The sequence below is a fragment of the Gallinula chloropus genome (genome assembly GCF_964237585.1).
Source record: "Gallinula chloropus genome assembly, chromosome: 1".
Lineage (NCBI taxonomy): Eukaryota > Metazoa > Chordata > Aves > Gruiformes > Rallidae > Gallinula > Gallinula chloropus.
In genome coordinates this window covers 132,597,754-132,886,111 of record NC_140085.1, presented here as the reverse complement: position 1 = coordinate 132,886,111, position 288,358 = coordinate 132,597,754, and the positions used below count along the sequence as shown (strand labels likewise).

The following is a 288,358-nucleotide window of genomic DNA, read 5'->3' as shown; positions in this document are numbered from 1 at the left end:
TGAAGATGAAAAAGTTGTTGCAGTTTTTGTTAGGACATGGGCTAATTTTCTTTCTCAAACTGGGACAAAGTGGTTTGGAAATGGCCTTAATAGAGTACTCTGGCAACTGTTCCCAAATAATGAACTCTTATCAAGTAGCCAGATCTAGTTCAAGGATGATGGCTTTGGTAATTCTGGATAGAGGAACATGCTGGTTTTGCCTTGCAGTATAATTAGTCTGTGCATGAAGCACACCTGTTTTATTTTAAATGTCAGACATATGGTCAGTTAATGAAAACAAAACATCTGCCACAGAGTTACTAAAATATGTACCTCAAAATAACCGCTTCTGATATGCTGCTAGGTGTCTTATGGTAAATTAACCAAAATGAGTACTGATATTTTAACACTGGGTTTATGGTTGTTTGTCATTTAACTCATAGCTCTTCTGAAGAACTGTACTTATGACATGCCTAAGTCACTTGCTCTAAAAATGTCTTTTATACTTCTGAGTCATCTTTCCCATATTAACCAGAAGGCTTGCTTCTCTACCAGAATGAGTAGATCTAATACATTTCTCTGCTTAATTGTACTAGAATTGATTCCTCTTGACCAATGCTTAGAGATGTTTACTACCCTTGTAAGATTTAAGACCAGTTTATCTCCTGTCGATTTCTAACAGAGTAAGATGCACTGATTGATAGAATGACCATGTAAAACTCCCCATATACTTTGAAACTGACTTCAATTTTATTTTTTGCAGTGGCATTTTCAAGAAAATACTAAAATATACTAACAGAGTAAATGAATGTGAAGATCAGACTGATTTTTCTGCTGTAAAAAGAAAGCTGAATTCCCTAACTGGTGATACATTTTACTAATGAGAAGCACTATTATCCTGGCTTTCCTAACAGTGTATTAAGCTTGCTTGAAGTTTTTACTTTCTCCTACTTACCGTGAAGAGAAAATGCAATTAACACATTGTATAATTAAATTGCCTAGTAACTTCATGGATTAAACTCAACTGCACTACTTCAGCTGGTGTTAAAATCAGCATCCCATTGAAAGAACTTGACATAGTATTGTCATTCAGGTTTAAAATGAGAAGTGTGAAAAACAAAGTAAAACATGCATGATGGCTTTTTGTCACTCAACAGCCTTTAGTCAATAGTTGATTGCTTACAGAGAGTAAAAGCAGGAGGGGGAATATTTCTCCCTCGAGACCCTGTAGGTGAGGCATCCAAGTTTTCCTGTATTTCCTCTAGAACACTGTACTCTCCAGTTATGGAAGTACTTAAAGACATGGCTGTTAAAAACAGCAGTGATTTCTTCTGAAGGTCAGAGATGTGTTTCACGGGAGGAATTACTTTTAACAAAATGATCTGCTGCCTGAACAGAGGATGGATAGCAGCATAGGCTGAAGTTAATTCAATTTCTTTCTGTACATTCTTTCCTGGGTTTTGACTGGGATTTTCTTTGAGTCTGTTTTGAAGGGAAGAAAGGAAATAAGGACAAGAGTAGATGTCTTTAAATAAGGCTGTGAAAAATAACATGACATTACTGCAATGAAGTATTCAACTAGTACAGCAGAAAACTCTATGGAGCCATCATCCATTAGAAAATGGAGATTGTTAAATTGAGACTATTTCACTGGGGTTTCATTAAGAAATAAATTCATTTAAATTTAATTTTTAATGAAAAAATATACAGTTTCTATGCTGTGTGTTAATCGTAAACTTGAAATACACACCATATTAATGTAATTATATATGTAAAATATGCCATTGTTGAAGTTTTCAACTTTTAAAAAGAAATTTGGTACTTTAGGTGGAGGGCATTATGAGTTTCATTATGTCGACAATATTTATTTTAATTGCAAGATTTGTTTCAGGAGAGAAACAATGAACAGCTCTACATTTAAGTAAAGTTCTGTAGCAGATGGAGTTGTTACCTAGAATGAGAAATACTCTGCAACATTGGAGCTCTAATCTGTTTGTGTTCACATACTTGGCAGTCTTCAAGAAAGGCATAAGATAGCACTGTTAAACTTGGAAGGCAGTGTTTCTTCTTAATCCAATATTTTAAGGTTCAAAAAAAGAGAGAGGAAAACTAAGATGGAACTGAAAACCAAGTTGTTCATTTTTCTCTCTTAATACCTCCTTTGAGTGCATAAATTTAAACATGGTATTATTTTGTCTTAACCATTTGTCAAAGAGAAAGAAAAGTTTGAATTTGTGCCTCTGTTTTTGAAAAAGCAGCTAGCGACTAGTACATGAGGGAGTAACCTTTTCATCTAAACAGCTTTTTAGTTCTTATGTATGTTTGCAGAAAATAACATTTTTTTTCCTAGCGTCTGCCTGTAATGCCATCTGCTACTATGCTTTAGGCAGCTTTGATTGTGTAAACTTAGCTTTTCAAACAGTTTGCCAAATGTAGTGGTTTTGAAAATGTATCCCCATTCATCCCCTGCTCAGACATTTGATGGCGCTCAGCCGACCCAGCACAGAACGTACCAACCACAGTGAAAATGTTTCTTGGTTCCTCATTTCTGCTTGTGCCTTCTCATGTGCCACACACACCAGGACAAGCCTTACAGACAGGTAATGGTATTCTGCCTGTCACTACAAACTTATATTAAATACACATCTATAATAACTTTAAATTTCATTATTTGGTTTAACACCTGCATTCACATTTTCTTAGTATCTTTTCCTTACTATGTTGTTTTCCCACAGCTACTGAAAGACCCATAACAATGAGCACATAATAATGACACATAATAATTGCCAACAACCACGCACTCTTCTATGTTCCATTGACCTGAAACAAACCCTGAACTCTTGGCGTTTTCTGAACTGTAACCATCTCTCAAATCATCTACAGCTGTATATCTATTCCTCCGTTGACTAACCTTAAACTTTATGTTATATGACCTATCCCCTGCCTGTCCCCTCGCCTGTTGCAATGTGTAGGGAGACGGTCTATCTGTACCCACGTGACACAGGACACACTGTTGTGCAGAATCAGTGCTTGCAGGATGTATTCCCAGTTCCTGAGTGGCACACGCAGTTGAGTCTTGCTGGGAATTTTTCTGTGGAAAGTTGTCAGACATTCTTCACATTTTAATTTTTTTTTATTTTAACCTTCTTCAACAGCTCCCACCTTAGAACACTCATCTCAGAAACAGCCTGTCATTGGTTTTGTCAACATAAGCTTCGTGCACTGTATTTTGGTATGCTTGTAGCAACCTGAATAGGTGAAGAGAAGGTCCTCAGAGGCCAAGCCAGAGAAGTCAGGTAAAGGTCAGCCATGTTACTGAAATCTTTCAGGGCTTTAGGAGGCAAAGTTTGAGGAGACAAGTAATTTATTTTTTTTTCCAGGTGAATTTGCAAAAACTTCCAGGCCTTTGAACACAACAGTCCTCCTTGAGCTCCGAAGGAGAGGGAGCATCACACTTCATGTTAAGAGCATATTGAGAACAATTGAGTTTAAGTTAATTATGCTAATCCATATAAAATTTGAGAGAAAAGGATGACTGACACCTTTAGAGCAGAGAGACATGTTAGCAAGGGAAAGAAAAGATAGTATTTTTAGTCATTGCGATGTGGCAAAAGAAAACCAGGTATTTATCACCAGTGGAAAGTGAGAGGATACCTGAATTGAGGAAAGGGGTGAATAGTAGTGTGCCAAAATAATAACTTTGTGATTTTGAGTATCCATTGGAATGCTGAACTGAGTTTCCACTTTCATCTTTTGGGTCTCAGCTCTCCATCATCCTTGAGTTTCAGGAATGAGTGGTCCTAGAGGTGGGCCAGCTGTTTCAAGAAGCACCTCCTTCCATTAATAGCCACGCAAATCTACCCTTCACTGACCACATGAGTTCATCTTTGTGAATGCCTGACCCCTATTATTAGGACTGATAAAGACATGTTAAACCACAAAGGGTGAGTGAAGAATTCCCCTTGTCTTGAGACGTCTTGTGCTGTTGTCAGCACTGATCTCCATTTGACCCCCAGTATTTCTGGCTGAAGAGGATCACAGACCCTGGGAGAGACAGACACTATTTTTTCCTGTCTATAAACTTCTCTCAGAGGAATTGGATACCTCTGTGTAGGGATATATGTGCAAGGAGTTTGCCTCATCCTTCTGGGGCCAGAATGCATGAATAAATTAGTTTGAGACTGCACCTACACTATGTAAGAGTTCTGAGTCATGAGAGGCTAGGGCAATTAAGGACACCACCTGAACATGCGGTTGGTGCCCATGAGTTGCCATTTCAGTCAGTGCTGTTGGTTGGGTGGGCACCAGAGGTGGCCCCTACTTGTACTCTGCAGTCCACAGTGGATATCAAGATGTGTGGGAGCTGAAGCGTCTACCTACCTGGAAGTCATACAGATTCAGCAGGCCTGGCTTTCACCAGTTCTTACAAATGAGTAGAGAGTTTTTAACCAGGATAGAAAAAACCTGGATGTGATGTTTTTGCAAGGTAGATTAATTCCTAGCGTGAAAAATTAGCAAGATATCTTTCTATCCTGTACCTTCATAGCCAGCGTGGAAGATGTGACTGTCTTGTCTTTACTCACAGCATGCGTCAAGTCTACAGCTTGAGTGTGTGTGGTAGGTATTATGCAAATCCATGAGCAGCATTTGCACTACAAGAGCTTCTCAAGAATGGTGTAAATCACAAGACAGCTTGTTATGGCAAGCACAGTGTATCAGAGACTTTCCTCTGCTTCATCACATGACTAAAAAAAAAAAGAATTTCATATGTTCTCATTTCAAATAAAGCCTGATTTATACATTTTTAATTCCTACTATGAAAAATGGAGGGAGAAAATGTAAAAGTGAACAAAGCTGTAGGAGTTGGTGGAATCAATACATAGATCAGAGTAGAAAAGCTTATTAAATTCTGATGAGTGAACATGATTTTAAATGCAGATGTTTTGAATCTTGTTAAAGTACCAAGTTTCACTTTTTGAGAGAGAAGCAAAATAAATAAGTAAATGCATATTAATGTAAAATGGATCATCTATTGGAAGTCTGTAATCTATGATGTTCTGTGGGAAAAGTTATCAGAAACTGGCCATTTGAATGTGATTGCGAGGTGAAGAGTAAAAAATAAACAGCACAGGAATTCATGTTAGCACCAGGAGTCAAGGAAGCCAAGACTGGTGTTTCCTCACACCATTTACTCTTGGGACCTATAGAACTGGATATTTTGGGGCATGGCTCTACATACAGAGGAAAAGGCACAAGAAGTTCTCAGCAAGTGAAGCTGGATGTGTTCTTCAGAGGTGGCTGTACAACCTGAGACAGTTGATTGAAAGGAATGGTAATCTCATACAGATGAAGAATTAAATTCCTTTTGACTATGATGGCAATGCTATTACTCTGAACAGTGATAGGTGGACTTAATGTGCTGCTTTTCAGCCTGGAGGAGGATTCTAGTCCTGCCCTACAATGACAAGGTAAAATGAAGTAGTATGGAATAACTAGGTGTTAATGTTCTAATTTTAGTAAGCCTATCTAATAGTCCATTAAACTACTACAGCTGGCAAAGTGTTTACAGTAGCCCACAGAACCCATGTAGAAGTGTTCAGTCTTTCTAAGGGTCTACAGAGAAAGGAGCTGTCACCATATATGCAGAATATTAATAACTTGTCTATACACATATAAAGAACATGCTGGAGGCTACAGACAAGACAAGGAAGCAGCAATTAATTTCCTGGAACAAAATCACAGAATCATAGTATTGCTGGGTACTTATTAGAAAACACAAGCACACACTTGGACTAACAATAATAATAATAATAGCTGGTGACAGAAGGTGTGGGTGATCTTGACTGAGAAGGAGGACACTGGTTCCACTCAGTTTGGTTCTAAATGTGCAGAAAACTTCCTGGTGTTGTGGAGCAACATTTGGATTTGTTGCTTGAAAAGCAGACCTTTAGAGGGACTAAGGACTAAGAGCAAAGCCCTCATAGTTCTAGTACCTCGTGGAAACCTGTCTCCTGGGAACACCAGTTTCTCTGAGTTGTGCTTAGCAGCTGCACACTTAATTCACTAAATGAATAGCCCTCTTCTGCCTTGGAGTGTGCTTTGTTGTGTTTTGTTGTGTTTTGTTTTGTTTTATTTTGTTTTGTTTTGTTTTGTTTTTGAGGAAAGCTTAGCTTCTAGGGTTAAAAGAGCCCAGGCACACAAAAAAGTGATTTGATGATTGTGATTCCAGACCATGATGGCATGTTTCCTTGGAGCCCTTCACAAGGATTGAGGGACTGTGGGGGAGGTGAGGGGATGAGTGGTGTCATCTAAATTAATTTTTTTTTTCTCCTCCACTGTGATTGAGGGTTCTGAATGGCAATTTTCTGAATGAAAATGGAAGATAAAATAACCAGTGATACCACCAGTCCTGACATACAGCCTGGAACCATATGGTTAAGAGGTTAGATTTTGCATTAGTTTAAGGAAAAAAGAAAAACTTCTGTCTGAAAGCTGCCTTTTACCTATGCAAGAAAATAAGTATTTTCCTCTGGCTATGAACCTAATGGATATTCTTTTCTGGCAATAAAGACCTAAGGAAAAGAAAGAGGAAAAAATGCAACTATGAATACCTGAGATCAAACCTACCAATCACCCAGCATCACTTGAATAATCCACTTTCTGCCTGATTTTACCAGGCTGCTGCAAAGCATCGTGATCTATGTTGGAGGTGGAAGCTGCATCCGGTGCCAGGCACAGAACTGGCAGTTGGATCTCTGGTCCTCCTATGATGGATGTGACCTGGACTTTAATTCTCATCTCCGAAGGCATTTGCCATCTCAGTTTCCAATTGAACTTTTTCAAGTGGGAAAAGCAAAACATTTTCTTCTCAGAGTTACTGGTTTCTTTCTTTTGCATTCAGACTGCCCCTATTCCTATACTTGTTAACTAGCCTGTTATTGTTTCAGAGAGTAACATCTCTTCTTCATAATGATGATTCAAAAGACAGCCAAGGACTGAAAAGGCTTTCAGATTAATACAATCTGGTGGGGGTGTTGTGTCAATAAGGACATTGGGGCAGCAGATGTTCTGTGATTCCTTTTGTACTTAATGGCTGTTGAGACTTGCAGAAGATTGCCCTTGTCATTGGTCCTGTCCTGTCACTTGTACAGACAAATATTTTAATGCCTGTTATCAGGGTTTCTTTATACCATTCCTTTCCTTTCACTAGAAGAATTTGTGTTTCCAATTCATATAAAATATGTAAACTCTTGGTGGGTTTGACTGGACTTGGTAACTTACTAAGATAGCATCACATTTACTGATGTTAATTAACCATGGTTAAGCCTTCATCACTGGTGATAATTTAGAATAAAAATGTCTTATTGTTTTCCAGAGTGAAACATTCTTTGGATTGCCCCGTGTTATAGGATTTAGTAGTATTCAATTTTCATCAGATTAATTTCTCCCACTTACCTCTAGTTAAAATATGGTCTCTTTCTCCAACATGCAATAACTTAAACAATTTACCTTAGTATCAAACCTAGATTAGTCAGACCTGAGAATAAAGAGAACATCTAGTTAACTGCCAGTAGCCTATGTCCTATGGTTCAGCATTTTCTGTCCTAAGGAGCCTACTTTGGCAGGGGGGTTGGACTCAATGATCTCTTGAGGTCCCTTCCAACCCCTACAATTCTGTGATTCTGTGATTTACCAGGAACATTAAAGATGTCTCAAGTGAATGAGTGCTAACTCATTGTCTAATATTGTCTATATCATATGAAAAAAATTACCTGCAATTTAATGGAGTCTTAAGCACTTCCAGGATTTAAAGGTCATCTCTTGATGGCCTGTGTTGAAGACATGACATATTGAAGGTAAGTATGTGGTTGGCACAGTTCAACAAGAAACAGAGAGGTGAAATTATCTTCTAACTGTAGATCTGTGAGACGGCTGCTTTTGGTTCTAACACAAATGAGATAATACTGAGGATTATATAATCTATACCGGGCAAGGAGAGCCTCAGAGATGGAGCTAGTTGTGATATAAGATGTCTTTCCCTTTTCCTTCTACATGTAGCTCTCTGGATTCAGGTTGAGTGAACTTGTTTGTGGCTCAAATATGAACTCAATATTTTTCTCCTATGTCGTAACAGACACCCAAGAGCCCATAATTTTAAGCACAGAGTTATAATAGGTGCTTTTGCATCCCTTGAATATAGAATTTAATATACTGAATTTCTTCTGCCTTTTTATTTACCGTCATTTGACTTGATGTTCCCCTATCAATCTTGACAGCTAATGTCTATCCTTGGAGATGCTGTCCAGTCTTTCTAAGTTCTTTTGTTGCAGCTGATTAGTGTGTTCTTGAAGCACAGCCACATTTACAGTCAGGCAGTGATAGCCAGGCAGTAGGGAGCTCAGTGGAAAAGACATTAATGGTGGAAGAATGCATGTGGCAGAGCAGAACTACACTTCTCCCCATCTTTGAGTAGGCACTGCTGCACACTGTATGATCACCTATCAGCTCCTGAACTTCTTTTGTCCCACTGTGGCCAGGAGATACTGGCAATGGCAGGGAAAGCACCTCTACATGTTTACAGGCATCTGAAGTTCTCTCTGTTATTTGTTTTAATCCCTGTGGCTAGGTTCAGGAGTAGTAATAAGCCTTTGTAGGTGCCCTGAGTGAATTAAAAGACTATTGGTTTCAATACATCTAGGAATCAATAGGCCCTCAAAGAGTAAAAGTTCTTCCTGCCACAGATTTTAATATCCATTCCTGTAGCTATCACAAGGAAGATAAGACAGGAACATAACCTTCCAAATGGCAAATTGTCATGCTCACACATTTCAGCCTTAAATATTCATGAATACTTCCCCCCTCCCCTTCCCGGTTTCTTTGAAGAGTTTTGACATTTACTTAAGTAATTACTGTCACCTCTAAATGGCTGCCCATATTTTGTCCTTTTGTAAATCCTTCTCCAGTATTATTTATGCCTTTGTTTCATCTTAGCTCTTTGAGCCAGGCTTTATCGTGCCTGCCAGGTGTACTGTGCACACACATTCTGAATTAATCTCCCCGGTCTGTCAGAATGTAAGGAAGTTCATTTATTCAGAGAAGGTGGGAGGAGTGAGGGGAATTCAGCCTGTGATACCCTGGCCTTAGTTGTCTTTGTGAGTTAGTTACACTGGACAAAGCGCTGCTTTCCGTGTGAATAGTTTCAATGCCAGCAAGGACAACGTCAGACATGAGTAGCCTTGAGTCAAATCCTTTGCCATCAACATGCCTCAAAACAAGCTGATTAATTCTTCAGATCTTTTATTCCAAGAGCTTTGCTGCACTGCACACACTTCCATCATGTAAAATCTCACAGCAATGTCCTTTCCAGTCACAAGTGGGACGGCAGCCCTGATTCTGCAGCTAGGCACTTTGCTGTGCAATCCATCTCATACTTGCCTAAGCAAATACTTCCTGAGAAAAGATTAGTGTTAGCTTTCCACAGCTGGGAAAGCACATTTGCAGGTACAAAACGACATAAACAGCAATGCAGTTGCAGTTGCATGAGCCTTTTCCTTTGTGGGGATGTCTGGTATGACCATGCACTGTGAAAGTTTGGGGTGTCACTTGGAGGTTGAGCATCTCGATGGTGAGCTGGAAACAGCTCTGGTGCATTGGTGCTAATGAGCCAATATTCACATTTAAACAACCAGGAATGCAGGATGAAGTTGTCAATGAGAAAATTGGAAGGTCTTCTCCTACAAGTCAGGCTCATTCAGACTCACTGCAACAACTCCAGGGAATTTGGAAGGGCCTGGTTCTTAAATTAGAACAAGGAGTGCCTCGGGGTGACTGTTTTCCACTTGGAAATGAGAGGCGAAAAAGAACAAGAAGGGAACTAATTATCACTGTGTGTTGACCAAACCAAAGCTACTGTTAATGTTTTGAAACTGTTGAAGAAATATATGAATTGAGACAAAGCTGCTCACATGAATGTGGGAGGACTGTCCTGACCAGATTTTGTGAGTGCACAGAGGAGGTTGTGTAAGAACTCTTAGATCCCGCTGAGAAGGAAACGCTTTGAAGGCATCCAATGAATACAGTCAGGAAGAAGCAACTGGAACATGCTAGGAAAACCCTAGCAAGTACCGAGAAGAATTGTGCTTGATATCCATTGGACAAAGCTTTGGGAAAGGAAATACAACTATAGGAGAGAACCACCCCCTACGCCCCCCAAAAAAAAGAAATTTATGAAAAATATTTTGTTTTCAGTTTAAGTTAGTGTCTACAAAGTTTATCACTTCTGTCTTCAGCTGATGTAAGTGGCTGCTATGTCAATCGGTGTCCCTAAAGGATGTTATCCATTATGTCTTTTTTTGAGTTTAATAGCAGTGTAACTTCAAGCACTGTATTTTTGGGGAATTTAACTGGAGAAACAAACAAACAAGATATTTCAGTTTTCTTAAAAGGTAGTTTGAATTTTTTTTTTTAAATAATATTGTGTGTCAGGCACACTCTCAGATTCTCAGTTGAGAAAACAGTGACCATGGGAAAATGAACGAGTGAACTTCTGACATGTCATGTTTCCCATTTTTGAAAAGCTGCAAGCACAAGATATTATTCTTAAAAGTCATACAGAATGGCCCACAAAGGGATGTATCTGACCTTTTAATGTCTGTATTAGCTTTTTAATGCTTGTTTTCCAGCAAACAGCTTTGTAATTTCTTACACTTTGAAATACCTAGCCTGCTTGCTGGACAAGCTGCCCTGGCAGTTTTATTCTGTCTTGATGCTTTGAGCTTCATCTTTCCACTTGTACGTCTGCAGATCCCAGTGAAGTTGTCCCTGGGTCTGCTGTCAGGCAGCCTTTCAAGCCCTGAGCCACCCAGGTGACCACCGTCGATGAGTGGGCGCAGGAGGATTTTATGTGAGGGTGCAGAGGAGGTTTTTGTGTGCTGGTGTTCGTGTGCCATCCCATGTTTCAGTCGCCTGCTGGGAGGCAGCAAGGCAGGAAGGGGAGCCAGCACACCTGCCAGAGAGTTTCTCCTCTGTGTTGAACCAACTGCAGAAATGTCTGAGGAGATGTGGAGCAAGAGAAAGGATTTCTTTCTCTTTATGCACGGTGTACACAGTGAAGAAGTTCTATCAGGTGCAAGCAACTGGAATTGGTCAGGAGGAGAGAGCATAGGCCAGTTTTCTTTCTCCTCTGGAGACTGTGATGAGGAAATATTTTTAAAGTTTTCCTGGTATTTTTGTGTTTTCCCTGGTGAATCTTTTAATCTCATTTTTTGTGTTGTACTTGTCATTGTACTCCATTGGGGGTTTTTTTGCTTTTGCTTTTTTTTTTTTTTTTTGTGATTGTGAATATTGCACTTCCAGTTAACAATACAGAAAGAAGATAATAGCTTGATTCCTTCTGTGTTACAGTGACCTGTGTAGGTGTATGCAAACTCCTTTATTTGTCCTATTTGCCTGCTGTGTGCCTTCAAGTATGTCTTGGGTAACTATGGAAGAAAAAACCTTATAGGAGTATTTACTAAGAGGGCTTTTGTTTCTTGACTTGTAATTTCAGATAAAACCTCTCATAATCTTTTTTGTTTTCCCTTTCTGTAGATAGATGTGATTAATTTTTCTCTGTCATAAGCATTTATAGAAAATGAAGTTGAAACTTGCTTGCTCAAACATTCACTTAAAGCAAATTTAAATTCTTTCTCCAAAAGCAATTTTCTCATCAGATAACCATCAGACTTGGCACTTCTGCTCCCTGAATCCTTACGATCTGTTGACTTATAAACCTGTCCCTGTGGCTCAGCCATGCTCTGAGCTGTGGGTTTATTTACCAAACAGACCAAACACAGATTTCCTTCCTTCTGCTGCAGAGTTCATTTCGGATGCTGTGCGGTAGGTTAACAGATTTTGTGTGCAAGAAGAAAGAGGGAGGATTCTTTTTATTATTATTTTACTGTTCTATGTTGAGGACATGAAACTGCTGCCATCTTCAAAGGATCAAGACAATTTGTGAGTTAATAGACCAGACATGATTGCGCTAAAGCAATTGCAATCTGAGTTTATGGAAGTAAGCCATAGTGACAGGTTTATGAACCAAGAGATCATAAGGTTGCAGTGAACTGAGGTTACAAGTTTGATGTTTCTCTGCTGAGAAAATTGCCCAGCTTCTAGAAGAACAGATATTATAGCTGTGACATCCTCGTTACTTTTATTATGTATGTCCTTTCCACTGCTGTAGGCCCCAAGTCTTTAAGGCTTGTAAACAGGAATGGCTTTAAAACTCCACTGTGTCAGATTGGGACTGCACCATGACTGTGAGGGGGAAAAAAAATCTTGCACTGCTTCCTCCCTTCAATTTTGTACATAATGCACGACAATGGAAGAGCCTTCCTTTAGAGGGTTCAACTTCTCTGTTGGTTCCTGCTTTTCTGTGTCTAAGAAACCCTCAGAAACTTCTCAGAGCAGCCGGGTGCGTCTCATGGAGTTTGCACAGTAACCACATCCCGCACCTAGGCCCCCAGCTGGGCCTGTGTACTTTTTTCATGAGGCTTCTCTTCAACAGAGGGCAAGACCTCTTGAAAGCAAATACAAATAAAGTCATTATTGCCTTTGATACGATGTGGAAAAGGTAACCTACTGGGGCTGACTCCTGTGTTCTCTGGAGACGCTGAGCAACTGCAAGCCTGTCTAGTTAAACATACAGGGCTGATGTCTGCTTTGCACTTCTGGGGGAGTGTGAAGCCCACAGAACTTGACGGTGACTGTAGCACATTGTAGGTGTGAGAGAAGCATGGCCTGGCAGCCCAGTTCAAGCCCTAGCTGCGTAACGCCTTTCTGCTCCTTGTGAGGATGGTCTCTTTAGCCCTTTCACTAAATCCGTCTAGTTCCATGGATGTACCTGTGCCTGTGGTGACTCAGTGGGACCACCAGAAACGTTTGTTTCTTGTTTGATGCTACTTAGAGGCAGGGCTATTGGAGTTGTGTGTTAGAGCAGCACTATATAGCAAGTAGCTACAACAGCTATAGCTCCGTTCTTTGGATGACTGTTCATTAGTTACTACTTCTACTCATTTACAGACACAGCTTGTTCCACATCCATGTAGAAAAGGTGTGCTTAGAAAGCTGAGTGGCTACTTCTCATCAGTCCCTCCATCTGTTAACTTGTTAAAACCTCTATCATTTTTACAATGTATTATTTAAGGGATATAAATTTACACTTAGGATTTAGATATAGATTCTAGCTTCTTCTCTAAACTTTATGTTTTTTAATGATTTATCACTTTCAGACTGCACAGTTCAAAGATTTCTAACATTAACTGAGTTCTCTGAGTGTTTATAAGATTGTCTAATAGCTTTGTTCTAATAAATAAACTTAAAAATCAGCATTTCAGGCACCAGTAATAATTATTTTCACATCTCTGAGACTTATAATTTAAAAAGCAAAAGGTTCAGTGAATGTGTTTTTCAGTCTTAAAACTGTTAAACATTTAATATAATTTATCCCACATCAAGAACACATATGAGAAATTAGCTATCATTTCCTAATTTTAAACTTCTGAGCGTTTCCAATAAATAGAGCTTGCCCTAGAAGTTGGACATCTATGTCCATCTGAGTTGCTAACAAAAATGTTGTTGTCTTTGGCATGAACAGCAGCCGCTCACTAAGGACCCACCAACTGCTTTAAACATTGTACAGGTCATCCAAGTTCTGGGCTCAGGCATGCCATCAGCATGTTCACGTCTGTAGGTAATGCGTAGAAAATGTTATCACATACCAATCAATGCCACAGTAATACAATAAACATTTTACTCATGATCCAAAATGCCAATTTGGTAAAAAGCACACTGAGCATGTTTGAGGCAACTGGACAAGTGCATAGTAGGTTGATCCTGGCTGGACAGGAGAGAGAAAATGTACAAAAGTGGGTTCAGATAAGTAAAGGAAGAGATCACTCACCAACTAGTGTTACAGGTGAAACAGACTTGACTCACAGAATCAAGGAATCACAGACTGGCAGGTACTGGATGGAACTTCTGGAGCTCATCTAGTCCACCCCCACTGCTAAAGCAAGATCACCTAGAGCATGTTGCACAGGATTGTGTCTAGGCAGGTTTTGAATATCCTTCAAAGGAGACTCCACAGCCTCTCTGGGCAGCCTGTGACTGTGCTGTCACCAAGTTTTTCGTCATGTTGAGAAGTAATTTCGGTGTTCCAGTTTCTTCCCATTGCCTCTTGTCCTGTCACTGGGCACCACTGAGAAGACTCTGGCCTCATCCTCTTGATACCCACCCTTTAGACATTTATAAGCATTGATGAGATCCCTTCTCAGTCTCCTCTTCTCCAGTCTTCTCTTTCCTCATATGAGAGATGCTCCAGTCCCCTTATCATCCTTGTTGCCCCCCCCCACTGGACTCTCTCCAGTAATTCCCTGTCTTTCTTGAACTGGGGAGCCCAGAACTGGACACAAGATATGGCCTCACCAAGGCAGAGTAGAATTGGAGGATAACATCCCTCAACCTGCTGGCCACACTCTTCTTAATGCACCCCGGGATACCTTTTTGGTCACAAGAGTACATTGCTAGCTCATGAAGAGATTCTTGTTTACCAGCACTCCCAGGTCCTTCTCTGCAGAGCCACTTCCCAACAGGTCAACCTCTAACATATACTTGTGCCTGGGGTTGTTCCTCCATAGGGGAAGATGCTACACTTGCCTTTGTTGAACTTCATTTGGTTCCTTTCATCTGTCTAGGTCTTGCTGATTGGCACCTCAGCCTGCTGGAGTACCAGCCACTCCTCCCAGTTTAGTAATGCCAGCATACTTGCTGAGAGTACACTCTGTCCTCTGGTCCAGGTCATTGATGAATATGTTGAATATGACTGAACCCAGTACTGACCCCTGGGGCACACTGCTAGCTACAAGCCTCAAACTAGACACTATGCTGGGACACCTGACCCCAAGTGACAAAAGAGATATTCCATATATCATGCCTAGCATATAAAATTGGGGAAAGAAGAAGGAAGGAGTGATGTCTGGAGTGATGGCATTTGTCTTCCCAAGTCACTATCATGTGTGACGGAGCCCTGCTTTCCTGGGGATGGCTGAACTCCTGCCTGCCCATAGGCAGTGGGGAATGAATTCCTGGTTTTATTTTCCTTTTGCTTTCCCTGTTAATTTGTCTTTATCTCAAAAATTTTCTCACTTTTCCCCTCCTGGTTCTGTCGCCCATCCTGCCATAGAGGAGGGAGTGAGCAGCTGTGCAGGGCTGAGCTGCTGGCTGGGGTTAAACTGTGACAGGTTGCTTAAAATAGCAGGGGATTTTACTGATCTGTCCTCAGTCCTGTTGATTAAGACCCAGGCCAGAAAGATGATTCCCTCCATGAAGATTTGATATCCTTAATTGTCCATGACAGACAATTTTTGTAGCACTGTCTGTGTTCTGGTTCCAGCCAGGCCAGAGTCAACCTCCCCAAGCAGCCAGCACAGGTGAGCTGAGTTGCCCCAGGCTGTTTCCACAGCACATGACATCATATCCCCATAAAAGGGGAGGGGCAGGTCTGTGCAGGACAGTCTGAGTGTTGGGTCAATGCAGTTCTGCGTTACCACGTCGTCAGGCCAGTAAAGTGCTCAGTGTTATCACTGTGTGTGAATTCTGTCAGGGCTCTGTTACTGTTCCCCTTCCCAGATTGTGGGGCTTCATCTGTTTGTCCTCTCAGGGGAGGGGTGAGGGACCAGCGCTGGGTGCTCAGCTGCTGCCTGGGGCTGAATCTGTGATGCCATCTCTGGTAGGATTGACCACCCCTACACACTGTATTCAACCATCCATGCCTGTCACGCAGTCTTGATTATCCTCTAACCTTTAAGTACCATAAGCAAACTAAAGCAAGCATCTTCTTTCTGGAATGCTGATGCATAGTGATGAGTTTGGTGGGGCCAGGGGACCTCACTGCAGCTCATGACCTTTTTCTCTCTGGTGCTGTAACACAAGCAGCTGTCTGCATCAGTGGTGCACCGTTCTGCCCTTTGCATATTTTTGCTCATCTGCTTTTCCTGCAGATGCATTTTTCCTTTCTATTTGTGGGGTAGTAAGGCATGAATATTTAGTATTCATACCCAAGAGACATGCTAACAAAGTCCTGGCTTACAGGTGAGTTCACTTAAAGTTTACACAGTCTTCAGCTTTAATGGCTGTGTGCCACAAACGTCATGGTATTTGCAAGGACATTCTCAGAGGATCTTCCTATTTCAGTTTGAGATCCTTTTCTTCTTGGAGTTGGTAAGTTGCCAGCTGAACTTTTAGTTACTGAAGGTGTGGACAGATACTGAGTACACTTTAAACTCACTTGAAGAAATGTAGATGCTCTTGAAAAAGAATAGTCTTACTCCTGCAGTATAGTATTTCATGAGACAATTATGGCATTAAAATACAGCATAACTGAAGGACCAACTTGGGACAAAGAATTCAGTTCCCACCTGGGCAAAAGCAAAGCAGAAAGAAAACCAAGGTATTAAATTGTGGTTGGGGATAGATCCTAACTTGGGAAGAGAGGGAAGGGGAGGATTGTGGCCAAGCAGGAGAGACAGTGCAAAAAAGATATCTTCTTAACGTCCCTACATGTTCTGATAGAAGTGCTGTCAGAGCACTTTCCGCATGGATGGATGGACGGACGGATGGATAGATGAGAGGTGGATGACTTCTGTACAGGACATTTACTCTTCTTAATCGTCCTGAACTGATAATACTGCTACAAAGGAAACAAAATTTGATTTTCAACAAAGCAGGCTTTCAGCAAAGTAGGCTTTAGTGGGTTTTTCTTTAAACTGTTGTTATTCTTAGTTGTAAAATTCACATAATCAGATTCTCAGGATGGGTGAGGTAGGAAGTGGCCTCTGGAGGTCATCTGGTCCAAACCTCCTGCTCAAGCAGGGCCACCTACAGCTGAATGTCCAAGACCATGTCCAGATGAGTTTTGAGTACCTCCAAGGATGGAGACTTTCACTCGCTCTTACTCTCACATTCAGATGAAAATACACATGCAGATTATACAGATGTGTACACATGTGTGCACACCCATGTGCTTCCTCATCCTTTTTAGTACTGTGGAGGGGTGCGTACAAGGGACAAAACTCTGTATCTCCTTCAAGACCCTAGAGCCCTATCTCAAAGCAGGACTCAGTTATATTCAATCTACATTTAAAACCAACGATATTGAATGGCCTAATACAAATATGATGGGTGTCCCTTGAATACCTTGGCACATGAATGAAGCTGAAAACTTTTTAAGACATTAAAAGCAGTAGACCTGTCAGTGTGTTATTATTAATTATGTTTATTAGATGTCAATAGAGCGTGAGAAGTTCATGAAGTGTTTTACATAAAAATAAGAAGGAAGCTTTTTTCCCACAGCAGATCACACTTAGAGCAAGAGCATGACTTTGGAGCTGATTAAGAATCCCTACCCTCTTTTGTTTTATTTTTTTCTCTTTGTGAAAATGTTTTCTTTAGATGTCCCACCTTTTTATGGAAATAAATTGAATCAAAAAAGTTGACATTTCAGTGAAGGAATGGTTGAAATTCTGAATCTAGATGTTTGATCCATTAGCAAGAGAAATCTTGCAGGCTGAATAGTCTAGGCAGTGTTTCTAGATCTGCAGTCAGCTCCCTCAACTTGTCGCTAAGCAGGAACAGGGTAGGAAAATCTGAGTCTGTTGAGTGTCACAAAGTAGTTACTTAAGTGCAGGGGAAACCGGGACTATGGAGACAATATGGAGATACCCTCCCTAGGTTTACTATTCATTTTACTGTTGTCTTGTGCAGTACTGCTCGTATTCAAATAACATGAAGCACCTGAGATGAATATGGTGGAACAATGATGTGCACTGAACTAACCAGAGCAGTAAACTCAGCAGCACATTTCCTATTCCTGCAGCTTCAGTTCTGGCAGTATTCAGCCCTGAGTTATCTCCATCAGAAACAGAAAAATCATGCCAACCTCTCCTCTACTTGGTGACAGAGTTTCTAAAAGAAATCAAAGACCTTAAGAGTCCCTCCAGGCACATCACTACACTTTTATTTATCTTGACAATATTTAAACTTTTGATTTGTATGGATTTATGGTTTCGAAAGATGCCAAAGGGAGTTAATGTCACACTGAAGCAAAATATTAAAATGTACAGCAGCAAGTTTGAGACATAATGCCTTGACTTAGATACAGGTTGCACTTACACAACTTCTGAAGCCTCTTTAAATGTCATCGTGTTATATGTGATATCTTTTACAGCCTGTGACTGCCTGCCTTAAACGATTTCATTTTATTATGCTGTGAAGCATTTACTGACAAAAAAGCCTTCAGAATTACCTTTGGCAGTAGCCTGCATGAGAAATTCTTGATGCTGCAATTCATTGGAAACTTTTATTCTTGATTTGTGTTTGCATTGCTCTATGGTGAGTTATAAAAGTAGCTATAGTTACAGTAACTGTGGTATAAGTATGAAAGGAATGGACAGAGAACCAAAAAGAATCATTTATGTGGGGCTGTGAAAATGGTAGAGGTACAAACAAAGACAATAACAAGGAAAATATTCCATTTTTTTTTCCAGCTACTGCTTATATTCAGACTTCAGCACTTAACCTTGTGGAACTGACAATACCATAAGAACCTGCAGACCTGTAAAGGCTCCAAAATTCCTTTGAGGGCTATATCTGTAGTACAACGCTCAGAGGAAATACAGACTTCCTGAGCATTGAATGTGAAGAGATGGCTGGAAAGCTTGAGAATAATTGTCTGAGTTTGGGATTTAAAAAAAGTCTTGAAGCACCTGTTAGAAGTACCTGATGAGGATAACTGAAGTTAATTGACCAAACTTTAGATAAGCAATATTTTTCCTTAAAATATTAGGAGAATATAAAGAAAAAATGCCAGATGCTTTCAGACTATTTATATTCGTTTTGAAATTCCTTTATTCATTTAAACTCAGTGAAATACAGGAGCAGAAACAAAGCCATACCCTCCCATATACCCAAGAAAGATTACACTACACTTAGAAATAAAATACTGGGGGTTTATGCAGTACAAATTCTTCCAAAATGAGGGGGAGGAATTTGCAAGGAGACACATTAAAATATTTCAAGCAGCAAACTTAGGATCAGTTGCCTATTTCAGCAGGCTTTTCCTTTCAGCTGTTACTCAGCAGTGCTCATTTGATGGTACCATGAAAGGAAAAAAATAAATTGCTGCATGCATTTTACAGGTTTGTTTACAACTTTTGCATCACAGCCTTCTGGCTGAGCAGCCTCTGTGCACCTGGCATGACACACTTGTGTGTAGGGCTGCAGAAGTGTACGGTCAGCTGAGGATGATGGTGATGAGTACTGGACCTGCCTTCTCACCCCATGCCAGGAGGCTGGAACACTGCTGCATTGCTTTCAGGCACAGGCACTATGCATTAACATGTTAATCTGACTCTGATCTAACATGCCTCTTGGCAAAATATCTTTGACTTCCTTATGCCCGCCTTCTTCTCAGCTGCTGGTGTAATAAATGCAGGTCATTGACTCTGTTGTTTCATGTGTAGCCAGTACATCTGGATAGAAGCATGACTACCCTGTCTAGGACCAGACAGAAGGTATGGTTCTCCAATCAAACCTGTTGGGTCCAGAAAATACACAACTGTCTTTTTGGCATTGGCAGTCTCAGAAATAAACAACAGGGTGAAAGAGAAGTTATTGGGGTCCAGGTTTCTTTGTGTTTAAAGGTATCTGTTTAAAATGCTTCATACACAAGTTTCCACAGCCTGGATCGTGTCCTCTTTAGTTTGGCCTTTCATTCTCTGTTCTCTGAATAATTCCAAAAACTGTGTGATGTCATCATACATATTATACTTAGATGTGTTTTAGGACACACCCACCCACCTAAGCATGTTACAGAATTGCAGAGAAATTATGTGGATTGCATAGTTTGGGTCAAATAAAGCATGTTTGTCTTCAGAAACTATTCTGGGTTTCTGAGCTTACTTCTAGTCTAAGAAGTCTTTTTCTAACACTCACTTTTGAGTGCTAAGCTTTGTTTTCATTGTTTGTTTTCCATTTTGAAAAATGGCTGAGAAAACGGTCAGCTTGAAGAAAACTTGCTTCAGTCTTGGCACTGTTCATCGGGATGCAAGCTAGCACTGTTACCTGAGAGACAAAAGCATATGCTACTCTTGATTGCAGCACAGTAAGAAGTATGGGATCAAGTCTGGGTTCAAGAACACAGGCACTACTCAGCAACATCTGCCTTTTGCCTTCAATGCCTTGGGGACCCAAGGGAGAAGTAATGACTTGAAAAGTATGAGATCTAACTAGAGTAACATTTGCAGTACAAATGCTTCAGCATAATTCAGTGTGTGCTCTTGGAGAACATTACTTTTTTTAATCCTTTAAGATAACCCAGAAAACCTCCCAAACTGTCACCATTTTTTTCTTCCTGTAGTACATTAGGGAGTGGGAACTGAAGGGACACCAGAAAGGCATAAAGAATCCATTTAAAGCTTCCCAGCATGGGATTTCGTAGTAACAGTGGCCCAACATTGAAGAGAGAAGAGTACTTTGAAGGCTGAAATATCAGCGTACAGCAGCTGGGTTGTATCTATGGGATCTTCATGTTCCTACAAACAACTCTCCGCCGTGCAAAATTCTGTGCTTTTCTTTGTGTGTTTTAAAGTGAGCTTGGATGTCTTCTGTGTAGTGGCAGAAGTCTGTCTTTGTGCTCAAGCAGTACTTTCTATCAGAGGGAAAAAAAGAGACATTTGCTCTGCTGCCCTGATGCAAACCGAGGGCCAGATTGCTACATGAGTGACTCTGAGAAACAGCAAGTCTACTGAAGTTGTGAGCTGCCTGTCTCCAGAGACAAGGAATTGGCCTGTGAGGTAAGCAGTAAACAGCATGTGGAAACTTCCCTGCCTTCCTGTTACATATAGTAGAGGAAGGGTATGGGAGATCGTTGAGATCCATGTATCTTCAGCTGCACAGAGAATTGGGCACCCTGGAGGGACACCAAGTAGCTTACCCCAAGGCCGAGGAGATAAATTATCACTGGCAGAAGCACCCTAGTTTAAAACCTCCACAGCAAACGCTATGGGGAAAAAAAGATTTATCAAGCAATTGTCCAAAAGCAATGCCTAGCAAACTAGCTGCTTCTATTCGTGCATTTTAAGAGGTCTCTTTCCAACCATTTTTCATAATGAATGGGCCTTGAAATTCCTCTTTCCTCTGTCTCATAAGCCATACAGCTTCATTATGCTGCAGTAACTAGCAAAATGCAACCAGAAATGTAAACCACATTCCACTTGTGGTTTTCTATCAGCAAGTTGGAGACTTTTCTTTTGGACAGTGGAAAGATAAATCATCTGGCTTTTGGTGCTCAACCTTTGCACAGTAAGCTTGGGCACTGGCAAAAAAAAATATAGAGACAAAACCCTACTGAATTAAAAGCAATTTGAATAGGAAAATGATGCCATGGATACAAGCTTCTAGAGCAGATGTTGTCCTGGGGCAACCGACATGGCAGAAGTGCTCATCGCTACCTGACCTCTATCTGTGGTCTTCCCTGAATTGTCTGTTTTTGTTTTCTTTCCATAAAATATAATTTTTCATCCCATCCCAACTTTGGGAATTTGTTGCCAAATCCTAAAAAGAGTGCTACATGTTAAGCGTTAGGAATTTCCCTTGAAACACTCTTCCCCTCGTTCTACCATATCCCAAAGCAGCCAGAAGTACTTTGTGAGCTTTAACAGTTCAGTAAGGTTGGACAATGTCAGGGCAATACTCAGGAAATTGCTTTGGCTTTGAAGGTCCATGCCTTGGACTGCGGAAAAGGCGACAGGAGCACTGCAGTAAAGGCATGAATACTTAAATGTCACCTAAGGGGGACTCCAGTGCTGCCACTAACAGACACACATGCTGTAGGACAGCGAGCAGATCTGTGGCCTCTGAGCTCTGAATGAGCTCTAAAGTGTATAACAAGCTCAAATCCCCTTCTGAGGGCTGCACAGAGAGTGCGTGCTGTAGCTAAGCTGGCACATGATAAAACAAAGCATTCAGTTTCCAGCACTCACTTGGGGAAAACATCCACAGTTGGACTTTCACAAAACGCCTGAGATAACAGAAGGCAACTTTTTGAAGTACGACGCCAGCGGTGTTCAAACGGTGTGAGAGTCTGAAAGCTCAGCCTGAGGTTGGGAGCTGATAACGGAGAACAAGAGGGTTAGTGTTACAGCAAATTGTGGGGAAGGGGAAACAAGTGAGAGCACTGTGGGTCAGGTAGAAGTGTGTCTGACTACTTATCAGAGTTAATTTTTCATAGCAGCTTGCCGTTTAAGTCTTTATCTCAGATAAAGGCTAACACTGTCTTTAAATTATCTCTGCTTGAGTAAAAGCACTGAGTGTTTTGCATGCAGAAAGGTTAGGGCTTTTTTGAGCTGGGGTTTTTGTTATTGTTTTTGTTGTTTGTTTTTTTTTCCCCTTTCTTTCCCGACAGATAATAGTGCCCTTTTAGCTACATCACAGTTAATGACAACTCCTAGAATATGCAAAATCAGGGAGCCATGAGGTGCCAACAAACTCTGGTCAGCCTACAAAGCTTGTATAATATATTTACCATACCATGGGTTGAAGATTCTCTGAGTTAGGCTGATTAAAGTGAATCTTTCTATCTATAACAGTGTTTTTATCTGGCAGTACATGACATAACTATTAAGCATGTTATAGTATAGCATTAGAATGCTCCAAAACATCCTGGTACTTGCACTCTGTAGCCTAATGCAGTGAAATCTGTTGGAGAATACTGCATAAAAGCCTATGTCTGACAATTAGACTGAGCTGTGTTATTGATTGCACCTTGTTTAAGATTTTCATGTTATGCTGTAAATATGTGTAGAATGTACATATTTGTAAATTCATAATAGGAAAAAGCTCAACATTTATGGGAGTAGAATGGAAATGAATCAATGAATTTCAATCCAGTTTCAAATGAAAATCCTTCCCTTATTCAAAACAACAACCCATTTCTTTTTAGCACCTACAAAAGCAGACATGGATTCTTAGGGACCTATTGCACACGTGGGGTATCTGTGCTCTGGCTTCTAAATAAGGCAGAAAGAAGGCAGATCCACCTTTCTGTTAGTGAGACTCCGATTTAAGAAAGTAGGAGCTGATAAGAACGTAAGGCAGTAAGCAACTATTTAGAGGAGGATCATTGCTATGCTCAGCTGACGGCAGTGGGGAAGCTGGAGGTCTGCTCAAGAACACAGAATTTGTAAGAAAGGTACACTGATTATGAAAACCTCTGATTTCTTATTGCTCATCTTTGTTCTTCATCAGAGCGCAGGGATTTGCATAATGTGTGGTTGTCAGCTAGAAGTGAAGGATAGGTACAGGCAGATAACTTACTAACTCATCCAGATGGAAGCGAGCGTGCCTTTTGTAAGTCAGATGGCAACAGTACACTGTAAGCCAATTTCAGGAAAGGCAGTAAACTCCCACTCATGGAAATATTCACTTCCCCTGGCACAAGCTAAAACCCATTACAGAAATGTATTCCTCCAAATATCCTGCTGGTCGAGAAGTTAATCAGCTCATGGCCAGCCACATCTGGGAGATGATCTGAGTAATATCTGAAACTGTCACTGAGGAAATTCACTCCAAGTACTTTATGATGCTGCAGAAGGCTGAAGCTAGAGTGTGATTAACAGGGAATAAAGAGGAAACTGCTTCTCAAAACTGTACATTTTAATAAGGCCAGTATGAATGTATGGTTCTAGGGATGCAATATTTCTCAAAACAAGCTGGGTCCCAGGTTTGAGAAATCCATCAAGCTTATGAAATCAAGTGGTTGCTGGATTATTGTCTCAATCATCCATTATGAAAGGGAGAGGGACTTTTAAATAACAGTGTGGCATTTAACGAAAAGAGATACTAAGTGCTTCCCTCTTTAGGGGTATGGATGGGATCGCTACTGATTTTTTTTAATTCTTCCACTATACATATATATGAGACACTCAGAAATAGCCACAAGGGAAACAAAGAAGGAATATAGTCTCCGATTTTGGTTCTCAGTATATGAAGGTGGAATGAGATAGGAATGAAGCTCAGGCAGGTAAGTAATGCTGTCTAAGTTCTGAATAACTAACAGCATGGGTAACCTGACTGGCATAAACCAAGCTTAATAAACCATGGGAAAATGAAGCACAATGGTGTAGAAAGAATCAATTTTGAAGAACAAGTAAGCAAATAGCTTTGAAATTTGTTAGGTTAAAATTCTACATAAGGGAATTAAAGCTTGCTTTATTCATGGAGACATTACTACATGTCTTTGGTGTTCAGCATAGCAAATTCCAGATACGGAATGAGTATACTTAGTGACTGGTAAGGAAAATGACACACAAGGCCTTATATTGTTTCAGAAAAGCAGATGTTAATCATAGAATCATGGAATCTTCTGAGTTGGAAGGGACCCATAAGGATCATCAAGTCCAACTCCTGACTCTACACAGGGCCACACAAGTCAGAGCATGGGACTGAGTGCATTGTCCAGATGCTTCTTGAACTCAGTCAGGCTCGGTGCTGTGACCACTTCCCTGGGGAGCCTGTTCCAGTGCCCAACCACCCTCTCAGTAAAGAACCTCTTCCTGATATCCAGCCTAAACCTCCCCTGTTGCAGCTTCATATCATTCCCTCAGGTTCTATCGCTGATCACCAGAGGAAGGAGATCATCACCTGCCCCTTCACTTTCCCTCATCAGGAAGCCATAGACTGTAATGAGGTCTCCCCTCAGCCTCCTCTTCTCCAAGCTCTGCAAACCAAGGGACTTCAGCCTCTCCTCATAAGACTTCCCCTCCAGACCTTTAACCATCCTTGTCCTCCTCTGGGCACTCTCCAGTAGTTTTGTGTCCTGCTTGTGCTGTGGCACCCAAAACTGCACCCAGTACTTGAGGTGAGGCTGCACCAGCACAGTGTAGCGCAGGACAATCCCCTCCCTGGACTGCCTGGCAATGCCGTGCTTGGTGCATCCCAGGATACTGTTGGCCCTCCTGGCTGCCTGGGCACACTGCTGGCTCATGGTTAACTTGCTGTCAACCAAGACCCCCAAATCTGTCTCAGCATGGCTGGCCTCCAGTGTCTGACCCCCCAGTCTGTATGTGCAGCCAGGGCTGCCCCTTGCCAGGTGCAGGATCTGGTGCTTACCCTTGTTAAACTTCATGCTGTTGGTGATTGCCCAGCTCTCTAATCTGTGCAGGTCCCTCTCCAAAGCTTCTCCACCTGCAGTGGAGTCAACAGCTCCTCCCAATTTGGTGCAAATTTATTTAGACATCCTCTAGTCCTGAGTCCAGGTCATTTATGAAAACATTAAAAAGAACTGGCCCTAAAATGGAGCCCTGGGGAACCCCCCTAGTGACTGGCTGCCAGACTGTTGTTACTGCATTCACTATCACCCTCTGGCCTGACCTTTGTCTAGTTGTATGCTGGACATTTTGTCTAGCAAGATACTCCGAGACACAGTATCAGTGTTGGAAACAAATTTAGCATGCTTGTCTTTAACACCGTCGTAGCAAGTTTGCTCACAAATGGGACAGCCAAGGATTAGCGCTACTAACAGTTCAGATAATTTGACATGAAGTGTAACCCGTGGTAACTCAAGTATTCATTACCACATTTTCACTCCAAGAAACCTGTTGTTAATAATTGATGCAAAGTATGTGTTGCTGCCACAGTTCATTGTTTAATTAGTTTTCTGATCAAACACATTAATGAAGGAAGACCTAATAAATCATGCAAGAGCAGAACGAAGTACTTAGTTAATATGTGTTGCATTGATTAATGGCAATATGAAACCACAGCAATCTTGCAACAGTGGTTATATGTGACCACGCACAATTACAAGGGCACCTTCAAACATTTTTTTTTTTAAATAAAAAGGAACCAACATGAAATTCTTTTTAAAATGAGAGTGCCTGGTGCATTCCCTGATTTGCTCTGAGTTCCAGGCTGCAGCTGTGATAGACTAAAGGTATTTTGAAATCCAAGTCAAAACGACATCTGTGTAGTTTGGCAGCTGGATCCTCCATTGGGGTGGGAAGGGGGCTCCACAGGGCATAATGGGGTGGCTTCCTTGTCAGCAGTCAGGAGTTTTGCAGTGACAGTTGTCATCAATTATGACGATGGCACACAATACACCTCTTCCTGCTCCTAGAGAACATATTTTGAACGATCATTTTACCAGGCTAAACATTAATACTCTTCACTACATTGTTCTAAGCTTAGGGTTTTCTGGCTGTTTTATGGTACTGGCAAAAATATGGTTGTGTGCCAAAGGGTAAAACAAAGGTGTGCAAGAATGATATAATAGAAATATATAATCATATCATGGTTAGGGTTGGAAGGGACCTTAAAGACCAAGTTCCACCTCTCACTAGACCAGGCTGCTCAAGGCCCCACACAGCCCGGCCTTGAACACTGCCAGGGAGGGGACAGCCATCACTTCTCTCCCTGGGCAACCTGTGACAGGGCCTCACTACCCTTGTAGTGAAGAATTTCTTCCTAATATCCAATCTAAATCTCCCCCCTTCCAATTTAAAACCATTCCCCCTCATCCTATACTACATGCCCTTCTAAAAAGACCTCCTCCAGCTTTCTTGTAGGCCTTGTTCAGGTACTGGAAGGCTGCTATAAGAGCTCCCCAGAAGACTGGATGGAAAAATATGCGCAGGTGATCAAAAATAAGGCTGTCACCTTTTGAGTACACTCTGATGTCAGAAAATAGGAGACTAGAATTGTGTGTGATGTGAGACAGCGTAGGATGCCTAGACCTCTTGAGCTTAGAGAGACATAGTGAGATTTCTATTTTACTTTAGCTTCAATATGTAACTTGAAAGTTATCGATATCTACTCAAGAGCTACATTTTTTCTGGTGCTGTGCCCTCCCCTCAGTCCCTGCAGGGACTGACGGCACTTCTCCAAATCCTCTCAACCTGTCCCCTCACCTGCCACAACATTGCTTGTGGCAATGGGCTCAGAAAAGGATCCTTGGCTGAGAGGGCTGCTTTGCTGCTGCTGCAATTTGGCCTGTTAATTTGGCTCTACATCTAAGGAAGGAGATTTAGGACTATCTTTTTCCCACTTAGCTCTGGGCATTTGTGGGTACACAACGCTTGGATGATGAGCTAGATCTGCAAGCACTGAAGCACCAGAAGAAACAAATAAGGATGTCCAGTAAGTGGGTGCAAAGCACCTGAGTCACTCCAGTGTTTTGGAAAATCCCAGTGGTCCCAGATTGCATCTTCATGTGCTGAATATGCTGAGAAGTCTTGCCCTACATACCTTCCTCCACGTCTCACTGCTGGTATGCATTACAGCAAGATCTTCCTCAGCCTACCTCACCAGCATGGCAATTGTTTGCCTTGACTCATCTTTGCAGTGTCTCCCTACGGCTTGCTCCCCGAAGCAGATGCTTGCTTTTCCTTTCCTTGTAAGGCCTCAGAGGAGTTTCCCCTACAAACGGCTAGGATTAATGCATATGCAGACAGCTTTGTATCTTAAAATCATTCCTTTTGATTTCTAAACAAACAACAGAAAAAGGAGGGAATGAATTGTTCACCTGCCAGAGGAACTGAGGGAGCTGACCTGGTTTCCCTCAGACACAGCCATAACTGTGAAGGAGAGAATATGAGTTCGGTTGGCTGAACCTTCAGAAGCACTTTATTCATGTGCTGCAAACTCCACTACCTCCCAGCTAAGAGAATAGAAAGGTGAGGTTACTGCTTTCTTTCTGCAGAATACCTTCCCACATGTCTGAAAGGAACTTCTCTGCAGTTGCTCCTTTGAAGCTGATTTTTACGAGAGGAAACTGTTTGTTTACAAGATTCTTGGATGTAGTAGATTTAGGATCCTGTTGTTGGAGTACCTCCAAAAGCATAAGCTCATAGTTGTTACCAAATATAAGATAATTTGATATGTTTAAAAGTGTTCATGGGTGGATGGTAGAGGAAATTCAGGAAAATGCTAAGAAAAAATGGTGCTGGGTTGTGCATATATTGGGCATATATTAAAGAGGCAGGGCACATTAGCTCATATTACCTTTTCATTAATGCTGATGACAGATTTTCTCTGTGTAGAGTGAAAATGAAAATATACAGACCGACAACATTATGAAAGCAAGTGCCAAAATCCTGGGGCATGCTGGAAAGAAAACGGAAGAAATGCCACAAGCAGATAAATTTTACCTTTGTGTTAAAGTTTATATTATTTATTTTTGGTAGAATATCTTTTCTAGAAAGCATTTTGTAGTTAAATAGGAATCATCTTGGAAACAGTGGCAGCCAAGTCCTCTGATTGCTAGGTGGATCAGCTTCTCAGTGCTCTTGTCTTCTTACAGCTACTAGAGACACCTCTGTTGCATACATTATTGAGGATGGGCCCCAGAAATAAGTTTTCAGCTTTGTGTCGTCATTGACGGTTGAGTCATTGTTTGGATATAATGGAGATAAAAATGCATCATCTTCCTCAAAAGGGAACAGAGGGATAAACAAGAGCAATAACAAGACTCAGAAATAGGATGATGGAATTTTTATTGTACATTATTTTGGCAACAACTTTAATTAAAGTAACAAAAATTGAACCAAGTGAGGTTAAAGTATGCAATCTGTAATCCCAAACTAACTAGAATGGGAATAACAAGTGTCTACATATGTTCAGACACAACATTCACAGAATCATATAATGGTTTGAGTCAGAAATGACCTCTAGATCATCTGTCTCTATGGATCTATGATTTTGTGAAACACCTACTGTCTTTGCATAGTGGAAGGTGACCATCCAAACACCCTACCTTGCTTACTACGCTATGCAAATGAAACTCCAAAGGAGTGCTTGAATCGCCTTCCCAAAGACTGGGGAATGATAGAACAGGCATGTTTCATGCGTGCAGGGGACTCAGATCACTTAGAAAAATGATGTATCATGCGATACGAGGTCTGTCATGGCAGCTTGTGATTTGGCTAATCATTTTTTATTCTTCACCTATTTTAACAAACTTGGGAGTTACAGATATCAAAGGCCTTTGCACTCTGTGACAGCTTGCTGCAACAGTTTGTTGCTAGAATATAAATGGTGACATTTGATAGACGTTGCTTGGATAAAAGACAATAAGGGACAGCAAGATTCAGCTGTCTGTTCCTAGCTGTCTAACTGGAACAACAGAGAGGGATACACCACAGGCTCTTGGAGCTGTCTTTAAGAGCACAGACTATGGCAGGACACGTGTTGTTTCAGGGCGTCTCAAGAACAATGTACATAAAGCACCACGCCATCATTATCAGCCACAACTGGAGAAGTCAACTCCATATGTTGTAAGGCTAATGCATGTTCTGGCTTGATGCCCACAGGGTGAGAGACACTCCAAAGGAGGTCACACTACCTTCTCTTCACTGATACTCCCTCCAATTCCTGTTCAGGACTTCAAAGGCTGCTATCTCTAAAGCTTGTTCAAACCCTTGCTCAGGAGTCTGAAAGCTGAGAGATGTGCAGCCAGACACTCACAGAGGGATCAGGCAGGGTGGGCAGCATTGTCACACTGAAAGCTAAGAGTGGGCATGGGCAGGCACATGGGGGGGCCAAAGGGCAGCGCAAGTGGAGCTGCCTAGCACAGTGAGCAAAGAGGGGTTGCAGTGGCATGGTAGTGAATGTGAGAATGAAAACCATGAGAACTCCCAGAGTTACTGTGTGCTTCGAGTTATGGTGCATTGCACAAGGTGATCTTGCTGTGAATAGGAAAAGGGCTAAGCCAAAGAACAGCCACACTTACTGAGTAATTCTTACTGATTTTACCTGAGCACCTGTGAGGATAAGGTAGAAAATTTTATGTATAGCTGTCTGGGAAGATTGCAGATTTGGCTATATTTCAAACCACTACTACCAGCTTCTTTCTTCAGGATGTATAGCCTCTAGGATTTGATGCTCTTTTGTGGCGGTCATTTGAATTGAGTTTTGCTTTGCTGTATATTAGGACCAAGTATGATGATTACACCAATACCTGCCAACTTTGTCTTTCATTCCTAAGTATAAATGTCTTCCATTCATGCCAGTCTTAGTACCCAGAGGCTATCTACCTCCTCTTTCTCAGAGTGCTGTCCTGGTTTTGGTCAGGATGGAGTTAATTTCATTTGTAACAGCAGATGAATGCTGTGTTTGAGAGTAAAATGGGAGTACTGCTGATAACACCCTGATGTTTCTAGTTGCTGTCAGACAGTCAAGGACTTTCTCAGCTCTTCATGAGAAAGGAGGGGCGAAGCCAGGACAGGTGACCGAGCTGACCAAAGAGAGTATTCCACGCCAGTTACGTCCTGCCCAGGATATCGGGGGCTGACGGGAGGAAGGCCTGGGGCGGCTCCGGGACGCGCAGTTCTTGGGGGACGGTCGGGTTCTGGGACGGCTCTGGGTGGCACGGCCTGAGTTGTGTGGTTTGGTGAGAAACTGCATTGTGTATCAACAGTTTCATATATTTGTGCTTTGAAGTCCTGTTAGTATTGTTACATTGTATCTTTCTGTTATCTTAGTAAACTATCCTTATCCCAACCCACGGGCCTCTTAATTTCTTGATTTTGGGGTTATTTGCCCCTTTCTCTTCCTTTTTCCCTTCCCTTACTTCTCACCCCCCTTCCCTCTTCCCTTTAACCTGCTCTTTTCCTTAAAGGAGCAGGCAGCTGCGTGGATCTTGGCCCTCAGCCGGGGTGAAACCACGACAGTGCTCTGCTGAAAAGAGGTGTTTTGTTGATGCTTTGCAGTGACTGAAGGTCCCAAAATATTCCTAATAATATCAAACCTTAAGTTATATGGCAATCTTAATTTCACCATTTTTTTTCCTAAGGACTGGAAGAATTTCACTGGCAATCACTTGAAGGTTTAGTTTTCTGAGACTTTTCCCAGCCTGATGGAGTTGTTCTGGGCTCACTGTCAGTGGCAAGGAGACAGTCGCAGTTGCCTGTGCATCTTCCCAGCTTCTGCTTCCACTGAGTGTTGGAACAGGGTCTGAAGCCCCCACTGTTCTCCCATCTACTCCTCCACAATACTTAGATCTGCCCCCTCTCTCAGTAACAAAAAACAAAGCTAAGATTACTTGGTGGCAACCTTTAGAATCTAATTCAGCAAGTTATGAGGATGTCTCTTGCATGAGGTTCCTTAATCAATAAACATAGGACATCTTGTGTCCTGCTTTGTTGACCTGCAAATTGGTTCATCAGCCATAGACTTAAATGTCATAGGGGAGACACAGAGAAATATATACAGTGCTGACACTACATATAGTGTCATCAAAAGTCACCATGAATGATGTTAACATTTACCTTCTATTTTGACAAGACTGAAATCTTTTGTTCTGATCACATCAGAAGGTAGGCCAGTGACAATTGTATGACAACAGTTACAGCTAGCAGAATACATTTTAGAGGTGTGGTGATATCCTCACTGACAGTGGAGAGACAGGGGCGAGGATTTTGGAGGGACTGTTCATAGCTACTTGACATGAAAAAGAGGATCACAAAGAGGACCACAATTTCTGGATCATCCTCCCCCACAAATTCCCTTGGAATCTGCTCTTTTAGTTTAGGATTCAGTATGTTAAACATGGTGGACCTTGATTTATGTTGGTGTTTGAGGTTATCAGTATTAATTGCTTCAGTGTTATCAGAGACGTTTTAAGAGCATATTTTGTGCTGACTATAGTAACATATCCGATCTTTCTTCTATTTCAAGATGTATTTTGTTGTTGCAACTAGTTTTCTCCTGGAATGGACTTTCATCAGAAGTCAGAGGTCTTACCGCAGTGTGTTGGTTTAGATGATATTTCATGGATAAAATGTCCTTTAGACATAAAATGGTGGCATGGATTGCAGCTAAACTCGCTGTAGAACTCCCAATTTTCAAGCTAAATTTTATCAATTTTGATGTAAAAATCTGAAATTAAAACCAAAATTAAAATTCTAGTCCTTAAAATATTGTAATGGATGAAGTTCATTTTGTTCACAGTATAAAGCATATGATTCAATACTTTATCAATAAAGGTGGGTAGGTTTTGTCAAAATGAGATGTCAGGAACAATAAGTAAGAAAAAAAGTTCAAGCAAACTCTAATCAAAGCTGATTTTAAAAAGAACACAGCAGATTTCTTTATTTTCATATACATGCAAGTACTTCATTACAGACTGACGTTTTTAATAAGGGTCATGACTGGAAATTTCCTGAATAATGCTTCAAATTATGCTGCCAACAGCATATTCAAATGTTGTTTGCATATGGCACATTACCATTTGTTTGCACTTGGATCCATTCTTGAACCGCTCTGCAGACACTATGGCAAGCTGTCATGTTGCAGGAATTGAAATAAATGTCACGAGCAACAAACTTACACCATGTCACACTAAGGTATCTTCAGGGCAATATGAAATACAGCTTAAAATCATTTAAAAGCTGACTGAATGCCTTTCATTGTGTAGCGACTCCTGACAGCATGCAGAGGCATGAGAAAGAGTTTTCAATGCCGTTTCTTCTTTCAGCAGACCATGATGGACTGATCTTTTTCTATTTCACATCAAAATTCTGAAAGTCACCCCCATCTCCCCCAACTTTCACTACCTTTGGTAAATGGCATCAACACTTACTGTGTTAGCTGGTGCAGAGCCAGTTATCCAGTTAATCTGAAGAGATGGAAGCATCAATCTTTTGGCCTGGTTGCCTGTTCTTGCTTCTCATGCCTTTGGAGAAGAGGTAAGGTGGTCCTTGTTGCTTCTTGCAGTCATCTAGAGCACAGCAGAGTCAGTGGGTAGTGCAGCATGAAATACCTTGGCCCTGGAAGCAGAGGGCATGTTCACAACTCCTTCCCCAGACTAATGACCCAGGGAAGGTTGCATTGGCCAGGTACTGAATTATGCAAAAACAGGTCTGAGCTGATAGGTCTGTGTGGATCCATGCTGTGGATTTCCCAGACCAGGTTTTTGCCCCTTCCTCCATAGATGCTTTATAACAAGCACTTTTTATGCAAGGCCAAAGGTGCCTTCGGTGTCAGCAGGGGTTGTGGACCATTCCTAATAGATATGGATGAGGTTGTTCTGGTTTTGTGGGGTGGAAAGCTTAGATGAAGGGATGCAAGCTGGTCTGTGACTCAGCTGAAAATGGGCTGGGGCAGACATGAACTGCTCATGTTGCTTAATAGACGAGTACCTAGGTCAAAGAGTAAGCCTGAGCACTGATCTATATGGCATGGAGACGGTGCTGTTTCATAGGAATTTGCTGATAGCTCATCTTCCCCTTCTAATATCCCCCATGAACTATCAGGTCTGTGCAAGGACAACATCACAGGAAAAACCATCTCACAAAGGCCCTGCCAGGTTTACCAACATGAAGAGGGGAGGTAGCACAGGATTGGGTATCAAGGTAGACCATACAGATGCCTCGAGGACTGAACTAGCTGATGACGAACAGGAAGCTTGTGAGGCTGCCATTGGGTGCTCTGGCAGTACAACGGAGACGTCTGGCCAGGTGCTGCTGCAGGACAAATTTCACCAATGCTTAGATTCTAGATCATTAAAAGTAGTGAATCTATAAAGATGGGTTTTTTTCATGGTTAAGTTAACAATTTACATCAGTTACCATCAAATGCAGAATTAGTAACCAAATATGTTCAAAGTGGGTTGCTAAAGCCTTTTGCAAATGTTTTTTCAAGTTAGAGCTTCTAATTTTGTCTTATTTTATTTTGTATTTAGCAGGCAAGTCTTGTTCTAGTGTATTTATACTTGTGTATTTATTCTTTTCAGTTCAGTTTTGGGCCCCTCACTACAGGAAGGATGTTGAGATGCTGGAGTACATCCAGAGGAGGGTGATGAAGCTGGTAAAGGGTCTTGAGTACAAGGAACGGCTGAGGGAGCTGGGGCTTCTTAGTCTTGAGAAGAGGAGGCTGAGGGGAGACCTCATCGCTCTCTACAACTACCTGCAAGGCAGTTACAGAGATGTTGGGGTTGGTCTCTTCTTTCAGGTGACAAGAGATACGACGAGAGGGAATGGCTTGAAATTGCACCAGAGGAGATTTAGGCTAGATATCGGGAAGAATTTCTTTACTGAAAGGGTTGTCAAGCACTGGAACAGGCTGCCCAGGGAGACGGTGGAGTCACTACCCCGGAGGTATTTACAAGGCATGTAGATGAAGTCCTTAAGGACGTGATCTAGAGTTGGACTAGTCAGAGTTAGGCTGTGGTTAGACTCTATGATCTAAAGGGTCTCATCCCACCCAGGTTGATTCTGTGAAAGACTGCATGAATTGTCTATGTCTTCTCCTCACTTGATGCACACAGAAGTTATAGATCTATAGGCTTTGGGCTGTTGCTTTTTATCTTCTTTTTGTTAATTGTAACTGTCACCTCTGCAGGTCGCTATCAGCTAACTTGAAAATAAAATAGCTGGACATGATGCAATACTGAAAATTTGCTGCTTTTATTTCAATGCTAGAGATGGTTTTCATAGATTTTTTTAATAGACCTCATGAGCCTCCTAGGTATAGCAAAACAAACAACTTACTGTTGGAGCTAAAATGAATCATGCTGTCTGTATGACCCTGATAAACATTAGAAATGTAATTTGAAAATAGGAATATCATTAAACATGTCCCATTTCATCAGTTCATTGGTTAACCAGAGCAAAGGTATAACTGTCACAGAGTTATCCATACCATCTGGGTTTTTTAGTTTAAGAAAAATCCCACTGCAACACTCTATTATTTGATGTGACTCCTACTTCTCCGTTCTACAAAGAAATGTGTTATCCATGCTTTTCATTTCAAAAATTGGTCATCCCACTTGAGGTAGTAGCAATAAAAATAGGACAGAAAATGCACCATTAGTGTCTTCACACCTAAAGGCATTGGATAAAGGTGTGCACCTTCAGTGTGCTTTGGCAGGGTTGTGCTGCCAGTCCAGCCCCGCAGGGTTCAGCTGAGCTGGATGAAGCTGGGAGCGCGCACACACAGTGTGTTAGACCGGGGCCTTTGGCTACCCTCCTGTGCAAACAGCAGCTCAGGGAGCTGGAAAACGAAGGGATAATCCCCCCTGGTATATGTGTACTGTAGTGAAAACAGATGGCGGTGTACCAGTTCATGAGGATTATAAAGTAGCAATTAATCTTTCCTCAGACACGGATCAATGCCTCCTTCCCTCAGTTGCGTCACAGGAGGATGGAGGTTCACCGAGCTTGGTCCCCGTTTACCAGAAGGTGGTGCTGGCTGGTCACCCTGCCTTGCCATCAGTTATTAAAGGGATTATGCCGGTGTAACTTGTTGCCCTGGGATGCAGGAGTGCAGCACTGTATTTTTTTTCAAACCGTTGTACAGCAGTTGATGGCATCCTAGGGATGGGAGAAACAGAGCAGTACTCGCAGCTTGGAAACGATATGAAGCAGAACGTCCACCTTTGTGTTAAGACTGAGAAAAACCCACAGGTGTTTGCAGGCAATTGTAAATAATTTCAGAGTTGATGGTGGTGGAATTCAGCTGCTTAAATTAGAAATACAAATGATAGATCTAGCAGAAGGTGGGAACTCTCCTGACACTGCTATGATGCTAGGGACAAGTCATTTCATGCTTCCTTGCTCTTGCAGAATGCGTGAGCAAATTACTTCTGAAAGGTAAGATATTGGGGTGGTCATATGAATGCCAGAAGATATTTATTTGCAGTTAATGTATGGAAAAGATTTTCTCTTTGTAACTCTAATTTGAACCTGGAGGTAGGGCCTCTGTAACAAAAAGAAGAGCTTGTTTTTTAGCAAAGTCAAACTGTACAGGGATTCTTGGATCTTTTTTCTTAGTAGAAATTTTAAATTCAGTGCACGGATGTTATGCAGGCTGTGTTTATACAACATTGGTTAGTAATTGGGATTTTTTTAATTTCTTGGAGTAATATATCTCTATAGAAGTGACTAATAATATTCAGCCTCAGAACTGAAATTCTTCCCATTACTGTCATAAAGAAACATTTTTATCATTAATTAGCAAAATCATTAAATGCTTTGGACAGCAAGCAGTAGATTCTGTAAGCAAGAAGACCTCAGTGAAATTAAGAAGAAAATACCATGGGTAAAACTTTTATAAATCCATTGAAATTCATCATGACATTTTTATTTAATTCAAGGAGAAGGATGATGTACCCTTTTGTGCATGTGCTTTTCAATAAAATTTTGTTTATGTGACTGAAAATGTCATTACTAGAAAGCCAAGGAGGCCTGGGGTCTTCATCATCTTTACTAGCTTGCTGTTAACTTTTAATTATTGTGTATTTAATTTGACAAATTAACAAACTTATAATTAAATGCTTATTTACTCCAGACAGACAAACAGAAAAGCTCCAGTCATTCTTGATTCCACATATTGAAAATATAATTGGAAATTTGGAACCATATTTCCATTTTCTGATTGGTATGAACTTTGTAAGAGCAAGTGACAAACAAGCAAACAACAACTGCTTATGAAAAACACATAAAAGCTTAATGAAATATTAAAAGAACCTTTAAAAAATGCAAGGGGATCAAGAAAAATGTTTCCTAAAAAAAAAAAACCCCAACTCTCAAAATACAAACCATTTCTACTAAGTAGACAACAGGTAAGACACATATGGTTCTTCGTCAGTTCTGATCCACCTTATTGAAAGTTTTTCACTGGAACTGAAATTTCCCCTCAGTGGAAAGGCAGCGCTTGCTATGCATGATGCCTCCTTTCCTGGAATTTGGGTAGCTGCTCAAGGCCACAAGAAGAGTTATGATTAAAAAAATTTTAAAAAGCAATGACACAGTAGCGTCAGTTAGATGTATTTATCCAGCCCATGCACGGCGTTGCTGTTGTTCTCCAAGCCTAACGTGACACTCTGAATAGAATCACAGAATCACAGAATCATAGGGGTTGGAAGGGACCTCCAGAGATCATCAGGTCCAACCCCCCTGCCAAAGTAGGCTCCCTAGTTCATATTGCACAGATAGGCATCCAGACAGGTCTTGAATATCTCCAGAGATGGAGACTCCACAACCCCCCTGGGCAGCCTGTGCCAGGGCTCTGTCACCCTCACTGTGAAAAAGTTCTTCCGCATGTTGGTGAGGAACTCCCTGTGCTCCAACTTGAGGCCATTGCCCCTTGTCCTGTCCCCACAGACTACTGAAAAGGGGCTGCCCATTTCCCCCTGCATTCCATGCTGAAGATATTTATAAACATTAATAAGGTCCCCCTTTAGTCTTCTTTCCTCAAGGCTGAACAGTCCCAGCTCACTCAGCCTTTCCTCATAGGGGAGATCCTCCAGGCACTTAATCATCTTTGTAGCCCATTTCACAAGTTTGCTGTGCTTTGTTCCCCGACAGCATAGCGGCCACCATTGCTCTGAGCGTTTCTTGCTGAAGCACCCCTACAATTTTTGCAGTGGAACGTCTCTCCTTCATTCACCTCCTTCAGAAAGCCGATCAAACACAGTTTCATCTCTCTGGCTTGCAAAGCACCATACAGGCGCAGCGCGCAGGTATTATCACAGTCCCATTAAGAGTAATTGCAGGCAGTAACGTAGGCAGTTATTTCTGACTGGCTGAGTTGTTGATCTTTTCAGTTCAAGAAAACAATACGGAGATCTTCTGCCCTCTTTCCCATATCCTGTCCTGTTTAATTGACAGGCCAGCATTACTAGCAATTTACTGCAGATTGCAGTCTCCTGTCAGAAGATGATCTGAATTCAGAGCATGGTCTCACATTGCTGCGCTGCTGAGGTTAATTAACAATTCTTTTCTGCTGATACCAGGAACAGAAATGTGAAGGAAACAAGAAACTGGCATAAACAGAAATCTGCCAATTATACCCTGCAAACTTGAGTTTAGATATTGTTTAGTGACAGTAATAAGAAAAACAAGTTTATCATCTCTATTTTGTAGAAAACATTTTTCCACATTCCAAGTCAGCGTGAATTTGTGAAGCATAAATGTGACCATTTTTGCCTTTTAACTCTCTTTTTTAGTGTAACAGCTTAATTTGCCTACTTTTGACTCACCCTTAATTCTTAAATATCTTCTCTTTTATTTCTGCCTTAGCTATTAACTCTTTCTCAAAATAGTTCCAGTGCATGCCAGTTTCATTTTTCATTATTCCACCTCTGTGGAAGCCTTCATATTCATTTAATGATTTCTCACCCCTTTAATGGCAATTGTTTGCAAGTATCAGTTTCTGTAGTTCCACTAAGGTTCAGGACAGGAAAAAAAATTAAAAATCACCCTCAACTAAGTCCAGAAATTTATATCCTGAGCCATTTCAGTGAAAGTCATCCACAGCATCCCAGCAACAGAAGGATGAATTCCTTCCTGCGTCTCCCTTTTGAAAAAGAGTCAATGTTTTCAAAATCTTTCCTTGACTCCATGAGTGGGATGGGTTCATAGAACTACAGTGGTGGGTTATAATATAACAGTTGAAAAGAGCTGCAAGCCAAGCAGGGTAGCTTTAAGTTTAACCTTGCATTGAACTGAGGAGGGGAAATCACAGTAAGAAAACTCCCCACTACTCTTGTGCTGTGCTGTATGAGTTTTTGTCTATCATGACTTCCTCTGGGTGAAATGGCTCTATACAAATTCAAATCCATTTTCCTTATGAACTGAACTGGTTTGGTTATTTTGTTCTGTGTTTATCCATTGGGAAACATATTCCAAAAGTTCTACCTCTTCTCTTTACCTACAGGATCTTTAACATGGGTGTGGGACCAGGTTCCTGAGGGAAAAGATAATTTTTTAAGGGGCGTGCTCAAACACTCTTTTATGTGTTGCCATAAATGAATGTGGGAGCACAAAGAAAAGGATACCCTAATGGAAGCTGTGTTGCACATAATTCACTGGGATCTTCTGGCAGGCTGTGGGATCTTCATGTTAGTGTAAGTTCATTTGAAATGTACGTGCACGTTAGAATCCCAAATAGAAAATATATTGCAAGAAAATGGGAAAATGACAAGAAATCGGTCTTTGGAAATCAGATTTCAGTTGGAGAGAGGAACTGGGATCCAAAATTAAGATGTTTGTAGCAGCCCCAACATGTTTTCTTCCGTATGAGTCTTAGACTAATAGAGAAGGCTTCCAGCACAACTTTTCTGTTTAATTATTTCATTTTAATTGCAGGTAGATCTTTGTTGGTGAAATTCCATGATACCCCAGGGCACCCTTTCTTGGACAACTCAGAGTGTAGGAGAAAAGTACTAATTTCCTTTAGGATTTAATGATGTCTCTGGCATAGGAAGTGGGGAATTATCTATCTCTAATGCTTAGAGACCTTATCTATAACTAGAGGAAGCTAGTCCATCAAAATGGGATCTACTAGAGCAGGGTATGATAGGTTAATTAGACTATTACTGTAGGATGATACAATACAATTATCACTTCTGATTCTGATAGAATGTGGAAGTGTAGGTTCACAATATATCACAACCTATTGTAAAATCTTATGGGAGGTGGTATGAAATTAACCATGTTCAACACTGTAATTAGGAAAAAAAATTCTTAGTAGCAGTAGTGTTGGCATACCTCCAGTTCCTTAAACGTACCAAAGCTGTTCTTCATAAATTCAGTGTTCTGCAAATTAAAAAAAAAAAAAGTACATTTAAATTTATTCTGTCTCCTTGAGACTGGATTAGAATTCTGCAAAAGGTAGACTACTTTGTAGAGCTACTCCAAGAATACACTTCAAATTAGGAAGCTGAAAATTCTATAATAACCTAGTATTTTTATTCTTTGAGTTTTATTTCTATGAGGCAAAGGAAGCAAATATTAGATTATTCAAATTTGTATGCATTGAGAATATCATCAGATATTCAAAGGGCAGGAAGTCTAATCCCCTTCCCAAAGAACAAGGGCATAGTTTTCATCTTTCATCGTTCCTAACTGACATTTATCTTGCCTACACCCACATCTAATGATGAAGACTTCAAGGCAATCTGTAGCAGCATTTACCTCCAGATCTCTTTTAAGATCTCTTTTAAGAATGGAGGCTATTGACTGGGTACTCACGTGTTGCAGAAATAACTTGGTTTAAACTGAGTCCCCAAAGTGCTAAGTGCCTTGAAATTGCAATGAAGGCAACAGTGACTTTTGCTCTTATACTGATAATCAGGACATTATGTTTCTCAAGGTGAAAGGTAAGATGCCAAGTTTCAATTCCTAACTAAACTAGTCTTTAGCTCATAAAGGCATTATTCAGCTAGAAATAATTCTCATACACCTCATGCTCTCATTGCAAATTTGAAAATCCCCATAGCTGTACGTTTACTTTTTTGCAGTGTTCTTAATATTTACATGGCAAAGATTAGTGAAAAGGAACAGGAAAGCTCTAAGGAAACCTTTCAGCTGCCAGATGGCAGCTGTGCATATTATTCTGCTCTTAAATTCCAGGCTCTTGTTGACCGTTTAGGTCAGTGAAATTATTAGTTACAGTTTTTGCATCTGTGGAGGATGAAACCTGTATTATCTCTATTGGTTGTAATGACATTTAACACTTTGAACAGGGTCATTTGATACATTTTGTACCTCCGTGTGCAGTAGTGTCCATTGTTGTTTCTCCACACACGGGAATCTGAAGATGCATTTATATTAGTATCCATGTACATGGATTGTGAAAGATGACTTCCTTCTGATCAGAGGGCCAGTAGTACACAAAGGTACTCAAGGGTACACAAAGTTTTGAACTGTTAGGAATTAAGGATGAAAGCAAAGGGAGATAGAATATCACTATGGAAAATACATACAAACCATGATGGATACTTTCTTCTTCATGCAATAGCGAAAAAATAGGGTCCCAAGGGACCTGATAACCTGACCAAAGAGGACATTTGTAATATAAATTGGCATTGTTCAAGCAGGTGAATAGGACCAGATGACCTCCAGAGGTCTCTTCAGGGGTAAAGTACTCTCTGATTCCATAGGTCCATTTTTATAACAATGAAAACCATAGAGAATTGCACAGCACAAGGTTTCAGGAGGCCATTCACTTGCCCCTCTCCCAGTTCAAAATCACCAGTTCCTCTTTTTCAGGATTGAAATATTGGGAATGTTCTCTGAGACTGGACATTTTTACAGCCTCACAGGAATCTGTTCCAGTGTCCAACTATTAGGAACTTTTTCTTAACATCAAATCTGGATCTTCCTTGATGAGATTTAAGCCTATTAAAGTTTGCCCTAAACCCAGTGCTGATGAAGAAGGGTTCATTAATTTGTTTTGCAGGTACCTTTTTACAGCTGAAGGCATCTGTATGTCACTTTGGACTCCTTTTTGCTGTACTACAGGGTAAGTCTTCAGTCTACAGGGTACATATTAGATATCTGATCGTTCTTGCTATTTCCTTTGAACCTTCCCTAATGAGTCCATGTGTCTCAGGAAAGCAAAGCCCAGTCTGGACACAGTCCTACAGCTGAGAAGAATGGAGATTATTTGAACTGTTTTAGCAATGATGCTCCTCTTTGTAGATCACAATACAATTTTACCATTTTCAACCAGCACAATATCACTGACTTAACTTAGCAGTAAGCATTTTAGAATGAGATACTCATTTTGCAAGCTCCTAAACAATTTCCAATATCATATTTCTATTATTATGTCTTTTGGTAAGATATACCTTTCTGCAGTAGCAAACAAAAAAATATGAGAGACCACTGGCTTGAATGCTGTGGTGCTCAAAAGGGCTATATTTCAAAGAAAATGTGAACATGGACTATGACTCTATGACTACCTGTTGTAGAGAACTAGATGATTTTTTTCTGAAAGGGAAGCAATGATAACATCTTACAATGTATTTTAAGTTAATTATTGACAATATTGGATATTGTTTTGTCATCTGTTATCAGAAAGAACAGCAGGCTACATTAAATTTCCTACTTTTTCCAAAGGAGTTAAAAAAAAAAGCATAGTTCTTGTACCTGGTTGGCTTTCCTTATTAACTGCAGTACTTTTTACATTGCAAATTATATTCTGTGTTCTCTGCAATTAAATACAACTGTTAGCAGTTATAGTCTGAGAAACATCTAGAAATAATGAGGAGGCCTTGAAACGCCGCCTTCTCTACAAACAAAGTATGATCACTTAAATGAATACTTCTAGGAATGCCTCAGGACTACTATGCACAGGATGGATCTCTTCAGATTAAGTAAAATAATGATGCCTCATGGAAAACTTTTTAAACTCTTTCTACCTCAAACAACAATAAAATAACAGTGAAATATTTGCCTTCGATTTCATTAGTAGTCATTGGATGGTTTCTTCCGTGAGGAAAACTGACCAGGGGAAATTTCAAGGCCAGTCCCCAAGAGATCTATGGCAGAACGGGGTGCGTCCAATGAATCCTGGTCTGAAAGACACAGAGCTATCGTTCCTTTAAAGAACTGAAGGACAAAAAGAGGCTATTAAGCTAAATGAGATATGCCACACAATATTACGTTTAGGTACGTGTTGTTTCTAAGGTATACAGATGAACGAAGCTGTGCTAAGGAGAGTTGAAAAGCCATCAAATGGCAGGTGTGCTGATATTGTGCACATCCTACTGAGCTGTGAGGCAAAAGCAAAGCCTCCCATTCATCCTATTTGTTGTTTATTACAGTGATCCTCGATTATATCACTGACAACTTTTCTCAACTTTTCATCAACCACTGGGCATTCTTTGTCTCAAGCTTTTAACTGGAAACATATTTTTTGACCATTTCACAGACACCCATGGGCTGTGGACTATAGTTGTGAAGTCATTAATACAAAGAGACAGAGATCACAAACCTTTTTCTTTCTACTGTGAGTATAAAAGGCAAACTAAAATTTTAGTCTGAAAAAATGTGTCACAGTGTTGGCATTTTCAAATACCTATTCCAGCAAAGTGGATAAGAGACCTTCCAGAACATAGCATCAAATAAGGAAATTCTTAGCATTTACAGTTCAGTTCATGTTATGAAGGTTTGTTTTCTTTGTACACAGCAATAACTTGACAGATAATTTCAAGCTGTTTGATCCAAAGCTGGTGCAGTCTCTTTTTTCCTGTCTTTCTCTTTTTTTTTCTTTTTCTGTTGATTGTTGGCTATTTCAGTCCCAGCTGTAGTAATTACTTTTTCTTGCGATATTAAGCATCCAGGCACTAGATAACTTCAGAATGCAGGTAAAAGGAAGACCATATGCTATCTGACTCTGAGATATACACATGGGGGGAATGAGCCAGAGGTTGTTACTGGGGAGAGCACTGGGAGATGCAACTAGGGAAGCAGAGTAGAAAAGAGAGGGCAACGGAGAGTCCAGAACATGAAGTTGCTCACCCAACAGAACAAAGACCTGGGAGTGGACATTACCAGAGACTGGTCTGCAGGCAGGGAATGGTCTGAAATGTCTCAGCAAGTCAGTAATTTTCTCCCCTGTGGTTTCAGTACTTGATTCCACTTATTGACAGAAAACAATATTTCAGGTTAGTGTTTTGAGAATGTGAGTCTGTTAAAGTCAAAGATCAGTAAATATGTGGATTCATGTAGCATGGCATAGCAGAAAAGGAAAAGAAAAATCTCTGGTCTAATTTAAAAAAATGTTCAATATTATTTGAGAAAAAAAGTTAATACATAAATATCTTACTACTTTTTAAAACAGTACACACACTTCCATGTGTGTATTTTTTTTAAACCTTAGATTAAAAATGTTATTTGTTTTGAATGTGGAAATTCCATGAACGTTTTTCATGATGTGGCTACCAATTTATCTATCTTATATAAAGTCAGATGTTTATGGTTAACTTTTCTTCCTGCTACATCTGTGCATCCTACTAGATTTTAATGAAAAGCAGGTGTAAAGGCCATGATATTCACTTCATCTTTCTAGAGGTATGACAAGGACCTTAAAAAATTGATTTGAAGAATGGAGCTGGTTTTGACAAGCTGTAATATTAGTAATTATAGAGCCCACCCCTCTGTAAAAGTGCCACAAGCATCACTGAGATATCTAACTGGAAATAGACAGACTATACATGAAATTTTGTATTTTCTCGCTGTTCTAATGAGGGATAATCCTTAAGAATGAAGATGAGGTTTTAACAGTTTAGGAAAACTGATCTTTTCCTTAATAATCATTCCTCTAAAAGTTACTTTGTTAGTTCCAACAGTTCATGAGGAATCTTACCATCTCCCACTCTGAAAGTGGTATTAGCCCCCCCAACATTATTAGATGAAGTGGAACCGATCAAATTAGAACTGGAAAATGCCTCCAACATATTTGTGGTAGATGTCAGCTGTATAAAAATAGTATGAATAAAAATTTGATTCAAGCTCATTTTATTTTTATAACTCTACCGAAGACTCAAAAAGTCTGGAATACATGTGTTGATATGTGTCGTTTTTCTCATATTTTCTGTAATTCCCATGGAAACTCAGACCCACTCTTCATTGCTACTCTGGGTGACTGAATGATGTTATTGACCTAGGGGACCATTTTGCTTCTTCAGTCGCTGGTGTCTCCAGTGACTCAGGTGTCTTCCTCACACAGATGAGAGAGGAAGTCAAACAGAAATTTGACTGACCATCAGTCAATCAAGGCTTTACATAACCTTTTAATACAGAGATAAAGGGAAAGCGTTTCATTACTTCCACCAGATGAAGAAAACAGGATAATGCTGCTGTGGCAAAGTTTTACATGACAAGTGGGATCGTAAGAATCCAGAAGGTGCCTGCAAAATGAAATAAACTCCCTTCTCTTTCTCTGCATATTTATTCAGCTTTTCCCGATGAACATGAGTTCTAATTGAAGTGAGAACACAGGCTTGTTCTGATTACATTAGGAGGTAAATCAGGTCTTAAATAGTCACAATTCCTCTCAATGTCAATATGAGCTCTATATGAAGATGTGGAAATCTGTGATGCAGATCAGAGGAAAGAACTTAGATTAAAAAAATGGTAAATAAAAAATATATTCTTTGTAGTGTTTCCGTAAAAAAAAAAAGCAGCATTAATACAAGACCAACATTACTAACATTCACGACCTGAATATGGAATATTTAAGTGAATTTAATAGTGTAAAGCTTCCCATGTGGACCAAGGGTAGCTTCTATTTCCAGAATTGAAATTAGGTAGCAATTTAGCAGGAGGATGTGGTCAGAGTATACATAAAGTAAATCTTTTAAATTCTCTGCACTGCTTATTTACAAAAAACACCATCAATGATATACTATAAGCTTTCAAATACTAAAACCAGGTTGTATGAATAATTCATAGAAACATCTTCAGTAGTATTCTAAAGGGACCAGTTAGGTCCACTAGATAAATAAATCTAAATTTTTAAAAGTCTTCAGGCAACTTACCTACCTGCTAGCAGGACTTGATGCAGTTTATCACACTTAGTTTTGTCTGAAGCATATTTGATTATCCTCCTGGGTTAAACACTGTAAGGAAGATGGTTCATTAATTATGCACTGATTACCATTTGTCTTAACTTGGTGAATTATATTTTTTTTTTCATATTCCAGTTGCTTTTTGCCATCCCCACAACTGATATTGCAGGATATTATCCCCATTAAAATATTCCAAGTAATTGTGCTGTCGCGAGAAAGACCTCAGCATCCAAGCAAAATTTTCTGAAAGGAGGAATAGACAGTTAACTGAAACACATGAGCTTTTGGTTTAATTCAAAGACATGAATTGCTTTCTCAAGAAATACTGTGGAGCCCACAGCTCCAAGACAGCAGTTGTCTGTAGAACACACATACACCTTCGTATGAGCTTTCTGCTCCTTGGAGTGCATGAGGATTCGTGTAATGCAGCTGGAATTTGCTGTCTGTAATGGCTGAGATGGGAGAGGGTAAGACAGACTTGCTAACAAGTTATCTGAAGGTTTTCTAGAAGCCTGTCTTCAGGTCTACAGAGAGTTCACATGCAAGGGAATTGCAATTCCGGGCTTAAATACTGTGAAAATTAGCATGTCACAAGGAGATGCTGTGCAAGAGCTATATATTTGCTGTGGTGTGGTGTTTCCTCTACATTTATTCCAAAAATATTATTTTTCTTGACTCTGCTTCTAGCTAATTTTGGTTGGCATCCAAGAAAGCAGAGCTACGAGTGCTGACAAACTGTTGAAATATCAGATCTGTCAGCCAGGAGCGAGAACTTCCTTGGCTTGCACCAACAGAGAAAGGTTAGAAGATGTAAGATAGTTGCTACCTTTTCCTGGGTGATAACATGCTGCTTTCTGAGTCTCAGTGAAAGCTTCACCAGCTTCAAAGTTTTTCTGCATCCTGCTTTGCCAGATCAAAGTTGGAGGGCATTCTGCACTGTATGGGAACTTTTATTCATGGCATAGGGGGGATTTTCTTTCTGAAAAAAAGGGAATGATTCAGGCTGGGTAATTTTTTTTATGGCACAATGTTTTAATTTATCAAAGCGGTAATTTATAGGGTTTTTTTTATTCCAAAAAATGTTTTACCATTATTTTAAAGCCCTGCATAGTTTTTATATCTGAGGCACTCAACATTAGACAGAAAATTGCATATTTTACCAAGGAAGGCCTCTTGTTTAAGAAAAAAGGACAGAAACTGAGGTTACTGACAGCCCAGGGTCACTGTGTCTCTAACTGGCTGTTCCTTTACTGCTAAGGGCCAACCTTAGGAAACCGAGACCTTGGAGGTAGGAAAAAAAGTCTTGAGAAAGAACTTCCCTTGATTGAGGAGGATTGGGTTTGAGAACCTCTAAGAAAACTTGATACCCACAAATCCATTGACCCTGATGGGATGCACCCATGAGTGCTCAGGGAGTTGGCAGATATTATTGTTAGACTGCTCTCAATCATCTTTGAAAGTTCAGGGAGAACAGGAGAGGTGTCTGAGGATTGGAGAAAAGCCAATGTCACTCTGGTCTTCAAAAAGGGCAAGAAATAGAACACAGAAAACTACAGATCAGTCAGCCTCACCTCCATCCCTGGAAAGCTAACTCTGGGGGGTATCAATAAGCATGTAGAGGAGAAGAAGGTTATTGGGTATGGTCAATGTGGACTCACCAGGGGGAAATCATGCCTGACCAAACTGGCTAAGGAGGAGTGAATTTTCCCCACAGCAGCCCCCTCAGTGCTGTGTGTGTATTGGTGATCAGCAAGTTGCTGGTAACACACCAGTGTTGTGGCTACTGCTGAGCAGCACTGGCACACACTAGGGCTGTGTCTTCAGCATTTGTCCTCACCTCAGCGGTAGGCTGGTGGTGGGCAAGATTTTGGGAAGAAACACAGCCAGGACAGTTGGCCCAAACTTGCCAATGGGATATTCCATATAATACGACATCTGCTCAGCGATAAGCCGAGAGATAGGGGGAAAAAGTGGGGGACATTCAGTTTTTACGTTTGTCTTCTGGAGCAACCCGTACAGGTACTGAAGGTCTGCTTCCTAAGAACTGGCCAGACATCACCTGCTGATGGGAAGTAGAAAACAATCTTCTGCTTTTACTGTATTAAAGTACCTTTATCTTGGCCCACAAATTTAGGGATGTTTTTTTCAATCTCAATTCTGTCCCCGTCCCACCCTCCTCCTCAGCCCTCCGCCTTGTTCCGCTGAGGAAGGGAGTGATATAGCAGTTTGATGGACACTTGTCATCCAACCAAGGTTAAACCAACACTTGTGCAAAATGGAGAACAGGAAGTTCCACCTGAACATGAGCAAAAACTTCACAGTGAGGGTGACAGAGTCCTGGCACAGGCTGCCCAGGCAGGTTGTGGAGTCTCCCTCTCTGGAGAAATTCATGACCTTCCTGGACACAATCCTGTGCAACCAGCTCTAAGTGATCCTGCTCTGGCAGAGGAGTTTGGACTAGATGATCTCCTGAGGGTCCTTCCAGCCCCTGCTGGGCTGTGTGAACCTGTGAAGCTCTAAGTCTATCACTAAGTGTCTGTAGCTATGCTTTGAGTGTCTGGATCTATACTATACTGGATCTATACTATATTGGATCTATATTTGCTGAACTCAAAGACTGTCCTCCTGTATTGGTGTCAGTCCTTAGCATGCTATCAGGATTAATTCCACAACACCACAGCTTTAAGTAGCAGGTGGGTTAATATTTTTCTTTCAAAAAATCAGTACTGTTCTTGTCTTTTTTGATGCAGATATCAACAGCTGCAAGACAAACTTAGTATTTAAGATTATATTGTTAGGAAGGCTTTGGGTTTGTTGATTTTTTGTTTCGTTTTGTTTTGTCTCCTGTTGTTTACTAATGATTATTGAAGCAGCAAAAGCTGAACACTTCAATATTACCAAAATATATGCCTTTATGAATAGCAGGTTCTGGGCTGCTGTTGTTATGATACACAACCACCCAGATGATTTTTGAAGAGGCAGTAACTGCCTAACTATAAAATAAAACTGTGGAGATGACAGAAACCTTGGCATAAGCAGCCTTTACTGAATTTACTTGAAAATAAAACAGGCTGGAGTTTTTTTTGTTGTTGGTTATTAAGAGCTTTGAACTGAACCTGTTAAAAAAGCTGAATGCTTACAATGTCTGAAAGCTCCAATGAAACTCCAATTGACTTTAATTTGGCTCATACTTTGGCAGGAAAGGAGAAAAGCCTGGGAGAATGACCTTTGCTTATTCCCTGGAGTGTAAACAATTGAGAGAGAGATATGAAGAGATCCACATTCTCCGTAGGAGCCTTTTTCTCCTCTCAGTACATACTGTGTAATGAATGTGTAACTCACATTGGTGTCGATAGCAATTATGTACATGCACTGGGAGGGAACGGAAATTTTAAATTGGTAACTCTTCATAAGATCTTATTACAACTCTTCTATAGGCCACTGTTCAATGCTGTGAGTTAATAAGCATTAGTCAAATTCCTGTCGGGGCAGTAGCAATAATATAGGTAAAATGCTTAATAGAAACTTGTTGTTTAATTACTTTCCAAACAGAAAAGGGTTTAGGTTAAAAAATATGCTTTTAATAAATTTTTTCTTCATGATATCTCTTCATCACTTAGTACTGGTTTTGTCACTGAATACCCTGAGATGTGTGACAATCATTTAAACATTGGAGTAATGAAAATTTCATTCAAAAAGCAACGTAACCTGCATGGTTAAGCATTCCAGTCAGGAAATATATGGGCAATCTACATTTTACCCCGTAATGAATAATGCATTATGTTATAGCCTTTAATTGTATGATCATACACCGCTTCTTGAAATAATACAATTTTCTTCCACAAGTTTTAAATACTGGTTTACGCAATTTTTCTAGTACGATCTATTATTCAGTGTATGCTAGGAAGAGTCCAATAAAGTGTTTTATGAAGAATCACATAGCATGCTAATGCTGCTCAATATATTTACAAAGAAATCTCCCTTTCTGGAACACTATACATATTTGGATCTCATAGACTCCTACAGATGATGGAGTCACAGAATCATAGAACCTCCTGAGTTGGAAGGGACCCGTAAGGATCATCGAGTCCAACTCCTGGCTCCACATTGGGCCAGACAAGTCAGAGCATGGGACTGAACACATCATCCAGATGCTTCTTCAACTCAGTCAAGCTCTGTGCTGTTACCACTTCCCTGGGGAGCCTGTTCCAGTGCCCAAACCCCCTCTCAGTAAAGAACCTCTTCCTAACATCCAGCCTAAACCTCCCCTGTCGCAGCTTCGTACAATCCCCTCACTGGTCCTATCACTGGTCACCAAATGGAAGAGAATGGCACCTGCCCCTTCACTCCCCCTTTTCAGGAATCCATGGACTCAGCAGCATTTTAATTCCTCTAGGTCCCAAGCACCTAACCCTACCACAGGACATATGACTGTCATAGGCAAAGTGATGCTCTAAAGGCAAGAAACAATCATAGCTCTAATATTGCTAAAGTCTTAAAGGGTACCTTGCTGATTTGCCTTCCTCTGTTTATGGGAAAAACCAATTATGAATGTGCATACCAATATCATGTGGCCTGTGAGTCTGGAGTCAACCCATTTTTGGGTCTTTCCTTTGGTTTTGAAGTTTAAGAGATTCCTTGTCACAGGAATACTCAGGTTCTGCCTGCTACTGCAGGGCTGCAGCGAGTCACTGGAATGCAGAAACTGAGTTCTCTCCCTCTCTACCCTGCACCACAGAAACCAAAGACATTGTCAGATGAGGTAGAAAAAGCACTTTCCCTCTCAGTAGCTATAACCGTGGAAAAGACAGATGGAAAGCATTTATGCACCCACACATCCACGTTTGCTCTTGATACTCCTCTCTAGTAAAAGCTAGAAAAAAACCCAGAAGAGACACTTTTTGTGGTGTGAAAAACCACAATCTGAACTTCTCAGAGTACACATCACTATTTGTTATGCAATGCTGCTACCTTACTGTATGCTCCACGTTATAGTGACAGCATATTGCTCTGTGACTGAAGAACTCTGTGGTGCAAATGTCACAGGTAAGTGTCTAGGCATCACCTGGGAAAATGCATTTTTCCCTTTCTATTATGTGGGGTTTTGAGGGTTTTTTGCATTTGTTAACAGTACTGGAAATGAGTATGTGTTCACAGCTTGAAACTGCTAGGGGATGGCTAATCCTGGTAGGGTAGAACCAGTACAAGCAGAACTCATAATTATCTAAATTGTGTATATTTTACACTGTGATTGTTTTTGTCACACTCTTCACCAGGCATATAAAATAAAAAGATCAGTTTAAATAAACTATTGTAATCCAGTTATAAATAAATTAAGCTTTACATCTTTGCTCCAGTCTGTATACGATTACACCACTCCGTATCTCAGCATCCTCAAGGCTTGATCAGATGCCATATTGTAAAGTCTATTGAAAAATGTTATTTTGAGTAAGCTTGAGAAACGTTAAATGGGGTAAAAAATGATTTTGTCACAAGCTAGGAAGAATTCATACTTAATTAGATGTCAAAGAGCAAAATTTACAAAATAATACCAACAGAACAGAAGCAAGTTCAGCTTACAAGCACTAAGGGAAGACGTGATTAAACTGATTACGATGCGCAGCATTAGTCATCATTACTATACAATTCTGCTGTCTGCCAAAGTCTCTAACCTACAGTAGAAGTAAGATAATTTGTTCATTGGGTTAATATATAGCATCTGGAATGAAATAATTACTGCAAATGAAATCGAGAAGTGTGACAGAATTTTCCAATATATATCCATATATATTGGAAGCAAGTGTTCACTAGATAAATCATCGTAACGTAACAGAACTCTTAGTCATCCTATCAGACATATGTTAGATAAATCTTTCGTATAGTTCTTTCTTGCTGCTGTTTCTGACAGACCCTAAAAAGATGGGAATAGTAAAGCTAAATGAATGTGGGTCAGATATTGAATCAGGCTACCAGATTCTAAGAAATGAATGGTCTGCTGCTTTCCTACAAAAACCTCGTTTCTCGTAGTTGGGGTTAGCTCAGATAAAGTAAACAAAGAATGTGGGAAGGGGCACATATTCATAACAAATTTGTTGAGTACAGGATCATATACAGTGATTGCAAACATAACTTAGTTCACATTATTGATTTTTCTTTCAAAAAACCCCAAACAAGTGGCCCCACTTTGTAATCTCAATCTGCATGTGATGTATTTTATAGAAATTGGCACTGATGATGCTTCCATTCAAGTGGGATTAAAACAAAAGTTTTAAGCAGTTTTCCTGTAGCAACAATGGCTTATGGGTGACGATTCAAAGGAACAAGAACTTTTCCCACAACTCACTCAACTATAATTCGTGTGTAAGTGTGCAGGAGTAAACAGGATTATTTGCTGTTTGCCCTCCTCCCGTACTCCACGCGCACATGGGTGATGGACAGCACCCAGTCAATGCATGACAGTTCCTCTGCCTCCTGGCTCCCATAAAGTAAAGCAATGCAGTGCAGAGAGGGAGAAGGCTACTGCTGGAAGGGGTCTGGAACCACTTCTGGCTACTGGGGTGCCTGCCTCTAAGCCAGGCAGTATTTCCAAGTAAGGAAGTTTTCATTTCACAAGATAAGATTTAAAGAGCAAGGCACCAGTTTGAAGTCTAAGACTGACTTCTCACCTTTGGTAGGGGCTGCCTTTGGTGGAAGGGTGTGCTTTGAGTACTTTCTTGAAACCTGTGAAATATAATTTATGTTATCATATGGAATTTTAGTCATAAATGTCACCTAAGTGCCAGGAATGACTCAGATTCACCTCTAAAGGTGGTATGAAAGGAGCAGTAAGAACTATTGTGTCATGTTTCCAAGTATTATTTTTTCTTTCATTTGGGTATCTGCCAGCCCCTGCCAGTATGAACCACGTACTGGGACTGAAGGTCAAGGACTGAATGAGTAGTTCATTTTAACCTTTCTTCCTCCTCCTACTCCCCAAGGAAATCTGGACAGGTTGAAGTATATATGACTGTATATTCACATTTTCCCTTATTTCCATTATCCTGTTCCAAATGCCAGATATTTTATTTATATGACATGTTCCCATATTCTGTAATGGCTTCATAGGTACCATGCAAGAAGTAAAGTGTTATCAGTCATCCAAACAGGACTTGTGGCATAGAAAGTGGTAATGCTGAAAACCAATAGCCAAACCCACTTGAGCCAATTGATAAACCTGATGCAATGCCCTATGTCGTGGCACTGTAAAACTGCCAGACATTTACTACAGGATAGAACAAATTTTCAAATGAGATTTAGTATATTGTTTATTCCTTTTCTTTGCAGTATAAAAATATCACACCAGGAAATAATATTACAGGCTAGGCACTTTATAATATAAATGTATGTATATGTTATACATGTCATCGTTGTATATTTAAGCTTTCAGAAAGCAAACTTCAGAAATAGGACGTAAACACAATACAAAAATATATTTACAATACATAATTCCATTTAAGGAAAAGTTCCTATGCTCTCTTCTTATTATTTACAAGGAGAAGAAGACAATAAGGACTATTTTTTAAAAAAGTTTAGAGAGAGTCAGGTAACTAATAAGGCAAAAGAAGGGAGGATGAGAAAATATTTTGAACACATGCAAAATGGAGCTGTATTGACAAATGCTTTGTCATGTCTGTCAATGTCAGATATAAAAATGTTTGAAATATGTTGTCTGATTTCATATGGGACAGCTGAAAAACAAGTTATTGCTTCACCCTAACATAACTAAAACTATCACTGTTGTTCAATGAAAGAGTTTTCTTACTAACACAGGTCTCAAAATGAAAGATTAATTTGTTTACATATTTACACAGTTTGTTATGGTACAGTTCAAAAAACAAGCCAGTTGGTTTCTTACCCTAACCTCATCATGCAGTCATGTTAGATTACTTTCATGGTTTTGTTTTGGCTTTTTTACCTTCACTATAATTGGACCTTTTACACACACTGTACTCTTTATTCATTTATATTTGGCAGTATATTGAAATACACTTGGCATTGTTAACAAACATCCAACAATTATGATAATCTGACATACCATTTTGAAAGTTACATTGAATTTTCTCTTCTTATAGACACTAATTGCATATTTGAAGTGATGGATTTTGTTTTCTCAGAAGCGTGCTTCTGGATCACTTATCATAATTTGAGAAAGAGGTATGACCTTATTTCTTCCATTTCTTAGGTTTCCAAAATTGCATACACAATGCAAACATAAATCATGTGCCATCAACCAACTGTTATAAAACTATTAACATGGAAACAGGGTGATTCAGTCCTACTGAGGGGGGCCATGAGGATGATCAGAGGGCTGGAGCACTTCTCCTGTGAAGACAAACTGAGTCAGGCTTGTTCAGTCTGGAGAAGGCTCTGGGGAGACCTTATCTGGGGCCTACAGGAAAGAAGGAGACGGACTGTTTAGCAGTGAGTATAGTGACAGGAGAAGGGGTAATAGCTTCAACTGAAAGAGGGCAGATTCAGATTAGATATTAGGAAAGAATTCTTCTTTATGAGGACGGTGAGGCACAGCACAGGAAGCTATGGCTGCCCCCTCCCTGATAGTGTCCAAGGCCAGGTTGGATGGGGCTTTGAGCAACCTGATCTAGTGGAGGGTGGCCCATGGCAGGGGGGTTGGGACAAGATGGGGGAGTCCCTGACTCCCATTCATTTGCCACACTTGTGCTGTCAGAAGTGTGTTGCGAGAGGTAACTATTGAGTGATGCTGGAAGGAATCACATCTGTGCAACTCAGTGTACATAGCTCATGCAGAAGCTGCTACACATCAGTGGTTGCATTCCACAGCTCTGGCTCCTACACAGGAAGGAGACACCAGGAAGTGCCATGTATATCCAAGCACAACCCCTGGTCTGCAGAGCTGTGAAGCATCCCTTAACATCGACTGTGTCTTTTAATAGGCACTACTTAATTGTGGATGAATGCCAACCTTGAGACTTACAGTACTCGAAACAACTATAAGAAAGGGTTTGGTTTGGCTGGGTTTTTTATCTTCTTTTTTAATGGGAGGATGAGGAGAGACTGTGTTACAAGAATGACTGAAATCAAGAACTTTTCCACATGTGTCAATTCATGGAGGAGAGGTGAAGGATGCACTGAAATCCACCGCCTGCCTCCGATACATATCCAGCACGACCTGGAGGCCTCTGATCAGAGAAAACAGTTGCTTTGAGCCCTCAGAGTTTTAAGAAAGGAGCTACTTGCATGAATGCACCTGTTACTAAGTTTAGTATCAGTAATGCACTATTTTCAGCCCTTAATAATTAAGTTTTATTTAGCACATCCATGTAGCCATCATGCTGACTAACACTGTCCCTGAAGCCTCCAGGCATTCTGAGGTATAAAGAGTGATGGAAGAGACACTTAAAATTTTTGTTATTTCATCTCTCACCATGTTTTTACAACCCCCACCCCAATTAAGGGAGAGGTTATTTTGAAGAACTTCTTGCAACTTTTATTACACTTAGCAATATGGTTATTTAGCATTTCAAATAACTGTGATGTGCAGAAAATGGCCGCTAGCAGCTAAAGCAGACTTTCAAGTAGGTTTTCTCTAGTTGGAAAACTTACAGAAATGTTCAGTTACTAGTTTTGGGGTTTTTTTTCCCTGCCAGAAAAGGTAATGAACATTTTTAGGTCTTTAAAAGCATGTCATGTCACAATAGCCACATGAACATCCTCATTGGAAAGATAGCTGCCGTATTCAGTGATTTCTGTATTAGGAACTCTGCAAGCAGCCCTGAGATTCCCAACACTTTTAAGCAGGTGGCAGTGTAGGTTAAAGAGACATAGATTTTTCCTGCTGCTGACAGAAATTGCCGCTTTCCAATTTCTCCATTTATCTCAACCCAAGGTAACAATATATAGCAGTGTTACTGGGTTCCTATCTAGATGGGAACAGACACAGACTTTGAAAAGCATGTCTTTGTTGACTCCAAATGATTCCATAATTTCCAGATGCAGCTTTATTTCTGAGAACGAGACACTGCAGTAAGAGACATAACACGACCTCCCCTCTTTAATATGTTACCAGGAGGACCTACTGGACCTACCTTCTGAAGAGGTTAGAGCATGTTACAGTGCGGTGATTCAGCATCAACCCTCTGTGTCTACTGTTAAACGGTGATAGTTTCAATAAAAACAAATTATGTGGCCTTTCTTCTTCTGCTGGACCTTCATTTATGCTACCGGCATAGACCCGGCAGGCAAGGCAATAAAGGACTTAACTTAGGTTTGTGGGTTTGGACTGCTTTCTTCAGTTATTTCAACCTTTAGTGCGTAAGATGTTGCATTATCTAGCATTCGCACCTTTGAAAAGCTAATAAGGTAGATTTCTTTCAGATATGTCCTACAGTATTAAACTAAAAAAAAACAAACAAAATGCATCAACTGAGTTTCATTTAATGAATGGTAAGCAGCTTTGATCTCTCACTAACGCAGGAACAGAACAACTACTTCTCAGAAGCAGCTTTTGAAGATGACTACAAACCTGGTGAGAGCATCTGTCATGAAGTTGTACGTTCTTACTTGGAAATACAAGAAATGTTTGTCTGCAAATACTTTTGTGGAAGTGAAGCAGTGCTCAGGTGGATTAGTTCTGTGGCAGGAGGATACAGCTGGACCCCAAACTGAAGAAAGAACAGTAATTTATTTGGGGAGTGCAGGATGGGTAAACACCAGACAGGGAGAGAGAGAAGGAAAAACACAGTGGTAGCAGAATAAAAAAGCACTTTATATTCCCTGAACATCACCAGACGAGATTCCCCAGCTGTCTGTTTAAAACTGTGTTACCAAAATGCTTTAAGGCTTGTAGTGTGCTGAGCAGAGTTTCCATCAGTCACCGTATGTGCTTCAGGGGGGCAAGGTTTTCTCTTCCTCCTCTCTGTGAACAACTGACCCGTCAGACAGCTTGGGTCTAACATGAGGACCTGTAACCGAGCAGTTCAAGTATCGGGAAGTCCTGGGGGGACACAAGACTGTGGAGAACAGCAAAGCTGGGCCTCACGCCTGCTCCATCACTGGCCATCTGTGGGGGTTCAGGTGACTCCCCCCCAGCTCTACCCCCAGTTTCAACTCCCCCCTGTACAAAAAGGCAAATATTTTGCTCCAGTATGCTGGGGTCTGGAGATGAGAAGCAGCCCCTAGGAAGCTGCCTGTCATCTCCTCTGCACCGAGGAGGGGAGAAATAAAACCAACTGGAAGAAGTTACGCAACCTCTTCCCTTCCACAAACACCCCACAGACCGCTCCTCCTCCGCACACCCACTCAGCTCTTCACGGAACAGCTCCCAAGAGAGGGGCCAGCTCCTGCGGCGGGGGCCAGCCCTCCCGGCACTCCTTCCTCAGACACGGGGTGCAGCAGGGGTTCCTTGCTGCCCCTCCCCGCCACGAACGGAAGGTCTTTCCTAACCCCCCCCCCCCCACTTCGCCCCCCGCCTCGCCACAGACACCTGGGGGCTGGCGGAACTCTCCTCCGTGCCGCTGGGGCCGGCGGCAGCCGGGCGGGAAGCGGCGGCACCGGGGCGAGGGGCCCGACGGGCAGCAGCAGCGGCGGGCTCCGGTACCGAGGGGGGTGTGGGGGGGGGTACGGCGCGCACCCCTGCCCGCCCGCCTCTCCCCCCCACAGCCACACGCGCGATCCCACAGACAGAGGCGTCGCACACACGGACACCCCCTCCCAGTGACTCGCCCACCCGCGAGCACACCGCGCAGATACACCCTCCCCACCCATCCACCCACCCATCCGCACAGAGACACCCCCCGCTCACGCACCACCCCACGCACACGGGTGCACCCCCGCGCCGCTCCCCCAGCAAACCACACACCCCCCCACGAGACACCGCCCCACGCCGCGCGAGCAGCCCCCGTGCCCGCGCAGGCGGACACTGCGAGCGCGCCCCCGCGCTCCCCCCCCCCCTCCCGCCCTCCGCCGCCAGGCGCATGCGCAGCTGCGGGCGCGGAGCTGTCCGAGCGCTGAATTTCTAGCGCGGTGCGCTCCCGCCTGCCTCATTCCAGCACAGGCGCCGGGGTTCCCCGCAGCCCCCGCCCGCCCCAGCCCCGCTCCCTCCTTCATCCCTCCCTCCCTTCCTCCCTCCCTTTCCTCACCCCTCCCTCTCCGGCAGCGCCGACGCCTCCCTGCCCAAAGAGGGGAGAAGCAGACCGACCCAGTAGCCCCACCACCGTTCATAAATACTAATTTTCAAAGCGAAAGGGGAATAAAACATACCGGCAACAGAACCGCTCTCAGCACTGTTCCCTTCTGCGTGGCGCTCCTCCCGTAGTTGGGCTTCCTCTCCTTTTCTTTTCCTTTTTTTCCTTCCTTTCTTTTTCTTTATTTCTTTTTTTTTCCTTTATTTTTCTTTTTTTTTTTTCCATCTCCTTCCATCACCAAAAGCGAGGCGGGAGAACGGCCAGGTCTGATGCTTTGTCTCTTTTGTGCTGGCTGCTGGAGATGAGCCTAGGCTTGACCTGACCATGATTCCAAGGACTGGCACTTCTTTTTTACCCCCAGTTTGTAGAGATCCAGACCTCCTCTTCCTGACTGTCAAGAAAATTAAGTTACTGCCGAATTCAGGAATCTAGGCAGCACCAGCTTACTTTTTCCCTGCATCTCTCTCTGGCATAATTTCTGGGATATTTTCCAAATCATCACAGAAAGCAGGAGGAATGAACCGGCAGCTAGTGAAAATTTTGACAACCTTGTTTGCATTTTTCTTAGAGACAAATCACTTCAGGTAGGTGATACGACTCTATGTGGTGATATTTGTCAAAACCTTGTGGAAATCATAACTATAAAGGTACTACGTCACATTAACCTAGTTTGTTTGCTATATCTGAGTGTTTCATGTTCATTCTGTGCAGGCTACCCCTCTTCACATTTGGAGACTCGTTGCTTGGTAACAAACACACAAAAAAAATATAAATCTCAAGTTTGGGTGGTCTATTTTCCATTTCTCTGATGCAAAGACATGCCTTTTCATTGAGTACCGATATACCTAAAGACGTTTTCTCCAGCTTTTCTTCCGAGATGCAAATTCTTTGCTCCCACCGGAGGTTGTTTAGGAAGTTGCTTTGGTTCCCTCCTCTTCAGGCTTTGCAAATGACTGAGACAGTTTTGTCAGGGATGTAGTTATTTGAAATTAGAGAACCAGCCTTCTGATTGTGTGAAAACCCTGGATCAGACCAGTATTATGCTCACTTAAAGTATCAGTACATGTGATTGTTGTTTCTAAATTACTGTTTTCTCAATGTTTCATGGGCTTTTGCTTCAGCTGTTGACTTTTTGCAGTGCAAAGCAAACAGGTCGGTCTCATTAACCAAAACACCATTTTTATCTGTGATTCATTGTCATACTACACGCTGCTGTGTATCTGCATGTAGACGTACAAAGTATTTTTATGTGAGGAATGAGGTGTATATACAGCGACAGAGTGAAATCGTGTTTGCATTCATGTGTCTGGGATCACAACGCAACTCGTAACTAGTGGGCTTTGAATGAAAACAGAATGAATGAAATGTCCCAAATTCATTTTCCAGTTTTTCTTATCTTAAATGAATGTTTTTGGTCTTTAAGTTGGGAATACAATCTATTGTGTATTTAAAAATTAAGATATTTTGTAATGGTGCCATGTCATTGACAAAAGCAAAAAGCAACCGCCCCCTGTAAATGGAACCTGAAAAAACGCGGGGAATTACAGAGGACTTACTATCACCTTGCCTTTTAACAGTGCTGATGCTTTTATAAAGGGATGAAGGATTTGACATTTGCTTCTCATTTCAGATGCTCACGTGTATATCTGGTTTGCTTATACTTGTGTATAGATGCTCAAAAAACCCCTCAAGGAACACTCCTGAAACTGAGTGGTTGCCTTTGGGCAAATATTTAAGCAGAAAGTGGTGAAGAAGACACAGTCACAGAATTACTCTTGATATATCTCAGAGTTTATACTGAAACACAGATACAATAAAACTGGTTATTTAGGAATAAAGATAATGCTGTTTATGATGATATCTGTGGCTCTGCCAACTCGATATGACCATTTCATTGTAGTTTCTTTCTCCCTAGGGAAAAACGTAGGGAAACTCCTAAATTATCTTTCTCTGCAATATGTAGTGTGCTTGCAATATGTAATATGCTACGTACGCACCGTGTTGCAGGCATGATGTGGTACCAGAAGTTTGCTCTTAAATCCTGAAAACAGATGTGTTCCAAGAGCTTGCGTATAAATACCAGATGGTGATAATACCAATAAATTTTATTACTCACTGTTCATCAGTAAAGAAAACCTTAAGATCAGATGTGACTGACTCTGGAGCACTTTTTGCAATGCTGGGGAAGGACCCAGACATTTCCTAGCATGATTTAAATCTTTTTTGAGTAGCATCTGTAAAGAACACTGTTTTTGCATCTGTACCCTTTCCAACATTAACAGAACCAGTTTTTTCAGTATTGCTTGATGAGGGTTGCCAGCTATTGTTTGGAAGTTTAAGACCACCTTAAACCAATGTTAACATACAGTTTTTACAGCATACATGTAATGAAAGCAGTAATCTGAAATAGGATATCAAAGTCCCTTGTAAGATTGCTTTATACATTAAGATGAAGAGTAAATTGAATATTCTAAAGTCTTTAAGCTGTAATTAATTTCTGCTTAAAGATGAGAGGGTTTTTTTTTCCCTGAATAGCAAATTGTGTCCATGCATGCTACCTTAAGTGCAATTTTATTTCTAGAATAAAGTTTTCAGATGAAAAATTGACTATATTGTTCTATAAAAACATACATTGCTACATTCACTGAATTGAGAAAATTTTATTTAGTGCTATAGTTTATCCATGACTTGAATATGATACAAGCTAAATATTAGCTAATGGTGGCTAATAATTTATTTAGGACGACTTTCTGTAAAGAACATGATTCAAGATCTGGAAAATCCCCCTCACAGACCCTGTCTCCTTCAGATTTTTTGGACAAATTGATGGGAAGGACATCGGGCTATGATGCTAGAATCAGACCAAATTTTAAAGGTAAGTTTTTAAAAGTCTGATTAAATATTTGACTAGATTTTTTTATATATAACTTATAGATTTGAGGGTTTTACCTCTGAGTTCTAATTCCTTTTTTCAATAACTTCAATTTTCCAGTGTGATAGTGTAATGGAGATCAGTTGATCCATGGGGAGGACTAGGAAAGCAGTATAGGTAATAAGGGTCCAGAGCTTGAAAACAAAACTCTCTTTTCACATAATGATGTTTAGCTCTCAGAGATTGCTTCTGAAGACCTTATTAATTCCATGTAGTAAACAGGATTCCAGGTTCTACGCTAGAAGCAATTGTAATTACTTGTACCTGAAATTTTAACTCATGAAGACATCATCTTTAACACTTCCATGCTGAACTGTTGTTTTCTTTATAGCTGTGTTTGAATAAAAGGTCTAAGCTTTTGTTCAACTTGGAGAAAGTCAAACCTTCATCCCCAAAGTAGGGAGAAAGTGCTCTAAATACATACACAGAAGATTTTATCCAGTGAGTGTTGACTGAATTATAAGAATCAATTTCTCAGGATCCCTATAAAATTAAATAAAAAGCATATTCCATTTGTGCCTTCCATGACTTCCCCCTTTTCTTCCAAAATTTGAACTGAGTTGAGGAGAATCATCACCATTACTCCAATACAAAGGTGGCTGTGGACTGGAGGCCTTTTTTTTTGCAGTCGTAACTATTCACAGCATGTTTTCCTTGCAGTTATCCTGCAAATCCCCATGGAAGTGAGCACTGTATGTCTTGTGGCTTCAAATTATGAGAGTTCGGAGAGAGTTAGAGCTTCCAGAGAGCCCTGTAATTCCACCAAAAGTGTCTTCCTGTGCTAATTTAAAGCTCAAAATGGGGGGTTATTTTGAAAACTGGAAAAAAAAAATATCCTTCCTTAATAAATCTAAGGCTAATGTACATTTGCACTCATATTTGTTGGCTCTGGTGACCAAAACACGTTTTCTGTATCAAGCCTTGTTAGAGGTACTATGAAAGTTGGTAATGACTAGAAAAAACAATCATTTCTTAGGCGGTGAATGAACTCCTAAGAAAGAAGAAGCTGACATATCAATGAGGAAAGCATTTAATTAAATTTAGATTAAAGATCAGTTTCTTCTCTCCACTCCACATGCACAAATTACTAAATCTGGAACAAGGTTTTTTTGACTACTTCCTATAGCTGAGTGAGCAGGAACCCAGTACAGCCTTCAGATCCGAAGGTTTGAAAGCTGAAAAGTTAAAAAAAATCTCTAGTCAGGGAAATCTCAAATTTTAATTTCAAACTAGTTCTCAAAGTGGTTTTTTTGTTCCTGGAGTCCACGTTAGCTTGCAGTAAGTAATATTGCATTAGGATCTCACATTCATTTTGCACATAGGTGTCACTGAAGTTTTAGAGAATGCAAATGAAGGCAGAAATTGCCTAAACCGAGCAAGGTAGTGATCCTTAAGAACTTACTTGTATGGGCTGGACGCTAAAAGATGATTTCTGGTTTGTCTTCTGTAGCTCAGACACAACCAGGAAGAGTAGCGCTCAGTTTATGTAAGACCACATAAAGGCAGATCTTTATTCCTCCCCATTACATGTCTAAAATCATTTTATGAAGAGGCAGGAGGAGATTCTTGCCTTTTCTCCCGTGATGTTTGAGTGGGTAGAACAGTTGCGGTGTGCACGGTGTTGGATGGCACACGTCGAGCTGTTTCACAGACACCGCTCTCTTCAAAGTCCTGTGGTTTGTTCATGTTCCCAAAGTGAAGCTGCTGCCTGATGAAACCCATGAGCCCTTAATGGTGAAGAATCTGTCATTTCTTGGGCTTGATTTTTCTGTTAAGTCATTAAATGAGAGCAGGACAGTACTTTGCAGCAATTTGAACTGATAAAAGATCTTCAGCATGTTTTTTTTATTATTTCACATCTCTGAGCTCTCCCAGAGCTATCAGCCTTCTGGTGAGGGGTCTGAAATGTTTCCTTGCTCTTCCCTATGTTCTCTTGAAGGGTGTTATGTATCTCAGAATTCAGAACTAGAAAGTTAAGTTGCGCAGTTTGGAACTTCACATCACCAGTCAAAACCTTGCCATTTGATAAACATTTTTATTAGTCTATAGGACTGTGGTGGTTTAACCCTGGCTGGGCGCCGGTTGCTGAGACCAGTTCTAGTCCTATCACCACGGCACTCGTCCTTCATTAGTTTGGCTTTATAGCAAAGTATACAAAACTGGTGATACACAATGCAGTTTCTCACCAAACCACACGCCCACAATCAAGTTGTCCAAGTCTTGATAGCTCTTTTTAAAAAATTGAGAATACTGCTCTGTGTTGCATATTATTTTCCTTTTAAAGAGTAAGAAGTACAGCTGCAAAAGGTAAAATAATTTTTTTCTTCTATGGAGTAAAGTATTATAAAGGTATTTTTTATACCGAGTCCTTATTGTGACAGTAATACAAATTGTTTCAGTTTCTGGCATTCATTAACCTGTTTGAGATCTTTTGGGAGATACAGGTTTTTGTACAATACTAATATTCTAAATTATGTAAATGGATGGATGGATGGATAGATGGATGGATGGAACATTGAATGACTACCTAATTTATAACACTTTTTGTATTCTAAGGCAAGAACCTTTAAGCATAAAAAAAAGTCTGCAGGAACAATGAACTAGGCTAGGGATCCACTGTCTGGCTTTGCACATAGTCTGGGGTTAATATTTGTTTCCTGTGCTTCACAAAAGATCGAGATAGCTGTGCCACTACTCATACATTTGTATAGGTTTTTCTGCTTTAGACCAGTTACATTGCTTGATTTGAGTCCACTGTAAGCATTTGAAATTGTCAGAAAAATCTGATTTTATGGAAATGCAACTGAGCAGAACCCAAATATCTTAGATCACTGTGTGGTAGTTTAACCTTGGCTGGATGCCAGGTGCCCACCAAGCTGCACTATCGCTTCCCTCAGCAAGATTGAGGGAGGAAGGGAAAAAAACCATTGTGGATAAAGTCACTTTATTAAAGCAAAAGCAAAGATCACATGTGGAAGCAAAGGAAAACAATAGGATAATTCTCTACTTCCTATCAGCAGGTGATGTCTTCCACTTCCCAGGAAGCAGACCTTCAGTACACGTAGCAATTACACCAGAAGAAAAATGTAATTAATGTGAAATTCCCCCTCTTTCCTCCTCCTTTCCCTTAGGTTTTATTGCTAAACAGATATCATATGGTATAGAATATCCCTTTGGCCAGTTTGGGCCAGCTGTCCTGGCTGTGGCCCCTTCCAAGACCTTGCCCACCCCCAGGCTACCGGTGAGGGGGGGGGATGTTGGGCAGACAGCCGTGTTGTCTGCCAGCGCTGCTCAGCAGCTTCCACAGCACTGGTGTGTTACCAACACCCTGCTGGCTACCGATACGCAGCTCAGGGCTGTGAGGGCTGCTGTGGAGAAAAGTAACTCTGTCCCAGACAGACCCAATACACACTGATTATAGTCATAAATACTCTTTTATGACTAGTCTGAATTACTGCAAAACAGCAGCTATTTGATTAATTTGGAGGAATAAAGGCTACGCATTCTAAAGAGAGAGGAAAATGCTACCTACTGGAACAAGGTGTTTTATCCAGATAAAGCATTTCATCCTTAGCTCCTGATTTTCCCTAACTTGCTCTTGTGAATTTGATAATTCAGGAAGGCAGTGTTAGAGCAACAGGTGAAAATATATGTGTTTAGACATCAATAACAGTTTTTTTGTTGTTTGGTTTGTTTTTGTGGTGGTTTGTTTGTTGATTTTTTTTTATATAGAAGTACCGTATACTGAGAGATCTTTCTGACTTACACAATCATGTGAAAGCAGAAGAGCAGATTTCTGGTTCTTCTTGACACATCAAGTGATCAGATACAAAATGACCAGGCCCTGACAGGGACTGTTCCCCTGATGAACAGCCAGAGAGAAGTGCCCGTAACAGATCTCAAAACTGCCTTTCTTTAATCGCTGTCTGTCAGATACTTGATACGTACTTTTTCATCTTAATCTTATCTTTTATTGAATAGGAATTGGCTAATAATTTGTGTAAGGACACAGAGGGGAATACTTCTAAATTTAAGTATGAAGCCTGAAATCTAATACTAATTGAAGCCCCTGAGAGTTTTCTGTTGACAGCAAACATGCACTTGTGGTCCTATGACTTGATGTTTCTTCTTCAATTAGAACATCAGTTGAGCACAGTTTCCATAAAGTAATAAAAGGCGAAACCTGCATGACGTACTTTCTACCTAATTAATATTAATGTCAGATTTCTAATGGCAAAAACCAACAGCAAAATGTCAGTCTGATGTCTTGTAATTTCTCCACTGCTCACTTTGCTTTCCTCAATAAACCCAGAAATAGCAGCGTAGGGCACCTGTGCTACAATGTTAGCCAAGAATGTGCTTTCTCTATGGTAGAAACCAGGGATGGTGAGGCGGTCTGTTAGATTAGGGCATGTTCAGCTCCCTCAAGAGCACTGTGTGCAATGCCATGATACAAGGGATCAATCTACACTTTAATCACAACATGAGACGTGGGGCTAATGGAAGGTCAGCTTGAATTTAAATTTTCATAGCAGGGGCTGACCTTCAGAGGTTACTAAATTATTTCCATGTCTTAACACCTTCATCCTCTAAACCCACTTAAATTCTAAACATAAACTAGAAATTTTCAGATAGGGAAAACTATTTTATCTGTAGGCACTACTTTGTTCTTTATGCCAAAACTTTTAAGTACTAGACTGTCTGTCATGCACAAGTGGAGAGAAGGGGAGTTTGTCACCAAAAGCTCCAGAATTGTGTTGTGTTTGGTATGGAAAATATTTGCAATGAAGATGATAGTGATTTTTCTTTTGTAATGAAGCACATTATTCCTCATTCAATCATTAATTTCTTAAATGATATTCTGATTTTTATGGAATTACACAGAGGTGTGCAGTGAGAGCATCCATTAATGTTACCCTCATCACTGGATGGTGAAATGCAGTATGAATTAAGCTGCTCAGAAACTGCTGTTTCTGAAATCAGAGAACTCTTGTTAGAGGGATGCAGTTTGGTGGTACGGTGACTATAGTTGTAAAAGATTAGTCTGTGATTACAGTGGTGTAATGTCATTTTCATGCCGAGTCAGTGGGTTTATATCTGAATAATAAACACATGGACTAAGTAATTTACTGAAAATTAGCTTGACAACTGTTACAGGAAATGGCTTATGCACTTTAATACTTTAACTCCTTGGCAGCAAGGGTCATTTTTTCCCATATGTTCAAGCCCATTGCATTCTTATTTGGCCCCTGAGTTGACCAGTAATGAAATGCTTAAAAAAGCATGAATGAAAACCACTGAATGACATTTAAGGGTGAAATTAATAGCGTCGGTCTTAAAAAATGAAAGCAGTTTCTATGTACATGCTCAGAAGAGGAACTCTCCGCAGAAGTCAACCTTGAACTAGACATGACACTTTACAATACATATGTGTTGGAAAAACAACCTGTAGATACATATAAAAGTTGAAAAGCATACCTTAGGTAGGCTGTGGGACTGCAGTCATTGTTCTCCAGTGGCTAGCAACCTTCCTGAAACCAGATGTCAGTAGCTAACAATTACTGGCCATGAAGTGAGTATCCTACACAGGGCTGTTTTCCACACAGTTCCAAGACTCAAAGGGCCGTGTATAAAAGAGACTAAAATCCTGTTCAGGCACAAAAGCAGGTAGTAAGGAACAGCATGCTATCTGTGCATTCAGGTTGTAGGGCATGGGCTGAAGGTTCATTGTAGGATGTGGGAGGCTACCTGGCCAGTTTTTGGATGTGTCCAGGCCATTTCTCTCCCTAAATATAGGTTGCTAGAGATGTGTGAGCATACATTGTTAGGGAGATGTGCTTCTGGTTTATTTTCTCCTTAAAACACATCTACAACTTCATGCTGTTTTCAGATGAATCTGTGTACACACATCTCACGGCACAGTTAGATGCCACGCAAGGCTCCTTAGAGTGTATTGGCTTTGTTTGGCTTTGTTTTACTTCAATTCTTCAATTTTTCTTTCTACAAAAATGTAGCTAAGGAAATGATGTTCAGCCCCTGCCCTAGGTATGCATGTTTATCATGTAGAAACCTTAATTGTGTTCCTTTTAAAAATGCTGGTAGAGTAAGCTATGAAACTTGCCCTACTTCCCCTCTTCCTTTATTTTCAGATTCTTTCCCAGAACATGTATAAGCTGCGGGAGTTACATGGCTAGCTAGGTTATGTTTAGGCTTCTAGAGAAATGGGGCCAGACAACAAACTCAAGAAGACACCCTGATTATCTATGCCACTTAACTGTTTGCTCATCCCCTGGATATCTTTCTGAGTTTTCTACCATCAGCTTCCTCCAAAATGAGTCAGAAAGGCTGTGAGCATGCAGCAGTGTAAGCACAAGCCAACCAGTGCTGCATGCATGGCATCCAAGCTGAGGATCTGTCCCTCTTCTTTTATATTTAGAAGGTTAGCCACAGTGATCCATGTCATATTGGTGTGTTGCCTTTATTCAGAATCAGTGATTTAATTAAGAGATATCAATGGATTTGGCTGTCATAATGGAATATTGGTCTGTTGCTGCATAAACTGCTAGGGGAATATATGAAAAATAAATGCCAAAGCAAAGCCAAAGATCTTTGATATTACAGCAGGAGAGACTATTGTTCTGATTGTGTTCTAATTTAATTGTATAGTTTTCATCAAATCCAGAATCATGTTTAGATTTAAATTTTCTATACAGTTAAGTCAATGCCTTAGGGTCACTCATTAAGTGTCTTGTCATGTTTTGGCTGTCTTAGAAAACACACAATTATAATGTAGAATATATAAAAACATGTACACTTAATTTACTATGAATATACACATTTATAAACTGCAAATCTATTACATGTGGTGATATAGTAACCAGGAAAATGTATACATAAAGCAGAGATGTGCAGTTTTATTAGACAGACTCGTTATCTTTTTTTCCCCCTCTGGAAATATGAATACAAATCTCTGATTAAGTCATCAGAAAAATGTATGTTTGATGGTTCAGCTTCCAAATAAGCATTTCACAATCTTTTTGTAAAAATGAGTGATTTTAACAGCCTATAGAGAACAGCCCCCCAGAACTGTTGCAGAGCTGTACAAGCTCTGATACAGCTCTAAGATGAAGGCTACACAATGTCTGACGTTAAAAGTGATCTACCAGTGTCATAATCACCAAGCCCATGGTTAAAATTAAAAATGCACAGAAACATTAAGGCTTTGCTTCTGGGAAGCATGCAAGATCTGAGCAGTGTGGTTCATGAGAGAGAAGTGCCATTCACTGAGCATTCAGTCACTTACAAGGGATAAATTAGAGCAGCCTAGTTGCTTATCAGAACTGTGCCAGCTACCAGCAATCCTCAAGTACTGCAAGGGCATGAAGACACATTGATTCCTCCTTATGCCTCAGCTACATGTCAGCAGCTGGGGAAGTGTAAGCATAAAGGCTCCATGAGCCAATACAAGAAGCAAGCTTTTTAAAACAAGAATTAGATGGAATATAACTCCACAAAAACCTAAACAAGCCCTCCTGGAAATCCCACACCTGCCTACTGTGTAAAGCTGGCAGTGCATTGCTATTTTATTTTAAATGTTTTCAGGTTCAGTTCAGCTCCTGAATGTGCCCAGAATTGCCTCAGGCTGCCTTGCTTAGCACCCACCTTACTCCTAAACCTAATGCAGGCCGTCTCATGGGGCATTTGCTCCATCTCCCTCTGGGGACCAGGTGCCTCAGAGCCTCCCTCATATTCCACAGCAAAGCCATTCATCTTGGGGTGGATCTGTGATTCCTTTAAAAGAAAGAAACACAAACAAAATAAAACAAACAAAAAGAAACAAAACCACAAACACAAAATAGTGTCTGTGGGTGCCCCACCTTCCTCTAAAATGCAGTCTCCAGTTGGTCCAGTTTGCCCTCAGCTTAAAGGGTTTAATATCTGATCCAAAGGACTATAAGTGATTCTGAGTGACCCGTTTTGCAGCAAAGAATTCAAACTTCACCACGCTAGGGAGAAAATACAAGAGGAAGATGGCTTTTTCAACCTTGCAATGTAGCTGCTTGTCTGAGTGGGGAAAGCCTTTACTTAGACCATTTTGAAGTGATGCACAGAAGTGACTGTTGTAGCCATGAGACCTTAGGAGCAGTTGATGTAACTATTAAAGAAAGCATTGCAAGCACAAGGTTTGAGGGGCAGCACTTGTCAGTCTTCCTGATAATTGCCCTGACCACTAAGATACAAATGCGAATGAGTACACTTTCTTTCTCCAAATGTTGTATCTCAAGTGTTTTGCTTCACAATTTTCTGGGTTCAGAAGCTCTCCACAGCTATTAAATATTTTTTAAAGTGACCACAGCTGTACCTTAGGATGAATCCCATCTCCTCTGAGTAGGAGACTGTGATAGATATCCCATCCCATTTTCCAAGGATCCCATAGCCTTGTAGCCTATCAGGTGCAAGTTTGCATCCCTTCAACATAAGGTAGGAGGAGAAGATCCTTGAAAGGACTTTTTCTGCCTGAAATCTCTCAACATTTTGTTATTGGTTAAAAAACTGTGTTTTAGAAGGAAAGACTGAATTTCTTGACTGATTTTTCAAAACAAGGTTTTATGTGTTGACTTGGTAGAGAATGGTCTGAGCTGTGGATGCTGAATAAGGTACTCCAACCTTGCTGAGAAGGAGGGTTTTAGGAAGACCCCAAAGAACTCATTGTGAATTATTTGCTCTCTGAAAATGGTACCCCACAGTGCCAAAGCATTGTGCTCTGCTCATGGACTGTATAAAGCCCTTAGGGCTCCTCCTCAAGGGCCTGGGTGTTATGCACCAAAGCATTGGACGCTGCAACTCCTTCTACCTGCCATGGAGCTGAGATTTTTTTTTGGCTATAGCAAACAGTGGGATGTCCAGGGAAGCACAGTAGCAGTATGATGCTCTTCTGCAAAAGCTAACAACCCGTACCTGTGTGTTTCTGTGTCTCCAAGGCCCAGGACTGCATGTTAGCAACTGGGCATATCTGTGACTAGCTGAATTGTGGTCACTTTCACTTGAAGAATAGTAACTGATCCTCAGTTGATACACATCACATGAACAAACTCATTTTTCTTCCACCCTGGGAATATAACTATAGTTTATCTCCTTTGTATTTGTACTTGGGGAAATATAGCTAAGAAGCAGCTAAAATGCTTTCCTTAAACCAGGACAGTTAGTCAGGAAAAACCTGGGATTAAAATTTATCAGATCAATACTCATTATGTCAGGCTGCCTCTAATGACTACATTCCCAATGTGTGCTGTCTTTATGTCTTCGTTTTAGGTTATAAAACTCTCTTATCAGGATTACTCTTCTTGTGCTGTTTAATATGTCTAATAAAGAATTAGTCCTAAGTAATAAACAAAAAAATGCTGCTATACATTCTCATGTTGCTGTTTAAAGCAGTTGTTGAAAAGATGAATGGGTCCAAACCAGGAGCATATGTAAAAACCTTTTTGCCAGATGTGAGTGTAGCCTGTTGCCTGTGTGTAAGCACATGCCATGCATACTGCTGCCTCATGCCAAACTAATATGTGACCACTCCACGTAAGAGTTTCAGGGTCCAGCATTTTTCCTTTCCAGACAGTAATATCCCATCAGACGGAGCAGTCTAAGGTGTTAAAAGCCTTTGGTCTCTCTGGTTATAGGAGCCATCCTATAAGCATCTGAATTTTTCAGCCTTTTGGCTCTATACTCCTGAGAATAATTTTGCAGATTTTTGGCTTCATGTCCCTGAGATTTTCGGTTTTGTCACACTTCTGAGGCATGTTTAATGTGAGGTAAATCATACACAGTCTCATAAAACCAGATTTTAACTCTATTTGTTTTAAATAAAATAAATGAACTTTGACATATCAAAGTTAAAAATTATCAGGGACAGATTCAATTCAGGCCAATAAGCTCCTCAGTGTGGATACAATCTCATTCAGATGACTTGGTAGAAGACTCTAATCAGCATGACTATTGGTGGTAGAAATCAGAAAAAGACCTGATGCCTTGACCCTGCAACACGCTTTATGTTAGCAGAGCTCTGAGCCTATGTAAAAGCTGTGTCATGCTCCTCAGAGCAATACAGTGAGAATCTTGCATGAAAGAATTGGTTTGCTATTGATAAAAGCCTAACCCAGCTAGTTTATAAGGTGTTTATTTTCTAGGCTGGATTCTCTTTCCTTGTCCCATTCTTCCAGCCATATATAGGAAGAACTGATGGCTGAAAAAATTGCTGGTGAAAGACATCCAAGGAGTGCCTTAAGGGTGTCTTGCAGGTAAAAGACAGATCATTTCTGGTATTCAGCATGTGGGAGACCACATAGGAGATTCCCAAAGGGAGAGGGGATGTGTGAAAGGGAGGAATGAGAGGTTGAGCTAAACATGCCACAGATCAGCTGATGGGAGCATTGACACTGAGAGACAGGAGGGAGGAATTAATTTCATAATAATATTCTGGGAAGATTGTATGGAAATGAGTTGTACTATAAGAAGGTAAAAAATGGGAGAGGTTTGCAAGTAAAAGGAAGATTTTATTTTATTAATGCTAGATGTGGTGAGTATATGGGTCACTGTGTCTCTGGCCAGTGGCAGACTGCCATCTATACCAGCTCTCAACCATTTCTGTTGTCATTTTCCCCTATGCTCGAGCCATCCCATTTGTCTAAATCCCATTGTTCACCTGTGTCCCATGTATCATTTGGTGTACAATTCCCTAGCAGCCATAAATCAATGTCTGCTCTGTAATGTTAGCCACCCAAAACGCTCTTTTTCTTCAAGTCCTGCATATGCCTTCTGACAGTAAAGCAAGGAACATTATGGAGACATTAAAGGAAAAGCTGTCAGAATTGTGAAATAAAGCGAATGCCTGAGCTCAGAGGAGCAAAAAAAGAAAGGAATTAAAATCGATTCTGAGACCCCTCTGTGGACACAGAGAGAGGTATTGACCAAGCCCTATATTTGAGACTGTACCTATTGACACATATAACTGAGCTTCCATTAATTTCTGCAGCACAAGATCAGAATCACAGAGAAAGAACAAAGTAAGAAATATTTGGAGAGAAAAGAACAAAGTACAATTTTTTTAAAAAAAAACAAATGTTTTGAGGTGAGTATGCTGAGCAGAATGAAGCAGTTTGTTCTGACTGAAAATAGAAGCCTAGACTGGTTGACAACGTTTCAAGATTATTATTATTATTATTTGTAGATCTTCCTTCCTGCCTTCTCAGTGAACATTTTTTATCTTGTGGTTCCATGCAGTCTCTTAGATGAGTTGGCTAATGCTGATTTTGTAAAACATTATTAAAAATAAGATTACCCAGGAAGAGTTTGATTGACCCTATGCTGGCGTGCAGATTTCATGACTAGAGATGTAATACCATCTTTTTTATAATCACATTCAGGAGTGTCCCAGGCCTCTGCACACATTATGCAGTTCACATGCCAATCAACAGTGAAGAGCTCTGTCTTCATTAATGCAAAACAACTGAGCAGTTTCTCAGAATCAGGTGTGAGGAGCATCTCTGGTACCCACTCCCAGTGGGGCCAAGAGCCTCTGCCTTTCCATTTGCTCACATCAAGGAGCACTGTTTTGTGATAAGGAAATATGTAGGTGCCTGGATCTTTTCATGTCATAAGAAAAGCAAACAATCTAATTTCCCCAAATACTACCCATTGCTCTATTGCATTGGAGGAAGGAACACTTCAGAAAGAGATGCCTTGCATGCCTGTCATGACTTAGAATGGAAAGATTTGAAAGAAGTGTGGAGAGCTCAGAGAAAAAAAAAGTAGTTTGATGGGCATATGAAGAATTAAAGCATTTATTTGAATATTTTCAAAGTTGACATAAGTACTAAGTAACTTTGCACTGTAGGCTTGTAGTTCCAATGGGAAGTTTCTGGATGTAAGATTTCTGCTTCACTGTTTCTTAGATTTATTTCCATGGACTCATTTGCACATGGAAGGCTTTAGCTCTGGGACTGAATACACTCAGACACAAGTGTGACTGAGGCTTGTGTAGAAATACCTGAGTTAGCTTTCAAGTAATTTGCTCAGAGGTGCTCTGCGCCACACAGAGATGATATGGAGCTCAGCGCAAGCTTTAATGCCTGGGGTCGATGGCCTCTAGTGAATTCCAGCCTGCCATGACTACATCCGTAGCAGCCCTCAAACTACCTATGTGAAAGTCAGCTCCAGTGTGTTTATACAATCTGTTGTGACTGCTGCGGCTATATTTTCTTTGTAGACCAGCTTGGGTTAGTTGGGTAAATCAGGAACATGTCAATTGTTTTAAAGGGCTTTTCATATCTGTGCTCCTGGTTTGTGAAGTAAAATAGTGCCTGAAAATTGTTCTTGTTCAGTGTCTATTAGATAACCCATGTGGATATATCCCACTGCACCCCAGAGCTGACAGTAATATATGTTTCTGTTATCAGCCTCAGCAGAAAGGCAGGGAAGAATGAACATGTCATATGGACTATCCTGTAATGCCAAAAGCAGAACTGAAGAGGTTTTGTAGTGTGAGACTTACCTCCCTCTTCCAGAGCTGGGTCTGTGGACAAAGGCATTCACTGAATGTGAAGCATGCCGATCCAACAATTTTCACAAGCGCTTTAAGGCACACAAAAGTCCATTTTAGCAGGGATTCTCCTTCCGTGAAACCTTGATAGGATTTAACCGGCATGACTCCTGTTACGTTCAGCAGTAGTCCCACAGCTGAAAACTCGCATACCACTTCAGAAATTGATTGCTCACTGTTTGACCTCAGACTATGTCGATGTATATATATAGATGGCTTTAGCTGTACTTACTCCAGGGACTTTTTCTTTCTGTGACTCATTCTGTAATCACCTGGATCTGACATTCACTGGAGTATTTGTCTTGTGACTCCTCGGTGACATGCTGCTTAGGAAAAGCTTTCAATTTTGGAATGTGACATGTCCTTTTTATATCCAGGTCATGTCCTAAGTCTGGATTTTTGCTCAGATGTTTTCTTGAGTTAACCAGGTGAAGGGACGCAGCTTAAATCTGGATGTAAGAGAAGAGTACTCTTGATGCCTTTTTGCTTGTAGATAATTGTGTGTGTGCCTGCATGAGTGCTTCTGGAAATAGGCAGCTGGAACCAGGGAAAAATTTTACTTTCCTCTGTAATACTTTTCTGCTGATTTCATTCAGTGCCACCTCTTTCTCTCGCCTACTTCGGGTAGGGCACGTCACATCCTCGGTCTGCAAATAGTACCATTGCCATAAGGGGTGTTGCTTGCATCTGTTCTTTGGGCTCAGTGATATCAGGGGGAATTAGAGTCCCAAAAAAGATTTAGACACTTAAATATCTCTGCAGGTCTTTCTCTGGCTCTTCCAGTGCCTTTGTGGCTCTTAGTCTTTGTCAGTAGATTATAAACATATATTGATATGAGACACTATGATTCGGAGTCTCAGCCGCAACTGTAAGCACACAAAACTGTTGCCACATTCCCACCAGCAGCATTCTCAGCAACCTAAGTTATTATATATGACAGATGAACTTTCAGAGGTTGTTGGTTTTAGCTTGATGAAGCAGAACAATAATTTTGTCTTTATTTGATTTTTCCAGCAAATTGCATCAGTGCAAAATACCATACAATTACTGTATTTCATTTTTTCCTGAGATCTCTGCCCTTGTGGGGTTTGTTTTGGGTTTTTTTGTGTTTAGCTCTTTTTGTTTGTTTAGTATGTAGAATATCAATGAATAATAGAAGTGACATAAGCGTAATAATTTCTGTGGTACATTGGATTGTGTTGAATATTTCTAAAGAAAAAAGAATTCCCTGTTTATTGGGCAAGATTATTCTTAGGGAGTCAGGGTGATGCACTCCACTGAAATCCCATAGAAAGACAACCTCATAAATTAAAGGCATCACTCCCCAACAAGAAATGTCAACTTCATTTGTAAGCCTTAGGGTAATTATAGTGTCTTGGTGTTATTAATTTTGCCTCCTGTGAGTGATACATTTCCCTTGCTGTTAACACTATGATGAGATGATGATGTTTAAGTGGAGGAAAACATTGGTTTTACCCAAAAGCAGAATGATAGGGGAAGAGAGAAGGCTTGCCTAGATTCTTGCAATAAAGACCGTGATCTACCTCCTGCTTTCTTACAAGAAGATTAAGCAAGCTTGTTAAATCATGGGAATTTTCTGATCAAGGGTTGGACTATGCTTTACACAGATCCTTGAAAACAAGTGTGCAACCTGCATTGCTTCTGGAGTAGCTGTAGGATCCCTGTGGTTCAGAGGACCTTGATAGCACTTCTCTGGTCTTTACCCTGCTTTACCCTCCCTGAGCAGGGAGGAAGCTAGGATGGTAAACAACTTGTTCCTGCCTAATGACCATGGCCAGCTGAGGTGTCCCAGCAGCAGTTCAGCCTTGCTGTCTGATTTACGGGGATATGCCTGCAGGGCCATGAAGAGATGCATTGGCAATCTATTGAAGTGGTAATGCACTTGTAGTACTGCAGCTGCACAAGCAGAGCCCTCCATAGCCGTTAGATCTGTTTCAGGTCTTGTGAGGACTGCAGTAGATGGTTTGGTTTGGTTTGGTTTAGGATAAATTGTTGCTCCAACCCCAGCTGCCTCCAGAAATGGCAATTAATAAACCATCTCCAATAAGCTCTGCTACCCTTCTCTGCTGTCCTGGGATCTGAGTTATCAGTGCTCAGGTCAACATATGGATCTCTGTCCTGCCCCCATCCACATTTTGATTCCCTGCCTTGTTCGAGCTCAGATATGAAAACCTTGCTCCAAAGAGAAAGGGATGTGCAGCCCCTGGTTGGATCACTGCCTCCTCACCTTGCCCTGAGGTCCTTTTCATGGATCCCTGCTCTGTCCTCACACTCAGGCAGGATTGATTTTAGTTTTTTCTAACAGTCCATCCCAGTGCTTATCCTGCTCTCTGTCGTGAGAAGGGCAGTTCGATTCACCTTTCTCCCCTCTACGCAGAACAAAATAAACCATCTGGGATGGTGGGAAAAAACTCTTTCCATCAGCACGTGGGCCCAACTCAGAAGATAAACCAAAAAATACTATGTATAGGGAAAGATACAAGATTCTTTGCAGATCTGTAAATACCTTGCCAATATTTTTTACTGTCATTCCCCAAGGTGGTTGTGCCTTGTTTTCTTTGATGTTTTGCTTCCACATCTCTTCTTTGCCCACAGTTCTCTGTGTGTGCACTGGTTTTTAATTTGCTGTACAAAATTCCCTAATAAATACACATATCAAAGCAAATTGGCAGGTGCACAGGTATCATTTTAAATCTCCTTTACGATTATAACATCTCACTAAGGACATTTTAGTTATATGGCTGAAATTAATGTGAAAAGAAAAAGGCTGCCAGGTTGGCAGAGTTGGGATAGATGGGGGAATCCAGGTACTATTAATTGTTGTTAGGATGATCTCCAGGCAAGAGTAGAAGTAAATCTTCTCAAGAACCTACCAAATGAAAGAAGCTCTGGTGTTATGTGTTGTCAGTACTGGAGAATATTCAGTAAAAGCTGCAGTTAGGAGCTGGACGTGGCTCAGCACACATCTTTCAGCATTCATCACTCAACACGGGGTCTCCCTGACACGTTGGGATGGATTCTCCCTCTCTGGCAGCTGACAAGGAAAAGGTTCACTTTCTAGACAGATGGTGGCAAGGTCACAGCCACCTTTGGTACAGGAGCTATGAGGCAATATGCCACAGGAAACGCAGGGGAGTATTCAGTATATTCAGGCTTCTTGTGGGTAAGGTGAGCAGATGAATGCTGAGGACTGTCTGTATGTGCTGAGTCCCCTGAAGTAATGCGAGGTGTATGACACATTATAATGTCAGGGCTTTTCAAGAAGGCAGAGTATTGGAGAATTACATCAAATGACAGCAGCATCAACAGCCCCTCCTGGGATAAGGGAGGTGGGGGGAGCTGCAGGGAACAGAAAGCGATGTCTTAGCTGTTTATTACAATACTATATGTCTACTTTCTGGTGGATCTGAGCATTAGCTACCTGTTTTGGGTTTGGGTGGATTTTTGTTTGGGTCTGGGTTTTTTTGTTTGGTTCAGATTGGTTTGTTTTTCTTTGGTTTGGTTTGCTTTTTTACCCCTGAAGAAACAGACGTTTTCCTTATGACTTGAAAATCACTTTCATCACCTTGAATACATCTGAAGGGCACTTGCACTGTTACCTTGTTGCATTGGGGGAACAAAAAAAAAAACCAAACCAAAACAGGGAAGGATTTGATTATAAAGTATACTTTGCCTAATTTTTTTAGAGGCAGCAAAGTCAAATTAAATGTTTCCATTGCCTTTGAAGAGTTTTAGATTTTATTCTCAGATCTTGGCTATACTTCATAGGAGTTTACTGCTTTCATTTAAATGAACTGTTAGATTAGAAAAATCTTACAGGGTGGAGTGGGTCAAATGTTTCATTGGAAAAAGTGATATTCACTTTTTAAAGTGCTCTTTTTCCTTAAGATGTACAACACACATACACCCCCCTCTGTGCTGGAATAATACAAATATATATATTAAGATAAATAAGTATTTAAAAAAATAACAAAAACACTGCACACTTCAATCCTTATGTAGTTGTCTTTTTCTTATGTACTTTATTTGGCTTGTGTTTTCTGTGCACATTTAGAAACCACATCACTACCAGATTAACTGGGAACAAGTTGGTCTTTTAGCTTTGTAAGCTACATTATCAAATGTTAGTTTTTAAGATCCTCTGATAAGTCTCATTTGGTGAAAAATCTTGCATTATGCTTCTGATATTTACAAACAAATATAAATCATCACAAAAAAAAAAGTGGTGATATCTCACCAATAAAGCCCTTTCCAGAAAACTCTGAAGTGACCAGTTTTGTTGGCAGTACTTAGGTTTATGGAGATCTTACAGTATCCCACATCTATCAGCAGAAGGCAAGTGAAATATGTTATACAACTGAGAGAAATGGAGGAAGATAATTTGCTTTGTTGCAAGATCTAGTGCTCTGGCATGTACCTACTTAGTGTACATCTGAGCTGTAGTCTGTGGTGCAGTAGTGTATTTCCTAACACAGCTAAGCATAGAATAATAGCATCTCCTGAGTTGGAAGGAACCCATAAGGATCGTCGAGTCCAACTCCTGGCTCCTCACAGGTCCAGCCAAGTCAGAGCATATTTGCTAGAGCATGTTTACTAGGTTCTGCTGGCACTCAGGAGTTGAATACTGTGGTGCTCACATATGGTGGTTTTTGCATTGCAACACCATGAGGTTAAAGAAAAGTGGACAAAGAGCATGTGAAAATCACAAGGCACTCAATGCCTCCTTCACCTCAACATTTGCTGGCAAGGCAGGTCTTCAGGAATCCCTGACTCCTGTGAAAAAGTCCAGATCAAATAAAATTAAGTCAAGAAGAACCAGGCTACAGAGCAGTTAGGCAAACTGGACACAAAATAGTCCATAGGACCACACAGGAAGCACCCACAGATGCTGAGGGAAATGGGTGATGGCATTGTCAGGCCATTTTTAATTATCTTTGAACAATGGTCATGGTGACTGGAGGAGGTTCCTCATCCTGGGAAAAAAAAAATTGCTACTCCTATCTTCAAGAAGGACAAGGAAAAGAATCCAAGAACCACAGGCTGGCCAGCCTTACCTCAAATCCTTGAAACCATTTCCAGATATGAAGAACATGAGGATGCCTGGGATTTGTCAGCATGGATTTATAAAGGACCTAGAAAGGCTGCAGAAAGGGGCCAACAGAAGCAAGGGGAAATGCAGTCCTGTACCTGGGAAGGAACCACCTTGGAGATGGCCAGATAGAATAATACAACTTTGCAGAAGGCCATGAGGGTCCTGGTGGACACCAAATTAAACAAGAACCACCAATCTGCCCTTTTAGCTAAGAAGGCCAACAGCCTCCTAGACTGCATTAGGCAGAACATTGCCAGAAGATTGAGGGAGAGGATTTCTCCAGTCTGCTCAGTGCTGGTGAGACACATCCAGAGTGCTGGGTCCAGCTTTGGGCTCCATATTTCAAGATAGACATGGACTTACTGGTATGGCCAGGGTCACAAAGGTGACTAAAGGACTGAAGGATCTGTCATACAAGAAGGGGCTGAGACTGTTGAGGCCACCCAGCCTTAAGAAAAAAATGTTCAGGGGATCTTATAACTAACTAACTAACTGATGGGATGGGGGAGTAGAAAGTAAAGAAGATGGAACCAGATTCTTCTCAGTGGTGCATAGTTATAGGACAAGAGTCAGTTGGCAGAAACTGAAACACAGTACATTCTACTTACAGGTAAAAAAAAACCCCTTGACTGTGAAGATGACAGAGCACTGGCACATGTTGCCTAGGGAAACTGTGGAGTCCCTGCTCTGGGACTAAATGGACTAGGGGGACTGGGTGATCAGGGGGAATCAGCCAGCCCCTTTTCAGTGGTCTGTGGAGACAGGACAAGGGGCAATGGCTGCAAGTTGGAGCACAGGAAGTTCCACACCAACATGCGGAAGAACTTTTTCACAGTGAGGGTGACAGAGCCCTGGCACAGGCTGCCCAGGGGGGTGGTGGAGTCTCCATCTCTGGAGATATTCAAGACCCGTCTGGACGCCTATCTGAGTGATATGTCCTAGGGAGCTGCTTTGGCAGGGGGGTTGGACCCGATGATCTCTCGAGGTCCCTTCCAACCCCTACAATTCTATAATTCTATAATTCTATGATTCTATGATCTCCAGAGGTTCCTTCCAGCTTCCACATCTGAGTGATTCTATTTGTTTAGATGTAGAGAAATATGTTGATCAAGCTTCCCAGATAGTAGAAATACCATCAAGTAAAAAAGAAAAAAAAAACGATACCGTGGAGGGAGAATACCAGAATGTTTGGTTTGAGTTAGCTTGGTGTTGAAAATGAAAACACATTTACAATGTTAAAAGGAAGTGTTTGGATTTTTTTTTTTGAACAACTGTTACAAAACCTGAGTTGAACAACACACTTAATTGGGATTTAACAGCCTCAAAATATGTTACCATTATAGATTTCTTCCCAAAGTCAACATGCTTGTTTTCTTGAAGGTGGGTGTTCTAAAACTTGGGAAGCTGATGGTGTACTGGGTTTCTTTCTCTGGGCACATGATTTTATCTTTCCATTAAAAAAAAAATGCAAGCTTCAAATTTTTGTAAAGCAATTTCTAAATATGAAACCAAATGTAGATATTTTTATTCTATACACTGATATTTTTTAATACGAAAAATTATTTGATTAAAAATAATAATGAGAAAAGAGAGAAGAAAGTGCTTGGTACTCAACACTTGTGTCACCGAAATTCAGGCATTTCACATCAATGCTTTTTGATTCAGTTGAGAACCCCTGTTTATTTCATCACACCCAAAAAACGGAGGAGGTTAATAGACAACTAATTAAATATTGAGACCCTATTCATCCTGCTACATGTCAGTGACTGCTGAATGGCAGGAAAGGAGGTGGGAGGAGAGAGATTACAATGAAAGCTGTATCAGATACTGCTAAAATACTTGTTAATGGCACATCAGACACCTCCAGGTCAGGTGCCAGAAGAGCTGCTGGTCTAAGTCCATTTTGAGTGGACCAAAGTGATAAAGAAGAGGCTGTTATACACCCATGCCCTCACTCACCTCTCCTCCTAAATCCTTAAAGGGGAGGATGTAGCTCTTTGTATTTAAGTAGCAACTTCCAGTGAAAGTAGCTTCATTCAATTGCCGTTGATAATGTTTTTCTTTTGATCGATATTTACATGATCTGCTTGGGAAAACTCACTTTCTGCTTGTTTGCAGCCACATCTGTACCAGATTGTACGGAGGCTGAGGGATCTGTAATTCTGTTTCAATGTATATTGCAACATTCTTATTGCATTCCACAGGTCCTCCAGTAAACGTTACTTGCAATATTTTTATCAACAGTTTTGGATCAGTCACAGAAACCACAATGGTAAGTGCTATGATGCCCTTGGCAAGCCAACAACAATACTTAATATATGTCATGAACACAACCTGTCAATTTTTCTATTTATTGTTCAACTTGCAGGTCCTCCTGTAAATGTTACCTGCAACATATTTATCAACAGCTTTGGTTCAATAGCAGAAACTACAATGGTGAGTGGGACTGGTCATTGAAGCCATCTTGTGAAGGAGTGGGTTGTAACGTAGAACAGGGATGCTCAGGACGCGGGGACACTTACCAAGTTATTAAGCTACTAAAACCCTACCTGAATTAAAATAAAATTAAAAAAAATAAATATAAAATAGATATGTAAAGACATATATAAATAGTTAAACCCAGCCACCAGTCTAAACACGTAGTGACTGCGCCACACTCTGACCGTGATGTCAGCAAATACAGGTGTGTGCAAACCAGCTTGCTCAGCTTTCATCAGCAGTACAGAGGCAAAGGAATGGCTAGAGCTCAGCTGTGGGGCTCCCTGCCAAGTATTCTGTATTTCGAGTGGGGGTCTTACACCCCATGCGGAACTATCTGCTGCTGCAGAATTTGCTGACAGAGCTACCAGAACAGTCTCGTTCAACTTAGATAAATCTCTGTGAATTACAGCCACATCTATAACTGAAATGAATGCATAACTGGAATCAAATGGCAAAAATACATCTAGCTGTGAAGAGGCTTAGGTATTTTGAGGGTTAAATCTGTACTAGGAAATGCTGGGATGCCAGCTGATTGAAATAAGGAGGTCAAAATGGAAATGTCAGAGTTCTAATTTTCTACATTTATAAAATGCATATAATTTTTATATTTCTAAAATAAATGAATTTTCCATTTAAAGATGACATTTTTCTTTTAAAAATTCCCCAAATTTGTCACTAACAAAATCAAAATAGAAAAAGGAAAATTAAAATTTTAGTCCAACTTTTTTCTTTTTTAGTTTTTTTTTTTTTTTTTTTGAAGATTTGCTAAGAAAAATGGAAAATATTTTTTCTGAGTCCATTTAAAAAGACACTAAGCTTTTTAAAATCTTCTTTCTCATACAAGGACCAGAATAAGATCGGCTATTTATTGAAGCATACATACATCTGACTACTGAGGTTAGTCCAGAGAGATATTTTTGATAGCTTTTGGATAATATTGCAATAAACCTATAATAATTATAATTGCTCATACACAGGAAGTGTTTTACATTCTAGAAAGAGTCTCATGATTAATTGCATCTGGACTTTGAACTCTTCCAGCCACTGCTGCCACAAAGTAAATTAAAAATGTGTGTTCTTACCTTCCCTGAAATTTTGCAAGAGCTAATTGGACTGCCTCAGGACACTATGGATAACTGTGGACAGTTTTGACACAACTGCAATGGAGTTTCACAACTCTGTTTTCTGGGGACTCCTAGACAGAATCCAGGTGTTTCTGTACCTGCTGAAGCCAGAGGTTATTTGATGCCTCTCCTTTTAGGATCCTGTAGGACTGAGTTCTTGGTAACTAAAAATGAACTTGCTACTCACAAAAGGATTTAAGGTATACCAAAGAACTATTTTTTAATAAAATGGGATAGATAATGCCCGGCAATCCTTGCATTATGAAGAGAGAGAAGGTATTTCACCCAACTGAATTATTTTATTTAAAATTCAAATACTGCATTTAAATTGAATTGAAACTCATGCCAGCATTTTAGAAAGTGGTGCCCCTGAGGAATGTAGGGACACCAGTTTTCTGCTCCTAAATATTTTTATTAAAAATCTAGCCTTGTGTTTAATGTTTTCTAGAGATAAAAGGCAGTTATTGCTAGGACAGGTTTCTTTATCAAATGTTGTGGGAAAGACTGTTCTATAAATACAAGCTATAACATACAGACTTATGAAATAAACAGATGTTAATGCTTTAGAGTATGTATCCGTAATAATTTAAATACACCTTACAAGAAAACTAAAATCAAGTTAAAAATGAAGGGAAAAACATAGCTTTATGTAACATAATTATCAACAGACTTAATTTTCAGGGTTTTTTAATGTTTTGTTTTGTTTTTTTTAAATTAATTTGTTTTCCTATGTTTAAAGGATATGCCTTTTCCTGTGTTTAAAAGATATCCAGGACTGTTAGCTTTTTTTACCCAGCTGTGTCTGTTGATCCTAGCATGTAGAGACATCAGCATAGCATTAAGTAGCAAAACCCCTTCACGTCACTGGCTTTACAAGATGGCATTCAATGAAAATATTTGCACGACCTAATGCTGATTGCATTAATTAGACTCCTTCATTGCTTTGATTAAATCCCCTCATTGCATTTTACCTTCTATCAAATATGTTAATGTGCACCTTTCCAATGTTCATTAACACATTCTGCTGAAAACAGCCAAACATTCAAGTAGATGAGAACAAAGACTATTGGCTTTCTTGTTTTGCTTTTTTCATAATACGTGCCAAAAGTATGGAAAGATTTCTCTTAGATGCTGTTCAATGGTTTGATATTGATTTTCTTAATGTTATTGCTTCTTTAATGACTAGTGTGACAACTTTTAGGATGGATTAAAACTGCTCTGAGAGGCAGACATCAATTACTCTTCCATCTACTTTGTCTTTCTGAAATAGATGCAATCATGGAAAAAATGTTGGCATCCCTCATGATAAATAATGAGTTTTGTTTGACTGCTATGATTCATTTTTCCCTATAAAATACTCTTGATGGTTTTGACATAAAACTAAAAGATTCATTTAAACCCCTGGATGTAAATTCAATAGAGACATTCCTGTCCCAGAGACATCCCTGTCCCGGGCACAGGAATGCTTAGTGAAACCATATATATGTACTGAGGGGACGTTATTGGAATATAGTGTGGATGATCTATAGCAGCTCATTGGAAACTTGGGACATGAAAACTTATTTAGAGAAGCTTTCAGTAGGAGAAATAAGCACGGCAAACGTGATTACAGTTACAGACCTACTAAACTGAGTAAACCGGGTTCTCAATAAGATCAACAGGGGTAGCTTCTGTGTTTGGACTAGGGCAGACACCAGGATGAAGTTGATCCCAGTTGAAAGGCCAGCACAACTCTTGTGACCAGTATATTCTTCTAAGAAGTAAAATCTTTCATTCAGAAATAAAACAGGATTTTGTGATGGCTCTCTCTACAGAAGTGAAGTCCATAGAGTCTTCATGAGATCTAGGGAAACAAAATGCATATGTATTAGTCTTTCTGTATTAGAATGCATATGTGGGACAGTACTATATTTTTTTTTCTCCTCCAGATGAAATGTTTTTCTGACATATTAGAATGATATATGTTATACCAAAATAAAACCAGTAAAAAACCAGCCAGAGTCAAGACAGAATTGTTGCAAATTTTAATCATTGATTCACTTGTCTTTAATTTAATCCCTAATTTACAGAGAAAGAGAATCATACATTCCTGAGTAAATTCACTGAATAACGCAGTTATGCCAGTAAGCTCTGTATCTATTTTTGGAAGCATTCACACATGCAGTATTCAGCAGAAAAATCACTGTACAGCATGACTGCGGTTGAGTGTCACAGATGAGTAATCTACATCAGGCTGGGCAGAGTCCCAAAGAATTCAGATGTTCAGTGTTGCTAATGACCAGGATTTTTTAGCTATCAGCTGTAGGAGAAGCTAAGAGCAGTTTGCACATTGACCAGCTAATTGTTAATTACAGAAATGACTAACTGTGAGGACGTTATCTTTGTCATTCCCAATAATCAATGAATGACACTATGCAGCAGGTTCTCTTTTGGGGTGAATGCAACAAACCCCAGTTGTGTTTTGAGTACTTACATTAGCAGAAAAAAATTGCCATTCCTTTAAAAATTTTAGGAACAATCAAGCTTGGCTGCAACTGGCTGTACGATATTATCTTCCCACTAGAAAAAAACTTAATGACAAATCAACTTGTTAGGTCCTGATTAATTCACATGTGCAGTTTTAATTGCATAAGAGATGTACACTGAAGCCCCTGGGGACACCTTGCATGCTTAAGTACATAGGCAACTAAGTGCTTTTCTGTCACGTGGCCTTGAAAAAGGTCATCAAACCACTAATTTTCATTAAACTTTCTTATTTAGGATTTAAAGAGTAATGCCTTTGGCAAGCCCTTCCTATGCATAGAAGGCCAGCTAAGTCTGCTGTTCCCCTTGTACACTTGACTCAAAGCCCAAGTGATCGATGCTGTAGGAGGGGAAGATGTGAGGAGGGTTAAGGTCTAAGATGAGGGTCAGTTCAGAGACAGAAAGTTGCCCTGAAGAGGGAGCGGGGCAATGCCACTGCAGTGTCTGAGACCAAAGGATTTAGAGGTTTGCTGAAGCTCTGGGCAGTGAATCTGGTGACCGAGGATTTGTTGAAAGACCATTTCTGTCTAGATTTCTGTAACACGAACTAAGTGTATCTGTGGATTGAGACCCTAAATCCCCAGATGAATCTACTAAAACTAATCAGATGAATATTCCTTTAGTATGTTAGTATTACTCCGATCTTACAGTTACAGAGGAAAACTGTTTATCTGAGTTGCCTTGAGCTATCGCTGGCATCAGTGTTGCAACTGAGATTGAATCTTCAGGTCTACAATCCTCGTTCAGAGCAGTGGTGCTGTCAGAAAGAATTTGTGGAGCAGGTGTACTCGTGGTTGTGTAGGAGTGCATTACTACAGTCCACCCACTTCTACCCTCAGGAGCTTGCAAAATACACACTGTAGTCTGATTGAGCTCCATGTTGTGATACAGTTCTCAGGAGAATTTTTCTTCAGAGGATAGTTACAGTGTTAGCACAGGAAAAATAAATTCAAAATTCTGCACATGATTTGGTCTGACTTTGTAAACAAGCATCCCTCTCAACTGCTTATACTGCAAGCACAGGAGGAAAAAAAAAAAGCAATGATTCTTTTGTGATGTTGATGCTATATTTCCATTTATATTTCTTATTAAAATTTCTATACATATATATTTATATGCAAATCCTGTGAGACATAAACAAAGGTTTCAGTGCTGGTTTGTTTCTAACAGGAAAGCTTGTAGAGAGAAAGCATTTCTAAATGTATCAGTGTGATGGCTCTGGTATATTTATGACGGTACATATTGAAAAAGATAGTGTAATACTATTGGCATTGTTTATGCTTTTGGTATAATATATATCATTGTATGCAAGCTTTTCCATGAATAAGGATTTTTCAGACTGTTTTTTTTATTTAAATCACTGACTACTGAAGTTCATGAAAGCACATTTATTATTAGATATTTCTAAACAATTTACCTATTTGACATATTTATGATTTCTGTGTCACAGAGGGAAAAATGCATCTGCTTTCCATAGACTTCTTTACGTATCTCATTTCAAACAAAAATTAAAGGCAGTTGCACAACTGGTTGTTGCAATTTTATTCTATAGGCTTCTGCCTTCGTTTCTGTAGAATGAACATGAATTGCTTTCCTGGGTTTGTGAATTAAACTGTCCCACATAAACTTGTAAGACACTCTCAGTTTCTAAGACCAAGAAACAAGAGGAACTACATTTAGGGTTAGTGTATCCTCACCAGACGTGATGATGTTTTATAAGCTCAGAACTGCAAGTAGCTATTTGATCTTTACCTGTATGAAATAACACCATCATAGAAAGTACAGTAGCTTCTGAAAATCAGAGATAGGCTTTTCTAAGTATCTTTAATAAATGTGCTATTCTTCAGAGCTCTCTCAGGTCTGTCTTGCTCTGATTAATAGGCATTCCTGTTTTGACTCACATCTACCCAACGCCAACATGAAAATGACAAATAAAACAAGAAAAATCATATTCCTAATGAGATTGTAAAGCATCATCTCATTGGATTAAAAAACTTCATCAGTTTGGATGTTTTGGATATCCTTCCGAGGCAGCAGCATACCTCGTCACCGACTTACTGAATGAAGGGTGGGAAGTGCTGGAGCTTGGAGGGGCTCACTCGCAGAGTGTGTGTATTAGGCAAGCTGCTCTTCGCAGCTCTAATTAGAGTGAGAGTATTTATTTGCCTTTTAAGGATGACAAGTTCTTTAGACTATGAGGTTTAGTGGCCTATGTAAACCTGGGCCACCTCATACATTTTCCAAGTCAAAAGCACAGTGCTACCATAAAGCAGATCCTAAATGTGAGGGGGTTTTACAGTTGGCAGAATTATTTGATAATATATTCCTTCAAATAATGTAATTTATATAAATATTATTAAATTTTAGAAGAAGAGTAGATATATTTCTAAAAATGTCCACAAGCAAGTTAAAGGTAGCAATTTCAAGTAAATATGCTATAATAGCAGGGAAATCTGGGGGAGATGAAGCTCTTGTTTGCTGACTTTGGAAATTCAGGATAAGGAGAATAAGCATTAGCATCTTTCCATTCCCTCCAGAGAGTTTAGACCCTAAAAGCTCTTTCCACACTCCCCTTTAATAGCCAGTTCTTGACACAGCGTTAATGTTGGTTCTAAATGAACCTCTAAGTAATTGCTGCCTTTCCCAGTTGTGACTAGCAGACCACTGAGCAGAAGAATGCAATTAGAACAATTTTAATGGGATGCAGAGAGGGAGGAGTGAATGAAGGAACATACAGAGAAAAGCATACGGTAGATAGAAAAAGGATACAAACAGTAAATAAGAAGTGCTGATTTAATTTCTTCTATACAAATCTGGCTTCACAGGAATTAGCAACTATTCAGGAGTACATTAGAAATAATTGATTTAAATATTGGAAGCAATTTATTTAAATTAGTAGTTTTATGGAATCTTTGTTGAAGTTTTATGTATCTAGCTGCAATGATTTTGGCTTTCTAGGTACCTCTGAGCTAATCCACAGCACTTGAAAGAGGGTTATAATTAATATTGGAGGTTGCAGTTGATATTTTTTTTCATCATGAAGTAATTTTGATTTGGAAAATGTACCACTTGTGCTTTTTTGGTTCGATGCAGCATACAGACAGCTATATTTTCTAATGGCAACTCTTACATTTGAAAGATAACATAAATGTTTGCTATAACACTGGTACTGTAGCAAGACTAAAAGCATAAAGAAAGCTAAAGTGGTCTTCCAGTTCTGGTAAGTAGCTTAGTAACCTTTTTACATGGCATTTCTGTAGGACTACAGAGTGAACATTTTTTTGAGACAGCAGTGGAACGACTCACGCCTGGCTTACAGTGAATATCCTGATGATTCCCTGGATTTGGATCCCTCTATGTTGGACTCTATTTGGAAGCCAGATTTATTCTTTGCCAATGAGAAGGGAGCAAATTTCCATGATGTCACAACAGACAACAAATTGCTGAGGATTTCTAAAACTGGAAAAGTGCTATACAGCATCAGGTAAACCATTTTATTTTTTTCTCTCTTCATCCCCTTCTTTCCCCTCACTCCCTGTTTTTCTGGATGTAACTAGGCTTACAGAACATAATGTACATATTTAATTTCCTCTTGTCCCATGGGTACAACTGAAATGAGACTTAATCGTAGCAGGGCAGAAGGGAAATTTACCTATGTTCCTTTGCTAAGCTTTTACTTTTCACAAAACAGTCTGAAAGTGGCACAGCAGTACTTCTTAGTCTTGTTGGAAACTTGAGGCTGTCTAAAACTTTAATGTACACCTCAATAATTCCCATTAGCATTAGCTCAAGTCACTCCTCTTACAAAGAGAGGAAATCAACTCCTCAGTAATATCTGGGCTGCAATTGAAAAGTAAAGGGGAATAGCATTTTAAATGGCTGCTCAACACTTTAGGTAAACCTATGACTGAAATGCACTAAACTTGACATGCAAGTCACTGGGTAATTGGATGTATCTGTTCACATTCAAAAATAACTGGAATTACAGAAAGCATTTTTTAATGCTAAGTGCATTGATGTGTGTGTCGTGACTGGATTTAGGCTGAATGAATAAACACTGACAAAACATGATTTGATACAAGCTCATGAAGTGGGACATATGCAGAGAATCAGAACTGTATCGCACAGGCATAAACAGCAGCAAACAGTCTGCAGTACTCATTTGACATTCAGCTTACTGTGCACCGTTAATTGTCTAATATAGGTAGCCAAAGATGCAAAACACTGTATTATTGCTCTTAAAATTGTTTAAAAAGAAGTAATTACTGTGTTTTATTTGCTCCTGGGAATGCTTCTCAGCCCCTGCCTTTCTTGTGTTATGGAAAGTAAACTCGCTAGTATTTGTTTAGCAGGTTGTTTAGTGAATTTACTCATCTGTGAAACAGATCAGTTTAGAAGGCAGTCATTTCTGTCTGGACATTCTGTTTGTGACCTGTATTTTCATGAAGGAATTATTATTGATTGAGGTTCAGGACAGTTGTGTTCTTTAGGATGCTAAATAAATAAACAATAATTTGGCACTTCTTCCATTTAATTCTTGTGGAAATTCCTTGATAAGACCCCAGCAATATTTGGATGGATTAAGCAGGGTGGAAAGTAAATGTTTATTGAGCAGGGTTTCAAATTGGCGTACCTGAACAGTTTGAGAGAAATAATAGGATGCAAGGATGAAGCTAGCTCTAGCAGAGTGATAAATATGCTGTCACTTACAAATATTTCTTGTTTCACCCCGGGAAAGAAATGAATGCATCAGTTTGTTTGAATGACATCAGACACCATCTTATTGGAGGCAACAGTGCAGTTGTGTGCTGTTCTGAATTCAGATAGATAATTTCCTTGACATTTGTCCATGCAGGGAAAGTAATATTTTGAGCTGTCACATCACATTTGTAAAATTCCCACACCCATATGCAAAGGAATCTGAAGCAGGGTAAGCAGTCTTCCAGTGGAGGACTAAACAAAACTCACCGATTCACATCTGTGTTGCACAGCAGCAATAGGGGCTTACCCAGTGCCTCTATCATGGCATGTAATTGTTTAGTACTTTATAGTGAAGGAAACTTTCTGGAGTACAGCAAGTTGGAGTCAGAAGTAATTAGGAAAACTTGTCTTTATTCTCTAGATACCAGACTAGATGCATTCGTGTGTTGCCAGTTGCTTTTAGTTTTGCTATGCGGAAACAAACAAGAATATTTGAGTGATTGGTTTTGGTACAGGGGGATTGTTTTACTGCTGTCGTTTTCACTACTGCACCGACTGCACTTTGCCTGGCATCAGATATTTAGCATTTAATGTGCTGTAAATGTTTAAAGCACTTCACAAACACGCCTGAGACCTAGTGGTGTGGGCTGTTTTGTCAGATTTCCAAATTTCATAAAATCAAGGTCAAGTCAATCTCAGATCAATGTAAACCGCTCTCTGCATAAAATGAGTTTAGAAACTGCTCCTGGTAATTAATGGGTGAGAAGCAAGGTGTGTGCACACGTTATGACAGCGGTATTCCTCTTCCCTGCATATTGCACTGAAAATACAGTAATATGCTGTGCAGGAGGCACAACTTGCTTATGTTGTTAATTGCTCTCTGAGGCCAGTCCTGCCCTTTCTGAAAATAATTTGGAAAATCACCTGAAGCTAGATCTCGTGGTCCATATTTCACTAACACAAGATGCTCTGTGTAGGATATGAGTGCTCAGGCAAGTCATGGAAGTGTCAGCGAGGGTCTGGCCAGTGTGTTACCTCCACTACAGTGTTTGGCTCCGGGAATTATCTCAGCCTGTTGTAAACATAAGGCTCTTCATCATTCCCTCAGCGAGGGATATGATATGCCATCCTCTGTTTGCTGGTTATAGCAGGCAGAGATTTCCATCATAGTTTACCTTATAATAATAAGTTGCAATGTTCACGCTTTCAGACTCCCAGATCTATATTTAATTCTCTGGGAGTTCTTACAGAAAATAAAGGCAGATTTGTTGATGCCTAATATACCCACCTATGAATCATGTAAGTTTAGGAGTACTAACCTATTTTTAGATATTTGTTGCATGCTTACGTGACTACCTTGGTATTTGTTTTGATCTCAGATAGCGTGCTAAGTATGCTATCTGCAGCCTGAGGATTTATATCTGGAAAATTGGTCTAAAGCTTTGGGTACTGCAGAGAGAACTAGAAGCTTGTGGAGGAAACCCAGCACTACTCAATACTGCAAATATTAAGGCCAGGTTGGATGGGGCTTTAGGCAACCTGGTCTAATGGAGGATGTCCCTGCCCATGGCAGGGGAGTTGGAATTTGATGGGCTTGGGGGTCACTTCTAACCCAGATCAGTCCATGATTCTATGATAAATATATGCCACTAGAGATGTAACAACAGCTCTTAGATGTACGTGCATTCTGAGAAGTCAGCAGCTAGAACAAAGTTATATTCGGCAAACAAATACTCTGTAGTCAAGATCAGTCTCAGTTGCACTCTTTGAGCTGCACAACAGTTAAATAAAGCTATAAGTTTTATTTTAAAGCCGTCTACAGAGAACAGTCAACAAGAGGGGGTTGTTATAGCAGCGTTCAATAAAATTAGCTTAAATTGTGTATATTTTGTGTTCGGAAAAAAACAATAAGAATTAAAATCAGAATCCCACGTACTGTCACACCCCAGATGCCTGTGACTCATCTGCTCCCAACCCTTGAACGGTCTCTGCACGGATTGAATTTTTTAGGTGGCTGTGCACTTGGAAAGAGTGACAATGCTGAGTGTTGATACCAAGAATCCTGTTCCTGGTGGCCACATTCTGTAAGACACCTGGATTTTGCGTTGCATAAACTGCTGTGCTGATTTTATGTTCTGGGGGCAAGGATTGTATCTTCTACAGCCCACTGTGGACACCTAGGACATCAGGAAAATGTTAAACAACCTCACAGGGGCTTCACATTCTCCCTGAGCCACATGTTTGTGCTACCTGATTCCCACAAAGAATTTCAGGCTGCCAGCCAGCTCAGAATATTAACATCTGCCAAAAAGCTTATTTTAGCAAACTGATAGAAAGTGAAATAGTTTTATTTAAGGTTTGGGTTTTCACTGCATTAATTGCCTCCCTCTCCTTTTAATATTTTCAGTGCATCTCAGCTATATGGGCTTGGTACAGGAGGTGATATTACTCAATTGTAATATTGATCCATGGCATTGAAGCCAGAATATATTGGTCAGGAAGGTAAAGAGGCTGCAACTTCTTTTTTTTACCTGCTGCTCTAGAAAACACTCCCAATCACCTGATAAGGTGTGCTCTGTAATGTATAGAAACATAGAATCACAGGATATCCTGAGTTGGAAGGGACCCATAAGGATCATCGAGTCCAACTCCTGGCTCCACACAAGGCCAGACAAGTCAGAGCATGGGACTGAGTGCATCGTCCAGACGCTTCTTGAACTCAGTCAACCCCAGTGCTGTGACCACTTCCCTGGGGAACCTGTTCCAGTGCCTGACCACCCTCTCAGTAAAGAACCTTTTCCTATTATCCAGCCTAAAGCTCTCCTGTCATAGCAACATAGTGACGGTACATTTAGCCAGAAATTTTTACAAAACAGATTACTTAACATTTTTAATATATGCAAAGGCATTGTATAATTTGGCAAGAGAGACATGTGGAATTCTAGGGCGGAGATTTGCACAAATTCACAAACTACACTTCTCCCCACATTTTTGTTACTTCTGCACAAGGTACCTTGGAAGAATTTCCTGAAGTCTTTCAAAATGCTTGTTTTTCTGTATTTGTTTGTCTTTGCGATACAAGAAATGTCACAATTATATAGAAAATTAGTTTTTCATGGTTTCAACTCTTGACCTAGATTTAATTGATAAATGTGATTACAGACCAGGGCAGAGTGTTTGCTGGAGAGCAGTACTGCCCTGTTAGAGCACCATGAAAAGGGGGAAATTCAAGCTATTGGATTGCGCTGTCTTTGTGCAGCTGTTCTGGGGATGATTACTAGCCCCTCCATTCAGCAATAAGTAGCTGACAGGATGAGCTGGCACGTTGAGAAGCTCTCACCTGCTTATGCAGCCAAAGCAAAGTATCTGTGAAAACAGCACCTTTATTTGCAATGCAATCTCCTGTGCCAGTTCCACAACTCAGGAGCTTCCAGAACCAACTCTTCCTAGCGTGGTCATAGTGCTAAGTGACAGAGCACTGAGTTGACTCTCCCCCTGCACCCCCACTGCTCTAGACACTGTTTTGGATTAATGTTACGAGTTACAATTACCATGTTTCTTACAGAAATTATCAGAAATAATCTATAGCACTTTTAGAATTCAGCTTTTCAGAGTGAAACTTTATTAGGGTCCTCTGCACCTGCATTCTTTGCTTGATGGGAAGAAAATTGAAAGCAGATGAAAGAAATACATAGGTAACACTGGTAGGCCCTCTGGGACTGTGCATAACGAAGAAGAGTCTACTATCCTTCAGATGTTAGATCTTTACTGTGGCTACCACAGAATATGTTTCCATGTTACAGTAAAGTCAGGTGTGGGTTATCTAAAACAATTTTGAGAGATGGACCTTATTGGCTACATGATAACAAAGCTCCTTTTACACCTGATGACATCGTTGCAAGTAGATCAATCATAGCATGACACAGTCTATCCTAACAGAGTGGTAGGAAATGTATTCTACAGCTCCGTGTGCATCCTGAGCTTTAATTTGATGATTTCAATTTTATTTTACAATCTAATGTTGGGATTTAAGAGGATTTGGACTTTACTAGCAGCATTGTCTTTCCATGTGACAGATTAGGAGAGGGGGGGAGCTGAGGGACTGTTAGTATGATTGACATGTCTGTTTACTATGTAGGAAACCCTCTCTCCGACCTCACATAATCATATTTATTATCTCAGTTCCTACCAGAATAATACCAATATTGACAAGGTGGGGATTTTCCTTTGGATGTTAATCATAATCAGCACAGGAAATTTTTCATAGAAATTTATTTAGTTCTCCTGTTAACAAAGTTGCACGCTGTCCCATGGTTACTGCCCTGACTTTCCAAAAGTATAAAACTTCTTCATATACATTTAAGCAACTTCTCCATATTAAAAAAGAACCCCCAAACCAATGAAGAATAATCAGTGCAGAAATGCTAACTGACATACAGCACACATCTAAAAAAGCTCTGGGTTTGACAGCTATTAAATATTATAGTCAGAAGACTTATAGACGTTATATAAACAGTGCTTGAATCATGAGACTTTATCAAACTTCACAATGTCACTGAGACATGCTGCCTTACAAAACTGTGGCTGCATCCTATGTGAATCCAGCAAATCTGACAAATTCATCTCCCCATAGGCATGATTACAATAATAACAATGGTCTCAGAGGCTAAAAACTTCTAGACTTTTGTGGAAAGGAAGCTGTTTGCATTATGGCTGAACCCGATGTCCTTGGGTCCCACTTTTCACCCATCCTTTTTCTTTTAATTAAATGGCCTGAGACTCTTCTCATTCTTTGGGATGATTTCCTAACACTCTCTTAATTGTGACACACCCTCCTCCCCCCCAAATACCCACTCTCATATTTCTCGTTACCTCCCAAACTACAAATCCAGATCAGGGATCTATCCCTGGGTTTCCAATACTCTTATTTTTCTATTGTATGTAGAGTACTTGTTTTGCATCACAAATAATAAAAGCTACTAAATAAATAATAAAGCCAAATGAGGGTACTTTGTTATGCAACTAGCACAGCTATTGTCAAAACCCTATTGAACATCCTGCTTAAGGAAAGAATAATTTACATTTTAATGAAACAAAATTAGTTGCTTTTTTACTTCATAAGGTGTTTAAAGCAAAGTAGGGATACGGTCATTATACCTGAATATGTACTGCCTCACTTCTTCCTCTTAATGCTGTGCACATCTCCAGCTGGCACACAAGAGCACAGGAGGTGAGGTAAATACAAACACAAGAGAAGAGCTACTTAGACTGAAGGACAATGCTGCCAGGAGAATAAATGTTTCTGAACTGGCCATAAGTAAGCTTAAAGTGGAAATTGCGAAGTTTCCAGTATTAAATTTCTAGAACAATATTCCAACAGAAATTGGGGGGAGGGCGGGGGGGAAGTGGAGCTAGATGTCATTAAATGAACCTTGATCTTTTTTGAAAGGGGTGAAATGGTTTGATGATGTGTGGTAGCAGATGACCAGATTTGATGGCCCAAGTCGTCACTTCTATAGCCATATATTCCCATGCCTCAAATAAAAAGGAAAACTTTCTAAATAAAGAAGTTGGAAATGCTGTTGGAGACCAATTCATACACATAAAGTCATTCTTGGATGACAGGATCAAAAAACATGAACAGGTGGTTACTTTTATGCCAGTGGGATAGTTGCATAGCCAAGACACATGCCTGTGTACCTGCTCTTCTTACAGGTGACAGCACTTGACTGCTAGTGACCAATCACTCTATTTATCCATTGAACTTTGCACTGGAGCAGCTAAGGGTTGGGCACAAAATGATGTAGATATGGGAGTCCTTTCTAAATGGAACAAAAATACATGTTTTCCTGGAACATGGGCCCAGGGATGAAGGTCTTTTGCCAACTGCACTGCAATATATGGCTTAGAACTGAGATGTCATCATGCCAGGAGGAAAGCAACACCGTACTGAACATAGACTGTAGGAAAATTAAGATAGAAAATGACAGAGGAGAAAGGAGAGATGAAATACTGCTCTTCATGGAAATGAAACAGGTGGTTACAGAATCAGTTACATGAAATCATACTTGAATTTAATTTCATAGATTTGCTTGAGCAATAATTGGAAAATCATTTGCTGGCAGCTCATGTGCTGGCATTGTGTGTCTACAGACAATGATTGCATTACAATGAGAAGTGGGATGCCCGTAATGAGAAATCCACCACCCCGCTCCGTGCCAGCTCCCGTGTTGTTAAGCAGTACATGAAGCAAAGCAAAGCACTGGGGGGAGCGAGAACACGCTCGTAAACAGCAGCGCGTGAAACTCCAGCCTACACCTCGCGTTTTGCCGTAGCAGAGAAGGCTCCGTGTCTCCTCCAAGCTTGACTTCAGATCCTTCCTGTCTGACAGAAATGAAGCTGCAGAACATGACAAATATTAGAGAGGAATTCCAGGACTCCTCAAAAATAAGGGGAAAAGCAGACAGTTTGACTGTTCCGTTTAACAGGACAAAGCCTGTAGACTGTGAAAATGACCAGAATTGACATTCAAAATGATGAGTCAGGTCCCTGAAAAAATAATGAGATGGACTACAAAATGAAAAGCCCTCTCAAAGATGAATGTCACTGGGAATTCTCTTTTGTTGTTGTTGTTGTTTTTCTGATATATGAACAGTGTCTGCGCCCCTCTTTCAGGCAAAGATCATCCAAGAGCGGAGGCTGGGAGGAGTATGAGGAGATTTTAGATTCTCCTCCCTGTTTCAGTGCCACTAGCCTGAATGGCATTTGCTCCCGTGTCATGCGATGCTGTCGTGGTTGCTGTGCAACTCCATCTCCCCTGCCAGTTTAATGGGGAACTTTGACTGCTTGTGCTTAGGTAATACTTTAATGTTATTTCAGCAGCTATAAGGATCAGGAATTTAATCTTTAAAAAACCCCACAACAAAACACTGAAATGATTTTTACCTTTATTGTCAGCTTGGATCTTTAAGAAAAATGCCAGAAATGTTGCAAGTTATGACAGCATCTTTAGAAGCAACAATAATGGAAAAAATAAATCCCACTTGTCTCACTAAACCCAACGCTGTGGGCTTTGCACAGGTATATGGCTTTTCATACAAATGGCACATAGCCAATCAGTGTAAGCAGTGACCATGCTTGTACTACTTGTGTTCTGGTATTTGCAGCGTAAAATCCTAGACTGTGAACTCTCTGGTCCCAACAGCTGAGCTGCAGATGGGTGTAGCTTGAAAAAACGAAGGGATAAGAATAGAAACAAAATGTTATTTTTGATACCATGCCCACTCATAGTGAGGCGTTTGTTGCTATTTGTGCTTAGAAGGAGATGATAATGCTCTTTTCAGAGATGGAAGGGGCTTGTAGCCTCATTTCCAGGACTATTTAAATGTCCAACTCTGTACTTAAGACTAACCCTAGTTACTTCTCGTTACAAATGTGTGAGTAGGCTGTTGATCTGTAGCCCACTCACAAACCACCTCGCCTGCAGAATAATTAATGAAAATTACATTCCCCTTGTTGTCAGACAACAATGTCCTCTTCTGGTGTCAGCTGTTGCTGAGATCAAGGGAAGTTTTGGGTGAGTCGCAATGCATCAGGCTATGGCACGATTTCAGCTTGTAGAGAAGTGGGTTAGAATACAGTTTAATGGTTGCTGCAGATTAGGTAATACGTCAAATCCCAGTTAAATTTAGATATTCCCTTAAATGTATACAAAAATCTTGGATTATGGAATGTGTAAACCCAATTCCCTGCGGGTTTAATACTAGCAGTTCTTTAGTTTTGTGTTGCAGACAATTCACAGCCTGTGTAGTATGTCAAAGCATTTTTGTAGCACTGTGAGATTATCAGAGAAGTGGCCTGAGCACCAGAATTCAAAACCTGTAAGAAAAAGAGTGAGACTGGAGATCTTCTTGAGAATAATCTGTTTACAAATATTTCATTCGTATTGATTTTTATTTTTTTTACTGATTTTTGTATTAATGAACCTTGCTCTCCACTAATGGTGCTGTTTTGGGACTAGGTGTCTAAGGGTGGACTAGCCTTAAGGTTTACTACCCTGTAGAGAGGTGGCAGTGGGATTTTGGCAGGGACTGTGAATCAGGAAAGGGATGGAAAGGAAAGGGTATGAGGACAGACTAGGGTGCAAGGGAAAGAGGCTGGCTCTGGGTCACGTAGGTGTCTCTGGGAGAGATGTAGGGCAGATGGGCAGGAGAAGGTAGGAAAAATATGTTCAGGGCCAGAGAAGGGACAGGATAAAGTTCAGGAATGGGCAAAGGGTGAATAGGAAGCATGCTGACTCAGCCCCACTGCTGAGCTCAGGACTGCACTGCATGTCAATTCCTCTGAGCTCCTTCTGCTGCACATGCTTGTCACCCCCCTCTGCTGGCTTCTCCTTGGAGGATGACGGCAAGCCACAGCAGATGTTTAGAGCAGTCGTAGTGCCTGAGCTGTGCTCTGCTGCTGGCCCATCTGAGGGCACATCTGCTCCTACCTGGAGTGAAAACTGATGTTGCAAAACAACATGTTCAGGTGTTAAGGGTCACCAGCACAGAGGTTTCTGATTAATAGTGTGTTGTCACACTTTTTATTTTTTTCCCATGGGATGCCTTACTTTGGCTTCTGTGATGAAGGAGGGGACAGTCTGCAGGCCTTTCGCCTCCCTGCCTGCAGAAGTGGGAAATACAGACCTCTAAATGATGTTGTAAGGCAGTTTCTGGGGTGACCAAAAATGAAAGATGTTAAGCTGGTGTGTGCAGAGAGATGGGCTCATGGCTCAAGTCTGAGCCATCTCTCAAGGCATTCTAGTGAAACCAGGCGATGAAAGAGGAGGGGGTTGAACGAAACACTGAGTGAAGAAATCCCAGCAGTGCCCACTGTCCCTGTTCCCCATCTCTGACTGAGAATAAAAACAACTTGTGAGGAACTGACTGAAACCCCAATTCCTCATTCCCTGCCCTGGCCCTGTGGCATGATGTGGGGAAAGAAGGGAGAAAAATCATGACTAAAGTCTGCTAAAGGAGGGAGGAGTGAGGGACAAGTAGAGGTATTTTAAGAACTGGAGAAGGAAAACAGCTTGTGAGGAACTGACCAAAACCCCATTCCCCCAGTCCCTGCTCCTCCCCGTGCCATAATAGGAGGAAGAAGGGAGCAAAATCATGGCTACAGTGAAGTCTGCTAAGAAGGGAGGGGTGGGGGGAGGTGCTTTAAGATCTGGTCACACTTCTCATTACTGGTGTCACTGGGTGTGCAGGGCAGTGTCATAAATTAGAGAGTTTTCTGTCCTTTATTCTGTGTTGAGTCTGTTTTGCCCATGACACTGATTGTGGAATGGTCTCTCCCTGTCTTATCTCAACTCCTAAGCCTCTCAATATGTATTTTCTCCCCTGCCCAGCTGCAAAAGGGAGTGATAGACCATCTTTGGAGGGTGTCTGGCCTCCAGCCAGGGCCATCCACCACAAGGGGTAAAAATGGTGCTCAGGTAACTGAAGTCTTTGGTCAGCTGCTTCTCCTTTCAGCTTTATAGATTGTTCATAAAACTGTTCCCATGAGTGTTTTATGGTGCTACATCACCAAATCTGTTGTTTATGCATGTCAAATGCATTGGTGGCGGGGTGCCTGAAAAATAAAAAAAAAATGTCTATGGCAGTTTCTTCTGTTTTATTAATGATAAAATTATTCGTCAATATAATTGCCAGTTAAACTTGCACTTTGCACCAAATCCCCAGGGACCCTTCTTGAATTTGCCAAGTGTGAGACATTCATTCTTCTGAAACATTTTCTGTCAGTGACACTGTTATTATAGGCAATGTGGGTAGCTATATCTGCCTAACACTTTCCATTTCTGATCCTATTTCCTTATTAATGTAAATATACAAGTACTGACATGACACCTGGTTTTGGAAACGCTTGCAGGATCATATTTTTACTGAAAAAGAGTCAACTGCTATAAATTGTCCCACCTTCATGGACTTCACTGGAGCTACTTCAGACTGCAGCAGCTCAATGTTAAGAAAGTAGTAATTTTGTTGAAAATCAATGGATATGTGGACAGTATGGGGCAATTAAGTGTTGGGTTCAATACTTGCATTACTCCTAGTAAAAGGGATTACAGAGGCAAAGATTTTAACCATGAATGGCTACTCTACTGAGATGAACAACAAGTAGAAGTAGAGCTATAAGGGTATGATGTCTTGAGCTAGACTTATCAATGCAGTAAATAGAAATTATTTTCTATTCATCAGTGTCAATAGAAAATTATGCACTCTTCCTAAAAGATACCTTTTTTTAGAAGGAGAAAGAAGATATGTCAACCTTTGTGTGGATCAACATAATGAACATTTTCACAACTCATTTCCAGAAAAGGAATATTGACATACCTACTTTGCATCAGTGGAGTCAGATAGGACGATTTGTCCCTGGGAGGCTTGAAGGCTGGCACTGGATGTATTAATTTTCTCATGGGTTTGATATTAGGCTAATAAAAGATACCCCACTACCCATGTACGTAGTCAAACTCCCAGATCATTTGAGGGTGTTGGGGTGTAGAAAGAGATGAAGGGGGAAAGAAGCATAGTCAGCATGCAATCTATGCAGTAAAATCTGAGGGGTAGATAGTCCATGCCTACTTCAATGAGTACAGACACATGACATATTTAGAAAGGCTGCATTTGCGTAAAGACATACTTGAAATGAACTTAAACATCTAAGCCATATTTAGAAGATGACTGAAAAGGAGGAAGAGAGTCTAATATTTCAACATTTCAGAATAAAAGGCAGAAGCAGTCTTTTGTTAGTGCTGGAGATTAGCAATTTAAATAGCTCAATCTTTAATCCAGGAAATTACCCAGTAAAAAGGATACCAGTTAACATTTGCAGGGTACATAAAATATTTAAATGAGCAAAAGGCAGATTTTCAATGACATTTATACATCTACTAGATATACTTTTTTCTCTAGATGACTATTTTTTTCTTTAACATTTATGCTATTTTATCCCAAAGGTTAAATGGGAGTTTATTTACTATGGTAGTATTGAGAGGACTACTGGGGACTTTTCTTCATCCCAGTGCACTTCACTGCCACAGACAATTGATCTCTAATTTCCTGATATGATCACCTTGTATAACAGAAGCCTGTGTCAAGAGGAAAATAACTTGACTTTTTCTATGTAGCCTATAAGTAGGCAAAAGCTGTGATGTTGAATGATTTTTTTTATCAGGCTGAGACCGTTTTGATCTCACTTACCTGAATATCATCTTGTTATAGTGATTTGATGGTCAGAACATTCCCAAAAATTCACATGATGAAGAAATAGCTTGAAAACTCTTGAATCAACTATATGTGGTAGCAGCACATAATGGCCATGGGAGTCAGAACTTAGTGAAGTATTTCTCCAAACAGATCACATTTGCCAAAGGGGACAGTGTACCTTCTAGATTAGCAGCTGGCCTGGGGGTTCACTGGCATAATTATAAAAACCTGTTCCCGTTGCACTGTGTTAGTGTTTTGGTGTATGTATCATCAGATCAGCCAATCTAGTTCTCATCCTTGATGTTAAATGGGCACAAAGGTTTTTGTTTATTTTCTTCCCTTGTGTCAAAGTGGTTTTTTGTGCGCAAGGTAATCTGAAATAAAAATATACTCTTTTTAGATTACTTAAGCCAAAATCTTAACAGTTATTCGGTTTTTCAAAGCAGTTAGTTTGTAATTATGTAAGCTCAATATCTTGGTTTGTTTCTCCCCATACAAACAGGAAAAAAAAAAAAAAACAAAGCCAAGGAGAAGTCTTGAAACAGATTTCAATCAAAGGTGAAAAAGTAAGCTAAATAAAAAGAAACCCACCCCACAAAAAAAATAACCCCAAAACCCATTAAAAATATTCCCATCCAAGTAAACTTATGCTTTATCTGGGACAATAACAACTGAAAAATTGAAAGAAACATTTAGTTTGTATGATAATGTTCCTTTAGGCTTACTTTTTTCTGTCTGCAGTCTTTATCTTTTAATGTTATGTGATTCCAGCTTTTGCTGTATGGTGTTTTTATTTTCTTTCTTTTAGTGGATAAGCAGTAAGAATAAAGGGTTGGAAATGGGGCTCATACACAACAAAAGCACTCTGCATTGAAAAAGATACCTCGTGATTGTGGTTTCCTTTATTTGCTTTTCCAAAACAAAGGTTAAAAATGTGTGTCCTGTGGTCAGACATTTCAGCTTTTGCATTATTTGGGTTCAGTATTATACATAAAACATTCAGTGGTACATTAGTTGAAAGCATTTCTTGCTACATGGATGTCGTTTTCTCTGTTCCTGTTCTGCTTCGCCAACACAGACAGCGAGCGCCTGGTTTGCTTACACGCACTGTCTTCAGAGCTCTTATGTCCCTAAAAACTTAGAGGGGATAGAGAGCTTCTAACACCAGCTTCTGAGGTGTTAAGGTTTGGTCTTGACCCTTTAAACTCTAAATATGGGGTTTTGGACAAAACCTGTAGATATCTAATAATAGCTTCTTTTATTTTTTTTTCCCTTCAATTTTAGGCTAACTTTAACCTTATCCTGTCCCATGGACTTGAAGAATTTTCCTATGGATGTACAGACATGTACAATGCAGCTAGAGAGCTGTGAGTGTCTAATTGCTTTACCTAATGAAGACCAGGACTTTACAATAATGTTTGGTGGTTAGATAGTATCTATATTGTCATATTTGTGTGGTGAAACTCAATATTTTTATTTTGTAAGGGAAGATCACAGAGGAACAGTGCTTTAACTGTCCATCACCATACTATGTGGGTCCTGCTGTTCATGCTCCTTTCCCTTTCCCCCCTCCCTGTGGCACATTAACTCACCCATCAGGGCTGAGTCACTTCCAGGGACAACAACAGCGATGCTGTGCAGGAGAAATGAAATCTCAGGAAAGTAAGAGCAATTAGTACATAGCCAGGGTTTAGCTATGCCTCATAAAGACATGCAACAGTCTTTTGAAAAATGCAAGTAATAAACTTTATGAAGCAGAGGTCCTATCGGTCCACTGTTGGTGGTAAACTACACATGGCCAAGGCATGGTGGGCTTGTGGACTGTCACACACCCATCCATTCCACGCAGCTGTTAGCACGTGCTGCAGCACCGTTTTGACCTGTACCAGGTAACAAACAGACAAAACCAGGGGTGGCTCAGATAATGGCACATGCCAGCGAGCATTCCCAGTCATCAGTAGGTACCAGGCCACCTTGGTTTTTTGTACGGGGAGGAAAGGATGGGTTTGGCTTTATGTGTATGAGCTGCTGGCTACCACTTACCTGTGTGGCCAGAGAGTGGCCACAGCTTGTTAAATTTGCCCATAAAGCTGTAGCTGTTGCAGAAAAAAAGAGACAAGTGAGTAGAAGCCCCTCTCTTTCCCCACTGCCCTTCTTAGTCACAGGTTCATAGGTTACTAAAGCTTCCATTTTCTCTTGGGTAAGAGCCCAGCATTCTTCAGTCTATAAATCCGTAGGTTTTTTTGTGCACACCCACTCCATCATCAAAGACTGGTGAAAATAGAGCAAAACACAGGCCAGTACATAGGCACAGAGAAATGTCATTTCAGTTGTAAACAGCAGCTTTGACGGGTCAGCAAAATTACTTTTAGTGGGAAACCAGGGCAGTATTTCAGAACATAATGGTGGTGTTTGTTGCTTTTAACAGAGTAGTAGAGGAGGCATTTTAGAAATATAACTGAGATGATAACATGCAATGTGATAAAAGACACACTTCTCAGACATAATATTTCCTTTTGATGTTTTCCAGTCAGTTATCTAACAAACTCTGATTTCTTTATTGTAGTTGGCTACACTATGAATGATCTGATATTCGAGTGGCTAAGTGATGGACCTGTGCAAGTCGCAGAAGGTTTAACCTTGCCACAGTTTATTTTGAAAGAAGATAAAGAACTTGGTTATTGCACAAAGCATTACAACACTGGTGAGCATTATTTTATTCCGTTTACTATTAATTGCTCCAATGCTATATGTTGACAATTTTTAAAGGAAAAGGATGGTTAAAATGAAAAAAATAAACAAAAAAATTCTCCCTTTAATTTTTGTGGCAAAGATTTTTTTTTTCAAAATTTACTTTGATTTCATTAAAGATATTCTAATATAAATATTAAGGAATTTTAAATCTTAAAAAAGGAATTAAAAATCAAGTTTTGATTTCCTTAAAATGAAACTTTTTCAGCAAACTGAATCTTTTTTCTTAAATATTGATTTAGCACACTTTAAAGTACTGATTTTTCTGAACTTGATTTATTTCTGCAGGATATAGAAGTGCCTGTGAGGAAAAATACCAAATTTTCCCCATGTTTTATGTGTGGTCTGATTTATGAAATGAAGTGTTTGAAAAGACAATGCTGTCATTGCTCATCTGAATAGTGTATAGACATTAAATGTAGGAAAATTAAATGTTTGTTTATTACTGTAATTTTTTCCCTATATTTGTTATTTTGAAATTTGAAATGCTGTGGTTTCTATCTTTAGCTTTATAGAGCAGAGAGAGCACTGTTAAAATTTGGATTTAGCTGCTTGGAGTTTATTTAATAGGGCCAGCATTTAGAGAAGGTTTCCTGGGATTAGATATAATCCCTTTCATCTAAAATAGCTTTTTCATCATTTCAGTGCAAGAGCCAATCTGGTTGCATCAAATATATTTGTTTCACTCTTTGAAATAATAGAACGTGAGAGGTTCTGGCTCTGCCAAAAATAAGTCACATTCATTTCTTATGAAAAGAAAATTATTGGTTGTAATTTTTTTGCAAATACAGCTTCTCATTTTGGGGCCCAAAGTGCCAAGGAAGGAAAACTGTGATTCCACAGTCCAAGACCCATGGAAAGGAGGATGACATGACTTCTCATCTTTTCTCATGCTTAACGGGGATAATCAAGAGTAAATTCCAATAGGCAGAGCTTACCCATTTGTAATTTGGGTGATACAAAGTTTAGCTATTTCCTAGCACAAAGCTCAAACTCTGAATAAGGGAGTTCATCTGCTTTTCTAATTACTGTCAGATAAGGTTTCCCGGGGTCAAACACTGAAAGTGAGAGGGGGGAGAGCATGAACAATGGCTTCCTTATGTACCCATGAAGATTTCCCACAAAGGATTCAAATGCCACTTAGTAGTTCCCATTACATGTAGTTAAACAGAAGTGAATGCATAATTACCACAAGTTAAAAGTGTGTGGCCCAGCCAGGGGAGCTGGGAAACTGTAGTCAAGCAAAGGCAAACTTTGCCTACAGGAACCCACATTGCTCTCTTCTCTGTAGCATGCCCCTTCGGGCTTTTTGTGAAACTGAAATGCGGATAAAAGCTGCACTATCCAGCCTTCTCCTCCCACGGCACCGCAAGGTGCCCTGTCCAGGCTGTGCCTCGGGAATATGCAGAGCATGTGGCAGACGGGGCTGCCACACCTTGCCCCCCCACACCGTTCTAATCCCATTCTGTGCCTGCGGACCGGTCAGGATCAGACACTATCCAGGTTGCAGTCTGTCTTCACGGTCACAGGTCAGGCTACTCAACAGGTTAGACCACACATGTATGAGCTTCTGTTCTGTCTAAAGATGTTACTCAGCTCTTCTCCCCTTTTTTTGCCACACAGCTTCTGCGTTGTCCTTTGTGCCAGCTCTCGCAGCCTGCCGTTCGGCTTTAGGCTAGCAAAAATCTGTGCACAAAAAGTAGCAAATAATCAGATTTCACCTGGAAGGGTGAACAAGGACCAATTTGACCAACCAGCACAAAAGGAGTCCTTTGAAACAGTTAGCATGACGTCTCAGGAATGACAGACAGTTTTGTACTTTGAGTAGTCTGCCTCCAGCAGGAGCCTGAACCACAGTCAGGATGCACAGTAATTCGGAGCAGCACAGAGTGGTTGGATTAGTACCGAGGAAGTGTTGCAACTAGGGAGTCTTCATCCCTCCCCCCACCGCACCATTAGCTTTGCCAGTAGACAATCCTAAACTTTTGAGCTCCGCTACCCCTGTGGAGCTGCTCTCTGCTGTTGGAAATATCACTCCCCACAAGAGGTGGTTTGGGGTTTTTTTGGAGCCAGACTTTTTGTGAAAGTAGCCTTTGAGTTGATTTTGCTGTGGGAAGCAATGCACTGACACAACAATTGATATGACCAGAAGGGATGTGATCTACCACAGGACTGTAAGACTAATTGTTTGCAAGTTGTCTGTTTAAGTACATTTGCTTAATCTCATGTAATTAAAAGAGCAAAATGCTGTCTCCTTTTAATATTAAAGTATTATATTTGAATAAAGTAAAATCTTATTAAAATTTGAGAAAAGTAACATTTCATTGTATTTCTGGAAGTCAAATAACTGTGCTAGTATTCATTTTCTCAGTTAATTTGTTGAACTGGGCACAGTCTGTTTCTGGGGTCCCATGTGTCTCCCAAGCTAGTGTGAAACAAATGTCTGACTCATATTGGTGTATCAGGAGCTGCTTACAATCTTAGATTAGGAAACAGGCCACGCATCTAACTTATGTTCAGAAAACAAGACAAAAATGTGCAAAAAGCATTTATGAAAGTAATTTCATGTTCTAGGAAAGTTTACATGCATTGAAGTCAAGTTTCATTTGGAGCGTCAGATGGGATACTATTTAATCCAGATGTACATTCCTAGCCTGCTGATTGTCATTTTGTCCTGGGTTTCTTTCTGGATCAACATGGATGCTGCTCCAGCTAGAGTCGCACTGGGTATCACTACAGTTTTGACAATGACCACGCAAAGTTCAGGATCGAGAGCTTCACTTCCAAAAGTAAGGAAATAGTTTTGTACCATCGATTTCTTATTAAGAAGAAATGTTTGTTCTGCTTTTGATGTGTCTGAAAGATGTGTGTAAAAGTGCATCTGATAAGAATACTTGAGAAAGTGGTAGCTGTGAGATGTTAAAGGGTTGCAGTACCCTTGTATATGGATTAAGGCAGGTTTCTGCTGGTTTGCAGGATGGACAGCAGGTTCAAAAGTATGGATTTTTAATGAGTTTCTGCTAGCTTTGACACTTAGTTTTCACTGCTGAGAAGACAGGTTTTCTGAAGTATTAAGTTACCTGACTGGCTTTCTGAAAGGACATCCATGAAAATTTGATTCTGTCTGACTGAGGATTTTTTTAAACTCTGCCTGATCTTTTCTGGGCTGTTAGACTCTCAAATATCTTGTTGTTGCTAGATATGGCACTTAATCCAATAGGCATGTAAGTATAATAGGCACATATATATGTATGTATATATATAAAATACATATATATATCTATAAAAACATACACACCTAGAAGGTATCTCTGGAGAATCTTTTCAGTGAAGAACTGCTGATGTCTTTGCTTCACGGCGGCATTAGTTTGTGAGGACGTGAATGTTCTCATTCAAGTGGTGTCTGCAGTCCTTCATCCTGGCTATGCACAAAAATATATTATCACTTGAATTTTGTGGGGTTTTTGATCCGTGCCACATGCTTTAGATGGGATTACAGATTACAGTCTGGATTCTTTGTTTAGTCAGGCTGACAGCTCTTTTCGGCATGGGCACAGCCTGAATGCTTCTGATGATAGCATTCCCAGCAGAATTTCATGTGCATGCTGGGGCTTTGTACGGTTTTATGGAAGAGAGCTCAGAGGTAGATCAGTTTGCAGTGGTCTAAGGAGTCACAAGATAGACTCCCTGAAGAGTGTCTTTACAGCAGTCCAACATCACATGGGCTGGGATCATTAAACCTCTCTAGTAGCAATGAAAACACAAATTTTGACTCTGTACAGATCACAGCCCATTCCAAAATAGCATGTTTTATTTTTTCCTACTTCACCCTTAGCATCATATTTAGCCTCATTCCAAATACCGTTATTTCTTCAAATGGAGCATATGTAGGGCAACTTCAAAAACTGCACAGATTGTATTACTCTTCTGTTGGTAATGAGAAAGCGTCACTTAAAAATCTGGTGAGAAGAACAGTTGGTTCAGCTTCACTTGTTCACTTGGAGATATGTATGTTCTATGCAAACTGAGAGTCTTTCATATATTAATGCAGAATATCAAATGGATAATTTCTTAAACATTTGTTCAGACAATTAAGTCAATATTACCAGTGAATGCTCTGAAAGGAATGTCAATACAGAGGTAATGTTAGCAAGGAGCATAAAGGTTCTTTAGATGGCAGATCTGGAGTCACTGAAGGCTGTGTCTAGATGGTACAACACAATTCCATACTGATTAATCCAAAGTTTCTTTCAAATTAATTGGCCTAAGAATTAGATGTAGTACAACCATCGTGGAGATTTCCACCCAAAGCTCTGCAGTGTTAGCATGCCCAAAATGCTAATGCTTTAGAAAGACTTTTTGTCATATGTCCTTGATACAGCTGAAATTTGTATCCATTTTGTATTCTGCAATGTTTGAGTAGAAAAGCATTTGCTGGATGTTTTCCTGGGCATCTGTTAAGCAGAAGAAATGGGACAATCCAGAATATGATGACTCAGCATCTGTCAGAGTATGGTGATGCTCTGGCTCTATTGTATCCTCTCCTAGTGTTGTCTGCTGTGTTCCCTGGCCAGAAGATATGCACTAAGGACAAGTACCTCAGCAGGTTGTTGCAATTCTAGTGTGTGATTCAGCTGAGCTGTTCTTTACAGCTTTGGCCTCTATACAAGTGGGATCTTTTGAAGGTGCACCAATTCAGTTAAAGATGTGATTCTAATTAAATGCTAGCATCCTTCTCTCTGGCTGCCACCTTGGATGAGTGAGGTGCCTGAAGAAACAAGGGACTGAGCAAAACCAAAGTGCTTCAAACCAGGCTCTGCATGTACATGTAGCTGTATAGCCTTTTATAGACATACAGGTCTTGTATCACCAGCACTGGATTCCTTACAGAAAGAAGAAAAATTTTCTTGCTGTTGTTGTTGCAGGCACCTAACTATTTTAAAACCTCATCTATGATTTAAACCCAAAATTGTACTTCTTAGTTTCTTTATTTGTCCAGCATATAGAAATAAAAATATGATAAGACTTGAATCAAATAGACATCAAATCTGAAGTCCCAAAATGGCTGTTTAGAAGTAATGCTTTTCTAAGTCCTGTCTACATATTGCCAAGACACAGGAACTTAGACTGTCAATAAAACATCCATTTAAAAATTGCTCTAAGCATGAATAACTAACAGAATCAGACATGACAGGAGGGTTATTTTTGCAAGAGTACAGAAAAAACAGATGTAACTTTGCTTTGTGACAGCAGCTTGGATTTGAATACAAAAGTTACAATCATCTATTCTGTCCTGTTCTTATTTAATCACATTTATACAACTTTACCTTTAATTTACCCACCTTCTTGTGCCAAGAGTTTCTTCTCAGTCTCTATTTTAGTAGAGCTTTACCACAAAAACAACAGAGTATCAACCTCCCCAGTTTTAAGGGGCATAATTCCTTTACCTAAAAATGTCAAAGAAGAATTGTGATGAGAGGATTCCTGGATTTTTTTTATTTCATTTTGTCAGTTTCCAAGTTTCTATGTAGCTGATGAAAGTGGCACTGTTTAGAAGTAATTGCCTACATAATGTTCTTAACTCTGGTATGAAATTAGATGACAATTCTCTTTGCTAAAACTTCTCTTTTCCATATTAATAACTGATATTAATTTTGATACACGGATTTCATAATGATAGGCCATGGCAACATAGACATTAAGCATTCAGTTTTTGGAAATTAAACAGAAGATTGAGATGGAGGAAAAAAAGGAAAGGAAAGGGGGAAGGGAAGGGAAGGGAAGGGAAGGGAAGGGAAGGGAAGGGAAGGGAAGGGAAGGGAAGGGAAGGGAAGGGAAGGGAAGGGAAGGGAAGGGAAGGGAAGGGAAGGGAAGGGAAGGGAAGGGAAGGGAAGGGAAGGGAAGGGAAGGGAAGGGAAGGGAAGGGAAGGGAAGGGAAGGGAAGGGAAGGGAAGGGAAGGGAAGGGAAGGGAAGGGAAGGGAAGGGAAGGGAAGGGAAGGGAAGGGAAGGGAAGGGAAGGGAAGGGAAGGGAAGGGAAGGGAAGGGAAGGGAAGGGAAGGGAAGGGAAGGGAAGGGAAGGGAAGGGAAGGGAAGGGAAGGGAAGGGAAGGGAAGGGAAGGGAAGGGAAGGGAAGGGAAGGGAAGGGAAGGGAAGGGAAGGGAAGGGAAGGGAAGGGAAGGGAAGGGAAGGGAAGGGAAGGGAAGGGAAGGGAAGGGAAGGGAAGGGAAGGGAAGGGAAGGGAAGGGAAGGGAAGGGAAGGGAAGGGAAGGGAAGGGAAGGGAAGGGAAGGGAAGGGAAGGGAAGGGAAGGGAAGGGAAGGGAAGGGAAGGGAAGGAGAAAGGCAAGGGAAGGGATGAAATTGATTCCAGTTGAGGATTATGTCTGTTGTGCATAAAAGAAATATCTGGAAAGCCTCTTCCAAGTGAAATAGAATTATATTTCTTTGGTAAATTTTGCAGTATTTCTGCGGAATTAACTGCTTCATAGTATTTTGAAATTCTGACTAAGAATATAGTGTAAAATTCCAATATTAGCAACATAATAATGAAGTAGCTACCAGTTCCCCTTCTCACACGTACATGTGTGAATGTCTTATACACAGTTGAGACTCTATGGACAGGTGTGGTATGTCCTAGGGAACCTGCTTTGGCGTGGGGGTTGGACCCAATGGTCTCCTGAGGTCCCTTCCAACCCCTACGATTCTGTGATTCTGTGATTCCTCTTGACACATCATTGTTTTCAACTTAGAAACTTCAGCTAGACAGACTTTGTGCACCCAGCTACACAAATAGCTCTTGTCAATCAGCCAGCAGAGCAGAAATCCTGCTTGTCAGCTGGAGGATGAGCATGACCACGCATCCACAGTGAAACCCTGAGGAAACCCTGAGCTTTCTTTGCAAGCCCTATGCATGAGCCCAGGATCTCCTTTGGTCCTAGGGTTTGCTGGACTTCATCCATGACGAGAAACCCTATGGCACATAAATCAGGAATCTGATGCAACCTACCATACCTCCATGCATTTTACTCAGCACGTGCTTAGACCCAACGCCTTCTGGAGGCATCAGACCCATGGCACAAAAACGGCAGGTTGGGTTTTTTTTTCAAGAAAACATGGACTGAGGAACATCTGGGCATTATAAGGGCCACAGAGACAGGATGTGCCTTTACATATTTTATGGTTTCAGCTGTGTATAAGCTGGGGGAGTAAAGGGGAGGATATCCAGGTACAATAGTGCAGAATTATTGAGAAGTGTTAGAAAACAGTTCTTCTCTGCAGAACATTAAATGACTATTCTCTTGCTATTCCATTTATTTTTAATCAGCTTTCCTTTTGTTGAATCAACAGAACCAAAAGTTTTAAAGCATTTTCAGAAAGAGGCATTTGAAAGAATAATGCGTTCTCCGCTGTGCCAGTAATTGGGTATTTTTCAGATTGCTTTCTTCTTAAAACACTTACATAAACCAAACCTTAGCAATAATGGTCCAAGAAAATGAATTACTTTTAATGCTATAAAGCACAACATTTGACGAGACTTTAAGTCATGTAAGTGATAGCAACTGTATTTTACACAGTTGCATAGCATTCATATTGTGTTACTTTAATACACAGTGCTTAATGAATGCATGTTCCTTCCCTGGGGAGCAATCTCTGCAGAAAAAAGAGTCTCATTCAAAGCTCACTGAAAGCTCTGGGAGTCCTTCCATTCATTTCATTTTGCTTCAGATTACTAAATGCATTACCAAATGCAATAAAAGCATTATATTCTAATAGGTGCGGAGACTTGCAAACCCAAGTCAATGAAGTCTATCCCCTTTGGCAGTAAATAATGACTGCTTTTACGTGTCATCCAGTATCCCCAGCATTTTTGGAGGTCTTTCAAAACTGTTGGGCTTCTGGCAGACCAGTCTGAGAAAGTAACCTTTCCTCTTTTGAATGCCAAAAGTTTTCAAGTAAAGAAGCTCTAAGAACACAGCACTTCTAAAAATCTATTTTGAATTAAGGTTAAAATAACATCATAGCAAAAGGGTTTTTTTTAAGAAATGGAAGAAGTGAGGAGAAATAGCAATAAAGACAAATTAATAGATGCTGTTATTGGAGATTGTATTATTCTGTGTTCATTTGTTTTTATACAGAGTAGAGCACCTAAGATGGTATCCTACTCTTTCAAGTAAGAAAACGCTGAACACAGAGATGACACATTTTGGTGCATTATGGTAAAAAAATAAATAAAGTAACTTGGAGTGGAAGCAGGTTTTTGACAAATTACTTTTACTCTAGTGTCTAGATCTGAAGAGAAAATATAGGAGTAATTCAGCAATCATATTAATTGGTGTTTGGCTTATATGGTTGTCTAAGCATTGCAGACACTGCTTAAATAATAAACCCAATCCTATTTTTATTAGAAGTGTACAATCCCCTACTGGACACCTGATAGTCTTTTAAAATTACCTTGATATTTAATATGACTGGCTTATGTCACATACTTATGTATTCTGACAGGGAAATTGCAAACACTTGCAAATTTCCACTTTTAAAAAATGTGTTCAAGGGTCTTGAGTATAATTAAAAAGAAACATCCCAGTGGTTGTCAGTCTTATTGGCCATAATAAAAGTGGGCAAGCTGTCCAAACACTTGAGAAGTCGAGCTGACCTGTCAGGTAACCATGAGGCTCTTCCCTTCTGTCACTTGCCTACACAGAAATGCTTTAGCACTCACTTGTTTTGTTCATTTTCAACATTCTTCTATAACTTTCTTTTCCTTCCCCGTTATATGTTTCCCTTATAACGTATGTCCTTTCTTTTGCTTATATTAGGAGAATCATGAAAATTGCTTTAGCTCTATTTTTTTCCAGTTTGGCAAAGCAAGGTAAAAAGAATTCTTATGTTCAGGCAATGTTCTCAATATCCATTGTTATATTCCATACAGTATTTGAATCTGGATGCAGACATCTGTTTTAAACTATATAACAAAGGAAATTACATAAAGTGAACCTATTTTCCAACAAAAAAGTTCCAAAATAAAACAAGGGTCCCAAGTAAGTGAGAATGTGTTTACTTGCTGTGACTTATTAAGGCAATTACTTGAGTACAAAATGATTGTGACTAAATGCAGAGTTCCATTTGTAACATAAGCAAAACTACAAAATACTAAAAAATAAATTCCTGTCAAGTTTTTGATAAATACCCTCTCATAACTTCTAGTTAAAAAAAGGTGGGTTTTGCTTCTGCTCTTTGGCTTTTTCATATTCCATTTCTTTATTTTACTTCTTCTCCCTTATGTTTTCTCATGAATGATTTTGAGGCAAGATATTAATGTGTATGTGCTTGAGGGCAAGAGAGTGAACTGCAGTGTAAGATGTGGTGCATGTATCAGATGATACACGATGTACCAGGGGTAACTTTATAGCCACTTCAGCTATCAATAACACTATGGCTAATATATCAGCTTGAAAATATACTCTCAACCCAGATGAAAAGAATGTGTGATGCCCAGAAACTTCTCTGCTGCTTCCACCTACATCAGCTGGTCTTGTAAAGGACACTTTCCCTTCTTGCAAATCTTGCTCCTTTGAGATCTCGGTAGATACTTACACATCTAGCCTGTGCAGTTACAACTTCACTGGGAGCAGTATCTCAATTAAAGTGATGTTAGATGAGCTTTGGCACAGTTATATATGCTGTGGTCATGCATCCATTATAGAAAGAATTATTTTTTTCCATTTTAAAACCTCTTCCAGTTTTGTAAAACTGAAGATTTGGGTCTGCTGCATGAGTAAGATACCAAAATCAGCAGAATCCATGTTTCTTGTGAGAAGAGCAGGAGGAAAAAGGGTACAGATGTTTAACAGAGCACCTAAATCTGTTGCTAGAAATAACCACATTATTCCGTTTAGGTTAACAACAGATATGAGGTCTCCTGGTCAATGTTTGGGTCTTGAAGTGATTATGTAGTGAAATTCTTGCTGCCCTTGCTTCTGCGCAAAATTTGTTGACAAGATAGTGACTAGAGAAAGACCAATACATTTGTTTCTATAGCAAATTTTACTCTATGAAAGTAAAAAACCTCAAACCAACACACTGAGTAAATCAGTCACTTTTTTGTCTCTACCTATCTGAACTTCAAAGTTTACTTTTCTGTATAGTGAAGACAGTGGTGTTTACTGTACTACAAAACAGTAGTTGCTAACATGCGTGACAGCTAAAAATATGCAATAAGATGCGTCTGAATACCTCTGGGATGTAGTTTGAGTACTCCTGGCACTTCTTCAGCAGGTTTTATAATGCAGTCATCTGGGAGGGCTGGCATTCGGTGGAGCCTATTTCAAGCATCAGAGAATAGTTGATGTTATTGTGCATACCAGTCTGCCGGTTGTTTCATAACCCTGGCACGGTACTGGGGCTCTCCAGCTTCATTGTCACACCCTCCAGGACCTTCTGGCGGCTTTTAGTGGCTCTCTGAGGAACGCTCCGTGCTGCTCTTTCACACACGTAAGCACTGCAGACCCGCTCCGAAGCCACGACGTAGGCTGTTGTGGCTCATTCATTTCAAATAATTGCAAGCCTTGATTCTATTAGATCATCTAGGAGTATTACTTATGAATATCCTCTGTTAATATTTCATGTGAAATAATGTTGATGGGATCCCCTGGAGTCTGGGAAAACCACTTTCAGTTGCAGTGTATCTTAAGGCTACCGCCTTCCAGTCTGAACATCCGTGCATGCTGCACATGGCTGTTAAGGGAGCTGGGCCAATGACATATTACTCCCCCAGAGTTGTCTTAGGGTTATAGTGCAACCCTATGAACTCCATTGCTTGAATGACAGGTCTTTTTTTTTCCTTTGGGAAAAGTTTCTCTGGGGAAAAAAAAAAAAAGAAAAAAGGAGAAAAGCTGATATTGGTGCCTAGATTTATTAAACCCTCCTTCTGCTCTCCTCTCCTCGAGCAGAGTTTTGATCCTCCATAGCTTGTACATGTGGCTAGGCCTCTCTGACTGTGAGAAATAGACAGTGTGTTTTCTTCCCCTATTCTACCAAAGGTAGAATACCCAGGCTCTCAGCCGGGGTGAAACCACGACAAGAACTAAGTCCAAATTCTCAGTATGCCTGGAGGGAAGCATAAGTGCCTAAACCACAGCAGAAAATACAAGTTACAAAATAGGGAGAACACATGACAAATGTTTCTTGGTACATGTATTCATAGAAAAGATAGTACAGTTTGCGTTAGAAATAATTATCAGCAATGACAATATTATAATGAGAACATATGAATACCTGTCACAAGCAGGAGAAACTTTATATTACAAGATGGTGTACTGAGAAACTAAAAATTAAAGTATTGCATTGGTATAAATGACTGCAGTTATTGGCTCTTGTCTGCAGAGAGGCATTTTCCTTTGCGTGCAGAATGGTAATCAAAACACTATTGGTAGACCTGTATGGGAATAGGATGAACAGCACTACTTTATAGGAGGGCATGATGAACTTAAAACACCTCTTAATTTTCCAGGGAACCATGTAGATGGCCACAGACAGCAACAAGAGTATCACTTTCTTGGGCTGCACCACTTTATGCTGGAGTGTGCTTTGCTTGTCACAGAATGACTCCAAACCAGTTTAAATTTGCATGGAACTGACAAAAAACTAAACCAAAACAAACCAACCAAAAAAACCATCACCCCACCCCACCAGCAGCTCAAAATGTCAGGATTAGAAAAAAACCTCTTAGTGTGTTCTGCTGCTTTTTCTTATTCAAACAATCAAACTACTCGCTCGCTTTTTAAAGGATTCCATAGCTGTCTGACAGGATCTATTTTATGAGTTTGTTGGCTGCATTTTGCTGTCTCCTGAACCTTCTAGCAGAAACAGAATCTGCTCGAAATGAAAACAAAATCCTGTCACTGGGAATGACTTGAATTAAAGCATTCAGATGCTCAAGCTTTACTGCTGCTGTTACAGTCACTAGGCCCCCCCAAAGTCAAGGGTGAAAGGGTTGTGTCACAAAGGTGACAGCAGAGAACAACTCAGGTATGCATATATCTATCCTTGGGTACAAAAACAGAAGTCATCTTGCTTTTGTGTACCTGAAAATGGTTAAAATACTAGTCTAGGAAGCAATGTGGTATTTTTTGATGTCTTGTTTTCTCTGTCTGTCCTATCTAGTGAGTGGGAAGAATAATGCATATTTATTCCCTTAATTGGTCGATTGTTCTCTCTGGAGTTGATTCATTTGTCGTTTTTTAGTAATGGTGTAGCACTGATTTTAACTGTGTAGTAAAGAAGAAATAAGATTTTAAAAAAATATTTTTTTAAGCAATTATCCTGTGGTCTGCTGGTGTGGGGATAGGCACAGATTGCTCAAGCTGGAAGTGTGACGTGCCAACCACAGCACTCTGTGTAGAGGTGACTTCCTATCTTTTCCTACTTCCTAACTGGAACAGGAGACAGATGTTTTGCTACAAATCAAAAAAGTGTGTACTACACATGCTTCCAGGCAAGACTTGTAGCTTGGCCAATGATTTCATGGTGAATTGTTTAAAGGTAAATTTCTCTCAGAGACTGCAGCTATAAGAGTTAATTAACTTCTTACATTAATGAGGTTTCAGTAAAAGCTTTTCCTAAATTGAAAGACATGTCTAATTAAAAGAGTTTGGATTGCCTGAATATGGGAACTGCACTTCATGGCAAGTTCATCTGGCCACTTTCATTCATGATTTCTGTGATTAGGCTGTCTTCCTCCAGATGTACTTCCCTCTTAGCTAAGGAAAGGCAGCCTAAATAGCTGCTGTTGACCACAGCAGAGTTCAAAAGCATCTTACCCAGCTCCTCTGTCTGCCATCTATGAAACAGACTTTTAAAATAAATCCTTCCAGCTGCTAGACATTGTCCACATTATGGTTTGGGTTTTTTTTGTACTTCATACCCTTTTCAGATGTTTTTCTGAAAGACAAATTAAATTCACCCCAAAGAGAGAATAAAAATGAATTTTCAGCTATAATATTTTCAGCTAATCACAAATTCTTCTATTTTCAGCTAAAATCAAATAAACAGCTCTTCCTAACTCCTATTTGTCTGTGTAGCACACACTGTATTAGATCTGGCACTGATAAACATTTTAGATGGGGTCAGGCATTTTCTCTGAGCAGTCTCTTTTTGTAAAAAAAAAAAAAGTCCCTTTGTTGAATCTATGCAAAGGGTACTTTAGAAGAATGGTCTCATTTATTGGAAAAATTTTCCATTACTGTTGGCTTACAACCACCACTGTCTGATTTCTCCAAGACATGTTTTGTTTAGTTTTGAAACTGCCTTGTCGATAACTTGCAAATTAAAATTTAATCAATCTAAAAATATCTGAAAACATTGACATGAAAATAGAAATTATGTAAATGGTTCAATTGACATGATTAAAAAAAAAAATTGTAATTTGTGACCTTTTTTTAACCTTTTCTTTTTTATTCTAAATTAGAAGATATTTCTGAAATGTCAAAAAAATCCAGGGAAGGGGAAAACCACATTCCACTCAGATCTAACATTTCCTGAGATACTGGTAGGCACTTTCTACTTTAAATAATAGTAAGAGTTCAGGTAAAAATTGGTCTAATTAAAATCTTATTAGAGCCACAAGATCAAGCCTGGATGCTGAAACACTCTGAGAAGAAAATGAAATCAAACTGCCTAATCGTGAGCTCCAGCTGTGCTCGTTGTAGCCAGCATATGAAGCTTCAAGTTTTCAGAGCATAGTTTTATTAGTTTGTATTCTGATGTGACTTAGTGACTTCTATAAATGACAGATTTTATTATTTTTTTTAATTTTCCCAAATCAAGAAGGGAAAATGTGGCCTTCCAGGATAATGGTGGGTTTTTACATCCAGCTGCTGTTACAGTTGTGTTCTATAAATACTCTATGCTTGTATTTAGCATGTCTTGAAAGTGCACAGCCTTGTTTTGAAAATGAAGTTTGGAATAACTACACACACACACACTATTAAAGGAGAATAATTTTTAGAGGTTGGGGATTTGATGGCTTTACCCTCCAGCTAGAGTTCCTTGTTACACATTTCTTGTCTGGTCTCTGAATACTTTCCAGACCCAGAGTCTTTTCTCATTCAAGAAATCCTATGATGACACCGAGCAACTTTTTGATCTTTTTTTTTTTTTTGGTAAGTGTAGCAGATTGATTTTCTTTTGTCTTTTGCTTGTACAATGTCTTCTTCAGCCTTCAATCTTGTATCATCCTCACTGTGGCGGTATCATTTTTTTAAATATAGCAACCACAACCACGCTACTGGGGAAACTCTTAATATAGCTTTCTTCCTCCTCCTCCTCCTCTGTTCTCTTTATAGACCCAGCAGTTATATTCACCTTTTCCCCACAGCTTTGCTCAGCGAATGCTCATCGTAAGTCCCTTTCAGTACCACCCACGGTGTGCAGTACAGCCACCCTGCCTACAGACGTGGTCCCCTCCTTGACTCCAGCAGTGTGCCCTGGTACTGGGTTCTTTTCACAAGCATTTGGTTTGGAAGTTCACAGTAATCCCAATAATGCTCCATTATAAACCTAATTGTATCCTACCATTCTTTGTTCCTTCTGATATTTTTCTTAATTTTTCCAGGACTTTTTGTTTCTATTCACTGGTGCACATTTTCTTCCATTTTTACATAGCTTTTATGTATTTCCTTTTTAGCTTTTTTTTTAATGGTAATGTCTAGTTCTCCTTTTCCTGTAAGGCCATAAAGGGTATTATAAAGCAAATTTATCCTGCTTAATGGTTTTGGAATTGTGCTTATTAAAGTTTCTGACTCTTGCCTTGTTGTAACTTAGTGCTAGTAAATAAGAAAAGATTTGTGAGGATCTGTGCTTATGCCAAGTAAGTTGGTGTTAGGTAACTGCTTCCTGAAAACCCAGATGATTGTAGATGGTTTATTCTCAGTGGGAGGTAACTTACAGAGAAAGCTATAGCTGAAGACAGGGCATAAATAAGGATGAAAAGTAGGACTCTGAAAGTTTCCATGATTTTTCTTTCCATTTATGGATTAAGAAGGTATACAGAGAACTAAATTGAACTAAAAATGGAAAAAAAATGTTAAATTAACTTGCAAAGAGTATCACATGCAGTCTATGTCCATTTAGCCAGTTAAATAGTGAGAGCGTCTGGGGCAGCTGGGAGAGACATGACTGCATGGCAGCCTTCCAGGTTGCCAGCCAGACCAGCAGTTGACAGTTTGGGTGCACAAGTGAGGAGAAGTAAGAATTGATAAAAAGTCAGGTCTGGTGCACCATCAAATAGGAAACATGTGGATTACAATAAAACATAAAAGTTCATGAGTTTCATTAACTGTGAGACAACAGAGATCAAATAGCAACATTAGTTTAAGAGGAGAAAAAGCTCCTCATAAACAGTCATGTAGGCAATCATCTCTACTATCAATTAAAGTGAATAATGACAATGTTTAAAATAGTAAAAATTAAAAAATGTAGACAAGCTTTTGGATTTGAGGAACACTAATAATATGAAGAGTTACTTCTCTATCCATACAAGATAAAAAAATAAATCACTGTAAAAAAAACCCTGTTTAACATATGGGGAAAGCGAGAGGAGGAAATAAATAACAAGGCCCTTAGTAGTTATGGCATAAAATCAACTAGTGATGTACATGAACTGAAAAATTCATATGTAGCTGTATGTGAAAAATATGAATAAAGCATTATTTTTCAGCTGTGTGGCTCGTAATAACAGATTAAGGAAAGAGCAAAATAGCCCATAACAGAAAGAAATTGTGTCCCATTTGCATTTGCATTTCTAAAGTTTTCCAGAGAAAGCCAGAGCAATTCTTTCCACTTACGCTAATGATGGCTACTTTATTATATGCATCTGTATTTCACAACCAATTTTAAGTCAGAAAGTAAATATTGGACTTGTATAGCTGCAGTGAGATTCAGCTGTCAAAACCGAGGTGGCTGAAAGTGGTTTTAGACTGACTTTCCAGTCAACAGAGAGAAGGAGACGCTGCCACTGCCAGATTGTTGTGACACTCAGACAGGTACACAAGATGGGTCAGTTGAACTGCTTGTTCCAAGTGCTGACAAAGGAAGGCAGGGTGACCACTCTGAAAGTCAGATGTCTGAAGGGGGGTGAGGTAAAGCCAATCCCAAACACCACACAATGTGAGAAATAGTAAAAGGTATCATAATACAGAAATATTCAAAACATTAAGTTCTACTTTCTTTTTTTTCTTTTTTTTTTTTTTCCTTCAGACAAGTGTCTCTAAGAATCTTCTTACCTACATCTACTATTTCTGTGTGATTAAGTCAAACCTGCTGTATTTAGGAAAATAAATTAATTTTTTCCTCCTCGTTCTTTTTTAGTGTGCAGTGCCAGCACAGATTAGAGCGAATGAATTGTGCATGAGGTGGTATCCAAACCCTTGTTTCCTTACAGTCTGTTACACGTCTGTTAATCTTGAAGACAAGTAGGTTACAGGAGGTGACTCTTCCGGCCCTGTATAAAGCCCGTGGGGCCGCCCGCAGGGCCTAACTCTGCCTCCAGTACCGGCCTTACGGGCACAGAACTGCACCGTCACAAGGCCTCGGTTTGACTCTTGGAGCTGTAAATTAGAAAAGAAAATTGAATACATACAAAGTACAAATAATTGAAACAGTATGTAACTTCACAGTGGATTAAAAAAAATCAATTCTCAGCATAAACTGGCATACGGCTTTGTGCACTGTAGGAGAGCATCAGAGAAAAGAGCTTACATTAGTTAGTCATTTCCTCAATGCAAGCATTTTGAGATAAAAATGATTTAATCATTTCAAGAATGGATTGTAATCAACTAGTGTTATCAAATCCTCCTGGGTATAAAATGGTCACATCTCATACTGCCTAGAGCCAATATTGCTTTTCTTACGTCGTTTTGAGTGACATACTAGTGGCATTTTTCCATTTATGCACAGGTCTGCGATGCACAAGGCATTTGTAACGCGCTCCTTAGTCTATGAGAGCTCTAGGTTACATTTATTCACGTATTGGGTTTTCAGGCCTTCCTTCTTAGTTACTGGGGTCAGATTTTATTTGGGTTTTTTTTTGTGTGTAAATGCATTTAGAGTTTAGTGCGTGCACAAAGTGACAATCGTGTTGCAATCTAATATATTTAACTGAGGCCTTTGATTTACTGTGTCCAACGGGCTACATGGAGAGATTCTAAACCCTTAACAGAAAATAAAAAGCTGAGCTTTTCTGAATAAATTTTGCAGTATTATCAGATCCGTGGATCTCTCCTGTATGTGTTGCAAGCATACACCATACTACTGAGATCTGATTTTTGGAGAGGAGGCTAAATCTTTAGTTCTTTTAAACCGCTACAAATCCTCCAGCTAATTTGCCAACTGGAGACCTTGTTTGAATACATTTATTTTTTAATTGAATAATATTTTTTAATTGGATCAACATTCTGTAGATGGAAATCCTCTTTTAATGGAAAACTTAGAGAATTTTTTCTTCACGTGAACATTCAAGAAAAGCTTGAAGTGTTTTCCTTTGGATACACTATTGTAATTGCTTCAGAAAAGTTGGGATCACTTGTGTCACAGTGCCACCCTTTCTTCTGCTAGTTCCTCTGATATTGCAGATGCATTATTGCCTTCTATAATGTGCTAACTAGATCCTTCCAAGAGAATGTATCACAGGACATAGAGTTTGAGCTGAAAAAAAAAACCCACAGAGACCTTGGGAGAACAAAGAACTAAACCATACTCCAGCAAACACATGGTAGCCCTTCCATAATAAATGATTTTTGTTTTGTTCCTGACTTGAAAGCTGACACATGCATGTTGTTGTGTGTGCTCTTGCTAGTCATAGCACTCAGTTGGAGGGAAGCTAATGCTAGTATTTCACCACTGTTCACATAACCGCTTATGTGATTTGTCATTTCCCTGTGTTGCTGTCTCTTGGTCATTTCTGCAATCTGGGTTCCTAAAGCCACAGGAAGTTTTGCAGATTCAATAAAACAGTTCCATGAAACCACAGCCAGTGCCCAATATACTCATCTTGTGAAAATATTACCTCCTCTATTCTACCACATAACTTTAAATGTAACAGCGTAGATCTAAAACAAGCAGTGGTCACGTGGGACCTTACTTTTCACATGCAATTATTTAAATGTCCTTAACTTGGTGATAGATGCAGAATATTTTGTAATTTAGACTCTCAAAAATGGATTAAAGTGCACGAATTCTGTGGCAAGATGAAACCAGAAGTGAAATGACATTCCATGATTCTATGATTTTTTTTATCTAACAAATAAGCAAATGCTTTGCCAACTGCAGAGACCATTCTCCTCCTCTGAGAATTTTATCAAGGATACTGTACATGTTCAATACTTCTGCTTACTGCTACATCACAAAAAGCCTTTAACTATTTCACTGTTGCTACTGATGCCTGGTAATAACGGGCAGATGTAGCAGAGAAGCAGTGCAACTGGGATTCGAGTGTTAAAATGGAATTGGAGGGAAGCAATTATCTTGCAACCTTTTTGCCTTTAACTGTCATTTCTGATGCTATGTGCTTGGCCGAAAGTCTGCAGACTGGTGGCTTCACACACCACCAAAACAGCACTGGAAAAAAACCCCAAACCACCGCTCAAAGCGTCTGTCCTTGTACTGTTCCTGTCACTTGTAGAAATGAACTTGAAGTGAACATATTTATACAAATGTTTCCAAACAGCCACGCATCCTTCCTCCTCCCACCTCTTTTCCCTCCCACATAAGCACACTTCATCTGGAGTTGCCAGGAGACTGTGAGGAAGGTTGTTTTTACAGTGCTCCCAGCTGCGACCAGGTACAGAAGTGAGATTGCTTTGGAGAGGGCCTCTCTTGGATGGGTTTTCATGCTGTGTTGTCAGGTTTGGAAGATGTGCATCAGGGGGCGAGTTATGAGAGGCACCTCTATTAGTGCTCTTCGGGTGAAGCACATGTGAGAATATGCTGGAGCACGTGCTTCTCAAGATATGCTCCTTCTAGTGTGTCATTCACGTTTGTCTCAGTTAAGCATCACTGAGCTTATCTGGCATTTCTGGCTCTGGGATAAGCAGCAAGGAAGGGGCTGACATCAACTACTCTACCCTCCAGCAGTGCACAGAGGGTCAACTGATGCTCCGGACTCCTATCTGTGTAGCTAAGTGTCCAAGTGGTCTGTTGAAGAATAAGGATTTTGACCATATTGGGGGTTTCATTAGCACATTTGGTTTTTTTTTTTTATATTTTGAAAATAGCTTTCTGTCAAATTCAGGAAAGTTTCCTGGGGTCAGAGTGATGTTTTACCATCCCAGAGTAACTAGCAGACTAAAAGGCACAACTGGGAAATTGAGATCCCTGAGTCTGATTAAAAACAGGTCTGATTTTAACTCTAAGTAGGGTAAACTAAAACTTAACTCCACTGACTAAATATAAATGACTCAAATAGATGAGCTGAATTACACCCCAGAGGTGTCTGTTCCTTTCTGTTTATTGTAGAACTAACGGGTCAAATGTAGAGCTGTAGAGAGGCTGCAGTTAGATGAAACGACCCCCCTGCCATCATATGTATCTGCTGCTAGGGCACTAACTGCAGTTTTACTGATTATTTTAGTTCATGAGCTTCTCCCTCCGCAGCGTCTCATGAAAAATATACAGACAGATCACCATTTTGTCTTAAAATAGTAGAACAAAGCAACAACAACAAAAAATCTAACTCCAGGCATTTGCAAGACATAATTCTTATTTTCACACTGTTACACATGTGGAAAATATGTTCTGGAAAGCAGTAAACCCCAGTTTTAGAAGCTATGGTGAACAAGTAACTGCACAAATCATGCAAGGGCTACTGACAGATGTCATGCAAAACAGGCTAACTTTGTCTATGGAGGTGTCAGCCATGAATGGGAATGCAAGGATTAATTTACCTCTTCATATAGCATATTTATGACTAATAGTTGGGCATTGTTTTTTTTTTATGTCAACAGGCAAGACAGAACTCATACCTATTTATAAAACTAAAAATTGAATTCTTTGTATAACGATCCTGAATACGGTTTTACTCTCAACTGATCCTACTGTCCTCTCCTTGCATTCTCTTTTTCCACATTCTGTGCTGAAAGGCTTTGACATTGTCCTGCTGTCTTGTACGATAAAGCTCAGCATGATCTGATAGATTCATGCAGGTAGCTGCAAACCATAAACAGGCTCACCACTTACACAGAGAGCGACAGCACAGGCTCCGACAAAAATAATAAGGACGTGTTTCAAAGTTTCCTTCCCTTTTTATTTGCCATAAGGTGTGATCCAGAGCTGAAATCCAGGTGGCTAAATTGCTCTTCGGGAATTTAACTTCTCTTTTCCTCAGTTTGTCTTTGATTAACTGGAAACAAAGTCCCAGGCTAAACTAGCTAACAGCGAATCTGTTTGCTTAGCTGTCTCCAGCGTGCCGACAGTGCAGTAGCTCAGTGCCCATCTCAGCTGTGCCTGTCTGACACACCGTCTGTCTTGGGCACTGTCAAGGGCAGCACAGTAAGAGCCCGTGGCAAACTCTGTTGGACTCCCAGGTGCTGTGTTTAAGGCAGGCCTGCTTTATGGCCCTCTAAACTAGATGTGAGCTCGGCGGGCTCTGGGTGGAAAAGCTATGAGAGAGAATCAGATAGGTTATGCCCAGTGTCCCCCTCTACCCACCCCATCAGTTCTGGTGGTAATATCAGGTGATTGGCATCAAGCAGGCAATTTGTTTATAGGTCCCTGAAAAAGCTCAGCATCCCATGAGGTGAGGACTGCTGTATTATGTCAGGCAGACACACAGACCTTGCAGTTGATCTCTAAATTAGAGAACACTTCCTATGAAAACTGCTTGAGAATGCAGTATTACTGACAGCATGCAGGCAGACATGGGAAACATACATCAGTAAAGGAGCTAAGGGTTAATTTACTCTTCTGAAAAGACATCCTCATGCCATGTAGATGTATTCTAATCTTCACAGTGATATCTGAGAAATGAAGGCAAATGGTTCATTCTGTTTAGGGTCCCCCACCCATCATTACTAGCAGCTTAATCCTTTAAATGTCTAAGCTCTCTGTGCTGTTTCAGCACCAGTCTTACCCCTGAGCTGGTGAGAGCTGAGGAACCTGAGCTCATGCTGAAGTCTTGGAAGGCAGCTCTCAGAGCCACTGTGTCTTGCCAACCAGTCTGTGCTGCAGGCATTTTTGGAGAGGGGCAGGACATGGTCATATCCTAGTGCCAGTGGTGCTTCAGGTGCTTTCAAAATTGAAATTAGCTTCTTGCTCTGTCTAAAGCTAAAGAAAAGAAGCTTACTTCTTGAAATGTGTTTAATTAAAAGTCTCCTGGCACCTTCCTATCTCCTAGAGTAGCAGTAGCTGGGAGGTAAGGCACTCAGCTGGTGCCTGTTTTTCTCTGAATCATATCCATCATGACTTCATACCTGCTGAATACCTGCTGTGCCCCTGTGGTTCTCAACCTTCACCTACCCCCAGCCAATTATACAAAAAAGTACAGTATCCTACTTGGGTACTGTTAGTCTGGATAACAGCAGAGCCCATCAGTAGCAGTGGCAGCCTTACCGCTGACTGTGGGCAAGGTTGGAGACTACTCAATCACTGGCAGTTGGCAGATTCTCTCAGTGATAATGTGCTGAGAGAGGAAGTAGGTTTCAGTCCCTAAATGCAAGGCAGGCCCCTTGTGTCCAAAACAAATGCAGACAGTTAGCTGTTTAAGACTTCTTGCTTTCCTCTGCATCTCATTCCTGAATAGCTTGGAATTATTTCAGTCAGCCAAACAGGGCTGGGATGGAGGAGTTTGCTGGTAGATGAAGTGACACAGTTCTCTGGAGGCATTAATTCATTTCACTGAGTGTGTGTGCATATGTACTCTGCGTTTGGTGACCATGACATCTGTGTATTCACATATAATTGTTTGGTTTCTGAAGATCTCCTTGCATGGCTGACTTTGCCTAGGAAATGGAAGGACATACGAAGACAGGACAGGATATGCCCCAGCTTCAAAGCACCTAGGAATTGGATGCTGACCGCCCTGGGTTCACTTGCAGTGTCAGACAACAAATGAAGTCCTATAATAACAAATCCTGAAAACTTCAGGCAGCAACGACCTGCTCCCCCTGCCTATGCTTTCTTCCATAGCAAGGCAAAAAATTCAATAAAAATGTAATGCCAAATTCACAAGAGCATAATTTCAATGAAGCTAGTGCAAGATCAACTTACCCTTTTAGGTTTTGGTTTACAATCTATTTGTGACCCACTTTTCTTATTGTCACATCATCCTTTTAATTGAAGGGTATCTCAAATTACAGAGACAGTTATCACCAATACCATTAGGACCTGATGGTCTTTCCTTGCCCTGGTGTGAGGAGTCCTGAACTTCATTAAGTAAATGGCTAATCAGCTCTGTATGTACCTTGGTCCCACATTAGGTTCTGCATCACATAAAGTTACTTGTGAACTCCAAACTTATTCAAGTGAAATAACACAGTCACAAGCTGACATGCAATATGTGAACCAACTTGACTCTGCTCTGGACAGCCTGCTATTCATGACCATCTCAAAAAAAAATAAGAGGCATTGTTGCTACTAGCACGTTGTGACATCATAAGGTTACAAATATATCCTGTCCCTCAGGGAACCCCCAGGGTACAGCTGGTGGCATCCTCAGTTTTGCAACAACTGGTTTGTGAAGTCATCTGTGGTATTCCGTAGTGGATGTGGGTTAATCCTGCCCTGTGAGGTGTAGCTTTATGTTGGCTATATCTGGGGAGTCCCTGAAAGACATCTCTTGGCATCGTCTGTGTCTATAGAGACAGCAAAAGAGGTCTGTAGTGCTCCTTGCTGTCCTCTGTGTGCTAGGACTCAATCCTGCCTGAAAGGATGCAAAGTTGGGATGAGGTCCCAACTTTCAGAGCACTTTCAGAGCCAGCCAAATGGGGCTTGGATGGAGAAGTTTGCTGGTAGATGAAGTGACACGGTTCTCTGGAGGCATTAATTCATTTCACTGAGTGTGTGTGCATATGTGCTCTGTGGTTGGTGACCATGATATCTGTATATTCACAGCCATGGTTTAATTAATCCTCTTACGGATAGAGCCTACCATGGCATTAAGAGAGCAAATATTTTTAGCCTGTACAAGGAGTCAGTCCTGCCCACTCACATGAAACACTTTAGAAGACAACTTATGTACTGCAGGTAGCTAGGATGACAAAAGAAAATGAGGTTTAGATTATAGTAATTAAAACTTACTGGGCAAATGAGGCCCTGTGTGAAGGGACAAGCATAATTTCTGACTTCACCTTTTAGAGAAAAAGAGCTACTTTGCTACATGCCAGTCCCCCTCCCTGCCCTCAGGGCAGAGGCCCTACTGCTTCTGATTGTGATTTTTATAAATGTCTGAAAATAAGCCACATTAACTGCTGTGTTCCCACATCTGAGACTGATGGAAGCAAGGAGCGAGATAGAAAACGCCCTGAGAGAGGCAGGGTTTAGCATAAGCGTTATGAGCAGCATCGCTCCCCTCATCCTGGCTGACAGGCAGGTCTGTGGCTCCTCGGAACCATTAGGACAGTAGCACACATGAATTTTTTAGAGGTGTGCAAGCCCTGCTAAAAACTGGAGAGTAAAAGTAAGTTGCCCTTTGCCCCCTCTCAAAGAAATAACTCAGACTGAAGCCAGGCTGCTGCTGGTTTGGCTCTGTGCTCCTGAGTTTGATGCAGAAAAGCCCTGTGAGGACACCCGAGTATTCCTCCCCGACTACAAATAATGCTTTTAGCCGTGCTTCACGCTTTTTCTTACGCACTTAGGACCAAAATAAATCCTTACCCCAAAGATTGTACTTTGCTTCCTGCTTCTCCACAAACTTCCACTTGCCAGAAGAAAGACCTCAGATGCTGCATGGGTGGGAGTCCAGGAGATCGTGGGGTGGGCAGTGGGAGTGACAGCCTTTCAAAGGTCTAGGGCAGCACTGAGCCGCAGCGGCTACTCAGCCAAAGGAAGAGTGTTCAGCAACTCAAATCATTGGGATTTTTAATTTTTTTTCCATTATGAGGGACTTTCTATGCAGACTTTTATGACTATTTCCTTTATGAGGCAAATACACAGCTCCTGGTGAGAAAATTATTCTCTGAACAGATATTATTTCCTTGGGATAGAAATTCAAGCAAACATTGCAGGAGGGGTGGGTGGGGTGGGAACTGGTGCTTTTATGAGAAAAGGATATAGTTAATTAAATTTAACCCATCTCAGTGTGTCAAGGAAACAAACATTAATGTTTTGGGACATAGTGAATATTTACTTTTTACTATTATTATTAAATGGAGGAAAATTAGTTTTATGTATGACTAATCAGGATAAAATCACTTTTGCCTAAAATCTCAAAGAGCATTTTAAAGCCCTTCCTCACCTGCCTTTTGCCATCCACTGTCTAGCCATGTAACTTTTCCCCCCTCTCCCTGTCCTTGCTCCAGCTGAGATGGGAATCGGGGAAAAGGAAGAGTCACAGAAAAGGTGCGATTGCATTTAGAGGGCTCTTTTGCCTGACTGAAGGTACCTTTTCAGCTCCCTTGTTAACAGCCTGTAGTTTCACCTCAGAAGCTTCTCTGGACCACCCTTGCTCCTGTGTCTTGCCACCTCATAGCCATCTCTTTAGAGCAGTCTCTGGCCAAAGATAGAGTAGGGAGGATGTGGAATCATTGACTGTGTTGCAATCCATGGCAATGAACAGGCACTGCAAGAGCACAAGACCAGGGAAAGGCAGAGGCTCCTATAACTTGATACACCTTTCCACCAGCTACTTGCATGCCCTCAGGACCTCCTCTCTCCCTTCACCTTTATAGTGACAGAAGATCATCTGAGAGCTGAGCTGGTGAGAGAGTCTCCAAGACAGTGACTAGAGCCCTCAGACTTAGAGGATGAGGGGTGTGAGAGCAGAGAATCACCTCAGGGGAAGGGAGAAGGGCTCAACACATTCCTTCATCGTACTTCTGGTTCATTGGGTTGTGATGTTTCCTGTCAGCGTTATGTTCATAAAGGGTCTCTTGTCCCCAAACCAATCTGCTTTTCTCAGGAGCATCATCAGCTTTAACAAGAGACAACTCATCTCCTCCAACCCTGTTTCTTTTGAGTCTGTAGCCCATCATGGCTGCAGAAACTCCTCCAATGTTATTTATTTGTATTCTGCTGATTTGCAGTACATTTCAAGTCTCATCTGCTAAAAACAGCCCTAGGAACTCAGTCATACAGTTACGTCCTTCCTCGGAGTTGACTGAATTCCCACTGCATGTTCCTGGAAAAATGTCCTACAGCAGCGCTGACCAACGCTCTGCCACCATTATCTTCTGCAGGTTTTACATTAAAAAACTGTACAGTCATGGCAATTCTTCACTAGGCTGCATGGTCAGTCTAATCACTTCTTCTCAGAAAGACAAAATCCGTGTTTCAGTATACATTTTGAGCAGCCTTTATGAGATGGAGGTTTTAATTGTGTCAAATATCAGCTGAGCATTAAAATACATGAAAAAAGACTTTGAAAGTGTCAGCAAATGAAAATTAAAACAATATGCATCTTTAGTTAGTACTGAGTGAAACATCAAACATCTGCTGCAGGTTATTATGCAAGGAGAAGCCAAATGAGAATGGCAAATGTGTACGCTCAGCTGCCTGGGCTGGAAGGAGACAGCATGTAAATGGCATTTGGAGGAATCCCTGCTCAGTCTACATGGCTCCCTGGAAAGCCAGGAGCTTCTGTGCTGAACTCTTCATCTTCTGAACTGAGCCTGTACACAGCAGGGAACCAGCAAATGGATTGGAGAGACTGGGGAAGGGGCCTGGCTTTTGGGAGCAAAGGAATAGGCTGCAGAGGTGGTTAGTTACATGTATAGGGATCAGATGGAGGAGGCAAGAGATTCCCAGATTGATTCAATTTGCTCCCTGTTGTGGGAATTAATTAGTCAACTGGGAGAGAAGAAAGGCTCAGTAAATGTGCTTCAGCACAGGTCAGGTAGTGAGGAACAGATGCTTGCTAAGGAATGGCTCTGAACCTTGCAGTCAGCAAGCTGGGCACTGAGTACTTACAGTGCATCCCTTACAGGGTGTCCCTATCACAGCTAATTTCTTTTTCCCTTGGTTATTGTTCAGGGCTCAGAGTAATATATTGTTCAGATCCTGATGCTAATTAAGGGCATCTCTTCAGGGTGAGGTATCCTGAAAACAAAGTAGGTACCGATACTTCCAGGAGGAAGGAATACCAGGATTCCTTGGATTAAGGATTTTTCAGATACAGGATCTACTCCCAACATCTCTGAGATTGTAGAGCATGGCTCAGGTCCAGAAGCAACCAGATTGCAAGACCATCATTAGGCAATAGAGCCAATGTCAGACCTCATACATATGCGGCACACAGCTGGGTGTGGGTGCCTCATGGCAATGGGCACACTGGGCATGCCAGGTAAAGTCTGCTGTAGTTGCTCTGCCAAAAAGCCATCCTCCTGGTTAAGACAGCCCTAAGCAGCTCTGAGTGTTTCAGGCCAGGCAGTTCAGTCACCGAACTCTGCACACTTCCATTTCCCAAGTATCAAAATAGGGATGAGAAGATTTTCCCGGGACATTCCCCACACACTTCAAACATGGGGCTTTCTTGTTTGCTCTTGTCCATGTTTTCAAATGGCAGCCTCTAATACATGCAGCCCCATAGCAAGGAATTAACTATGGAGATAGAAGGGATGGGAGATACCTTCAACCCCTGGAGGTGCAGCAGGCAAACGTGTTTATAAAGAGAGCTGTGGCTGCACCACCCCAGCTTTCATCTTTTCCCTTTGACACAATGTCACTCTGGGCAGGCAAACCGCAGGGCAACTTTGTCACTTGGGAGCGGCCAAACCGGCTTTGTGGTGCTACACATGTAACCCAGAGTTTTTTCCAAGGGACCATGCACTGCAGCCTGCAATGATTTGGGAAAATAGCCATGATTTTCAGTGGGATAGTGATGGAGGAATAGAAAATTCCTTGCATTTTTGTTCTACTGTGGAGCAGGAAAAACTGAAACCTCAGCAATATCAGCCAGTTTGTTTTCTTGAGTAAAGTGTAGCAGATCGCTCCTGGTTTAAATTTGCTCTGTTCCAGTCTTTACATCACTCAGATTTTGGAAGGATTCTTCCCGAGAAGGAAGCTTCATGTTATTATGGGGACAATAACAGAAACATGTCCATGAAGTATTGTTCAGAATTTATAGCACTCATGTTAAAGTACCTTTAAAATACTAAGATTCATTCTTTGTATCTTTAACAAAAGGGTAATCACATTAAGATTCACAGCAGGCTTTCTATTCCTTTAGGTTTTTTACATGAACACATGCTGAAATAAAAGATCAATGGTGGTGTCATTGGCACATAATTTGCAAATGGCTTTGTGAGATTTTTATTGCATTTTGTGTAAGTAGTTTTGCATGACCCATGTATTCAACGTGGGTGAGTTGTGGGAAGAGAATGAGTATGCCAACTCCATAATCTCCATACAAAAATAAGAGTAACAGGCCAATAGTAGTTACTCATACCTTGAGAAGGGCAAGAAGAACAGCTTATTTACTCTTTGCATGTCTGATTCATTGCTTTTTGTTCTCTGATAAATGTCTGGCTGAAATCCTTGCTTAAATCATGACATTTTTACCCTGCTTGGATACTGAATTTAAACCAAAACAAATTAAAAACCTGCATAAGATGTGATGTCATTTTCTTGGATATCACATTTGCTCACTGCTTTTCTCTGCCATGACTTTTATGTACCTTGCAGATAACCAGACCCTGGAAGGGTGTGTGTGCAAGGATCACAAAACGTTAGTCAAATTCCAGAAGACCAAAAATTGTCACACAGCTATATATGATATCTTTTATGCACTTCTACTGAACATTACAATAACAAGCCAGTTTTCAGTTCTCACTCATTAACTCTGCCTTGGCAGAAGATAGACTGCCAGCTCCATTATTTGGTAGCACCCATGCCTGTTGCGCATACTTTCCGAAAATGGGACCTGGTTTATCACAATTTAGTGATGTGACTAACCTGACACAACTGACTAGCCAGAAAACTTCAACATTAACTGACAAGAGCTATCTCTCTGTCAGCTATTTAATCATAATTAGCTAACATGATACTGGATGCTAAGTTCCTCAGAAAAGTCAGTCATGCAGAGCATCGCGTTAGCTAATTTGATTTTTTGGCTTCCACTTTTAAAGGAAAACTGATGTCTAATCAAGAAACCACGTAAAAAGTCTTTCTCTCATTTCTCTTCTGCGTGTTATAAGGTTTCAGACTGACACATTCATTTGAGGCCAGCCTAATCAGCACACTATTGACTATGTGAAAATCTGTAATGTGTTTGAATGTGAATGAAGGCAAAGGAGTTCATAGTATACACTGCCACTTTTAAAGTTCCAGTTTCTGGAGAAAAAAAAAAAAAACTGCAACAAGTTTTTCCATAATAGACTTTCAATTTTTAGAATTATTTATAAGGAAAAGAACTTGTATTCCTGTGCATATCCCTTATGTTGGTCCTTGCATATCTGTCTGTTGCTTCTCAGTAAAGGAACTTGAAGAAACCAGGTAATTTCAATAAAATTTGATGGCAGGGCAAATATTCAAAGATATCAAATCCCCAAAGCTGTTGAATTAGAAAAGATACCTGTTCTAGGCATAAAACCCTAGAATTGTGGAACAGGTCAGGTTGGACAGGGCCTCCTAAGGTCCAACCTATCAAGGAAAGGAAGGTTAGATAGGAATATCTAGCACCATGTCCAACCACATTTTGAAAACCTCTAGTATTGGGGACTCTACTACATCCCTGTGGAGGTTGTTCCAATCAAAGAGTGTTCTCACTGTAAAAGAAATTCTTTCTTATATAGAGATGGAACTTCTGATGTAACTTTTACTTCTTGTTCCTTGTCCTCTCTGTGTGGCTCTTTGTGAAGAGATAAGGAAGGAATTTTCTATTCCTCCATCACTATCCCACTAAAAATCATGACTCTTTTTCCAAACCATTGCCGGCTGCAGTGAATGGTCCCTGGGTCACATGTGTAGCACCACAAAGCCGGTTTGGCCACTCCCAAGTGACAAGGTTGCCTTGCAGTTTGCCTGCCCAGAGTGAACCGTGTCAAAGGGAAAAGCTGAAAGCTGGGGTGGTGCAGCCACAGCTCTCTCTATAAACACGTATCTTTAGGTGCTTACACTAAAGCTCTGTCTCGTCACAAGAGCGAGCACCGCCGAGCTGCTGTGCTTGGCTTGACGTGTTATTGTGCATGAAGCTGATGAAGACGGCAGGCGATTTTCTCTTTTCCCAGCGCACTCCACCCATCCCTTCTACCCATCCCCACAGCAAATTGCTGACAGGTTTCCCTGACAAGGAAATGGAGAGGATAAACACAATACAAATATATTTCCAGTATTTCAAAATCACTCGCCCCGAGGGCAAATGCAGGTTCCTGGAGCTTGCTGGTGTGACACTGTGACATTTTGTAGGCGCTTGTGCTCATCGCGCTGTGTGGACCTGGGCTAGAAGGAGGTTGTACAGGCAGTTTAACACACTGCGTTTGCCTGCTGCACCTCCAGGGGCTGAAGAGTTTAGAGGATCACGTCTTATAAGCACCTGGTCCTTGGCTCTGAGTGACAGAGAAAAGGGCGATCTGTGTGTTCACTGTCAGTAGCTGTGTGTGAGAAGTGAATACCGTTTGCCCTCCTGCTTGATTTTGATTTAAGTTGGGGAGACAGGGTGTGCTCCTACTCAGACCATGCTCCCTGACTGCTCTTTATGCCCTGGCAGCACAACCTGGGTACCAGTATCCGACTCCACAATGCTGATCTGTGCTCCCAGTGTATGAGAGCTAAGGATTTGGCTTTATTTTGGAAGACAACAGGAGACCTTTGAGGATGGGAATTCCTTTGAGGAATTTTACTGTGCTCAAGTAAATTTGCGAGTGGCCAAACTGTCCAGACACATGTGGAAAGTTCCTGTGCCCCCACGACTGTAAGACTTTTGTGTTCTCATGCCTCTGGGTCTCAGTGCGAAGAGTATAAAGTGGACCAGAGCTTTCTTGTAGCCCTGGAGGCCATCATCCAATGAATGAATTAATATTCACTTTGAATGGTAAGGAACTAGCTGGGGACTGAGAAAGCTTAAACAGCATCTCTTCACCTCTGGTGCTGGTAAAACACAAAATGTAATCAGGAGTTTTAGCATGTACTGCCTCTGGCCAGAGATCAATTAAAAGGTGTGCAAGATCTTCATATCTCCTTTTGGTAGAGAAGTCACGTTTTACAAGGAAAATATAATGAAGTTGCATACACATATGCAACTGTGAATTAAAATTCTCAGAATGCCATTGCTTATTGAAAGCAGGTGAACTAATGATGTAGGGACAACTGCAGTTACTTCCACTTGTAAGAAGTCACTTTTCTGATTCTGTTACAGAGTCTGTTCTGTCAGGTGCTGAGCAGCCCTCCTTTGTCCAAATTTAGCCACATCAGTTTAATTTTGGAGGATGTGAACTGTAGAGCTGAAGTCCTGCAGTGCAGCTGGGCACTGACTCAAGCTTTCAATGAATCTTCTCGTGGAGACAGTGTGTTGCTGGAGACTTCAGTTGATTCCCATCTGCTGCAGATAAGGGGGGGTTCCTAAGGATGCTTTGTGTGGCAGGTGACCATAGCATCAGGCTTACTGAGATGCCAGTGTAGCAGTATGCTTGTCTTAGCAGGACTTTTCTTAGCAGGACCAAGGAGGTGATTTACTTATTATGTTGCATTTCTCAATGTAGTCAACCGTGGCCTTGTATAAAACAGTCAGTACCCACACATCATGAGTATCGTGCCATTACCTAAGGGTAGAAATGGAGAGAAGAGGTTCTGCCATTCCCCGTGAATGAAGATGAGCCTAGAAATGACAGTGACATTGATCAAAAGTGAACTTCAGTTAGCTGTTTGCCAGAAAATGTAAGGTCAGGTAAAGAAGCTACATTAGATTCTTAAAAGTTGCAATTAGGACATCTTTTCACACATGCATTTTGTGTCAGGCTCACAGGACATGAGGGAAAAAAATCTCTGCTGTGCAGGAGCTCAGTAAAAAAGTAAAATAGAGAGCTCCTACCTGACAGTAGAAGTTTCTGTGAACATAAGGTCACTGGGAAACAGAAATAAGGATTGAAAATAGCTCTCTTTTGGGACTTCTTATATTGTACCCTAGATTCATAACTGATGACTACTTTTAGATGTTCACATTCATAACAAATTGCTGACATTCCCTTTTAGTGATAGACCTGAACTGCCCATTATAATAAATTATTTCACATGGTATAAATGTTCATCACTATTCCTTCTAAGTTTCAGCATAGGAATCAAAAACATGTCAACCCTGATACCATTTTTTCTTCTTTTTTTTGAATCTCATTCTAATTTCAATACAGTCCATCTGTATTGATGGACACAACAACCCACAAAATCCAATTAATTATAGCATATGACAGTTTGCATGTCCTCGTTTTGAGCATCCTAATACATTAATTTGTGTAGCCAGTGGATCATAGGTTGAAGACAGCTTTTGATAAAATGGCATGGAAGACTGGGGTTAAATTCCCCAAATTGCAAAACTACTTTCAAGTTTTACTTGCTTCTGGATTACATAAAAAGAATCCTGTTCCATAAGAAAAGAAAAAAAAATAGGGAAAAATTAAAAGTGGAGAAGGCTCTGCTTCCTATAAATAGGAAACCCTTCACTTGTGTGCAGAAAAACAAGGGCACACACTGAGAGAAAGTCAGAAATTACCCCCAGAGAAACTTTTATGTCCTCTCTCATTCCTACCTGTGAAGGAAGGCCAGAGACAACTTAAGAAAAGCAGATCCAATACCAGAAGTCCTTGCAGCACAGAAGTCTGGGGAGACTGCTCAGAATGTTTCTGCTGTAGAGCATTTGCTGACCTGTAGGTCCCGTGAAAACTGATATTTCTGGCTAGATTGAAAGTGGGACGGATGTCTGGAAGCTTTATGATTTTGCATCAGCAGCTTTTAGCCATCCTGTCATGAATTAGTGTGTATCTATTACCTTCATGTCTTTCTTCATCAGGTTCTATAAGTTAGAAATTTTTTCTAGCGTATATATATATGACCTTTTTCTAACATAAAGAAGAACTTTCACTATCTGATCACCCTTCTCTGGACACATTCCAATAGTTTGATGTCCTTATATTGATGTCCCCAAATCTGCACACAGTACTTGAGGTGGGGTTGCACGACTGCAGTGTGGAGTGGGACAATAACTTCCCTCAGCTGGTTAGCTATGCTGTGCTTCTTGCACCTCAGGACATAGTTGACCCTTTTGGCTGCCAGGGCACACTGTTGACTCATGTTCAACTTGCCATCAGCCTAAAACTCCAGATGTCTTTCCACAGGGCTGCTCTCCATCCTACCAATCCCCCAATTTGTACGTACAACCAGGATTACCCCATCCCAGGTGGAGAATCAGATGTTTGCTCTTATTTAACTTTACAGGGTGATTACCCAGCTCTCTACTTTATCCAGGTCTCTCTGGAAGGTCTCTCTACCCTCAAGAGAGCCCACAGATCCTTCTAGTTTAATATCAGCAAATTTGCATAATGTACATTTGATTCCTGCATCCAGATCATTTATAAAAAGATTAAAGAGCACTGGCCTTAAAATTGAGTCCTGGGGAACCCCACTGTGACTGGCCATCAGACTATTGTAACCCCCTTTACTACAACTCTTTGAACCTGACCCCTCAGCCAACAGTTCATCCATCATATTATGGACTATTATGGACAAAAAATAAGGCCATTCATAAACGACTGCATTAGTAGCAGTGATAGCCCAATGATATCTGTCTAGAGGCAGCACAAGCCAAGCTCCTCCAAAAGAGAGAGCAAGCCAGGGCTCAAGAGCATCTATAGCACAGACTAGGCTAGGGCACTTACCCAAAAGATGTGGGCAGGGCTGGGGCAGTGACATTGATGTGGTCCACTGACAGTCCTAGAGGAGGTGAGGTGTGAGTAAGGGCTGGGGTACAAGAAAGAGGACAGACAGGACTGAAGGCAAGGAGAAGAGATCCCACAACCAACTGGGGTAGATCCAGGAATCCCAAGCAGCCATTGAGGCCAGGATGGTGGTAAGGCTAACTGTAACACAGTCCCAAGGTCCACAGAGAACACCTGGCTAGGCACAGCTTATGTATGACACAGTCCAAACTATGATACTCCTGGGCCCACAGACATAGGGAGCTTGGCTGGGGGCTCAAGTGAGACCCCAGATCAGGGCAATCAAGCCTTGCTGGAACCCCCAGGGACTTAGCAATCCCCTAACTTTCCCTGCCACATCTGCTAGTGTTTTGCATAACACACCTGAAAAAAATGGGCCAACATTCTGATGCAACTGAACTTTAGAAGGAAATGCTTTATTTGAACTTCTGGGCAGTAAGTGCTATTTCTGCAATAAGCAAGGCTAAGTAACAAGGGTATATGAACAGCAGGTTAAGCCTTTGCCTCCTTAGAATCTCTAAGGCTTGTCACAGCTTGGTCTCTCTAGCTGATTAAAAAAAAAACAAACCCTTCCTAGTGTGGGATCTGAAACTTTAAAAAATAAAGAGATCATTCACTGAAAGGACACTGGATACAACGTTGATTGCAGTATGGCTATATTTGCTCCAATTGCACCGAGAGTTATCATCCAGATGAGAAATATGAGGCAAGTATGGCTGCAGTTATGACATACTGTTCGTATCATGGCCCAAGCAACTGAATAATATTTGACATTTGTCTGCCCATATCTTTATCTCTTTCCCTTTGCTTGTGTTCCTGTTTTACTGTATATCAGATCTCTCTTTCAGTGCTCAGAATGAATCATCAGAGCAGAAAAATACTGATGTAGTTTTGCTTTTTGTAGTGCACTGGTCCATATCTAGGAATAAACTGTGTGACAATGAATGTAACATCTGAGGAAGTATTGTATTTCAAAATGTTATATATAAGTGTGTGTGTGGGAGGTGGCTTTGAAATTCAGACTACTCCAGCAGAACAAAAAACTCTGAGTAATGCTATTTGCATCCGTTCTACCTCATTTTAATTTTCTTTTTGCCTTTGTTACCACTGTTTTTACATTGCAGGGAAATTAGTACTAAGGGCCTGACTTCCATCTTGGTGTGCAAAATTGATTAGGTTCTACCCCTAGAACCATTTAAATTAGTTGTGCTCTGGGCCTGAAATGCAATGCTATTAAAGTCAGAGAGAATTCTTGAGGCCTCATGTCCTAAGTTAATAACAAGTCCTGTCAAATTAAAGCATATCCAGCCCTCTTAGTCCAGGCAAATACCCCAGCTTTCAGTTTCAGCAGACATTTGCCGTCTGAACAACATTATTTTGGTTGTTAGCACTTTTTTTAGGCAAAAATTAGAGACCATCAAGGTTCCTTTCAAAAGGCAAAATCAATGGAATAAATGACATAGCACGTGCGACTGCGGTCCGGTGCGTATGACTGTATGAAACATCTTTGCAGTAAAAAGCCGTCGGCCTGGAATAGCTCAGCTTTCTAAGCTGATAACGTTTCAGTGAGAAAATAACTTTAATAATCCCCCTGAACATCATATGCATGCACAAATTATTAGATTAGGCTGTCCTAGTTATTTGGCCATTACAAGGCTTCTGCAGGAATCGCACCCAATCCACGGGGAAACACCGATTAAAAACCCCAAAGCCTAAACACAGCATAATTACCATGGGGAAAACAGTCATTAAACAATAATGTTTAAAATAGATGGCAGTGTTGAAAGGGGTTTTAGTCACGTTTGTGTCTGTTAAGCCTTCAAGGTAAATAGACAAACCAGTATAAAACATGTGAACTTCTCTCCCAATTAGGAAACTGTTCGCAGCAAGAAAGACAACAGAATGAGTCAGAAAATCCTATGACATTGTAGTTTCTGAATTGAACCCCAAGTTGATTTCATCGTATTCCTCTCCCTCATATTTCTAGCTTCCCCCCCCCTCCCACTTCGAATGCCCGACCTGGCTTTTCAGATCAATTTGGCTAGCAGGTATTCTTTATCTTAGCTCCCTCTTCAGCGGATGGAAATTGATACTTCCAGAGAGCCAATTCATCCCTATGGCAAATCAACATCTAAAGTAGATGGAATGAAGTCTCCCCTGGAGCTGCCTATCTGTTCAGATGGTGAGCTGAATCCTCCCCCCAATCATCCACATAGCTGAGGACTGTTCCTCTGACAGCAGCAGCACCATTATTTCAAATTGGACAGAGAGCAAATAACTTACCAACCAGATAAGGCTCTTCTTCATTCTTGCCAGTGACTGACAATATACCAGAGGCATCTAGGGCACAGCTCCTTTTTCCATCTTCCTTGCTACAAAATTAATGAACCTTGCTTTCCTTTCTGTGGAGCAGAGTCTCCCATTTGAGCTTTAAAGCCCAGGGCTGGAAGACTGACCCTGCTTGTGGTCTGATACTGACATTGTGGGAAGTAGAAGAGATGCACTGATACCCTCTCAGGCTTGGGAAGGCATCGAAGGGGTATTTTCCTTTTCCTTGGTGAGTGCTGGTGCCATAAAGCTTCCAATGGAAAGGCTGGCATTATTTTAAAGAAATATTCCTGCAGCACCCCAGGCAATATTTTAAAGCACCTGAGGTTGTCAGCGTGTCCTTGGTGGACTCTGAATAAACTCCTCTGCACAGGCCCTACATGTTCTCATTATGGGTCCTGAATCACGTTTGGACCCAGGTTGGAGTTAAGATACCTCATGCACATGGAAAGAGATATTCTGGAATATAAGCAGAATTCAGCTGCCCAGAAAATGTTGAAGTTAAACAATGAGGGACGTACTGAACTTATCTCCAGAGTTAAACAGCAGCTCAGCAAAGGGAAAATGTTTGGACTTAAGCACCGAGATCTTATATGCATTTATGATAAAACTCAACACTTCCTCCAGCAAATTGTTAATCCTTTGTATAGCCATTGGGTGGAAAATAAAAGAGAAAATATTTAGGGACATTGCTTGAACTGAAAGTAAGAACATAGTATAGTATAGCAAATGACTACAGGCCATTAGACCTAATGGAGTCATGAGAACCCACCTGTCCTGCAAAAAGAGGGACATTTTCCTCAGGAATGAGATTGTGCAGTGGAAAATCAGTGCCAGTGCACCTGCTGCATTGCAACAGCAGTGCCAACAGCAACACTGACTTGCAACCTTCCTGAAGATACAATGAGGAGTACTCTAAAGATAACAGCCCTGAAATACAGACACAAAGAGATCCCTGTGAGATTAGCAGATCCCCTGTGGAGACTATCCAGCAGGAAAGGCTGCTGCCTAGCATGCTGCACAGCTCTGAAAATATCATGGAGGATAAGAAGCCTTTGGCTGAGGATGATCTGTGCACCCCTTCCTCTGGTAAAAGCATATTAATATCAACTGGATGGCAATGATGGATTTTGATAGGATGTGCATGAAAAGAATATGGTGAGCATGTTTGTTGCAGAACCAGGTCCTGCTTGTGGCTTTTTCTGTGCTCATCTGCAGCTAGTTGGCACCTAGGGATGTTAAACAGATGTGGGTTTGTTAAGAACAGTAAGCTATGGTGGGTCTTTTCCTTTGCTCCTCACCCATATTAGCACCACTTAATGTAAAGCTTGAGCCTATGGCATGTCCTGTGGGAGTAGGGCTGAAGGGCTGTGCCCCACTTCTTCCTTGCTGCCCCCACATTTTAGACTGGGGCTGTGGCTGCTCTGGCACACAAAGCATGTTTAAGAAGCAGCCTTTACATTTTATTTTCCATACTTTAAAGTGATTTTGTGTAGGAGTTTTCTGCACTTAAGCTTCCTGATGTGCAATCAATCAAAGTCATGGCTGCTGGAATAACATTAAGTTCAAGGTACCCTTTAGGCAGAGTAAGTGTTACAAACTTGACAAATATGTTTACAAAATAAACATTCTATTGACAACTTAAGCAAAATCTCTCTTGCAGCTGTATATGTTGAGAAAAACCCCACAATTAACCATTAGTATAACCTACACTGAAAAAACCCAAATCTCTTGATTTCTCTTCACTGCTTCTTTGTCCAAAAACAAGTTGACAACAGAAGGAGTGGGTACTATTATTGCACCTTTTTTCCACATCTGTTTCTCATGCTCCTCCTGATGTATCTGACAGTGATATAAACCCACATTTTTTTCAATATCCCATTTGCAGTATGGTGGTGTTGCGGAGTCTCTCCAGGAAAGTTCCCATGGATTTAGGCAGCTTTGTAGAACAGACAGCGATGTATATCCCTCTCACAGCCAGGTGGGAAGGTTGATCTGGACTCTGAAATATGGATGTGATAGCCGAAAGATTAAGATTTTGTTCAGAGCTCTGGTACCAGTTTGAGCTGTAGCCCTGCACAACGTACTTGCCATACGCACACCTGAATTTCCCTGTTTCTAAAACAGAACTAGTAATATTTCTCTGCATTGCATATGCATTTAAAGATTACTTAGCTTCTTTAAGACTCTTCATTAAGAACTTTCAGGGGAAGAGAGGCAGAGAAATGCCGAGACCTTTTCTGAAGTCTTTGTGTCTCCTTAGGTACAATCTGCTCTCTAACATGGACTGTTCCATCAAACTAATCCTCTGGTTTTGTTTTGGTTTTTTGTTTGTTTTGTTTTCTTTTTCATCTCCAGCATAAGTGAGCAAATGTCAGTTCATGTGAGAAACATTCAACAGGGTTCACCAGCCAGTCAAGCACTTCCCCACAGCTCTACTTCGTAATGATAGAGCAAGTGTTACTGAAATTTCCGACATCTATTAATAACTTAGCAGACATAAAGATAGCTCTTAAATGCAGTATGAATTGTGTTTCTTTGTATTTCTAACTGTGTGTCACTCTCCTCAGCAACTTGCGAGTGGGGTGAGAGATATTAAGAGGTAGGGGCTTTTCAAGAGCTATATATATTAGTGTGGAACGAGAATACTGGGTAATAGGGCAGCACAATCTAGGACTAGCAGAATCTTCTTTTGATCTAATAGGAGTCAAAACCGTGTATTGTGTGATAATTCTGCTGACTCACAATGGAAATGGAGCTTGAAATAACCACGAGGATATAAAAGATGTAGGTGTGCATTCCTGCATTTAAGTTAGCAGCAGCAACAGACAGATGTTGGAAGATGTAGCACTGAAAAGAGAACTAGCGATAAGCTATTACTACCCTAGACTTACTAGTAAAAAAAAAAAAAAAAAGCCTACAAAATGATTCAAGGAAGATAGCTGTTCATTCCCAGTGATGAAAATAGAATTACTGGTTTAGGCAGCTCATTGGAATCTGGAACAGTTATAATTTGACCTTGATCTTCAAGGTTTAAAATTCTGACCAATGTGTTTTCAGAGCTTCTCTATAACATTCAGAGATAGGGAAAGAAAGAAAACAAAAAACAGAGAAGGGAGTTAATGTGACTCACTTCAAAGGTTTGTTCTTCCCTAGCTACTTATGGAACTGTCAAAGGAAAAGTTATACAGGTTGTTATTTATATATAGGCTGTTGTCTTCTTTCTCACAGGCTGGCTCAGTTTCCCAGCTTCTTTACATGACACATCTGAGCAGGTCAGAGCTGTCCAAAAGTCAGAAAAGCTGTTCCCTTCCTCTTCCACCTTTGACATGTGCTGTGCCCGAGCTGGAGAACATGGACTCATGCTGCACCCATGTCAGAGGGAAAGCAGGCACCAAGGGCTGGGACTTCACAAGAGGAATAATCCCTGTGCACTACATGGCTGCTTCTTTTTTTGGGCCGTCACAGGGCAGCCTTGGTGAACAAGTTGGCTTTTGCTTCTTGCTCTGAAGGCCTGGGGAGTACAGAGAGGAGTGCCAGAAGAAACACCCTCTGGCTCTGTGTCTGGCACATGAAAAGCTGGGCAGTCAGCTGAAAGGCACAGGGTCTCTTCGTTTTGCAAACTGGTGCCTGTCTCAAGACACTCTATCAGCTTTGAGTTGGATGCACCTGTAATTTCTTCTCACGGTGAAATGTTGCAAGAGATTAAAGGCTTTTTTTTTTTAATTTAAAAACTACCCACAGTTCAATAGAGCATGAATAGAATAAGAAAAGTTCATTTTAAAAAAAAAAAATTAAGAAAGAAAAGTCAAAGCAACTAGATAAGATTAAGCAGAAATGCAAAGAAAGGTTCTTGCACAAGTGTCTTCAGTTCTAATCATCCCAAAGATTTTGAGTAGCAGAAAACTAAGTCTGGTCCCCTCTGGATTTTAGGAATTTCTGTCCATCACCTGTGAAGCGTGTCTAGCTTCTTCTCTGTACAGTTTCTCCAGATCTCATATCATGATGCCTTTTGAACCTTCTCCATTTGAGCAGGATTAGCAGTTCCTCAAGGGTGCAGCAGTCTTGCCTCCTTGGAGGTTGTTCAACCTCACCTATTCGCTGTTTTACAGACACAGCATGTTTTACAGACAAACTAGGAACACATTAAAAAAAAAAGTACAGGGACCTGTACCATCAATTACAATACCATGCTCATAAGAATATAGTCCAATACATCATATGCAAGAGTCTATAAAATTGCAAACCAAATAAGAGAACCAGAAGTGATTTACTCCCAACTTCCCACACAGATGAGCAGTCTTCACTATGAATATTTACCAAGCAGTGGCAATATGCTCAGTAGATATGGAATTGTTATCTCCCTCCAGGATTTCCCCAGCCTTTTTGTAAGATGAACGTTCATCTGTCAGTACCATGAAGTAATTTTGCAAGCAGCCAGCAGGCTTGGGCTTGCTACAGGGCAACAGACTTCAAAAAGTCTTGAGCATATGGCGCCAGACTGTCATGAAAACCTTTACCCTTGCTTGTGTGGCAGCACTTTGAACCTCAAGGGCCAACAGCAGCCTTTCTTGAGCACATGACACCAGACTGACACGAAGACCATCACATTTACTTGTTTTGCAGTGCTTTGGACCATCAAGGGACAGCAGCAGCCTTTCTGAAGGGTGCCTGCGTGATTCTGCATACAGGTCTCCAGCTGTACCCTAGACTGCTTCAGTCACTGGTATTGGGAGCATTGTGGGCACTGCTAGTGCTTAGTGGAGTTTAGCTCTGATTTCCTACTCCTAGGAGAGTCTCTGGATACTTTATAGCTGCAGACAGTGCAGATCAAATGCACCCGTCCTGGCATTAGAAAATAGATGAGGAAGAAAGAGCAGTTTACAGGAGCAAACATTGGACTTTAGGCTGAGCAATCAAATAACCTTCAGAAAAGGATTGTCTTGTTATGAAAGTCCAGTACTTTTGCTCAGAGTTAAGCTGAGAAGGGAATATGGTTGTACCCCAAACGCAAGACTGCATGGCTTGAAGGCTTCTGCACAAATATCCTTCAGTGGGAAGCAATGATGTTCTTAGCTATTGCTTTTTATATGTTTGCACTAGATTCTGAACTGTTGTGGCTGAAAATTACTTCACTCAGACTTGCTGTGTGATGGCACTGTTTTGAACAAAGCTCTTAGTGTGAGAGTCTTGGAGACAATTTAATGTTATGGTATGATTCAGAAAGTACTTGGATTTACAGCTCAGGTGAAAATTAAGTTCTATGAAAAACATGATACCTGCAAAAAACCCCCCTTTGTACAAGACTCTGTATGGAAGCAAAGTCTCAGAATATGTGAAACCCAATTTTTACTATAAATCAACAGATTATTTTGTCTCTTGAATTGCTGAGGAGAGAATTGCATTCTGAATTACGATGTTAGCAGCAGACTGTCAGTAAGCTATTACAAATAATCAGAATCTGCAGCAGAAAATGAGCATGAAAGGTGGCACTGCCTCTTGTGTGCTTGAGTAACCTAGTGAGTCCTTGAAGGTGTTCCTGCCAGTTCCCCATAGACACAAAAGGGAGCCTATAATTATGTCTTCCTGTGTTGGTTTTTCCTTGGGTTTTTTGTTCCATGGTTAGCTTTCCACAAGTGGATCAAAAATGGAATTCAGTTAACAAATGTTAATTGGTCAGATATCTCTGTCTGGATAGGACAGGTAGATCTTGATTAGGAAGTACTACATGACTTCAGAAAAGAGAACAGAAGGATAATTAAATTTCAAAGAATGTGAACAGGAAAAACAGGGAAGGAGGTACTTGCCAGTATCTTCAAACCTGCTGCCAATATGAGCCCTCAGTCCCAGCTGTTTTCTTCCAAAGAGCTGGTGTAGAGTGATGGTCTGGAACTGGCTAATGGGACCTATGGAGTGGGTCGGGTGAGTCCTTGGTTGGAGGACTGCATGGGAACAGAAGAAGCACTCATCTTTCTGCAGCATGATGAGTGAGGTGACCTTGTGCAAAAAACCTCTCTGGGCATGCAACCTGTGTCTCACCAAATGCAACACTGATTCCAGGTACTGAAAACTAAGGGCCTGAGCTAATTTGGGTGTGAGATAGGTGTGTTTACATTAATGTGGCAGCTCTGATCCATTTGGAATAGGGAAACTGACATAGTTCAATTTTAAAAAAATGTGTGAATCTTGCTAAATGCTGCTGTTCGTCCCCCTTAATTTTAATTCCAATTTATTTCTTGTAACCCTCCTTCTTTATCCCATTTTCTTTCTTTCTGCCTATTAATATTCAGATCATCAATTTCTTTCTACGTACATTTTCACCTTTGCCATATTCTATTACTCCCATTGCACATCCTCTTTCAATTCTGCATTTCCTTACGTGCTTTAGTGTATGTGAAATATGACTCACTCACAGAACTGGAACTGGACCATGCTATCCCTCCTGAACCTACATTGTCTTTAATGTCAGCTTTGGGATCTTTTTTAAGGGACGTTCTTATTTTCCATTTTAAAACAACTTCCTCCCCGCCCAAAGACAGAAAGAGATTAATTTTAGGGACTGCATATGTGGATCAATTTGTTGCACTGTTATTGTCAGTTGCATATTCCTTAAATTATCCACAAATAAAGCTTTTTTTCCCTTCCAGTTTTATCAGATGAAAGTAGCAATTCAGAATACAGAGCCAGAAGAAAATTAGGACTTAATGGCTCAGGAATAGTAAGTAACTGATCAAGTCATAGTCAAGAAAGAAGCATATGGAGATAGAGTAATGAACCATTCTATTCTCAGTTGTTTTAGTCTGATGTTATATTTAGTATTGGTAAGGTAATTTTCTCTGACCAAAGGATTAATTTAATTTACCCATCCCTAATCTAGAGAGACTGGCAGTCATAAAAATAAACAAATTACTTTTCCCACCAAATTGCATTTCTGTAAGTCCTAAGAAATCCATAATTTAGGAGTATAATTTCAGGGAAGAATTGGAAAATCAGCTCTCTATTCACAAAGAGCAGCGACCAAGAGTGAAAGAAAAAAAAAAAAGACGTATTGCCCTAGGCATCCTTTTTCTAATTTTAGGTTTTTGTTGTTTGGTTCAGTGAATTGGATCACTTTTAATGGTTCACTTAGTTGTGACTACAATAGGAAATACAGCACAGAGAGGATGTTATAGAATGTTCTGCATCCACCTGAGCTTTAACACAATTTTCATGCAATATTTTGTTGGGAAAACAAAGCCTAAAAATGTACATAGAGGTGCAAATGTTCTTGGTATTGATCAGGGTAGCTACGCTGCCATCCTCCAGTTCTGTGATTCTTACCTGCTTCACATGAAAAGAAGAGATTTTCCCTATTGCTACAAAAATAAAATCCTGACTTGTTATCTCATAACACTCATGCACCGAGTCAGTTAACTCTTCAAAGGTCAAAGAATAATGCAATTTGGTGCAATTCTTCCTAAGCGGGTGGCAGAGGTAATAACTGCATCTGGCATTGCGGCAGCTGATCTGAATGAAGATTACTTTTCACCTGGCTGAGAGATTTTGGATCTACAGAGGAAGTGGAAAGGGTTTTCTGCTCTGTTTGGAGAAAAAGAAAAAAAAAGCCAAAAAAAATAAACGTTTCAGAAAAAACTAATCACAGCAGAAAATCTGGCATTTAGAAGTAGGCACTCTGGCTATTCTCAGACACATACTGCATTGGCTTCTTAATTAAAATGAATCTCAAATATAAATGCTCCTTTGGTAAGTATCAGCATTTTACTCTGTTTATGAATTTAATGACATTGTTTCAAAACCCTGCCAGCAGTTCTTGCTAGCAATCATGCAATCACAGTTTTGTGGCTCCTCTTTAATCTTCCTCGTTTTTTTTCCTCCTTGGTGATTGTTTTTATCTAAGCTCTCATCCACTGAAGAATTTACCACTTAGAATCCAAGCAGTCAAGTGGACATTTAATGATGTTAAAGAAATATTATCTGTTGATTTCATGAGGAAGGAAGAGCCAGAAGCTTCTGTTGTAAATGAGACCCAAGACTGACATTGTCATCCAGCTACAAAGGCTGCCTGCATGTGTATTTGCCCCTGTCTTAATGGTACCACATGTAATTCTCAATTTGCACTGATCTCATCTGGATATCAGGGTGTTTCTCTGTGATAAATGTCTTTCAATTACCTAACAATAAGAAGCTGCTTCCTTGCAGCAGGGATATCAATCCTTATTTGTCACCTTCATAAACTGATCACCATGGCTCCACCAACCCGTCAATTACTTTCTTCAGTCCATACACAAGAAAAGTCACAAATACTGGTATTCTTTATTTTATTTCTGCCAATATGAGCTTGCTTTTTCTTTATTCACAGGCCAAACTCGAGGAATTAATTGGCAAGGTACTGAGATACTGTAGTAACCTGTGGGGACTCTATGTACACAGAGAATCCTAGTTTTTTGGGGGGGCAGGAGAACTGTTTTTCCCTTTGACTGTAGAAAGCTTTATCAGAAATCTAGTTGGGTTTGAAGGAAAAAGAAAAAGACTTGGTCAATAGTTGTGACCTCTTATGCAAGACCAATTTATTGAAAGCAAAACAAAAAGTGGGACCAAGGAAAAGACCAGAGGTGTGCAGAACGTTAGTGATGGGTCTTACTGGATTGTCTGAGGTCAGACAGCACTGTATCACCTCTGGTTGTGATATTGGTTTGGGGTGGGGTTTGCTGTCTCTTGGTGTACAACACTATGGCAGAGCATGATTTTGTTGGCCCATTAAGCCAGACATTTTACCAAAAGGGGACAGAGAAGCAGGAGATTGGAGAGCAATTGCAATTTCCTGTTTGCATGTAGTGTTGAGGATGTGGCTGAGGTGGTGGGAGCGGTGGTGATCTCCAACCTTTTCTTGTTCACTGTTTCTTTCAGGATTAGGGCAATGAGAAAAGTCAGCAGTGCCCTGGTGGATACCAAAATCCTAATTAATGAAAAGAACAATTTGTATTTTTTGCTTTCTCTCTCTTTCATAGTTTTGATTCTTCCCCAAACCTTTTTTTCTGCAGTGGGCTAAAAAGAGACAATCAGACAGAAATATCTGGTCCCGTTATTATTTGGTCCATTCATGTCCCCAAACTTTGCACAAGCTGATGAGGTTCTGCTCATTCCCAGTTCCACCCTGCCCTTGTTTACAGGGCATGAACGCAAAGCAGGTCTTGGGGAGGGTCACCAGAACCTCCTGTTTCCAAATAATTCAGCATTTCCCTTTTGTGCCATGTTGTTAACCATTTCTGTAGTGGCCTGAGATAGACTTGAACTGGCCTAGGTACAAGAGACATTTCCACTTTATTGTCATCTTAGTGAAAAGTGATACAGCGCACAGTTGACTGCCTGTTTGCAAACCTGGGCTTTTGACCCTGGTTACAACTTCAATTAGTGTTACTTTATTCCCAGTAGCAGAGGTCTGCCCACCCCTGCATTATCACGGCCCAATAAAAACACCCAGTTGGCTCTCAAGCTGAGAACCAACAGGGTGATCTGTCCAAGGCACAAGCCTTCGTTTTCTCTTTGTTTTACCTACTTGGTTGGTAAAAAATGCCTTAAGCTATTGCTCAGATTTATTTTTTTGTCTGAAAACCAGTCACACTCTTTTCAAGGAATTCAAGGACTTTTGAGGTAGAAATAATACACCCAGTCTAAATGTCCTGTATAGAAAGAATGAATTGTCAGGAATGGGAAATAAAAGGGAACTGCGCCGTATGATTGCACAAAATGACACATGATGAACATGCCAAAGGCTTCACACGCCCTTGGGAGGGGGAAAAAAAGCAGCCTCGGCTTCACCGATCCGATAACCGGCGCTGTACTTGTGGGATTACATGTTTCAAAGGTGGAAATACGCCGTTTGAGAAGAAAGGTCATAAAGTATGAATAGGCACAGTGCATGCTAAAAAGACATATTTTATTGCTTCTCTAGAATGCATTTCCTTTATGTGGTACACAGGCTTACTCTTTTTTTTTTTTGTAATTATGTAGAATATGTGGTTGCATAACATATATAGAATATTTAAAGAAAAGCCAGTCTCCGTTGTGCAGTAGCTGTTCTGTCCTCCCTTTTCCACATCCTGCAGGAGGTACTAAAGCACTCTCTTGTGTCACCTGAACCAGGTGCTAGCCACGCGTTGCAGAGGTTCACCAAGTGTTGGATAACAGCTGTGGCTTCTTGGGGGCCAGCACCACTCTAAAGATGGAGAGCATCTTGCTCCAGGGGCCCCTCTCTGAGCATCTTTGTAAATAGCTTGATTCCCTGGTCTTCTTCAAACACCTGAAGAAATTTTTCCCTCATGTCTGAAGGAAAAACAAAAGTAAATGTTTTCCATACTTTTTTCTGGTTTGAATAGAGTCAGCGTTTAATTCTGCATCAGCAGTGGGTGGGAGGTTTAGTATCTCATGACTTGGCAGAACCAGTGATAGAAATAGAGCAAAAAATTTTGGATGAATAGTTTATTCACAGCAAAAGGCAATTTTGGGTGACTGGAACTACTCGTGAGCTAGGTGGATACTTTCAGATGGAATCTAAATAAGTATAGAATGACTGAGGGTTTAGGGCTGGGAAAGTAATTTACATTTTCTGATATGAATTTGCTTTAGTATTATGATCCTTCATGGGGTGAGACTCTCAGGTGGCAAGAAAGGTCCAGAGTAAGAGTGAGACAAAAAGAAGATACTTTCCTTGTAATAGCAGCTGACAGCATATTAGCATATTCTTCATTCAGAAATGTCTCTGCCTGGAAATTGTGGTGAAACCAGGATTGGTGTTTTCAGCTTCAGCTATATAAAGCTGATATGCAGGAAAGAACTATCAATTTCTTTATGAATTCAAGATTTTGGGAGGGGGAGGGGGGAGAGAGGAAGGGAGCAGTGAGTTTTATGATAAAAGAATTTCCTGTAAGTGTTTTGGTTTAAAAATATGAGGTGCAATTTGATGCAAAATCAATGTTGTACTACAAGACAGTTTTATATAACTTTTGTTTCTGTTTTGATTTAAAATGTTACTTTTCCGTATTCCCAATCTGAAAAGAATTCTGAATTATTTTACAAAGAGAATCTTTTAATGCATAGGATAAATTAATTTCAAATTGTCACAGTGGCTGAAAATTTTCTTCTTTAAATAAATCTTGCCTAGAGTGTTGCATTGTGCAAAAGCAGAGGTTTGAGGATTCATGTCTCAAGTCAAAGGTATTTTTTCATTATATCCTATCAATCACAATAAAGGAATACGTATTTTTCAACTCTGGCTGAGCACCTTAGACTGCATATCGAAGATTTTTTTTCAAAAAGCAGAGCTCTGGGAGAGAATGGATGTGTCTTTATTTCCATTTTGCACCAGTTCAACTGAATCAGAGACAAAGCAGTTGTCTGGAGTCTCTTGAGGCTGGTGCTGTAGCAGAAATAGAGCTCACATTTGGGTGGATTCACAAATGTCAACAAATGACAGCTGCTCATGGATACTGCAGGACCCATGACCATGTTTTCCCCTGGCTTGTCTCCACAAAAGCACGCTTTGTTCTGGTGGTGACACATGGCAATATGCCAAAAGGTACGCACAAGCTGTGAGAGAGTCACAGTGCTAAAATAAAAAGAGATGGAGAAGTGGAAAACTTAATCTTTGCAAGGCTTTCATGAGCAGTGCAATCCTTTTTGGACTTTCAGTTCCAGGAACTTCACTGGAGTCAGTGATGCAACAGAGTTCTGTACAGACTGGTCTTTTATTTACATAATGGGCATGGCCAAGTAACAGAAAACAGTTTTGGGTTGGAAGGGACCTCAAAGACCATCTAGTTCCAACATCTCTGCCATGGTCAGGGACACCCTCAACTAGATCAGGTTGCTCAAAGCCCCATCCAAAGAGGAGGAGTATAAAGGGAAAGGAGCTGCTTTGTCACATTCACTGTGCTCAGTCTTACTAACCTGGCTCTAGGTGCAAGCAGCTCTCTGAAAACTTTCCCTCATTAGCTGGCCCTAAAACATTTACGAAGCATCTGAAAAATTGATATAATTTATTGTTTTATTGGTGGGAGCCATTAAATCCCCTTCCCCCAAAACAACATTAGAGAGGAAGCTCTGCAACATGCAGTAAAAAGCAGAGCAGCTATTTAAAGAAAGAAAAGGGCAAGAAAATCTTACCATGCTTTCAGAACATGATAATGACAACCAAGGCAGAGTTTGCAAACATCCACTTCTAAAAGTATGGCAAAATAAACGGAGCCAGTGTGTTGTCGGGGTTGCAGGCTCTTCAGAGAAAGTTCTACAAGGTCCACCTTTGAAAAAACACCAGTCATTACCACTTTTTCCTTTTATACTTGGTAGCTTGGCAATGTTTACTCTGAACTCCCAGCATTACTGCACACCTTGCATTCTGTGCTGCAAGGGAAACTGTGGGAAAGTTGGCAAATGCTGAGGGAACAGCCTCTATTACATAGGCTTGTGAGTGTGACATGTTATCCTGCTGTATTCTGTATAGGATGATATCAAGGCACTAACTAATAGTGATGACTCACAGACTGTTTATAACCAACGTAGGCCTGTATCAGGCAGATATCTACCTGAAATAGCCATCCAAAACTTCAGTCTTGGTCAAAAATGAGATACTGACATTTTTAGGGTACAGTTTGATTAACTATAGTATCTACCTTCCACTTAGATGCATTTTGTCCTAAAAATGCTTGTTTCTTACCGTTAATTAAAAAAGACCCCTGCATGCATATAAGACGTTTTAAGCTATGTGAGATGAAACCTCAAAAAATCAGGGTCTATATGGACATGGTAGTTAAGGAAACTGCAGATACAGTATTGTTTGATGAGTCTTTTACCAAAGCAAGTGGTGTAAGCCTTTTAGATGAGCAAACATATGAGTTTTCATAGAATCATAAAGGTTGGAAAAGACCTCCACGACTGTCTAGTCCAACCATCTCCCTACCACCTATATTACTAACTAAACCATGTCCCTTAGTAGCTCATCCAACCTTTCCTTAAACACCTTGAGGGATGGTGACTCCACCACCTCCCTTGGCAACCTGTTCCAATGCGTAACCACTCTTTCTGAGAAGAAAATTCTCCGAATTTCTAACCTGAACCTCACCTGGTGCAACTTGCAGCCATTCTCTCTTGTGAGCTAGAGGAAAAAAAATACCTGGTGACCGTGTCTTTTAGTTTAGTGGAAGAACCTCCTAAGCAATGGATATGCCTATTATATCACAAAGTACTCAGTTTTGCAGACCTCAGCCCCTATAAGTATCTCAGTTAGCAATATTTTTAACTGAAAATTACATGTGAAAGGTTCCTTGTACACTGCAAAGGAGAAATAAGCACCTAGGAATGAGATGCACACTAGGCTGTTCAGTGGAGAGTTTCCTGTGGAGATAAGTGGGAAATGGCTGAGGAGCTCCTAGAAAAAGGCATTTCATTGATGTGTGAGATATTGCAGTAAGAAGCTACAGCATCAGGTTGGCAAGTGGTAATAGCACTCTCCTGGAATGTGCAGATGGAATTCACATCCATTTTTGCTCATCTTACTGCAGAAATTGTTCAAAGACCATGAAATGGTCTGTGATAAGGCCTCCTCAGTCCCCCTGTGTTTGGGGGACAGAGAAAGAGACATGACTTCACACTCCACTGCTCAAGATTTGCATCTAGGAAGAGGACGCTGTTCCCAGTCCCCAAACCAATATGTTTTCTCACAAAGTGTTTCAGCAGGAGTGGTTGAGAGAGAGGTCCGTCCGCTTCAGATCAGTCTACAATCTAGTAGATGTGACCATTTCCTAGTTGAAGGAAGACATGGGTTAAAACCAGAAACACTAAAATCCACAGAAACCTTGCATTGCATGCTTTAGTTACAAAAGTGCTGGTCTGAAATCTGGGCACTTGCTTCAGGACTTCCTTGGAAATGTGCACCAGGTGAAGCCCTCCTAGTCTTGGTATAATAAATCCACATCATTTCCCATGCATAGCAGTGGCTAAAAAAACCCAAAAGCCTGGCTTCAGAAAATTGCATGGACTTTTAGGTTTTTAGCTGCCTAATTCTGTACATACTGGGGGCACATAACTAAAATAACAGAAAGTGATTTGAAGAGGAAGGGGTCAGCTTTCACTCATTGTAGGAATTTTCCATTTATTTTTGATGTGTTGTTGGAAGCAATTACTTTCTCTTTTCTCATTTAAAGCTGTGCTATGGTATGGCAATGGCTAAACAATAAAACAAGCTACATACCTGCCAAGTATATTGTGATCCTCTGATTTCAGCCCAGCAGGCTGATGTTAAAATAAACCAGCTGGCTCAGCAGTTGTGGGGGTACCATTTATGGCATCACTCTCTAAGTGGCAGGAAGGCTAACTCAGGACTTCCTTTATTATTTTGCCCTCCCTGCTTTAAGCCCACCAGGACAGGATTTTCAGAGTCAGAAATGCTGATTCTTGTGGCTTCGGCTCCCTGCATTGTGCTGCCTCTGGAAGCACAGTCCAGCTGTTTATGCACATCTAATACATCTCCTGAGGGCATCTGTAAAGGAAAACAAGCTATCCCTTCAAGGAAGGTAACAAACAATCTAAACTCAGCTGAATTTTACAGAAATTACACTGACTTGGTTCCTACTGGGCTTCAGCCTGTGGCACCGAGTGTCTGGGACATTGCTGAGTTTTCACTGGTCTTCATAACTGCTCAGTAGACATGTACCTTATAAGGCTTTTTTAGGTGTGGGAGAGAGAAATGCATACCAGCTGTGTATCTAATTGCAAGGCCCAGATTCGTAGTGTTACCTTATCCTGCTAAATCCTCCTCTTCCATCTTAGCCCACACATGTGGTTTTGTGGGCATTGCAGTGAGGAGCTGCCTCAGATGCATGCTCCAGTGATGCAAGCTGAACAACAGTGCTTGGGTCCTCTAAAATGTCCTGCTCAGTGTTTGGGATCTGCAGGATGGAGTTCTGTATCCTTTCTACCATGCTTTAAATGCCAGTTCCTCTGTTACTATTGCTTGCTGAAGCACATATACTCTGCTCGGTGTTAACAAAAAATGTTCTACAGACTTTGAGAAGTGATGCTATCCAAGTACACTGTAAATATGGGCAAGATCTACTGAAACAGGTGTGCTTCCCTCCGTCATGAAATGGTATCTATGACCATAAAAGCAAGGTCATTTTGTACAGTGTGAGAAAAAAGTAAAGACAGAGTTTTCCAAGGTGGTGACTGGGTCTCCTAAATGTTAGAGTGTCAGATGCACAGCACATCCTTTTCTGCTCTTTTCAGTCCACTGTGTGTTTTGACTGAATCGACGTTTATGGCCTGCAGTGTATTGTTCACAGAATCACAGAATTGTAGGGGTTGGAAGGGACCTCCAGAGACCATCAAGTCCAACTCCCCTGCCAAAGCAGGTTCCCTAGGACAGATCGCAGAGGCAGGTGTCCAGATGGGCCTTGAGTATCTCCAGAGATGGAGACTCCACAACCCCCCTGGGCAGCCTATGATATTCAGATGTTACAGATATTCAGATATTAAGATATTCAGATTTTAAATAGTTTTGATTGTAATTTTTCAAGTTTTAGGTATTATCCATTTTGCTTATCTTGATTCACTTGCTTTGTGGTGCCATTTAAGATGACCTTGGGTATCTGAGACATCTCCAGAGGTCTGTTTAGTCTGTTAGTGGAGATTTTTGCTCTGCCAAATTAGCAAATGGAGACTAGGTACCTGATGTGTCAATATGTTATGCTTTTCTCTAGAGTAAAGCCCCATGTGTCTATGCTTAGTGATTCTAAGCTCCTCTCTACAGACGTTTCGTTGTCTGGTTGTAAGCTCATCTTTACATTTCTTTTCACTGCCCAGGGAGGTGGTTGAGTCACCATCCCTGGATGTGTTTAAAAAAAGTGTAGATGAGGTACTGAGGGATATGGTTTAGCATAGGATGGGAATTGTTGGACTTGATGATCTTAAAGGTCTTTTCCAACCTTGTGATTCTGTGACATGAAGATGAAGCAGCACTATTTTGGTGACATTCGTCTCACCCTAGAGAAGGCGTCTAAATCAGTTCAGATGCACTGCATCCTAGAAATGCCTGTTATTCTTCATTCCATGATTTATTTGTGTCAAAGTACTTAGGCAACTAGCTCATATGTACATTGTAGACATTAAAAGTCAGATGATTTTAATTCCAGCCTGGATGTAATACCTGATAAACAAGAGAGACAGCCTGCTGTTGCCTAATCGTTAAGATCTCTGCTTAAAAACTGCAAGACTACAAAGAAAAGCAGACTGAATACAGCTATAGAGAGCAATGTACCTTTCATATTCATAGTGTATAGCTCATTAATTGGCTACTGTTTGGCCCACTGTGGGTAATACAATAAAAATCTCGTGGCATTGCAATGTTGTAATATATCTGATTTTATTGCAGACCAGTCAACTCAAATACAAATAGGCTTTTACTGGAACAGAGGCATCTGGTATTTGGGTATTTGTAGTAGATAATATCTATGAAGATTTATTTTTTTTTGCAGAGTTGTTGGATAAAGGTCAAGCAACTAGGCTTGAATATTTAATAACACATATATTAGTAAAGACATATGAACTAATACATAGTTTACTGAGTTTAATTTGAGGTTATGGATACCAAACACAGCTAATTAATCAATATGGTAATTTGTTCATAAAAGATGAAAAAAATGATAACTATAAACTTTCTAGAGTTGTTTTTCAGTAAGTTTTATCTCACACTCTGCATTTGTATTCTTTCTCATAAGCAGTGATTATGACTATAAGAGCACTTATATTTTATTACACTAATCATAAATCTTTTCCTAAAGGCAGTAGTCCATAATTTGTGTATTCTTTGTGAAAAAGCATTTCTATTAATACTTGGATTATTTATTCATTTATTATAAGCCAATAAACTAACAAATAAAAATGAGAAAAAACCCCCGTCACTGAACAACTGGAAGTAATGCTGTGCAGAAATGTGGGGTTTTTTTTTCACATCATCTTCAGTTTACAAAGAAGTTTAAGATATAAAAAACTACCTGTTTCCTTCTAGGTCTCCTATGTAAAAGCTATCGACATCTGGATGGCCGTGTGCCTTCTCTTTGTCTTTGCTGCATTACTGGAATATGCAGCAGTCAACTTTGTTTCACGGCAGCACAAGGAGTTTCTGAGGCTCCGGAGAAGGCAAAGGCGACAGAACAAGGTACGGCTGTTCTTTACTTGGAGGGAATCAGTCTGGTGTGACAGCACGCTGACCTGCGCCTAATTTCTCACCTCAGTTCTTACCCTTGCAGGAGAGTCTAATTCCAAAGTTTCCTTTTGAGTGATTTACTCCTTGATAAAGAGACGAGAACCCAGCTGGGCACTGGGTTTATTCGCAGCTTGTGAAGTTATCAATAAATGCCAGTTGATTGGTCCCTGAATCCAAGGATTTTATTCTCCCCTTGCAATTGCTGAGCCCTGCATCTTTACTAATACTGTGATACTGGGTGGCACCCTCCAGCACATGGGGAACAGTTGAAAGCAACGACATAGAGCACTGATATTATTTCCTTGCCATCATCAGCACAGGCTCAAGACCTGTCTTTTCTGGTGCTACCTTCATTAGGCATGATTAAAAGGGAGATTATTTAGGGTAGCCTGCTGCAGCATGATTGGCAGTTCTGCCCTCACTTCTAAACCACTGGCAACTGGTGTCTTTCCCAGTTGAAACCAGTAAACAGGGCCACTTTAAAAAAGAGAAGGATTAGGACAAATCCCTTTCCACACTAATATTTCACAGTTTGTTACTGATGCTAACTTCAGATTTTTTAGCAAAGGGCCCATTTGTGAGTATTGTTATTATATCATTTTATACCAGTGACTTAAATGTAGGAGAGGGGCTTGTTTTTCACCTAGATGTCAGCATGGAAATATTTTTGGGAAGTCTGTTCACCTTTTCTGATTTTTTTCTTTGGAAAATGGAAAGACAAGAATAGATGTTAAATTTAATCTTAGTTCAGTTATGATCGTTCCCACAACTATAAAGGCTTTATTCTTCCTCTGTGTCATTGGCTTTCAGTATCAGTAGAAACATTCAGGTTTATGCTGTACATATGCATTTGCTACGTGAAGTAAATATTTGCTTGAGCTGCGTGAGTGCTTCAAGCCACAAATAATTGTTTCCTTTACAAGAGGGATGACAACAATGGCACAGGGCATTTGTGTTTTGACAGGTCCGTCTAATAAATGCTCTGCAGCTAATGTAGTATTTGATGGATGCTCTGGGAAGAAATCCAGTGCTGTTCTCTGGTTTAATATGATGGTCAGGTGAATTGGGATTCCCGTTAAAATTAGATTACAGGAGAGAGCAAAAATGCTTGCCCATCTGCAGGCACACATGCCAGATGCACTGTCACTGGAAGCCTTTGTTTCCAAAACCAGCATGGAAGCAGCAGAAGATGCTGTATGAGGTCTGTAATTTCAGCATTGGATACGATGTCTCCTTTAGAGAAGAACAAGTAGGCGAGAAGCCAACATTGATAAGTAGCAGCATCCAGTGGCATTACTGAAAAATTAAGAGGTTTTTGGTCCATTTGATCATTTGTCTGCTGTGAGAATAGTTATTCTGGTGACTATTAAAAGAAAGTTGTTTAAACCCAAATCACTGGAAGACCTGTGATTATCCTAAGCCAGTAGGTACACGGTGTCTTTGCAAAATGGGTGATGCTCTGATTAAATACAAGGAGAGATTCTGCAGGACTAAGAGGCACCCATCCATTTGCACAGGCTTGCTTTCACTTTTCCCATGAATCTCGTTGCACGGATTTCAAAATAGGGACTAAGGTTAATGAGGCCATCTCTACAGGAGGTGTTTTCTGCATCTCTTTTACTTGAGTTTGTCTCTCACGGTTTTCTCAGTTTATTTTGCCTTGAAAGTGATTCATGTTGTTTTGCATGACGGTCTTCTCTAACTGAGCCATTCTTCTCTTTGCGTGTTGTGTATGTGTGTCGTCGTGCTACCACTGTGCTGTTCTCATTCTTGCTGCTGCTGTCTATGCTGACACTCTGGGGACAGGCACAGACTATGCCTGTTGGGAATGAAAGCGTCGAGTCCGTGCGGCGCGTGAATGGCTTGCGGAACAAAGAGTCATCAGCTTACGGGACAGTGAATCAGATCGGCAATTCAAGTTTGAGGGTAAAACTGTAGTGAGAAAGAGAAAGCAAGAGACAGTTTCAGTATGTGCAGTGATGTCATAAATCAGCAACATGGATGATTTTGATGGCATCACTCGTAGTCTCTTGCATTCTCTTTGCTGAATGTCCCCACTAGAGACACAGTACTGTCCCCAGCATGAACAGCAGTTTCATGTTGTACGTTCTTGTGGTCCACCCTTACGCTTGCTTTTTTCCATGAATGGCTTGTGCAATCCCCCCATTCCTAAGCTCCCAGGGAAAGTGCATGTATGTTTGGTAGCCTGGTCCTCCATAAATATAGGGTGAACGAGGGCACAGGAGCAGAGGAAATGCCCAGAGACAGCAAATCCCATGATGTGTCATCTTTCAGATGAGCACATCCAAAACAAGAGCTTGTGTGTATAATGAAATGCATTTGTATTGGTATGGTATTTCTTCCTGAACTGTCAACCTGCAGTGTTCCTCCTCGTGATGTCCTGAGCCCTGTTTAGTGCAGTATGAATAGCATATGAATGAAAAAGTGTATTTCATTTGGGTTTTATTTGTTTGGAGAAGAGCCATGGGGCTGAAATCTTTTACACAGTGTAACATGCTGCAGATCAGAAGCAATATGATAGCAGCTGATAGATCCAGATTATGGGTGAGTTGTGGAGGTAATAAAATCAGTGGTGGAGAGAGAAATAAGCTCAGTGTGCAGCTCGCTGCTTGCTACTGGTGGCTGAGAAATGAAATGTATTCATTTAAATAAAATGGCACCAGGATTTAAATCTTTCAGGGCCTGATTTCCCAGAACAAAAACATTGCCTGAGCAGCTTTTTGAGCAGTAATGGGCCCCTGACTTTGATCAAGCTCTGTAAAGTTATATGATTACAAGATGCAGATGATTTCAGTGGATTTTGTACACAGTAAAGGGAATTAGAAGCTTTCAAAAATCAAAGCACAACCCACAGTTCATGCTACCCAAATTTAGGATAGAGGGTTTGCAGGGCAATCAATTGTTCACTTTCAGAGCTACAGTATCAAGCAGTAGAAGCGAACCTTCATTTCTGGAGACTTTCTCTTGAAGAAATAATGTTTATGTTTGCACATATACAAAACTGAACATAAAAAGAAAAAAAAATCAGGGTCTCCCTAGAAGATACGATCAATAGTGCTACGCTACCACTGGAAGGCTGATGCCATACAACCACAAAACCAGTCCAAGTAAGTACTCAGCCCTGCATGTCTTATCGGTCACAGACTGCTAGTCATCCAGCTAAGGCTTATCTAAGGCCCTGTTATGCTCTCTCTGAGGAAAGCTTGCAGAATTCTCCTTTCTATGTTTGAATACTGCGTATTGCAGATGTGGCCAGGGCAACACACAGAGGGGCCACATCGCTGCGGTATTTTCTGTGCAGAGCCTGAGAGCTGAAGCTGTGCCGGCATTGATATCCCCTGGAGATAACTCCCACCACAGAAATTATGTGCACTTGAGAGGTGAACAAGAGGAGACATACCAAGACAGAGGTTCCTGGAGCAATGCTACAATAGCTGCAGCTTAGTACTTTGGGGCTCAGGAGGAGGAGGTTTATGTGTGGAGGAGCGCGTAGCAACATAGCCTGTGGTCCCCACAAGCAGGGAGCTTCACTTGCTGAGGTATTGCTCACTGAACCAAGGGTTTATGGTGAATGCAAATCTAAAAGACATAGTCAAGACAAGAGGGTGTAAAAGAAAAGTGATTGAATATTTATGCTGCATCATTCAGTGCTAATCCAGGAAGAGAAAAAATGCGTGTTAAATCAGACCTGACCGGCATTCCTCTTTAGCAGCTGGATCTACAAAACAGGAAAAATACTGTTCTCAGTTTTGTAAGCCTGCACCTCTGTCACTGCTTTCATTATTGCTTCTGCTTGGTCTTACTCTTCTTAGTGCTACAACCCTCAGAGCATCGTATGAAAGCACCAGATACTTTAAGAGACCATCAGATTTCTTAAGCCAAAGATCACAATGGTTAATGTTTCTCTAGAACAGTCTGGGTTGTACCACTGATGGTCCAGAAATTCTATTTGCAGCTGAACCACTGACCTGTCATTGCACTAGAAAAGATTGTACTATCAGGACCTGTTGCCATCTTCTGTAAAGAATGAATCCCTATATCCTCAGGTAATCAGTACTTCAACCTGTCTGCCTTCCCCACGCAGTTTCTGTTGGAGGAAGCATTTGATGTTTTCCCTAAAGATTTTTGTAGCCTTCCTACTCACAGTGAAATACACCCACCAGTAGAAATACTTCACTTGAGAGAAAAGGTTGCCAGTTTACTCTATATCATGATACTACTTTTTGCATAGAGAAAGTAAAGGTTGCAGAAACTGTGCATCTGATGGCACTCAGGATGTAGTACAGTTCCATTCTATTAAAATATAAATTTGCAAAGTGACAGATCACCTGAAATAAAATAACTTCTTTTTAAAATATGATTTACAATAATCAAACAAGATTTGCGTGTTTTTCAAAATGATGGGTTTCCAGGGAAGCAGAAGTACTCTGTTTACACAGGTTCAATCATCCCTTTTTGAAAACAGTAATTATTATGTTATATGATCAGTAGTCAAAATGAGTCACAGTACAGTACCATTCATACCATCATCTCAAAGCTGACTTCCTAAATTATATGTGTGATGGTGACTACCGTGACCAAGAATTGGGGTTAAGTTTGGGACCATTTGTGTTAAAAGCAATACATTATAGCTTGAACAAAAAACTCTGCAGCTGGAGGCTGTGGCAGGCTTTAATCCCATGTGCAGGGAACACAGAGCAATACAAATAACAGTGCTGCAGCCAAGGGGGTTCACATGCATGCAGATTAGCAAAGGGAAGCACAAATGGTGTTTTCAAATGAAAAAGCTGGGACTGAGACTAAGTGATTGCAGCAGCAAAGGATAACTCTGCTAAGCAAAGATGGCAGGACCTGGTCAAGCGCTTCAGAGAACTGCTGGTCTCTAGATGGAGCTGCCTGGTACCCCAAGTGCCCAAAGGCACTGCAACTGTCAAGGTAATATGGTATATGCATCTTTTGAAAGGGGAAGAGGTACACATAGAGTATCACCAATTTTCTTTTTTAATCATATTGAAATCCCTCCTTCAGACCCCCCTCCCCCAACCAATTTTCTAAGACTTTCTAGACTTGTCCATGGAAAAAAATCAGTATCTTCAGCCTGACTTTGCCTTTAAAACACTTGGTGCTACTCTCTCCCCTGTGGAAATTTTTGCCTGCTAGGATCCATGTCCACTGCACTCGGTGGGATGACGTGCAGGCTTCACGTTATGTAAGGTGCCGCATCATGTGAATAATGGAAATGCTCAAGGAAAGCCCTTTCTGCTGAGCTATTTTTGGTGCTCAGTGAGCGAGCTCAAGCACATGAGTTTCATTGTGAAAAATAGGAATCAGAGTCTGAATGGCTTTCACCCTCCCTCTCTCTCTCTCTCTCTCTCTCTTCTTGCTTACTTAACAGATTAAAGAATACGTAGCTTCTGCTGTATATAAACACCCTCAAGCCATTGTAGTTACTTTTATATCTCCAGGGCAATTGCATTAGCACTTTAATGTAACTGCACAGAAAAAATCCGGAGGAAGATAAATACACCAAAACGATCATTTAGCTTGGAGTTACAGTCCTGCATATGACTGCAGAGAACCAGTAGAATAATAGACACAATAAATTTCAACGCGTTGCCATGTCATCTTGTGACACCCTCTGAATGTTCTTGTCTATCTTTTTTATGATGAGCATGAGCAGGCTAGAAATGGCCCTAGTTAACATCAGGCAAAGTATCTTTATTGTTTATTAAATGAACTTACTATGGTGAGTTTAAAAATTTAAACAAAAGCATCTTCTCAAAGTAGAAAACCATCTTGATATAAAGTCTGAAGAGAGGCAGGAGTCCCCAAGGAAAGAGTAACCCCTAGGAAAACACTCATTTCATCCATGGGGGTGGTTATCCAAGCAACAGATCAAAAAGCGTAAGAAGAGCAGTCTGTCTGGTTGGGCAGGCTAAGCTCACTGGAAATGTGTATTTTCCAAACACAGGCAAAGAAACAGGGGAAGAGAGAAACAGATTTTTATAAGAGCCTGTTTACAAGCGTCATGAAAAGTGAAATGGAGACTTTTCCCACCCTTATTAGAGGAGGGAATGTAGAAAACCTAAAAATAAGTATCCATGTTTCATATTTTTACAGCCTCAGACACAAAATGAAGGACTATATATGGGGTAAATTTTTTCAGCCCAAATCAAGAAACAAAAGAGAAAAGACATAGTTACATTTCAAGAGCTAGAACTCTGGAAACCAAGTAAAAATTCAGGCACATTAAACGTTCAGTAATCAAAGGCAGACTAAGTTATTAAACACATAATACCGGTTTCTGAGAAAGACCTCCACATATCAAGTCCCAAATATCTAGGCATTAATTAAAACTGGTAGAGTACAAGTGCAGAAACTGAAGTAATGGAATCCAGGTAGAGGCAAAGCCAGAGTAGAGACAAAATCAGGAGAAGAAAATTCATAGTTCGGCAAAAAAACCCAGAAAGAATAAAAATTGAGGACAGGGAAAAAATGCCTAGTCTAGAGGTGGTGGAAACCAGAGAAGTGGAGAACTGATGGGGAGTTGGTAAGGCTGCAGAATGTTGAAACTTTCTATCTGTGAAGTGATCAGAGAAGTGTAATGCAGAGTTCTCTGTGCTAGCAGGGGACAGGTAATTATACGGTAGGGACCAGGCACAGCACCAATGCACCAAGTAGGACATGATACAGTATCATGACTCACGTTCACCAGTGTGCAAATACTTCAGAAAATTACTCCTTAACATTCAGTAAGACAAACAGTATATAAGCATTGTAAAACTAAGTTTAAAGGGGCTACAGAACAGTAGTATTATGCTATTTCAGACCTGGGACAATGATGCACCACCTGAGACAGGTAGGACAGAAAAGCCAAGAGTGACTGATAATGTGGGGTGGGTTTTGGTGGGGGTTTTTTTTGTTTTCTCAGTGGTATTACTCTGCTTTAGAAACTCTGAGTCCTCTCTTGCACCTACCCAGCACGCAGTGTCTGAAAAGATCAGCTCTGAACTGACAAGCCTTGAGGACTGAAGTTTGCACTTCACTTGAGTGAGTTTGTCCTGGTAGTTACTCATGAACAGCAGGAAGTAAGCCAGAAATGAACTCTGCAGTTTTCCAGATCATGAAAGGTACTCTCCAGCTGGGTGCAAATGTCTCATTTTTATTATACCTTGGGGAGACTACAAACTGAAAATAGGGCAGAGGAAGCTAGAAAGAGGCAGGAGACAGTGATCTCATTTTTGATGCTTTAAAGCAACAATAAGTTGTTTTTCAAGAACCAACCACCACAGGCACCAACTTTGGTTTTCCAGATTATTTTGGAAAATCATCATTCTTCGGCTGGATGTGGTTTGACTCACCTTACTCCCTGGAAAGAAAAAAAAATTGGCTAATATATATTTCATAGTGAAAAATGAAGAAAGGGGGCCCCGGGATGAGTGTCTTTAACCTACACTGCCCCTACTCAAGACTCCAGAAAGAGAGTGAAAAGCCATTCCAGTCCAAAGATTTAGGCTTAGTCTACACAAGCAGTCAAGGAAACAACTTTACCCCAAAGTTGACTCCTTTGTTCTTTCCCTGTAGGTAGCTTACCTTGACTTTTTGTCTTGGGACCAAATAAGGCACTGGTCTCAGAGTGTTTCACCTCAGTAACTGTCAGGTCCTCTTTCCAACAGCCAGTTGAAGACTCGTGGGGGAACCGTTTCGCACCCCACATTGCCAGGGGTCCGTCATGACACTCCATATCAGCTCTGAGTTCTGTCCCAAGCCTCACTTTCAACAGCAGAGTATTTCCTTCATGCATAAATATAAACTAGCACTTCTGCAAGAGAATGAAAGGGTTGGACAGTTAGAGCCAAACATAATGCAGGCTGAAAATACCAGCCCTGCTCTACCCATGTATTTCTACCCTAGTTGGCAACTCTGCTTGCCCTGTGCATCTCCAGAGCATAGTACACCAGTTGTATCAAATTACGTGGTAAATTGGTGAGATGGGCAAGTGTTCAGTAGGATCCACGAAATGCATATTTACATCTGACCCAATTAATCTCATTCTCCACAGGGGATAGAAGCTGCTATTTGAATGTAATTAATGGTGAAGCATTCTGTAATGATGTTGTCCAAATGACATTGTGCAATACCAAATCGTATTAACCAGAATGTTGAAATCTGATGCTGTCTCAAGGTCTGAAAAACTACATGGATTCAAACAAAATCCAGTTTATATAGGACTTTTTAAAAAGTGAATTTGAAGCCATTTGTTTCTCTGTCTTTTTTTTTTCCACAGGGAAAACAACATTGTTTAGTCATTCTCGTTTAAGTTAATAGTCATTGCTTGTGTCAAACTGATCAGTCAGAGCCTAACTCTGACACATTTAGTTTGATTTAATGATCAGATATGTTTATTTCACTTGATCCGCTCTTGGAGCAATTTACTAAAAATATGGATATCTCTACTCGCGTCTCCTGCAGACTGATTTTCTTTCCTTATTTAAAAAAACCCAATAATTAAGAACACTAGTATCTCTTACAGAAAAGAAGCAATTCGTGAACTAGAAATAGATGGATAGGTGGGGAAGATTTTCTCTTCCCTACATCGTGATGAGGGGGCTAGGGATAGTTGGACTGGATGGTGTAAACACCCTGAAACTCCATGTATTCTGAGTACTTTCTGCTGAGTCTTCCCATAGTCCCCACAAAGACCTATTTCAAGTTGGGAACATCTGAAAATTCCTTGCCAAGCTGAACCACAGGTCACTAAAATCTACCCACTTCCACTCTCTGTGACTGGCCTCTCCACATGGAATCTCAGAGCTGGCCCATCCCTGACTTTTCCCACACAACACTTTAATGCAGTAGGATCAATGACATCAAGGACTTACTATTGTAAAACTCAGTTTTCCAGTGGCTGGTTGAATCCTGAGTGTGCCAGAGAGTTTTTAGCTCCTGAAGAAACAGACTGTAAAGGTCAGGAAAAGCTGCTATGACTGCCAAAACACATGAAGGGATAGAAGTCCAGAGTCTTACCTGTGAATTTCTGCACCGAGCCTGTAACTGCTCTCTGACTGATAGCATAGCTCTTCCAATCATTTAACTTCTGACTTGTGTATGTAATTTCTCATACAGATACTGTGTGTGCATTCATACAAACACATTTATAATCCATTTGCATAAACACAAGTTATTTTACCAAGGTTCCAAGGTTTTAATTTCTCTGTGATATCATGCCATGACTCCTAGGAAACATGACACCTTTATTTTCATGCCTCACCTCACCCTCTTCAAGTGGTTCTCCATGTGGTTTTCTGAGATAACTCTTTCTGCTAGTCATGTGGAAGTGCTCTGCTTGCGTCTGACTCATTAATTTTTCTGTAAGCCTTCCCAAGCCTGCTGGTGGTAAAGACTTTCCTTCAGGTGCTCTGTAATCTTCATCTATCAAAAGAATAACTAATTAAGAATGGAGATCACAAACCCTGTTCATTAGAGATTATCTGAGTTGCACAAATGTGAAATTTTGCATGCAAGTTTTGCGTTTCCTCTTCAGGATGTAAAGTCTTACAGATACCTGCATTTAGCAGCCCTGATATTTTCTAGCACAAACGTTTTGAGAAATTAATCTATCTGTTGTCTATTAACATATGTCAGCTTTCTCTTTCACTTTTATGGAGGGGTGGCTTTCTAATATGGCTTGTTTCTGTTGTTAAATTGACCTCCCTTGATCTGCTGGTCACTCTTCTTTTAATGGGATCCAGGATATGGTTGGCTTTCTGGACAGCAAGTGTGCATTGCTGGCTCATGTTGAGCTTCTTATCAACCATCACCCCCAAGTCTCTCCCTTCAGGGTTGCTTTCAATCTATTCTCCGCCCAGCCTGTAGTTCTGCCTTACCCATGTGCAGGACCTTGCACTTGGCCTTGTTGAACTTCATAGGGTTCACACAGGCCCACCTCTTAAGCCTGTCAGGGTCCCTGGCGATGGCATCCCATCCCTTCAGCATGTTGACCAGAGCACACAGCTTGGTGTCACAGGCAAACTTGCTGAGGGTGCACTCAATCCCACTGTCCATGTTGCCAACAAATGTTGAACAGTGCTGGTCCTGATACTGGTTCCTGAGAAACACCACACGTTGCTGGTCCCCACTTGGATGTTGAGCTGATCACCAGAAATCTGAGTGCCAATTCCTTATCCCCCAAGTGGTCCATCTGAAAAAATCCACGTCTTTCTAATTTAGAGACATTGATGACATGCAGGACAGCATCAAATGCTTTCCTCAAGTCCAGATAGATGACGTCAGTTGCTCTTCCCTTATCTAGCAACAATATAACCCCATTGTAGAAGGCCACCAAGTTTATCAGGCATGATTTGCCCTTAGTGTTGCAGTCACCAATTAGCTCTTTATTTTCCATGTGCCTAAACATAGTTTTTTGAAGGATCTAATCCACAATCCTGCCAGGCACAGAGGTGAGACTAACCAGTTCCCCTTGGTCTTCTTTTTTTCTCTTTTTAAAATTGGGGGTGATGCTTCCTCTTCCAGTCAGTGGGAACTTCACTGGACTGCAACACATTCTCAGTTATGGCGGATAGTAGCTTGACAACCAGTTCCCTCAGGACCTGTGGATGCATCTCACCAGGTCCCATGGACTTCTGCACCTTCAGGTTCCTTAGATGATGTTGAATCTGATCTTCTCCAGGTCAACAGGACTAGGGAAGTGATTGTCCCCCTGTGCTTGGCAGTGGTAAGGCTTCACCTCAAATACTGTTTTCACTACAAGAAGGAGAGTGAGGTGCTGGTGCGTGTCCACAGAAGGGCAAAAAAGCTGGTGAATGGTCTAAAGAGCAGGTCTTATGAGTAGCAGCTGAAGGAACTGGGGTTGTTTATCTGGGAGAAAAGGAGGCTGATGTGAGACCTTACCACTCTCTACAACTACCTGAAAGGAGGTTGCAGCCAGGTGGGTTTCAATCTCTTCTGAGAGTGATAGAAAAAGAGGAAATGACCTCAAGATGGTCAGGGGAGGTTTAGATTAAATATTAGGAAAAATTTCTTCACTGAAAGGATTGTCAATCACTGGTGCAGGCTGCCCAGAGAAGTGGTTGAATCACCACCCCTGGAGATATTTAAAAGATGTGTAGATGTGGCAGTTAGGGACATGGTTTAGTGGTGTACTTGACAGGGCTAGATTAATGGTTGGACCTGCTGATCTTAAAGCTCTTTTCCAACCCAAATGGTTCTATGATACAGTGTGTAGTGCTTCATTATCCCAGTCCCTGCCTTTGGCTTCTATGACCTGGATAATGTGGTTAGAGCACTTGCCAGTGAAGACTGGGGCAAAAATGTTGCTGAGTGCTTCAGTCTTCTCCACATCTCAGGTAACCAAGTCTCCCACATTTTCCCTAGTCTTCTTCCTTTTATCACTGATGTAACTGCAGAAGCTTTTCTTGTTGCCCTTCATGTCCCTGGCCAGACTGAATTCTAATAGGGCTTTTCCTTTCCTAACCTGATCCCTGGCTGCTTGGACAATTTCTCTGTATTTCTTACAGACTACCTGCCCTTGCTTCCACCCTCTGTAGGTTATTATTCTCCCTACATTTTTTCCCCTACTGTTATTCTCCTTACCTTATCTTTACACTCTGTTTCCCACACGGGGCACTGGGCTGATCTATCCAGTAATTGCTGGTACCTCCTAGGCTCTCATAAGCTGGCATGTCCTGCCATGCCTAGGCTTCACCTTTTCTGAATTTATTAACTGTAGTTCTCTCTCTTAAGTTTGATTATCATGCTTCTCACTCCAGGTAGCCTCACCAGTATTTCTAGTAATGATTTCCCTAGCAAAACTAAGGAGTTTTGCTAGTTGTTTATTGATTTATCTGTTACCTTTGAAATTATTGCTCTACATACTTTTTAAAATTACTTTTCAACCCTTTCCTACCAAACAAGAGCTTAGTTGCTCTTCCAAACAAATCTGTTTTTTGGCTTTTCAGTATAGTCAATGTGTTCTTCATATAGCATTCCTTTTTCAGCTTAATCTTTCTACTTAGCAGTAGACAAATTTCTTATCACAGACCCCATAAAGCTGGATTTATATCAGAAATAATAGATCTTTACTATAGATTTTTTTAAATGCTTGTAAAAAATTATTTTAATTATGCCTACAGAAAAGTGTAATGTTTGATTTAGATTCTTGTTTTGAGGTTTACATCTTAGAACTTGTCGTGTGCTTAAGATAAACATGCTTCATTATAGGCAGAAGCCAAAGGTACATGGTAGGAACGTTTCTTCTGGTCATTATCTAGATTTAGAAGTTTAACAGACAGTGTAGCTCTGAAATTCATGGGGCAGATGTTCAGCAACCAGCTGCTTCTCTTCACTTCGGAAAGGTCCATCTGAGGATGATAAACCCCAAGAAGGCTGTCCCATGTTAGGCCAGGGCTCTGGCTAGTGAGGGAAGCTCTCTGGAACAGCAATACGTCCTTGATGCATCCTCCCGGGCTCCAGGACTTTGCAGCTCCATGACTTTCCAAGCCAGAGGTGGTATTTTTGTGATGAGTAGCCTTTACTATTTATGGTTAGAGCAGTCAGTTCAATGTGATGATTTATGAATTATTAAAACCCTTTTCTTAAACTTGGTATGAGTTGTTTGTACTAGCTCTTCAGCACTTGTGAGACTAGAAGTATGTATGGCCACCAGAGCTGCCTGGAGCACACTCCACTTGGAGAGTGAAAAGGGTGCTGGAAGTGGAGGAAGATCTTATGCGAGGTTATTCAAGGTATAGAAATAACCAAAGCTGTGTATTAGATGAGAGCAAACAGGATGACTAATGGTTTTGCAAATTGCAATGCATATTCACAGGGTTCAGTTGGTATTTGTCATGAACAAAGTAATACTGAGTTCAGTGACTGTGCCTGCAAGGAGAATAAGGTTGAAAGAGAAAGGAGGGGTGCTAGTTACGCTAGTTTTCTTTGCTGATCTGAGGTATTTCTGTTTGTGCAATTACAAGAACAAGAACAGAAACAAATGTAGGATATTTATGGATTTAGGATAAGTCAACTTCATCCTGTCATTTCAGATTTCTCAGATGGCAGTCCTGGTGGTCCTTAGCCCATGCAAGCAAGGAAGCAAAAATAATCATAGAATCATAGAATCATAGAATGGTCTGGGTTGGAAGGGACCCCAAGGATCATAGAGCTCCAACCCCCCTGCCACAGGCAGGGCCACCAACCTCCAGGCCTGGATCTACACAAGGGTGCCCAGGGCCCCATCCAACCTGGCCTTGAACACCTCCAGGGATGGGGCATCCACTACATCTCTGGGCAGCCTGTTCCAGCACCTCACCATTCTTTCTGTAAAAAACTTCCCCCTGATATCTAATCTAAACCTTCCCTCCTTTAGTTTTAATCCATTCCCCTTGTCCTGCCCTTGTCTATCCTTTTAAAAAGTTGAATCCCCTCCTGCTTATAAACTCCCTTTAGGTAATGGAAGGCTGCAATGAGGTCCCCCTGCAGCCTTCTCTTCTCCAGGCTGAACAAGCCCAGATCCCTCAGCCTCTCTTTGTAGGGCAGGTGCTCCAGCCCTGTGATCATCTTCATGGCCCTCCTCTGACCCCTCTCCAACAGTTCCACATCTTTCTTGTATTGGGGGCCCCAGATCTGGACACAGTACTGGGAAAACACCACTATTCACTCCCATAATTTTAAATAGATAGATAGATGGATAGATAGATAGATAGATAGATAGATAGATAGATAGATAGATAGATAGATAGATAGATAGATAGATAGATACTAAGTCAGTTCTGCTGTTCCTAATCTTCACCTTCCCATCAACGTTGGATCTTACATAAAAGCAATTGATTAGCTAGCTGTTGCAGTTCTTTTTTTTAAATGTTTTTGAGCACTGCCTTTTTGTTCCTTATTTTGGAGATGTCCTAGATTTGTCTGTCATGAACTACAACTCAGTTCTGTATTTTTTGCTAATGGATTGGTCTTTTATTATTCTGCCCTCCCTGTTACCCGTGCTGCATGTCTGTGAGCTGGAGAAACAAAATCTGCTTTTTCATAGCGACCAAACAGGAATGGGAAGACAGAGCAATAAAAAGCCCAGAGATGGTAGCTTTTTTCAGGTGCAGAAAATGTTGTCTTGCTCCCTAGCTGCAAATTCTTGGTTTTTTTTCAAGTTTGCACAAAGGATGTTTTTCCCCAAATACACGACATCTCTTTTAAGATGCTCTGGTGCTGTATGCTCCTGTTCTTCTATCACTTCTAGATACCATGGATGCCTCTGTGTGTTGCCTGTCTCTTATTTGCTCTTTGATCTTTGCTCACATTCCTTTGTGGCTTATATTGTGTTATTCTGTTGTGAAAATAATCTATTTGAATTTTGCTCTTTGATGCATGAAGACTGATGGTTTTGTCACCTTTCTTTGTTCTGTTACTGCCTTTCCCTTTTGTTTGGTGAGTTACCTTGTGGATATTTGTGTAGATGAGGTTGAATATCAGACTTACATCACGACAACAGACATTTTTTCGTCAGACTCTGTATTTGAACTGAGCAGCTATTATTTCCTGAATATTTTTGAACCCCTTCCACGTTAGCCTAATAGATGGGTTTATCACAATTGACGTCGCAGCCAGTGTTCTCACTGTCACGGGTTTTTTCTGTCACTGCTATACATTCCTGGCTGCCCAACTCAAGTCTCACAAGTCTGTCACATATTTACCTCCTTCAGCTATGAAACCAGAACCTAGTTCTCCTGGAGTGGGTCTTATTCATCTAGGGGGAGATAGAAAGGTATTTGGGGGGTCACACCATGACTTATCTCCTGTGTGAGATACAGGCTGCCTTAGCCTGCAGCAGATGGCTGCACTCCCAAAGCGCTGTACCCCCAGGGTACAGAGGTCCCTGAAGAGTAATCATCATGCCATTGTGAAGTGCGAGTTTTGACCTTTCTTTTCACACAAGTCCTCCCCTCTTGCCTTCCCTATCAAAGTGAAGATGCCTTAGGAATAGATACCAAATTCATACGAATCTGGGGATCTTTTCTGACAGCAGCTTTTGAAGCTTTGAAGCAAAGAGGCTTAGACTTTAGCCTCTTTGCATGTTTAAAGTATTACAAGGTAGAGAAAACTGTTTGGCCTGGATGGTTATTGATTTATGTTCTGTTCCTCAATCTACAAACACAGAATTGTAGGATGGCAGGGAACAGGACCAAAAGAGCTCTTGAGAGCCAGCTGGCAGAGCCAGAACCAGGCAGTACGCTGGGAGATTTACAGTTGCTGAAAATATTAATCAGTGCTCTTAAACGTTTCTTCTGTAATGTGCCCAGTGTATCAGGAGTGAGTTTAAGAGAGATTTGTGAGGGATTGTTCCTCAGGGACACTCAGACTGAATTATATCTCTTTGTGGATGTGCTGACCCTCAGTTGAGTAGTTCTGATTCACACCCTGCATTTCTCCTTGACTTGCAAGTACTCCTGGAACAAAGGTCAGTAAAAAAGTCTCTGAACAATTATTTACCATTCTGGACAGGAATAGTGATAGGTTCTTTGTATCCTACGGCGCTCCGGTTCCCCTTCCTTCCGCCACAGCACAGGTTAAAGCTGCAGCTACACTGCTGAAATACAGCTACACAAATCTGTATTTTGTAATTTGTGCCAATCACCTACTGAGCTGTCTGCTTTCTGAGTCTTTGCTCTCCTTTCTTAGCACTGAGATCTGCCCTTCACCCTGTAGCCCCTTTTAGAGGCTGCTCCTAATTTTAACTTCTGTCTGGACTGAAGAACCCATTTTTCAACACATAGATGAGGAGCCAGGATTAATCCAATACTTATTTTGACAGTGATATAAACTCCATAAATGCATGATGCACTTTAAAAACAACCTGCCTGTGCAATTAGCTCAGTAATCAGACATTTAAAAAACAGTGGCAGAAGAGCAGAGCTATGGATTAAGATGCAGAATGATTTTCTATATTTAATAGAAAAGCATGCAGAATTTCAATTATGAACAGGAGATTTTAACTTTTGCTGTGAGTACTCATGTGGGTTGCTAACGTGACAACCGTGGTTTGACAAGGACGGACCACACAAGGCAAGGCTTGAAAAACTGGCAGACAGGAATACAGTGGCTGTTTCATTTTGGGCCCTGCAAGAGAACTCACGTCTGAAATGAGTATGTGACAAGTGGGGAGTATTGGATTTCTGTGTGAGGACTTGACAAGTCAGACAAACAGCAGCCATATATTATCTGTGATGGTAAAAAGATCACATCATTTATAACCTTTGAAGCAACAGGAAAACTGAACGCAACATCATCTCCTAATGATCTAAGAGAGAACTGTCTTTTTTTTTCTTCTTTTTTTTTTTCTCCCTGGTTATATATAGCTGTTAGAGAGGGCCCTGCTGAGCAGAAAATGGAGCATATGATCAAGGGCAGTCCAGTGAGTCAATTTACTGACTAATACTGTAGATTATCATGTCAAATATATAGCACCAGCAGTATGAACAATAATGAAGCCTAGTTTATTTCTTTCCTGTAAATTGAAATGAGGATGTGATTGGAATTGTCACACCTTGGATATATGAGCCAGATTCTCTTAATCACCTGAAACAAATTGCCTTATTCTTTATATTGACATTTATTTTAGGAGCCATTCCAAGACTGGACTGGCAAGCTGAAACTATCTATTTAAATGTGTCAAACACATTTAAAATATCCTCCAGACAGCTGTCCCCTCAGGTGATGGTTCAATGGTCTTGCACTTTGAAATACCTGCTCCTCTCAGACCCAAAGAATGGATAACTCAGCTCTTCATCCTGTGGGGAGAAATCATTCAGCGCAGCATCATGCAGAGACACTGCAAATGAGCTCCAGGATCATCAGTAAACCACCCAGCCATGAAGCCGACAGGGCAAGAGGCTTGTAGCAACCCCATATGGCCACTGAAAGGCGCCTTTCCTTGCCTGGTTTTCTGTCTTCCCGTGCTACAGAGTGCCAGTCAGCAAGCATGAGGAGGGAAAATATTGCACAGACTCCATGGGTTGTCTTCTTCCATTACTTTTGTTTTCTTTCCAAATTGCAGGCAGAACACATCTGTGTGGGGTTTTTTTGTTTTATGGCACCAATCAGCAAGGTGGTATTCACCGTAACGTCAAATTGAACACCACCTGAAGAGAAGATGCAGTTAGCAATCTGGTAAAATTTCCACTCCATGCAGAAGGTGGTCCTTTTAATTTAGCTGTACAACACCAGGCTTCTTGTGTTTTACTAGTGTCCAAGCTCCAGGTGAAAGTCTGATCACCTTTCAGCCTGTCAAAATTCTAGCATGAGCAAAAACTTAAGGGAAAAAACATCTGAATTGCAAGTCACTGCCATTCCTTCAGGGATAAAAAGAGAACATAATCAATATTATTGATTTCTAAACTCCTTTTGCTAAGAAGAGAGCTGAGAATAATTGGAGAGACATTTAGTAACTGTTTGCTAAAGATAAGTTACAAAGCCCAAATATTGCTTATCTGTTAAGTATAATTTCCTGAAGTTAGTGTGTCAACTAATATAGAAATTAGCACAGTGCTGTAAATTTAGCACATATAAGGAAAAACAGATGGCACTGCTGTGATAAGATATGTCATTGGAGTATTCCAGAGCATGCCAAATCCTTCATCTATTACTATTTGCATATGCTACCACATTACTCAGTTTTCAGTAGACTAGAACAACATGTACTATGCACATAAAACAAGTCTTTTTTCTAAGCTTTAAACTTAGAACAGAAATGAAAGTTGGCCATCTTCAGCTTTCCATGCCAGCAACAGGGCATATTGTATGTCATGAACAGTAGTATAAATGAGAAACAATATATTTTAAAAGGTTTTCTGGTACTGGAAAGTCTTTGAGGAATTAGGAGCTCTATGGATATCCCAAAGTTTACTTCCTGGCTATCCCCAACTATTTCCTTGTTATTCTTATGATAGAATAACACTTGTCAGTTCAGAGAGAGTGTAGTCAGTCTTGGCAAGGTGGACCTCTACTTTTAAGATTTGTCTTTGCTTTGGAAGAAGATAATTTAACCTTAAATAATTAACTAATTAGCCAATTTAGAGAAAAACGCAGAAAGAGGCACGAGCAGATAGGGGTTGAAGAAGGAAATGAATTTTTCAAGCAGAAGGTGGAGGTCACGTTTGGAAAACTGAGGATGAAACCATTGAAGAGGAGGTAGGCAAGAGCAGAACTGGGAACTCATAAAAATCACAGAATCATAGAATGTGTAAGGTTGGAAGGGACCTTTCAAGGTCATCTAGTCCAACACCCCTGCAGTAAGCAGGGACATCTTCACTATATCAGGTTGCTCAGAGCCCCATCAAGTCTGACCTTGAATGTCTCCAGGGATGGGGCCTCCGCTACCTCTCTGGGCATCCTGTTCCAGTGATCCACCGGATTCCAGTGAGGCAAAGTGTGTGGTGTAAAAAGGAAGAAAATGAGTCAAGAAGAGAAGAGACAGATGCAGAAGGAAGGAGACAAAGAAGCAGAAGGACTAAGAGTAGTTACTGAATACCTTTTCCTTAATCAGTTTGCCTGTTGTAGTTTAACCCCAAACAGTAAACACCATGCAGCTGCCCACTCACCCCTTCCCCTACAAGGAGAAGGGGAGGAGAATAGAAAAAATGTTGTGGGTTGGAAAAAAACCAGTTTGATAGGATAACAAAGGAAGATAGGGATAGCAACAATAACAACAATAACAAACAAGTGGCATACAAATGCAATTGCTCACCACATGCAAAAGGGAAATAAAACCAATGTGATGTTTGCAAGCAGTGAATCTGCCTCCTGGCTCACTCCCCCAGTTCCATCAGGAGCCTGACGCCATACATCAGGGACTATCCCTTTGGCCAGCCTGGGCCAGTCTCCCAGCTCCTTGTGCACCTGGCAGGGCATGAGAAGCCCAAAATTCCTTGGCTTAGTGTAGGCATTTCACCTACCCAGCAACAACTAAAGCCATCTATGTGTCATCAACGTGATTCTCATCCTAAATCCAAACCCTAGCACTACACCAGATACTAGAAAGAAAATTAACTCTATCTCAGCTGAAACCAGGACATGTATGTTTCACGTGAGTGGTTTTAAGATCCATTCATGTTTCCAGCTCAGAGGACAAACAAATAAATGTAATGCCCACTCATTATAAATGCACGGTGTGTGTGATACCTTATTGTTCAGTATTTAGGTTATCCCCAAGCCCATGTTCTTGTTTGAACCTGGTAGAATGCTCCTACCTCATAGTCATGAGGCTGCTGGATGTCCAGTGAAGTAGAAACCCAAGTTACCTCGTCTCACATTGTGTCAGGAGGCTCCTGCACTGCTTCATTTTCTGGCTTATTGGCATATTTTCTGAATGTGACCCTTTCCCATGTGTTATCCTCTCACAAAAGCAGCATGTCAAGGTCGGGTGGTTGTAGTTCTGACCTAGCCAGTATACCCAAGGATATGCTCCCCAGAGTTCGAAATCTGTAGACACTGATTTAGAATTAGTCCAGGACACATAAAAGTTGAAACATTCCATATGCACATTTCAGGAAGGCTGCTTGCATAGCAACTCTTTATTTTGATGTTATTTTTGCTTTCTCTCCTCTAGAGAAATTAATAGGACATCTCTTGTTCTTCATATTTTTGAGAAAAACTTGAGTTCAGATAAGCGTCCGAGATCCTTCCCCAAGAATACATCTTCCACTGCCATGTCCACGCTTCTGCATTTCACCTGACTTTTCTTATCAGTTTCTTAATCAGTTTTGCCAAGTAATAAAAGTCTGTCACCAGGTGATCTGTTGCTTAGCTACTGGCCTGGGCAGATGGTCCTCCTGGAGAGGTGCCAGAACCCCACCAAAAAGCCTGCTCATGGGCAGAGACGATTGGGACGGTTTAACGATCCTTGTCCGTGTGCTCTCTATCCCTGCTCCACAGAACCGTATTCCCACCTGAAGGGGAAAAGCTAGAAGAAAAATTAGCATTTTGAGGATTTATTAAAAATGGAATTTGCAGTTTGATAAGCACTCTGGAGACTGCTCCTAGCTTTAAGCTGGAATACAAAACTTCTCACTAGGTGGACTTTCCCACTGGCAAATGACTTTAGGGAATGTAGAAGACATTAGATGGCTAAATGAAGCTGAATCCCCACGTGTAAATGTATGTACACACATCTGCATGTGTGGGTGCGTACAGGCTGCATAAGTGTGCATTTGTGTGTGTGATACAATGAAAGAAATACTATCCAACCCATTTAAAATGAAATCTTCACTTCATTTCCATTGCATGCATACTTCCAATGACCTTGTAGGATTCATGGATTTATTACTTACCAGATGGGGGAAAAAAACCTCAAACAACTCTGCATAAAGGTTGCACTATCGAGTCGCTACAGCATTGAGTGCCATTGATTTTTACCTCATGATGAATGTTTCTTTTGCTGTGAATAAATAATACCAGCGTTTTATAAAGCAGCCCTCATAGAATCAAATCAGAATGGAAATACAAAAGTCTATTTGTGTAGCAAATTTCTAATCCACTCGAACAGTCGAGATGTTTCTAAGACAAAAGCATTTAATTTTATCAACAAGTTTGAAGTGCAGCTCGCTGGCAAATATTTTCTTTAACCCAATCATGCTTCAGAGCTATGTAAAAACAGCTAGAGTAATCCAGATTGAGACTTTGCTTAACAACAAGAACTAAATGATATGCAAAGCCAAAATGGATTGTGTAATAGAAGATAAGAAAAGAAAACCGACCCCAAAACTATTTATTGGAAGTTTGGTTTCAAGAACTGGTATCTGGAAAAGGAAGGCGTTTATTTAGCAGTTGGCTCGTGTCTTCAGAAAATAAAACAACCCACACAAACCTTATAAAATTTGCATGTGAACACTTGAAGATTATTCAGATATTCTTGGCTATTTTTAGCTACGGAATTTAAATTATTAATACAATTTGCAATATTTAATTCGTTTTGTGCAGTATTTACATAAATTAAATGCATGACTGTCTGAGTAAAAAAGCTCTGGTAATCTCTGTCTGCACTTGTTGGGGTTTGTTCTGGGTGTTCGTTGCAGCAAATGCCTTGAAGGAGAGAATCCATAAACAGAAAGGAAAAAACCCACTTCTTGTCCCCTCTGCTTCCCCACTGGGAGTGGGACACAGCCAGTGCTCAGCAAGGGGCACAGATGCCACAAGTCCCAGCCCTGGCTTAGGGAGGGAGAGCAGTGTCTGATGTCCCCAGCCTGTCGCAGGGTGGGCTGTAGATTGGCCCTGAAAGGTGGGGGAGATGAGGGAATCAAAACCTGATCCTGGAAAAAGTCCCCAGCAATGTATAGTTCCGGAGGATAATTTGCATAAATGAAGTCAGGAGTGCCATTTATGGGCCCTGTATGCAAACACACACTTTTTTTTTAATAATTTTGACTGTTGGACAAATGAGGTACTCTGAGATGCCACAGTCAGGGCACGGGGATGCTCTGACAAAGTTGTCTAAGATGACTGCAGCTGAGGCAGAGGCCAGGGAGAAATTTCCCAAAGGTGCAGTAAAACCCATCTTCTTCCTCAAAACCTTTAAATCTACTTGCCAAGAAGCACCAGAGGACCTGATAGAAAAAAACCTGGGGAGGCAAGTGCTCAGACAGTTTGTGACTAGGGACTGTGAGCTCAGGTGCCACACATGCTGCAGTGGCCCCTCCCCCGGTCCTGTTAAATAGCCAGGAACACTTGTGCTGGGATGCTGCAGCAGGTGTCAGGGCAGGAGAACACTGAGGTCTGAGGCTGGGGCTTGAACGCTGCCAACAGCAGGCAGGGTGAGAGTGTCTGCTGGTGCCGTCTCATCTCACCTCATTCTGCAGAAAGCAAAAGAAAGCAGGGAAGGTGAATTCTAGGCACATTTCCCTTTGTGTTTTAGGTTTTTCAGTTCTAAAATTTTAGTAAATGTAGTCTTGCTTTGCCCTCTTTTTCTGTGATGTGAGTGTGAACCGCTAGTCTGTGTTCTAGCTGAGACAGGCACACACTGAAACATCAGCTTTGCTGTTTGCAGGCAGACAATGTGAACAGAAGTTAGTCGCCCTGTATCCAACAGATTTCTGGTCAGAGCGGATTATTCTTCAAATCTAGGTCATTAACACGTGTTTGTCTGATGTAAACCAGACTAATGTACCGCTCCAACTGATAAACTGGCCAACCTCTGCTTTCATCAGAGACCGTTAGAAGAGTTACCCAAGAACAGTCAAGTCTCCAGACTTCACTGTCCTGAGAGGATTTAATACCCAGGCAAATTATGCCCATAAGACGCTCACAGGTCACTGTGTCTGGATATTTTAAGGCACTACTTTAATTTAAAACAAAGGGAAACCAAGATAGCATGTCAGGAATAGATCTGCTGTTATTTAGGAGCTGTAACTCTCTATCATAGTATCTGTGATGCTTTGCAAAAAAGCAGTTCATCTGGTTCTCCCTCACTCTCCTAGAATTAAAATATTAATTATACTATATATAAAACATGAAATCAAGAAAGAAAACTGCATTAACTGTGTTTGCAAAACTGTGAGAAGGATACCATGCATTACTAAAGGAAAAAGGCAATTTAAAAAAAAATAAATTATTACTATTTAATTTTTTTTGCTATCAAACCAATGACACACTGACTGTGTCATTTTTATTATTAAAGTAATCCTTGAAAAATTTAGATTCCACTTAAAGATATTTCAAGGCAGGAAAACATTTTTGCTCCACCACATGTTTAAATTATGTTACTCTTTCAGTTGGATAATGTTCAATTCCTACTCGAAGAGGGCAAAGCCACATTAACTACCATTTCATTATTGTATTAACAACAGTTCACTTGCTGTTCTTACAGAATGAGTAAGTAAATCAATCATGCTTCAGAGGTTCTTCTGCTGTTTATTGGAGATAGGAGGTGTTATTAAAAGACACTTTCTAAAACAAACAAAAATTTCTCTATTGGAAAGCCTTGCTGAGGACAACCATGACCAATTTCCCTACCATTAATGAAAACATCGGTGCTATTTATAATAGACGGTCCGTTTTACTTAGATTTTATAAGGCATCAGTGTCCAAGTGAAAGAAAAAACAAACCTCAATGAAAGGGAAAATTGGTGTTGAGAGGTAGAAAAGGGGTGACCACCACTGTCACACACAGTGATCGCACACGGTGTGGGTCCTGATGGAGCAGCATCGGGCCATAGGATCAGTCAGAGGCTGCTCATCTTTTTGATGAAACATCTTGGTGAATATTTAGAAAAAACAAATTCTTAGGAGAAATTTTGGGAAGTCTTTGATCTATACTTTGGACAGGACTGAGGTGAGAAAGTGACAGCTTTATATCACCATCATTCCTCTGAAGCCTGGGTTAAGGAGGAGTGGGCTTGGCATCTGGAAGAGGTGAGCTGAGCTGCAGAGCTCTTCAGGATGTAACAAACTGGAGAAGTTTGTTAGTGACTTCTGTATTACCAAATGCCACCAGAGCTTGCTCCATCTTCCCTTTTACCTCCGTGTAAGAAACTGGAACACATAGGTTATCCTATTTAAGAGTTGTCTCTTTCTGTATCAGCAGGATTTAGCCTCAAGGCAAAACTATGTGAAAAGGAAAACATGACACCCAAAGTACTAAAAGCTAGGGGAGCTGCAGGACATTTCAACATTGGCTCCAGCTTCTGGCATACTATCAAGGAGTGGAGGACCTGAATTCCCATAGGACATGCCATATTCAGTGAGGAATGGCCTCTGTTATAGGATCTTTTCTCCATCAGTGGTCAGGCATGGACATTGTATTTAAAAGCTCCAAGGCAAACAAGGACTTTTCTGTCTTCTGAAAATAAGCAACCAAGGGTGCCCTTTTGCATGAGCTAGCCTGCACTTTCAATAGCTGCACATGAACCTATGAATCTGTGCCGTTGTGCTATTTTCATCATCTGAAGCATTCTCACACAATGATTTATACAAGTAAATGAAAGACAGTTTCTTTTTTAAAAGTAAATTCTCCCTTTCTCCTTCATGGTGTTACTGTATTTTACCGTTTCCTGCACTGAAAAAAACCCAAACAACAAAAAACCCCATAACCTTCCACTTATTAATTTTCAGCATAACTTCATGACCTCTGTGGTTCCCCCCCACACACACCAAACACAACTTTTCTAAGATGAAGCGATCAAATCTACTTTGTTTCTCCTCCTGTAGAAAAAAACCTTCTGTCATCCTTGCTGCCCCTCTTTGTATTTTATCTAATTCTGCTGTGTCTTTACTGAGTTTGAGTGAACATAATGCTCCATGTGTTCAAAAACTGATTGGACTGAGTGGATGAAGTGACAGAATGATATTTTCTGTTTTGTTTGCCCTTTGCCTGACTGCTGCTTAGCAGAGGACTATTCCAGAATCATCTATGTGGTAATTCCTCTAACTCCCACCCAGGAAAGAACCAACTTTGAGCTCATTAGGGTTGTGTAATTAGGGTTATCTTTTGCAATAGGCTTTACCTTGCACTTATCAACCCTGTATTTCATTTACTTCAATTTTGTTACTTAGCCTCTCAGCATTCAGAAATCCTTCTGAAAAGCCTGGTTTAGATTTGTCCACTTTGAATAGACTGTGTCACCCACGTACCTTCCCTTGGGAACCTTTGTCCCAGCTCATTCATAAATCTCTTCCTCGTTACTGGCTCACAGATTCTTGGGGCTTCCTTCCAGAGAATCCCTCAGTGATAAGATCAAGCTTTACTCCTAAACTCCATTACTGCCTTTTAAACAGTTAATCTATGAGAGGACCTTCTCTCTTGTTTCCTGAAAATTTAGCTTTGAAAGAGCTTTCTATGTGGAACACAAGAGTATTTGAAAGTCCAAATATGAACTGAACTACCTTCATCCACATACTCAGTGACTCCCAAGAACTGAAGCCATGTGTGCACAACTGTCTTTGCAAAACCACACTGTGAATTATGTAAAGTATTGAGAGGTGGGAGGTGTCTCAAAATCTTCCTATTGATTCCATTTTGCTTTCAAGTTTGAATTTATTGTGGGTTTCTAACTTTGTGCTTATGAATGCCAAAAGGAAAATGTCTCTGATTTTCTCTGCTGTATACCTAAAATTAATCTCCTATGTCCTTGAAATTTAATTAGACCAGACACTTTTAAATTGTTTGCCCACCATACACTGGAAAAGGAGTAGCAAAATGAAACAAATAAATCACATAGGAGAGTAAATTAAATACACTGTTTGAAGCCAGCCTCTCTCTCATTTTCCTCATTGTTAAAACTGAGTCAATGCTGACAATAAGCATTCAAAAGTGATCAGGATAAAGCGCTGCAGAATGCATTGTACAGAAAGCTGTACTTGCAAGGCACTGAACCCCATCTGGCACCTCAGCCCCACACAAGATGCTCGCTCATTCCCCCCTCAGTGGGATGGGAGAAAGAATTGGAAGGGGAAAAGTGAGAAAACTCCTGGGCTGAGATACAGACAGTTCAGTAGGCAAAGCAAAGGCCACAGGCACAAGCAAAGCAAGACAAGGAATTCATTCCCCACTGCCCATGGGCAGGCAGGAGTTCAGCCATCCCCAGGAAAGCAGGGATCTGTCACGCCTAACGGTGACTTGGGAAGACAAACACCACCACCTTGAACGTACCCCCCTTCCTTCCTTCTTCTCCTGGCTTTATATGTTGAACTTGACAATCATATGGTACGGGTCAGTTGGGGTCAGCTGTCCTGGCTGTGTCCCTTCCCCCTGGCAGTGTCCCCTCCCAACTCCTTGTGTGCCCCCAGCCTCCTCACCGTTGGGGTGGGGTGAGAAGCAGCAAAGACCTTGGCTCTGTGTGAGCACTGCTCAGCAAGAACTGAAACATCCCTGTTATCAACAGTTTCCAGCACAGTTCCAAAACACAGCCTCATATTATGAGAATTAACTCTATCCCTGTCAACACCAGCATCGTGGATTAAATTTTCTAAAGGTTTTTTTCCCCATTTCTGATTGCTTTGGTCTGAAGTTGGTAGTAGGAATTACATTTGAGACCTGATGGAGTAGAAATTAAAACTTTACAAAGATGGAAGATGAAGAAATAAAATCATGACAAAAATATACCCCCGTAAATTACATGTTGGGTACTGTAAAACTAAATCATGAGCATCTAATGCCATTAATTGGTAAAGCACAGAAAATTACTAAATTAACAAAGGGAAATGAAAAATCGAGAAAAAAATGTAATTTATGTTTGATGAAAAGCAAACACCTAGGCACATTCATTGTGACATCATAATACAGATAAATTTATACTGTTGAAAAAGTGTGTGTAGAAAGTATTTGCCCAAATATCAGGACAAGTAGTAAGTTTTCATAGGATAGTTCTTCTAAAATACTCTGGATGGTGAACATCTGAGATGAAACCAGCAAAAGAACACTAATCATCATATTTATTTCTTTTCTGTTTCTCTTCCCAGCTTGTGACCCTTTCCTTATATCTTTATCAAGGACAGACTGAGTTCTGACTACGTATTATGCAAAACTAAGTTCTCATCCTTTTAGAAGGATAAAGTCAATGACATTGATGGCAGTGGATTCTGCCACTCCAGTTGGTAGCCAGCGGTTTCCAGCTGCTGTTCAACTTTGGTTAAGATCTGTACAAATATAAGTAGCTTGAGTAAGCAAGTGAGATCCTGCCTGGTTTTAAATGAACACGTTTTATGTGTAATCTTATTTAAATAATGATAGAGACGTTTGCTAAGTCGTTTGGACTATTTTACCAGAGACTGAGCTGATGAACAGCACAAGTTGAAGACTGTCTTTGGACAAGTGTCCATGGTAGGGTGTATCAGATGGTATGGACTGAATATGACCTTTAGAATGAAGAGTCACACTGCAACCCCACTGGAAGGTACCTTAGGTAGTTTGCCCAGTAGTTTGCCAAGACTTTAGGGTAAAGGAAGACAGATCCACAGTGCTAAGGGAAGGCAATTGAGGTCAGTTCTTCACCTCACGTGTTAGAACATGAAAAAAAATACTTCTCTTTGTCAAAGAATATAAATTTGATTTTTCTTTCTCCGTCACTATTCCTCAAAATCTCTTATATGTAACAGAATGTTGGAAGATAATCTGAAATGTCAGGTCATAGTTTTGCCATAAGATTATGATGTTTTAGAGACAGGTGTTTTAGCTTCATCTGTTCTGCTGAAGTAAATCACACCAGGTATTTTATTGTTCATGAGCTCATGACCACAGTGTTAGTCCCCAGTGGAGCAGGTTCATCTGTGAGAAAGATTGTTGGCATAGTCCATGCCAGAGTCAACTAATCCACAACTCTGTGGGCAATGAAGTTCCAGTACTTGAGTTGACACCCATCTTCCTTCAGCAAAGAGGAGAAAATTTTTCTGTCCCCATTGTTTCATTTTGGGTGGAACCAGTTTAAGGGCTCAGGGGGGCAACAGGATACAAGTCAAAGGTCAGTCTCATGAGAAAAATATCCCCCTAGCATAGACAGATGGGTCTTGATGACTGCAGGGTTTCTTCATTAATTTTCAACACTATTGGCCAATTTCACTGGAAAAACCTCAAGATGATGAGATCTTTCCAGTGGTACTGTCTGGTCAGGTAGGAGAGTTCTGATGGGTTCAGGTCTTGCCTGTGAGACTGCAGATGATGACAGTGCATGGAAGGCAGGCAGATGCCTGACTGCAAAGGCCCTTTGGGCAACCTTGTCTAGATCACACCTGGAGGTTGGTGACCCAACCTGTGGCAGGGAGTTTGGAACTCTATGATCCTTGGGGTCCCTTCCAACCCACACCATTCTGTGGTTCTATGATTTGGCTCCTGGTTGGTTTTACTGCTGAGCATCATATAATGGTTATGAACCTGCATCACATCCAGGGCTGGAGGTGGGGCTGTAAGGATTGTGTTTTTTCTTGCTTCCAGTGGCACACAGATGATCACAGCAGCTACAGCTTAGATGACCATATGATAAGTTTTTGTTAGAGTCTATTATCAAACATAGAAATTTTGGTTTGGTAGAAACAAATGGTTTGGTAGAAATACAGTGCCATTCTCTTAATTGTTTAGTTTTGAAAAAGGTTTTTCTGATAAATGTTGAAAAAGAGCTTCATAAACACGCACTTTTTTTGCAACCAACAAGCAGCTCCATGTAGGAGAACAGGTAACAAACCGATCCAGAGATTTATCAGGGAGATGCAAATCTGCTCAAGCAGAGAAGGAAACCAAGCATGCACTCCTCATACCCTAGGTGAATGCTGTACCTTTTGTATCCAGGAGAAATCAGCATCTATTGCAGTCCTAAATCAAAAACTAGCATGAGGACCAGGCACACTTCCCTCTGCCAGGCACACTTTCCTCTGGGATTTGTGAGAAAGCAGTGGCATGGGCAGCTGTCTGGGGAGGCTCTAAATCCCCTTGGGAAATGAGCAGCTCCACACAGCTAGAGGTTGGGTGCTGAACATTTGAAAAAAATGCAATTTAAACACCCTGTCCCTAATCTCAGATGACTTGCCACTGGAGTTACAACAGTGTAAGCTCAAAAACAGGACTGTGGCACTGAAGACGAATTGTTCAGCCCCACGCAGCAAAGCAGTGACCCAGCAGGGCACAGAGGAAGTGGAGACTCTCCAAGTCCTGCATTGAGCTCTTTTTTTTTTTATTCCCATAGATTCCTCAGGAGTAACAGAAATTAGAATTTTAAAAAATGAATAAAGTGCATATGGCAACACAGCTGCTGAAAATCTGTTGCCCTTTTTAATCACTTCTTATGTCCTGGGCATGCATCTTATCCTTCAAACTCAGTAGAAGGGAAAGTTCTGTGAGAAGGCAGCTCCCTCTATTACTGGGGGACTTTGTGGTGGTGTTAAGTCATGCAAAAGAAGCCTTGCCTATAAGACTATCCAGAACCTAGGTTTCAGCGGCTTCATCTTTAAAATACTTTACATATTTATAACCACCAGGATAGCAGAATTTTTGGAGTTTTCACAGAGGGACTGCAAAGTGTAAATAACTAAAATTGAAAAAGGAGAGGACCATGCTTCTTTTTCTTAGTGATAGTGAGTTCTTGAAACATGTGGGCTATAAACCCTGGGTAAGTGTTCAAACAGCCTTGCAATACCATAATTTTCCATCTGCTCACAGGTACACTGTAGAATAGACCTCAGGCTGAAGTGACAGGGGCACCAAAACAGTTTACTGCCTATCCTCCTTCCACAAGCACTCCATGTCATAAACAGCCAGAGTGCCTATTTCTCATTTAGCAGCCTTGGATCACAGTACTGGTTATTCACGTTTGTGTGTCAGCTTCAAGGTAGGGAGAGCAAGTCTGGTGATATATTCAATTCCAGTGCTGGAGCTGGGGCGAGAGACAAATGCAATTATTGGAAGAGGTGCTTCTGTGAAGGAGCAGTGATTTACATCCTGAATAGGTGTAAATTATCCTCCCTCCCCACCCCCAAGTTCAGCAATGTACTTCTTATTCAATATCTTGCTGCTGAGATGTTTTTCCTTGCAGTCTAATGCTCTGTTAAGATCAGAACCTGTGGTTTAGTGGGAGATGTGAGGGAGTATTCCTTGTGAGCACAAGAAGTGGTCGTTTTAAGTCAACAATGGAATATTTGTCACTCAAAGAGAAGATCTTTAACTTCAGTGAGCGGCTGGACTTACAATTCATCCTTGCTGGAATGAAGAGTAAAGCTGCTTGCTTGTTGGTTTTGAATCCTTCATGGAGGGCTGCCAGTAACTCTTAACTTGTGTGTTATTGTGCTATCAGACAGGAGAAATGGCAGTGACAATTTACCAGCATGGTCACAAACCTTTCATCACACAGTTATCATGGTGATAGAGTTCCATGGCAGTTACTCACCTCTTCAAAAACAGATATTACTCATTCAGACAAGAGGGAGAATAGATTTCTGCAAGATGGTGCTATATTAGCTTGTGCTATTGCACCTACCTCCCGGTTACTACTAAATCCAAGTGCTCAGTGCATTTTGAAATACCGGCTGTCAGATGGCTCCTATGAGCAAGGAGAGACTGTGATCCATCCTTGTTTCACAGGTCAGAGATGGAGGTGCAAGACTGCAGTTAGACTGTGCCAAAGATAACACATTCCCATGAGCTTGGGCCCCTGGATCTCTGGGTCACTCAGTTCTATCTGGGCAGAGCAGAGTCCATGCTACCAACACGACCATGTTTCATCCCCACAGCAAGCCTGAGGAGTGCAATGAGAAACCTGTGGAGTCAATTCTCTTCCCTATGGGGCTGGGATATAGGTTGCTGCTCAGGGCACTTGATTTAGTCATACCTAAAATAATTAAAGCTCTGATTCACAAACCATAGCAATCACCTAGTTTCCATGTTTTTGATTTAATTGCTTTTATGTCTTTGAAGCCTGGAGTAAGCTAATTTGCTTAGGGGCTTTGGAGGGGTGCACCTCAACTACTCAAGTATATGGCATATTTGGTAGACAGAGGATTGTGTGTCTTAATTGTCTTCTTTATCCCCCAGGAAGATGAAGTTGCTCGTGACAGTCGATTCAATTTCAGTGGCTACGGCATGGGTCACTGCCTCCAAGTCAAAGATGGCACAGCAGTCAAGGCTGCTCCACCCAACCCACCCCCGGCACCACCAAAGGATTCCGATTCCATCAAGAAGAAGTTTGTTGACCGTGCAAAAAGGATTGATACAATATCCCGTGCTGCATTCCCGCTCGCCTTCCTCATTTTCAACATCTTTTACTGGATTACATACAAAATTATAAGGCATGAGGACATTCACAAGAAATAGGCAACGCTGGTTTGCCAGGACTTTCTAGCCAAAGTGATACACGTGTAAATAAACAGTGAAATGTCTTTCTGTCGTTTGGACTAAGGGTTTCTTTCCCCCACAGGACACTGAAGAAAACAAAATGAACAAAAAGGAGCATAGAAGGAAAAGTGATTGCATGAAAACATATGCCGTGAGACCAGTCGATGAGGGTTCCCCCTATGTACTCTCAGTGTTGCTCTTCTGGATTCAGCATTTGATCAGACATCTGTCAATGGGGCCAAATTTTACCCAGCTTTATCAGCAAGATATTATCTTTCAAAACAAAAGAGAATCAGAAAACAAACAATTCTCCTAAAACATCTACCAAGAGACTGTGATGGCTACAGTACAGTGAGTTATAAGAGGACCAAACTTTTTCAGGATAATGTTGCCTTTCTATATGAAACAAGTCTACTGAGCTACATTCCATGACCATGTCTGTAGTTAGTGGTTTCACCAAGGAGTCCTTTTGTGGGTTGTAAATTATTTCTACTGATAGGGGAGGGGAGAGGAAAAAAAAAAAAAAGAAAAAAAAATTTATACTTTACTATCCTTGTGGGTGTGCATTTTAATATTATCTTGCTTTACTAGAGTTGTAATTTTGGGGTTGAACTTGTGCGTTGTGTGATTTATTTGATAGTTGACACTCCAAAACCAGTGAAACTGCCCTGTTTATTTTTGTTGGAAGACAGTGCACTTACTTCATTTTATTTCTCCTGATTTTACATGCAACTTGAGGTGCCAAACTGTATTTTACCTATTGTGCTACCCTGTACAACACTACTTAGTAAGAACTTCTTTCCTCCAAGGTGTAGCTCAGTTTAGCATTGAGTTTCTATTACTGCTCTCATTGTAGCTGCAATCAATAGCTCTGTAGGTAAACACAAATTGTTTACAGACCTCTAATTTATATCTTTACTCAAAGTGGCTATCATTTTAAATATCATTAATTAACCTAAGAATTTTAAAACTGTACTGTGATTTTCAGAACCTGTTACCTTTTGGTGCCGGATCTGCGTTATTCGAATCCTTGCTACATGTTTTAAAGTAGAAAATTAAAAAAAAAAAAGATTAAAAAAAAAAAGATGGTATTTTTGCTTACAGAGAAGATGACAACCTGTAACATAAGATGAATCAAACATTAAAATTTTACACTTGATGTAAAAGGGTTTATTAAAAAAAAGGTATTTGTTCAATTTCAATAAAGCTAAATGTGGTACTAACAAGTCTTTACTCTTTTCTTCATTTCCAGCAGGGCTGTTCATGCCAGGGTCCAGTTCTTCCACCCCTCTGTCAGCAGAAAGACAGTGCAAAGCAATCTTTTGCTGACCTGGCTTAGCCCGACAAATTGTGCTATCTATCCTGCAGCCAAGGGGGCTGTTGCAGCCCCTGGGAATATGTCAAGGACCGTGTCAGAAATGTGCCTAGGATATGACAGGAGCATTTGTGCCTGCAGAACTAGGCCTGAGCTATGAGGCACATCACTCCCTGCTCACAGAATCCATGTGCAGCAAGAAGCACACGTCATCTTTACGTGTGATGTACCCAGCTTGGTGGCATCCTAAACTTTCTCCTGACTTTGTTGCAGTTTCACCTCTTTGGTAAAGGACATGCTGAGATGGCCTCTGTCAGGTGCTTCATGTAGACACTGTAACAACCAACAGATTAAAAGCAAATTAAACTGCCTCCAGTTTATTGCTCTTCCCTTGAGAGGCCAGAATGCACACTCTGTAGCTGCCCACCAGAGACAATTTTCCACCATCCCCTAATGAGATGATCCACTTTGACTCCTGGACGAGCTTCTGCTGAGAGGCTGTGGATCACAGAATCACAGAATTGTAGGGGTTGGAAGGGACCTCCAGAGATCATCGAGTCCAACCCCCCTGCCAAAGCAGCTCCCTAGGACAGGTCACACAGGCAGGTGTCCAGACGGGTCTTGAATATCTCCAGGGAAGGAGACTCCACAACCCCCCTGGGCAGCCTGTCCCAGGGCTCTGTCATCCTCACTGTGAAAAAGTTCTTCCACATGTTGGTGCAGAACTTCCTGTGCTCCAACTTGAGGCCATTGCCCCTTGTCCTGTCTCCACAGACCACCGAAAAGGGGCTGGCCATTTCCCCCTGCATCCCACAATTAAGATATTTATAAACATTAATAAGGTCCCCCCTTGGTCTTCTTTTCTCTAGGCTGAACACTTCCAGCTCACCCAGCCTTTCCTCACAGGGGAGATGCTCCAGGCTCATAATCATCTTTGTAGCCCTCCTCTGGACATCCCTGTCTTTTTTATACCAGAGAGCCCAGGACTGGACACAATAATCCAGGTGGGGCCTGACCAGGGCAGAGTAGAGGGGGAGGATCACTTCCTTCGACCTGCTGGCCACACTCCTCCTGATGCACCCCAGGATCCCATTCGTTCTCTTAGCCACCAGGGCACACTGCTGGCTCATGGCCAAACTGTTGTCCACCAAGACCCCCCCAGGTCCTTCTCCACAGAGCTCCTCTCCAGCAGGTCATCCCCCAGCCTGTACTGATACATGAGGTTATTCCTTCCCAGGTGCAAGACTCTACACTTGCTTTTATTAAACCTCATCTGGTTTCTCCCTGCCCAGCTCTCCAGCCTGTCCAGGTCTCTCTGGATGGCAGCGCAGTGTTCCTGCCTGTCAGCCACTCCTCCCAGCTTTGTATCATCGGGTACTTGCTGAGGGTGGATGCTATTCCCTCATCAAGGTTGTCAAAGATGTTAAACAAGACTGGATACAGGTACCACCGACTGACTGTATTTATGTGTGGGTGTGTGTACACACATGCACATGCCTGTGTGTGTCTACATCTCCATCCCTCTCCACACAGCTGCTGTAACTACACAGATCTGTTTGTATCCCAGGACCAGGGAGGGAATCTAGACATCTTGACAAATATGATTCCCAAACAGTTATCTAAATTAATAGTGCAAAGCTGGTTGTACATTTAACCTTCCCACACCTTCCTCAGCTCTGTGGACTTTCCTGTTGCTTACACTTGTGACAAAATTGGTAACGTTCATCTCCATCTCTTTGAGACCATTATCCAGATGTAACCAACAGCCCTGGAAGGGGGAACAGATAAGAACTCAAGACAACTGTCCAAAATATTTTGTTTTGAAAAATAAGCTTTTGACTGGAATTTAAATATCATAATAATGGAAAATGTTGATAGTAATAGATTTGGTTTTATTCTTTTTTAAAGGAATGGTATTTGATTAATGGATAAAGTAGTAGAGGAAAACCCCAGTGCAATCCCAGTTCCCTGAGCTCCATCAAGGTGAGGACACCCAACTGTAAACTGTGTTTGTAGTGGAAGTTAGGAGCCCTCAGTGCTACAGAGACATGTGTTGTTCGCTTTTACCAGCCCATTGTTCCAGAAACTCAGCTTGAAATGAAGGTGTAATGCCAGGATTAATGTTAATCCTGAGTGCCCAGATGTGCTGCTAATGAGTGTCACAGGCGATTGCTCACAGCCCCCGCCATGACCTCAGACCGCTGCAATAGGAATGCAAAACTATTCTCAGTGTCTCAGTAGGTCCCTTTTTGCAATGAAGCTCACGTGCCTCCAGCATCCACATTACAAATTCTCCTGCACACTTTGCAGTGCTTGGCTATTAGCATTGACTAAACAGTTTGCTAAAATATTCTGCCTATTGGATTTGAGGTATTCTGACAGTATCCATGGGAGGACTGGTCTCCTGTTGCCTTTTATATAAACTTAGGTCCAGTCATGGGAGTAATCTGTGCACAAACTCCTTACAGGTCTCTCTCCTTCTGAAGAGAGACAGAATTTATAGCTACTCAGCAACTAATTGTGAACCATGAAATTATCTGACTAAATTTTGGCCATCAATGATGCATGTAAATGGACAAGGCCCACCAAGCATGGCAATTAGGAATGGCCACATGATACAGAAGAGTTCTCAGCGTGCTGGTCAGTGGCCTATGAGCTGGCTCACACAGAGATTGTTTGACGAGTATCAAAGAACCTTTCCTCAAAGAATGTGGCTGGCACCAGAAGGATATATGCTGGCTGAGAAACTGCCTGCAGATAAAAAGTCAAATAACAAGGATAGCAGGACGTACAGAGGGACATGACATTTGTAAACAAAAGCTCAGTAGGGTTACCAGAGAAACAAGGCACGAAAACCTGTCACCTTGCACTCAGAGAAGTAGCGGAATTAAATGGTGAAGCAGTTTCATCTCAAGACACTATTGCAAGAGGGAAAAGAATAGCTTAGAAAATAAGTCCTGGACAAATAGCCTTTGTCAAGCAGAAAACATAGTGGGATGGAAGAAAAGAGACCTAGGATTAATTCTGAAGAGCTTCCAGAACCTGCAGGTTACAGTTCTAGCTGGTAAAATAAGATGAAGCCCTAGGGCATTTAAACTACTTGCATTTAGCTATAAAACTGTTATAATGACTTCTAATTTATCAAGAAAGCTTAAAAAGCTTTAAGCCTGCCTTTAAAGGATGCAACATCAGGTCAGGTCATTGACATCCTGTTGTTACAGATTGGACCTGAGTGGTTCAGTACTGAAGGAGAAAGGTTTAACCATTTCTCACCAGATAGGTGGTGTCATGCGCTGTGAAAAAGCCCAATCAATAAAGCAGATCTTTTAGAAAAAACTTGTTACAATAGGAAAGTGAAAAAAAGGTGCAATATGACATGAGAAATCTTTTTGCTCCTCTTTACTGTTCCTTTTTCTCTGTATTTTTTTTAGGTGGCAGATCCATCACTTGTGAATTACTGAATCAGGGGTGATAGGTAGTGCAGGTGAAGTCTCCAGTCTGGCAATTCATAACTGCTAGGGGGTGGAACTCCAGGATATATGATGCCTCTGGGGTCAGATTTTCTTCCTGTGCTACAGAGGTGAGGAGTAAGGGCCAATCCCATTCATCCACGGAGGTTGAAACTTTCTCACTCTGCCTCCCTTCTTTCTTGGCATGAGATGCTGGAGGCAATAGGAGAGAACTGATGGAAAAATAACGTTCCTCTACTGCAGGCTGAACTGCTGCAGACCTTCATCTTTGTACAATGAGTAATGTCATTCACATTAGTGGCACAGGAACCGGTGAGCAGATGTGAGGCACCAGCCACAACCTACAGACTTATGTAGCTGACACTATTGATAACACTGTGGAGGAATCTGGAACTGATCTTTGAGGTTATGGGCATGGGCATTTCCCTGGAAGGGCTGTCTCTGGGCTGAGTTGGTGCATTTGGCTCATGTTGTAGTTTTGCATGGTGGGGTTCTGGTAGAGAAGGGGGGCTTCAGGGGTGGCTTCTGCAAGAAGCAGCCAGAAGCTCTCTGCAGGCCCCACAGAGCAAACACCAGCTGGCTCAAGGATGGAGTTGTTGCTGGTCAAGGCAAAGCCCATCAGCGACGGTCACAGCGCCTCTGGGAATCACATTTAGGAGAAAAAAATGCAAGCAGCTGCTTTTTGCCTCCAAAGAAGGGAGTGAGAAGATGTAAGAAACTGTGCAGACACAAAGGCCCCGGAAGGGGGGGGAGGAGGTGCCCCGGGTGCCAGAGAGAAAGATGCCCCTGCAGCCTGTGGAGAAACCCATGGTGGAGTGGGTGTCCCCCTGAAGCCCATGGGTAAGGCTGAGACCCCACCAGCAGCCCATGGAGAGGCCCCATGCTGGATGGAACAGGTGGAGACATACAGGAGACATAAAGAAGACATTGTGACCCAAGTTGGAGCAAGCTTCTGCCAGCACTTGAAGCCCATGAAGAGAGATAGAGATGAGCGAGAGAAAGATCCATGCTGGAGCAGGTTTGCTGGGGGGAGGTTTGTGACCCTGTGGAAGACCATGCTGGAGTACTCTGGGCCTGAGTGAATGAGAGACATTCTGTGATTTATGACTGCACCCCCTATCAGTGACCCACGCTGGGGCAGCTGGTGAAGAGCTGAAGCCCCGTGGGAAAGGACTCACATTGGAGAAGTTCGTGGAGGACTGTCTGCCGTGGGTGGGACCCCACAGTGCAGCAAGGGAAGGGTGTGTAGAATGAATGCCCCCACCCCACCTAGCCAAGAAGGAAAACAACTTGTGAGGAACTGACCAAACCCCACATTTCCCCAGTCCCTGCCCCTTCTCGTGCCACCATGAGGGGAAAGAAGGGAGCAAAATCATGACTAGAGTGAAGTCTGATAAGAAGGGAGGGGTGGGGGGAGGTGCTTTAAGATCTGGTCACACTTCTCATTACCCGACTCTGGTGTCACTGGGTGTGCAGGGCAGTGCCATATATTAGAGAGTTTCTTTCCTTTATTCTGTGTTGAGTCTATTGCGCCCGTGACACTGATTGTGGAATGATCTCTCCCTGTCCTTATCTTGACTCTTGAGCCTCTCAATAGATATTTTCTTCCCTGGTCCAGCTGCAAAGGGAAGTGATAGAGCGGCTTTGGTGGGTGTCTGACCTCCAGCCAGAGCCAAACTACGACAACTCAGCAACAGGATTCTGTTTCTGCTGGAAGTCACATCTTATGAACTTATTTCTAAATACAGATAGAAATGTATTTGTATATGGGTGTAAAATGTATATGCCCATCTTTCTAACCCTTTTCTTTAAAAGTAGAACATGGCAAGGAACAAGGAAACAAAAGCTGTAAAACTTTGCATTACACAAAGTAGTACAAAAATAATTTTAATTAACCTACTCATTCTCCTTATCTATAACATAGTATCTGTGGAAAACAAGTTTCAGCCAGACTTTTAAAGCAATTTATTCTAATGCCTTTTGGTACAGAAGTTTGCATTTTACAACATTTTGGAAAACTAGAAAACCAAAACTAAGCCTGCCTACAGGAACTCCTGCCTGGGAGAATAATCTGAGCAAAGTCATGCTTTCTCCATAAACGCCACTTACAGATTTTACTTTGAAAATTAATCTTCTCTGGTTTGACAGCAAAAGAAAAAGAAGATATTTATGCCATTTGAAGATACTTTTCCTACTTTTTCAGGCAAAATGTGAAATGTCATCACATTTGGGGCTAAACTGCAGAACAAGAGCAGTTTCACCAGTTCTAGACAAACTTATCTAGCCAATTTACTTCCAATTCCAATGCAATGTGCACTGAAATCAGAAGGGAAGAAAAAAACCTCAAACCAAAAAAAAGTGTTTTATTGACTGCAATAGCTTCTAGATCAATCCCTAATGAAAGGTAAATTTCCAATTCCAAGTCCCAGAAATAATCTGTGAGGGAAAATATTTAGAGTGGATTAGCTCTCTTCAGTATCCTCTAAGGAGGAATAGAAACTTGAGTCAAGTAAGCATCTCAGATAATAATTAGGAGCACTGACTTTGTGAAATGCACACACTCAGTTCTTCAAGTTCCTACTGAAACATGCTAAATTAATATATTTCCTATGGAGAAAACCTGTGATGCAACATTAATAAAAATGCAGTGAATTCTAGGGATCCTGACAGCATTTTACATGTGCTAAAAAGTAGGATTTTACCAGAGCAAATTATACAAAATCCTCTCTAGTCATCTGAGCAGCTGTATGTATAACTGATTCAAACACAGCTTTTTCAGCTTACTGTAAGAGTTGAATCTTATTCAGCAGAGTGTGTTCCTGCTGCTGGGGATGGCAGACTGAGTGTGCCATGCCAGGAAGATGTCAGCTGGATGCATTGCTCCTTTTTCCACTGCATGGGAAAAACAGCCAGACGCCCAAGGGTGCACAAGGGGGGATATATTCTGTAGCAGCACTGAGTGAAAATGCATTTGCAATGAGGGGTTGAAGGATTCACTGATTTCCATCTCCTCTTTTTTTTTTGGCATAAATCTATTTTCTCTAAGAGTGCTACCCTTGACAACATAGACTCAGCCCCATGACTGGAACCTCTAGAAGATGGAATGGGATATCGTTATTCCTTGGCTTCTGGAGAGCTCCCTTCTCTGAGCTGTAAGTCCTCTTTGCCTGCTGCAAAGGATCACTGGTGTGCAGGAAGCCAGATATGACTTTGAAAAGTTTTGACAGTGATCACACAGCACCCCATGGCTCCCAAGCACGGAGGCAAGAGCAGAGAAGAGAGGATGCAACACCAGTGCTTGGTGTGGCAGAAGGACTATGTGGGCAAGGATGCTTCTCCTCACCCCTAAGAACCCAAACCTGGAACATACTCTCCAGAGGGTCCTCTGGAACTCACAGGCTAGCTTTACAGCACATCCTGAAGCTGACCGTGTTGTGGGTGCTCAACCTGCTTCCAGTGCTACTCAGAGAGCTCTTTACCAGCACAATGAACCTATTCCTCCCCATGAGATGTTCAATGGGGTTGCAATTGTGGCTGCAGAAATTGTTTGAGACACACTGCAGTGCTCAAAAAAAAACATCTTCTTTGTTCTCCCTTTAGTTAAAAAAAAAAAAAAAGAAGAAAAAGAGCTATGCCCTTTTGTGCAAGCAACAGAAGCTAAATCTAATTATTGATATTTGCAGCAGTGCTAAAGACCCTTGTGGGAGGGTGTCCCCCTACAGTAGCCTGGTTGTTGGGTGTTCCCTGTTTTTTTCCCAACCCAGGGGCCAGAAGAGTGCATTGAAGAATTTGAGGAGTACTGGGGCTGATGAAAGAAGGGAGGGAGCTCAGGGTGCTGGCAGTGGGAGATGTGGGTATGGGCCAACCAACACAGACACCATCTTGGGTTGCTCTGGAAGCCTAGCCTGAGGTGAGACCCCAGCATGCCCAGCACAGGGCCCCTGCACAGGACCAGCCAAGGAGAACAGGGAAAGGGCTCCCCCAGGGATGGGAAGTGGTGCAGTAACAGCCACAGAGCACAGCAGCAGTGGGACCAAGAGCAGAACTCACCCCAGGTCACCCTAACATGAACGCAGTAACTCATTAAAGAAGAGTCAAATCTAAAATATGCATTAAAATATGCGATATCTTCAGTCTCATCTGCTGGGTGCAATCCTGCTAATAAACATGAAGCCCCTACTCTAAAACACTTGATAGGGCACGTGCTCCTAACAGGAAGAAATAGTAATGTTGCATCTGTGTGAAGAGAGTCTTCAGCAAGGACTTTGGTGAGAAAATGAGAGCACTGGTCATTTATTTCACACTGGAGACACTGCTTCCTCCTCCTGCTGCATTGTCAGGCAGAGATGTTACAAACAGGCATGAGAATTTGGAAATGAAGAAGCCTATCTCTGGGTGGTTAAAGATGTCCTTTTAGCCATTGCTTGGAGTGTGCAGGGGAGATGTGTATGGCTGGTTTGGGGGGAGACCAACAAGAACAGCATGGGCAAATGTCTATGGTGAGCTAAATAGCCTTGAAAAAATGAGAGTTTTTATGGTTTTAACGTAATAATGTAGTAATGTAATGAACTCTGTCCTCTGCAAAAGGTGTGGGACATCATCCGTGTGGATCCTAACAGGAATTGCCAAAGATGCTCTTCAGAGGAATGGTGGAGAGCAGGGCTGCTACTGAACTATTAGCTTAAGAAAACAAGATCTGAATGATCTGCAGGAAACTGGGTTCTCTTACCATATGTATTTCATTCATTGTAGGAGGCCCCTGAAAGCATGCTCTCTGCTTGGAGTAGTATCCGAATCCTCCACTAAGCCATGAAGGGAGCAAAGAAGAAAAAATAAAACCAAACAAAACCCAACATCTTTTTCTTTACTTTTTTTTCCCCTTATAGTCGCTCAAGTGAAAATAAAGACAAAAACTTTTATGCTGACCATGGATGTATTCTGGGCCATTACAAGTTGATGGTGAAAGCTTTAATATGGGCATCTCAGCTGTCTGCTGTTATGGCACATTTGCTTTTCACTTTGGAGCCCAGTGACTTTGCTGCCTTGAATTACCATAATGAGCGGTTTCGCTGCTGACCCTTCTGGTGTTGCAAGAGCAGTAAGTGAGCACAAAAATGAAGAATTTGCCAAACATCATCTACAGTTTCAATCAAATTTCCTTCTCGTCAGAATATGTGTGCATACCAGTGCTTCAGAGGCTTTTTTCCAAGGGACACTGGTAGAGGCTGAAGAGTATTGCCATAAAAGCAATGCTTCCTTTGATTTATTAACACTAGCTGGGCTTTTAATTTTGCAGAAAGGAAGGGCCCCATTAAGACCCAGAGTCACATTTTACACCAGACGTCCTAAACGCGACCTGTGCTATTTTTAAATGGACTAATTCCCATCCATTTGCTGGTGTTATTCCAGGCATCACCAAGCCCCAAAGCACAAGGCCTGTTCCTGACGTGCCAGGAGTTTTCCTGGGTTTCAAACAGCTGTGTTGTTACTCTATCTGTAGCTTTCTGTATTAATATCAGTGGGCAGGACTGATTTTATGACACTAAGGAAACAGAGGAGGATATTTTAGCATAAAGGACATTTGCATATTTGCTGCTGTAACAGCAGGGAAAATTTCACTGGAAATTAATGGTTTCTGAAGACTGAAAAGCTTGAATTGTATTTGTGCACATACATGCAGACACACCTCCTCCCTTCCCTTTGCTTCCCTTAATCTTGCTACAGTATTTCTTTGGTCGATACACCTGAAAATTGCAACTCCTACCCAGTGCTTGCTGGTGGTGTAGCACAGAACAATACCTACTTTATTTATCTCTGACCTAGTTGTGGAAAACGTCCAAAACTTATCTTTGGCCTGATTAATCTAGGTCTGATCTGCTAATATGCTGCCACGGATTAAACAGATGTATCATCTGAAATAGCTGAGGCATGGCTCAGACATCCTGCAAGTGGCAGCACTCAGGTGTATCTGGGGTGAGTTTTGCTAAGCAGGCACTCTGCCCGGTGTTCCCTGATAAGGTTTCTGGGTCACATCTGATGACTTTAGCAGAAAATATGACTGTGGGTACTACTGAGGTGCATCTTTTCTGCAAATTAAAATCCGAGCTGGTATTAATAAATCAGAAGGGAATCGTGAACCAAGAGACCTGGGGAGAGCTCTTCAACCTCTCTGTGTGTCTGGTTCTAGAAGAAGAGCCACAATGATGCAGAAGGACTCCAAAAGCCCCATCTGCAGCTGGGGAGGGTCCCCGTGGAACCCGTTCCAGAGAAACTAACCCCAACCTCCCAGGCCCCCCACAGCACACAGAGGGTCCTGCCTTACAGCAACAGACAGGTCAGGGAGGACTTAGATTAAGCTGTGAACAGTGTTGGTGCTGGGAGCGGTCAAAGGTGAGGCTACTTTACAAGTGGTTTAATGTCATTTTGGTCAAACTGTCTTCCAAGGCTGCCTGAGCCTTAACGTTCCTACTGGTGTTTTCAGGCTGTGGTTAGAGCCACACCGGTGGCTTTTGTGACTTCCCCACGCACATCTCATCTCTGGTCACTGCAGCCTGGTGGGTTGACTAGCTGTCCTCCCAGCTCCACTAGCTATTCTCCCTTTATGTTGGATGGGAGAAGTGAGCCAAGTCCTCTGTAAAATAACGCAGATGGAGTAAAATCCCACCCGCCGACACCAAGCCACACACAGCTCTGCTCCCCAGCTCAGCCACCAAGGCTTGGGAGGTTTCCTCTGAGCAGGTGCAAGGGCAAGGGTGTGGATTTATCTGCTGTGTTATGCATGTCAAAAAGAATTGTAGCGGGAAAGGAAAGACAAGCAGGTCTTGGAGAGATCTCAAAAAGAGCAGACACTTCTGGAAAGTGTTAATGACAAAAGGACAACTGGAAATGGAGTGGAGAAAGGGCCTCCTCTTGCTTGTCCCAGTGGTGCTCTGAGGAAGACAAGCAGGACTCCACCAAGGGTATTGTCACCAATTGCTCTTTTTAATGGAAATCTGGCAGATCCCCAGTATTTACTACTCAGAAGGGAATTTCTATTATTAGGACAGCTGGGAGAATGGCCAAGGTTTATATTAGCTCCATTACTGACTATCTTTAATGGGTACTGGAGAGCATCTCTGGCTTTTGGAAGTATAACTGCATCTATTGGACACTACTATGATGTTCCTCTGTTTGAAGAAGGTCAGCACTGCCCCCTCAGGGGAAAAAAATAAAGAAAATAAGGGGAAAAAAAGCTGAAATAATGGAAAATCAAGGTGGGAATGACCTTAAGAAACTGCCTTATCTACTTCAGCCCCAGACTGAGCTGGAGGAGGGACAGTCTGTGTTTATCATTCAGTGTGGAGGCTGGAAGGGGATTTTGGGGAACCTTAGGAAATTGTATGTTTGTCTTTGCCTCAGTAACTCCCTGTTTCCTGATGGCTGCCCATGGTGAGCACTCAGGCCATGGAACTCCCAGAGCTTCTCTTATGCCCCCCTTCCCTGAACTTCCTCTTGTTTCTGCTCTGTCTCACTCTTCAGTCAAGAGGCTCTTCCTGATGCCCTACCCTGGGACAACCACCTGTTGAAGGATAAGCAGCGAGAACCTGGAGAGAAATTAAGAGGGAAACATCAACAGGCAAACTGATAGAAAACTTTTTGACATGCACGATATTTTCTTGTTTATGCATCCTCATGAGAAAAAATCAGTTTCTCCCTGCAAAAATTTGCAGCATCATTAATAACTTTTCCAATTTCATGGGGTTTTACAAAAGCAATTATTAAATTTTAAATCAAGAAATTCATTCAGCAAAGAAGCAGTTTGCTACAGAAAGCACCCTTCAGTGTTGAATGTACAGGTATTTATCCAAGCTATAGACCATACTAAGTTGAAGACTTCCTGAGATGCCATTGCTCCTACTAATTCCCTGAGAACTATTATTTTGTAAACTACTGTATGCCTGTTCCAGGGTGGTGGCTTATTGAGAGATTCTTTTTTTTTTTTTTTTAATTATACCTTTCCAACTCTCCTCACTGGGCTTCAAGGACACGAGAATTATTATTTTTATATTATTATTATTATTATTTTCATGCATCATTGGAGCACCTAAACAGTCTCCTACAGATTCAGAAAATCAGGCCGCCTGTAGTGAATGACTCCTTCAAAAACAGCGATATTATTAGCTCTTCTGTGTCATTGAACAGACGAGCTAAATGCTAAAACCAGAAATTTCATTAAAGATTAAAGAAATATCATTTCACGTTTCACCTGCTCCATTAATATCAAATATGAATTCTATCTTTCATGACACAACTGAAGTGCATTGTAAGATTACAGATATACTATTATTTAATCTCTCAGAGAAAGGGGAAAAAATGTTCAAAAACCTTGAAGAACTGTGTCTCAGCATGACAATATGTTTTGTCTGACCATTTTAAGTCACTAAAGAACATCTTGGCCTTATGATTTTTCAATAGTTCCCTTTCTTCATGCACCACTTGAAATATGTTAACGGCGACATAATTTTCAGGAAAGACCAAGCACTTACTGCCTGAGCGTAAGGCCTCCAAAGACTTCTCTGGTGGAATACCCAAGAAGTGAGGCACTCAAAATCATTAAGTGCTTTTAGAAATCTCGACCTTAAACATTATGGTCAACCTACTTCCTTTGTCTGGAGTTTTTCCCAGTCATTGATTTGTAACTTCCTCCTTTATAGTTTTTTTTTTTCTCCCAAAGCCTAATTTCTGGGCAGACCTTTTCCCCAGAGCCTCAGTTTTGGGTTGCACCTTGTGTCACTGTAGTGGGAAAATTTTAGAGGACTAGAAATATTACCTTGACAGGAAAAAGAAAACCTGGGAAAGATGCCTGCCAGACATTTTTCTACAGAGAGGATCCTAGTGACAAGGCAAGTCCAGAAGTTTAAATTTCCATGGTTAACAGCCATGACATGCTGTACCATGATTCTCCATGTTCTCCATTTTCTGAATTTTCCCAGTATTCAGGCCCCATCTTTTTTCCAACAGCACGGACTGGTGTCAGCGTAGAGCGGGCTGTGGGCCTTTGTACAGTGGGGTGTATGAACTTTCCCCAGAGGAAAGGAAAACCTCCTGACAGCACCACATTTGTGAAATGGCTGAGGTTTCCTCAACACCTGTTTGGGGAGAAAAGTGGCAGAGTCAGTCCTTCCCTCCAGTAATCTTAATCCTGGGTATGGCCAAACTGAACAGTTTTCCATCCCACACACCTATGCAAGAGGATGAGCCCCTATTTGAAGAAAAGAATGGAAGAAGAATAAAAAGAAAATAAAGGTAAAAGTATATATATGTTTACAAAGCTATGGCCCCAGAGCAGCTTTACAGAGACAGAGTTATCTGTCTTGTCAGAAGTGGTTTTTAGTCTCCCCTGCACTTTAGGGTGGGGGTGACCAACCCACAGCTATGTAGGACTTGCCCAGCCTGCCCCAATTCTTCCTCACTGCCCCAGCCCACGGGCACACACTAGGTAACACCAACATCCCCACCTTTTGGTTCAAGCTTCCCTGGGCCAGGGCAAGGGTGAGCCCACAGGGGCAGCTTCCGATTTCAGTTTTGGTTTTCTTTCACAAGGTTGGTGTAGAAAGGGTTTGGTCATGGGTGATCCCCCCCTGCTTCCCTTCCCTGAGCCCATGCAGCCCCCAGAAGCAGAGGCAAGCTGTCCCTAGGAGCTCCCAGCTGCCTCGGCCGCACGGCTCACAGATGCCGGGGCAGTTCAGGCAGCGCTGCCAAACCCGCAGTGACAGGTCATTGGGTCCTTACAAACATTAATGTGATGTTTACCGCTCGCGCTGAAGTGCCACATGGGCTGCAAGCTGTTTCCTCTTGGCTGAGAGCTTGGAGGGAGATAACCCCAGCTGCCTGGTGAGCAGGGACATTCCCCCCCCCCACCCCCCCCCACCGACCAGCCAGAGCAATAGCACGTGTTTGGTTTTAGTTTGCAGGGAAGTCCTGTCAGAGATGCATCAACTTTATCTCAGCTCCTCGCAGAAATGTCTTTCATGTAGATACTATGTGAGGCAAGGGTTTGCAGAGGGAAAGGCTCTCGAACACGTAGCCTTGAAAGAAAAGCAACCAGATCCCAGCTTCCTGACTTTACAAGGAGCATGGGGTTTGTTGGTCAGCCTTGAATAAATACGAGCCTGCCTTTAGCAGCAGATAATCTCCACAGACTGACATTTGCCCCCAGTCTAATTCTCCTGGCTGACCTTCAAATCCCTGTCCAAAGATTCATGATCTTCTCACTGTTCTGCCAAAAAGTTTACTGAGATTGACAAAGGTTGGGAGAGCTGAGCAGACAGAGAGCAACCACAGCTGAATTACTCACTGGCCCCAAATTACTTCGCAACCTGGTAATTGCTCAGTGGTGCAAAGAAGTGGAAAACAAACAGCTTCTATCAGGGGTAGGACTGTGAGCATACCTAAATTATTTTGGAAAGAGAAGCCCTTCAGAGATTCATGTTTTCCTGATAGGAAGGGAGCTGAAGATTTGTAATGAAAGGAAAGCATCCCACCGTGGTTTCTGCACTGAGGCTGCTGTCATTCAAAAACATGGATTTGAGGTTATCCTGAAATTGTTGCACAATCCCTCGCATAATCTTTCAAATCCTCCTACAAACCTAATGTTATCCTTCAGGAATGTATCAGCAAAAGATTTGTATTTGATCAGCGCTGAAATCTTAGGACTAACAAATAACCTTCAAGAGTACTATGACATTCATTAAGAACAATTCAATTCCTGTTTTGGTAGTCCAAAAATGTTATATTAAAAACTTTCAGTTTAAAATTTTTTAACCTGGTGGTCTGGAAAAATCATCTTATAGGAAACTCTATAGATGGGAACAGTTTGGTCAAAGATCATCTCCCAGGGAGCTGTATAAAGTCTCAGAGCATCACCTCCTTCTTGGGCAACATTTGAAAAATCACCATTTAAACAACGATCTTCATGCCAGGACCTGGGACTCTGTCCTCCTTTATGACACAGGTTTGAGGCTGGCAAGGATGCTTTCAGGAGTGACCCTCTCCTGAGAAGACTCATCCTGTCTGTCTGCCGGAGTTCATATTGGTGCGCACAGGAAAAGTAAAACAGCCTCTGAGGAGTCAGGATGGTCTAATTTGTATGTAAAGCATTCATACAGAGGCATTTGTTTCATGTTGCTATCTAATCTGACCTCCTTTTAATAAACAGCATCACTCAGGTAAGTATTTTCATGAGAAACCATGTTGGAGAGAACCCAGAAGCGCACTGACACTTCCTGTCCTCTGTGGAACGGCTAGAGGGACAGACAGTCTGCGACACTGTTGGACTTCTTTGGAGCCACTATCAAAGGACACATTTCCATCATTGATCTAGGAGACTGAATCCTTTCCTTTACCACTTGAATCCATATAATCCTCTGTGGATCTGGCCAAATTCAACTTTGGTAATTACATTTTCCAGAAGCAGAGCAGGCTTAAATCAATAATTAAACAAAATTAGTTAGCACTTTTGATTTAAATTGTATTTTTGAATGTAGACTTACTGAAAGCTGACATAATTTATAGACATCTCCTCCAAGCATGTTCAGCCTAAACTATAATTTAAATGAACTGGAAAAAAAAATTACTTCTGTAAGTTGAATCAATATGTCATGAATTGACATACTGCATTAAGCAGGGCAAATAAAATTGGATAGAGCAATTATACATCCTAGACTACAAGGTGACTGCTGTGTTCTCTGAACCTCAACATCTGCAGCTTAATGAATGCTGAAAAGCTGAACAGGTCTGGACAACTCAGTAGTCTGCCTTTATTTTCTGAAATGAAAAAGCATTCCCACTTTGTATCCCTGCGGTCTGAGTCTGGGCTGCTCTGAGGGACGTTATTGTAAAATGCAACACGGTTTCTCTCCAGAAAAATACTCTGGTTTTGTGGGTTAGGGTGTTTTTTCCTGTTTCCAAGAGAATATTTTAAAATTCATTTTCTTTTTAAATCCACAGAGAATTACTTCACAGCAGTTAGCTCTGCTGAGCTTGATAAAGTAATGGCATAGACTCCTCAAGTTTTTCACCTAGTTGTATCTTACTGCAATCTGGCACTTAGCTGTACCTGAACAAATTAAATCGCTGCTTGCCTAATTGTTTACCTTTGATTTTTTGTATTCATAGTTGGGGACAGGGAAAGGACATATCATAGAATCATAGAATTGTAGGGGTTGGAAGGGGCCTCGAGAGATCATCGGGTTCAACCCCCCTGCCAAAGCAGCTCCCTAGGACATATCACTCAGATAGGCATCCAGGCAGGTCTTGAATATCTCCAGAGAAGGAGACTCTACCACCTCCCCGGGCAGCCTATTCCAGCGCTCTGTCACCCTCGCTGTGCCTTAAATCGTGCCCTTTCTTATACCTGTGATAAAATCCAAGGTATGTACAGGAGTTGACAGATGAGCTGGCTTCAATTTAGTTAACAAGGTAGGATAGTAACAATGCACTGAAACCCATGCCCTGATCTTCAAGCTGTCCAGGTCACCCGAGAGTCTGGCTGCCTGGGAAACAGCGTGGAGATGAAGTTCATGTTGTTATACCCACACCGCTGTTGTTACTGTGATTGAGCTTGTACTGTTATTGAATTGCTTGAACTTCCTTTTGTGATTGAATTAGTGAGGTTAAGCCTGCTCGGATATGCCAGCGTGTGTGCAATTCCATCTGTGGCCGCAGTGTAGACATAACACTCGTGGGTTCAGGAGTAGAAATATGTGATGATTCTTCCTCTGAATGATGTGTACGTTGCTGCCTTCTTGGTCTGGTAGGGACTGCCCTTCTGGACTTGTCACTCTGGACAAGCCAGGACCCAGACTTGGCACATCATGGGATTTCTTCTCTTCATTTAGACCCTTTTACTAGGCAGGAAACAAATCTCACAGACCTCCAGTTTTAAATGATGGCTGTGATGTCCACTCCATGTGTAAAGGTGGGAGGGAGAAATCCTGATGATGGTCTACTGAAACAGGAATCTGCAGGTAGGAACTGGTCTCTGGAAAAAGGCTGATTGAGCTCAGTGCCCCCATATCCTGCTGGAAAAGAGCAATGTTATTTTAGAAAGCAGCAGAAGGGGAGGAAGGAGGTGCCTGGAGGTATCTGAAAACTGACAGGGGGTGTGAACTGGAGGGTGTGAGCCAGTTCTCACTGACCATGTGCACCCTATGAGCTAGGACAGCAACCACAAGGAAGACTGCAGCCCACACCAAGCCCCTGAGTCCTGTTCTTTTGTTCAGATTTTATTTTCATAGTTGGGGGCAGGGGGTGGAGGGTGGGATGTTAAAATATATTTAAAAGAAAGTAATAGGAGACTGCTATATAGTATGCACTTTGGATCACTTCTAAATTCTGAGTGACTGAATTATCACCCTCATAACAACCTCTTAATATAGTTTGTGAATGTAATTAGATTGCAGAGGCTGGCTTAAAGCATCATCACAACTGCATCACAAGTAGAGATGCTCAGCTTAATGGCCCCTAATTGCATATCAGTCTATATGTCAGTCAGGCGTGCTTTAATTCAGATTCTCCCTATACTACCCACTGTTGACCCAATCAGTTTTCTGAGAGGTAGCTCTGATGTTCTGCTGCTGACAGCAAAAGCAGCAATGTTAATTTGCTGTTGTTCTCAACAACAGGAAAAGCTCACAAGGAAGAGAAGGGCACAAGACAAAATGCAGCTGGGGGAAGAGGAGAGGTAGAAGCCAGACTCCACTTGTTGACCCTCACTCTGTGCTCTCTTTCCATCACAGGGATGCCTGATCAAGTCCTTGGCTAAGCAGATGGGGCAGGGGGAGAAGAATCAAGAAAGCCTGGAATCAGGGTGTCTACAAGTGGAATGAGGACCACCAGTGAGAGCTACCATTCCCACCAAGATACATTTGAACTTGATGTTCATGAAGCACTCCAGACTAACAAGCTGTGCCAGTTTCCATGTGTCATGAGTTCCATCACAGTATCTGCTAAGACTGCACTGAACATTATTTGCAAGCAGCCTCTGTGATGAAGACACTTGTTACTAGCTGCTGGGTGCATTATATATATTTAGGACACAGAATAACCAGGAAGCAGAGCAGGAACCAAAGCAAGTACTAGCAGACTTCTTATTCCCTTTCACACCTATAGAGTACTAACTCCTTCACAGCAGATGCCTAATAAGCAGTTCTATCTTCTGCAACCTGTGCATAAGCAAGTAGACGAGTGATCTTGCAGGATCCAAGTCACAGTAAAATGAACTTGCCTAAATCTTCTACTGTGTATTTTCTGTCCAGTAGCTTAGTGCCTTAAGAAAATGATGCTTATGAGCCACCACTTTTGAGCTCACTGGCTAACTGCAAACAAATGTAAGTTACATGTTGAAAATACCACACAAGATATATGAAAAACAGGTTCTCAGGGAGGATGAGGGGAAATAAAATTCCTTCTTTAATCCCTTCATCCCCCTGAAAGACTGACAGATTTCAGGCATTACACGTTCTTTTTAACAGCCACTAGCTGGATGATCAGCACATTTGATATGACATTCTCCCTCCTGCTTTTATGCATGCAGGCACCCTCTGTGGCAGGTGGACCTCACAAATTCAACTGAGATGAAGGTGTCACAGGGGCTAAAACAAGGCAACTGGGATTACAGTAAAGCAGGGAAGGCTTAGGAAAATAAGGCTTTATTTCTCCTACTGCCAGTGGAATAAGTGATTTTTTCCTCTCACAAACTACTGAAGGCTCTTTCCAATTGCACCATTTTGAGAGTAAGTAATAGAAAGGAGCATGCCCAAACTCCTGTTCAACAAAGAGTGAAGCACTTGAAGTAAGGCAGTGTTGGTCTCCCTAAGCCTTTGATCACCTGAGACCCCAGGTAAAGTCAGACGATGCTGACTGCTTCTTGGATTCAAGACTTGCACAGAAAACTCAGGGGCTCCTGAAAAGGGCTGTCAGTAGTATGCTGGTGCAGGTAGCAGCGTTAGTGCAGGGATGGGAAGGACATGTGAGCAGCATTTCTTGAGCACTGGCAAAGAGTGGCTTCTCAGTGGGCTTCGACCCAATGTCTTAGCCACTTGCAAGTCTTCTTCCCAAGTGAACTACATAAAGATGGAAAAAAGATGAAGAAATGAAGCAGAGTAACTTAAGGGAGACTGACATTATATGGAGATGCTGCATTACCTTCAATCCATGCATTGTTTACTCAAGGTGTTTGTCGCTAAGGTTGCATTTGTAAGAAAGACAAGCACTTTTAGGAATGAAAACACACAGCTGGTGCTTGTAAATAGCCTTATGTCTACCCTGCAGTGACACCTTGAGGGGAAAACATTAAAAATAAATAACCGGAACGTGGATTTCAAACCAACGCTGTAGAAACAGGAACCACAAGGCTACCTGGATAGGTGGCTGCCTGATTCCCTGGAGCAGCTCGTGACAACGTGGGGCTTTACAGCACCACTACTGCCAAACACCTTTCTTTTAAGCTGGACCACCTCTCAACTTCTCCTGCTCTTACCCCATCCTTCTACTGTCCGATTTTCTTTTCCTTTTTTCTTCTCCAGAGGATGAGCAGCATGTGTCTTGTGATTTTCAAAAAGTGTTTTGGAACAACACTTGGTTTTGACATCATTATTTCCACATTTGAAAATTATATCCCATGAAAAACTCTTCTTTTTCGGAAGAAGCAGATGTCGTGTCATGAGGAGAAATTTCTCAGCCTCTTGGAGAGAACAAAAGGCTTCAGGGTGACCTGGAGGTGACATCCCCATGGGATTCTGGTCCCACAGATTTGGCTGTGGGGGTCAGCCTGGTGGTTGCGTCTGCAGGGGGCTAATCGGCTCTCGCCCCTCACCCCCTCACCAGCCTTTGCCTTTGTGAGTTTGTCTGCTGGACGCTACAGGCTGGTGATACACAGATGCCCTTTCAGAGGCTTTATAACCTAGCTGGGGCCCAAGAACGACACCAGAGATGTGCTCCTGGAAACAGCTCTGCTTGGGGCCACATGGCCTCAGCTCTGCTGAGCACAGAGGCAGACATCTGGGGAAACATCCTCTCCAGAGCTGGTTCAGCAAACTGCGGTGACCAACCACTTCTGGTGCCAGAGGGCCGGTCAGTTACGAGGAAGAAAAGGCAGCTGCAGACCGTCACCGCTCCCTCCAAAGGGCACTCACACAGAAATTAATACAGGCATGAGGCTCCCGTAGGTTTGGGCTGTGCCTCAGTGCTCTGCAGCCAAATAGTAGGTCACTGCTCAAAATGCTTTATAACCCCTCATCATCGGGGCTCTGGAGCCAGGTTTCAGAGACTGGGTAACGCAGCAGGGTTTGCATAGCTTGTGGCCTTCGTGTTTTGAGACTGAACACAGGTATTTCAAGTTCAGCCAGGGGGAAGAGGGGGAGCCTTCCAAATGTTGCTGCTGTGTACAAAGGCAGTGATAACACTGTGGGCTTTTGCTAGGGAGATGAAGGGCACACACACACACACACACACACACACACACACACACACACACACACACACAAAATCGTACATTGGTTGTTACGTGCTCTGGCATATTAATATGAATTAATTTTCATTTCTAATCAGTATGTTTAATTTGTAAAGCCTCAGAAAATGCAATTGATGTCATTTAGAAAGGGTACGTACTAAGAAAATGAAACTTTTTGAGTACAAAATTAATTTTATCCCTGCCTGTGGAGCTACTCCTAACCTCCATAATTAAACTATCTCAAATGTCAAAAAATACCTTAAAATACAATTAAAGTGAAGGCTTGTGGGTTCAGTCAAGTAATACAGTCAGCACATTGTTTACTGCTGCATGTATGAAACTCCAAAAATTAAATTATATTCAAGGCAGACAGTGTCACCACAGCAGACATATGTGTCTTGTATGTGATGGCACTGGGGGAACAGGAAATATTTTTTCTACTCACTACATTAGTCTCAATTACCTTCAATTACCACCCAAAAAATCCCCCCAAAACCCAACCAGTCGATCTATTCTGGATTTGACCTCACAAAACTTAACAAATTATTCTGAAAGGGGTTAATTGAATATTTATAGACCATTATGGGATTCAGCAGGTCAACACATTGCTGATAACCCTCTCTAGGAAATCCTGCTGGTGTGGAACATGAACTGTCCCTGCCTTCTACATGCCAGTAACCTCCCCTGGTCAGATAATCAGCCCACTGGAAAAACTTACAGGCATTATTTTTTATCTTGTCTCCCATCACCCACCCCTTGGCACTAATGATGCACAGATTTCCTCCATCAGAGGTAGCTCATGTAGATTCAGGTATGAACATGACTATATTATTTCCAAGGCTGCCTTGGGAAATAGCTATGCTGCTTCAGCTTGATGTGCAGACTGGACTCAACCTGCCAAACCCAGGCTCACTGCACCCAGAGCCAGATGGGGTCTGACAGCGTCTGGTCCCTGCAGCTGGGCAAGTCACCCTGATCCAGCTTTCCTGGTTAAGAGTTATTAAACCTGACCAGATGTGTCTGCTTATATGGAAAATAGTGGTACAAAACTGTGTAAAATATGTTAGTGGGGGAGGTGATATTTCTTTATAAACATCTCCAAGAAATTAAATCTTACTGGTTCACAGCCATTTCCTCATACATCCTGTTCACTTATTCACTCATGCCACATGCTCTCAAGCATCAAGATGTCTGTGCTCAGGTCTGACTTGGATCACTTGTGTATGACACTAAGCACAAGGGACACCAGCTGCCAAGTCCTCCTTTTGTCCCTGGGGTTCCTCTTGAGGGCCACACAAGATGACATTTTGGACAGGTCTCTCATATCCGTTAGGACCCATCAGCTCTTACAGAGTGGTCCCTACTCTGAGCATCATGTTGGCTTCTGGGCCAGGTTGCTGTCCATTGCTTGTTTTTAACCTGTTTGGAAAAGATGTCTATCTTCCTCCTGGGCTAATGGGAAAAAGCATATGTGCCATGTTATATGTGATACATTGCCATGTTGGTGCCACCCTCCTGTTTTTAGGTCTGCTGGAAAGTCAGCTTGGGGTCATCTCTTAATGCAGGTCTTCTTGGCCTGGTATAACAGCCCTTCCCTCCATTATACTGCTGGAAAAGGTGTCCTTGTGGAAGAGTATCTACACATTTGATCCTTTGTTCTGATGATTCTTCTGGTGCTCAATCACACACACTCACTACCTTAGTACTTTGCTCATACCAGTCTTCATGTACATGTTACAAATATCCCTGTCCTTTGAGCTCCTTGAAGACTCCCTACCTGAGATGAGGCATGACACAAGCACAGAAGTGGCTGGCATAGCTGTATACCTGGCTTCTGCTTTGCCCAATTGATTAGGCAGTGGGAGGTGCACCTTTGCTTTGTGCTACTGGCTCTTTGGCAGCTGATGCAGAGAAGCAGAATCACAGAATCACAGAAACACAGAAGCACTTTGTATTGGAGGAAGTTTGGGGATGCTTACAGGTATTTTGTACACCATGAGCTATGATGAGCCTTAGAAGTGGCGGGTCTCTGAAGAGCAACTGCCCTGTCCCCTCTGAGCAGTGCGGGCCATCAGTCTTGGCCACTGTGACTGGTCAGAGATATTGGGGCTGGCCACCAAGAAACTCCCTCACCGATCCTTTTCTGTGAGGAGAAGCTGGCCCTGGGAACCACACAGCTATGGATGCTTCTGCAGCCCCCTGTGTTTGGCTGCACGCCAGCTGCCTCCGTGTGTGGCTGTGTCAGGCGCTTTTCCTTCATTCCTTCACTCGTGCCTGGGCTTAGCCCTTAACGACTCCTCTTGGGCTAAATGATGACAAGGCTCTTCACTGTGAGGGTGGTGGCTGAATGAAGCCCAGAACACATTTTGGTTTGGAGACAGGGAAGGTGTATTTCTTCATCACCATATATTTTGATCCCGATCGGCTTTTATCCACATGCACACTGCCCTATAGGCTCCAGAAAGGTTTCACATCTGTGGTGCCTACAGCACGGCAGCGTGGCCCTGAAGAACTGACAGTTTCCATTGCACACCTCAGCCCCGTATCATCAGATGAGTGGAGCTCTAGCCTTCAGTAACTATCATTTACAGTTTTCCTTTGAGTGAAGACTACTGGGTAGGCCTTTTAAAAGGGATGAAAAGCAGCTCTGTATTGTACAAATTGCAACAAATAATGGCTAGCTGTATGCATGCCGGTCTGTGCCACGGGGAAGATGGATATTATAAATGCTCTGGGATTCTATCTCATCCTCTTACAGTAGCTTTTTCCCAGCACTGCATCTTCTCCAGTAATGGTGTTAAATAATGCATACATGATTTTGTTGTTTTACGCCGTGTTTTGCTTCTAACACCAGACTGGGACTGTGTTTCCTTCCTTACCCTGAAATTCATGGTCAAGGATATAGAAATTCTATCATTTCTTCCTGTAGCATTTGAAGAATTAGAAAATCCTGTCTGGAGCACACGCCGCCTTTTATTGGCATCTCTGGGCTGAATCAGATGGTCAGACACTGTCATGCCATCTGTAGTAAGCCCTGCAGTTGGATGCACTGTGCCAAGAGATTTTGTTTGACAGCCTTTATTCATCAGATGGGTTTGTAGGCAGCTCATTACCAAATGATGAAGCTTCCTGTTTCTGGTTAATTATCAACTTCAAAGTCTGTTGGGTGATATCAGGTCCATTATAAATGACTATCAGTTCCTGTAAAAACGTTGGGATTTTTTCCCCTTGGCCTTTTAACTGCACCTTCTAAAAGTAAACCTACGTTTCAGAAACTTTAATCACAATCATCTTTCGGTCTTCTGTAGAGATACCTTCACAAGGTGGCAAAAAAATAAAAGGTTGCCAAAAAATAGATAAATAGATGTACAGTGTACTGGTCAGCTTTGATAAACTCTTTGTTTCTGCTCTAGCACATTCACACTACATAGATGAAAGGACTAACCTTCTCCTCCTGCATCTCCACAGACTCCATAAAGAAGCTGCACAGAGAAGAATTTGACCAGAGTGATCTACGATTTTTCCCCTCTCTTCTCCATGTGAATAGAATTATATAAATATACGAATTAGTTAGAAAAACCTGTTCATTTCTCAGTTAAGAAGTTATGCTGATTGTTTTAGGAGTTTTAGCACTGTTTTGTGCTGTGACTGGAGACCATTGCATTCCAGGTACTAGTTTACTTTCAGAAGCTGGTAGTTTTGTTTACAGTCTTTACCATTTAGAGCTCAGTATCACAGAGAGGTGGATGAACAACTCCCTTTCTCAACCTCTTTCTGAGGGTCAGTGCAAGAGGGATGATGAGTGCAGAGCAATAGGACTTTGCATCAGACCCGGGGTGCGTCGATAGAGAATGAGCAAGAGACGAGTCAGGTCCCATCAGGTGCAGTTCTCCAAAACACTTCACATGCCAATCTGGGACCAGGGATGGTATTTTACACCTGGAGAGGCACCGGATTTGCTGACATCACAGCAGTCCCACTGTGCACTCGTGAAATTTGTATTCCAGGCTGGGTAAGGGCAAGCATCGGGTCGTGACTAGCGAAGCACCACAGAAAGCTGTGCAAGGAAGGAAGAGTTATGTCATCTGTGTCACTCATGGTGCAGACCTGACGGAGTTGGGTGCACCACACCATCCTCCCTCAGCAGTGTAATATGGTCACCTGGTGCTGGCAGTGCTGGGGGGTCACAGCCACCAGCGAGGGCAGAGGAGCACTGCCACTGCCCCTGCTCCCTGCAGCTCCCTTCCCATGGGCACAGGCAGAAGTGCTGGGTGCCTTGCCACTCTTCAGGGCCAGGGCTTCACTCCCTGCTGTTGCAGAGCAAGCTTTGCCAGGCAGGGAGCCCATAGGTACCAGTCTCAAGGGGCGGCTTAGCATCACGCAGGAGCATCCAGACCGGTCCCTGCACAAACCCTGGTTCCGATGAAGGCAGGCTAACCTGCAAGGCTTGTCCTCTTCCTGGGGGAGATGCTCCTAGTTGACATGAAGGTACCATCAAACAGGAGATTTTTCAGCAAAAAACTGCAGGGCTTGGGAATGCGGTAGCCCACTAGAGGAGACCTCCTGGTAGGAAACAGCAGCAGGGAAAATAAAGCAATTCCCCTCCACAGAATGGGTTCTGTTTTCACTTTATCTCTGCAAGCAGAATGACACAACACCAGAGAAATCATGTCTTTGCAAGACATAAAGATAATTAAAGAATAAGCAAATAGGTATATCAGGATCTTCCATAACAGAATTCTGGGTAGATTTTCAGAAGTAGCAAAGCATCACTTATGTAGGGGGCAAAACAGGCATCCCATGCTGTCCAGCTGGCCCCTCAATCTGTCTGTGGCGATGCATCAGCCAAGAGGTATATTGGGAAATGCTAACTATATTTATTACGTATGTAAGCTATAGTTAAAATGAAGTGGGAAGCATTTTCTTTGGGAAAATTCATCTCACCACATTCAAATGATGATTTATAACTGTATAGTGGTCTAATTAGGAGATAAAAAATTGATTTACTCACGGCAAGCACTGATTTTACAACAGACTTCTCTAATCACAAAGACAAATTAGCTGCCTAAAAATCCTTCTAGCAGGGCGTTTGTCGCACCCCGCGTTCAGTGAGTAAGTGCAATTCCCTCTCTCATCACCAGGTGGCATTTGGCTGCGTTGGCAGAGTTCAGTTCTGGATGTCCAATGGAGTATTGGATTTTATACAGGGTGATGAAACGTAAGCAACAGCTCAGTGACAGAAATGAGGATGTAGTTAGATAAAGACTCTACAATAAATGTACAAAATTCCATATATGACCTATATACAGCTCATTAAAATAGATTACTCTAAGATGCTTGATGATAAGCAGTGTTAAGGCCTGACTTGGGTTAAGCTTGTTATTGAGATAACAGTAGCTATTAGTGACCATCAGCCTGTGCCTGTGGGGTGGGACCCAGCTACACTGCTTGGCTTGCCCCTTGGCTCGTGCAAACAACCCCTGGATTCCCTCCAGGCAGAGGTGTGCAGACCACATCTCTCCTTCCCTCCTTCCTTCCCTCCTTTCCTCCTTCCCTCCCTCCCTCCCTCCCTCCCTCCCTCCCTCCCTCCCTCCCTCCCTCCCTCCCTCCTTCCCTCTTTCCTTCCCTTCTTCCCTCCTTTCCTCCTTCCCTCCTTCCCTCCCTCCTTCCTTCCCCCACCTATCTCACTCCTTGCCAGGCTCAGAGGGTCAAAGGGCTGCCAAAACATAGTTGTCTTACCAAATCCAGCAAGATCAGAAAGAAACAGGCCCCACTAGTTAGGAAGCAGCCAGGCAGCAAGCTCCTTTCCTCCCTTCTGTTGTACAAATCAGTGCTTTGTACTGACAGAGATATAAGCATTGCCAAGTCCTTATGGTCTGTGGACATATGAATTTATTGTGTTAAGAGGTGCCTTGGGCACAGCTTTGCTCTCATCTGAAGAGAACATGCATTTCAAATCTTCTGCTAACGCTGTTGCCTTTCAGTTCCAGCAGAAGATTAAAAAGGCCATCCAGAAAGAGGTCAAAGCTTTGTTTGTCATTCAAAGGACAAAATCAAGGAGGAAAAAAATCTTTTGGAAAGAAAAACTATGTTGAGCCTGCCCACTGGAAAGTAGGAAAACTGATTACAAATTGTCTCTTTAGCTTTGCTCCTAGAACTATTTCTAGACATACACTACCTGGGCACATGCAGGGGGCCAGCAAGTTTTTGTTTGTTTTGAATGCAAGTCTGGAAATGTGTGTAGTTCTTACCAGGAAAAAACAAGCCCAGTTTATAATAATTCTGTTCAACAGTAGAGACAAAGAATTGGAGAAATAAAATGCTGTGAGGGAAAGAAACCTGTTCCTACACACAAATGTACCAAGTCCCTCCCTCACCTGTAATGTGAAGCCTCTTGATTTTTGGTGAGGGGCAAAGTACTAGCAAAGACATAAAGGTACGTAGCTCACATCAGTTACTTCTCCATACAGTCATCTGGAGGCACATGACGGTTGAGATGTCCCTTTTCTCAATATTTGGAAAAAAACCCCAACCAAACCCTGAAGCAAATAAATGAACTACTGGGTGTAGGCAAATGAAGTCACAGTGTATTTATTCACCTGAACAAACACTAGACTCTATTAGTATGCTTTAACAGAGCAACCTCTCAGTTGGTTCCCATCAGAAGTATTATCTCCATAATGCACATGTTTGACAAGAGCACGTTCTGTGTGAGGAGGAGGCGGTTTCTCAGAAAAAGCTGAGCTCACAAGCCTTTCATCCAGCCAGTTATTTTCTCCACCCCTGTCAACATTGCACTCCTTTTCCCAAAGGCTCATGAACATGCCGCCGGGACCACGAGCAATGATTGCAGACTTAGTGAAGTTGCAGAATTAGGGGTGAATTGCTAGGCACTGCCTCGCCTCCCTCGCACTGGCCTCTTGCTCTGGCAAAAAAAAAAATAGCAAGAATCAAAACATGGTGTTTCCTTAATGCATTGCTGGAGGGCAAATCATATGAGGAGCAGCTGAGGGAGCTGGGGATGTTATCACCACCTACAAATACCTGAAGGGAGGTTGTAGAGAGGTGGGCAGTGGTCTCTTCAGCCAGCATGACAGGAGACAGGACAAGGGGAAATGGAACATAGCTGCACCAGGACAGGGTCAGATTAAATGTTAGGAAAAAATTCTTCACTGAAAGAGTTGTCAGGGCCTGGAACAGGCTGCCCAGGGAGGTGGTTGAGTCACCTTCCCTGGATGTGTTTAAAAAAAGGGTAAATGAGGTACTTAAAGATATGGTTTAGCTTAGGACAGGAATGGTTGGACTCGATCTTAAAGGTCTTTTCCAACCTAGTCATTCTGTGATTCTGTGAATTAACCCACTCACTGTGAATGACTCCTCACCAGCATCCTAATCATCACACGCACCCACACTGCCAACCTCTAGCCACAGTGTCAAAGATAGTCCCTTCCTGGTGTATTTGCTCTTTGTTCTACTGCCTGCCTCTCCCCACGGCCAGCTCAGTGCTTTGGAAATGGATCCATCAATTAGTGCTGGGAACAGAAAGTCAAGTGGTCGACTTGGTGTTCAAACTGGAACCGGATCCATTTATTTTCCAGCATTCCAAAGTGACATCTAATCACCTGCTTCATAAAAACTTTCTTTGCTTCAGGTTTGAATCACCACGTCTCGTAGCTGGGTTATTCCCAGCCCGACAGCAGCTAAAAAACTGTGTGTACCCCGGCTACTACTCAAGCTTGTGCATCCTTGTCCTCCAAATGTAAGCAGAAGAATGCTGCTCTGCTTTCATTCTGGGCCACCAGTAAAGTGTTCCCAAACTGAGGCCTCCCCGTTTGTTTGGCAAACCTTTTTGGTAGCTATCACTGCAGGCAAGAAACTGAGACTGATGGAGGAAAACAGGGATTTTTATGAACTGGAGTGCATTGAGGGGAAAAAGAAAAATAACTCACAGCACAAACCTGATGCTCTGTTACCCAGCTCGCAGTTGCTTCCAGAGATATAAATAAACCAGAGGTGTAGTACGCCGTCACCACCGTCACTTCAGCAGTCTGCAGAGCTATTCATACATGTGGGAGCACTGTTTCTGCCACCACATTCCCCATAGCATCACCTCCAGCCGTGACGTGGCAGCCGTGACGCAGCAGCCATGGCAGTGAGAGCCACCTCTCTGCAGGCTGGGGACAAGGCAGCACTCCAGGCTGCACAGACTGTGGCAGCTGCTGGGGAAGTGCATAGCATCCCCAGTGCCACCAAGTCCAAAACCAAGCAGAGCTTCTTCAAGAGAAGGGAGGATGCAAAAAGGCTTGGGCTACCAAAACTCCAGTGCAACAAGCCGCAGGCAGAGCCCTCCTCCCCAATTCCTGCTGATACTGCTCTGTAACAACTTTATTTTCTTTGACCTTTTAGGCAAGGGCTGGAAGGATGCAGAGGAGTGACTGAGCGCTCAGCAGCCAGCACACCAGGCCCTGCAGCACCCTCCATCAGAGAGGCTGCCCAGAAACACTGCTTCTTTGGGGCAGAGATCTCAGCCCTACCAGTGTTGCACTTGGCTTTTATTTTGAGCCACCCTGCTCGCTCCTGTGACAGCTTGCAAAACACTTACTGAGCAAAGCAGACAGGAACCACGGTGAGAGGTGACCCTGAGGTCTGCCAGTCACTCAAAGTGCTTTGGTTGCGTGATGTGCAAGAGCGAACCACCTCCAACACCACAGATCCCGTCACTGCTAACCAAAACAGGCCCTGGCTGCCTGCTCTTGCTTCTGCATCAACAAGTCCTCTCCCTCCCAGACTGAGAGAGATGCAGCTGAACTTCCTCCCAGGACCTGCCCCCAGACGCCCCAACCATGTGCCCATGGGTGAGGAGCACCTGCTGTCTTCAGCCAAAACTCTGCTGGGAAGCATTGACGTGTGCTCAACCCTGGACAAGCACCATCCCCATGGCCAGGGGTCCCAGGGAGCAGATTTACCCACCACGGAGCGGCCGCAAGGCGGGTCCCAGCACCGACCACCTCCTTCCTCACACAGCACAGGCTCTGCAGGGGATGTGCAGTGAGACTGTGAGGGCAAGCTGGGACATGGAAAGTGGTTTTGTGGTCATGTGGAGCTTCCTGCTTGCCCTGCCAATAAAGGCAGCTGCAAAGGGTTGTCTAAAAAATCCTCTGTGGAGGTCTGAGAGAGACATCCACTCTACATAGGCACAAGCAACCTCGCTTATGGCACCAGCTACATAAAGGCCAACTGCAGACAGATAGATGTGCTTTCAGGAAACAGCATCTTAAAGACTACCATCGATTATTAATCAGTGGATGTGCTGTAGGCTAAATTCAATTAAACAATCACAGGAAGACTTAAATACTGTTCTGTTTCTTCCACGAGTACTTGAAGGGCCATATTTTGCCAAACTTCAAACAATATATCAAAATCACATTTCCTTGTGGAAGTAATAGTTAATTTGTTCAGGTAGTAAAGGAATCTCACGAGTCTTCCTTCAGCGATACAGTCTTCCTTTTAAGATGAAACAAGTTCTACTGTGGTTTGTTTGGTTTGTTGTTTGTTTATTTTTTTTTCTTCTGGAAAACAGAAGATTGCAAATGTTTTTGCAGCTGAAGTATGTTACGAATGGAGAGGCTCAGCACAGTTTACTGAGGTAAGGTTTGCTCTGGTTCGGAACAGATTGATAAAGTGTTCTAGTGAGAAGGTGAGGTAAATCAATGCACATCACCTGCAGTAAAGATAAGCCTTGTAAATTGATAAGGGAAAAGATAAGCCCTGTTAAAATGTGTAACAAACAGCCAAGGAATTTATATACTTTTTTTTCAGTGAATGATACAAGGTAACAATGCTGCTTAGCACTGACAGATGTCTTTGAAGCATTTTATCATGAGATCACTATCTTATAGAAGCTTCTTAGGATAAATAACAGGTTCTATACTAACATCACTATCTACACCAGACCACGGAAGGAAAGAATGCCTCAAAGCAACTAAACTGATTCCCAAATTGCAGTCTCACAAATCACCAAAATCACCTCGGAGTACCCTACAGCTAGCTCACAGGTGGCCTAATGCTCATGTTCTTCATCCTTTAAACTCATAAAAGAATTAAGTTTAACTAAATTAATTATTCCAATAACACTTTTTCATTTAATAGTACTGGTCACAGGAAAGTTGCTTGATTTTTGAGTAGGAGGCTAATGCCCAGAAAACTCCTTGTATTTTGGTTGTCACACTGAAAACAAATTCCTTCTGGAGATGTTTAGTTGAATATCAGTAAGGACTATTTAGCTTTTGAATTACTCTTTGTATCTCTAAAACTTTATGTTAGAGGTGGGAAACATGAACTCCTAAGTGTATCTTTATTCTTTTGCTATGACATTAAAAGAACATAAATCTAAAAGGAAAAAAACCCAAACAACCCATATAGTATTTCTACTATAACTTGTTTTTTCTTTTCTGGCACACCTTTGGTATTCAAAGCACATGTGTTTTTATATTTGTTCATTCAACCCTCCAAATGTGTAGTTTGACATGAAGATTTACAACCCGAAATATCATTATCCAATGACTACAACAAGTCGCATTGTTACCTTGTTGACTATGGGCACATTATTGGCCAGCTTTATTACAAACAATTTCAAAGAAAATTGAAACATCACAGCTGCTGCCAGTGTAAATAAAAAATAAGTAAGAACAAAGGCTCAAATAAACAGTGACTAAGTGCAAAATAAATGCAAATCTAAATTCATTGCTGTGATTATAATTTCTTCTCTCCCTTTAACTTTGGAAATACAGCCAAGTATTAAAATTAAAAAAGTACTAAAAAATTACACTAACTGCTGATAAAAACCTGGGCAAGGGGTAGACTATTCGTAAATCTGGGTCTGTGAAACTCTGAATAACGATGGGGATGTCCAGACCCTGGAAAAAAGAAAGACTCTCAGAAAGCCTTGCCTTTGCAGCCAGGATTTAACCCAAACAATGTACAAGGTCTGAAAGGAGTTCAGGATGGGGGAAGGGGAAGCAGTGGAGAAAAGGAGGCGTTGAGTTGAATCCCGGTAGGTTTAAACACCGACTTCCAGAGGGGAAGGACATTACAGCTGTGCACAGATGGACTGCCAACTCCCAGCCATGAGAATGCAACATGCTGACGTGACAAAGGTCTTGTGATTTGTGGAAGCACGGGTTCTTATTTTTAGGAGTATAGCAGCAATTGAACTCCACAGGTGCAATGCTAGCGTGGGAGGTGTGTGGGATGGATTGGACAACCCGTGCTAAGGGCGTTACGAATAGCACCAGGCAAGTTGACAGCCCATGGGTGGCATGTGGCAGTGTGAGAAGCCAGTTCTCCCCAGATTAGCTGTACCACTGGGGTAAGTTTGCACGTGTGTGAGCTGTCTAATACCTCACAAAGCCCTGTAACTTAAAAAAAATAACATAAATGCACTTGAGATGGTCTTAAAGTAATCATCATTATTACAACCTCAGGCTATACACAGCAACTTAGAAGCATTCAAACCCTGGATCATTGATACTGTCAAAGCGCTGCTGTTCAGATGCTCTCTACTAAGAGAAGGTTAATGTGGACTTTTAAAGGATCCCATTCCCTCCAAGTGTTTGCAGCAGCCAGTAAGAAAGAGCACTTAGCATAGAAGGGCTCCATTTCAAAATGACAGGATGATTTCTGTTGCTCATCCTCTTTTTGACTACATGTCAAAATTTATCAAGATAATACACAAATTTGCACAGATTTCTATCTCTGGTGGGAAAACAGAGTAGGGATTTATTATTTCCCCAAACCTTTTCAGTACTTTTTTACATCCCACCTCCCACCACCCCTCCTGCCCCCCAACCTCCCCAAGAAAATGATAGAGTTTATACTATTTCAGTAGATTATCTAGTTATAACTTCAGAAGACAATATATTTGAGTTTGGGAAAAATGCAATAAGCAGGAATCATTTATTCATCTTCTTTGATTATTTCTACCAAGTCTATTTCATTGTCCAGTCCTAAAAAAAGGAAGAAGTTTTTAAATCAGCTACTTATTTTTTTTTTCTGAAGTAAAACACCCCAGTAATAAAACATCACCTTTTTACAGACTCCGGGTGAAATGTGTCATTCATCAAGAGCAATATATGCTTTCAGAGCTCATTTTCAAAATTGACCTACTTTGAAAAGAATGAAACATATATTCTTTCCATGAAATTACTGAATGCTGACCCCTAGCTAAAAAATTCCCCAGCCACTGTGTTTATTGAGAAGGTGGTGTGCACTGCTGACATACGTTGCATTGGAACAGCTCGCTTAGTTTTGTGATGAGGTGGAAACTCTAAGATATCACCTCAGAAATATAATTTCCTTCATTTCTGCCTTTACACAGGCATTCCTCTGGCCAAGCAGCAGGTGAAGTATGCTGCGGTGCACGACTTGGAACCACACGGAGTAAACTGAAATTATACATTCTTGAGCATTTTACTTAAGTGATCACAACTGAAATGCTGAGTTTCAGTTAACTAAGTATAAGTCACATACTTTGAGGAAGTTAGGGACATCATTAAGGAAAAATAAGCCCAGTGGAACCATCATCACAAGGTGATCGGTGATTATCCCCTGCTGGAACCTGTAATCTCAGCTCTGTTCCTGCTGAGGCAGCAATTACTGTAACTCATAGGATGGTGGTTGCATTTATCTTCCTATCATTAATCCACGGGCAGCCTTTGGATGGGACAGTGAAAGACAACGCTGCATTTACATACAACATGGCATGACTGTACTGTGTGGGTAAGAATTCATAATCTAGTTAATGCCATCACAAATAGGAGTCCGTTCTTACCCAGCACCGGATATTCTAGGAAAGTTCATGAGATCTTCAAATCCAACAGCTGCCCTTGGTGGCTGGCTTAGACTTACAAACAAAAAAAGCTGGCAAATGGGAAAGACCCTGATCCGTGTTTTATCATATCTTCTTACAGTTGTGTTGAAAAATACACATACCTACAATGCTGCACGATTTACACTGAATTGGCTGATGTAACTATCTACTTCACCTATTTTTAATTTTGGGGGGGGTGGGCGTGTGGGGGGCCGTGGTGTATTAAAGAAGCTGGTACATGTTATCTGTTACCTGGAAAATTTGATCATTAAGAAATTTCATGCTACTCTGGAAAAAGAAAACAAGATTCTGTCAAGCCCCCCAGAAATGCACTCCTCTCTGGATTGCTCCAAAGATTTTGTATTAAAAATCCACATCCAAATATGGATTAAAAATTGTAGTAGCATACTAACACATCCAGTGAGTGCTGAATTTTCTTAAATGAGGTTGAGAAGAGACAAAATTAAAGGTTTAAAATGTTGTAGGGAGCATTCAAACCCACTTCCCGTAAGTAGAGTTGAATTAAGAATGAGTGTTAATTGAAAAGAAAAAAAGAAATATTTAAAAAAAAATACTAAATATGACATCTTATTATTATAAGGAGTCATGAAGGACTCAGCTGGGGGGGGTGTGAAGTGTTGGGGGTGTGGAGGGGAAATGTTTTTCTGTGTGGCACAGTTCCTTGCTCGAGTGCCCCAGGCACTTGAAAACTTCATCAAGGTGTGTTTTGCATCAGGGACCTGACTTTTATCTGCAGATTATCTGATTTAGCAGACTTACATCCCTTGGAAAATAAAGTATATCCCTTTTCTCCATGATAATGCATGGCAGAGTTAATTTTTGCATGTTGGAAGTGATTGCGCCTCTTTGGTCTTCAGTATTTGATCACTGGGGGTGGAGGGGAGGAGCGCGAAGGACCTGAAAAGACACCGTCAGTGCGGCCTGCGGGGAGGTGATAGTACGGGCTGTACAGAAACAACAGACTCTCTCCAACCATGAATTTGGGAAGATTTTTGGCAGCCTCTGCTTTTCCCTTCAAGCTCCAGAACATTTCAAAGGCAGGATTACAAAAGAAGACGTCACATGTTCGGTTCAAAACTGAAACTGGGGCTCCGGGGAGAGGAAAGGGGGCAGGTGGAGCGGCAGCGCACGCTGTTTCGGAGGAGTCATTACAAAGCACTTCCCTTGATACCTCTCTGCGTAGGTACGGATCGCAGCCGGGCAAATGATTCACTACATCTCCATTTAGACAATAAGGAGGGGGATTAGTTAACCTGAGACTGCTTTACCGACCCGGGGTCTGACCTAAATACCACAGTTAAGCAAGAGGGTTCTGTGAATGCAGGACTGCGGGCAGGAACTGGGCTGACACAGGCCAGACACGTGGGCAGTCTTTGCCCTGAGCGGGTGGTTTATAAACAGGCAGCTGCCGCCCTACACACAGGAGTTACGAGTTTCTCAAGGCACCGACGGGGTACAGTGTCACATACCAGAGACCTGAGGTCACAGAACAGACCAAAGTAGTATCAACTTCTTAAAGCGATAATTAATGTGACCAAACAGCAGCATTAAGCCTCCTACTCTTTGCCCTGGGAGGATTGGAACAGCTTTTCTCTTAGCTAGAAATTCCTGCTATGCACTGATCAAGATGATCACCTTGTCCCTACCAGTGGCACACCTAGAGTGCAGAGAGCACTGAGAAAACCCCAAACCTAAAAAAAACCCTGAAAGAAACAAGAAACAACCAAATCCTCAAACCCATGCCTTTAAGTCCATCTGAGATTTTAAATCCTTGCATCAACACTTACCTTCCACTTGTTTAAAACTTCATCTCTCCCAGGGAATTAGAGAAGGGAAAAGTACTGCTCATTGGATGCTCTTTTGCTGACCCCACCATCTTTGTTAATAGTCTCTGATGGATAACTCACCCACAGATAAACACGCTAGTATTATTAGTCTGTCTTAGCAGAGTCAGCATGATTCAGGAAGGAGCAGTCATAAGACTGTCACAGTTCCCAAATCGTCAAAAGCTGTGGGAAAACAAAAATTAGCACCAGACAAGGTTTCACTGTGACTATTATGAACAACACAGCAGCTCGTTGGCTGATCTAAAGGAGATAAGTAGACACACACACAAATTTAAAAATACAACTATCCAACAGACTTCTCTGGAGCAGACAGGTTTCTCCTGACTGAGAATGACAGTGAAAATCACTATAATAACTACTTTTATTTATTATACCAACTTGGCTGGATAAAGAGAGTTCACTGACACACAATCCCTCTCCTTAGGGCCTTAAATCATGCTGATTTTAACAGTGCTAAGACAGACATAAAAGCCATTTAGGCATGACAGCTCATGCTTCCTATGCCTGGCTTCCCTCTTGCGTCCCAGGCTTTTGACACGGGTGGTGAGAGAGCCATGGCAAGGCACACAGCTGCACACTGACCTCTGCCCTGCCAGAGACCTGGAACCACTCCTATAGATACCTGTCAGAAACCATGGCCAGCTGCTGGTTATCAGAAATCAGAACAGTTTCTTGACTCTTTGGGGTCAAAAGGAAATGGCTCTGGGCATGACTTTACTACCTTGCCAAATCTTTATATGTGATAAAGGTCTCTTCTGTGCAAGTTTCTGTGAAGGGTTTCTACAGCTCTGGATAGAGGAATGGTCACCAGCCAGCAGCAGGCTGGGCAGAAGAAAAGTGCATGGTGAGAAGTAGCATATGAAAGTTTCCCACGAACTGGTAGTATCTGGAGACCAGTTGTCCTGTTAAACCCACCAGAACTGATAAAACCAGAACAACAAAAGCCTGCTGGCTGTGTGCAAAGTCACTACCCACACTAGTATCAACCACAGGTTGCGTAACTGAGATGATGTGTTGGCAGGTAAGAGGTTGCTATATGCATACAAAACCCCATGGAGTTACATATACACACCTGATGATGCAAAGGGTTCTTTGAAGGACTTTCTAAACTACCTGCCTGAGAGCCAGAGCTCCCAGGAGTTGGGATTGGCTTCCCACTGGTTGCTCCTACGGAGTAATGATGAGTGTGTGAGTGAATGTGTTATGTGAATATCTGTTATCAACAACAGCCTTACGTTGGCTGTGATGATATCTCTCCCAACGTGATCTGCTGTCAGGGAAAAGGGAATTTACAGAATCAAGCATCCAACTATTAGTTATTATCCTTACCCCTGGTAATTAGGGCTGTTGCTGCCACTGATTTCGTTTTTCAAATGATTTGCCAAAAAAAAAGAACATGCAGAACTCACTCTATGCAAGAACTCACTTCCCAGACTTTCTCCAAGTCCAGGAAATGGGACTCTAACTGCTCATGAGAGAAACCTAGTGAACCAGCCTACCCAGTTTTCCTAGTCAGTGCAATTTGGAGTCTCCTTATCAGCATGTGCTGATATTAACCTGCACCACGGACAAAAAACAAATATCATCATCTTCAGCTGCTTTTACTTCTGAAAGACAAAAAGTTTTGTTTCTTGAAACAAAATTCCTGTTGCTGCCACTTGTAATTAAGATTCTAGAGAGCCCGAACCTTTGTTGAAACCTGCTATATTTTTCCATGGACCCTGGCCAAAAAAAACCCCAACCCAATCCCATGCCAGCATAAGCTTTCTAAGTATTTCCACCAGACCATTAGGCTTTGGCACATGGAAGTGCATATGCAATACACCTACCAATTGCATCACTGAAGTTGTGCCATGTCATTATACATTACAAGTCAGTTGGAGAACTGCTCACAGGAATCCTAGAGCTGCTAGGAAAGCTTTTAATGATCTCATCTGGTGATCTGCAAACTAAGCACTCATGCATCTGGAAACTCTTTAGTAGGAATATGCTGTTGTGTGTATTATTATTCTACTCCAGTAATTACACTTGCACACTCCCGTGATTTCTGTCTGCTGCTTTTAAATAATAATGAGCAACAACTCCACGAAATCACAAACAGGCAACTTCTGTCCTTAGCAGCTTCTCTTTGTTTGTCCCACTCTACAAACACAAGTGGTGGTTTCTCTTTAAAGACAGCCAGACACACACTATGGATCATTGCAACATGCCACCAGCCTGCTACAGTAGTGCTAGAAAAATCAACTGCAGGACTATTTACACTGCTTTGCATAAACTCTTTCAAGTGCCCAGAGCTGAATAGAAGCTTTGTCGCTCTGAAAGTTTCTGCTCAGCTGGTTTACCAAGGTCTTGCCCTAAGCTGCAAGCTACAGGATTGCATGTTGTGATTTTTCACTTCATTTAAGTGGTTATAATCAGGAACTTTCTTCTGGAAATTCCAGTGACAACTGGCTGCCAAGCCTTGACAATGAGCTCTTAAACTTTGACTGTGGGCTGAGCAGAACTGTGGGTTAACAAGGAAAGGGGATTTTTAACAATTCTTTCTCATCCAGTAAATAATGAGTTTCAACTGCCCATGAAAATTTCTTCAAGCTACCTTCTAGATACATCTTCTAGAGACATCTAATATTTGAGTATCTGAAAGGTGACTAGAAATGTATCTCAGACGTGACTGTATCACAAAAGAGCTGAACTTAAAAAGCACTGTGTTTCCTCATCTACTGTTCTTCCAGCTAGCTTTTTGCCTGTAGACATTTACTCTTTATGATGAATGGCTGAGGGAGCTGGGGATGTTTAGCCTGGAGAAGAGGAGGCTGAGGGGAGACCTTATCACCACCTACAACTACCTGAAGGGAGGTTGTAGAGAGGTGGGTGATGGTCTCTTCAGCCAGGTGACAGGAGATAGGACAAGGGGAAATAGCACAAAGCTGTGCCAGGGCAGGTTCAGATTAGATGTTAGGAAAAAGTTCTTCACTGGAAGAGTTGTCAGGGCCTGGAACAGGCTGCCCAGGGAGGTCGTTGAGTCACCTGCCCTGGATGTGTTCAAAAAAAAGGGTAAATGAGGTACTTAGGGATATGGTTTAGCTTAGGCTGGGAATGGTTAGACTTGATCTTCAAAGGTCTTTCCCATACTTGTGATTCTGTGATACTCCTGTTGCCAATGTGAGAAGATGCCTCAAACTGAAACAAAAAGCAAAACAAAAACAACAACAAAAAAAATGACTGATGTAACACTTCTGGAGGAGATACATACAGAAGCATAACTTTCTGATGAGACCAAGGTACAGAACTATTCTGAAGTGTCAATGTTCCTTTGAGTCAATAAATATCTTCCATTTTATTGTCAGAGTGCATGCTTCACATGTTAACCATTAAAACTTTGTTTACTGGAAAAATGAAAAGCAAAAATTTTGACAAGTGTAGAAAAATAGTGACAAACACTAGCAATGTTTTGCTTACATAAAGCAGAGATAAAAGGAAGCAAAGTGTTATGATTTACAGTTTTTCTTTCTGCCACTGATGAAGCTGAAAAACGGAGGAAAAATGATAAAAAGTAACTACTTCAGCAAGTAGTACCTGCAAGATCACAGGCAGATTGATTCCTGGACACATAGGTGGTATCTTGTTCAAACCAGAGAAGGGAGGGATAGTAGTTGTCCAACATTTAAAAAAACAACAAACATACTTGAGGTATGACAAAAGCACTGAGCAGCTACCTGACTCAGGGAACCAGCAAACAATTCTTCTGACATTGAATCCTGGTTAACATCCAGGAAATTAATTTCCTCCAGGATGTACCAGTGAGATTAGCCCTACCACTAGATGCCAGGTGGGAAAGAACCTCTCAAACCACAGGTACCTTTAATACTAAAGTCTTTTCAAACCAGCTCCAAGTCAACAACTAAAACCCCATTATTCCTCAGTAAAAATACTTTTTATTCTGTAGCTGAGGCAATACAAGTACTCATGAAAATATAAATCTTTAACAATTTTAATAAAAAAAAATTATTCAAAATAAAACTTAGAGAACAGTTTCTAGGACTTGCTCAGTCTCCACACAATCATATCTGAATGGCGCTGAGCTGCTGCTGCTTTCAAAGCCATTTCCCGGTAAAGGGCACCGTCCACTGTTTGATTCATACTCCGCAGACACTCCTCCCGCTCGTTCTGAAGCTTCCTTCTGAATTGCTGAACTCCTTCCTCACTGTCCAGTGAAGAAGCCACAGGAGCATCATCGATGTTCTTGCCAGGCCCGTTCCCCCACGTTAGACCATTTTCAGCTTTACTTTCTTTTGAGAAGAAAAAACTCCTTGAGGTGAGAATCTCTTTTTCCAAAGCCAGTGCTAACTGTTCAGTAAGCACACTTTTGCTTCCAGTTCTCAGGAGTCTTATATCACAACTTGGTGGGAGAACTCTCATAAGGCGATGAAGGCACTGGAACAAGACAGTCAGATCTCTGGAAAATAAGATGATGATGATTATTAATAATAATAATTATTATTATTGTTGTTGAAGACACCTACCATAAATTCCATAGTGGAAAACAAAACAACAGCACATGATTTCAAACAAGGACAAACTTAGGCCAAGTATGGTTTTAACTATTACATGTGCTGTACATACAAGAGTAAGCAAAAGGCTTTCTAACAGCATGCACACTGGCCACTGTACATCAAAAGAACTGACACTGAGCAAACTTCATCAACATAAATATTTTATGCTAAAATATATATCCATGATTAGGGCTACATGTGCATCACTTGTTTCTTAAAGCAGCAGTTAATTGTATGTGAAGGTCACGTGTAACAGCACAAAGGAAATATGTTGCCTGGTCTACATTTAGAGGCAGAAAAGAAGTCATTTATATTTATAGATTGTCACTATCAAGAGGCTGTTAGGTGGAATGTCTTTTTTAAATAATCACTGGTGAGGGAAAGTTGAACTTAAGAATCAGACATAAAATAGTGCTGGTAATCATCAGGGAACCTATTCTCTGGAACACCAGTGTAGCATATATGACACAATGATACATTCGTCATTCTAAGAGCAATACAGAGACTGCCCCGAGTCTTACAGCCAGCGTTTGGCTTCAAAAGATGTTGAAGAAAGATTATGTATTATCCTAAGAGTAATGCATGAAAAAATTAAGATGAAGTGACAATACAGTGAAATGAATGAAAGAAGTAATACCAAGCAGATATTAATGGAGACTACTGATGGGTATCGTATCATCATACTGGAATCATACTGGTTACAATTTTGGCTGTTGTTAACGGTACCAGTAAGTAGTATAAAGATAAAATATGTGTATGCAAGATAAATATACTTTACACTTTTTCAGCAATTTTACCTGCAAAATAAGGTTAGAGTGCCTTCAAATGGATTTTTCAGGGTCCAGTTGAAAACTGTACCGTACACATTGCCTGCTTTATGGCAGAATATGTTGTCATGACATTCCTTGAAAGGCGTGCACTCCATTTCTCCCAGTAACCATGAATTTACTGGTGTCAGTGTGCAGTCAGAAGACACAACCTGAAAGGAGAATCTGACAGATATGGCAAGGACAGCACATATATCTTCCAAGGCACCTGCAGGAAAATACAGTGAAAAGATACTTGACCTAAATATTTTGATCATGCATTAAACTTGCTAAGATTTTTGGATCACACTCTCAGTTTTACTTGAAGATTCTGCACCTGCATTCAGGGATTCTTTAGAAATTTTCTTCTCACCTGAAATCTTATACCTACTTCTGTCAAGCAAAATCATTAGCTGATTAAGAGATCCCCATCTATATAGTGAAAACTCTAAAGACAAGTGTCATTTTACCAAAAAGAGACTATTAATATCCTCTTGTGATAGTAGGATGATATGTTGGCTTTAGCCAATGATGTGGTGTTAACAGAAGAAAGAAGTTAAAATTCAATGCAAGCGATCAAAAAGATATTTTGTTATGTGAGCAGAAGCCCAGTTCACAATCAATTCAATCAGGAATATTAAAATAGAGGAAAACAAATTACCTTAATAGACATGTAGATGAGGACAAGCTTCAATTACTTTGATATTATTAAAAAAGTAACATTATGTCAAAAAAAGAGTACATATCTGATCAACAATAAATACCTTATTTTTAGGAAAAAACCAACCCACAGGCTTCAGCATTCTGTACTCCTATTTATCTTCAAAATTAACCTTTCCAGCTACACTGTAGCACCAATGCTAGCACAAAACAAAGTCTTAAGTGCTCCACCCTTTATTTCACTCCAGATTTACAACAGGTCTATGCGGTGTGTGTTCAAAGAGGCAGATGTGATTATAGCTTGAAAATTTACCCTGGAATCACTTAAACAGAAGAATCAACTATATATTTATGAATCCAAATTATATCAATGCATTTACCTGTAAAGTAACTATTATCCCTCAGCATCTTTACTGAATATTTTCCATGTGAAATATCTTCCAGGCTCAATGAAACTTTCCCACAGAGGATGGCAATCTTTTTGCTCTCCTGCAAACTGTCGTTCCGACGGCTCCGTTTCTTCGCACGCAGAAGGACTACACAACACACACGATGGAATGCCAGCAATGGGGAAAGGCTGGTAACAGCAACAACCATCTTTGCTCCACCCAGCTGAGCCCTTGGGTCTCTCTTAGCAAACCCTTTTTCCAGATCATTCTTGCCAGGCAAGTCCAATTTCATCTTCTTTGGAGGAGGCTCATTTTGACACGAAGACACAGACAATGCAGAGAAGGCTTCGTTCAACTTAATGATTTTGTTTTGACACTTGATAATGGGAGAAATTGGTGAGAAGTCTTGATCCATCACTAAAGATAAACTGACATCAGTCAGTGACCTGTGAAGATCCATACAAGATGACTGTACTCCCAATTTGTATTTTCCTTTTTGACAAATAATATATATACATCCATTTAGGACTACCATAAGCTCCAATATCATCGCAGGTTGAGTCATAGACTGTGCAAAGGATAGAAGTCCTTCAAATGACTATTTCATCTGAGCACAATATTTAGATTTTTCAAAAATGTGGACTGAATTTTCTAAGAGCTTCTAGGAGTTAGATGCCTCACTTAAACAAAAAGAATTTGGATGTCTAATCCACAGAGAAAATGTTGAAAATTCCACATAACCCATGCAGTTACTCTATGGCATTCTTAAAAATTTAACTTACTTATAATACAAACCACAGCAAGAATCAATCCTGCTCTCTTTGAGGACAAAAAAACTCTCTTCTGATATTTTATATTGTTTTATAGATGTTCAAACAAAATTGAACGTAGAGTAAAATAAAAGGTTTAAAATACTGTCACCTTAAACATGTAGAAATTCCCTGAAATCTATGAAGTACTGTATTCCACACAGGATTCTTTCAATTAAGTCCTTGTATCACTATTTCAGATCCTCTCTTTATGAATGTTTTATTCTGTCAATCAATTCAGTCTCATGATATCACTGCCATCTGAAAGTCTTATGACTAATTTTCTGTGCAAAGAAATATCACCACCTCACAATTTGATCTAAAACATCACTGCAATGTTGCATTAGTAGGAAACAGAAAAATAGTTAAAGACTTACAGCGTTGGGGATGGAGACAAAGCAAGCCCTTCTGCCCAAACCCACAGGTCGCTGTATGCAGTACTGAATTGCAGCCCAGAAGCCTAGGTTCTGCTGCTAGCCTACCAGTTAAGTTTTGACAAATTACTTCATAAAAAGAACAGGGAAGAGGGCAATATTGCTGCTGTTTTTTAAAGAATGGTTCCAAATCACCCCAGGACTTCTGAAGCTATACAGGAATTAGGTATTTCATTTTCAAAAACCAAAGTCATCATCATCAAAGCCAAAAGAATAAACACTGGGAAGGCAAAAACAATCTCTTGCCTCAGTGGCTCTTAAGAGAGGCTGTCAAGAAGATGAGGTCAATGTTCTTATAAAGTTATAGCAATCTGGCAGTTGAGAAATAATATACCCGCAGCTCCGGCGGAATGGCCAAAGGGCACAACAGGTCACCTCCCTCACCACCACTGGAGTGATTTCCAGGGGCATGAATAGTCTTTAAGCTTACCCTAACACAGTCCCAGCTACACTGCTTGTGGGAATATAGGTCAAAAGGTAAATTCTGACTCCACCAAAGTTTACATTACACAATACACACTGTAAATTTATGTTCCATTTAATCCTGTTCTTGGTTGGTTTTTTTTTAAATTCCAAATTAGCTACCTCCCAGGGGAAGTAACGGGGGAAATGACAGAAGTAGTATTTACAACTAGAACTGAGCAATTAAAATGAACAAGATAAACAAATAATTGTTAAGACAACAATTAGAATAAGCAAATAATTGCGAAGGTTTAAGTAGCATATGGCTGATTGCTCCACAATCATTATTTACACAATACATAAGCTTAGCAAATACTTTGATTGGATAGTCAACTATAACCTGGTTCAATTCAAAAACTGCGTATTTAAGTTGATCAGAGAATTTAAAATGTTTTCTTCTGTGCTTCTTCAAGCAAACCACTCTTTAGGTATGGCAAGACGTTGGCAGTAAGGAACTGTATAGCTAAGACAGAGCTTTATCTACACCACATACTGATGTCAGCATAGCTGTGTCATCATGGACTATAAAGAATTTGTCAAAGAAATCTCTGTTGCAAAAAGTCTCTGGTTGTGCTGACCCAACTGATTTTTGGCCATACAACATATTTTCCAGTGTTCGAAAAATCAGCGGCAACAATACTGGCAAGACACACACTTTAAACACTCTATATGCAGATGTTCAAGAAGAGAAAGTTCAAAGCTCAGAAATACACTCTTGCTACTGCAGAGTTTAACTTACAAATGCAGTTTCAATAAAGCTACTCAATGAAATTATTAGATAAATGTATATACTTACAGGTAAAGTGATTCTGGTAGTTTTACTCCAACTACCAAGCTGTCACCCACAACACGCTGCCACAATTTCTCTATGAAGTGGTCTGGGACTTTAGATGCTGATGATGTCTCTTTAGTAAGAGAATGAGGAGGGTTTTCTACATCATCCCATAGAGTGACAAGACCTTCCTTGCGGAAAAATGGATTTTAGATTAAATTAAGTGGAGATAATAGTTCTTTTTATACTGCATTACTTTGTGTTTTACCACAAACGATTTCTGGAACTGCTTTTAATATACATAAAATGAAATCTATATAAATTAATTGATTCTCTACAGTAGATTAAAAGGATAGAATTGGATTTTCTTGAAACACATGGTATTGTGAAAAGCGCCACTCATTCTCTGCTTGTAAACATCGTATATATAAATGTTGAACTGCCAAACAATTAATTGGTGTCGTGGTTTTGCCCCAACCAAGAGCCAATCACCACACAGCCACTCGCTCTCTAAGAGGGTGTGTGTGGGGAATTAGGGGCAGTGGGGAGGGGAAGGAAAAAGAACCTCAAAAAACCCTAAACCTCACAGGTTGGGATAAGGACAGATTACTGGGATGGCATGGAGAGAGATGTAACAATAATAGGACCTCTAGCAAAATATACAAAACTGGTGATACACAAATGCAGTTTCTCACTGAACAGTACAACTCAGGCTGTACAGCTCAGAGCCATCCCAAAACTGAACCGTCCCCAAAAACCGCACGTCCTGTAGCCATGTGCTTCTCCCCCACCAGCTCCCCCTTATGCTGAGCATGACATAAATGGCACAGAGTACCCTCTTTGGCCAGTTTGGGTCACCTGTCCCAGCTATGTCCCCTCCAAGTTTCTTTAGCATCCTCCCCTCCCCCGCTTCTCGTTAGCAGGGAAATACGAACAACAGCTCCTATCCTAACTCCCAAACACAGCGTTCCACTGGCTGCTAGAAAGAAAATTAACTCTATCCTAGCTGAAACCAGAACATTGGCCAAAGAAGATTCAAGGTATTAGAAGTTATTTTATGCTACTCCATTAATTGCTTGAAATTTTGTTGTCTAAACCAGGCTGAGTTGAAAGAGACCACAGCACTAAGTGAAAGGGAGATCAACTCCATTTCAAGCAAATTAGGACTTATTTTGAGCACCTTCCCAACCTTCATCACCTTCTCAGCGTACAGTTCACTCTGCTCCCATTATAAAATCAATTTTACTTACACAGATCTATGACAGCTCATTTTTTGTAACATGTCAGATCACAGACAGATACTCAATTTCTAGGCAACTGTGCCAATTACGGCTGTACACTCCCCCTTACTGTTTGTCACTAATTCTTTGTTACAGATTACTCCTCCATACAACTCACTTGTCAGGAGGTATTGTGCAAATCAATTTCAAGTAAAGACAACTAAATTTACTCTTATCTACCTACACTGACAGGTTAAGGTAATGAACCAGAATTAAAAAGCAGATTAATGAGTTTTGATAGTGGCAGACCTTACTAGTGAATATAACAAGTGGTTGAGGGAAGCACCCTCTACAAATGGCTCAGAACAACTCAGAAGTCATCTGTAATCTTCTGCATTTTACCTTTTTTGCAGTTGGTAGAACGTGGGTTCTTTCTTCAACAAGATCTATTAGAGCTCTGCAAGATTCAAGAATGACCTTCTTTTTGAGTTCCAAATGCTGCTGTAGCTCTCGAACAGAGGTGAAACCAGCCTGTAAAAGATAAAGGTGTTCGTTAAGACTTACGGTTAGGCCTGCTACAAGTAATGAATTGTATCAAGGCTACCAAGGTCTCTTTTCAGCATTCCATTTTTATGCAATTATCACAAGCCAAGGTCCTGATGTTTCTCAAGGAATGCTTTTTCAAGTTAGGTTACTCTGTTGCCAAAGTATAAATTTAAGCCTTAGAACCTCAATATTAAGCCTAGAGTTTAAGATAATCTTCTATGATAAACCTCAAAAAATTATGTACGTATTTGCTTCTTTCATTATTGTTCCTGCTTCATTCTTCCATTGGAAGAGAGCAGTTTTGATTTCTTCTCAAGATTTCTATTTATTATTGATGAAATAGGTATACTGAAGAGTTGACAGTTTTATGAACAGACATACATAAAGGATAGTCACTGTTAAAAAGAAAAAAGGCATGGGAAGACCCACAAAAGCTGTTCTCTCGAAAGCAAGATTCTGAGAAGACCAGTGCTGCCAAAGAGAGAACAAAGCTGCTCTTTGGAATGTAAAAATAAACTTCCCCCCACCAAAAAAAACCCATAAAAACCTTTCATGTAAGCAAAGCAACATGCACTGCTCACACTGCAATGACAAAGGGCATTTAGAGAAAGAAGCACTCATCATGCTAAGTTCTGTAAAAGAATTATTTGCCACCTATCAAACCATGCATCGCTAAGTAGAGGATTCCAAGGAATAATCCAGTGCTGAACTGGGTCAGGAGAAGGAAGATTTAAGAACAAAGATGTTTCTATAATACCTTCCTAATCAAGGTCATGAGAACACCAAACCATTCCTTATTCCCACTGGTAAGTAACTCCTGAATAAACAACTGAGAAAGTAAATGGGAAAGCACAGATTGAAAAGCAGTTAAAATGGCCAAAGGTTCACTGATGTATGCTTGCTGACCAGTTTGACTTCCACAAGTCCTTTTTCCTCATGAAGCAACAAAAGCAAGGGACCTGGTATTTACCACATGGGAAACCCAAGACTTCATAATGGCCCCATCAAGTGTCTCTGGAACAAGTGACATGCACATCCCTTTCTGACATATGTCAAGATGCCCTGAACAACAAGCAGCAGCCACAAACTTTTCAACAACTTAGATCACCTTACAATAGAAAATAAATGCTAAAAAAAGCAGTCCAGAGCTTAACACAGTCCAGAGCTGCGAGTAAATCCAACATGAACAGCAGAACACAGTCAAAACCAAAGCAAATCAAGGCAGAGACTTAGTAGTAAATAGAGCTGCCAAGTGCTTTGACATATTGCAATTAAAGTTGAAATAGTAATAAAGAAAGAAATGCCCATACCTACAAAAGTCCCAAAGACTGTGAGCTAAACACAGAGAAGCTAAACTGATAAAGTTTTCAATGTCACTACCTGTAAAATGCAACTTATATGTATTACTGTATAAAGTTAAATTCAGCCTACTTACAGGCAGAGATCATAATTCAGTCCTGCTGAAGTTCTCACATGGCTAGAAAACAGCTACAAGATGTGAAATAAGAGGTAAGCAGTGGAGATCTGAAAAAGGGCTGCATCTGCTATTTCATTTTGCCCAAAAGGATGAGATTCCATAGAGAATGTCAAAACTTGATTTGATTGCAAATTTTTAGAAGACCTGAATGTTGATGGTAAATATCACCAGGCGCCACTCTAAGGCTAAATAACCTTTGGAAATACCCAAGCTAAGCAAGATGCATGCACTATTGCATCAAATCAATCATCAGATGACAAAAACAAGCAAGAGCACTTCAATGTTCAGGGAAGAATACAGAGCAACAGAGAACTCAACAAGGAAGTAACAGTAAGGTTAAAAAGAAATAACTATTTCCAAATTCATCAGCATTACAACAACAAAGATTTACAGCATTAAAACATAGGAAGATTTTCAACTTGCTTACAATGCTTGTGCTAGCATGTGCCTTTGAAAATTAGAGATTAAAAAGACCTTAAAACAAATAAAGATAGATCTTATGAAGGATTCTGTGCCTACAAGGACTTTATCAGCAGACAATACATGAAATCTCCATCCAGTGTCCTGTGTCCAGTAGGACATGCAGAACAGCCAGTCATTTGATCCTAACACTGAGTCACGGAGCAGTACAGCTGAAAGACAGGTGGTGTGTTAAAAGAACAAGGTCACAGAAGATAGTAACACAGAAGATAGAGCTGTCAATGGCAAAGTGGAAGGTGCAATATATGAGAGAGATTGAAACTTAACTGCTGTTTTGCAGAAGAGAAAAGTAATGAGTGGAGAAAGAATGCAGCCACAAAGAAATCAGTTTTAAAATATATGACTACCCAAAAGAGTCCTAAACCAGGAAGGATGCATATGGAAGGCAGCCGGCACATCTGCATGTGAAAGCCAGCAGGCCTCCAATGTGCACACTGAAGAACTGTAAAAATGCTGGAATGGAGACCTCAAGAGGTCTTCAAAATTAATCTAACTTCTACCATCTTGTACCTTCCAGGAAGAAAAAAACCCACAACCTAGTGTCCAGTGTTACACAAACAACAGCTTTTATCTTTTGGAAGATGTGTAGTACCTCTTTATACGTCTCTCTTGCAATTAGAGCTCAGTCTTTTCTTGTTCAGTCTTTTCCTAATGGGTCATAGTTCTCCTTTTCTTCCAGTACCAAACTTTTGCCAGTTAATTTGCTTCATTTTTAAAAGTAAAACTGCCACAATATCCTAGCTAACTAATTCTCAAATGATGAGAGTGGTTACCACCTCTCTCATAATTAAAGTGCTCTTTGCAAACTAACAATACCCTCACATCATTCACTTAATTTGGGATTTTCGCTATCTCCTCAATATTACCCATTGGTACAGGCCAATACACAAAACTGCAGAAGAACATCTTGTGAGTATATACTGTGTGTTTACTAACAGGATGAAAGGTAGAGAGAAAGGCAATTATATATACCCATTGATATCTTGGACTCTGTCAAGGTGCCACTAGTTTGTTTTATAAATGATGCTAATAAAAATAAAAGATATATTTTAGCTTCATTTACTACACTTCGCAAAATTATCCTTATAAAATTTCTAGTAGCAAGAATAAAAACAACAGCAGGTGGTGAAATAACCATGGTCACTGACTTGGGCAAAAGTAAAAGCCAACTTGGCTGAAGTCTGTGGACAAAGAAACATCACAACATTCCTCTTTACTTTTCAGATTAACTGCCACTCATTGGCACTCACTGGGAACCTGACACTACACTATGTCAAAGTATGTAATGTAGAGCAAAAGAAATAAGAGTTCTAATTTTATTAAACTGGTATTTAAACACCTATGAGAAAAATGACTGTTATGAAGCTTTGATATGATAGCTTCAGCACTAACTCAAAATTGTAATTAAAATTAAATTAGACCCTTACAATTAACAAAATGCATTTGTAAGACATGAGAGAACTGAAACACAGAATACAACTGATTCAATAGGTCATGGCCTTAAACTGAAAGGAAGGTAAATTTACATGAGATATTACGAAGAAATTCTTCCCTGTGAGGGTGTTGAGGCCCTGGCACAGGCTGCCCAGAGAAGCTGTGGCTGCCCCCTCCCTGGCAGTGGCCAAGGCCAGGTTGGATGGGGCTTCAGGCAACCTGGTCTAGTGGAGGGTGTCCCTGCCCATGGCAGGGGGTTGGAGCTAAATGGTCTTTAAGGTCCCTACCAACCAAAACCATTACGTAAGTCTAACATTGTCTTCTCTCTGAACCACTTCTCCAATAAAAGCAGTATCATTAACCTCACCCTCTAGATGACGTAATGACAAAGAAAAGTAACTTGGAAAAAATATGAAGGCAGAACTATTGCATACAAACCTGTAATCTTGTTTCAAGGGCTTGGACAGTCAGCAAACCATTCTCTTGCAAGCCTTCCGCAGTAGGAACATCATGTTTATAATTAATGCCACTCTAAAAAAAAAAAAACCCAACAAGAAACACAAAAACCAAAACCCAGAATTAATTACAAAACTGAAAGTAAGATACAGGCTATTACACAGCATTATAAAAATCTGGGGAGAAATATAAAAAAGCAGCAGAATCATAAGTATTTTGAAAGAAAAGTCTTATCTTCTGAAAGCAATTAGAGTTTGATAGTACATAATAGAAAGACCCAATTATGAGAATATAATTAATAAACACTACGGCCTTAATTAGTATTTCTTAGCCAAAAGGTAAGCATGGTAGCAAACCTGTTACACATGTGAAACATTTTCAACCACATTAGTTTAATTTCCCTAAAGGACATTGATGCTATCATGGAAGTAAAATAACCTCTTCAGATAAGTTATCTGATGATTATAGTGTGGAATTTACACTTTAGGGCATTTCACTGCACACATCCAATTTCACTTTGTATCAATACTTTAATGATTTGTTGAGGTTCTTTTAATTTACCAGGCACGGACTGAGTAGCTGAGAAAAGGCAAGCTGAACTTACTGCATAGTCGACCTCTCCGAGATCCGTTATTCTGAATGTACTTAACGCGTCTGCATTGGAGTCATCCTCAAAAAGCACTAACAGTTGCTCACTTCCAGAGCCAATAAAATCATCCACCAGAACAGACTTCACTTGTTGCCATTTGGAAGCCACCTACAGTAGAAGAGGTTTTAAAATACACGTATCTGAATAAATTCTACGTTTGGGATTTCATTTTGGTGAAGCTTGTTTCTCACACAGAGGTATCCTATTCAGGTGTGTGGAATGCTGTACTTTAACAAGTTTCGAGCTCTCCATCATTTAGAGCCTATGCAGTTTGGGAAACAAGTTTAACATTTCTCCTTAAGAATCACTTTCCATAACAGAGATGGCAGAGATGAGGACAACTGCTCAGTATACACAAACAGCTGAAAGCTGTAACATTTATTTAGAACAAGAAATAGTTGCAGATCAGTTAAAGACATTATACCTTTGAAGTTCAGAAATGTCTTTGTTGCACTGCATGTTTAAATATGTTTGAGAAGTAAAGACAAATTTGTACAATAATACATCTTAATAGGGCAAACTTTAATTTCCAGAATTATATGTCTTCTTGATGCACAAAACCCTATCAGTTAACTGTCCTTCCTGACTCTAGGAAATAAAAGCCAGGCCCCTTCTTGTCATTTCCATGAAACAATATTTTTTGTTACTAGGAAGTGAGACTCAAAAGGCTTTTAAACTCCAATGAGAAGTTTATGCTTTGCATTGAGATCAGGTTTTTTTCATGTTAACGCAAATTATGTAGGCTCGTCCATAACTATCCTACAACTTCAGGTTCTCAAACTACAGAAGTTTTCAAGTAGCAAGAGCAGCTTTGGCTCAGACTCATAAAATGCATTACTTAAGACAATCCAGGCTTTATTTTCAGATATCTAAGCAAACAAAGTAAAATGATCTCATACTTTAGTCCAGTTATTTTAACAGAAGAAATAATAACAAAACCCCCCCAAAAATCTATAGAACTGTGGATCTATAGAACTATTGAATCTCTGGGAAGTTTCTGTAACAGAAAAGCTAGAATACTATACCCACCACTTCCCATCCCCCAAAACAGATAGAGCACTAAAAGAGAGGAGTTTAAAGCCACAAATACCTGTAAGCTGTCTCTCCTCTGTACAACACAGATATTTCCAGAGGCAAAAGACACAATAAATAGCAAACAATTGCTACTGGTTACAGCTGTTTTCACTGAACATGGTTTCTCATAAGGAAGCTCACAAACACCTTTAGGAAGCCCATCTTGGAACCAAATAAGCTGATTCTTGTAAGTTACGGCGACAAGTGATATCCGGAGCTGTGATTCGTTCTTGCAGACATAGACAGAAGATACCACTGTGCTGTAGGCATGAGGCATAAAGCACGTGCCCGTCAGCATTTTTTGTGTCTCCACCACATATCCAAAGAACTCACTACCCCAGATGGCTCTGTCTGAAGTGGAAAACTCATCCTCATCTTCGATCTCTGGCAGGCAAGCAGTTCTTATCCCCAAGACAACAGTGCCTTCACCCTCAATTTCACCTGTCCACACAACAGAAGAAAGCTGAACGGGAGCACTCAGAACTGTGCAAGTGCTGGAAGAGATGTAGAACAGCTTGTTGGCATGCCTCCACAAGACTGAAGGGCCAGTAAACAACCTGATGTCTTCTTTTATCTCGTAATCCAGTTTAAAATGAAAGGACTTCTCAAACTGATTTGAGCTGTGAAGTAACAGTATAAGGTATTTGACGAGACCAGTCTGTTTTTTTGTTTTCATTAAAACACAGGGAAGGACAAGCCCTGTTCTGGAATCTGTTGTGCAGCTACAACAAATAATTTCAGTTTTTAAGTGACTGACATGCATATTGAATACTCCAGAAGATTTCTGAACAAATAGCTTAGTGTCTCTGTCAAATGCCATTCTTCTGACACACAAGTTTGTTGTTTTATCAGCTGTTCCATCCACATGCTTTGCTTTTGACAGATGAAATACAAGGACTTCTCCGTTGTAGGCCAAGAATTGTTCTTCCTCTCCTACAAGCATCTTTATTTGTCTTTATGTATATTCCTCTATGAGGACACTGGATGCATCTCCATTTTTGTCAGGATTATTTCCCTGGAAAAGTTTTAACCTATCCAGATGTTTTCCACCTACAAAAGCAAAGAATAAAAACCATAAATTGTTCTGAGATTAGCTGAACAGATCCTTAAGAATAAGAAAAAGCCATACGCTGCAAAGCAGTGACATCAACTAATTTAAACATATGAGGTCAGTATGTGCTTTACTCTCACGAGATCAGCATGGATGTAAGCAAGTTCAGACCAAGAGATTTAGCTAACATAAACATACTTCAGAAGTATAGGCCAGTATTTGTTTGCTACAGCGTGATTTCACTGCTCATCAGCTGCTAGCACAGCATGAATTAAAACAAGCCAATCCATACACAAGCTTTCTGTTCAAGGCATAAGCTCCACAGCTATACTGAGTGGAGTAGAAAGCGAAGGTGTTCTGAATCATCAAATTTAAGAGACTTCTCAGGTGCAGACTTTGCTAACAAGCACAATTAATACTCGGTAAAGGTTATAAGGCACTTCTCTGAAGGAGTCCAGTCATTCCCCGACCAAGGCGGCTCCCTCCCTCCCCCAGACAAGACCGCCGCGGACCCAACGCGAACCGCAGCCGCCTTACCAAGTGCAACTGCACTTTTGGGGTCCGAAGCGGCGCCCCACGCCAGGCTCAGACGACCTGGGAAGGAAGCCGCTCCCTAAGCCAGCTAAGGGAGCCCGGGCACCTGAGGCTCCGCAGGGGCCGGCCCGCGCCCCTCACGGCCCCGGCCAGGCCTCACCGCCCCCTTCTCCCCGCCTCACGGCTGCCGTTACGGCGGCGGCCCGAGGAGGCATCGAGCTCAGGCACAGCCTCCGCCCTGAAAGCCGCTGACACTCGGTAACACCCTCCCCGAGCAGCGGCGTGGGGCCGCGTACGCCTCCGGGGAAGAGTCGGGCCGGAGAGAAGCAACAGCCGTAGGTTCCCCGCCAGCAACACCTCACCTGGCTCCCGAGGCGTCCCCGCTCCTGCCCCGACCTGCAGGCGCGGGGGGGAGGGAGGGAAGGAGGAAGGAAGGGGGCGAAAGAAGCGCGCGCCCGGTCCGAAACTCCCGCCACAGAGAGCACGCCGGGAAGGGAGGCGGGGGCGCGAAGGGAGCCGGCGGTGGGGCCAGGCCAGGGACTAGGCCCCGGCAGGAGGGGCGGGGCTCCCGAGCGCTGGCTGCGGGGGCGACAAGCCGCCGGCAGGCCCCGCCCCCTCCCCGCCCCCGCCGGGGTCACGCGACGCCTCCATCCCCATTTCTCTCTGCCCCGCGCCCCGGTCCGGCCGTAGTTGCACGGCCGGCTGCGCTGGACCATGGCTGAGGTGAGTCCTTACCCCCCCCCAACCCCCTCTCAGCCGTCTGCCCTCAAGCCTGGCGGCGTACGGGTCTGGCGGTGGGTGTGAGCGGGACCGGCGCCCAGGTGCGGGGCTGGTTTCAGGCCCCGGCCTTTCCTTTCCCTTCCTTTCACGCCCCTCCCGTTTCTCGCTTTCCCTCAGCAGCGACAGGACAAGGCCGCGCTGGTAAGCGAGGTGAGGCGGCGGTTCGAGGCCGACTACCTACCAGGTGAGCGCTTTTGTGGCGGCGCCGGGGCTGGTCTGGGGGCGCGGGCTCTGCTGCGTGGCTGCGGTCTCTGGGGCTCGCTCGGTGTCGCCTTTCCCCTGCGGGCTTCCCCGCTTTTCTAGGTGAGCGGGGCTTGCTGCTTTATCTTCAGGGGGACCGGTGCTGCCGGGTGGGGACGGCGCGCAAAGCAGGAGGCCGGCTGCCTTGGCTCCTGGTGCTCCCTTCCGTGCCCCTGCCCTGGCCGCAGGGCCGGGTCCTTTGACCCGGCGTGACGTCCGGTCGGTGTAGCGGGGCAGCTGGGTCGCTGCTGGGCTTGGTGCTTTTCGGGCGTAAAACGCGGAGAGGTGCGGATAAAGGCTCTGACCTTGAAAGGCTTGTCAAGAAAAGGGTTGTTTTTCCTAAGTAACCCGTGTTTTAGACTTGTGTCGCCCTTAATTAAAATCACGCTGGGCGTCCAACTCCGTTCCTAAGCGCAGGTGGCTTTAAACTTGTAAATGAGGGCTGGGAAGTACTGGGGGGTGCCTGTGGCGAGGGGAGTGCCTGGGCAAGCCTGGGGGGTTTGCTTTCATTTCAGGTTTGATTTGCATTGCTTATGACAGAAGAACATACAGTAGTAAAGTAGGGTAACAGCTGCTGTAAGCAGTATGTTTCATTATGAATGTCTAAATGCTTTCTATTAAAAGCGTGCTCTTATGTAATTTCTAATGCAAATACAGTAGTAAGTGCACACTGGTTTAAAGCTGTGTGCGTCTCCTTTAATGTAAACCTAAATCCTGGAAGCATACACCTTGCTTTGATCTTCCTGATAAGAGGTACTGATCTTACCTAGCTAACACTTCTTCAGTAAGGGTTACGTGCTCCTATGACTTCTTTGGGATTGGCTGTAGCACTTTTCTTGCAGACTTTGAGAGTCTTGAGCTTGGTGCAGCTTTTTTTTCCCTTATGGTTGCCCAACTAACTTTCGCAAAGGAAATTACTTTGGCTGTGGTTAGAGCTGACCTGTATTCTGGCAAGCTGACAATAGTGTCTTGATGGAGGGAGAGGTTATTTTACCACTTGATACTTCTATGTGAGCACAGATGTCTTTGGCAGTCTTATTGCTCAGGAGAGTGGAGGATCATCATAATTTATACCTTTTTTTTGGCTATGGTTTTTACTATGGATGTTTTCAGTTAATGTTTTCATTTTCCTAGGAGTTCTTGTGGTAGGAGTTAATCTGGCTTTCTATTCTATTATCCCAGTGTTGCACTCATAAAAATGACTTTATAAAGCCTAGAACTGCTTTGGGATAGTTGCTGTTGAAAGGGAGTATTACCCTTTCAGTTGAACTCTCTTTTACACTCTAGGTTTCTCTAGTTGCAATGGAACTTCTTTTGGGCTGGTTGTAACAGCCATTAAAATAATTGAATACTGTTGCAAGGTAAGCTGTAATCCTGTTTGACAAAATGTGTTTGAAATCCTGCATTAAGTTCATTTTTTGGGTCATGGCTTAGGGCTTTTAGCCCTTCAGAGAATTTGGGGTCAAGGTTTTTTTGAGTTTACATTCTTAGGTGCCTACTTTGAATTTAGGAATGCCAGAAACAAAATAATGTTACCATGCCCACTTCAAGTGTGAAAAGCACAAGGCTTTAGTTTCCTTGTGGTGCATAAGCCTTTACTGTATATGTTCTAAAATGTATTTTATATTCCTCTTAATTGAAGAGTGATGTGGAGGCACATGTTTGTGGACACCCCAACCGTGTAACTTTGCATTGTGAAGGTACAAGCAGTTGCTTCATATCTAGTAACTTTACTCAGCTTTCAAAACTCTGGACACTGTCAAGGCACACTAAGTAGCTGATAGGTTCTGTGAAAGCTCAGTATGGTCATAGATGGATCTCAAGATAATGAGCCTAATTCCATTTAGAGGTGAGCTGTAAGTGTTAAAACTTGAGTAAAACTTTCAAGCAGTTTTGTTTCTGGGGATGTGGCTGTCACCCTTTTTTCTCCCTCTGAGGAAATGGTGTTTCTGATTATTCTCGAAACAATGTTTGTGTTAAGAAGGGATTTTTCCATCTTATGGAACTCAGTCATGTGGCTTCCCCTGCTTGCAGTAAGTACTGTTTATGTGGTGGTCTTCCAGTAACATCATTTTGTGTTGTGCAGTGAAAACATAGAGGGTCTTTGAAGTCCTGATTTTTTTTTTTTTGTTGCTGTTTAAATTACCTTTTGGCAGAATATGATTTTTAGATTCAGGGAGAATATACACAAATATATTAATATAGAGCTGGTTCAGGAAAGTCTAATATTAGCTCTGACATCTAATGCATGTTGGTATATTTCATACAGAGGTTATAACCAAGTAATGCAATACAGTCCTGACACCTTTCAGAGTAGGGTGGGAGGAGTTTTGTTAAGTGATTAGAAAGCACCAGAAACCCATTTTCCAAATTAATACAGTTATTTGAGTTACACAGCCACATCAAATAGCAGTTCTAATAGCCACAGTTTGGAAAGAGCAGTGTCAGTGAACCTTACTGGCTCATTTCCCCAAAGTTTACAAGAGAACTTCCTTGCTGAAGTTGTTAACTGAGATCTTGTGGGGTGTGTGTTTGGTTTCTTTTTCTCTTCAGGAAATTTTCTTGCTTCATTTGAAAGAACTTCAGCTCTTGTAATGAATGTATATCCCCAGTAATTCAACTCCTTGCATTTTAGTATTTTGAAATAATGCCCTTTAAAAGTTTGTTGTCCCGATAGGCAAGCAAACATTGCTAGTGATGAGCAGGCAGCACTTCATCTTTGCAGTTTTGGGCCTGATTTCTGTGCTGTTTGTTTGGATTCTTTGTGAGAGTTGATGTAAATGGTTTGGGTGGTGACAGGAACAATGAAAACAAAAGATTATTTTCTAGTACTGACTGGTACTAACTGTTTTCTAGCAAACAGTCTTGTCCTTTATCTTCAGTGCATTTTCATTCCTTAGAGGATTTCTAAAATTAGCTTTTATTTCTGGGCCATTTCTTTTCATCTTAATGTTACAGTGGAAATTACTTACAATAAAATCTCAGTAGATTGATATTTTCATTCAACAAGCCTTCTCCACGTTTCCTTTTGCGTATTTAACATTTCTTATTGCCTGTACTCCCCACACTTCCCCATTTGCATCTTCCTCTCTTTTCCTTTAGGCAAAGCTTAATTTTCAAAATGATTTGCAAAATTTTAGATTTAATCGTGACTGAAAGTCAGTAACAACATGTTTTCTTATTCCTATTGGCCAATTGCAAACAAAACTTTGGACATACGGGATGTCCTAAAAAAAACAAACCACCAACCCCATGGTGCTAAGTCGATTATAGGAAGCTCTTTAAGGTAGTGTTTTGAATACCTGCTTCTATCTGTGCTCTGAAAAGTCTATTTTCCCAGATGCCTAGCTTGCAAGCCGAGAAGGAACATATGGGTAGCATAAAAGCTGTACTCTTCCAGGAAGCTATGTAATATTGATGTTTCAGGCTTCTATTGAAAATAGCTTTTATTATCACTGAGTTCTGTTTTTCAGAAAGTTTAAATTTACCCTGTATTGTGGAGCCAGGTACCTTGTTTGTTTGTTGTCTCTTGATCTTGTTGAAGTTTTGTTGTGTGGTAATAGTTTTGTTATTTTCATCCCTGTCCCTCCAGGGCTACTGACCTTCACAAATTGTTTTCAGTCTTGGCAGTTTCCTCATTTAACAATTAAGAGGCACATACCTGAGTGGTTATAGTACTAGGCTGTTGATGCCTAACCTGTTAAGCTAATTAAAATGTTTTTTCTCTTTGTAGCCAAGGTCAGAGGAATAATTATGACTCTTTCAGACCTAGACTTCTTGGCTGAAATAGTTTAAGGCAGATTTTTCTTTTTGACACTTGACATGCTTTGCTAAGTTGCTTTTCTGAATTTTCTGTCTAATGAAGTGGGTTTGTTTTTTTTCTTCTCTGGTCACAGGTATGTAGTTACTGTCTCTACTTAGCTTTGTGTATGAGACCTGTTCAGTAACATTTCTTTTCTTGGTAAGAACTCTTCCTAAAAGGAGGAGTCATTCTTACAGGTTGTAAATTGTGAACTTCTCCAGATTAATTTAGTGTGTGACTTTGCTGTGCTGCCTGTTTGCCAGGCCTGTAGTCTGTCTTCCATGTTCTTGTTGAATATTCTCAAATTTCTGCAAATGCTGGAAGAAAACAAAGCAGTGCAACATTTGTCTCCTGGTAATGTAGATAGCAACTGAAAAAGAAAAAATAAAATGTGAAGGGATGTTACAGTTTGTGTATCAAAAGAATCTTGTTAATTCTTTCAGTGGAAGTGTTGAGTTAAATTTACATTTAGCTTTTCATGGTTCTGGAGCTCTGTGTTCCTGCCTGTGGCAGGGGGCGTTGGAACTCAGTGGTCCTTGAGGTCCCTTCCAACCCAGGCCATTCTAGATTCCTTTATGTTGGAAGATAGTAACTGTCAGAGCTTCACTGTAAGTATCTCAGCTTGAAAGCAACTATTAATAGGACAGAATTTGGTCGAAAGAACAGAACTCCTCGTTTAGGAGCTTCTGTTCACGCAGAACTTTTTCTGTCTTCTTTCTTCACCCTGAATATTCAATGAAGAAATGAAAGTAACTTTAAGTAGCTATTTAAAAATAAGGTTAAATAGTTACGAACTTTGACCAGCTCTCAGACAGAACTTTAAAGATTTGAATCTTGCTCACTCAAATTTTCTGGAGGCCTTTTAGCTGAGGGAATAAAGAGAACTAATTTTGGCTGCTTCTTACTGTTATCACTATTACTCCCTTATATATAACTGAGAATTTGGTTTTGTTGTGCTCTGGTAAATATCAAACTTGCCAAGCAGATGATGCTTTCTCTTTTTTGTGCCTGAACCTCGCTTAGTTTCTACACAGTTTACCAATTCAACAGGAGATTCTTGCAGCATCCCAGTTTTGCCGCTTCTGCTGGCTGTGGAACTATGCTGGGATTACAGTGAAGTTTTAATGTATTGTGTTGAGGGAGAAACAAGGTTTACAAGTTCCTGGACAGCTGTTTTAACAGCAGTGCCAGACTTCTGTGAAACATTTAATTGTTTCCTGTATGGCTTTCGCTAGCTCCTTCTGAACAGAAGTAGCTGAGTGCTATTTCTTGTGTCACTTTTTGGGTCAAGCAGGGTGTGTTCCAAGTACTTTGTGTAATTCTGTTTATGCACATAATTACAGAGGTGTCCATCTCATTGAGCAGAGGGAGACTAGACTTACTGTCTCACCACCTTAGTGGTAGTTCTGCATGTGTGAAGAAACAGGTGTGTAATTTTCTAGTGAGAAAACCATCAGTATCTGTTTACAGGTATTTTAAGTGATTTGGCAGACTGCAGACTGTCAGAGGTGAGGTACTTATATTTTTGTCTGAATGTCCATTTGGGTGCTCCTCAACTTCTGTTTCCTTTTGGCCTTGTACTTGCTGTGCAGGATGTGTTTTAAATTACGTGTGGAGAACCACAGAAGTCTAATTTCTTTCAATGAATTCTGTTTTAACTCCAGAAGCTTCTAAAAATCCAGTAGCTGCATTCAAGTGTTCCACCAGTGATTTAAAATTAAAGACATACAGATTATTTCACAACGTGGTTTGAAAACAAGTTTCCAGATGTGCATTTTCCGTAACTTTGTGGACAAATCTGAAGAGGAATTCCTCTTCTGAATTGACTTTCAATAACTGGATTATTAGGATGACTCTGGCAATTTCATATCACTCAGCTTTGTATGTGTGAAATAAAACACCTTTCATTTGGGTTCACAATCTCATTCTACATTCTATTTATATTTTGTAGCAAAAATTGGATAAATCAGGTAAGGTTAAAACAGTTATCAGTACTCCTGTTGTTCTGTCAGTCTTGTTAAGCTTACCTGATTGAAATACTTGCATCCTGCAAGGGCCTGTGGAGGCAGAATTTGACTTGTTCCTGTTTTAGTGTATGTTGTAAAATATATGTAAACTTACATGTGTCTTGTTGAGAACTTAGTTACCTATGAGAGGAAAACTATTGTAACTTTTTTGATTGTCCCTATCTCTGAATTCAGCCCTCTTTTCATTAATGTTGAAAGTTTGGATAAAACATATTGTCCCATTCCTCTTTATTGTTAAAATATTAAGTTAGATTTCTATTTTTTTTAATATTGTCAAAGTTCAGAACTTGGGAAAACGTATTAGTGGCCCGAAATGTGTGTTCTGAGGCATGTTCCACATGATGACAGGTGAATGTTTTTCAATTATTGTTTGATACAAGATGTACTCCTATTCTGAGAGGGTTTTTTTTAATAGACACTGAGAGCAAAGAGCTGCAAAGCAGCTTGAAACTTTCTCCTCTTAGTTTTTTACCTGGTGGTGTGTGTTTTTTTTGTCTTAAATTACACAGAACTCAAATCCCTTATACAAATACGATGTACGTGGGACTGACGTCAGAAACACTTGGCTGATGATTAGCTGCAGTCACTTGGCTGGAATCTAATGTGTGTTGGAGATTATTCAACCAAGTTAAAGTAAAGGTAGCTCAGGTGCTAGACACAGGTAGTACTGATGTTAAAATAAGTCTTTGCTCTTCCAGAGTCATCGTTTGCTGTGGCCATGAGTAGCTTGAATAGCCAGTGTGCCATACTGAATAATCCACAGTGTTGAATAGCTCGCATGCCATGGCTAAGAGAAGCTCGTGTTTTGCTCTTACTTCAGCTGACTCTGGATGTGCCAGTTTAGTTACTTTATGTGACAGAATCACTGAAGGGGATTTGGATTGTAATGCATTTTACGTGGAGAGGCTGTAGAATGTTTCTACTGTTTTGAGTTTTCAAAACTTGACTGAGAAAAGGTATTGGGTTACCCACTGGAATTTGGGGGTTAGTCTTGCTGTGAGCAGGAGTTAGGACTGAGGTAACCTGCACTAATCCTCTCCAGTGCTCTGTTTTTTGTTGAGTTGTTTGTTTTGGGGTTTTTTTTAATTTGAAGATAGGTACTGTTAACATTTCTCTGGTGAAATTGCTCAAATTTTAAATTATTGGGAATAATCATGTTTCAAATTGGCAGTTCCCACTGGAACCACAGAGAAGTTAAGCAGCGTTGTAGTCTTGTGCTGACCCTTCACTTTTCTGGCCTTAGAATACAGGGAATAAGTTGCCTGCTAGTATGGACAACATGTGAGCAGGAGTGTGGTAGAGAGAGAGTTTTTAGTGGATTGGAAGTTTGTGGACATAGAGGAGCTACTTAGGGGACTAAGGTTAAGGAAAGTGGGATTTGATTGTAACCTTGGCTAAAGAACGACATGTGGTAGTGGGATGGGATCAAGAGAAGGAGAAATTTGACACTTAATGAGGGAACTAAATAGATAATGTATGTGAGAAGCAGTTGGATGTGAAGAGATGCATTGGGGGAGGGCAGCTATAGGAATTCACAGTAGATGGGCATATTTTAGTAAGCTAAGAGATTTATATCGGTGTGTGTTGCTTTCAGAAGCCTGTTTTATCACTTTTATCATTAGTTGATTTACATGTCAGTAACAAATTTCTCAAAGAGCTATTCATCTAAAACCCAAACCTGTGTGTAAACATACCTACAATAAAAATAGATCCACTTAGGCATTTGTATTTTACAAGCTATGCTGTTTTTTATATATATATAGAAGGCAGCACAGCAGCAACTCCTGTTTCATCTGAGGTGCTTCCTGAAGTATGTTAACCCATTATCTTCTTGCTAACATGATACAAGTAGAGTTTGTGGCTTAGGGGTTTTGTGCTACTCTGGACTTGTGTGTAGTTTGTGTTTAGTAAGGTAAGTGTAACCTTTTCAAGGAAAACAGTTTTAATGCCATGATGTACACACAATGTGTGGTGAAAGCAAGTTAACATCTGTTCTCTGACATCTCATGATCTGGCATGCTGATGCCTGTAAAGTTTGAGAACTCCAGCTTGAACTAGTGATTCTCAGTATTTACATCCATCGCTGTGTAGGTTCTTCTACTGTTAACTGTAAAAACATGGTTTTAGCAAAATCACACGTGCCCTACATGCACCTTGTTTGCTGTTTTTCTGTGACTAAGAATCACAGAACACGTTTGAGAGCAGTCTTGTAGCGTTCCTAAATATCATGGCAGTAGATAGATGTTTTAATTCTGTTTCTCATGCTATGCTTTGCTTATGTTGGAGACTGCAAAAGAAATACTGCGTGCCAGCTAGATGCTAATAGTGAAACTTGATGCATCTCCTTTTCATGTTTTTATAGCAATTAATATATTCTTACACTTTTATTTGCTAGATAAATCAGATAAATATGATTCTAGAGATGTGGAAAGACTTCAACAAGATGATAAATGGGTTGAAAATTATCTGATTTGGCGTCATGATGTTGTGGATGATACATTAAAGATGATTGATGAAAGCTTTCAGTGGAGGAAAGAATATACAGTAAATGGTAAGCTATGTTATATAATGACTTTGGTGTTTGTTGCTTTCTTTTTGCACTACAATGAACTTCTATTTAGTTTCATTGAGCACCTCTTAAAAGTTTTGTATGTACCAGAGAGATTAGCAAAACTTTTCTATACAGTAAAAAAAAGGATTTATTGCTTTTTCTACTTACCAGTTCTGCCTCACTGTTTTCTGTTGTGGTTCCATATGGTGTTTTAAGAGGAGTAAAGGAAGGCAGCTATCACTTGCTTCGTCTTTGTGCATTTGCTAGAATGGAGGCCTTAAACAACAAGGAAAAGCCGCCCCCCAAAAACCAGGGCTCTGCCGTTCATCACAGTAGCACTGGTCTGACACCCCAGATAGAATAGATCTGCGTTTTGTGCTGTGAGAGTGTTTTGAAAGTGAGCAATCTGATCTTAAGTACAGAGCAAGGAAGGTTGTAGATATGAGCGAAATTAGACTTGCAGCAATCTTATTTCAATATTAGTTATTTTTTCCTAAACAGATTCTTCTGTACAGCTTGAGAATAAGAAGATAGCGAAGCTTTCAAATGAGCTCAGTATTTGCATTTAGCTTAGCAAAGGCCTTGAAAAGCTGTTTATAAAGACATTTTTGTATTTTATTACTAGACTGCTGTACTTTAGTGGCTTCTGTTAAGTTACGTCTTCATTAATATGATTACTGAAATAGTTTATTTGGCTTTGCAGACCTGACAGAATCTGTCCTTCCAAAATGGTTGTTTGAAAATGGTGCTCTCTTTCTGCATGGATATGACAAAGAGGGCTATAAACTATGTAAGTTACACAGAACGTTTCCAGTGACTGACCATTATTTTTTGTTTCCAGCACTTTACTATCTATTTTGATAAATAAATGTTTGAAAATAGAAGTAGGTACATACTGGCAACTGATTTCACTAAAAATGATGGGAAGTTGGTAACTTTGAATATCTTTGATCGCAGAAGTGGAATAAGGACACTTCATCAGCAGTCTTGAAAAAATCAAAAGCTTTGTCCTAATTATAATGCAGTTTTTAACTTCCTTGTTGAAGCACGTTGCTTTTGTATCTACTGCAGTAAGTATATGACTAGTAAAATGCTTCTGATTATAGTACGTTGCCAAGAGTGTGAGTAGCTAGAAAAGCATACTTGCAGTGGTTCACAGGACTTCTACAATGGCTTTCTTATTTTGCTTTTGTGTTCTTAATATTTTTTTTTTTTATGTCATTGTAATGTTTGGTAACAATGTGACTAGCTGACTACTGACTGTTGGAAAGCAAACTCAAGTTGTGTTGGCAATTAGAGTAAGATTTGTAGGGAAACAGTAAATATTGCCTGAAATACTCTTGCATTTTTTAATAGTGTATAATAGATGGGAAATATTATTTTCTATAAATGATTCTGTTGTAACATCTCACATATTTACTTTTAATTAAGCTTAAATCCTGGGAGGCAAAAGAGGCTTTTAGAACAAATCACTTGAGGCTTTCCAAACAACCTTGAGAAACAGTTAAAGCTGAAATTCTGCTTTTCCTTGGTTAACAAGCAATAGTCTGTACTTCCAGAAATGCCTCACCAATCCAGTCTCTAACAAATGGTGCTTTAAGCATCTATATGCTAATTTTAATAAGGAAAATCATGGCCAGAAAAATACAGCTTTTATTCTCTGGCTGTGTTTTCTTAAACTGTCCCTCCTATCATCGTAAGATATCAACAGTTTTTTTGTACAACATTGATATTTTGTTTCATGATTTTCACTTAGCCTGTAAGTTGAGTATTCAAGGATGAGCAGTGGCCTCAGTAGCCTTCAGGAAGCTGAGCATGATTATACTGGGTGGTTGAATTTAATGAGTTTGAGGGTGGGGTAAAGTAGAAAACCACTACTTTCTAGCATCTGTGCTTGGACTGAGGAAATTATGCAGTTGTTTCATGATGAGAATGTCTAAGTTGGGTAAATAATGATACCTAATTTTATTGTCACTGAAACATAACTAATATCTCAGTTATGCATATTTCAAGTTTCTTCTCTGAATGTTAATTGGGTCAGAATAGATGACTTGGTATGGGGATTCACATTGTATCGTAGTTAAGAGTTCTTGCATAGTCAACACTTGAGAAATGCGTTTCTTGAGCCTTGTGTTCCATTCCTGTTCTGTTTATGTAAAATATACTTTTTAAAGTATGAAGAAGTTCTTCAAACCAAGAAGAATTGGTTACTCATGAGTTGTGTGTTTTGAATAGGAGTATCTCTATTGAAATTTTGAACTTAGAGCATCTGGTTAATGTGCTATGTTTAAAAAAACTTTGTTTCTTTACCTAACATACAAAGTACTTTGTATTTGCAATTGGAAAGAAAAAGACATGGAGAAGAAATCTCACTTATAGTCAGACTTTCTGAGTTTTTCAGGGACAAAATTAGAGTATGTGTACAATTATTTTCAGGAATTGTCTAACTGTCATATTGTAGAGGTAACAAAAAATGAAGGCTTCTCATATTGCTGCTCTGAATACTACTTTTATCATTTCATTATATGATCAGTAATTTAGTTTCAGACATTTTTGTGAAGTCTGTTACTTAAAAATATGATACTTCTCATGAAAAAACTGCCTAAAATTGCCTCTAAATATCTTATTCCAGAAGGGTATGCATTGGGCTTTCATTTATATAGTCTTAATCTTCTGGGTTTTGACTTTAGAAAGCTCTGTTGTTTTTATGCACACATTATGAATTGTATAAATAGTTTTTCAAAGCACATGAACTGCAATGCTGTCGAAAACCTAGGTAGGAAAAGAAACATAAATTTTGCAATCACAACAATACTTAGAACATATCATCATATCTAAAGACTCTGTGATTTAATTTGCAATTATGAAATAATATAGACAAGTACTCCTTAAATGCATGATATTTTTCCACTCCATTTCTTCTAATCTTTGAAAAAGTTCTGGAATAAAAATGGGAGCAAGGAAGAAGGTGTGTGTGTGTGAAAAGATATGCAGTTATTTTTCTAACTGTTCCTAGCCTACAAAATAATCGAAACGTAGGAGGTAAACACAGGGGGGTTAACAAATTTTAGTGCATCCTGTATAGTTATTTGCATGATGTATTCTGTTGATTGAGATCCCTTGTTTCAATTTCTGTGTGTTTTTCTTTCTCTTTGCAAGTTTGGTTCAGAGTGAAACATCATATAAGAGATCCTAAACAGCAACTTGAGAAAAAGAAACTAGTAGCTTTTTGGTTAGAGCATTATGCCAAGAGAGATCATGGAAAGCCCTTAACAGTGGTATTTGACATGGCTGAAACTGGAATCAGTCACATAGTAAGTATTTTTATGATGTTTTCATGTCTGCTTTCTGAATTGCTTACCCTGTGACCCCAGAAAAAGGGAAGTCCCCGGGCAGTCCTTGACCTCTAAATGACTTAAGGCTGCATCAGTGATACATGAAGCTGCTTTTTGTGATATGAGCTGTTTCAAAAATCTTTATGTACGAAACTTAAGTCTCGTACAGCACCCTGAAAATTTGCTTTTAGTTTGGTAACTGAGCTGAGGTGGCTGTGTGCAGTAGCTGCTCACCAGCTTGCATGACAGTAGTAGAACTTTAGTTTTTAAGCAGCCATTATTTATGGTGAGTACAGTTGCTTCCATTTCAACAGCGTTATTTTCAATGTCATCTTTTTTGTATAAGTATGTCAGTCAAGAGTGAAGAATGGAAAAATGGGGTAATGGTGAAGCATTGAAACACTTAAATGCAGTTGCTGAGGTCTTTCATCTGTTTTAGCAAGTTAGCGTCTTCAGTGTGGCAGTTCTGATCCTGCCTCTCCATCCTGTAAGCTGTGCATGCTGTATGTTTAAATTGTGTTTTTTTCTTAGGTCCCTGCATGCATGTCTTTCCACCCATTTAATTTTGCTGTGAAGGGAAGTTATCTTGATGCAGAAGAACAGTTCATCACGTAGGCATTGCATTCAGAATTCATTGTAACTGAATACAGCCCAAATCTGGCTTTGATCTTGCTAACAAAATGTGCTGCTAAATGATAAGACTATAATGGTGAAGAAATCTGTTTGCTGTGTACAGATACAGAAAAAAAACAGGGTGTCTGGACTTGAATGGGTGTGATGAATTTCTGAATTACAGGCCTGTCTGTTGCTCAAGTTTATACTTCCAGCAATAATGTTCTCACCCCCTTTTTCAGTTACTTGTCCAACCTGTCAGCTTTACTGAAGACTGTTTCCTCTAAGCATGACCTTACATGAATGAGACATTCTCACTCTTCTTTCAGAAGAAGAGACAGTTCTTTTAGCAAAAGTTTTTGTTCATTTCTAAATGTTTCTTAGGACTGCAAAATAAAGAAGGAGCAGTGTTGCTCAGTCACTTCTATAAAAGTGATGATTATTCAAAGGTTGCAGTTATCTAAGAGAACTAGAGAGGGATTTCACTTTTGTCTTGGACATAACTGTAGAACTGAATAATAAAATGTCAAGAGGAGTAATCTGTTTCAGTAAACTATTTCCTACTTGTACAATCTACAAATTCAAAGTTACAGCCGTTTAAAAAAACATTTCAGAATCAAATATTAGAAAATCCATGTTCTAACTATTTGGAAATAAGTGTAAAAATAAATACCATACCTATCAGTCATGTCTCAAGTCAGCAGTTGACTTTGAGAATTATTTAGATTTTATATAACATTACATGAAACACACTTAAGAACTGTTCTTGAATTGATTGTCATAACTGTTAAGTCCTGTACCTATATAGAAAAGGGTAAGATTTAAAGAATGTAATTTGGGGTGGGGTTGAATTTTCAAAAGCTTAATTTATATTGTCTCTTTGGGCATAATTGATCCTGAAAATGTGAAATGTTTAAATTCACCCCAAACACCTCCCAGTGCAATACTCTTACTTTAGAAAACCGGTAGTTGAGTAGCATTCGCTTTCACTAAAGCTTTCACATGATCCCTGGAATTCTATATGCTCCATATTTGCTTCTGCTTCAGTGATTCTTGCACGCTGTCTGAACGTGTTGTAACTTGTCATCCGTCTGCCTGTGTTTCTTTGAAGGATGCTAAACGGTGCTGAGCTTGTAGTGTCGGAGTGTCAACATTGTAGCATGTGGGGGGGTTTTCTTCTAGTCTGAGTGTGAGATTCAGCTCAGTAAAGTATCTTTCTATTGTGATGCAGAAATGCTATTTTTGTGTTTCAGGAAGCAAAAAATTGCCTTAGTGTGTATTCCTTGGGATCAGTTTTTCTAATATGATGGATTTCAACAAAACAAATGCATATATTTAGTTCACTTTTTAAAGTATTTCCTTTAAAAGATGGAGATCTCTTGCTAGTGTCCATTAGTATTTATATGTCGCGTGTGACAGCACTTATGTGAGGACCAAAATCTCAAATTGTTCCTTGAAGTTATTTGTAAATATATTTCAGTTGAAGGTGGATTCGTCAGTTGCATGCAGTGGGCTTTCTTTTTTGCAGCTCTTTCACTTCCCTTGCTTTGAGATGGAATTTTTGATCCCAATACCTTCTCAACACTCATCAGTACGCTGCATGCTATCACCTTGTATATTTTCTAGAAAAGTTTAATACGCATTTTTGCTCCTAAGATTGTGCCTTAGTAGGGCTTGGGCTATGTTATGGTTCAAAAGATGTTTTTCTTATAGAGGAGTTCGGGTTAATATCTGGATCACTGCATCTACTTAGTTTTAAGTGTGTCAGGTGACCTTTTTGCTGTCTTTATACTAAGTCTTCAAATTCACCAGATCTGAGGATCTTTTTTTTTTTTTTGTGACCCATTTTGCCTGGGTATCAGCTTGTGATCAGGTTTATCTAAAATGGCTGTTAACACAGTCTGAATGCAACACTACTGCTAGCAGTAAAACTTGATCGGGATAATAGCATACAATGAAGCTGCAGCTTACCTCTTGGTTGAGGTCCTCTTCTGAAATTTTGAACTTAAATGCCTTATTTAAATTTATGTAGATTTATGAGTGAATGTATGTTGTAGTGTCTCTTCCTTTACGTCTGTTTTTCTGGTATTTTGATAATGAAAGCATTAATGCATACCTATATTTTACTACAGGCACCTGAGATAAGCTTTGCAGAAGCTTGTTAAAAACAATACCACCTCCTACATCTTGATTTAGGCTGTCTAAAGTCAGGATATTTTTTTTTTTTGAGGGATGGGCGAGGGAAGTGATGTTTAAGTCACTGTAATGTAGATACGTTAATATCGACAGAGCTGTCCACTAGTCTTTTTATCTGACTTCAGTAGATAAAAGCACGTTTTTAGTACCTGCTTTCAGGAGCAGAATGTATGCAGTCTCAGGTGACAAGATTGAGATCTTGCCTGTTGCTGTGCATTTCTAGGCTTAGTCTCAAAAAATCTCACTAATTTTCTACAGGAAAGAAAATCTCATTTCTATAGAACATAGGATTTTTTTCTACAAAATGCAGTGCCATACAGTTATTCTTATGGGAACGGCAAAAAGTGGTGTGTTTCTGTTTGTGTGGCAGGAATGCATTTAAATATGTTAAACCCCCTTGTTTTCTTCCTTTTAAACACAAGATGCTTAATGTTGCATTAGGACCTTGCAGCTAGGCAACACAGTATCACAAGTTTTTGAGAAGATGTTCTGACAAACAAATGTGTTGTAATTCAATTTTGCAAGGCCAAGAGAATAAGGGATTAATAATATTTATGTGGAAGAAGTAACTTGATTTGGCTTTTATGGAACATAATCATGAAATGACTTTTGTCCAGTGTATTGGGACTTCCAGAAACACGCTCTCAGCAGGTGCTGCCCACAAATGTCCCATTGTACAGTCTTGATTTTCAGCTAGTACATTTATCATGGAACAGAAATATTTTTAGTGGCTGTTTCTAGCTGTGTAGAGGAACTGTTAAATTTTATCCTAAAAGGATTTAGATTTCTGAGTCCTTTTGTAGAACATAATTCGTTTACATGTTCTGTTGCTGTGGACAAAGAGCTATGGTCAACGGCTCAATGTCTCAGGCTTTGAGAGGCTTGAGAGGTCAGCCCATGTGAACAACAAGAAATTCAACAAGACCAAGTGCAAGGTCCTGCATATGGGTCAGTGCAATCCCAAGCAGAGCTATAGGCTGGGTGGAGAATGGATTGAAAGCAGCCCTGAGGACTTGGGTGTTGGAGAATGAGAATCACAGAACGTTGGGGATTGGGTGGACCTCTGGAGATCATATAGTCCAACCCTCCTGCCAGAGCAGGATCACCTTAGAACAGGTCACACAGGACAGCATCCAAGCAGCTTTTGAACATCTCCAGAGATGGAGATTCTTCAGCCTTGCTGGGGCAGCCTGTTCTAGTGCTCGGCTACCCTCAGTAAAGTTCCTCATCATGTTTAGGTGGAACTTCCTATATTCAAGCTTATGCCTACTGTCTCTTGTCCTTTTACTGCACCACTGAAAAAAGACTGACCCCATCCTCCTGACAACCCCCCTTCAAGCTTAACTAGAGTTGGCGATGTGTGCTTGCAACTCAGAAAGCCAAATGTATCCCCAGCTGCGTCAAAATCAGCATGACCAGCAAATCAGGGGAGGTGATTCTGCCCCTCTACTCTGCACTGGTGAGACCCCACCTGCAGTACTGTGTCCAGCTATGGGGCCCTTAGTACACGTGAGACATGGAGCTGTTGGTATTAGTACAGAGGAGGCCCACAAATATGATCAGAGCACTGGAGCACCTCTCCTGTGAAGACAGGATGAATGCATTGGGCTGCTTCAGCCTGGAGAAGAGAAAAATCCAGGGAGACCTTACAGAGCCTACCTATACCTAAAGAGGCTACTTCTGTTACGTGATTTGAGGGAAGTGTTAGTACTTGTAGGAATGTTCATGGCAGGCTTCCCACCTATTTTACTGTGGTAAGAAATCTTACTTTATTATGCCTGCTTCGTAAAATGACGTCTTTTTTGTGTTTTACTATGAAGTCAGTTGTACTATGCCTGGATTTTGCAGTGGAGACTTGGCTATTCTATTTCTGTGCAACTGCTTGTTAGATGGAAGCACCCTGAAAATCAGTGGTTTATAAGCAGCTTTGAGAGCTGCTTTGGCTTGCAATTTCTATGTGCGCCACAAACTAATACTAAAACAACAAAAAACCCTATTAAAAAGAAAACTCTTTTCCTTCTGGAAGATCCTGAGTGTGGTATTATGTTGAACAATACGCATGATAAAATTCTGAAGGGAAATCTCTGTTCGTTCTTGTCAGGCTTTAAGATAATCTCACACTTCTCCAGGTTTAAAAGCTTACTTTTCTCTGTATGTCTTCATTACAGTTTAAATCCTGTTGATACTCTGCAGTCATTTAGAAATCTAACTTCATTGATAATAGGTCTGTTGACTTCTTTCTTGCATCATAAAGCTAATTTTCACTGCAGTCCTGTAGCAAGTTAATGAAGTGAAACGCGTTGCGTAGTTTGGAGGATGATTGTAGTATGTAGAAGACTCAAGTATAGACAATTACAATATAAGTATCTTGAGCTATCCAATAAATGCCTTAGCTTCACTAGGCCTGTAATTGTAATCCTTTGATTTACACGGCATTTACTCTGTGCTTTTATTTTAGGACTTGGATTTTGTACGGTTTATTGTCAACTGTTTTACAGATTATTACCCGAACTTCCTGAGTAAGTATTGCATCCTGAGTAAGTATATTGCATACTGAGTAAGTATATTGCATCCTAAGCACTGCAGATTTGTGTAAGAAGAGCATTTAATGTTGCAGGTTGTGGGGAAGATTTTGAGTCTTTTTGCATGTGATTTACGTGGTAACTATGTGGAACACACAGATCCAGAGTATTTTTGTGCTCGTAATTCAGCACAAGTTTGTATAGTAAATAAACTTTACATTCATCAAAAATCGGGTGGTGCTTCATGAGTTACAACTCTTAAGACATGTTTTTAGAAATTCCGAATGGATGTAAGTATCTAAAACCACCAAATTGGCTTGTTTCTTACTTCAGTAGAACCTTTGCAAACTTGCATGATAGTTTGTATCCTTTAGGAGTCTTCAGGGGACAGAAATGAATGTCTGCAGAAATTTTTATGGATCAGTGACTTAGTCTGAACAGATTAAGGCACCTTTGCATGTAGGTTTGGAAAAAACCTGCATACTTGCCTGCTAATGTTCTTTTACGGACAGGCACACCCTGAACAGCTTCTGCCAGTTTGTCCTACGTGGCTTGCAAACTCTCTTAAGAGTCGAAGCACTGACTTTCAGATTTTTCTGCTAAAATAATTCTTGGAAAAGAATGTAGTTTTACAAAGAGCCTTGCTGTTTGCTGCTTTGGGAAGAGGTGCTGAATATACATGTCGAAACTTATTTTCCATTTAATTATTGATTTTCTAGGTCAAGTTGAAATCCTACCTTTCTCTGTCTTATTTGGGGTGATAAATAATAAGTAACAGTATGTCAGAAAAGTAGTATCCCAAGGAAGTATTATAAACAGTGTATAACTTAATTTTATTACCTGTTTTCTAAGCAAACAGCTAATGTCTTTGATAGAAATAGGTTTATATATGTTAAAAAACAAGTATTCAAAATTGCTTTCTACAAGGAAGTGAACACAGACTTCTAAAAATAAGGACTTGCTTCTTACATGATCACTATTGCTGTGCTTCCTCTCAAACAGAAATACAAACCACTTGGTATTCAGATTATTTCCGTTGTTTTTGTCTTTTCAGCAAAGATAGTGATCTTTGAAATGCCATGGATAATGAATGGTGAGTTGTTTGCTTCTGAGGCTTTTTGATCTTGATAACTCTTTAAAATTAGTAGCGTAGATAGGAAGCATTTTTCTTCTGCTCTGTGTAGATACAGCTAAATGGTGGAATTTGCTAACCATACATCTTAAAGTCTCTCAGTATATAAGTTACACCCTTTGTGTTTCTTCTAGCATTGTGTTTTGAATCATGAGTCTGTATTCATCCCATTGTTTTTAAAACTTGGGAGACCTTGATAAATAGTCTTTTCCTTGAAAATTTCTAATTGTAGTCCTTTCAAAGCTGGAACTGTTCATGATTAAGCAATACTGTCATTATCAAATGTTTGACATATAACCAGCCAAAAACTAAAATACACGACTTGATAGATGCCTGACACTGGACACTGATATTGCTATTTACATTTTGATGTGTATGCTTCAATAATTATCTCTAATTATAATGTACAGGATAAACATGCGATTTCTGTTGTTTTTTGGTTTTTTTACTAAATGAATAAATATTTTTCTTCTGGCTCTATATTTTTTGAATATTCATGTTTTAGCATCACAGAAAATTATGGTGCTTGAAAATAACTCTGTAGATCTAAAGTGTCCTTCAAAGCAGCAAAATGTTTTAAATATCAGGAGTGTATACATATGTTTCCCAACTTTCCTCACTCAGAGTTGGAAATAAAATTGCTTTTAGCCCCTCAGTACTTCCTGGGCTAAACTTCTAGACAAAACAGTTGTCACCTATAAATCAAAGATGTTCTTTTCGTAGAAGTCTGTGGACTGTCTGCAGAAACGTGTAGCTCGCTTGTGTTCTGTAACGTTTACCAGTGCATTGCAAAAACACCCTTCTTGACAACTGATATTATGTACCTATTGTTTGTTTCTTTGTTTTTTTAAAGCTGCTTTTAAAATCGTGAAGGGTTGGCTTGGCCCAGATGCAATAAGCATGTTAAAGTTCACGAACAAGAGTGATGTGCAGGAATACATCAATGGAGAGTATCTGCCACCTCATATGGGTGGAACTGTAAGTATATTGATATTTCATGGTTCCTTTGTGCTAGGTTTAGACATACCCATAGAAATTCAACATGGGGTTGAGAGTTGCCCTACACAGATGTGAAACTTCTTGAAGTTATTCTGTTGATGGTAAACTGTGAATCATGTTAATATAAAATGGGTTAACTTCATGACAATTTGATATCTGCCAGCCTTAAGTACAGAAATATTTTTTCTGAATCATACATCTACTGCAGGACTTTGAGTGGATAGCATTAAAGCTGATTACATAAACCAGAAACTTGGATTTTGCAGGACTTTGGAATATAAGCATAAATTCTGTATAATATGTGCTTATAAACATAAGCATGAAGTTCTCATCAGTGCCTGTTGGTAACAGTTAACAGCTGTGCTGCTGAAGAGGGACTGCATGAACATGGCTTTGAGTAGCTCCAGTCCACACTGCGTAGATGTCGCTGTCTTTATGGGAGGTTTGTCTTGGAGAGCTTGTTGGAATTGCTTAAAACAGATTTAGGAGCAAGCTAATAATAAGCAGTCTGGAAAATTACTGTTAGCTGCTCAAAAGCCACTTGCTAAAAACTTCTATTTAGTAATAAATATATACAAGTCAAGTATTTTCCTGGATTTTATACTAGTTCCAGCTGTTGATATTAATGGTGGGACAGCCAAAATCTTAAGGCGTACACGTTCTGGCTGGCCAGGGAGATTTGTTGTCACTTCAGTAACATTTCGTGTGAGACTGATGTAAATACAGTAGTGTTTCAGTTTGCATATTTGCCTGGTTTTCCTTTCAGAGAGACAATAGATGGTTGTTAAAAACCAAGATTCCCTTCCCTGGTGCTAATACAGAATAATGTGTGCAGCTGGAATGCTGTATTCTTCACCTAGGTATCCAAATAGATTGCCCATAGCTTGTTTGATAGCATTGATGGCATTTATAGATCAGTGGCCTGAAGTCAAGACATCACCAGGCATTTTTGCATGTGACTGTGGCTGCTGTGTACATGTAGCCTTAGAACCAGTACCTTGATTAAGGTATCTATACCACAATTGCTGAACAGTAAAGTCTCTGCATCTGCTACAAAAGAAAGCTGTTAGTCTATAGGATGTATCATATGCATTATTCATTGCTGTGTATCAAGCATTGAGTAAATAAATCTTGTTTACCTGTGTGAGGTTTCACCCCACTAATAGATAAGCCCATGTCACAAACTTAGACTGTGGTTGGGAAGTGTGATGCTTCAAGTTCTCCCAATGCTGAGATTCTCTTCAGCTGTTGAAGCTATCCAGCATTGTGCATTAACGTGAGGAAGTGAAATCTGCAGCAAAATTAGCAGCTCTTTAAGGTCACTTCGTCTTATACTGGAAGGCTTTTTATCAGCCTGGCTATTTCTGTCTTGTATCTGAAAATGGAGGATGTCAGTATTCTGCAAGCCTACAGGTGAAGTACCCTGTTGCAGATGCTCTTCAAGGCCCTTAATAGGGTATTGCTTGAGCCACTGGATACCTGTTTCATTCACCTAAAGGTCTATGACACTTGCTTCAGCCTGAAGAATAGGGGAGATGTAGTCGTTGATTACACATTGAGAGGGACTATGCTGTTTTGTTTGGGGTGCCTTATGATTGGCTCTAAGGATTTCCTTGCCCTCCTTCCCCCAACATCACCATCACAGTATTTTGTTTTGAGTCAGCATACTTCTTTATGGAAAGCTCTCTTGAAACACTTCTTAAACTCCCTGCTGGTAGCATGGTGTGGGAACTGTAAGCATGTCTCAAGTCTGCTTCAGCGGAGTCAAATCTGTGTTACTTTAATTTTCTGTGGAAAAAGCTGATGAACTATTCTGTTTACTTGGGGTTTAAAACTGAAAATGCAGTAGGAACAGAGACTCCTGTTTAAACATTGTAACATCTAGTATGGCAAAACTTCCTCTGAGAGTGTTAATAGTATTTCTAATTAGAAAAAACAGGTTTTTACTTGCACTCCAATAGAACAAAATACCTCTTAATGTAGGAGTGGGGAACACTTAAATATACTGCTTCTGTATTACTTGGGTGTCTTGAATTTAGTCTTTAAACTGATCTGGCATTCCAAAGGCTGAGGTGTGAGTGGCAGGCTGTGTTAAAGCACCCCACGCTATGGGGATTGTTTGGGGTGATTATGTGGCTTTAGTGTTTTTTTTTTAAAACTGGCTGTATGAAACTAAAATACAAAGAGCAAGTGAAGCTTATAATCACTTCTGGAATATTCTTCAGAAATAGGTTTTAAACCAGATTTTGTAGAACTAAGAACAAAACTTCAGCACTAAGACTCTGAAGGCTGATCCTCATTAGACAGTTCTCCTGTGACTAGAAATAACAGTACTTGCAATGTAGTGGCTTCATTGTGTGACTGTATTGATTTTAATAATGATGATAAAATAAAACCTATTCATAGAGTCAGCTTCCTGCACAGGAGTCCAATTTAAAATGGATAAATGAAAGAAAAAATTTTGCATATGACTTTAACTATTTCCATTAAAAAAAAAAACAAACCCTACAGAAGGCACTTCTCATCCTCCTACATAACTGGTCTTTTAAAACTGTCCTTATGTTTTAGGATTCTTTCAAGTACAGTTATCCTCCATTGGTTGATGATGACTTTCAAACTCCTTTATGTGAAAATGGGCCCATTACTAGTGAAGATGAGCATGAAAGTAAAGAAGAGATAGATGCGGACACCAAGGAGACTGGGGAGCTGAATGAAGAACAAAACCCTAATCAGAAAAAGGTATTTAAATCTGAAGGTTGAGACAAGAACAGTTAAACAGCTACAATGTGGGACAGAAGTGTATAACTTCTGCTGCTTGTCAGACTTTTTTACTTTATATTGATTTCTTTATTTTTTTTCCTCCTAGTTTGACAAAAGGACCCGGTAAAACGGAAAATTATGCTTGCAGTTTCAACCTTGCCTCTTAATACATTAATGAGTTTCATGCTTGTGGAGGAGTAAAATGTGTGCCAAATACTTAGTATCTCTTTGGAACGTACTGAATTGTACAGTAAAACTTAAAGGTTTCTGTGTTTTGTTTTCCAAGGTTATGCCTTTCGAGTTGTTTTATTTTTGAGATACCTGCTGATACACATCTTAAGCATCTGAGAAAACAGATGTATTTTAAGTCAGTATGCAGATGAGAAAACATTAAGTTAAATATTTTTATTTTTGCGGATATTAATTTGTGTTTTAAATTACTGATAAAAATCTCAATGTATACAAGAGGCTTTATTTAATCTCAAGAGAAATTGTATCCCTGATCCATCAATCCTGTTTTACAGTTTAATTTTCATGTAGTGGTATTTATTCAGAAGTACCAAAGCATTGGTTTACCCAAGTCCATATGAAATGATACTTATGAATATGCAATGATAGTTGGGGGAAAGGATATTCCTCTTTAAAATAGCAGGAAAAATCTGGAATTTACCACAAGTGCTATATGTGATTTTGGAATATGAAGTGCAGAACTTCTGTTTAATGGAGTAGAATACTTTGTGATACTACACTCGCAGTTTCATTTACTGTTTTGTCACAATAATTTGTGAGATACAGCTTGCTTTATGTAGCCCAGCTGTTCTTTGCAACCTGGCCAGCTAATCAAAAGACTATTTCACTGACTTTAAGATCAGAAGGAAGCATTATGCATCCATGATGGCTTCCTGAGCATTAGACTCAGTAGCTTGTTTCAGTTGTAGCACAGGCTCTAAGCTCTGATTCTCAGATATGGAACTGTAGAGAATGCCTGTTCCATGTGTGAGTTGACTTAGTGCTCAATGGCCTCAGTATTTGTTTTTAATTTGCTTGGCTGGCTTCAGCTTTCTACTTATGCTTATGTGGGTTTTAAAACTTTTTTCTCTAATATTGATTTGGTCACTTTTAAGCAGTATAATCAAGCTGCTACCTAATCTTTTCAATGATCTAAGATCAACACGTATGCTCATCATGTATTGATTAATTTTAAGGCATGTTTAAGGTCTTACCTTTAACATAATTTTAAAATTTCAGACCATAATCTCACTGTTTTTGGTGCTATTCTTGTAAAAAGTAGGGCTATTGTTTTTCTTCAACTCATTATTCTGTTCACATATTTAAGAACAATAGTTACTATTTCTTCCACACCAAGGACACCATTGTTTGCCATTTCAATGTTATGTCCTTTTCCAAAATGTATTTTTCAGGAATACTCCCTTATTGTCTCAGAATGGCTGTAACTTATTTCAAAGCTAATTATTTTTTTACTTGGCTGTGTCTAAATATAGGTATTCAAATGCTTTTAAGGCCAGCTTCCAAACTAAGAAATCTGTGAATTGTCACAAGGACTCCACCTTTAATGTGGATTATAATAATATTTTTTTTGCTAATTCTAATTAGGTTCACGTAGAATAAAGCACAACGTAACTAGTGCCTTTGCTATAGTAACCTTTTACTATAATCTTAAACAATCCAATTGCTGTGTAGTTTCTTTTATAAAGCCTTTTTTCTAGAAAATTTGTATTCTTTTCATTCCCATTCTTCAAACTTTCATAAAGTGAATTATCTTCATGTCCTCTGTTTTGAGTGGAATAATAACAAGGGTAAACAAACTGTTCAGCTAGCTGATCTTGAATAATGATGTCAATAATTCTTTCAGTTTTCTATATTAAACTTCCCCCCTGCCCTGTTTTGCATTGAATTCCAGAGTTCTTTTATATTCAGATGGTCAGGTCAGCTGACATGTATTTTTCTTAATATAATAGAGGAAAACCCTCAGAACCTAAGGTATCTGCAGCTTTGGATGCACCAATTCCATCGCCGTTATTTAAGTTCCGCATACTTCAGAGTTCCATCTAAAAGCAGTCGAAGAGGCCTTTAGCAGCTCTGCAATACAATAAAGTGTGGAACGGTTACTGTGTTTTCTGTGCAGTCCTGGGGTGATTGTATTGGGTTGTCTATTTTAATTGAAGAGTTTTGCACTGGAAGAATAGCATCAGTGCTCTATAGTACTTCAGATTTTTAAGACTGTAATTTAATACGTCTGGAGTTTTCAAAAATAACCTGGGCATCAAGAAAATACATGGTAAAAAGTGAAGCAGGTGTTTTGTCCATGTTTGGTATATTAAACTGCTGTAAAAATAACTCTGTTTGGCGGAGTTCAGCTTCAGGGAATGAATATATATTAAACCTGGTCTGCAATATATGATGTTGAAATAAACCACCTTCTATTCTTTGAAATACCTGCATGATTTTATAATGTGTAAGACAGGTTTGTAGTTAACCATTATAACTATCGTTTTTACTCAGATGAATTCTATAGAACAAATTTCCAAATCAGAGGAAACAGACAAAACAGAGTTCAAACCAAAAAATGCAAAGAAAGCATTAACCACTTTTAAAGGACCTTTATTACATATCAGGTAACAATATATTTTTTCTTTACAATGTGCTTTGGATACTTGAGTACTGAACTAATTGATTATGAAAATAAACTATTTTTTTAGGCTAAGAGAATAATAGTAGTTAAACAACCTTTATAAGAACAATTTTTACAAATATCAAAGAATTTTTCTGGTTTTACATATTTTTAGTGAAACTTTTAGCATGCTTTTTACTAATTAGTAGGTGTGTGTTTTATACAATGGTAGAAGCATTTAATGGTTTCATTTATTTTTGAGAAACTATTGTGGTTTTAGGTGCTTATCCACTGAGAGCAGTGGTTTGACATTGGTTTTTAAGGCAGTGACATCAGTGTGTTTACTAAAACAGCTTTCACTGTTAAACCTTGCTTAAATTTTTAACTTACGGTGGTGTAAATATACATTAATTTGCACCAATTAAACAGTGAGTGAGTCCAATTTATTTTGTGTGGGAAGTGCTCTGCATAAATGGCATATCTGCCTGGAAGACTTTGTCATCAGAGATGTTTATGTCTTTCAGTTGATCTGTTGTTTCTCATTAAACTAGGGGAAAAATAAGTGAGCCCTTTTTTCCCTGGTGCCTTTCAGGTTAAGATGCTTGTTTCAGCAATTGATTTAGGTGCTAACTTTTCTTTCCACTTCCAGTTTGCTATTAGATGAATGAAGAAAATATCTAATTTATAGGTAATTCCTTAGCTAACTGTACTGGATTAGCTTTGGAGTGAATTTGTATGATATGCTCATTGGCATTATATTTTTTGTCGAATTTTCCTGCTTTTGAAACTAAAATTATAGCCCTTTATGTGCACAATCTTCCTCTGTGCAGACTTAATTTTCTGTATGGCAGGACAAAGGCATAGTCTGTGGAGTTGTGATTATTGTTTTTTTAAAGGAATGTTTTAAATTTTCTGTCCCTGTGACAAAAGAAGCTGTGTTCTTCTCTCCACCTCTTAAAACCCCCAAGCAACTGAGAAATACCACAAACAAAAAAACAACCAACAAAACCGACCTCCACAACAAAACCCCACACAAATGGTTCCTTTTTCTCTTCAAAGTATTTCAAGTTCTGCCATTGGAATAAAAGTGTTGGAGTTCATGTAAATTACATGAAAGAGTAAATTTTGTCAAGTTCTGGTGGTGCTAATACTTGTAGTCTTGGTGTCCTGGAAAATAAAATACCAGTGTCTGCATTGTCCTTGCTGTTTGTTTGGGTTTGTTTTTTTTAAGTCGGCTCTTCAGGGTGCATGGTGGTTGATCTTTGTTAATACTCTACCTCTGCAGAAGCTCTAACTAGGTTTTGTTTCTGTTGAATCTTTCCTAGGACACTAAACTGCAGTCTATTGAACTGACAATATGTACTGCTATTTGTAACCACTCACAGGCACCTTTCTCAAACTCTGAGCTCTGCCAGTATAATTAACTGGCATCTTTGCCAGTGCCAGTGTAGCACTGTGAGGGGAGCAGCCAAAAGCCTGACCTGGAAGCTGAGGCACGGGAGCTTTGGCATCATGGAGTCACTAAGAACTGTGGGCCTTTCTGTGCCTCCCCAGCAGCTGCTGATGCAGTGAGGCCTCCTTAGGCCCCTGCAGGAATATTCTTTACTTTCCATTGCTTAGTGCCCGTTGGCTCTGGTGTATCACCGAAGCTGGGTACTTGTGCTCTTCTGTTGCTTACCAGTCATATGCAAGTCATCTGTCACCCTGGTTTAGACCACCATTCTATTGGCCATGCATACCTTACTAGTAAGATGAGTATTTGACCTTCATCTTCGTCAGGTCTGCTGTCTGGGAGAAGACTGGCTCGTGTTGTGGGATAAGTAGAGGCAAGCACTTAGGTAGAACAAGCTGAGGTAGTTACCCCACACTTATGGAAGTAGCGTCTGTGTGAAAAATTAAAAGGCTTGGTGGTTCAACCTCACCCTCTCACTAACTACACACCACCTACTCCTGCCACAGTGGAACTAGTTGATTTCACAAATAGGTACACAGTGGTGCCCTTGAAGGCCTGCCCCTCCCCCCCAACTCTTTTTTTTCCTCATTGTGGCAGTAGCTACAGTTGGTGGTGGAACCAGAGAGATCAGGCTGTGGATGGAGATTCCTTTCCTTGATCTCTTTCTGGGGGTAATTTTGATGCTAATTAATGCTTTCCCATCTCATGGTTCACCTTGTAATTGCTATAACACCCTCACATCTGCAATAATGCAGTATTAATATAACCAAAATGCCTTGTAATTATAGTCCTTCCTTTCCTTATTAACTACTTACTCTGAGAATTCAGCTTCCCTCCTGCACCCTGAGAGGAGGAGGAGGAGGGTAAAGTTATGTCATTAATCTGGTTTAAACCCATCAGTTTCTGCCTCACTCAACACACTTCCTTCCCCACCACAAAGCAAAACATTTGTCCCATGAACTGCCTAATGCATTGTGAAACACAATCACACTCATGGTCACCATTGCATTCTTGTTTCTAGCATGGGTGTTCAGGCAGGCTTGTCCTACAGCACCAAGGGTTTTTCTTCTCTAATAACACTGGGTTGCTTCAGTGAGAGAAGAAAGGACTGTTACTATGAAAGAGAGGAGTTTTTTTGAGGGGGAGATCAAACTAATGTGAAATTGGCATTCTACAAGGAGAGAAGAGGAAAAAATTTGTAACACTTTTTTTTAATAAAAAAATGCTTTCTCAAAAGATGATGCAGTTCTGTAGTAGCGTGGCAGTTTTTTGCATCTTCCTAATGTGATGTTGAAAGAAAAGAGCTTTTTTACTTGAGTTTTCTCTCAACTTGTACTACATAAGCATGCCCTACTTTTTGCTTATTCCAAAATGAGTTGTGTTAGTTCAATATGGTTTTAAAACTTTCATGCATGAATTTCCCAATTGCAATAGAACATTAAAAACAAGCAAACTCTCTATTGGTACATGTGGAGACACATGCATGTGAAGACTTGACTCATAAGTACAAGTGCCTTTAGCTGTACTGGTTGAAATGATTGTCACTCAGGTATCTGCCTGCTCCTCTTGTGCATGCTCTGTATCCTTCACAAGGATAGATGTATGCTGTGGAAATAATTCCCTGTGTATAATGCCTTCTAGTCTTTAATATTAGCATAAATTAAAATTAATAACGCTTTCCCTTAACATACTGATTAAGAGCAGCAGCTGAAGTGGTTGTGTCTCTTGACTTTTCCTGATGTTGCAGTTGGTCATGCTCTTCCAGATGGAAGGCAAGGCTAGTAATCAACTGATGCAGCTAGAATCACTTGTCATGAGTCAACCCTGAGCTTCAGTACAAAATTTCTGCATTTGATTTTCACAGCCTTTTTGGTGGAGAAACTGTTTATAGTGACTGCAGCTGCAGGGCTGAAAGTATTTTCTTTTCCTGTATATTGCAAAAACAACCTGAATAAACTTACTCTTTTTTAATTTCTTACTAGCCCAGCAGAAGAACTATATTTTGGATCCAAAGAAACTGGAGAGAAAAAATGTTTGATAGTTCTCACAAATGTGACCAAAAACATAGTGGCTTTTAAGGTAAGTATTTCATGTGCAGTCTCTTTTGCTTTAGTAAACATGGAACTCTCTTATTTTTGGCAAGGAGGAAAAAATTCTATGAAACATACTTCTTAATCTAATTTTTTTATTCTGTTGTGATGTTAGAAGTAGATGAAATAAATCTTCTGGCTGAATTTATGCCTGTTATGTGCTACCCCAAAGGGGAGAATCAGTAATACGGATCTTGGGTGCAGTAACTGCGAAAGACCTATGGAGTTGGTTAGTTCTTCAGTGACAACCTAAGCTTCCTGAAAAAGGATGGTTAAAACATGTTGAAAAGTGTTCTCTGTGGATTTTTTTTCTCCTTGTTAATCCTTGGCTGGGAACAAGTTAGCAGTGCACCAGAATGATGCGGCTCCATCTGCATTGTCAAAGGAACGAACACCGTTCTGCTTCTTCGGAAATACTGAGTTGAATTGTATTTTGATTTGGTTTTCTACAACGTCTTTTGTGTTCTCTGTATGCATGAGTAACTGAAGTTTCGGTGTGTTCATATTAAGAATTTGAACAGGTAGTCTGCTTGATATTATTGGATCTTTTTGTTTGTTTATATGAGATATGCCAGAAAGAAAGAAGTGCTTGAAAAAGAGGAAAAAGTGAAATACCAGCATCTGATTACTCCTACAAAATAGAATATTCTATGGACTGGATGTGTTACCATGTCTCGATGGCTTAAGCGTTGGGGGATTTTGGTTATTACAGAAGGAGGGGAGTTGCACACCAATCATAGCTTATGTATTCATTGTATGATCGTTTGGTGTTTCTCATTTCCAGGTGAGAACAACTGCTCCTGAAAAATACAGAGTTAAACCCAGTAACAGCAGTTGTGAACCTGGCACATCATTGGATATAATAGTCTCTCTTCATGGTGGTAAGTAAAATCTTACAGTAGAATTTTCAAGAAATCCAGACAAGTTTTATTAACAAGCTGACCACTACAGATACTAACCTTTGTGTATGCTTACTAGGGTGTAAGACTGACTCCCATGTTTGCTTGACTATTTTGAGAATGATGCCTTTTTTTTAAAAAGCAAAACCAAACCAAAACTATGTTAGACAGCATTAACTGCCCACACCGATTTACTACTCCACTTAGGCTTAAGCACCTGTTGTCTGCAGCCCATTCTAGTTTTTGTCTCAAAGAAAAGGTCACAGTGGCAGCTGGCTCACTGGTGCTCTGTTACACTGGGACTTTATCAGGTGTCCTAAATTTTTGTAAGGACACCTGAATTTGCTGGAGAAGGTGTTCTTTACAGATTTTTGTGTTGTCCTCAAAACGTTTGGATGAAAGTAGTTCTAGTAAAATGAAGCCATAGAATTTTGGGACAACTACGATCAGGATTACTGAGCTTGAGCATCATTTTGTTACTCTTCTTTCTAGTAAGTCAGTGTCTAATGTCCTGCAATAAACAAGCTCCCATTTTAAAACACCTCTTCAAAAATGCTTCTGTACACTTTGTAATGTTGTCATTTTATCCACGCATAATTTTTTGGTTTTATTTTTCCTTTGAGGGCAGGTTTTGCAGCTTCTCTGCAGGATCGTTTCCTTATAATGGCAGCAGAAATGGACCAGTCTTCTGGAGCAGGTGTACCAGAACTGACTCAGTTTTGGAAAGAAGTCCCTAGGACCAAAGTGATGGAACATAGGTGAGCATGTGGTTTTCTGTTGACAGGTTTGGTGGGGGGGGTTTTAGCCATTGTTATTTAGCTGATTTATAGCAACCTGCATTTCATAATCAGTGAAAGAGTTTTCCCAACCTAATTGCATGCTTCCTGACTGAAGTGGATTGCTGAGGCTTCCACTCTGTTTTTAATGCATAAAATTTTATGGTATTCTGAACTAGCTTTTATTTTTATTGCTGTCTATCTTTTGCTGATTAAGTGAAAAAAATGTGAATGGCTGTGACTGTACATGTGGATGGCAGACTGAATTTTTGAAATAAAAATGTGCCACTGGAGTTTTCTAAACACTGAAGCAAGGAAAGAAGACATACCAAATGCAGAGCTGTTTTCTAGATGATGTTTCTGCTGCAGAAAATCATCATTTTCTAGAGAATTTCTGTAAAACCTATCACATCCATATATATCAGCCTCCTCGACTGGAGGCTGGCAGATGTTACCCCCATATATAAGAAGGGCCGGAAGGAGGATCCAGGGAACTACAGGCCTGTCAGTCTGACCTCAGTCCCAGGAAAGATCATGGAGAGGGTCATCTTGGGAGCTATCACACAGCACATGCATGATGGCCAGGGGGTCAGGCCAAGTCAACATGGGTTTACAAAAGGTAGATCCTGTCATACTGACCTGATCACCTTCTGTGACAAGGTGACCTGCTTAATGGACAAGGGGAAGGCTGTGGATGTGTCTACCTGAACTTCAGTAAAGCCTTTGACATGGTTTCTCACAGCATTCTGACTGAGAAACTGGCTGCCACTGGCCTTGACAGGTGAACCCTCAGCTGTGTTAGAAACTGGCTGGATGGACGTGCCCAAAGGGTGGTGGGGAATGGAAAAAAATCCAGCTGGAGGCGGGTCATGAGTGGCGTCCCCCAGGGCTCATTCCTGGGTCCAGTCTTGTTTACATCTTTATGAATGACCTCGATGAAGGGATTGAATGCTCCATCAGTAAGTTTGCAGATGACACTAAACTAGGAGGAAGTGTTGATCTGCCTGAGGGTAGGGAGGCTCTTCAGAGGGATCTGAACAGACTGGACCTATGGGCTGAGACCAACGGGATGAAGTTTAACATGGCCAAGTGTAGAGTGCTGCACATGGGACATAACAACCCTGTGCAGTGCCACAGGCTTGGGGGAGACTGGCTGGAGAGCTGTCAGGAAGAGAAGGACTTGGGGGTGTTGGTTGACAGCAGGCTGAATATGAGCCAGCAGTGTGCCCAGGCAGCCAAGAAGGCCAATGGCATCCTGGCTTGTATCAAAAACAGTGTGGCCGGTAGGTCTAGGGAGGTAATTGTGCCCCTGTACTCAGCGTTGATGAGGCCACACCTTGAGTACTGTGTGCAGTTCTGGGCTCCCCACCGTAAGGACATTGAGGTCCTTGAGCAAGTGCAGAGAAGGGCAACCAGGCTGGTGAAGGGGCTGGAGGGCAAATCCTATGAGGGAACGGCTGAGTGAGCTGGGGATGAAGAGACCTTTGAAGATCATCGAGTCCAACCGTTCCCATCCTAAGCTAAACCATATCCTTAAGTACCTCATCTACCCTTTTTTTGAACACATCCAGGGAAGGTGACTCAACCACCTCCCTGGGCAGCCTGTTCCAGGCCCTGACAACTCTTTCAGTAAAAGTTTTTTCTAATATCTAATCTAAACCTGCCCTGGCACAGCTTTGTGCCATCTCCCCTTGTCCTATCTCCTGTCACCTGGCTGAAGAGACCATTGCCCACCTCTCTACAACCTCCCTTCAGGTAGTTATAGGTGGTGATAAGGTCTCCCCTCACCCTCCTTTTCTCCAGAGGAATTAAGCTCCTTCCATAAATACAGCAAAGATTCTTAAAGACAGCTCTTGTAACGATAGTGAGAGATTATTTTATTACATTAAATTTATCGACTGTAAAGTGTGCCACATTGTGTACATTACTGATCGATCAAAACTGACCTGTATTTGTTTAATTATAGCTAGATTAAAAGTGGTGGAAGACATAATTGCTCTGTCTTCAGTGTTGTATGTGCAAAAGCTTTATCTGAGTAATCAAGTTAGATTTTATTACACTTAATTTTCCCCTTTTTTGTTTTGTCTTGCTCAAAAACTTTTAGCACTATTCTTTCCTTAAAATAGAAGAATGCCACAGCCTCAAGTTAACCGTTTCTTTTACAAATGAATTCCCACACTAACTGGCTTCCATGTAATCAGAGGAGCTTCTGCTTTTTATAATTTACTTTTATAAATTGCATAGGATGCCACATCCTCCAATTGTGGCTCAAAGTTATGTTCCTTTACATTCAACTGTCCAATACATGACAAACATTGTTGCTAAGGTTTAAACTGGAAAGAAAAGCTTTAGGTTTTATTTTGCTGTTCAATAAGTCATTGCAGCTCTGGTAGTAAGTGTTCGATTGAATAATCCAGTGGATCCTGTGCTATGAATTTAAAATGATGAAGATAAAATTTAACTTAGCATGTGGATAGTTTTGATCTTGTTTTCTTTATAAAAAGCTGTCAAAACAGAATTGGTGGACTGGGGAAACCTTTTCAGACTGTCACTGCAACGGTCGCTGCTCATCACAGGGGGACTGGAGTAGATGACCTTTGAAGATCCCCTCCAGCTGAAACGGTTCTATGATTGTGTGACTCTTAGTAGTCATTTAGAGAACTAATAAACCAGAACATATCATAAAGTGCATGTAATAACTGTTAAATGGACTGTTTACTACTATTATTTATAAAACATTGCATTAAATTTACAATTTTTGGTGCATAATTTTTTTCCTCTTTCACAGGCTCCGGTGTCACGTCGTAGAAAGTAGTAAGCCTTCTTCTCTGACATTAAAAGAGAACTCATTTAATATTCCAGCAAAAAACAATGAAGATTTACATATACAGGTAATAGTGTATTCTGTTGTGCTGAATAGTGAACAAAATTATAAAATATGATAGAGACAAAAATCATTTACACTAAATATCTTTGGTACTTTGTAAATTATGCTGTTTGAAAAGCTCAGCAGTTTAAAGTAACTAAATTGGTGATAATGATTTAACTATTCTGTTGGTAATGGTTTAATGAAATGCAACTTGCAATGCAGTTTGCTCATCCTCTTGTGTATATGATAGATCTGGGATAGCTGTGAGCCTCAGCATGTCTTGCTTCCCAGTGTAAAGATCTCACCTGCTTGATGTGGGCAATGTAGGTTGTGCATAACTCAGAGATTCAAAGCTGCTTTGGTGGAACACATTCCTGAAGGATGTAGTGATGGAAAAGGGATCATTAAGAGCAGGGGTGGATTTAAAAATTTTTCTTTCTGTGCTTATAGTTACTGGCTAAGTAGCTCTAAACTAACAAGTATTTTCACATGCAGTTATTCTAATTTAATGAAACTATTTCTAATTTCAGCTAACTCGTTTACTGCAAATTAATAAAAGACTTCAAGAACAGATTGATCGCTGCCTCTGGTTCCAGCAGTTGTCAGCTGTTCTGTCCCTACTATCTGTTAGTGTTGTTGCCTTCTGCTTCTACCTGGTGTATACCCAGAGAAGCTAAAAAGAATTCCTTTGTGCTGGATATGCTGCCCGTGGTGGTTGGTTGGAGTGGAAGAGATGTCAGTGCTGCTCTCCGATTCTGGAACTGTCAAAATGAGGTTTGTGAGCCCACAACTGACCAATGATGCAACTTCCTGAAATCAAAGAAGAAATGAACAACCAGCAAAGGAAATGACTGAAAGCTGACACTTTGTGCATGAGGAAGATGTTAGAGCTAGGACCTGTTTTCACTGTACAATTCCATAAATACTGCTGAGCTGGAAGAAGGAAACCAAATGCAACAGCATAATTTAAAACTGCTTACGCTTTTCCCCCTCTGTTCAGCTAAGGTTAAACGTTTTGTTTCTTTTCATCATATTCATTCTTACGCCCTGAATTACTTTCATAGAATGTGCAAGCAGGCAACTTCAGTGTATTCTAACAGTTAACTTGTTCACTCAAGAAAATTTGTGGAAATTTTGTAGTACAGGCAGGTGTCTTATAAAATCTATGTATGTGCACATATAAAGAGAGATAATTGATATTAGTAATTATTTTCTTAATTCAGGCTCATTGTTTCCATTGGTTAAACTCCTTATTTTTGTGCTTCTCCTGAATGCAAAGTTTCTATAAATATTTCCTACCAAATAACATAGACACAGCCATACTGACCAGGAATATAACCCTTGTTTGATCCCAAAGATAGTAATGAAATAATTGTGACAAGACAAAACGCCATTACTTTTTTCTTCTTTTTTTATTTAGATCAACTCTGTCAGGTTGTGGAAGGAGTGTGAGAGTTGACTTTTGATGACCTGTTGGTTCATAAAAAGGCCAATAAATAGTCAGTGCAAGAACCTATTCTGATAAGTGCAATATGCATAAATTACAGATGAATTTCTGAGGAAAAAGCAAGTCAAGTCAGGAAGATTAAGTATTATTGAAGGTAACATAAAAGTTTTACCTGCCATTTCTCAAAAATTTGTAGAAATCGTGTATGAAGCTAGCAAGAACTTATGCTAACAAGGATTCCTTGTACTCATTGCTGTAAATATGTAAATTAAAAAGATAAACACTTAAAAGGAGACTGATGGTATCTTTCATACATTAAAAATTTCACTGTTGATGAGGTCTAAAAATTTAAAATAATTTCTTTACAAGAGTTATTTTTTTGCTACAAATTGGCTTTGTAACAGATAATTTAGTTTTGTCTGACTTGAGTAGGTGAGAAGAGAATGAGGAAGAATAAAGGTCACGTACTCTGCTTCTGTCTCTTTGCTTACAGTATCTCTTCAGTCAGGTGTAGCTGTAGCGTCATTTCTAGGAAAGAGAAAAGGACGGATTAAAAAATGCATTAGTAACTAATAAAGTCGCATAGAGTTCAGTACGACTGCTTAAAAAAATAACCATGTAGGAGACAACTCCACAGAACTGTTTGGTGCACAGGCTTCTATCCTTTCTTACTTCATACAGTGTTCTACCACATCTGCATTTTCTTAATTTTTCACTATCTCATTTCTGTTCGGTTTGCCTCTTGGTGTTTGGTGTTCTTCATGGGCCGGCACCTGAGATGGTTCACTGCTTTCTATGAAGCTGTTGTTTGGGTTGTTTTCATGTGCACACAGCTCAGTTGCTTTGCTTCCAACAAAATGGGTTGTCGTCTTGTTGAGAGAGGTAACGAAGTAATTTGTAACCTTAAGGTAATAATAACCATGCTATTAAAATGCCAATTCCTTAATTTGAGTGGATTAAATAGCACTTTACTGTAAGATTGCAAGAAATATATTCTTAGAGTCTTTGCCAATAAGAATATTTTAATGTTTGGGTGCTTTCATATATTTTCAGTATTTTATTACTATGTTGGTATTTTCTTTGTATGATGAACCAGATGAACATCTTTTCTATTTTAATATGTTTTAGAAAAATACGGTTACGAAATAAATATGAGGAAATACGTAGTCTTGAACGTTCAGTCTTTTAAGAGTAGCTCCTTCGCCTGCGGTTTTGGTTCTCTTGTTCCCCTGCCAGGTACTTGATGTGGAGGAGGGGTCACTGTGGTAGTGGCCCATACACAACCTGTTCTGTTAACAGACGTTGGGGTGTGCCTAACACAATAAGGCTGTACATGATACCGGTGTGTAAACGCTACCGTGGCACAAATGCTACAAATCCACACAATACAAATATGTGTAGATTTTGGTAAAACTATCCACTATTTTAACACTGCACAGTAAATGGAAAAAATGTATGTATATATATATCAAGCAAAAAAAGAAAAGGCAAAGTAACAGCGTTTTTCTTAAACAGAAATTGACTGGAGTCTATTTTGTGTTTTTCCTCTCAGAAGTTCATTGTCACTAAAGGTGGTGATGGATCAGTATTTTCCAGGTCTTCAGTTGTTGTTGGTTTCAGGTTTGTTTGCCTACCTTTGGAGGCATGCATTTCAGCCAGTCTGTTTTGGAATCCTTTGTGTCAGACACAGATTGAAGTTACAGAGGGCACGGCAGTAACATGAATTGGCATGATACCCAAAATTGAGAGAATAGACAAAAGACCATTTTCCATTTTTTATTATTTTTTCTTCTGCCACAGTGCATGAAACTTGGTTTATAAAGCTGGGGCATTTTAGAACTTGGAGAATTCACAAAAGAGGATTTGATTACATAAATTATGAAAAGGTTTATTTTTTCCTTTCCCTTACTGTAGATGAGCAGTTGATCTTGGATTTTACAGGCAATTAAGAGTCAGCAATGACTGTCATCCTAAAAATTAGCAATTTGTTCTCCAAACAAGCACATACTGTTTTCCTAGCAAGCAATTTTGTGCCCTGTTCTTATGTTCATTTTTTTACGGAATAAAGTAAAAGGTGAGATTTGAGAGTTCAGAGCTATAGGGCTTTGTACATCGTCTCTACTACCCAAACCTTACCATGGGATGGCTCTGAACCGTGGGAGTAGGTGGTGCTCCGGTGACACCACTCACTTTGTTATCCTGAAATTATCTACAGTTATTTAACATTACAGTGTATTTGAATTCTCAAAGAGGTCTCAGAAGAGAGATTCAAAAGTGGTTTTTACATGGGAAATATGTTTGATTTTTTTCTTAATAGTGAAAACAGGAATTTTTGCATAAGGACACAATCGTATTGAGGCTTTTTTTTTTAAAAAAAAATTAAATGGCAGGAGTAAGTATCTTTGAAATAGGCTTATTTGAAAAAAAAAGATCTTGATTATAATATTTTAGAATATCAAAATTATCCCACTTCATTAGAAAGACCAGAAGAGCATTAATACTTTTTAGACGTTTTGTAAAAAAAAAATGGGGGGGGGAGTGTGTGTGGACACATGACGAGAGAGGCAGAACAGAGCTTTTTATTTACCTATTTTATCAGTGATTCCCTGCTGTAACTGATTTGTCTCTCTAATGCCTGCATTCAAGTTCTCTTAACCGTTTGTCCCTGCTTCCAGGTGCTGCTGGGTACGGCACCCATGGGCTGTGGGAAGGTTTGTAGAGAGTGTTTCTGGTCACTGGGCCGTCTTGGGGATTCTCATCCTTTCTCTCCAGTTGGACTGGCAGCCTCAGGGTATAAATGCTGTTCTGTCCAAAAAGGACAGTGTTGTTTGGGGGGGGTTGGGGGCGGGTTTATGGCTCTACTGTCAAAGTGGACTGAACAGCACTGTTCTGCAAAGCACATCCCAGGTGGCTGGAAGATTTCACCAGTATAGATCTTGTAGCACGCCCATAGGGTCGTGTGGCCGAGACAGAGAGAGATGTCTCTATTTACAGTGTATACGTATTAATTTAGGAAGAGCTAATTAGTCACGTTGAGTGCTCTTTTCTGAGCTGAGAAGACAGCTTAAATTGGTTTCTGAAGTGCAGGGCTTATTGTTCCCTGGAAAATGGCTCACTGAGGAATGATTGACTGGGTATTGTGGCAGTTGCAGCGTTTCCACTGCGTGTGTGTGGACAGAGGTGAATGATGACAAGTTAATGTGTCTGGCTAGCCGTGCTTTTCACTCTGCCTGTTTCTCGGGCACGCTTCTGCATCAGCAGCTTGCCAGGCTTTTACCAGCAGGTATCTCAGCTCCTGGTTTGTGCCAGTCTTGTGAATGAAGTCACAGCCTACCTACTTGGCCTGCTCTAAATCGCCTCCATTTTCCTAATCGCCAAAAGAAGTGCTGGGCTAACAGCTGAGGAGTGCTCAATTATTGCTGTGTGATTGCGGCTAATAGCACTTCTTTTTTAGATTGCAGTAGACAATTCATTCTGATGGTATTGCTGGAGTTAATCATGAAGGCCAAACACAAAGCTCTTGGGGAGGGTGGGGGGGTAGGGTGGGTGGAATACCCCAAAACCAACAAAGCTTCAGCTATTTATCAGCTGCCAGTCATTGTAGCCTTCACTACAGTCGCAAGTATAGCAGTAACCCATGCAAAGGACTGCTACATTCATCCTTACACTCGTTCAGACTCTCTTGGTCTGTTGGTAAAACTTCAACTGCTCTATTTTAATTATCTTCGTATCAGCTGTGCTGTTTTAGCACTGTATTTGAGTTGGTTAAAATGTAGGAAAACTTGAATATTTAAAAAAGTCCCTGTGTATGTAGCTGCTTTTTGTTTATCTTTCATTTTCTTTGGTCAACAGTCGAATGTGCTCAGTATCTTGCTGCCACTTGGGGTTTTTAACTCAATATTTTTGGAGGTTTTGCTTCTACTTTCTTAGAAGGATGGTAAATTATGGGTTTCATTCATCTCGATTAGCTCATGAGATATTCCAACCCTTGATAGTGATTCAGCCAGCAAGCAGCAGTTATTTCCTCAAAAGCGTTCAAGGAATATATTTTTTTCCAGTTTTATTTTTCCAGTTTTTGAAAGCAGCAAGTCACTGTGCCTCTTTTTTCCTTAGTCTTGATCAGACCTCGGTCCTGCAATATCTACACAAACTTACTTGTCTGAGGAGCAGAAGTCTTTGCCTATTGGAACTTATCAGAGGGAACAGGTAGTTGAACATGTGCTTTCTGTTGCAGACTCAACTATAAATAAAGTTTTATGTCTGCTCAGGTTATTCCATCACAATCATGTCTACTGTGAAGTAGCAAAAGCTGGTGTTGCTGCTTGGTGAGAAACAGGGTGATAAAGATCCATCCCATGTACCAGTTTTACCCAGCGAGTCAGGGGTGCATGGGGGAGCATTGCTCCATAATGATGTGCTCTTCTGATATCTGGCTGTGTAAGTGGGCTGTCCAGAGCAAGTCTTCCTCCAATTGTGGGGTCCAGGAGAGGGAACAAAATCAATCTTGATTGGCTCTGAACCCAAACCTACATGGTGTCCTTAGATTTGCAAAGCCATGCTTCAGACAAGAGAACTCCAATCCCAGTCTCCACTATCAGTCCCACCATGGCCGCCATCCCGTGTTGTGTTTATGATGAAATCGGAATCAAGACATCCTTTGGGTAATGAAGATGTAGTCTTAGCAAATCCTGTGTGGTGTTTAATTATTCAAAATTACGACTTTCTTCTATTTCCTCAGCCCTGTCTCTGTTAAAATCCCTGCCAGTTTCACTTTTGACAGCTTGGAGCTATATCTGAACACCTGCTCTTCAAGCCCCAGGGAAAATGTCAGAAATGAGGAACATAATTTAAATAAATATAGATGACAACAGTAGTGTGAAAAAGAAGCACAAACAGAATTTGTTAAGCTTTTATGTTCTAGAGTGCTACTATTGATAAATTGCTGAAAGGAAAAGCAAATCTGGGCAAACACGACAGATCCTTCATTAATCTGGTACAACTAACACTTACAAATTGATGCTTAACCTACTGGCATCTGAATTACTATAATCCCCATGCCCTGAAGTGCATTTTCTTGTATACAAGTAACATTTACCATATTTTCTTTTATCCAAATTTAAACTTGCAGATGATGATGACTACTTTTGTAGTGCTTTTTAAAGGAGAGTAGCATTTTCTTCTTGAGCTCACAGCCTGATGGGCTTCGTTCTGCAAAAAGGATGTGTAAACATGGCTTCTCAGTCCAGTCTGGAATTTGAAAAGCAGTGCTTGTTCATGCCAACCTGTTGTGATGTTTAAATACAATCCTGAACAGATTACATGCTGATGTATCCATAATCCCAGGCATTGCGGTTCTAGTGGACGTGGTGATGATCGTGGCACTTCTTCCTACCCCTCACATCAGATGCGTGTTGGAACTTGCAGGAGGTATTAGGTTACTTATTTCTAGCCAATACTGAAAGTACACTCCAATATTCCTGTGCTGGGTGTCATGTACCAATGTGTGAATGGGGAATATGGGGAGCTGGTATAGCCACCCTGTTCTGAGAGTCTTCAGAGAGAGAAGAGTCACCCACTTACTCCAGTGAGTTTCACAAATTGAGGCTAAATTGCAAAGATTCTCACTGTGTTGAGCACGGGCATCTGCTTATACCTTGAGAAGTGTTACAAGGTGAGGTAGTCTAGGCAGGAGCTGTGTCTGGGTGTTGTCTGCTTTAAACTGCACATCACAAAAACCAAAGCAGACAACGGGATTTTTGTGTTCTGTCCATTTTCAATGAGATTTACCTCCCCTTAACCATATCCCTTTGGAAGTATATCTGAAGATGACACATAGATGTGTCATAACAGTCTGGTCCAACAGATGATAAAGCTTTCAGATCAGAATACTAAAACACAGGAATGCGCTGCCTTTTTAAATTTCTCCTTGGAATTATTTACAGTAATTGGAAAGAAAATGTTGGTTTTGTTAATTCCTGCAAAACTCAAGAATATGTGGAATAACCATCCCATGTTTGCAGGAGATTCACATTGTAGAATACCTTGAGTTGGAAGTGATCCCTAAGGATCATCGAGTCCAACTCCATGCTCTTTGCAGGGCAGCATAAAGCTAAACCATATGATTAAGAGCAACATCCAGAGACTCCTTGAACTCTGATGAGTTTGGTGCTGTGACCACCTTCATGGGGAGCCTGTTTCAGTGACCAAAATGAACTTGCTCGTTCTGTTAAGTCCTTTCAGTTTTGTCCCTGTTTGTCTTCAGCACTATCCACTTTACTGTCTTCTCATATATTTCTCATAAAAGAAGTCCTGCAAAATACATAAAGCCTATTGCCATTAAACACAGGGATAACCAAAGTCCAAAATGATCACATTTGCAGCTCAAGCTATAGTGGCCGTGACCTATTTATAACCAGAAAAAAACCAAAACAGTAATGTGAAATTCTGCATCAGAAGAGTTTGCCAACTTCTAGACCAGGCAGATTTACTTATTTTAATCTACTCACAGATCAAAATAGAGCTGGGACTAATTGGTAGAAAAGATAGAAGCTACTTTCTCTGTGATTAAAAAATAAAACCAAACCAAACCAAAGCCCATTTATGACTCAGAAGTAGTTTCTCTCCTTGAGAAACTCATCATTTTGGATGAGTCTTGAGGACAGCAAGAGCCGCTGCTGTGGAACACAGGATATAGGGTCTTCTCATGTGCTTCTGCGCTCAAGCAAAGTTGAGTTACTAAAGCTGAGAAAATATGGCACGTAGCATGACACAGACTGCATTTCAGGTGATATTCATGGCATGTGTTGCAGGGTTTCAATTTTTTTTAGATGAAAGACAGGAAAAACTTCAAATGACCACTTATCACCATGTTGAAATGGGTATTTGCTGCATGTGTTGCTCAGGTGACAAGAGCAGTGGGAAGTTGCATACAATTAAAAAGCACTTACTGTTTAGTGACATGCTCTACTTGTAAAGGACTTTCCATACAAGTCACTTTGCAGTTTGACTTTAATGTAATATATATTAAATTTCTTGTTTGCATCTTGTATAGAATTTCCAAAGTATTTTAAGAAATAGAGTTCAAGTCTTCAGGAACATTTTAAAAGGCTGAATTTTACATCAACATCCTTGGGACTCGGTAGGTTCTTCTCTAAAGGAAGGTCAAGGAAAAGAGATTTCTTTTCAAGGTCTGCTGCTGTTGTTTTTAACTGGACTGCATAAATATAGCACAATTTACATCATCTTCACATGCTCTCACTGCTTTGACGTAGCAGCACGCTAGTGGCTCTGATAGCATGCAAGGGTTCTTGCCTTACAACTTGTTCTACCAGGGAAGGGAGGCCCTTTTCTGGGCTGTATATAATTTGTCAGCAAAAATGTGGAATTGGAAAGTCATATAATCAGAAATCTTCCACCATGCTGGAACAGAGAAAGACAGCAGTGAGTCAGCTGGGATTAAGAACAAGATTTTTTTTTTCCCCTCACATTTGAGCTTGATCTTCTCCACTTTATTATCCAAGACCGATTTCCAAATCTCAGCACCCAGGTTGTACTGACTGACCCATCAGCACAGAAGAAGCACACAAGATTTGTAGCAACAAGATTTGTCTTGTTGGCAATGTAACATGCAACCTTCTGGTTTGTCAGCAGACCTGGGCATTTAAAAAAAAAATCTCTGAGGTGAAGCCTTCAAATTTGACTATTGCTGGATGACTGACTTTGTTCCTCAGCAAATCAATTCTCAGCTCTCCATCACTCTAGGAAGTATTGCAGATTGATTCCATTTTATAATTCGCAAGCAGAATTAAGACTATTAGGCCAAATAAACTTTTATGTGTTGGTGACTCAATATTTACAACTTCCTCTCTGCTGTTTGAATAGAGGCCAGATTTATTTTCTACATACAGCAAGGCTCAGTGCTGTGGTTTAGGTCCTCATGGTTCAGGTCCTCTTAACGTTGCTTTTTAAGTACATCTGAACTTGCAAAGACTAAGGCAAAAATGTGTTCCTCTTCCAGCTGTATTAGATGCTATCTCTTGGGTGAAAACCTCATGACTGCGTTACAATGCACTCTAACAGAAGGCATTAAATTTCCAAGATTTATATTTGAAGTGTTCCCACTGCCAGAACTCAGGGAGCTGTACATCTGCTTACCAAAGCATCTGGTTTTTGGGGTAGAGTTTTCTAGATCTGAGTCATGCTTTAGCAAAGGAGGATTGTGGGGTTTTCCAAACAAAGCATTCTTGTCTTTTGCATTAGGTTACTGCTTATGAATCCTCAGGAACAGGAGAGGTGGGCAGATAAGACTCTTAGCAAAATAAATTGTTGATTCAATTTGTAATACTAGACTCTTTAGGCTCAGGGTTTGAAATATGCCTGTGGTGCATTCTCCTTCCTGAGGGCAGACTGTGCGGAGCTGTCTGGAGGAATGAAACCTCTCCCTCCTTTCTTTGCTCAGCGTTCTTAGAAAAGGTGTGGGAGGGTGAGTCAGGGCACTCAGATTTGAATACTTTCCCTCTGACAGTGGTGTGAGTTCTTTCTCCCGTGAGGAAGCACTGATACTAAGTGAAATTATGCAGCTATCTCAAATCTCAAGTGAGACATTTCCTATCTGTTATTGCTTCCAGCAGCACAGCAGCCGTTCTAGATGCTTGCAGTCATATGTTCTTCAGTGACTTCCTTGCAACCCTTCCAACTTCATCTGCTCTGATCAGCACTTTGCTTTATGTCGCTGCAGCTCTTTCTTAGCTTGAGATAGTGTCTGCTTCACTCACGAGCACCTTTCCTCCCTGGCCCAGAGCATGGAGGTGCTCACAAAACCAAACCCAGCTAAGCTGGATGCTTTTTGGGATGGTATTAGAGGCAGTCTGGCAGCATGGGAGCTTTTTCTCCAAAACAATGTTGTGTTAACCATCTTGTATAGTTATTCTAAATCCATCCATCCTGGTTCTAATTATACCAGGCTACTCCAACTGACTGTTGCTTTTATGCGTGTTGGGCTTTGGCAGGGGATCTGGGGCCTGGAAGAAAACTGGGAAACCTAAATTTAAACAACAGTGAAATGAAAAAAAAAAAGGTTTCATATGGTAACAATGACCAACAAATGTGTGCTCAGCCACAAATTGGTTCATTCTCCTGGGAAAAATAGTAAAATATTCAAACATATGTCTTCCAGACCTTTGGAGAAAAGGAGGCCCAAAGCACAATCAGAGAGGCTTTGCCTGAAGTTTGTGGTCTATAGCCAACACAGAGCTACAAATCCCTTGTTTCAAAGAGTTTGAAACCAACCAGCTTTCACCATGGCCTTGAAGGGGACAGTCTGCTCAGCTCCCAGTGTTCTTGAGCCACATTTCTGTGTGGCCCATGGAGCTGTGACCACTGGATCTGATAACTCCCTGAAACCCTAACTGAAGAAACAGAATAAACTATTTCTGATGGCTTGTAATTTTGATTTCATTGGCTTATTTTCAACATGTTTTATAAAATCTGGCAGCTTTTTTTTTTTCTTTTTTAATAACTGTAGCCAAGAGGTGAAGTAGCTTGCTGATGCTGTTTCGTGTGACTGCTGTTCACTGAGGCAGGTGGTAGCCTCCAGAGACAGTGCCACTCTGAGAGCAGCAATGTGTGTGCCACCAGGATCTCCTGTGCTGCAAAAGGGAGCTGACATGAAAGGAGAGAAGCAGGGACCAGAGACTGGAGACTCCTGAGAAGAGGAATGAAGCACAGATGGGGGGCAGGAAGGAGACTTTCCTTTGTTTGATATGACACAAAGAAAGCTAGAGAGGGACTTTTTACAAGGGCAAGTAGTGATAAGGGGTAATGGCTTTAAGATGTAGGTAGATTTAGATTAGATATTAGGAACAGACTGCTTGTGGCTGCCCCCTCCCTGGCAGTGTCCAAGGCCAGGTTGGATGGAGCTTTGGGCAACCTGGCCTAGTGGAGGGTGTCCCTGCCCATGGCAGGGGGTTGGGACTAGATGGTCTTTAAGGTCCCTTCCAACTCAAAATAGTCTATGATGCTGTGATTCTATGAAAACCACAAAAATAATTGTCCCAGTGAGAGACAGGCTGGAGGAAAGGACCTGCCCTGCAACCCAATGACTCAGGGAAGAGAGTAGTTGGTGAATATTTTGGTTTCATCTGCCTTACCTAAACCCTCTTCCTCTTCTGTTTATGTTATAATAAACCAATGGAGACCTAAAATTCTGAAAACAGTGGTTCTTGCTATAGTTTCCGTATGGCAAAGACATACATAATTTGGTGTCAAAATGCTGAGCGATTTGGTATTCTCTCCTGACATGTGAGATTAAGCACGGTGCCAGAGAGCCTCCTGCTTTCCTTGGAGACTACAGGTATTTTTCCAAGTGCTGTTTTGCCTGGAGGTGTGAAATCTCCATTTGACAGATACCCATTAGCAGATGTGTTAGTCTGGCCCCTGCTTATCAAGGACGATTGGCAAAGAGTAGGACTGAGGCAGAGGCCTCCAAACTCACACAAGTTGAGTACAGGAGTGACAGACATCTTCTTATGTTTGCTGTGTGCAGGCGTAAAGTAGTTTCACTGTCCTCCTGGAGAAAATGAAACACCCTCCAGGAAGCAGTTGTTGCAAAAAAATGTGGAAATTGCTTTGGTAGCCAAACTGAAAATTGCCTTGAACCATGTTGTGAAAATGTTGTCTTGACTAGCAAAGTCACCTGCAAGTCATTTCTGTGTAATAATAATATATGTGAATGCCCTTGCAGGTAAATTTGGTAGCTCTCAAAACAAAATATGTGTTAGGGGTTCTCTACCATGTCCATACATGCAAAGATCTTTCATGCCAATCTGTCTGGGCCAGTGGGCAGGAGAGCTGGTTTATGCTGCTCTGAAAACACAGCCTGGCTTAACCAGAGAGGCAGCTGCTCTCGTACTGTGTCATGAACATATTTCAGATTTGAAGTGCAATGGTGCTTCAAATACAGCTCTGTCATGCCAGAAAAAAATGGCCTTCATACACGTTTAGAATGCTAGACAACTTTTAGGCTGAATAATGAATTGATCCTCAAGAGAAGTAAAAGGAAAGGCTGGAAGGAGGATCCAGGGAACTACAGAGCTGTTCAGCCTGACCTCAATTTTGGGGAAGATTATGGAGTGGTTCACCTCGAGTGTGCTCACCAGGCATGGGCAGGACAGCCATGAAGCAGGCCCAGCCAGCTTGGCAAGTCCTGCTTCTCCAGCCTGATCTCCTTCTATGACCAGGTGACCTGCTTGCTGGATGATGGAAAAGCCACTATTGTCAGTATTTCCCTGACATCAGCAGAGACTTGCTAGTGACAAAACCTGCTTGTAGAGGACTAAAATTTTGGTGGCGATGGTATCAGCTGAAGAAAAACAAGTCATGCAAATTAAATGCTGCAAATTGGATTGACACAAGAGCCTTCCAACTATCTCAGCAGAATAATAACAACAACAACAACAATAATAATAATAGTAGTAAGTAGTAGTTACCAGAGCTGGTTGTGCCTGTACTGATGCTATTCACATCCAGCTACTGACATGAAATGGAGTTTTCAATTTTAAAATAAATAAGTACAAAACTACCTCACTTGTTGAAAAGACACATATTCCTGAAACTGATGCTCTTCTTTACTTAGTTGGTACCAAAAAATAATCTCAACAATCATCTTTGAACCGATGACCAAAACTGTAAGCAAATGATATTACAAGTTATTTATTCTATATTAAAATATTTGGTTAAATATCTTTTAGTTAAAATCTGTTGAGTAAAATTTCTAAATGAGAGTGTTTCTCCTCCTGGAAATATACAGACTTTTGCAACATGGAATGAGTTGCAGACTCTTTACCTAGAGACATTCCTTTTCAGGGTAGGGATCTATTATTTTCTTCAAGGCTCGGGGTATGTTGTGCTGCTACTTCTGATAGGGTTTCCTTCCAGAATTCTCACATCACACTCTGCCAAAAGCTGTGGGAGAAACTGATAGACAATTCCCAACATAGTTTACTACAAAGTGCTTGAGGATAATAGAAGCAAAACATTACTGAACTAGGGAAAATATTTGATTGGGATCAGTTGATATGTTGCTAGGATTTAGACCTGAAGGGCCCTGAGTTAAAGTGGTACTCCAAGGAGTTTTTGAGGAGTGGAGGACAATTTTAGCTTATTGAGTATAAAATATTTAAAATTGTCTAGGAGCTGAAACAAAAATAACAAGCAGCTCTCTCACATGGCCCTCACTGACGAGACACTTGGTGATGCTGAAGCAAAGGGCTGGCACACACTCTGCAGGCTACCACGGAGGACGGGTGCAAATGGAACTGGTGATATCTTTGCTGGCCACATCGGTAGCTCAGCAGGCAGGAGGCATCGTGGAACAAGGAGTCCAGCAGAAACCAGGCAGGGGTTTGCCAGCAATTACTTTTTCTAACAGCTCCATATCAAATTATGTAAATTGTACTGTAATTGCCAGCTATGGTTATCTTCAAACATTGAAGGTGATCAAACATATCAGCTTAAAAGTACCAGGCTGACATTACAAGGAAGGGATTTACCCTGCCTCGGCAAACTGGCGCCAGTTGGAAGAAGCGAGCAGTTCCAGACCATTATGTCGTATCTAAAGCTGCAACTGGAGGGCAAAGCTCAATTTTCCCAAATCCATGTTGAAATGAATCTGAACTGTCCTAACCAATCTGCTTTGCAACCTGATTGTGTAGGGAAAACAACAACAAAACCCAGACTTGTCTTAATAAAGAAAACAAAAAAAAACCCAAGACTGAGCTCTACTAATAGAATATCTTAGAAACATTGCACACAGATATTGCATATAATAGCCATTCTTTTGCCACAAAAGAAGAAGTATTTTTGTAAGTTTTCAAGCAGTGAAGTAGAATC

General features: G+C 40.8%; 3 protein-coding genes across 5 annotated transcripts; 2 read left to right on the top strand and 1 right to left on the bottom strand.

Annotated features, from left to right (window-relative positions):
- Positions 1-58,086: 58,086 nt before the first annotated feature.
- Positions 58,087-186,508, top strand: GLRA2 (glycine receptor alpha 2; the record flags this gene model as incomplete). Of its 2 annotated transcripts, none has more annotated exons than XM_084270246.1 (9): positions 58,087-58,154; positions 60,312-60,445; positions 80,579-80,646; positions 87,599-87,822; positions 101,573-101,655; positions 102,855-102,992; positions 105,614-105,828; positions 155,491-155,640; positions 186,230-186,508. In XM_084270246.1, 9 exons carry the CDS (start codon positions 58,087-58,089, stop codon positions 186,506-186,508), a joined length of 1,359 nt encoding a protein of 452 aa, XP_084126372.1. The 2 variants fall into 2 exon arrangements, with proteins under 2 accessions (XP_084126372.1, XP_084126373.1); XM_084270247.1 differs by lacking the exon at positions 80,579-80,646 and adding an exon at positions 80,415-80,482.
- Positions 186,509-226,577: 40,069 nt separating this feature from the next.
- On the bottom strand, positions 226,578-239,706 carry FANCB (FA complementation group B; the record flags this gene model as incomplete). Its single annotated transcript, XM_084263660.1, has 8 exons — positions 226,578-226,998; positions 227,893-228,130; positions 228,942-229,396; positions 231,452-231,618; positions 233,050-233,178; positions 237,023-237,115; positions 237,645-237,797; positions 238,780-239,706. The coding sequence occupies 8 exons, from the start codon at positions 239,704-239,706 to the stop codon at positions 226,578-226,580; spliced, it is 2,583 nt and encodes an 860-aa protein (XP_084119786.1).
- Positions 239,707-249,665: 9,959 nt separating this feature from the next.
- On the top strand, positions 249,666-275,084 carry MOSPD2 (motile sperm domain containing 2). Of its 2 annotated transcripts, none has more exons than XM_084266413.1 (13): positions 249,666-249,748; positions 250,452-250,538; positions 252,908-253,062; positions 258,350-258,410; positions 259,468-259,506; positions 260,399-260,523; positions 263,113-263,283; positions 265,828-265,940; positions 269,372-269,468; positions 270,264-270,360; positions 271,007-271,136; positions 273,943-274,063; positions 274,572-275,084. In XM_084266413.1, exons 1-13 carry the CDS (start codon positions 249,703-249,705, stop codon positions 274,698-274,700), a joined length of 1,371 nt encoding a protein of 456 aa, XP_084122539.1. In that variant the 5' UTR covers positions 249,666-249,702; the 3' UTR covers positions 274,701-275,084. The 2 variants fall into 2 exon arrangements, with proteins under 2 accessions (XP_084122539.1, XP_084122538.1); XM_084266412.1 differs by having other exon boundaries at positions 249,667-249,748; positions 273,943-274,045; positions 274,554-275,084.
- The last annotated feature ends 13,274 nt before the right edge of the window (positions 275,085-288,358 follow it).

Bases quoted from the DNA above. Each gene is read 5' to 3' on its own strand.
- MOSPD2 (XM_084266413.1), top strand. From the start codon at position 249,703: ATGATTGATGAAAGCTTTCAGTGGAGGAAAGAATATACAGTAAATG. The intron at 253,063-258,349 runs GTAAGTATTTTT...CTTTTATTTTAG, and splicing joins AAACTGGAATCAGTCACATA to GACTTGGATTTTGTACGGTT. The intron at 258,411-259,467 runs GTAAGTATTGCA...TTGTCTTTTCAG, and splicing joins TTATTACCCGAACTTCCTGA to CAAAGATAGTGATCTTTGAA.